The sequence below is a fragment of the Scleropages formosus genome, chromosome 4 (genome assembly GCF_900964775.1).
Source record: "Scleropages formosus chromosome 4, fSclFor1.1, whole genome shotgun sequence".
Classification (NCBI taxonomy): domain Eukaryota; kingdom Metazoa; phylum Chordata; class Actinopteri; order Osteoglossiformes; family Osteoglossidae; genus Scleropages; species Scleropages formosus.
Window position 1 is genome coordinate 31,712,413 of NC_041809.1, and position 243,166 is coordinate 31,955,578.

The 243,166-nt window shown below is 40.8% G+C and overlaps 1 protein-coding gene across 1 annotated transcript; it reads left to right on the forward strand.

The window, feature by feature from the left end:
• The first annotated feature begins 58,631 nt into the window (after positions 1-58,631).
• Positions 58,632-188,070, forward strand: LOC108934170 (follistatin-related protein 4-like). Its single transcript, XM_018751700.2, has 16 exons — positions 58,632-58,644; positions 64,597-64,726; positions 80,667-80,697; positions 111,982-112,230; positions 145,835-146,025; positions 146,606-146,726; positions 169,787-169,953; positions 172,855-172,975; positions 174,010-174,171; positions 176,884-177,018; positions 177,957-177,983; positions 179,240-179,358; positions 180,057-180,206; positions 180,899-181,006; positions 186,282-186,391; positions 186,547-188,070. The coding sequence occupies exons 2-16, from the start codon at positions 64,607-64,609 to the stop codon at positions 187,247-187,249; spliced, it is 2,514 nt and encodes an 837-aa protein (XP_018607216.2). The 5' UTR covers positions 58,632-58,644; positions 64,597-64,606; the 3' UTR covers positions 187,250-188,070.
• Positions 188,071-243,166: the final 55,096 nt, after the last annotated feature.

The window sequence follows — 243,166 nt, forward strand, 5'->3', positions numbered from 1 at the left end:
AAGAGAACTTTTTTAAAGAGCCTTCTTGCAAAGCCCACAAAAGGCTGGACACAATGTACTTTAATAAGAAAGAATTCGGAGTCGGGGGGGGCGTCGAGCCGAGATTGAGCCTGTCCCCCCCTGTGTAAAGCGCTTTCTATTACTGAAAGTGTTTGGCTGAACAAAGGCAGGGTGAGACGGGCACTGGAGCAGATTTGCTGTGGACGAGAGGTGATTTAATATTGAGTGAGAATCGGACCCAGTGGATCAATGGGCCACCTGGGAGGGGGTTAGATGGGAGAGCTAAGGGAAGTGTTCTTCTCCATGACCGCACATCTGCTGTCCCCATCTCACTGCGAGCCTGTACTTGACAGCTTTCCTCTCTATAGCCATTGAAGTTCTGGAGTCACCAAAACATACAACTATTCTCGTACGGAATGAGAAAAATTCAGATCCAGCACAGTCCCATGTTCTCCACATATTTGTGTTGATTTCCTCTGGGTGAACATGTGATTGCCCTGCGATGGACTGGCATCTCATCCAGGGTGTACCCTGCCTCATGTCCTATGCTTCTGGGGTGGGCTCAAGACCACTGGAACCCTGCACTGGATGAAGTTATTGAAAAAAGACCGACAGATATAATTTCAGATTCCTCCACAAAGCATACATTGAGCATTGTAACATGATAAATACATTTAGTCTCTTAAAAGGTTACCTGCACTGAGATACAGAGTACAAATCTGCACTTTTAAAGCAGAGTAGTAAGTCTGATCTGACATTCTAAAGGAACCCCCCCCCCCCCATCTCACCACCATCCGGTTTGGTGGGTTTCCTGGGATCTTTGGTGTGGTGCAGCAATCAGTGATGGGCACTGAAACAGCCGCAATGGCCTATTGATTACTTAACGTTCTCAACATTAGGTTTAATTAGTTGGAGGTAGACAGCTGTCCCTGACTTCGATAAAGGCTTTCACTGGGGGGCTGGGTAGAGATGAGACAAAGTCACCTTGAGGCTATGCTCTTGCCTGGCTGCCTTGGTGGGGCTTTCTTCAGAATGCTTAGATCTCTGTCCTCCAGGATGAAACTGTTCATACTGCCTTATCCGTCTTGGTACACCTGCCTTTTTAACACTGGCTGCGTGCTTGAGGATATACAGCAACACCTTAGATCAAGAGCTTTGTAATGCTTCCAAGACCCATGTATCGCTTATTGAAAAGCACTACATGCACAGTCATACATGACTTACCCAACAAGTGAAGATCACAAGATAATATATTGTGTGAATGTTCATTCAAAAGAGTTCTAAGACCATCACAAGTTATACATAACAGCTCTCTGTAAACTGCATTCAGAAATGACGTCTAACTTGTAGAGTCATGATGATCTTCTGAAAGATATATAAAATATAATCTAGCCAGGTTATGTATCTTCCTGTCATATATCTTGCTCTCAAATATGATAACCAAAACTGAGAAAACTGCCACCTACTATAAAAATGTAGTGATTTATTAACTCATTAGTTATTTACTTAATACTATCTTTTTTTAAAACCTTTAGTGGCACAAGATGTGTAACCGAAACTGGGTTCACCAGTAAAAGCAACAACACTTCTGAGTATTTCCAAGTTTATCTTCAAGTTACTCACAGGTACGTATTAATTTTTTTACATGGTTTTAGAGACCAGATCTTTTTTGAACCATAAACTGGAATGTTTAGAGCCAGAAGGTAATTTTTTCAAACTAGCGGTGGAGTGGCTGGTTCGGAACAATAATCGTTTTATTCAATTTTGTCCTTAATGGCTATGGAATTTACACTGAAGGTGTTGGCCACGATGTGCACAGCAATGTTCCGAAGAACTTGTTTCGTTTGCAGATCAACCTAAATTTTGACATTACAAGTATTGGCAAATAAGGGTCGCAGTCTTAGATTTTTTTGCAATACTTACTGCTTTTCTGGTTCTGATTCAAGACCTTATAATGGTTCCTTTGTTGCACAAAAGGGATTCCGTTTTTTAACAATTTTCAAAGAGTTAAACCTGGATTACTTGCCAATGATACTTCTCAATGCTTCTCGGTTGATTTTCAGCTCGAAAACAAAAAGCTATTAAATCGTCCAGTTGTTTTGATAAGGTTGTTGCCAGTGAGAGCTGGTGCTCAGCATGTAATGATAATGGATCTGAATTTATCGAGAATTTTGTAGCATGTACATGAATTGAAAATATATGAACAGACTCTTGAAAACCACCATTGGTGATGATAACTGGAGACTTAGCAGCAAATCTAACAGTCTGAGGTCAGTTAATTGTTATTTACATTATGTGTGCAGCATATAGGCAATATGATGGCACAGGATTCTGCTGTTATCGCTATAGGGTAATGTTTTGAAACATGTCTCCAGCTGTGTGGAGTTTGTTATTGTTGTGTTTCTGTGACTTTTTTGCTCCATATTCTAGATTAATTTGTGACTGTAAGATGACCATACTGGATGTGAATGCATATCCAAGTCCCAGGTATATATCACCCCACCCCCTGAATGTCACGGCCTTGACTGGACAAATAATTACTAAATATGGATAGATCCACCAAATGAACATCATCAAATTGTTAATTAACTTTAATGGACCAGGAACGCTGAAGTGAAATCTACTGGTTTTCTATAGATGAACTGAAGGTATTCCTGTAGAAACACAGCTGATGCTACAACACCCATACTAGACCATTTATAGAAAGTCAGAACAGTTTCAGAGGGTATCTGAAAATCTCAGTTTTTTTCTTTTCTAATCTGAAGCATACGTGATCACTTTCCAGTGTAAATTTATATTTCACAATTTTGTGTGTCGTTTTAAAAACCACTGGGTACTACCAGTGTCGAGTTTTCAAGGCATTTCTAACAGATTGCTGTGGGGTTTATTGAAAAACCAGGTACAATGTTTCTTTTTTTTGCGCAGGTTTGCTTGTCATGATAGAAAGGTTTACACTTTCATGTTAGTCAGTTTTCTCCTTCCCTCAAGTTGTCTTCTGCCCTATCCCAAAATAATCTTGCTTTTTATTAATCATGAAGGACTTTATCTATATATACCTTCCTAGGCTTTATAGTTTCTTATCCAAAGACTTCTAATAAAGAGTACACTCTGAGAACTCTGTAAAGAAACTTTTGTAATAAAGTATAAACCTTATGAACCAACTCCTCTAAGGATAAATATATAAATAATTTGTTGACCTTGCTGCTCAAAAGGACCTAACTAGCCAACTGTCAAGTGCTCAGGCCATGGAGGGCCATTAAACCGGCAGTGTTTTTAAACAACTGAAAGCACATGATTTCCTCAGCAATGACTACACCTTGGTCCTGACATTTTTAAAAACACACCTTCAATTCATTTGCATGATGGCAGATGGCTGCAACCAGAAGCCACGGAAAGTGAAGTTCGACTCCACGGCATCACATTTGCAATGCAGTTCCTGTGGGATTTATTCCTCTTGAGTTATTCCATGCTCGATATATTAATCCACCCAGTATTCTCTGGGCTGCTGCGCCTATCCTCTGAACAGGATCAGGGATATCAGCTATTCATTTACTCTTTAGACACAGCTGTAATGAGGCTTCAGAATGATAACACTCAAATGTGAAAGACTATGTTGCAGCGTTGCATTGTAATGCAGGATCGCCTCCCATCATTCCAGCAATGTGCACAGGCCTGGGTCAAAGTTGCATGTGCTGACTTTTGCATACCTCACAGTCCCATCACTTGAAGCCAGAATAACTGCAATCTCAATCTCACAAAAACGTCTGGCATTACCCAAGAGTACAGGGTGTTAGGGTTCCTGCAAAGGAGCAGCTGCATGATACTGGCAACAGGCATATTCCCATGTTTACTGAATTAAGTCATAAGTGAAGATTAAAGAAGAATTCCAACCCAGAAGCACATAGCTTATACCTCAGGGCGTTTTTGTTGATTTTGCAGCCCACACATCATTCAGATGGATAGCTTTTGAACAGTAAAACTGTTGCATGTGTACACAGCTGATCTTCTCGCCGCACACTGCGGAACTGAGAAGCTTAATCCTCAGTCATAGTGTGCGTCAAATGTTAGCGGAGTCTTTAGATCATAATGAATGTCACAGCAACTGTATTTTGTGCAAGCTGCATGAAGATCCTGGAAGTGTAGCTGCAAATGCACATTTTTCTATTTTTTAATATCAGGTGAGATCACATCAGGTCCAGCTGTTACATGTACACAAGTACAGAACCTCTGCAAATTTTCTTTGCTAAAATGTTCTAATCTAACGGTTTTATGCTTGAACTGATTTCCTCCACAACTGACACCATCGCAAAGTACTCATCAATGCGAGCACGTTTCAGATCCAGACATTTGATGATACCCCAAAATCTGTGATCTCTCCAAAACAGAGATCCTTCTCTTCCCAGCTGGTCCTTCCCACCGAGAGCTCTCTATCAAACGGGACGACTCGTTTATTTCGCCTACCTCATCAGCAAAAAGCCCGGGAGTCATGATCAACTCAACTCTCTCTCTCTCGACACATCGAAGCCACAACCCTTTGCCTAGAGATACATCCTGCAAAACAGCTGCAGGATCTGTCCCTATCTCACAACAACAAATGTACATGTAATGTAAATCTGTGCAGTAAATTATTATTATCCAGCAGGGTTGCAGTCAGGGCAACAAAACCTTCCACACTGGACCAGACAATTGCCAATTAATTGAACTATATGTTTGAACTTATAATAACAATAATAATAATAATAATAATAATAATAATAATATAAGAGTAATGTCATCTCTACAATTTTTATAATGAGGACACCACTGTGTTTCAAGTTGAAATCATGCAGGGAAAACTTCTACCTTGCTTCTTTAGACCTTAGTCTCACTAGTGAAATAATACACCTCTACCTCAGCGTTCAAGACTAAAACAGTCACGAATTATATTACCCAGGTATTAACTGTTAATGTGACATGAACCGTGTACTAAACAGAAAGGCTGTTAAGGACAAAATTCCGTAACAGTTCAACGTTACTCTCACGGCTACTGAAATGTACAGCATTGCCAGAAATACACGTTTCTGTACTTGAGTGATTTTTATTAAAAATCGATTTTTAAAGAATGAAATGGTGGGAAAAGTGACCCAGTGTGCTGGGCTTTAGCCGACAAACACCTCCACGTGAACGTAAGAAATGTTGGCCCGATCAGATGCATGTACGTTTCAGACAGCATGAATGGCATTTCTGAGGCTTCTGCTCTTCTCTCTCCGGGTTCCTCATGACACATAAACCTCTTTTGCTTATAAGTGCAGCTGCCTTGTCAGGGGGAATACTCATTCAGAACAGGCATGTCTTAAAATAAAGCTATTTGTGGTTTTACTCCCTTTTCTGCGCCAAACTGTCTTTCACCTTTTGGTCTACATGACACATCTGTGACAAATGAGAAGGCAGGGAAGCTGCTTAAGGGTTTCACCTGGTCCTGACTCTACACCTGTGATCAACAAAGTTTTTGTCCCATATTAACAGAACGCTGGTTGCTGGTGTCGGCAGGGAAAACACTGGTGGGAGTCCTGGCTTTGTTTTGTTGTTTCATTCAACTGATGGCGTGACTCTCCATTTCGTAGTTGCAAACCAATCTGACTTTTCGCCTTGGTTTACATCATAGCCCTGATTGTAATAAAGGGTTGTGCAGGATTATAGACCATGACTCTCTTATCCCCACATATCTCTTTTTTAAAGTTAAAACAACAATTTTTCCTTCCTTAAACGTTCTCAGTTCTTTTTCCATCCAAGGAAGACTTGCCACCTTCCAACACAATAGCAATGATTTTCTTGCGGTTAATCAGATACACATATCCCTCGCTTCCCATCCAGCGGTTATTTCCTTTTTCTCCAAGTGCTCAGTATGTACTAGGCGCTCTTCAGTCTTTGAGGCCGAACACAAAGCTTTTATTTACATGACATGACCGCAACATTTCTTCCTGGAAGGCAGTGTTTTTGTTTACATTTATCTGGCATTTTCCTTCGAAACAACTTGCAATTATTTACCCATCTATACAGCTGGATAATTTTCCTGGAGCAATTTGGAGTAAGTACCTTGCTCAGAGGTTGCTGTTAATTTTTTTTTTTCCAGTCTTCAGGTGCACCTCTCTCTTCCAGCTTGGGTAGATATAGTAAATGTCTATTTTTTCAGTACTGTAAAACTCCAAGAAGACAGTCTCCTTTCACTTCAGAATGATTCTCATCAAAACCAGCAGCAAATGTTCACTGGAACGAAACTAAAATGTTTAATTCCCAAATTGATTACACCAAATAGATGATTCTACTTGAAATGTTACATTTTGCAGTTGGTATAACTTTATATAAGTCCATTGCTTAGCATATGCATTTTTTTAATAGATGAAACATACTGATCTCAGCATTTATTCACTTATGCAAAGTTAAATATATATTTGTGAAAACATGCAGTATTATGCAATGGAAGTTGCTTAGGGTGGACAACAAGAAACTTAATCATCATACCTTGTATACTGAATCAGCGTTGGCAAAGTACTGGCAGTCTACTGAAGAAATTGTTGTGAGAAAGTGGAAAGAGTCCTGTCAAAATGTAAACCATTTCAATGAGCCTCTAGCTATTATTCTGTGTTTGTCAAATAACCTGTTGCTAAAAAAAAATCAGCAGTAGACTATACATTGTGTTTGGCTCAGTGCAAGACACCAGCTATTAGAGAACCATCCTAGTATTAACGGTCTATGTCATTTGGTCAGTCAATCACTTGTATGAGCTAAATATATCTACCTTTATAAGCAAAATATATAAGCTACCTTTAAAAAAAATACACTACTACTGCTGCGATAATTATAAAATACGTACAATAATATGATTTTAATCCAAATTAATTTGGAAATGGAGGTGTTCAGTTTAAGAAATTGAGGTAACAGATTCATCTGAAGGACAATGATGGTGTTCTAATTCAATCTTTAATAGCCTTGTCCATAAACTGTCTACACTTCACAAATATGATTAAATATTGATTAAATATTGACTGCCATTTAATTAATATGTTTGCACCACTGGGAGCGAGGTGCAGAAAAATTAAATATGTTCCTTTTGCTTTATAATGTCATGAACAGAATGTTTATCACCTAAGATGCCCTCACATACTCATACAGTACTGTATTATGTAGTAGCTACACTTGTACAGATCAGAATTTTACTGTACATAGCTGTTGAGCATGGTAAGATTTTTTTAAAAAATGAGGTATTAGATCTTAATTTTCTGAAGGTTGATGTATACTGTAGTCTTAAAATCTATAATTCTGAGACCAGTCTAAATGCATTTGCTACTATATGCTTCATTAAAATAATTGTAACACATGATTTGTTCAATTGAAATGTTAGTATCATCATTTAGAGAGTGACCAGATACATAGTCTGTTAAAAGCTTCATCTGTATTTCTGTGGTGGAAAACATCAACATAAATAGTTGATTTGACTTCATTATCACAATTATAGTTGTATTCTGTGATTTCTCTGATGAACACTTACGAGCTGCTTTCAGTACCCAGCATCTCCTGGAAAATGATAATGATGGTGTGTTTGCACTATATATAAGCACACATACATCCTATGCTCAAAACACACACACACACACACACACACTGAAACCGCTTGTCTCAAGCAGGCTTGCAGCGAGCTGGAGCCTAACCTGGCAACACAGGGTGTAAGGCTGGAGGGGACACACCCAGGACAGGATGCCAGTCCCTCGTAAGGCACACCAGGCGGGACTCAAACCCTGGACCCATCAGAGAGCAGGCACAAGCCAAGCCTGCTGCGCCACCCAACATGTTCAAAACAAAAAAAATAAATATACATACATACTTTCTGAACCGCTTGTACCATACGGGGTCGCAGGGAACCGGAGCCTACCCGGCAACACAGGGCGTAAGGCCGGAGGGGGAGGGGACACACTCAGGACGGGATGCCAGTCCATCGCAAGGCACCCCAACCGGGACTCAAAAACCCAGACCCACTGGAGGGCAGGACCTGGTCCAACCCACTGTGCCACCTAAATATACATACAATTATATAAAATGTTCAAATGGAATATTTCAGACAAGTTTAATTGCTTAAGCACAATTTAAGAAATAATATGATCACTGTTCACAGAATGTGTTGTGCTGTTAGTGTGGCAAATACATACAATGGGATGGCTGGTAGCGTAGTGGTTGGAGCTTCTGTCGTTGGCCCCAAAGATTGCACGCTTGAATCTTACGTCCAGCTGTAGTATACTTGAGCAAGGTACTTACCCTAAATTGATCCAGTAAAATTTCCTGGCTGTACAAATGGGTAAATAACTGCAGGTAAATTAACATTGTAAGTCACTTTGGAGAAAAGCGTCAGCTAAACAATTAAATGTAATATAAATACAGTTTCTGACATAAAACAAAGATTTTTAAGACACCTGACAGAACCACTGTTTAAAATAGTATCGTTTTGATTTAAAAAATCATAAGTAAATTATGAACAATCGATCATGCTTAAAATACAAAATAAAATTTGAAGGTATTAAAATACGTTTTCATACAACCGAGGAAGATGATACACCATTGTTGTTTTACCGTTCAAATAAACTTGTGTGATAATGTACCTGGTTATTGATCCGCTTCATATTGTGTGACATATTGATTGGATGCTTTACAGTAACTTTATGTTCTAAAATAATACATTGGTGTTTTAACGCAGTAAAAACCCTGCAGCATGCATTGAGTTTTAACAGCAATCAGTGAACTTTGAGTACCAGAGAAGCTCACAACCTAACCCTCATCAGTCAACGCGGGCTGGGGAAGCCACTTGCTGGCTGCTTTGGGTGCTCACATGTCTACTTTCTTTCCATATCCTTTCATCTCACACTGCGCTTGTGCGTAGACCCACTCTGCCATTATCCAAATGGAGGTAGAACTTTGAAGCAGAAAGCCAGTCCAGCCATTCGCTCAGAACAATCGCATAGCGTCCCATGTCTCCTCCGCTATTTCCGTTGTTTTTATTTCTTTTCCACCTGGATTGTCAGATTCCCTTTAATCGTATACATCCGTAGCGCTCGCTCATCGGAAATGTTCACCTTTGATCTCCCCGCCTTGCTCGGTTGCTGTTTATGCTCTGTTATTTTTTTAATCCTGAGCTGGATGTCAGGAGTTTGACATCCACATTCAGCCAGTCTTATTAGTGCTTCTGGTTCCCTCTCTTTTCAGCCGAGTTGCATTACCCTCATAGATGCTGTCGCACAACGTACTGTACGTATGCCCACGTTTCAACTGAGTTACAGATCCAGGTTTTACGGCCACTGTTTAGAAAAATGTGCCTTTGCTTGATGAGAAATAGAATTACATTTACAGTTGCATTTACAGTTCTTTGCAGATTAGATCTCATGAAATGCATCTGTATTTACATTGGGGATCAGAAACCACCCCCAGCATTTCACATTGCATCTAGAATATTGAGTTTTCTCCAAACATAGCATCGCTCGCACAGCTGAGCACAGTTCTCCAGAATTTTTATAATGTTTTGTCCCAGTGTTTTTTTTTTTTTTTCCCCCTTATTTCGCATGTGCAGCCCCAAAATTGCAGCATATAAATATTGCACTTTCCTGTGATGCACACGATTTGTACTTTCTACTAGAGGACACTGCAGAAGTGATTGACTGTTGATAATGACCTTGGGGAAGAGAATCTCCATTTGTTAAGGATACAGTGGCACTCGTGCTCATTTATGAGGGTTTTATTGTTATTAAAACACCATGCTGAGTAATGCTTGCACAGAGAAACTTAATGTAGCTCTTATTATTTACTACTTGGCTGACACAAATGAGAAAATGAGAAAATTGCTGCCTAGCGATTTTTTTTTTTTTTTTTAATTTATGCATGTATGTATTAATGAAAGATAATGCATTTTCCTTGCAATTTTCACTTTCATTTTTATGACCTCACATTTTCAAATTTGCACTATTACATATAAAATAAAGCTCTATGTTTATTCCACAGTTCAAAGATGTGTTCCAGGGTAACTGGAGACTCTGAATAGCATTTTGTGTGTGTGTGTGTGTGTGTGTGTGTGTGTGTGTGTGTGTGTGAGATTGCCTTGAGACAGAATGGTGCTCCATCCCAGATGTACCTTACCTTGCACTCTGTGCTCCTGGGATAGGCTCCATGCCAATGTGACCCAGCGCTGGACAAACAGAAACTGGTAAAGAATAGATAGATGTATGTAAATGAAGAAAATAATGAAACAGACACCTCAATTGTAAGTTTTTACTTTTTTTTTGCATCACTGGATACTTTCTTGTGTTCAGATTGAGTTTTGATGCTAAACTCTTCATGCTTATTTTTAATAAATGCCACTTTTATACATGCTTCATGCTTATATTTATAAATTAATTTGCTCAAGTGATTGAATTTCTAAATTAACGTAACAGAAATGAATTGAACAAAATTAATAAAGAAACGTGCACACTTTTGGATTCAAAATAGTGCTGATTTTTGTTAAAAGTACATTTAGTACAAAACTCATATCCTGCAGGGCAAGTAGCAGCAAAATTTATCTCCTGAGAATAAATATAATTGGCATTTTGTAGTTTTTAAAAGCAACCTGTAACATACTTCTTATGAAAATTGTGTAATATAATACTAATGCATAATGTTACTATGTTTGTTAAAATTATGCTTATGAACTGCAGCTGTTCAGAGTTCATGTTCAGATATTACAGCAAATTATTCAGGCTCATTATTCACACATAATGTAACTGGTAAAAAGTGGGTACCTAGGAATCATTGATCAAACCTACGGAGGTTTACAGAATTAATTTAAACTCGTCTGCAGAATGTTTTTGATCCTGTAGGAGCCATTTATTATCTCTCTGGCACACTCAGCTAGAGGGGAGATCTTTCCCAGCATTGGACTAATGGGTGGAAGAAAAGTGTATAAATTACTGAATACAAGGCACAGCCAGGTGTACATGTAAATACATTAGTAAACTGTATACTTTTCCCAACGGTATAACAATGCACAGTTCAGCTTCATGCATTTATTACACAATCAGTATCCGCTTCAATACCAGAGTACATCCATAACATCAGCATTGCTCTCAAAAATTGTAGGTTAAATCTTTAGTTCAGGGGGGAAAAAAAAAAAAAACCTAATACCCACCTTGAAATAACTTCCACACAGATTATTATTATAGATTCTAAATTATACACTCTCATCAATTTGTCATTGATGCATAATGAAATTATAAAAATAGTCTTTCTATTGCATTTGAATTCCTGCTATTCCAAGTCAGTCCTTACTGTTGTGAAAATATTTAATATTTCCAAATACTGCTGAAATATCCAGCCCAACAGTAAGAGGTTCAGTGTGGACCATGCGGAGACATAATTGCAGCTTCACCTACTGAGGTTTCTGGCGTCGTGCCTAAAGATGGGAATGAGCGTTCATTTGTTTTCCTGTCTGCTTACTCACAGCTACAGCAGTTTGGCTGAGAAGCGCATAAGACGTGCAGCTTTTCTGGACCGTTCACAGCCTCCAGCCCCTGACTCACCTTTTTCCATTATCCACATACTCCTGAAATTTACAGTTCTGCTAAAATATTTCTTTATTAATCACCTGATGTGGTAATTAATCTCCTAGGTCTTGTACCATCTGGCTGACCCAAAAAAAAAACAAAAAAACAAAATTATATTTGGTATTAATGATTAAGATGAATAGTGTAGAGGGTATTTAAAGTTTAATAAAGGCAAAAAAATGTGTAAAGAAAGCATCTTCTTTGTTCTAGCTGGTACTCTCCATAAGAGGTGTTGATTTGGAATTAAAATAAATGTATATTCGCAATGCTTTATATTATTCTGAGATAATTTTTCAACTTGATGCAACTTACTTGTTTGCTTCAGAATAAAAAAATTAGAAATAATTGTTCAATAAAGATGCTACGCCATTCCAGTTTCAAAAGACACGGAGTGCGTGAAACATGGTATGTTTCCTGAAATTATGGTGCAAAAAACAAAACGCTCAGATCACTTCACACAGTGATGGAAAATGCAGGCTTTTATTAAAATCTCTGCTTTGTTTGTTGCACTTTTTCAGAAATATCAATTAAGCACCAACTTGTACAAGCATAATCAACATGCTGTGGCTTAATAGAAGCACAAAAAGAGAAAACATATTCAGAGGCAGAAGCAGGAACAAGCTTAAAACAAGGGAACTCATCATTCTGTAAAAATCAAACATCATTATAACGATACATGATATTCTGAATATTTTATTGATTTTGTAACTCTATCACCGCTTACATCCATTAGGCATCTTACTATGCTGTTCAATCTTATTACCTACTTGGCCCTTTCTTCTAACCTTGCCCAAATAAATAATACCAAAACACCTATAACAACCATGGCAGCACATATTGCAGTGAATTTGATAAGTTTATAGAAAGATTAATACAGTTAATGTTTACTTTTATTTGAAATAAGTGATAAAGTAGCCTCGTCACCTTTTATGTTGCTTACTGGATTTCAAACCTGACCCTCTATTAACAAAAAAATTAAGTAAGTTCTGTAGTTTGAATTAATTCAAGTTTTATTTATTCTGATACATACAGGTCTATTGTACCTTAAACAGAACGTACTATGATTTTTTCTTGTAGTGTGAAATTTGTAAAAAGTCTGAAAATGTCATGAAATCTTGCTCTACGAATATGGACAGGTTTGGCGAGTGGTACCAAGCATTGATCTCATACGCTCTGGATTCTTGCCAGAGCAAACATCACATTTATCTCATGCACGAATAATCCTCCGGTGACCAAACGAGAAACCTCCCAAATCATAGCCAAGTATGTGGTTAATAATTGAAGGCTAACAAATCATTCATAAGGCTACTGGATTCCCAGTTGCATGTGGAATGGAAGTGCTAATTATAGAGGTCCTTATTGGGCAGATTTTCCTATTGAGAGGCAAGGTTGTAGGCGGCACTAAACAGCCACAACCCGGACTTGAACCCACGGGCAGCAGACCTCCGCGTGGGTCGGTTGGGGGGGGTTTGTCTGAGCACAAATGTATTATTCTCCCAGACTAAGCTTGCACCTAAGCGATGCTGCACAGTTGAGTTCACCCAGCTGTGACAGTAATCAGCGCAGGCAGATGTCTCCAACAGCTGCCGCTAATGGCCACCCCATGCTGGGAAGACAAGGGACCTGTGCTGCTGCTCATCTCCCTGTGCTCCCCACCTGACCTCCATCAGCTGACGGGTGGGGTAAGGGGTACGCAACCAAAACCTGAGTCCGAGTCATATGAGTACAGGGCTGCTGAGTGGTCCATCGTCTCTGTAATTATGTTAAGTATTAGAAATGGATGAAAATAGGAGTGTGAAGCGAAAGGCCATGGATAGTTCTGATCTCACATGAAGAGCCTCTTCCCATTCATGCTGCTTTCAAAGATGCTTACAGTATGCTGAAGTACACTGTAATAATATAGGTGTAGTTCTAGAGGCTTTACACAAACAAGGGCTTTAAAACATGCAAAATGTATTTCTAACATGACAGACAGCTTCCGGAAAAGTTGTCATAGAAATATTAAAAAATTTCGAAACATAGAAAATAATTTAATAAAAATATATAATATATAATTAAATCATTAAAACAATAAATATATAGAAAAAAAAAGCAAAATGAACTGCAAAAATGTTGCAAATCAAAACCCACTTTTTAGCTCCCAGTAATAAATAACTTCCGCTTTTTTGACTGCATTATGTTCTACATGGGTCAGGGGATATAAACAGTTAATACATTCAAATTCTCCCACTGCTGGTAAAACAAATCAAGTGTCATACAATCAATGCAGATTACAATTTATTTTTTATAGGCCTCTATAGCTTTCTCAGACATGTTATTGTGCAAAAATCCATTCATCAATAAAAACAATATGTAAACACTCAAAATGGTTTCCGAAATGAATGAGTTGTCATTATAAGGCGCAGCAAACCATTTGCAAAAGCGCAAGACAGTATCATGTTAAGTACACAATATTGTTCATGCAGCTATATTATAATAGCGCTGGCATTTCTTAAATTATTTAGTCTCTGCATCTTATTGCTGAATTGCTACTCTTAATGAATGCAATAAATGTGTTCACTTTCATTTCTCCTTCTGCATATTATTCTTTTATTAGGTGTGCATGTGACTCTAGAGTGTACGGCAGTCTCCACAGTATTTTCCTGTTCAGTTTATGGTTGACCACGCTTTCGGTGCGAATGATTTTCCAAGTGTCGTTACTGTCATAATGGATACAGCACAGAATATATAATTAATTGCTTTGATAGAGTGAAACACCTTGATTTCATACTAATGCTCAGTATTGTATATTTTATAACAACATCGTCCTGTTGAATTTTGTATGTAAAATTCTACAAACGGCAACGTTTTTGGAAATGCACAAATAATAAGCAAGCAGGGTCTTTGGCATGAAATAAAATTAAAGCCGTGCTCAGTGGTTATCGCTCCGTTCCAAATGACTATTAACTTGGCCTAAAGAGGCTGATGGGATATTCTAATTCCGAGATTCTGAAATTACTTTTACAGCGGACGGTGGCCAATTTCACGTCTCATTCAGTGGAACCTGCTTATTGAATACACAGAAATTATAATTCTGTTCCTTTACACTTCACTCGCACGTGGTCCAATCAAGGATTAAAATGGCATTCGGTGTGCTTTCAGCCATTCTCCAACATATGCCAAGAGTTCCAAAGACAACTCCTTTTGTTGCGGATAATGGCTTTTCCCCGAATCTTCTCCCTCTGAAAGCAAGGTGAAAGACACCATTTCAGCCAAGATCTGAGAAAATAAATTCTTAAGAGCTAAAGGGCGATAAAATGTATTTTTTTTTTCCTTTTTCACCTTTAGAAAAGGTGCATATTTCATTCTTTGTAGTGGTTTTTTGCTGCCGTGCAGTGGGCAGGCTCATCTCCTTGTAGATGTGACAATGCTGTCCGTGGCACCAATCCAAGCAAGCAAGCAAAAATTGGCGAGCTGGCGTTAGAGTGACGCACCCGGGCTTTTCCGCACTAATGAGGCCATGCTCAGGTTCTCATGTGCTCAGGTGTGGCTCATTATAGAGACTTTAAAAATAAGGCCTTGAGTCAAGGAGCTGTGAGCTTCTGTGTAGGATCTGCATGGGTTTCAAGCTGGTGAAGTTGTGGAGACCGTAAAAAGCACTGTCTTATTTGTGCCGTTCCGTGTTCTGTCTTCCGCAACTTAGTTTTGGGAACTAGCAAATAAAAATAGCACTCCGCTTTCCAGCATTTGATCACACTTCTTTTCAACGTACCTTGTTGTGTCTCGTTGTTTTTTTTTTCCCGCCATTTCATTTTTTTCCTGTCTTTCCTGACTTGTTACCAAAGTAGCCTTAACTAATAGCCGTGTAAGATTAACTTCAGATATTGTTAATACTTACATTAAATGTCTTTGTTAGTGATGTATTCAAACTTTGCTTAACTTGAAGCAGTTGTTTTCTCTTTGGGTTAGCTGCACTATTTCGAGTACCGTTACGCCTTGCAACTATGAGCAACAAAACAAGTTCTAACGGCAGCTTTTGCACTGGGTAAAAAATAAGCATACTTTTACTTTTAGACATTTTTCAAGGCACAGCCACTGGTTCCATTATTTCAAATATTCATTTTTTTTAGTACGCTGCCTCAAAAGGTTAGACGTAAATTTGCATAATTGAGAAAAATTGTGTGAAGTGTCAGTGTACGTGTCTTCATGGCTGTAGGCAACATCTCAGGTCTGGACTCCTTTTCCGCCATAGGACTATCTGAGGAATCAGCCTTGTGTCCATTTCTGAGCTAGAGACCTCTAACGCCCCCAATTTAGCACTCAGTATATGTAACCTGCCATAATGCTGACCTGTATGTCCCTTACTGCTTGCCTGTTTTTGAAGTATAATTTCTTAATGTTGTACCATGGTGCCTGAAGGCTGTCTGGCAAATTTCCCTGATCGTTTCTGCATCGGTGTTCCCGTTGGGTGACCTTTTCTTCTGTTTTTTCCCTATCAGCAGAACAGGAACTCATTAAGGGAGTGTGCCCCGACCTTCACCCTGTTTGTTCTCCTCCTTCTAACTCCTCCTGTCCTGGGTCCCATTTGAACCATCTCCTCACTTACCCTATGCACACTTCTATTAACCCAGAAGAGACTCTCCCATTCCCTATAATAAAATTTTGGAAAGGCATGGAACAAGAGTTAAACTGATAGCACAACAGAATGAAAAGACTTCAGGGCAATGGGCTTATGATGTGGGAATGACAGAGGGGGTTGGAAAAGAAATACAGTGACGAGGTATATGAGCAAAGTTACAGTATTTTTGAATAATAAAGTACAAATGAAAGCATTATACACGAATTATGGATGAAATATTCAAAAATCTTTACAGAAAGTTCATCCTGTTTATTTAAAGAACAGCGAACAACCAAACGAGACCCTGTTGTGCAACCTGCCTTGGGCCCAGTGCTTTGTGGGATCTCATTCTGATCACCACGCTTCTGACTGGATAAATCAGATCAACCAGCAATGTTTCCTAAATCATAACATTTCTGATGTCACTACACATAAAGATATGGATAACTGTGCTGTTCACAAAACCAAAGATATGGAAGTAATTTCATTTACCTGAATATCATATGAATGTCAATTTGTTGGCTTTGCTGCAAAAAAAACATAAAGTGAACATTTTAAAATTTACAATAGAGAACGATTACTTCCACTTCTGAGATGAAGGTGTCCATGGTCCAAATTGCTGCGAATTGTCAAAGATGTGGATGAATAGGGAAAGTTCACAGGAGTGATAGTTGGAAAATACTGTTTTTATTCTAAACATTTCAGTCTGTACTCTGCAAACAAAATTCTGGACTGCAGGCCCAGAAGTGACTGAAAGGTCATTGCGCTATTGGAGAAGCGGACAAGGAAACAAGATGTTATCCAGGAGGCTGGAAACAGTAAACACCTGAGAGCAAGAATCTGTAAATACCTGGAGGGCTTTGACTAAAAAGATGCTGAGTAGAAGCATCTGATAGTGGAGGCAGATGAAGATGACATTCTGTGGTAAGGCGGGAGGTAGCTGATCTAAGTTACTGCATCCTTGTAGCAATGCAGTCTGGTAGGCTAGGGATTATTGAGGAGCGTGTGGATTTTAGGAGTGTGTAAAGACAGAGAAGACATAGATGTCCATTGTTGTCCTTATTTTCGGCCAGTCAGTGCAAAGCAGTAAAAATATATAGTAGAAATATATTACATACAGTGGGGGTGCGGTGGCACAGCGGGTTTGACCGGGTCCTGCTCCCTGGCGGGTCTGGGGTTCGAGTCCCACTTGGAGTGTATTGCGATGAACTGGTGTCCCATCCTGGGTGTGTCCCGTCCTGGGTGTGTCCCATCCTGGGTGTGTCTCCTCCCCCTCCTGCCTCATGCCCTGTGTTGCAGGGTTAGGCTCCGGTTCGCCGCGACCATGCTTGGAACAAGTGGTTTCAGTCAACGTGTGTGTGTGATATTGCATTCATATTATATAAACATTACCATCTTAATTTTGGATTCTGAAACAAGACACTAGTCATTTTGGATGGTTTTTCACTCTCGTCAGTACAGCAACTGCTAAGATATTGTGTCACAAAAATAGACCCTTTTTAGAGTAAAAGCTTCAAAGCCAGCCTGCACCTCATGTGTGAGTGTACAAATGTTGCATATACACACACTACACACTTTGACTGAGATTAACCGTGGAAAGGAGCATGAAGAAGCGCACAATATTTCCATTGCTATAAAATAATCTTATTGCTCTATTCAGACATCTATTATTTAATGTGATTTTTATTATTTTGTTATGTATGTTCACTTTTAGGGCGACTCATTTGCGGGGCTTTTCATATGTAAATCCTGTCATATGCCGAAGCACGCGACTGGCATGTTGCTTTTTTAATTATTCATGTGGATAGGCAGACAGATTTACTCATTCTTTATTCATTCATAAGCTTTGCCTCTCTGAAATGTATGAGGAAATATTCGGTTTCATCAGTGTAATATCAAGTTAACCAAAGCAGGCCCACAGTGATATAATTGTGTTATATAAGCCTGAAGTTGCTGTTGCTGTTTCACACTCCAGCTCCTCATTTCGAAGGTGGCTGATCCGGTCGGTCATGATTCCGATCATTTTGTTCTTCTGGAACTAAAAAGGCAGAGCAACTTCGCTCTTCTGCATTTCGTGTCCCCGTTCGGAATGGTCTGAAGATCTCAGACGTTCTGGAGCTTAGCGAGTGCAGCCGTGATCATCATCCTCCACGACCGCGAGGGGGTTTGCGGTTTCCTCTCCTGTGATCCCTGTAAGCTATCATCTGCCACTCTTTCGGTGTTGCCCCCATGTCTGAAATGCTCCCAACCTGATTTGAAACGTTTTCCTGCTATGGCTTAGGCTACAGAATCTTGCTTCTGACACAATTTTTCAAGTGCGTCGGAAAGAGGCTCTGTGCGCTTGAAAAGCGACACTGTGGAAATGCAATTACTTTATTTACAGTGGCAGTAGCTTCTAGACTCTAATCAAGTTAAAGGAAATGTTGTTATAATATGGCCAAGGAGCACATCACACATTCTGGTGACTCTCCATGTAACCTTATTAGTACTACTCAGTGGTAATGTGCTATTGCATGATATTATTTTTCCAAACTTCTGAATGTTACAGTCGCGGACTATTGAAGCTTAACTTCAGTGACAATATATAACACCAGGGAAACAATGAATGTAATGATCCAAAATAAAATCATACATCTGAGTCTCAGTTAGGCAGTCCATGCTGTAACCTACAGCCTGTGGACCCCTTTTCCGTTGTAGCTGTGACGAGTCTGAGACAAACGTGGCCATCCTCCGGTGCGATTCCTGTGAGCTATCTGCTTCATTTCATCGTCTGGGCAGTAGGTTCTGCAGGGTGACGTTATACAGTTAGAGGAGACTGTTATGCAGTCTGAGACCGCTTGTCCCAAGCGGGGTTGCAGCAAACTGGAGCCTAACCCAGCAACACTGGGCGTAAGGCTGGAGGGGGAGGGGACACACCCAGGACAGGATACCAGTCCGTCATAAGGCACCCCAAGAAGGACTCAATCCCAGACCCCCCAGAGAGCGGGACCTGGGCAAGTCCTGTCATGACGCCGTTCGGGACAAGCAGTTGTTGACGATGGATAGTTATTAAGCTTTTTAGGAAGTTTACTAATTAAGAGCAATGTTTTTGGAAGCATTCTCACCTCACAGCTTTCTCCTCCCCCAAACAAGTGCCTAAAACTTTTGCACAGTGCTGTATGCCTATAACAGGCGGCACGGTGGCACAGCAATTAGCACTGCTGTGGTGGTGTGAGATGACGTGGGTTCGACCCCCGCTCAGTCTGTGTGGAGTTTGCATATTCTCACTGTGTCTGTGTGGGGTTCCTCTGGGTGCTCTGGTTTCCTCCCACAGTCCAAAGACATGCTGTTCAGGTTCACTCATAGTGTGTGAGTGACAGAGAGAGTGAGTGTGTTCCACTGATGTATGTATTGATGAGTGACCCAGTGTAAGTAGTATATCTAGCAGTGTAACTCACTGTGGTGAATAAGGTGTGTGGGCTGATAACACTACATAGAGTTCATTGGAAGTTGCTTTGGAGAAAAGTGTCTGCTAAATAAATGTAACAATCATTTCATCTGCAGGTCTGTGAGGATACAGTGGAATGGAGAGTACCCAACCATCTCACCTATCATAAGATGTGAGGTATCTCTCTTAGTGTGTTGGTAAATTGGTGGGTGAATTGGTGGTAAAACATTTTGACCAAAACTTTGTCCAACGTGACATTTTCTGTGTTATTATATTGTATACAGGGGGCGCGGTGGTGCAGTGGGTTGGACCGGGTCCTGCTCTCCAGTGGGTCTGGGGTTCGAGTCCCGCTTGGGGTGCCTTGCGATGGACTGACGTCCTGTCCTGGGTGTGTCCTCTCCCCCTCCAGCCTTACGCCCTGTGTTACTGGGTAGGCTCCGGTTCCCCGCGACCCCGTATGGGACAAGCGGTTCAGAAAATGTGTGTGTGTGTGTGTGTGTGTATATATTGCATACATCCAATAATGATAAGTCATCTATTATATTCAGACATCAACATGCCACATGCTCCTGTGACCCTACTGACAGATAGTCAGTTTAAGTAGTAAAGTACTTTATTATCTAATAATATATCATTTTATGAGTCTTCATAAAATAGTACTGCAATTTGTCTTTACCTCAAACATGCCCAATTTTACTAGATGGTCAGTTATTGTTTACTATCCATTGCACTTTCCATTTTACTGTTGTAATGCTGTTGTCATGCTCGTAATGCTCACAGTATTAAAATGCTTTTCAAACTTGTCCCCCCACTTCCTACAACTTAATGCTTTATTTGTACAGTGAAGATTTGTAAAACTTTTCTACAGTGAAATTACCTGTTGTCATACATAGCTTTCTCAGGTAAAAGCCACTAGGCCACACCATTAGGTATACCCAGCACTGCCTTTTATGACATATGGATATAAAAGAACAACAAAGCTTTTTGAAATATTCCAAGTCATTGAGTTGTTCAAACTCAATGAAAACATCAGACACACAGCATAAGATGAACTTGCACTTGCTCCCGTGGGATCATAATTAAGTCTGTGATTGTTGTCCTCAAAGTAATTGCCTCTTAGACTCTTAAATAGCCTCGTAAAATGACAATGAGTGACCTGCGCCTGTGATGGAGATGATATAGGGAATCAGTGTAGTAATACATTATGATGTTGTCCATTACGGACAGAGGAGATTACACCTGTTGACTTATTTGCCTCGGAGGAATAACCTATCAAAAGAGTGCTCACAGAGGACCCGCCTCACAAGTAACACCCCGCCTAATACCTTGACTCCTTCAATTGCCCACTGCGCTATCGCTGAATCAATAGTCCAACGCTTGTTCAATCTGACAAGCATCTACATGAGAAAAAACGCAATCACTTACCTCCACTAGGTCTATGATATTGACCGGCAGAGATAAGGCTGGGCCCTTTTCAATCACACTGGGTGATTGGGTTTGTAAGATTAAGGGTTGAGTCAAGTCCAGAAAGCCCGTATGCCACTCAGGCAAGAAAGTGAAATAATGTAGTAGTTTATTAAACCTCGAAGCTCCATTTTTGGTTGCAGGCAGTCAGTATTAACCCCATTATAAATGTTCTGGTGGAAGAGTAAATAGCAGAGTAAACAAAAACTTTGTACCTCCATCACAGATGGCAGAAGCAGCCTGTGATGAATATGCTTGGGCATCAATAAATAATAAATGAGATAAAGAAAAAGGAAGAATTTATTTGAGTAAATTTAGCAGAACATGCAGTCTGCCATAAAATTTTGCTCACTTAGTTGCGGTTTTTAGATTAAAAATGGATTGCAGTGGGTTCCCGAGTACTCCGGCTGGTGAAATACCTTGGTTCGGGTGTGACCCTGCCAGAAGACCGTGATGGGAGGTGAGACTGAGGTGGAAAAAGCCACTGGTTCTGTTGTGCTGGAATGATCTCTCCCTTTCACTCAGAGCTACTGAATCTTTGTCCACATTTAAAAAAAGGTCTTAAAACTCACCTCTTCCAGACTCCCTTTGCCCATGATCTCTTAAGTTCATGTAACGTGTAAATGTTCATGCACCATAAGTTTAAGATCAAGCCTAGATAAACCTTCACGCACTATTCCTGTAATGTAAGGTATGTGTTTAGATGCATCTCCAAAAAAAAAAAAAAAAACGAAGAAGGTGATCAGGAATCATTGATATTTGGATAAAGTATTGCGCAGCCACTCGTGTTATGAACATTGGTTCATATGGTGGAAAGAAACAAATTAACTGCACTTAAAAATCACACGTCCGCAACTACGTCTCTCTTTCTCCTAATATGACGTACACATTGTATTTTCTGTGAGATGTACGTCGCTTTGGAGAAAAGCATCTGCTAAATGAATAAATGTAAATGTAAAACTACGCAATGTGGCAAAATTCTCGTTCACAATGCATTCTAGTCAAGTAAGAACCACCCGAGACTTTTAGTGCAATTTTTTTCATGTCTGTTGGTCCCTGTTTTGCGACACGTTAAAACGGAATGAATTGCTGAATATTTATCTAATTGCATTACTTTTTCATTTCCTGTATTTATCTAAGATGACAAACACTTGTTCAAATTTATAAATACTGACATTTTCTGGGGACATCTTTCCAAGAATGGGCAATATATCATTTCCTCAGACCTCGGACAGAAATCCTGACTCTTGTGCCAGCTACTCTTTTAATACGTTTATGTCTGGGGAATAAATGATCTGTGAGTCTGTTGTATTTACATGCCTTCCTAACACACAATGTACCTGTGCGCCCAGTTTACAATGCCAAGCAGGATGAATGTATTGCTCTTTTGATTCCAGCCGAAAGTTGATTATTTCATTGTTCTTGAGATGCGCTCACTGGCATGGAGGACAGGCCTGCTTTGTTCCAGCATCCCATGTTATCCCATGGTCTCAAATGCCTGTACATGACCAGCAGTTCTTCAGGGGATTGACAATCGATACCAGCTTAACGAGTCACCTTAGAGATGAATGCTTGCCTCACATTTGCAGTTCGGTGTTTTAAAGGTATGGCACAATTCTTCCATCGTAAGGATTTGATGGTCATCAAAGTCTATTGATACAACAATGCACAGATGAGGAGTTTTTACACTCCTAGCAGTGACTCATAATAAGGATTCGCTTTGCCTGAAAGCTCTGGCTGATGGACTGTAATCACTGTCGAATAAATTCTGACGTAAACCTGAACCATTTAACGACATATTTCGCTTGTTTTCATTTGGTTATGTTTGACTTTATGTAATGGACAAGCGCTGACATTTCCCTGCAGGGTTTCTTTAGAAAACAAAGCTGATCATCATAAGTATTTGGGATACTTGCGTATCTGTAACGTGTAAATAGGCACTCCTCCCCATTAATGTCGACCATTTACAGATGCTCCTCGAGCTACGATTGTTCGACTTAGGATTTTTTCGACTTTATGGTGGTGAGTTGGTGATAGACATTCAGTAGAAATCGTACTTCGAATTTTGATTTTTCATTTTTTCCCAGGCAAGAGATAGGATCTGATACTCTCTCACGATGCTGGACAGCGGCAGTGATCCGCATCTCCCAGACTGCCATGCAGAGGTGTGTATTAGGTGTCTTAAATGCATTTTCGACTTATGATATTTTTGACTTAGGGTGGGTTTTGCAGAACATAAGCCCATCGTAAGTCGAGGACCACCTGTATATATGTAAAACATGTATCACTATCCACAGTTAAGGAAAGTGAGTCCTAATTAACCGAAACATCCCCCGTCTTTGGATACAGAATTCCTTCTCAGGCAATGTGACAGAGCAAGAAACTATTTACCATCCAAACCAATTAAAAGTGAGTAAATTTGATTATGGTAATGTATTTGTACTCTCTTACTTTGTAAAAGAGCAAATAGACATGCAAGCTTGTCTCGGCAATTCTTGAGTATGTAAAGAACCCCATTGTTATTATGTAGCTGTTCTCAGCTCTCTGTTTCTCTGCCTCTTTCTCATCAGTGTAAACAACATTTACTACAATGCCAGGTGAACTTTAACTTCACAGAAGTGTTGTAGTTTGAAATAGATGTGTGAATACATAGGTTTCCTGGAGCTTCATTTACTGGAGGGTTCACAGAAGAACACGTGAGAAGTGTAAACTTCCAGTGGTACTGAACTTGGCTTTTATTTTATTGTTGAAAGAGTGTTAAAGCTGAACAGCGATCCCTGAATAACACTCGGTTATTGTGCGGTGTGTACAGACAGCCTTTATTATCAATTCGTTCTTTCCATGCAGCCATGGGCAAATTCATGACACTGCATAAACAAGATGCAATAACTGCAGTTATGATTTCAACAAAGTATCACTCATCACTGTATGTAATTGCAAATAGAATCAACACAGCATTATACCACTATGGTTTGTGGTGGAGCAGCACAGTGGTGTGGCATTTTTGCCTCATAGCTCCTGGGCTATGCATTTAGACATGTATTTGAATCTGGTTCAGACTGCAACTTCTCTGCATGCTCCAGAGCTCAAAGACACATGGATTCCATCCATCTACTTTCAATAACCGCTTGTCCTGACCAGGGTCACAGTGAACCAGAGCCTATCCCAGAACCATAGGGCACAAGGTTGAGGAGGTTTTATGCCTTGGATAGGATGCTAGTCCTTTGTGAGGTAGACACATATTTTTACTACATTAATTCATTTAGTTGTTGCTTTTCTCCAAAGTAACTTACCATTACTTACTCATTTATACAACTGGGTAATTGTACTGGAGTAACTTAGACTAAGTGTCTTACTCAAGGGTACTACAGCTGGAGATAAAACCTGTGACCTTTGGGTCCAAAGGCAGCAGCTCTAACCCCTATGCTACCAGCTGTCCCCACATGGACAGTTACTCCACACTTCACACAATAAGAGCAGTTTAGACTCACCAGTTTACCTGAACTGCATGTCTTTGAACTGTGGGAGGAAACCTGTACAGACATGGGGAGAACATATAATGTGAATGTGAATTGTTGAAGCTAGCGTGATAGCCTCGGTGTTACATAGCACTGTTGTATAGATGGGTCAATGATCATAGGGAGTTCAGTGTATGTCACTTTACATTTACACTTATTCATTTAGTAGATGCTTTTCTTCAAAGCGATGTGCATCTCATGGAAAATACAATTTGTACATTACGTTAGGAGAAAGAGAGACATAGTCGCAGACATCTGATTCTTAGGTACACACACACATTGACTGAAACTGCTTGTCCCAATTGGGGTCACGGCAAGCTAGAGCCTAACCCGGCAACACAGGGTGTAAGGTTGGAGGGGGAGGGGACACACCCAGGACGGGGCGCCAGTCTGACACAAGATACCCCAAGCGGGATTCAAACACAGGATGGGACGCCAGTCCATCAAAAAGCATCCTAAGCAGGACTCCAACCCACCAGAAAGTAGGCCCTGGCCAAACTCCCTGCGCCACTGCATCCCCCATCAGCTAAATAGTACTTGAAAATAAATTTACGTTGCTTTGGAAAAAAGTGTCTCTAAAACAAATAAATGTAAATGGTTCTAAATCTGAATTTTGTCCATGCTCTATGTTTACAGGAATAAATTGGGTGTCTACGCGAAATGTTCATCATTCAAACGACATTGTTAACCACAGATAACAGTCCTCCCAGAGGACACTACCAATAATTTAAAAACCAGAAAGTAAACTGGGAAATTTTTCATGACTAAATTACAAAGAAAACATATGTTCTGTAAAATAACTTCCTTAGCCATATTGCATGTTAAAAAATGTCTTGAATATTTATTGAATTTTGAGTGCTGTGCAATTATCTTGAGGAATCAACAACTAAGTAACAAAAATGCTAATATGAGATTTGAGAAACTCTCGTTGGGCACTCACTGTAATTCGGCCTACATGTACCGATGATTACCAACAAAATCTTCTGACCTCACTTAATGCACTAAGTAATTTTAAAGCAATGAAAACACCTACGGTCTGACAGTCTGTAAGTTTCCCAGTACAGAATGCCAAATGAATGAAGGAGGAATTTAGAAATATTACATACAAGTTGAATACGTGATTCACCTGGCAGTGTCTATACTTGTCGTCTCACAATAAAGCTTAAAATTGTATCCACTAGTTAATCTGTAACTGAAGGTAGATAAATTGAAACCAATCCTGTTATTCTGAAATGTCAAAATACCATGTATATGTACTTTTCTCTATTTAGACGTAAAGAATGTAATTATACTACAGCAAATTTGAGTGGCTTATTTTGTTATTAGTTATTAGTTTTTCTATATTGTGATCAAAAGGTCAGTACTAACAGTTGAAATTACTGTATTATACTTTTTAAACCCCAGGCTGAATATTTAAAGTGATGAGAAAAAAGAATGTCTTGTTGTAGGAATTTGCTATCGTCCAAGGCTTGACACAAATTACTGAAACAAGATGAAAAAAGTTTTCCAGACGGAGGAAGTAATAATTGGTGACTCTAACAAATGCTGCAAACTTAGTGTACAAGTCAGTATTTGGAAAATTGAAAGAATAGCTGCTGCATGTTGAAATGCTTTTAAACCAATTTGTCAGTTCCAAAATGACAAAGGAGCACTTTGTTAGATATTTTGAGAGGTCTGGAAAAACAGAAAAAAAATGAGTCCCTTTCAGGCAAAATATTTAAATTTGTTTTGCACGTTTGTGAACAAAACATTTTTCTTGCTCTGTTTGGTTTTTGACCATAAATAACCATTCAGCATATATAACGAAATCCATTACACACATCATGTCTACAACCGCTTGTCCCGAGTGGGGTCACGGCGAGCCGGAGCTAAACCCAGCAACACAGAGCACAGGGGACACACCCTGGACAGGACGCCAGTCTGTCACAAGGCACCCCAAGCAGGACTTGAACCCTAGACCCACCACATAGCAGGTCCTGGCCAAACCCGTTGTGCCACTGCACCCACCCCCAGAATCAGTTAAGAGCCATTTATTCACCTATGAATAATAAGTTTTTGAGGCCATGTATGCAAGATGCCATTAATATGTTATGATCTTAATGTTCTTGGCAGCCTTGTGGTGACATATCTCTGAACAGATGAGACAAGATCCCCTACACTTTACTGACTGCTTAACAGAAACATACTTAAACAGAAGTCCCTAGCTCTCCAGAAGGTCATTCCCGTGACCCTTCTTCTCCTGGACACAGGGGTATTGCAGGGCAATAATATTCATAATCTTGTCATATGTTAATGCAGACATCCCACAGGGCATCTCATCTCCTGCTCCTCCTCTCATTGCAGGCGGAGCTCGAGTGAATCAAAGAAAGAAAATAGGCCAGGAAATTAGCAAGAAAGGGAACTTTATGCAATGATTTTATTGAATGTTTTCATATCTTGTATAATTTTTCGCAGCAAAAAATAAGAAAGAGTAATAATATCAATGATAATGCATTCTTGCATATACATTACATGTTCCACAGCTCTTACTGTCATACACTAAAATTGATTCCATTATGAAAACTGCTACAAAGTATTGATAATGAATTAGGTAAGCGAATAAAGTGCAGAATTTGAGTTACAGCAGGTTTTTATACTATACTATGATAGTAAATTGTTATTAGTAAAAAAAAAAAAAAAAGGGCTACAAAGTCATGATTTCAGTTAATCCCCTACTTCAGGAGTGCCGGTAAAACACTAACATTGCCTTCAATGTCACATTATCGTTACATCACATCTAAAACAAGGTGATTAAGCACAGGTGGTGAGGTTATTTCACCTGCCGAGTGTCAAGTCTGGTGACAATCAGTGAAGCAGAATGCAGAAAGAAATCCATATGGCCCATTCATCCGGCAAACACCACCTCTGCAGCATCAGTACACAGAAGGTTGAGCGACATCGTGACCAAAATCAAAAAGGGATGCACAAACTCACACTGTAGGTGTTTGGAGGGAAATCTGCGAAAAAAATGTTGAGAGCAGGAAGTTGATCCAAAACGTCCATCCAACCAAATCTTTCAGCTAGTTTTTCCTCTTGTGGTTCTAAGGTGATCAAAGACATAAAAAACATAATTATTCTTTGGCTTGAAACGACAAAGCCTGAGTCTCACATCTATTGCTTCTCCTGCATGGTGACCTTGTTGCTCCGGACAGAGAAACCTGGAGCCTGATAGGATAGGATGAGGGAAAAGAGATCAGCTCACACTACCGTATTGATGTAATTTCTGCAGCAGCAGACCTGAGTCATACAACTGAGATTAGCTATAGCCCCAGCAGAGATGGCAGTGCATAAAATAGGTGAGAGACAGGGAGTCCCATGGCTAGGATAACCATTCTGAGGATAAGCCATGAGCTTCTGTTTTTCTCTTTTAGTGTAAAATTAAGCACAACATAGCACTGGTGACTTTTGACTGAAAAATGCAATACCCAGAAATACTGCAGTCGCAAAGTGACATGTTTTAGTGCAGCGTAATTTTTGCTCCGTCGCAGCAGGCTGGGCTGCCCTCAGAATGGTTATCCTGGCCACGGGACATCTGTCTGTCATCCGTTTAACATCTTCCCATCTCAGCTGGGACTATAGCAACTCTCAGTACAGGAAGTCACAAGTCTGCTGCTGACGAAAAGGATTAAAGAAGTAATCTCCAGAACCCTGCTTATTTCCATCATAATTTTTCATTTGCGCAATTTTTCAGTCGGAACACATCGGTTCTTGAAGAAAGTCTAACCGAAACAACTGACCACAAAAAAATAACTTTTTTTCTTTTCTGCAGTTCTGTCCTTCTTCACGTTTGTTACACATAATTTTAGGCGTGCAGAAGTTTCAAACAATTGACACGTACTGTATACACAGTGCTTCAGAAATCTATGCACACTTCAATAATAGATAGTGCTTCCCTCCCTTTTGAAAATCAGTTGTATGGTGACTAAATGACCTTTGGTTTCAATGGTAAAAATTTTTTAGGCATTCCCCAGCTGCAAAACTGGCACCCAGTTATAGTAAAATATCACCAAATTCCATTAAAATCGCCCAGTTACATCAATATTTAACATTAGCTATCATAACGCATAACAAGGCCGTTTCCCTTCAGTAATTATTTTATAAAAATGTATGGCTGTCTACCGGCCTCGTTCAGCTCTTTTATAGCTCTTATGTACCGCACACTTAAAAAACACTCACAACAAAGCAAGTATGATATTCAATGTTTGCTTAATGTTTATGTTATGTAAAGATCAAACTTTAATGCAAAAAACTAAACAAAAGCATAAAAACAAAAGAAGTCAATGAGAATAATGTAAATGAATTCACACTCGCCGAACAAGCTGACATCATCTGGGCGCCCGAAACGGGGCCCATGATGAACAAACAGGGGACATGGCTATTAAGATTATAACAGGTGAAACAAGCAAGGGATAATGGAGGTTGAGAATTGAGCGCGGCACAATATAACAGCGTGGTGATTCTGGACTCATGCTGCTCAGCCGTCATTACATTATATTGGACAGTTTACAACATGCTGCAGTTGCAACAAGATCGCACACGTGTCGGTTTATTTGGTTTTTTTGCAGCCGAGATAACCTGGCATTCCTTACACTCTGTAAAAATCCGCGTATAGATTTAACGAGACCTCTTTTTCATGTTGCATACTATCTTTTTATAATTTTGCCGGTCTGTTTAGAAATCGGCATCGTAGCGCAGCGGGTAGCGCTGCCCCCTCGTAGCACCTGGGTTGGTCGGGCTTAGGTTTGAATCCAGCTCGTTCTCGTGGGGTTTGTATTTTCTCCCCACGTCTGCGTGGGTTTCCTCCCACAGTGCAAACACATGCAGTTCAGAAGAATTTATGATGCAATTGCCCATAGTGTGTGAATGGGTGAGTATATGTGTGTGGCTGCAGCTACATATTTTTTCATGGAACCGAAATGTAGTTCATGTATTATAATGCTCACTCAAAAGACGGCACTAATCAGAAAATATAATTATGCAAGAAGCACTGTTTGTACATTGAAGCGTGTATACATTTTCGACTGTATGTGAATATGTAGCACCAAATATAAATGCAGCTTTTCACCAATATTACTTTCTAAATTTCCACAACTATTTGTCCACGTGTATTAGTCTTCTTTCCTGCCAACCGTGTCCCTAGATGTCTCTCTCCAGTCTAGTTTGTCCATTGTCTACATTTTCACTTTTTGTGTCATTCAAGGCCAGTCATAGCTCAGATTTAATTTGGTCTCAGGGTAAAACAAAACAATAAAAATTCCAACACCTAAAACCCCAGCAGAAGAACTTTAAATTCATCCCGTAGCCCCAGTAAGTCATTTCACAGGGTAGATATGGGAAATACGTAGGAGACAGCAAAATATGAGACAGCACATTTGGGCTTTGTGCAAGCAAATGCCCAGGAGAGTTCTTTGTTATCATTGCCATTATTGCAGTTTTCCCTTGCCATGGAAGTGTTATTGTGTATTGTTGACATGATTTTACAAATGTTATGCTGTCAGAGGGAGACAGATGTTCTTAGACTCATTGTACCCAAGAAATTGAAATGCATCTCAAGCAGAAAAATTCTATCATTGGAGGTAAAGAGAAATAAACGCTGGGAGACTACTAAGACTCTTAGTTACTGTACAGAGAAAACCAACATGCTATGGTATTACTGCCTGAGAATGGGCGGAAAGGAGGATTTCTTCGCAAGGTCGAAGGCTAATTTGTTGTCAGGTCTGTCGTATTGATTAGAAAAAAATATTGCACCACCTTGAGTAAGAGGCTTTGACATGAACAGTTTCATTCTGATGAGACGTACCAAATACTCACATGTTATCGATACCCCCTCCTCCAGCCCAGGTGTCAGGTGCAGGGGTGGGATGCTTCAGGCTGTCTGCAAGATTTGCTGAGGAGGGGAAGTGTTACATCCCATCTGGGATAGTTTTAGGGAACATCTGCTGGCTGTCCTTATTCCCACTACCATGCATCCAGAATACAAATACCCATTGCTATATTCAAATTTCTCTCTGTCACCCGCTCCCGCTCCCGGTCTCTCCCTCCGCCTCGCTCTCTTTCACTTCCTTTCAGTTATATATGGAGAATTAAGTCTCCGGTGCTAATGAGACAACAGTGGATTTTCATATTTTCTAATCTTGTACAGCTCTTCGTGTGAATGTCGCTTTTTTTTTAATCTGTTTCTTTTATGCTTGACTCACTGTTGACCTTGATGGTCCTGAAGTAGCACTCTGATGAGCAGAGCTTCTTATCTCCAGCATGGCGTGGCCTCCCTCTCCTCCCCCCATAATTAGCCTCCCCGCACATTACAGCAGGATGCACTTGTTGCACATTTGCATCTGTTTTACTCCATCATCGTTTTTACACTTCAGGAAGCTTATTCATAGACCTTTCGGTGCTATGATGGGACTCTTACAGCTCATTTACCACCAGCGTGGTGCGGAGGGATTGGTTTCTCCTCTCATTTCTTCTCTCAATGTGTTTATTACACTGTATGCCCTTTGAACATCACACACAAATGTGACGGCTGAAGCATCATGGCAGCCTTAAGCAACCGTGACCCCACTCTTTTATTCGAATATTAGATCAGTGTTCAATTACATCCGCGCACACATCTGTTTTATTTAACACAATGTTGCCCAAAGCAACTTACAAGCTACTGTCATGCAGACATAACAAAGTGAGAGAATATCAGTGTAAACAAACATGACAAAGCTACTGAAGCCTTATGTCATCAAGCGTATCAAAAGCTGGCGTGTCGTAGGGTTACCAGCCCAGCTAATTTGCAGTTAGTCATATTTATTCACACACAGTGCTCCTCTTAATATCAGTTTATTATGAATCAAGTGATATGTTGATATGATACCTTCATGATACCTTCATGAATTACCAATTATCGCAACTGGTGCTAATTGAACAAATGATCCAGTCTAAATAGAAGAACAATTAGCTCCACCAAGAATAACAATTTTGTCATTGTCAGCAAGAGCTAGAACTGAACCGTTTATTCTTTCTGTTTCTTTGTATTTTTGAGATATATCCCTTGCTGTATACATAGTTTTGAGAAAGGTCTATAGTTACAAGATTAACGTATTTAGAGAAGCACAAATCTATCAGTTAGATCATTTCAGAATGTGTGGTGGAAAACTTTTTTATTGAGAAGTTGGCTTTCATCCCATCTCAGTACCTTTTACCTAACGTATCAGTGAAACTTAAATATACTCAGTACTCCTATGTATAACTTATATACTCAGTATACCTGAGTAATCTGGAAAATACTCAAATGGAGTGTACTACACCGAAGAGTGAAGCAAAGCGGTCCACAAATGTCCTGCATTGCTATGAATTGCTGCAGAAGAACTTGGAGGATATCTTGGCTCACTTGTGTTAAACTAAGTGCTAAAAAAAAAATTATTAGCAAATGTTGTCAGATTTTTGACTGGTACTGTATACGTTCGGTAATTAGTGGTCCGTATATTCTGGCTGTGTTAACGTTCTTATGTGTACATTCTGAGCCATTTCATCCTCATATGATGGGTGTTTGCATTTAAAAGAAATTAATTAGAGCTAGGGGGCAAATAATCCATGGTGTTTTGGTTCTGAACCTTTCTCCTCCAAAAGGTGTTGAATTACAGTCATGTTCCGGTACAACACCTGAGACAACTGAAAATTCTTCATCTTGTCATCACATACAGCATCTACATGCTTGGGATACCTCAATACGCTTGTAAGCCTCTGCTGCAGCTACAGCGTGTTTGTTTAATCTCAGGATCAGTGACACTTTATCTGTTTCCTGAAGCCATGGTGATTCCTCTGATTAATACCATCCTGACTTCCAGTGTGTCCATTCACAATGGATTAGGTAGCAGCATGTTACTCTAGCAGAAACAAGAGGAGGGATGCTCTCAGTTATTAATCAAGATCCTTTCATGCCGGCATACAAGTGGGCAGACGACAGGAAAAAAAGGTGATGTGAACTGCTTCACTACCCAACAATGAGAAGCCGCTGATTTAGATTTATCAGACTCCTGAGGAGGCCTCAATGGATGATGACACAGGAAATCTGACACACAACAGACTGCCACTTTACTATACTTTTCTGTATCAAGAAAGCACAGGCATTTTAGTCTCTTCTTCTCTTGGCGTTATAGTCCTTTAGATATCTATTTGAATAGATACCTAACTGTAGAAACTCAAATTGTTTGTCACACTCAGCGGTAGTGTGTGCGTGAATGACTGCCTGTAGGTAGTGTACTGTGCTGTATCTTTCACTTTTGTACACCTTGAATGAAAAGGTTTTAGCTTTTGGGTTTGATCCCCACTCAGTCTGTGTGGAGTTTGCATGTTGCGTGTCTGAAGTGGGTTTCCTCCGGGTGCTCTGGTTTCCTCCCACAGTCCAAAGACATGCTGTTCAGGTTCACCCATAGTGTGTGAGTGACAGAGAGAGTGTGTGTGTTCCACTGATGTATGGATGAGTGACCCACTGTAAGTAGTGTATCTAGCGGTGTAAGTCACCGCGGTGAATAAGGTGTGTGGGCTGATAACACTACGTAGAGTTCGTTGGAAGTCACTTGGAGAAAAGCGTCTGCTAAATAAATACATGTAAGTAAATGTAGCTGAATACTTCATAGTTTTCACTGTAAGTAACTTCGAAGAACAGCATTTGCTAAATGAATGAACATAAATATTAGTTAGGGGGATGTGGTGGTGGTGTGGGTTTGGCCAGTGCCCACTGTGTGGCAGGGGTAGGGTTCAAGTCCTGCTTAAGTTACCTTGCAATAGAGTGGGGTCCCGCCCAGGGTGTATCCTCTCTCCTTTTAGCCCTGCACCCTGTCTTTCTGGGATAGGCTCCGGCTCACTGCGACCCCACTCGGGACAAGCGGTTGTTGATGTTGGTTGGTAAATGTTAATAAGATACCATCAATATTCTAGTCGCATAAAGGCCGACCCAGTTCTACAGTGTTTTGTACTGTGGAATGAAGCAAAGCAAATAAAATACACCAGAACACTGAAAGACGGGGATCGTCTAATTCTATGCTTCCGTGCATGAAGGCAAGGTATATTTTTAATGAGCTTACAAAGTACGTATAGTTTTTCCAACAAATTACTAACTGCTTAGGAAAGACTTGAACACTATTAGTTGATAAGGTCAGTTCCAGAATGAGTTGTAAGATACAAACATCTTACTGGGTAAATTGGCATGTCTGTAAGAAAATGTATAATTAGCAAGTTAAAGATATTGTATCTTCTTTTTATGCATAAATTTAACAAATGTTATATGCATATGCCTGGAGTAGCACATCAGAGATGAAGGCAAATTCACACCTTCTGGGTTAATAGTACACCGATATATGCAGTTTAAAGCTACCGTTGTTTTAATATATTTGCCAAGGCAAACCCATTCAACATGTTTTCCCTTAAAATTCGGATGCATACTCCTAATTCTTTAATTATTTTGAAGCCCCTACTCTGCACTTGCTTTTTCAGATCGGTTTGATCTGAATATCAGTTCATTGTTTAAACGCAAACTTTCCCGTTTTCAGCACAGTTGACTTCTTGGTGCTCCTTGTGTCGCATTACATACTGTGTAAACATTGTCATGCTATTTTCAGTATGAGCTTGGGTGCAAGCGACTAACGCTGCTGAGGTCTGTGCAAATAATGAGACCGAAAGACCCATGTCAGCACAAATGATGCAAGTGGGAAAGCAGCCACCACAGTATCCATCTCAGCAGGCAAACGAAGAGTGTCGCCTTCGTACGCGTCCTACAGAGACTCTTTAATACGCCGCTCTGCTTTCTCTTGATTCTTCTCCCTCCGGATACTTGCCTGTGGAGTTGTCCTTACATGCCACTGGGGGTCTTTGAAGAATAATGTGGTCTTGGGCCATGGATGAAGAATGTTAGTTAACTACTAAATGTGTTGACAATTTAAAAAAATTACAAGAGTTCTGAAAAAGGACATGTGCTTGATCTGTGTTGGAGAGATGTTCAAATGTAGTGGCATGGAAGAGGCATTTTTGTATCGGTAGCCGACAACTGGTAGCATAGTGGTTACAGCTGCAGCTTTTGGACCCGAAGGTTGCAGGTTTGAGCCTCCTCTCTAGCTGTAGTACCCTTGAGCAAGGTGCTCCACTTAAAAAAAAAAAAAAATGACCCAGCTGTATAAATGGGTAAATAGTTGTAAGTACATTAACATTATAAGTTGTTGTGGAAAAAAGTGTTAGATAAATGTGGTGTGTTTCACTACTTTGTTCTGTTTATACTATACCATAGCATGGTGGCACAGCAGGGAGCTCTTGTGTCTCACAGCTGCTGGGGTGCTGGTTTGGATGTGAATTGAAATCTGAAATCTGGTTCGCTCTGTGGAGTTTGTCTCCTCCTCATTTTGTTGTTGGTTTTATTCTACAGCCCAAAGAGGTGTTTCATATTAATTTCTCAGAATCTAAAGTGATTTATCTGAATGTAAAATTTTCCCAGTGTGATGCTGTACGTGTGTGTGTGTGTGTGTGTGTGTTACATTGTCCTGTTGTACAAACTCATTCGTTCATATCGGTAACCACTTCTCCAAGTCACGGTCATGATGGTCCAGAACCTATCCTGGAAGCACAGGGCAAGGCTAACCCTTGGAGGTTAACATGGAAGAAAATATACATTCCACTACCGGTTTTTGCAGTATCATTTTTCAGAGCTTCATAACTAAACAATTTGTTTCAAATACCACTAATTGCCTTTTCCGTTTATTGATGCCACTTAATTTTGATATATGGTCATGTGACTGATATGACACACTTCCCGTTGGCCATTTTATTGTTGTTTTCTGATTGGTTGAAGGTTTTCTGATGTAGAAGCTGCAAAACTTATTGGAGATTGAGTATGAAATGATGATAGTGATATTTCAAATGTTGAATTTGATTATGTTTTTATTGTGCCAGAACAGGATTATTTCTAAATAAATGGTAACATACAGTGATTTTGCAGTATCCAAGACATTTACGTTTATTTATTTAGACGTTTTTCTTCAAAACGACTTCCAATGAACTCTATGTAGTGTTATCAGCCCACAAACCTTATTCACCACGGTGACTTACACTGCTAGATACACTACTTACAATGGGTCACTCATCCATACATCAGTGGAACACACACTCTCTGTCGCTCACACACCATGGATGTCAACAGCGTGTCTTTGGACTGTGGGAGGAAACCAGAGCACTCAGGAGAAACCAAAGCAGGCACGGGGAGAACGTGAAATTTCCTCACAGACTGAGTGGGGATCAAACCCAGGTCCTCTCGTACCACCCAGGCGCTGTGAGGCAGCAGTGCTACTTGCTGCATCACCGTGCCATCCGGAATAAATTTAATAATGTAGAATGTAATGAATAGCAGGCCACAGCAGCGTCTCGTCCAATAATCATACTGTTCTTGATGGCAGGTGCCAGCTGATTGACATAATTTGCTTGTTAGCACACTGCAGATGAATGGAGGCAGTTCTACACAGGAGCTCTTACCCAGAATGGTTCTAAGGGGATGTGAGATGCCTGCTGTAGTACCTTCTTTTTCATATCCTCCCAGTGGACGTTCAGTGGACCAGTCCCTGCCCTTCTAGACATATTCAGCATTCTTGCTTCTGTTCTCATTTAAATCCATGAATAAAATCATGTTTTAGTTCTATGAGTTTGTCTCGCCAAGCGATAAAATTGTAATGCAGTGTCCTAAAAAATACCAGCAGGTGTGTCGGAGTGAACAGGAACAACCATCGCAAATAACATTTTAAGAAACGCTGTCGTCACAGGAATTGTGAATTTACTAGATTAGATTTTGCAGATACATAAGATACGTTATTTGTGATTTAGATTTCATTTAATCAGGTAGGGGCAGCAGGTGGCATAGTGGTTAGATGTGTTGCCTTAGAGGCTACAGGTTCAAATTCCACTTTGTGCTGTTTATGTCCTTTGTTCCAGTAAAAAAATGCCCATATGTATCAGTTGGCAAAAAAAATGCAGGTTATTTAACATTGTAAGTTGCATTGGAGAAAAGTACCAGCTAAATGAATAAATGTAGATGATGACGGGGTTGGCCTGGGTCCTGCTCTCCGGTGGGTCTGGGGTTCAAGTCCTGCTTGGGGTGCCTTGTGATGGACTGGCATCCTGTCCTGGGTGTGTCCCCTCCAGCCTTACGCCCTGTGCTGCCAGGTTAAGCTCTGGCTCCCCGTGACCCCAAATGGGACAAGCGGTTCAGATAGGGTGTGTGTGTGTGTGTGTGAGATGATGACTGAATACACCAGTGAACAGATACTAAGTTTCCACAGCTTTTATATCTTCATTTTCCCCTGATATTTGCTGCATATCTTTTAGTTGGTGATCTTGGTGTAATACACTTTTTGCGTTGTTCTCGAAGACTTGCAGAAGAAAAGCGTTTGCTACACTAACTAATGCAAATATATAACTCATGAATGGCAAATGTGCTAATTTATCCGTTGGCGGTGAATGCCAGTAATACCTGCAGTTTTATGAAAAATCGTGCCGACTTTATTTATTTCCATGAAATCATACATCCAGACTACATCGGATATCCCTGTATGTCATCCCATTTAAACAGATGAAGTGTTACGGCCCCTGGCTGGTTCTGCAAAGCCCTTGTCTACAGGGCAAGCCTGATTTTGAGTGGGGTTAGCGGGTGCGCTGTCTGAGATTCTCCAGGTAGCTATACCCCGCTGCCTCACCGATGGGCCTTACAGGGTTTCCGTCAGGCCTGGCACCTCCTGCTGTCATGAATCCACCTTCACATCCTTGGCACCCGCCGAAAGCTGAAATTGAATTCCAATCGCTCTGAATAGGAGTCGGTGGCACATTGTGTCGCTGGGCTTTGCTCAGGAATATATGCTACAGTGATCCCGGCATCCACTTCGTTTGAAACCCACACACTTGCGGGGGATTATTTATTATTATAATTCATTTTTATCCCCTTTTCTCTGAATTTAGTCATAGCCAATTAGACAAATTTTATATCTCTATTATGAAACGCAACACCCACTCCAGCTCAGGAGGGCTAAACGCACGTACAGACTCACACATCCGCCGATGTGCGTTTTGTGTGTTACCAGCTCCCTTTCACTCTACGAGCTGCAGGCTTCATTGGTCTGTGTAGCATGTTTGGCGAAGAGCGCTTTACCACTGCTGAAGGGGATTATTTATTGAGGTTAAATGGATTTATTTTAACTTGTGAAAGGTTTCAAACTGAACTTTGCGAACATGTGCTCAAATTGCTGTTTCTCATCTGGAAGTCATACTAAGAAGTAACTTTTTGGCTAAACCTGAAATTTTGTACAGTGGGGGGGTGTGGAGGTGTGGCGTGGTGTAGCTGGTGCCCGCTCTGTGGCGGGTCTGGGGTTCGTGTCCTGCTTGGGGTGCCTTGTGACAGACTGGCGTCCCGTCCTGGGTGTGTCCCCTCCCCCTTCGGCCTTGTGCTCTGTGGTGGCGGATAGGCTCCGGCTCACTGCGACCCTGGGGACAAGCGTTTGCTGCAGTTGGTTGGTTAATAAATTTGGAGCAGATCAGTGCATCAGCGTGATCTTAAATTCCACAGTCAGTGGGATTCTAAATCAGCTGTGTCATTGTGGCAGCATTTACAATTATTCATTTTGTTGACACTTTTCTCCAAATAAACTTACGATTTTAAGGCTACGGTTATTATTATTATTACGAGCTTACTATTATTTACCTATTTCTACAGGCGGGTAATTTTACCAGAGCAATTCCAGGTAAGTACCTTGTTAAAGAATATTACACCCAGAGGGGGGGATCGAACCTCCAGCATTCAGATACACAGGGAGTAACTCTAACCACTACACTACCACCTGTCCCTAATGGGGCATACTGCTACTTAATGGTAAAGGATATGTACTTATACTATGGCTCCAGGCGCAGCAAAATAAATAGTACAAATTAACTGAACTGAAACTCCCCAACAAAAGTATTGACACTAGTACTGAGAGACTTTCTGCAACAGACTTTTCATGTCAACCATTTTACCCTGCACAAAAATGAAATAAGAAAAATCATTATGAAAAAATATTAGTAGAGAAGTTATGATGAGTGGAAAAAGCATGAGCACAAACTCGTTTTTGGAAACTCTGGGGGGAAAAAAAAAAACATTAAAGGCGACAGAAGGGAGGCGCACGTATTCCTGCCTGATAATGAGACTGATGCGAGACGGAGAGAGTCGCGCAGTGGGAGGCGGGGAATAATTAGCCGACATCGGCGGCAGAATCTGCGCCGCTCACTGAAGTGAGCTCCGGGAGTCAAGCATATGTTGTCCAGCCAACTTCGATGCGATCAGAGACGTTTTGGACAGCAATCAGCGCTATTCCTAATTCAACGCAACACTGAGAACAATGAAGAAATTTGTCGCTGTTGAGTCTGTTCTTTTGAACGACATTTGCCCGTGGCTCTGAGACGATGGCCTGAGAGAGACACTTTAGTATATAGTGACTGAAATAGGGATGGTGCTTCAGTACCTTAACATGGGGCTGGTCAGATGTTTTCCAGCAGGCAACTACTTCAGTTGAAATGGTCACCTTCATTAGCGCCCATGTAACGTACACAGCTGCTCTTCAATTTACGATGGTTCAACTTACGATTTTTCGACTTTACGATGGTGAGCTGGCGGTAGACATTCAGTAGAAACCGTACTTTGAATTTAGATTTTTTTCCTAGTCAAGCAATATACGGTTCGATACTCTCTCGGGATGCTGGGCAGCGGCAGCGATCCGCATCTCCCAGTCTGCCGCTCGGTCGCTATCTACATTGTGTTTTGTGCATCCATAATGTCACCGAAACGCCCATCTGTGTCTCATGCTACTGGTGGGAAGAAGATGCGGAGGGCAATTACTCTTGAGGAGAAACTCAAGATAATTGCCAAGCATGAAGGTGACAAGCCCGTAATGGTCATCACACGTACAGTATGCTAGGCTATGATGTTCGGGAGGCTAGGTGTATTAAATGCATTTTCAACTTACGGTGTTTTAGAGTTATGATGGGTTTTGCAGAACGTAACACTGGCTTAAGTTGGGGACCACCTGTAGTATTAAATTCTGAGCTCCATACTTGCTCATGTTGCTGTGTCAGGAACGGTAGTGTTTAGGATGGCAGCTCAGAAGTTTGGATTTGGTCGGCTGGGATTCCATCCAGCTTTAGAAACACTTTTCATTCCTCTGTGTATCGGCAAAGTAAAATGTTTGCCACTACACCCTTATTCCTGTGGAAGGTTTTTATGCCTTTTTATGAGGTTGCAATTTTAAAAAATTATTACAGTATACGTATTATATAAAGCATGTAAAATACAAAATCATATCCAATAACGCAAGTGAAAAAAAAATATTTTCTTACTTTCTGGTAGAATAAACTTAGTACAGCAGCTCACCAAACAAGTCCCAGTCTTTGTTTCCATGTACTTAGTTCTGGCCCTTACCTCTTTCTGTTCTAAAAACCTTTTTCATACTGGCACGTATGAAGGAGATATCAGAAATTCGGTTATTAAAATTGTACTTTCAGTTCACTTCAACATGTAAATTTTGTTCAGTTGTCACGAGGCCGTGGGTGTAATTGCACAAGCTTCCGAATGATGTCACAAAGTAATTTGTCCTCTTTTTCTAGATGTTTTGGAATATGAAAAGATATTGCTGTCCTACAGTTATTAAATATTTATTGTGTCAATATTTTCATCTTGTAGACTTGTTTATATTTCTTCTCTCTGGGAAAATTGGAGTATCCAGCTCATGTAAATATTGTACCTGAAATACGGAGGAGAGCTAAATTAAGTTCGGGCCAAATCAATTGCTCTGACCTGCATGTAGTTCATGTAATCTCCCTGGAAAATGGGTCTGTGATGACATAGCTTTCCAAGGTTATGTACAGTAAAATGGAACATTGGTTACGTTCATGTTTGCTTCTTGTGTACATCCTAGGATAATCTTGGACACAAATTCATATCTGAGGTTATTTCTTTCTCTACCTACAACAGTGGACTGGAATTCTGCCTGGAATTCACCCTGCCTCACTTTGTGCCCTGTGCTTCTGGGTTAGAGTCTACACCACCATGACCCTAAATTGACCATGTGCTTCTCAGTCGTGAGAAGTGAGCGAGTGAGTGGCTGAGAGCATGCTCCAATGTTACATTTTTGTTTTCCCTTTTGTTTTTTCTTTAACACCTCCTTTTTGCACTGCATCATATATATCATATTACTGAAGTAGCATTAATGGGGGCACGGTGGCGCACCAGGCTTGGCCAGATCGAGTCCCGCTTGAGGCGCCTTATGATGGACTGGCGTCCCGTCCTGGGCGTGTCCCCTCCCCTTCTAGCGTTATGCCATGTCTTGTCGGGTTAGGCTCTGGCTCACCACGACCCCACTTGGGACAAGCAGCTTCAGCCAGTGTGTGTGTGTGTGTGTGTGTGTGTGTGTGTGTGTGTGTGTGAAGTAGCATTGAGATATCAAGGTGTTAAGGAGGTATGTTTTTGTGTTCTCTTTTGCTCTCTGTGACAAACTGTGTAGAATGACACTAAATTAAAATAAACTGAAATGAATCAAACTAAAATCTAAAAAAAGAAAAAAAAAATTTACTAGCATCAGAATTCCAAACCAAGATTTAACCGATACAGCTGTACAGTACACTTATTTGTATATGTACATTTCTACAAAGTCTGTCTTTTTTCCAAATTAGAGGTATGGTTTTGAGACCAGGTACTCTCATTGCTAAAGAATGTCCTCTCTGGCAATAACAAAGTAACTGCCCTGGTACTGCAGAAATATTTGGAGATGGAGATACAAATGCTTGAGGACAAGTGAAATTCAGGAATACTGTAGTAACTTTTCTCTGGGGTTCCTTTTTCCACCTTTTCCCAAGTAAAGTGTCATGATTAGACTGTTTCAGAACGCTGCAGCTTGAGTGGCAATTGACCTGCCAAAGAGTTCTTAGATTTGTCTCCACTCTACATCTCTTAGTATTGACTTTCTCAAGTTATAATAGAATAGAATATAAATTTCAACACTCTGCTTGCAGTCTACGAAATGGCCAGATGATCTGGGCCTCGACACCTACGAGATCCGGTCATCCAGCAAGTGTGGTACACTCCTCCACCTGTGGCTGCCTGTTCATCCCTTTCACGACACAAGGGGTCTAAATTTTCCAACCTGCCGGATCTCATGTCTTGGTCCAGCGTGATGGAAAAAATGCTCTCCGTCTCTCAGAACTGTTGAAATTGGCAGTATCAACAAATAAGCTATGCTTTAAATCATTTTTGTTTTGTAGCGAAAGATTTTTGCTGATTGTAAAATGCACTTTTGTATGCATTGTTTTCATCATATCTCAAAATGCATCAATGTAAATGAAGACACCATTTCCAGGCTAAAAAGCACGACACATTGACTATTTATGTGTGAATGTCTTTAATCAAATTACTTTCGACTGTGGGTGATTCAGTATCAAGTGACTTTCGAGCCTGTATGCCATTAACTACTAGATAATATTGCATATTCAAAAGACAATACTGCAACTCTGCATCACATAACTCAGAGCTTTCCTCTTGACAGAACCCTTAAGGCCAGTCCCACATGAGGTGTGAATTGCTTTTGTCAGTTGCTTAGCAACAGATGTAGAAAATGCTACGTTAGATTGAACGAAATTGTGCTTTCTAAAATATTGAATGTGAGTTTGAATTTGCAAACAGTTATGCTGTCCTGCTTGAGAAATTTCTACTTCTAGGTACCCTGGAGTAGATTGGTCCCTTGGTGGTACCACATGTAGTTGTCCTTGGCTCTCTGCTCTTCTCAGTTTACTCACAATTCCTTGGCTGAGATATACTGGAACATTGGTTCTATCTATTGCTACATATATGACTTGTAGAACATTCTTTGCTTTCTGCCCATGTATATATATTGAATATTAAAGGGGAAGGAATGTTTCAATGCCGAGCGATGCAAGAGGGTGAGGGATAACGTTCAGCCTGGGAAATGACAGTCGCTGTAGTAACATAAAAATATCCTTTTTATATGCACAAATAAACTCTGAAGCTTAAGAGATTTCACAATACATATTTTCCAGAACTTATACTTAAGAAGCCAAAGCTATCATTACTTATGAGGTCTATCAATGCCCCAAACATTCAGATATTTTGGAGTGTAGCGTCCAAAACTCTCTGTACCACTGTACTTAATCTTACAATTGGAGATGAAGAATAAACCAGGAACTTTCTAATGTTGCAACACATTCTGTTTTATTGTCCTACTTCTGTCTGATTCTCTGCTGAACAGACAGGTGAGAAACACAAGAAATTGCATGTATTTCTGTAAGGATCCATACATTTATTCATTTAGCTGATGCCTTTCTCCAATGCAACTTACAATGTTAAGACACCTATAATTACTACCCCATTTACACAGCTTGGAAATTTTACTGGAGCAATTTAGGATAAGTTCCGTGCTCAAGGGTACTATAGCTGGAGGGGGATTCAAACCTCTGACCTTACGGTCTAAAGGTAGCAGCTCTAACATCTATGCAGCCAGGTGTTCCATACAGCTACTCCCTGTGCCATGGTGTCATACAGATGGCAACTTTGGGGTCATTAGGACTCAGATAGGATATTGTCTTTTAATGTGCTCTAATGTCTGTAGTCGTGCTTCTGGATATTGCAATTGCATTATGTATTAATCTATTGTGACACTCACAGGACAATTATTCTGTACATCTAACCATCTGAAGCCTTTGTGTGTACAAAAATAAAACAATATGCTTCTAGTACGGAAGTCCATGCCCAAGGCTATGTAGGCAACTTTTAAAGGCATAGATTTATCACGTGTTTGCAAAAGAAAAACACCACATCTGTCATGACAGCGAAGTTCCTAGTACAGCACCTGTAAAAGTCTATTGACCAAGAGGTTATTGGTATGTCCACATAGTCCTACCTTATAATGAAAATGAGATTTTCATATTGCTTTTCGTTGTGCTCTTTTGAAATTGTATTTCCAAAATTCCACATATCAGTTACAAGCGATGAATTCACTGTAAAAAGAAACTAAAGCACTGTAAAAAGAAAATGGTACCAAGCCTGCTGCAAAGGCACCAGATGGTGTATTGAAACATCACATACAAAATGTATAAGGAAATAAAACAGACTAATGAAAAAACACATAAAATATATAAAGTAGACTATAGTAAAAAAGAATCTCATTTCCATTCTATATTTCCCTTATTTCAAGCTATTTTACCAAACAGCTGGTGTTTCTAAACATCATTTGCAGCCGAGCTGCCACTTTGTTTTAAATGTTTGATTGTACTTAAATTCAGATTCTTTTGTTTCCTTAGAGTTCTTGAACATTAAAGAAGAGACAGTTCATTTTTTTTCTATTGTACAGTCAAAGTTTCATATTTTCATACCACAGAAAAAGCATGGAGAAATAACTGCATTGCACTGAACTTTTGGAGCCCTCCGGGGAAATCAAATATGCATTTGCAATTCTCAAATGATTTTTTAAAGGTTTTAGTAACATTAATAATTTCAAAAAGAACATAAAAGGGGTAATGTAGCTTTTGATGTATCTTAACTACTTCTGCCAGATCATTGGGAGGGAGAAGCGGTTTGGGCTAAGCGCTTTGGGAAAGTGAGAGTCGGCTTGGAGATTCACATTTTCGGAAATCATGCTCTAATGATAGTGAAAGCAGTGAATTTTAGAAACTCAACAGGAAGTCAACAAACTTTGGCGAAAGTTCAGTAGAAGTTGAGTTTTGTCTGTGTGGGCTTGAGATCAAGCAAATTTAATATATAGGGATTGACTTTGGGAAGATTATGTCTCATTGAGATATGCTCTCTGTACAGGTTTCTCTCGCAAAACGGGCGCAAGTTCCTGAAGATGTGGTCATGAAGTGAATCCTCAAAAATGACACTTCGCTGCCATTAAATTAAATGGAAAAGGCAGATATTGCATTTCCGAGCCGCGAACGTTTCACCTGTAAACCTATAACTCGAAGGTGATTGTGCCAGTGCTGCGCCTTTTTAGCTAAGGTGTGTGACACCTGTCCCATTGACACCGAAGGAGCCAGGTTGGAGATAAAAAAAAGAGGGAAGAGGAGGAGAGTCTGATTACATGCAACCCGGGGCCCCAGGTGTGGACAAGATTGTAGGATCATTTGTTGCGACGGTTCTTGGGACATGGCAGTACTTGTAGTCAGGGACAGTCGTAGTGAATCCGATGCGCGTACGTTGTACGTCGGGGAGAATCCGAGGACGTGGTCGATGAGGATTTTGTGAAGGTCGGCGCTGTAGTAGACAGGAAAAGGGACAAGGAGATGGGCAAGGAAACAAGGAGAGAGGCAGACAGGGGAGAGCAGATAGGGTGCTGTGGACAAGAGGTGATCACAGGAGGGACAGTTGTCTCAAAGAGATTCCGCTACTGGAATGTGCTCGAGTGGTGGTTTTTATAGCCAAGTGTTTCAACTGAAGTCAGGTGCTGAACTGGTGTCAGGTGCTGCTGGTTAGGTGTGGTCATGGTCACGACAGAGAGTGTGATGTCCTTTATGGCAGAGCGATAAAGGTTAATGTCTGCACAGCACTGAAGTCACACCGCCCAGGATTGCACATACACACTTACAGTACATATCAAACATATACATGTCTTGCTTTATCTGTTAGACACTGAGAAAATCGGATTTAAAACTAAGTCCGGAAAATCAGAAGTACTCTGCATGCCATTAAAGCCAAATGAAAAGAACTGCTTCAAAACTGCTTACATATGAAACATATTTGCTGCTTTTTAATGTGCTTCTCAACATTTACTATTATACTCTTAAAATAATGTATTATTACGTGATTCTTCTTGATTTGTTTTTTTATTCTCTTGCTGTTGCGTGGCACCTTGGTTTGGGAGATTGTGCTAGCGTTTCACAGCTCCTGAGCCCCGAGTTTGACTCTGGTTTAGTGTGTGATAAGTACATCTTCACACCATCCTCACGTGGGTGTCCTCCAAAAGTCAAAAGATACATGCTTCATATGAAATGGTGACTCTAAACTGCCTTTAGCATGTGTGACTACGGAAGTATATGTACATGCATAGGACAAACAGTTAATGGTAATACATATATTTTCTTGTCATTTTATTGTAATTTTTTCAGTGCATTGTATCGTGAATTGCTTTATAGGTGTAATCTATATATCTGTCTACTTTAATGTAAATTCCCCTGAGAAGCTGATTTTTACATAAAATGATGATGATGACAATGATGATGGTTCTTCTTATTATTATTATTATTATTATGAAGGGGGTGCGGTGGTGCAGTGGGCTTGGCTGGGTCTTGCTTTCTGGCGGGTCTGGGGTTCGAGTCCTGCTTGGGGCGCCTTGAGACGGACTGGCGTCTCGTACGCCATGTGTTGCCGGGTTCGGCTCCGGCTCGCCACAACCCCACTTTGGATGAGCACTTTCAGGCAATGTGTGTGTGTGTGTGTGTGTGTGTGTGTGTGTGTGTGTGTGTGTGTGTGTGTATTCTCATAATTTTTGTAGTGATGCTTAATATTTTCAACCACTCTGCTGAGCTATTTGTAGCTATTAGTATCGGGCATTAAATGAAAAGCGAACTAAATCAGTCTTGATATTGCCTTTTAACAGAATTCTGTGAGTTCTATCACGTTGAGTTTTAATATAGTTAAGGCTCTCTTTTGTCTTTTCAGTTTTTGTCACTTTCTTCAAAACTTTTCTGAGAATTATTTTTATAAAAGATAAAGAGTTACTGGATTTCCGAGACAGTGTGTAAGATGGCACACAGATGACAATTGACAGGTACAGAAGAAGCCACACAGCACAGGGATTCTGTTCGCTTCCCCCAATGATCAGTATGAACAAGGCACACACTCTGGATTGAAATGTCTTCTTATACGGCCTTTCTGGTGCAAGCTGACATGTCTTTATGCAAATTTTCACGTACAAATTACGTATGCCTGTAACTCAGGAAAGCTGCCTTTGTTACACAAGGGAAAACTGTAATGTTAGGAAAGCAAGCGATTGTCAGGCTTTTAAGATCTTCTTCTTCTTCGATCCGTCATTCTGAAACCTTCTGCATGCATACTCACAAATGCACCAGGAAGCATCAGGTCACTTAGTCAAGGTGTCTTTCCCCCCATCCTCCCAGTTCTGCCAAAGGAAAGGCGGAAATGTCACCGAGTCTCCAGAGGTAGAGAACAATGTTGGAACACGTGGCGCCATGTTTTCAGGGCACACTCTGTTCCTGTCCAGCTGCGCGTGGGGCAGCCGGCCCCTCCCCAGAGGAGGAACTAATTGTGCACATTATTGACTGACAGCCTGGATCACTCTTTCCCAAGGTAAACAAGACGGATGGACTTGTCATTTTGCAACTGCATGGATACATTGACATTCTGTCTCCCAGCATGCAAGCGTGCTTTGTGCCCTGCAACGACATTGGCCAACATATTTGACAGGGCCACTTAAACCCTACATCTGCTGCGAAACTCAAGCTTAGACGAAAATCAACATTGTTGCTGGAGGATAGCATTTTAAATGCCTTTGAGGACATTGACATTGAGACGACAAACCAAAAGGGAGAGATTGAACCTTGGGTGACCCATCAACCAGCCAAGCAAACTCTCCCAGAGGGTGGCTTTGGATGGATTTAAATGACTTTAAGCACCGCTCAGCTTTCAGATATCTAATGTACCAGGGGGCCATGGGGCTGTCTGAGGGCTCCAGTTTGCACACATGTGTAAAAGCAAGCCGAAACCAAGAAACTATTTCTTTTTAACAAAGCCTGTTTAAAGATTCCCTTTGAAAGTGGAAATCTGATACATATGTGATATGATTCAGAACTCACTTCCCGAACGGGTCCCTTTTTCTTCATACGCAACGTGCGGGGAGACCGCAATCGCACGTTGCTGTGGTGTACATGTTGCCTCTCTAGTCACTAATGTGCCATTTATTCTGCCTAAAATATAATTGTGCATCTGACAAAGGAATTGAAAGTTAACAGATTATGTTTACTCCCAGAAAAGAGCTTATCAAAGCATCATTAAGCCGGGCAATGCTCAGCTTTTATATCTGGAGGTAATGATCCTTGTAATGTCAGTAATTTTTCCCCAGGATATGCTGTGTTCTTCAGCAGGAATAGAGGCTGGCACAGGAGCCCAATGTACATCATGGGAAATGACCCAATGCTTTCAAAGGCACGAGAAGGGGACAGAAGCAGAAAGAGCTAAGACAACAGTCCTTAAAGTATGATCTGAGGACCAGTGGTTCTTCACAGGATATGTTAAAAGAACTGCCATGCAACTTCAGGTTAATTAAAAAAAAAAAAAAGAAAAAAAATGGATATGAATTCTCACATAATACAACTTATTTCTATTCATTTAAATTCTACACTTTTAAGAGAATCCAACTTATCACCTGTTTGAGCTGACATAAAAGTTCATTTGTATTTTTTTTCTGAAGGGGTGGAATAAATTTCTGGCATTTGTGCTCCACTTCTCTGTGACTGAATAAGTTGTATGCAACACAAGAGCATAGAAGATCCACTGGGCTAAAGCACTTAAAATCACATTTGCGGATGTCTTGATAAAGCAACAGCCACATTTTTGTAATTACTAGGTCGTGCTGAAGGCCTGGTGTGAACGCAAATAATTTAGACCGCCGAATGAAGCAGTACATATGGTGGAGATCAGAGTAATTAACCTTGGTTATTAATTACCCTTATGGTTGAAGTGTCACTGCTTTTCAAGTTTACAGTGAAGTATTGCAAAGAAACTTCTTTGAGATTCTTTTATCACGTTAGACGTTTCTTTTTGCCGGTGTTCCTGGTTTTGTTTTATTATTGTTTTCTAAGAATAAATATTACATTTTCCTCGTGGCCATTTAAAAAACTTCCGCTGTAATTAGCTTTTGGGTTTTTTTTTTTTTTTCGAAGGGTTTTAATTGGGTGTCTAGTGCTCTGAGAAATGCCATCCTGCAGGGTCAAAAGTTGAACCCCCTGAGTCTACATTGAAGTTCTCTAGTATATTGAATTTTTGTGTATTGACTCATCTCTATGCTAAAATGGTGTCTCAGCTCTGAGTGTAACACACAGTCGCCTGACCTCATGGCAAAACTGCTTACATTTACTGCAAATATGCTGTGGTTTGGTGGGCAAACGTTGACTGTTCTTTTTAACATTCTGTCCAACGCATACTTTTCTAATGCTCCTTGTTTTCCCATCTGCAAATGTTTGTATGCCGCTTAACCACCAGAACTTTTTTTATTGAAACAAACTGGAACTTTTTTTTAACCTTTTGAAGTGGAAGACAAATGAAAGTGGTTTGTGCTATTCTCAGTTTGCACATACAGACACGATTTGAAATGTAAAGAATCGGAACTAGGATTCGACTTATTTGGCTAAGTATACACACACATACAAGGAATTTGGCTTTGGTTCCCAATGGCTCATAGTACAGAGTAGACAAATAGCAACAACAAAAAAAAAGCACAACATACATGTACACACATATAAACATACATACATACAACATCTGCAAAGACGCATTGATATTGCTGGAGAATAAGAGAAAATAACAAGGGATGGAATAAATAATGAGGGAGGGAATAAGTAAGAGGGAGAAAGCTGGGTACTCCTTCACCAAAGGGTACTACAGTAGTCAGTTTGGTGGAAATAGAAACATGTCTTACAGTTTAATATATATGAAGACACATGAAGAATCCAAGTTGCAAAGCCACTGCAGAAGCACATCATTTGGATCCCTCAGTCACTCAGAAGTGACTTCTTCTTAACTTGATCAGGACATTTCCAGGGGATGAATGCCACCTGCTTAAGCAGATACTTCTGACAAAAGCTAACGTCATTCAAAATCCTCCACACCCTGTTAATATTAATTTTCTTCTTTGTTTTTGGCAGGGCTTTGCATAACATTTAAAACTTACAGCCTGAAATTTCTAGCTAAAGGCTCAGGAGGTGTCGTTCTATTGTTGGAAAAGGTACTTACCCTAAATTTCTATAGAGAAGTATTCATTGGACTGAACAGGTAAGCTGTTAATTGGACAGGTAAATTATGCCATTGAACTTTGAATCCACACAATTAAAAACCAAATAAAAAAACAAGAAGATGCATACAAAGACCGTGTAATACATCTCAAATAATTAATCCATCCCATCATTCATGACAGCTTTAAAATGTGCAAACCAGACACATGTGAGTGACACCGGCAGCAACATTTTGATTAAAATTTGACCCTAGTTAGAAACTGTTGTTTTGAGAATTAATTATACGCATCAGGACTCCCTCGTACAACATTTTCTTCTACAAGAGTTCAAAGTTACACGGAAACGTAATTTGCGCCTTAAAATTAGCATGACCAGGTATCGACCTGCTCTTAAAAGAAATGCTGCATGAGAACAGAAGTTTAATTCAGACATTTGTGTTTGGAAATGCCGCACAGCACACAAGGTGGTCAGAGCCCCTGCTACGTGGGGGGTGGCTTCTTCTGCAGGCCTCCAGCTTCTCCCCTGTTGTCTATGCTGCATCCACTGCACATGCAAGCAGTTCCTAGCAACCTGTGACACTTCGGCATCTATGGACGTGACTCCGAAAAACAAGGTAATTTTAAAGAGTGTCTTAAAAGTTCAAGGCAGAAATCTTAATGTTTGACTTGATCGAAAACATAGAACTTTTTTACATTTATCTCATGCTTTTCTCCAAAGCAGCTTGCAGCGATGAGTTACTTATATTTACACAACTGGCCGGATTTGAACCTGCAGCCTTCAATGGTAAAGGAGACCTCTGTAAGCAGAATAACCTGGTAAAACTCTGTTAAAAATTCAAACACGGCATGTTTTTCACCAAGGGGTTTTTATAAGGTTCTGTATGGCTGCGAGACAACTTATATTCTTAATGACATTTAATGCATTTATTACATTTCTTCACCTGTCACTTTTCACAGGAGCAACAAATAACTGGTTTTATTTATTATATTTATTATATTGAAAATATTTCAGCTCTGCAGAAAGGGATTTTAGTAAATTCAAAAATACTGTATCATTATTATTGTTTATAATGTGCTTCTCAAAGATCTTTACAATAAGGAAGAAAGTGATGTGGGACACAACTCCAGAACAATTTTTTACAGATATCATTATTTCAAAAAGTACGAAAATAGAAGAACACTTCATCATTTGTCAATATTAGTATAATGTTGGCTCATGATGGTCTGCAGCTTATCCTGGAGGCATGTGACAGAAGGCAGTACACTGCACACAATCCTTGACTCACACCAAACAACCAACGTCTGCAACCGTTTGTCCCAAGCGGGGTCACAGCGAGCCGGAGCCTAACCCGGTAACACAGGGCGGAGGGGGCACACCCAGGACCGGACGCCAGTCCATCGCAAGGCACGCCAAGCAGGCCTCGAACCCCAGACTCACCATAGAGCAGGCCCCGGCCATACCCGATGCATCACGCCCCCCTCCACAGATGTTACAGGCAAATTAAAGTCACCAGTCAACCCAAAACACATCTGTAAGATCGGTTTAACCCATCAAACCTTGTCCCTGTGGTCTCCAGAAAAATTTCAATATTGTCCTTTTAATCACGAAAACCAAAAGTAGTTGAACGTGTTTTCATAAGTTCGGAAATATGGGCAGTGTGTTGCCTTCTGGTCTCCCTCGTCTCTCCTTGGTGGCAAGTGACTCTTCACCGCCTACCTGAGAAACTGCCTTCACAAATCGTATTTGTTTTGGCAGGTCAAATACCTTTAGGGTTTCTTTAGTTTTTCATCATTTCTTTCATATCTGCAATACAATTGCTTATAATAACTTATTGCCCCCCACACACAAACCCACATCCTTTTAGAAAGATGTTATTTCTCCCTCCCCACACATCTTTTTCCAGAATAGTTCAGAGCTCTATGGTTATTTGCGTCTAATATGAGACTACTCCCCTTTATGAGCTTGACATTAATTTAAAGTTCCAAGTCACTAAATCAAAGAGAGTGTTTAGTAAAATTTATCAATGAATGCATTATATCCAAGGGTGAATAATCCATGCTTTCTACGCCCTTAGAACAATATCTGGGGGAGAAGAAATGACTACACATTAAAGACCTCTTTTGGTCCATCCTTGAGAAAGCTCCCTGTAACATCATGCATTTGAAATATTACTCACAATACCCCCCCGCCCCATCGCAGGCACGGCCCCACAGCTGAATGTGAAGAACGGCCGACTTTAAATGATGTAAGGACGCATAATGCAATGGGTACGCTGCTCATCCATCAGCAGGGGAGGGACTGCTAAGCAAGAGAAGCCATAGAGCCCTGAATGAAGGAGGGGAATACTAAACTGCCTCATGGTGCAGTCATGCTGAGGGGGGTGCTGGAAAACATCACCCGGGGGATTTTGAAAGTAACATTATGCCAAACGATGATAAACCTACATTAAGTTTTGTACATGTTCTTTGGTAACTCGCCTCCTATTTCATTTTATTTTATTTTTGTTCGAATGGATATTGATCTCGCCGGAATGCCCGTTCCCCATGAACATTTTCTCTTTTTTTTTTTAAATAATTATGATAAAAGTTCTTATTTTGTGAAGCTTCTTCTGCTTCTTTTCCTCATTACTCTTCTTGCTAAATAAATCCTTACTTAGTTTCATTAGTGTGCGGATAATGCATGTAATGTAACTTAATGTCCTACAAAAAAACTGATGGCAACTGTTATAAATCCATTAATTAATAATGACTCATAACTACAATTGATGCAAATCAACTGCAATAATATAGTTGTTTTTATGCTGTAAATGAAGCTTGCAAAGCCAAAGCAGAATAAAGCACTGTAGAGTCTTGACATGTAAAATGCGTAACACTGAAATATATTTCTTTCTAAAATTTAAGATAGATATTTAGTTGTTGTTAAATAGGCGTGTCAAACATAAGGCTGGGAAGCTGTTTGTTTGACCCGCCTGACGATTTCATGGAACTTTGGCAACAACTAAATACTGTAATTATGCACCTGTGCAAAATTCTGCAGCAAGTAAATTGGTCTGTGACATCTCCAAACCCTCAAAGGCCTCGCCGTACCTTACCCATGGGATTACTAGTGAAAGACCCCAGCTGGGCCACAACAACAACAACAACATGCATACACACTAGCAAGAGCTGTGCAAGAATCAGTACGGAAACCACAGCTCCACCAGTGGTTACTACGCTAATGCACATTGACATTTATGTGTTTAGCTGTTGCTTTTCTCCAAAGTGACTCGCACTGATTTACCCCTTTGTACAGCTTTATACAGCTTTACCTGCAGCAAAGCAGGATAAGTACTCTGCACAAGTGGAAGGCAGGATTTGAACCTGTAACCTCCAAGGCCAGAGGCAGTGGCTCTTATCAGTATGTTGCCTACTACAAGATACATAATTCCAGAACAACAATATGCATTTCCCATGATGCACTACCATTCAAGTTCGGCAGTATTTGTGTGAAGTTTAGCGCTCTTTGCTGTTAGGATCATGTGTATAACTATGTCTGACATGATGGTGGTGATGAATATGGTGATGATTATGATGATGAAAATTCTTCTTCTTCTTAATTATTATTATTATTATTATTATTATTGAATTCTGCCATTGCTCATGCTTGTGGGATGTCCCATAAACCTCTGCTAACCCTAACCCACATACCAACAACACAGATGTGGGAGTTCTCCTCCACTCCGCCAAACCCTGCTGATGCCCTGTTTGGGATTATCAGGCTTTGAGGTTCTGGCTGCGGTGAGCATTGGAAGGATTTTATGTTTCAAATGTTGTTCAGAAAGAAATGAAATAAAGATTTTTTGGGCATTAAACGATATCAGCTGCACACCACATAAACCAACATATCAGGACCTCCCACAGCTGTAACATGGGCACATTTCCACGGTTATCTTTCTTTTGTCCATATACATTTCCATTTATTCATTTAGCGTACACTTTCTTCAAAGCAGAAACCGTTTATTAGAGCAGCATGTCAACTTTGAATATGTTTAGCAGTTTCTTCCTTGCAACGGAAAATTTAAATCGGTAGTTTGTGGCATGCCAAACGACGGTGAGTTTAAAATCTCGACTGTTGCTTGAAGACTCTGCCGCAATATCTTGTTAAGAAACTGCAATCAGAGCCCATTAGCATTAGCAGTGATCCTGACCTCAGGGAATGGCCTGTGAAATAATTATGAATTGACCTGCATTGCTCTAATAGACCTGATTATAGGACCAGGGAATAACATGCTTTTAAAATCAAATAGAATACCAGCCCTCACTTTAATGCGTAATATAAACAAATGAAATGGCACAGATTAGACCACATCAGCATTTCAAACTGGCGGATATCTCAATAGATTTGTTTAGAATTTATGGTTTATTCTGTTCTTTGTACTTCTATAGTTTAATCATTTTTTTGCATGAGTACCCTTTTATTTAGTTTTATTGCTTTATCAAAGCATATTCTTCTTTTAAGCATCGGCCGTGTTCGACTGAATAATATAATTTGGTTTTTGGGAACATGTCATTAGCTGAATCATATGAATATGCTTTCAAGAATAAAACCAAAACACTATTAAGTGTTGTCTGCAACTCTGCTGATTTAGCACCATAGATTAATACAGCCATCGCCGTTTTAATTTCAAGTGCTCTGAGCAGATTGTTCCTGTCATGGCATTATGTGTGTTGATAAGAAGAGGGCAGTCTGGAGCCATTGTGAGCGCTAATCTTCACATCTCCTCTCTATACAGTCAGCATGTCATTGCCTTATTCATATTTTACTTGCGAGATTATATGCCATTGTAGCGCTCCCCTTGTCCATCACCATGATTTATTTGAATTTGCCGGTGCATTGTAATTCCTCCTCACAGCTCTCTGACACGAGTGTTTTACAACCTCTGACAAATAACCTGAAATGCATTTAGGTGAAATTCATTTAAAAAAAAAAAAACCTTATTACAGATTCCCCCAGTACACTTTATACAGATGTTCAGATAATATGAATATATGCACCAAAACACACAGTGTATAATTAGAATGACAATACGACGCTGCTACTGCCTCACAGTGCCAGGCTGGTGTGAGAGAACATGGGTTCGATCCCCAGTTCAGTCTGTGTGAAGTTTCTATGTTCTCCTTGTGTCTGTATGAGTTTCTTCCCACAGTCCAAAGAAATGCAGGTCAGGTGAAGTGGTGATGCTAAATTATCTGTAATGTGTGAATATGCGAGTGTGTGGCTACCCTGGTGTATGTACCCTTAGGTCGGATGTTTCTGGGATAGGCTCCGGTCCACTGCGACCCTGCTCCGCTCAAGCCGTCACTGAAATTACACAGGTATACTGTATAATTACAAGCTGAAGGTTATAAAAAATCTTTTCAACAGTCCCAAAAAATAAGTAATTGCAGTATGTTGGTTGGCTGCGTGCAGTTAAGATGAACATTTTGCGTGTTCCAGAGTGTTTAGGTGTGCAGGTTGTAACCAGAGGCTTGATGCCTCCCCCCCTGAATGTGATATATTGGTTGTAAGTAAAAGCAGGCGGAGTACCACTGGGTTCACAATGCCAGTCCCTTCATCCGTTACTGCCGTCTCATTGTCATCGCGGGCTCAGGCACCGTCAAATTGGAGGCCGGGGCAGATATGGGAGGAAATGACCAGGGGAGATGGCAGCTGTGAAACAAATCACAAACACGGCTCTGTCCCTGCCAGGGCGTCCTGGAGGAGCAGAAGCACGGCAGGCACTGTGCTTACATTTTGTGTGCCAGGGCCAGAGGGGGGTGTAGGGTTGGATGAGTGGAGTTTGCAGAGGACGGTCATTTTTGGCAAAATTGAACATGACACGTTTTATGCTTGACCCTCTTTGCGATGGGGAGACAGTGGGGGAGAGAAAAAATACCGAAGAATAAAGGCATCTTAAATACACTTGTGGTATGAGGCATCATAACCTTTCTCAGAGGGAGAATTTCATGTACGTTGGACATAAATCCTATCACACGTTTTGAATTTATTTACTGAAATGCACAGCACTATTTTATACATCTATGTCAGATTAAGGGAATCAGCATGGACAGAACAGGCAATGGCTGAATTTATGGTGAAAATAGACAAGTTTATGCTCATATGGACATGTGCTCCATACTGGAGGCACGCTGGCCAGCATCTCGATAGGACTTTTGCGATCAATTCATATTTGCACCATTTCTGTATGATGAATCACCTTCTCATGCATGTCCACAATGCCTCTGTCTTACGCTTAACAAACCAGCTGAATGCTGTTGGTTTTATGAACAGGTCCGATACACTCCTGTCAGTGGCAATGCAAGAGGCTATAGGTGGCTCAAATGACAGGGCATGTCTAGTGGAACCAGAGCCGGCAAAACAGAGGCTAAAGACAACAAACCCTATTGAGGATAGACAATCGACACATGATACGTTCCTTTTTAAGTGAATTCTAAAAACACGGGGAATCTCAATTTGTACAACTTTTGTGCTGCTTGATGCACAGTAGAGGACTTAAATGTACAGCCACAGTAACAGAGCCGACAGGACACATCCAATACCTGTCACTTAAGCACTGTTGCATAAACACAGCATTTGCTGCGCATCTGCTCTATTTTTAATGTAATTTTTATCGGCTTGGCTATTTACATTCCTTCCAGATGAGGAATAAAGCATTTTGAAGGTTCGCTTTGTTCTTATATTCACTAATACTCACTGTTACCAGAGGAGTTGCACTATTAGTTACTAAATTTCAGAAAGGAGTCAGAAAGTAAGTGAAAAAATATATTTTCATTCTTATTGCTATTCTTACTGTATCTGGAAAAAAGAAAAAAACAGTTTCTATCCTCCATGTCAAATTAAATCTGAACCTTTCATTGTAGAGAAAATTCAAACATGTTCTAAACTTTCACCACCAAGTTTATAGGAACCAGACCTGCAAAAGAAGGAGGACGAATTTTTTTTAAAAAAAGTGTTGTCAAGACAAGAAGCAATGGGTGTCAGAGAAGACAAGGGAATGCGTGGAAAGGTTTTCACACTTTACAGCAATTGCGTTAGATTCCAACGTCATATCAAAGGCTTTTACCTCCGTCTCACAGATCACAGGTGTGAAATAAAGGAGCATTAAAAAAAATTAAAAATTTTAAAAAAAAAAGGAAACTTTCTGAAATCACATTCTGACGCTAGTGGTTTCTCAGATCTTTAAAAATAACTTACGAAATACTCACAGTTCCTCATCTGTGATTCACCCACCCACCCCATCAACAGCACTGCATAACAATATAAGAGTGAGAAGTGTTATTCTGCAACATGGCTGTGGATTTTGCTAACAAGGGGTGGGCTGACGGCTCTTTCAGAAGACACAAGCTTATCTCCACCCCTTTTTTACAGATGGAAATGTCAGTGAAGTCTGAAACAGGATGATTTCTTTTTTTTTTTTTACAATGTCCCAAGGAGCCTTTGTTGGAAAATGACATGTTTGGAGGTGTTCATCTAAACTGTACCAGGCTGCACACTAATTATAACTATTAATTTCAGAGTGTCTGTGAAACTGCTGAAAGAGCCTGTACTCCCCCAGTATTGGATGATGTCACCATGGATGGGTTTAACCATCATTATCTGGACTCCATTGCAAACGTTCCCCTCCCTCCCACTCTTTCGGCTGGCAGCCCGCAGCAGTGAACCGATCCGATGGGAGCAGATTGCCGATAAAGTTATTTCTTTTCCCTATAAATATTGAAAGGGTCCGTGCTCTTTTAACAAGGTTGGAATAATTTCACCATTTTCTGTTGTTTTGTGAGTAATTTTGCTCTCTCCTTTATTCGTTATTTCACCAGAAAACACTGATTTTCATGGTTATTAATGAAACATGAATGATAAAACACTTAGTAGTATCTTAATTTTTTTTCTTCCTCACTTCCTTTAATTGAATATAAAAAAAAAATCTTCAAACCAAGGCAGTATAATTTGCTGCATGACTGTAAAGAGTTCTGTGTATTCAAGTTTTCAAGAGGTAATTTTTCATACAGAAGAGAACCTATGCAGTTAAATAAGCATAGTTTAAAAAGCCTGATCTCGATTTATATTAAATTTGAGCTTTACTGCTGTTTTGACAGCAGCGTACAGTTTCCCCCAACTGGATATCTAGACAAAATTCCAGATCACTACAAAGAAGCTGCTCACAGGTTAGATGACTTGTGCAGCCAATACTGAAATCATGTGCAAAATGATGTGCATTTGATTTGTGTAATGTCTGATTTTGTAGCCTCATCATACCTCTTAAAACACCGATTACTTTTGAAAAACTGCACTGAACAGAAAGAGGGAAAGTGATTCTACATCATGAATGCCTGTTATGTTGGAGGAGGGGACTCTTCGCCTCATCTCCAAACTGAAGCCTTAGCTGAAGAGTAAAAGAGAATAAAGAGCTCTTGATGAGAATCTTTAGAATAATTCCGTGGTTTAAACCGAAAAGCTGTTTTTTTTTTTTTGTTTGTTTGTTTTGTTTTTTGGCCATAACATAATAAAGGCTCATAAACGCTCGTAAAAGTAATCGAACGGAGAGGCCGATTCCCAGCATGAGGCGGGCGGCAGAGCGCCTTTCTCTCCGCGGAGCCGTGAAGGAGAAACCGCACAGGTGTCAGTTCCGGAGAGGGAGGCGCGGTGGCGCGGACGCGCGGACACGCAGCGCAGTGACGTCAGGGGGAGCGCGCGCCGGGGCCGTTGAAATAGGACGGGCCGCCGCGGTGGAGGGGCACTCTGGTGCTGAGGCGAGCGGCGCTCTGGCTGACGGGAGCGGGACGTGACGTCTCCATTGGCGCGCCGCAGTTCGCAGAGCCTGCCGCGCGCGACGCTCCGCGTGGGACTAGCAGAGAGTGTGTGTGTGGGCGTCTCGGCTGCACGCGTGCGGGAGCGGTTCGTGTCTCCGGCGGGTGTGTGTGTCTCTCCACCACTGGAAGACTACAGGTAGGGGTGCAACTGTGCCGAAAAAAAAGACGGTCGGGGGTCGCGCGCGCTTGGTTTTTTTAATTATTATTTATTTTAAACCTAACTGTAACATATGTCATATATATATAATATGCCATAAGGGGAAGGGCGGGGGGTCGCAGACGTGTACATTCAGGTTTTCAACTTATAATAATTACTGTTTTGTTTGAGGGTATTTTATTAAGTTATATGCTTTTTTATTTCTCTATTCATTATTTAACCTAAGTACCGCGTTCTCTGTAAGGAGTAGAAATAACGTCTTTATAAATACATTTTTTTGTTAAACTTCCTCGCAGCGATTGAAACCAGACACTTATTCTCGGTAAATTTTGTTTTAATAAATTAATTGTTCTTAAGTCAGACGCCCTTCTCTATGTTTGTCGGCTGGTAAAAACCGCGTACTAGGTAGGAGTAATCAGTAAATGTGACGAAACACACACTTTACTGTAACGCATTTACGGTAAAGGGGGGAGTGATGCTCGTGTTCCAAGTGTTTCTTAGGTGTGTTCGGCTGAACTTGACGCAGTGTGATCGGATAAGATTCGCTCAGCCTCTCTTTGTAAAACACGCCGGCGGTCGGACTCGGCTCAGGTCGCCTGATCTCGCGCTCAGCGCAAGCAAATGTTCTCGAAGAGTCGCTATCCGTTGGGCAACACAAGTTCCCGGGTGTGAGGACAGTGTCCAGTAAAGTGTCGCTGGTCCAGCTACAGTCCAACGACAGCGCGGAGAAATATTTCACAAATTTATGTAAAATGATGGAAGAGGTTCGTCCGCCGGCCCGACACGAACTTCCCCGCGTGCGAGGGCTTCGTGCGGGATACATTGGACAGAAGTGATAATACGTGTTTTTTTTTTTTTTTTTTTATTCTGAAATTTAATTCATTTTTGTCCTGTACATCCATGCGCCTGTTGCTTGCGCTCTTGGTCGGGGACGGATCATTGTGCGGACGGAGGAGCTGTCCCTGTCCGCGGTGCTGAAATCGGTGCGCTTTCCCTCCAGTCCAGTAACTAACCCGAACTCGCGCTTCATCGGAATACCTGGAGGAGACAAAACATTAAAACATTTACTCTTTTCTAGCTATGGTGGCTTAGAAGTGTTTAGGCACAAAACAGCTTTGAATGACAGTTTAGCGCAGGTGCGTATCAGAAATGTGTGAGTAACGGTTTCCTCCCACACTCCAAAGACGTGGTGTTCGGGTTCATCCATAGTGTGTGAGTGACAGAGAGAGAGAGAGAGAGAGAGAGAGAGAGAGAGAGAGAGAGAGAGTGTGTTCCACTGATGTATGGATGAGTGACCCAGTGTAAGTAGTGTATCTAGCAGTGTAAGTCACTGCAGTGAGTAAGGTGTGTGGGCTGATAACACTACATAGAGTTCATTGGAAGTCACTTTGGTGAAAAGCATCTGCTAAATAAATGTAATGTAACTGTAATGGTTCTGATGAGCCTCTGTATGAGCAGTTTTGCTACACAGAGCAGGCTATGTGTTCCTCTTACAGTGTCTACCATGCTACACACCACCGCTGAGGTATCATGACTATTTACTCTCTCCAACAAGGGTTTAACTCGCATTGTTTCCTTAACGTACTAGGGAATGTTAAAAGGTTGTGTATGTGTTGACAGCTTGGCAGCAAGAGAAAAGATTATACTTAAGTGTTATACTTTACCATTATTGTGATAAGTACATAATTTAGCTTTTGAACAGCAAAAACGTATTCACCCTATAAATGTTTATGTTTAAATATTTATCTGTCACGGGGGTGCGGTGGCGCAGTGGGTTGGACCGCAGTCCTGCTTTCCGGTGGGTCTGGGGTTCGAGTCCCGCTTGGGGTGCCTTGCGATGGATTGGCGTCCCGTCCTGGGTGTGTGTCCCCTGCCCCTCTGGCCTTACGCCCTGTGTTACCGGGTAGGCTCCGGTTCCCCCGTGACCCCGTATGGGATGAGCGGTTCTGAAAATGTGTGTGTATTTATCTGTCATTTGGCGAGACAATAATGCTTTCATATGTAAAATACATTATTATTTGTATTTGTCAAGATTTGTAAATGTTAAAATAGCATGCATGCCAACATACATACATGCATATGTATATTTGTGTATATATAAACCCCATACTATATTGACATATATATATAAAGTATGCTTCTTTGAAAATGTTACTGACTTGATACATACATAGCTGCCTGTGTGGCAATTGAAAGAATTTGCTAGCAGAATGCTAAAAATAACTCACTTTATGACATGTTAACCCAGTCTCTTCCCATATGCTTTGTATTATATGGCAGTCATTCCATAATTTTTCAATATCTAATTTATTTAAAAGTATCTTCCCCAATGCACTTTTTTTGTAATTAACTTCTCAGTATACAATGGCCCATACTGTAATACAGTATGTATTAATAGAAAATTGAAAACAATCTAAATGGAGAAGCAGTTTCTTGAGTTAAGGGATACATAGCAAAAATGTTAATTTTTCATTGTCATAATTTGAGTTTGCTGAGGGACATGGAATGCAAAACAGTGAGTTATAGAAGCTTTGGCACAAGCATGAAATAATGAGGATCCCTCTACACTGAGGAGAGCTGTTCTTTTATTTTAGAAATTCCAGTACTCTTTATTGTTAGCCTCTCTTTAATGACACATGGTCACTTGTTTATATTTTTGTACCCAATACACAATCTACTAGAATGTTAACAGTTTCTGAACACTAAAAGTAAAATCCACTCTCCTTGCTATTTACCAGAAAAGCTTAAACAGTGGCAGAATTTTGGATATCCACCAACTGTTATTCTCCAACACAAATTGAGTGCTTTGAATAAAATTGGATTGTGCACTTGTATGTCTTGTATGTTTTACATCTGTGTGAATGTGGTTTTTAAAAGCTACAGTTTTACTTCTCTTGCCTCGTGGCAGTCTACTTTGTGGACTTTTTGTGAAAAGGAGTACAGTTCTAACATAACTAAACCATTTCGCAGCAATGCCACAGGAGAACCATTTTTGGTTCTGTGAGGCATTTTCAGTTTGTAAGAATAAAATCAGCATGCATATTCAAACATAACTACATTTTTTTTTGCAAAAGCTATTAAATAAGGACGTACTTACCCTGAATTATTCCAATGAAATGGCCATATGTTTTAGTAGGTCAAATACTGTAAATTGCTCTGGATAATGCTGTTGACTGAGAAATACAATAACAATAACAATGTTATTATTAAAACAAATAGCAACTGCTAGTTTTACACTTCATGGTCAGGGGGTTGCCTTATATGGGGTTCTTTATTGAATACAAATATTAGTATCCCCTTGGCATCACTGCTAGAGCTGTATAATTCAGTCTGTGTATTTCTAGCTGCTTTATTCCTCAGACATGGGGGAAAGGCTAATAAGATAGTGAGGTGATAATTAATACCTGGACTGCAGAGGCAAGCCAGTAAATGCTGTGGGTCTCAGTCTTTACCACTGGAGAGTTTAATTCTGACAGTTAAGTGCCCCATGGACATTGTGTCATTCAGGTAAGGTTTTGTTTTGTTCGATGATATCATCCAATAATAAAAGCTGGTGTATAAATACCCCTTATTTTGCTTTTATACGGACTGAAAAAACTCAAGTCCTCTGCTACTGAACTGTACGATTTTATATCATATCTCACGACAGAGTATTAAACTACTGCACATTTTCTTTTACTGTTGAGTGGTATTTTACTATGGCTACTATTAGTATTGTCAGCATGTAAAACACCTGAATAATCTGACCCTGAAAAACACTGTTTCAGAATCCTGGATATACATCCAGTGTTGCTAGGGATTAATTACTTTATTCATTTCGTGTATATTTTTAAACAGTTTTGATGTTCTAGACATAAAAGTTTTACAGTTTTACTGCAAGAACACTTTCACCAAGACTTCTTTTGCTGCAATAATTCTCTATGTTGCTATGGATAAGATAATCGGTTATATGTCAACAAAATGTTAAAATAGATATGCTTTGTCTTAAGCAATGAAATGTGACATGTAACACAAATGAATTGCTTTTTTTAAAAAAAAAAAAAAGTGAGTCTCTTGAAGTCTGGAGCTGATATACAGAAAGTATTAAAAGATTAATCTCCTTTAACTTTTTTCCCTGTCGCCATTGTGCCGATTGTAAGACTGCATGGTTGCAACCCTTCACGTCAGGAAAAAGAGAAGTTTGTTGCACCTTATCTCCCTGGTGCCACTGCCGTATAACTTCACCTTGGATATACTTCAAAAGGCTTGAGATTTATCATGTAGCTTTGTCATATAAAATTTCAAGAAAATTCAACCTGTTAACCTGGTGTCAGAGTGATAGAGGTAAAATATGAGTCCCTCTCTTTGCCGATGAGCTGATTTCTCCGGTTTCCACACGTCTGCTATGGGCTCTTGGGATCTGCGGTGAATGCGTAGGTTGTCCAGGCCTTTCTAAAGCAAAGCAGTATGGAAGCCCCCTTGTCAGGCCTGTTAAAAGTTAAAAAGGCATCCATCAGAAGGTTTTTTTTGATCAAACTATCCTGAAAGCTGTCCGTACATCTCACTTGTTTGGAAATGTTGAGTGAATTGGCAGAGTTCACCTATGCAGACTGTGGTAGTTAATTCCTTTCGTGACTGTCATGTTTTACAAGAGGCATTTGTCACAGTACCAACATCTGCAGATGGAGGATGGAGTGATGCAGACATGACCTATCTCTACCATTCACAAAGACATTTTTTTTTCCAAAGTACATGAGTGTTGTGTGTTGTTTTTGATATAAGTAGCATGTACATACTATGCAGATGCTATAATCCAAAACCATGGGAGACAACAGTCACAACGCCATGAAAAATTCATGAAAGACAGTGCTGCTTGAAAGTATGTGAACCCCCTGTGTCCCTTAGTTGTACTATGAAGTGGTTATTTAATGAGAATTAGTCTTTCTCAACTGACATAATAGATGTGTAATGACCAATTCCACATGTTGGTTTAGGGGAAATCATGTGTGCAGGAGAAAAACAAGAGTACTACAGGTGCAAAAGTAAGTGAACCCCAAGTTGCATTGTTTAAACCAAGTAGGTAAGTAGAATCAGGTGTGTGAAGCATAATCATTTATCCGTTTTATAAGCTTATTTTAATATTTCATATGAGAATAATGACCATCCCTATAGAGTTCACATAGGTTAAAGTATCCTGGTTGTGTATTTTGTTTATTTGTTCTATTTGGATGCATCATGGGGGGAGTCACATGACCTGGTTCTGTAAACAGAAGAGAAACAGATCAAAATAAGGTAGGAGAAAGGATGCCAGTTTGAGCTCTGCAGCAAAGTCTTTTTAAAACCTTTTTTATATCCTCAGAACTTACAGTGTCAACTGAATGGTAAATTAGCATGTTCCTGAATAAAAGACCCTTCCTTTGTTCTGTGTCTGTGATTAACCTAAAATGAAAGATGGTTTGCAGGTTTAACACAGTGCTCCTTATGTATATTTATGTTACTTGCTTTGAAAGCAAGATGTACTGTAAAGTCCATGCTTTCAAAGGGGGAGCATGGTGGCGCAGCGGGTTTGGCCAGGCCCCACTCTCTGGTGGGCCTGGGGTTTGAGTTCTGCTTGGGGTGCCTTGCGATGGACTGGCATCCCGCCCTGGGTGTGTCCCCTCGCCCTCCAGGTGTGTCCCCTGCCCCTCCTGTGTTGCCGGGTTAGGCTCCGGTTCGCCGCGACCCCGCTCGGGACAGGCAGTTTCGGACAGTGTCTGTATTTGCATTGGTTTTCATATTTCTTAGCCCATGACAAGACAACTTGTTGAAGAGGGCGGTGATGGTACTGCTGAGGCACCTGTTCACCCTCCTTAGTTGTTTCTGACAGAGTTCAAATGATTTGCATGAGCTGCGAGGTGGCATGGGGGAAGGTGTGCTGTTTGTGTGATGTTTTGTCATAATTCTTCCTGACAGATTGGCACAGATGGGCTGGTTTGGTCTTTTGGTGGTCCTGCTGGGGGCCTCGCTCCGGCCAACTGAAGGATGGAGAAACCCGAAGGGGGCACATGAGATGAAGAACACCACTACAGCTCTCCACCTAATCGTAAGTAGACCTTGCTCTCTATCTTTCTGCTGTTCCCCCAAGTAAACACAACTGGTGCTTGGTTTAAAGAGGAAAAACAAATAATACTTTTGTATTGCTGTCACAGTGCAGTTCATAAGGTGAGAGGGAAAAAAGCTTTTGAAACAGAAAAGGAATGAAAACTTTCCATGTAAAGGTTCTTGTCACTGGCTGAGCCTTGTCTTGGAATTTGCACATTTGGTACTTTAAGCATCACATGCAGTAAATCAATTGGAAAGAACATCAGGCCTGTGTCAGTCAGCTCTCCTGAGAAGTGCTTGAATGATTTTCCTTTTCACTTATGTTCAATCCCCTCTTCTGTTTCATTCATAATGTCGCTTAAAAAGCTTGAAATCAATAAGGCCTATGCGGTAACACACTCCAGTTGGCTGGTTGATGAATTTTGGTTCAAATTTGGAAAATGGAGATTGCAAAGGACGGTTGAGGCGAGAGTATTTTTCATTCCTTTGAGGTTCTAAATGCATAATCTGTCATGCTGTACATGGTGTAATCAAGCAATTCCTTCCAGATCAAGCACAACACAGACATTTGAAGGGAAGCATTTATGTTTCAAATAAATGTACCATCTGAGTGTGTCAGCGCGGCTCAATGTACGCTACGTGGTTGTTTTCCACGGTGCTGTAATTGTGTTGTTCCAAAGGCAATGGCATGCCCACTCTTGTCCTTTTTTCCTCCTACCGATCTCCTGTTTCATAGTTATGCTGCTGCTGCTGAACGGTATTAATTGTTCTCAACAATCCTATCGGTCACAATCAGTCATAACCCAGCCAATAACATCCCTGTTGTGATTTCCCATTTCAAACTATTGCATTCCAAAGCAGAGCTTAAATAAGAGCTGTGGAGAAACCTAATTGTTTTGCGTGGGCAGAATCCCGGGCGAGTGTGTCGCCACTACAGATTTCCACGTTTTCCTGCTATGTTGTGAAAATGGGTTTCCACAAAAAAAGCGTTCGAAGGTTCTTCGTGTCTTGCAGACTCAGCTGCTTTAGTCGTATCGATCTCTTTAGTCTAGCAGTCGCTGTGTAAGATATACAGAATTGCATGTTTTGTATATGAGTAATCTAATTCTAAGGTGTGCCCTGGTGTTTACAAGACCTATTGACCTCTAGATCCATTTTATGCTGCACTGTATGAAGTAAGAGGTAGTGCTAAAATACACTATAAATGAGCAATAATGTGCAGTATATGTACTTGTTGTGACAGTTACGAATACTATTATTAAAGCTGTAATTACTATCTATTACACTGAGTAGCAGTATCAGTGGTAACAGTCATTGCTGTTTCTGCCGAGTCATAATTAAACTTGTCATTAAGGAGGAAATATTTAGATTTGTGTGCACGTGGCTGTGCTTAGATGCTGTGCTTAGATGCACATGCAGAGTTCCTGTAATTCTGCTCTACCCGATCTGGTACTATTGTATGGAAACACACTTCCTATCCTGGACGAAGCCTTCGTTAGTCATTTCACCTTTGATGGTCATATTATGAAGTGCGGTATTACTTCTGTTCAGCCTGCAAGTGTCTGACCTGTCAGGAGATGAGAAGAAAAATATACGTTTTGGCAAGGCCTAGTTACTTCTCCTTCTGGAGTGTGTTCACATGAGGGTAACTTGCAGTAGCGAAATACAGTTGTTTAGACTAAATTGTATATGGACAAACCCTACTCATTTCTGATGCATATAGTATTGGTTATAGAGTGGTAGAGGAAAAATTGAATTTATAATGAAGAGGAAGGCAATGCTGGCAGGAATTAATATTTGATAAGTTATTAAAAGAGTTACTGAGGCCCTTGAACACAGTGTTCTTGTGGGTGGAGCACAGTTTACAGCATGTGGACCGTGATAATGCCATAGTGATGCAATGTGTCCAAATGCTGTGTTTTTTAATTGAGCGCTTTGAATTTTGTGCTGCTGGCCTCCAGACTAGTCTGTGGTTGGGTACAACTTTGCCACAGGTCACGCATTTATATTCTCCATTCTGATGTCTGGGAACCATTTTTGACTGTCACCAAACCAGCAGCGGAGCGCAGTCCCGACTGGAATTTGACCTGATACTTTGTTTATTGCCTGCTGTTTGCTCAAAACAGAAATCACTCATACAGAATAACAGGTATGACTTTGTGGCCAGCTGTGCAGTGGATTGCAGCACCCAAATTGTAACCTGGTTCCCCGAAAGGCCCCCCCCCCCCCCCCCCCCCCACCGCCACTTCATACCTGGAGGAAGTCACTTCAATACCCTGAAGTCGTTATACCTGGCAAATAATATTTTCAAAGTTTGCAAAGTCAAAGTAACATCTGATATAATGTAAAATAAGTAGTGATATGAATAGAAATGGTCAAAGTGAGGGGGGTGCGGTGGCGCAGTGGGTTGGACCGCAGTCCTGCTCTCCGGTGGGTCTGGGGTTCGAGTTCCGCTTGGGGTGCCTTGCGATGGACTGGCGTCCCGTCCTGGGTGTGTCCCCTCCCCCTCTGGCCTTACGCCCTGTGTTGCCGGGTAGGCTCCGTGACCCCGTAAGGGACAAGCGGTTCTGAAAATGTGTGTGTGTGTGTGTGGTCAAAGTGAACATATTTGTACTTGTCAAATTAATTGTATGTTACTTAGCCAGGGGTTTTATCCAGAACTATTCAATGCGCACTTTTACCTATTTATAAAGCTGCATATTTTACAGAGAAAATTCTGAATAAATGCCTTGGTAAGGATTGTTAGAATTGGGTCCCATTCTTTCGGGTACAAGCCTTTCTGTGCTTCTGGCCGCACTATTTGTACAGTATGCATGTGTGTATGCAAAATTATGTGCATGTGTGAAATGTGCTGAACAGGCTAGTAAACATATTTTCATGTGCATTTTTGCAGCCCTGAAATAAATTATTTTTCGGCACTGTTTTACTCATTTCTGTTTTCAGTCCATTAAAATATTGCTGACCAGGTTTTACACAATGTCACCACTCACTGTGATGATTCCAATTATTAAAACACTTATAAAAAGAGTGCAGCTGTCTTACAAAAGCAGTTCATGCATATTCTCTTTAAATTAACATAAAGAATTTTAGGGAAATCATAAATCAAAAAAGACCAGAATAAGCTATTAGGCCATTTAAGATGAATGGTGATAGGAGAAAAACAGAATCCTTTTCAGAATATCTGACTTAAAGACAATAATTTCTTCAGTGATGCTCATTGTTTGAGGAAGAAAATTATGTGCGGTTTAAAAAGCATGTGTTTGTCTAATACTTAATTATTTTTCCAAATATTTATATTTACCGCATAATATGTAATTTAGCTTAAATATGACTCATGTGTCATAAGACGTTGAAAGATTTTGAGCAGTTAATTACAGGGGTCACAACAGTTAATGGAACAAAATTCATCATGTATTCTTATGCTATTGCTTGCAGCATTGTACACTCTTTATGCAGCATCTAAAATCAAATCTTCCTTCCCCATCTGAAAGATACATCACCAGCAAATAAACACAAAGTAATAAAAAAAGATTGTTTACAAAAAGCATAGCTGCTACTTAAGAAAACGGACTTGTTGAAATCACTGGGAAGCCATCTAAAAACAGCATTTTCTATTAGTCACAGTTCATAGGGTCCATTTCTGAGGCATCGCTTGAGACTTAATGCAACGCCGTTAACTGTACATCTGAATTCAGTGAGATCCATCACTACAAATTCCAGCAAACATTTCTTGTAAGGGCTGGAAGTGGCAGTGCTTTAATTGTGCTCTTCGCATTATTATGTTTTAAATTTTTATCTCATGAACTGAGCTACTTGTTTAGTCTCTTTTAAAATATGATTTTGCAATTCATTCATTTTTTTTTTTTTCAGGTTAAATATTGCATGTACCTCAGCCATCTAACACTCGTCTCTCTTGGTATATCTGGACCCATGTTCATTTGCCGTCAGAAAAAAGCTATTTATTAGTCCCCTGTTATCAAACTTAATTCGTTCTTGAAAATCCTTCCGTAAGGTGATTATCCATCATACTGAAACAGCTATCGCCATTATTTCTTTTGGGGGACATTTGAATCCATTTTTATCTGTTTACAAACCAGTACAAGTCCACTCGCAAATGTCTCAGTACATACACAACTATTAATATCGTTATTCAGAAGTTATTATTATTCTTAAATTTTTCTGTTGTAAAGAACATCCTCCTTGTTAAGCTAGTTTCCCCTTTAATAAACATAGGTTAAGCACTGCTATCGATGAGGTTTGACTAAAGTGGGTGTGTTAGGATATTCAGGGTAACTGGATTAAGGTTATTATAGCAGAATCATAATTTGAACCAGGGATCTTCAGATTAGAAGACAACAACCTTATCAAAAATTTTCCCACTAGTTCCAGGCAATTTTCTTTCTTTTTAGATTTGTGGTTTTTGCTTATCCTTTCTTACAACTTTTTATATTTAAAAAGTATTTTAAAAAGTGTAATGGGGCTCTATTTATTGTGGGAGCAGTGTGGTCCACTTCATACAAACTGAGTTGCATTTGTCTTCATCCCTGGATATCCTGCAAAGACAGGTATAGGGTTGGTGATGTGTTACTTCCAGAGATCCTTCAGTTTTTTTGGATGTTACTTTCTTTCCAAAATTCTCAGTTCGAGGAAGTAGAGTTCGTCATGCTCTGTCTTTCTGGCAAAGTTTCATCGTAGTTTCATCATCGAGACGAATACCCTTCTCAGCCTCCGATACTTTGCCTCATTTAAATGAGATTACAGCACAACAGATTCCCCCTCTAAAATGCCATTTTAATTCATCCGATAAGCTCCTTGCTTGTTTGGATGGAAGTAGCAGAGGAGACAAAAATGTGAAGGGGCAATAAGGAGGAAGACGAGAAGAAGCAGCAGAGGATATTGACGTGGAGAGAAGACACGGGACACGTGTAAGGCGATTAGAAGAGGCTGAGGAGGACGGGTTCGCGAAGTTTGAGAGAGGGGCCTAGATTGTGCAATACAGACATTTCAGAGCAGAGGAACTTCAGGTGACTTTGTATTCCTTGTGGCATTTGAACAACTCTGTAATATGATCAGAAGTATATGTCAGGGTCCTCAAGGTGTTAGCGCTACAGGCTTTTGTTCTAGCCTGAGAGTGAATCATCTGATTGAACTTATTGTCTTCACTGGAAGTATTTCACTGGCCTTTCTTTTATGTAGTAAACCTACTGTCTCTCCAGGATGAAACTGAAAGATCCTGATGTATCTAATAAGGTTACTTCACGGTTACCTTGCATTCTTTTACAACTAGGTTGTCACTTGTCTTAATAGAATGAAGTGATTCTTGACCAATGCTTTTTCCCAAAGTCATTTAAAATTCTTTGCATTTATACAGCTTATATATGTGTGTGTGTGTATGTGTATGTGGGTGTGTTTAATAATTTTATTAAAATGAGAGATAATTCATTATGTTTCTTACCACATGAGGAGTCAGAGGTACCAAGTTATTGGGTTAGCTTTTGATATTCCCATGTCATTCTGTTGTTTTATAAACCTGGTAGGATGTGAAAGTAGGTCTCAGTTTTGAAGTTGGTCTGCTACACAAGCTTTAGGCTAAGGGGCTTCTTTGCTTCTTGTTCTCTGTGTTTATTTATTTGCAAAGCTCTTCTAAGCCAAATGAGTCGAGCATTTTTATGCAGCTCCGTCGTGTCAGAGAGTGGATTGAGTAAAGTTGCCGTGAGGGGCCAGGAAATTTGGATATTAGGAGTGAGCATGCGTTTCATCTCCCTGACCTGTTCTACCCTCGTGTTGAAGAACGATTAGCACTTTAATTACTGCAATATTTGTGCATGAAAAGGCTTTTAAGGCTGCGCAGTATAAATCGTTTGTCTCCCTCCATCTTTAGCACATACGTGTCTGTAATCATAATAGAGACTCATTCTGTTAACTAAACTATGCTGCTCAGTGTAACGTGTGTGATGCGTAGCAAGCTTTTTGCATGGAATGTTAATTTTACTCTTGAATTGGAAGATTTGTGAACAGTTATGGAATGAAATCAACTGTAAGTTAATAGAGAAGCAAATATTCTTTGATGTAGTTGATGTTTCTTTTAGGTTTACCGATGCAGTTTGGTATAGGATCCTACATTATTCTAGAGTGCATTTATTAACATATAAATGACCAATATACTGTATTTCAGATATGTATGATATACATACCTGATATTTATGAATTTAACATTTTTTTTTTTTAAAATTGCTGTTGAAACAAAATACCAATTCCGGTAGCATGCAGTAAATAGTTCAATTGATTATTTTAGTATATAGTCAACTGTCTTATTTGTTTCTTTGTCTTACGCCTTTGTTCATCTCTCTGTGTCACTGTGTGAGAAGAGAGGTCCATAAAAATATATTGGATTGAATTGCGTTTTCTGAAAAGTTCAAATCATCTTAACCTGGCTCATCAACAAGTTTTCAGGTGCTGCTCAGTTAATGTGTTTTATTTGTTTATTGTACTATTCTCTATGATGTCTATTTCTACCACACTGTAGTGTGTAGAAATCCCATGAGGGTGGATATTTCTGAGATGGGATGCATCTGGCATCAGAAATCATGCCATTTTCACTTGCCCATTCTAACCTTACATCGGACAGCAACTAGACCTCCTTCCTGGCCCTGTATTCATATTTTACATTCTGATTTACCATGATGCCATAGCACAGCTTTGCAGGAATGTACATGCGTGCTTTCAATAAACTGATTTTATTGATTTATTGATTTTATTTCTATCATCTTGCACTGCCCCTTTCACATTTTAAAATATCTAATGTGATTCCCATCACTCCATACGATGTGTCTCTTGTCTGTGCCTCTAGAAGTTTCCACAAATGCGCCAGTATAATTTTGACTTGGGTTTTAGGAAAATTAGATACAAAGAAATAATGCACAGTTGACTGCATCCCAAATTATTTCCTCTGGGATTTGTAAGTGTGTGTGTGAGAGAGAGAAAGATGTAAATGCAGCACAGTAAGGCCCATGGGAGAGTAGGCTGGAATAGACTCCAATGGTTTAGCAGTTACATTTTCAATATCTGTGATAGCGGTTATAGTGTAGGAGGCTTGGCCAGTTGCATCTTAATACTGAAACTTCTTCTGAAACCATTTTTTCTGCCAGTTATCAACGAATGCCCTCCTAGAAAAGTTTCTTATCATTCAGCAGGGCACAACAATAAAGAAATTACTGAGGTATATTCTGTTAAATTCTTAAATGTAAATGTAAAAGATTTGCAGTATGCATCAGGGCACATCAATCCAACAAAAAATTCACAAAAGTTTAAAGTTTGTGTTGTGAAAAAGAAATGCTTGGAACGCTTGGATGCATTAAGAATTTGCTGACAGCTCCTTAGCAAAGTATTATACAGTTTATTTTGAGAGTCGATCACAGCATATTTTACTTGCAAGGTGTGGATGCATGCGTGCCCAAGACGGACTGGCTTACACTGTAAGGTGTACTCTGCTTTACACCCTCTGCTTCCTTAGATAATTTTGATAGGCTGAATAAGTGGTCCCTGATACCGGACGGATGATTGAAGGTTAACTTGGACATATCATATACCAACCTTCCAAGAGACATGAACCAGAGAGATGACTGCGGTATTTTCTCCTTGAAGGAATTAAAAATACATTGTTCTGCAACAGGCCTTAAAGACATCTTTGCGAAGGTGTTCTGCTGAGCTCAGATCACATTTCATGTTAGCAGCCCTTGCTTCGTGGACACCCGTATATACATGATAGAAGTGTGTTCACATGTAACATATTTAATTAAAATGTATTATAAGGTCACCTATGGATTCGGTATGACTAATGTGCAGAGATTCTGTTTCTGTCATATAAGTACAACGCATTGTGCATCTGAAAATATAATGAAACCACAATATATTTTTTTTAGCTCAATCAAACATGTCTCGACTTCAGTAGTGCTTCTGGAATGGAGACACTGCCCTGCAAGTGAGTGGGTTGATCAACATGGGCAGAGTCATTTGTCACCTAATGCTTTCTTATCGCACAGGACTCACTATGTTTTGGCACCTGTAAGCACACTCTTCATGGTCCTCACGCCTTGTGCTGAGCAAGTCCTCCTTAATCCACAGCATGTGACAGCGCTATCAACAAGGAATTTGTTATGTCTGTCTGGCTATTGCTTCTCAATACCCAGCCAACTCTGTGTAAAGTTTTGAAAACACTAATAATTAAAAAGATTTCGATACTACAGCGCCTGCACGTTTGTATCTGATGTTTACATCTTACATTCTTATAAAAGCTATAATTTGTTATATAATGAAAGTGTCTTACAACATTTTGAAATTAAATATCTTAAATGAAAAGAACATTAAAAAAATCCCCAAATAAATGTAGCTTTTCTATCCAGGTTCAATAACTGCTTGTCCTGGTCAGGGTCACTGTGATTTGGAGCCTATTCTGGATGCATTGGGCACAATGCTGAGGTGGGGTACACCTTGGACGGGATGCCAGTCCATTGCAGGGAAGCCACGCACACACCGTCACTCATCCGTTCACGCACTACAGGCAATTTAGAGTCAACAGTCCACCTTAACTGTATGTCTTTGGACTGTGGGAGGAAACAGGAGCACCCCGAGGAAGCCCACAGAGACACGGGGAGAACATGCAAACTCCACACAGATTGAGCATGAGTCAAACCCACATTTTCTCACACCACCCAGGCACTGTGAGACAGGAGCGCTACTCACTGAACCAACCTAAAATATTTTATATCAGACATGTAGTCTTTCTCTTCTTACATTTTCACTTCCACTGTTCAGTTTATACCTTATTGTTCCGATATTTTTTTTTTTTTTGAAAATTTTGTTCTGTGCCTAAGGTACCAGTTTAGCATTTTTACCATGTTTTCTTCTGTTCAACTATTAGAGAAGTCAACCATTTGCTCAGTCAAGGACTTCTGTAAAGAGGAATCCAGTAAGAAAGGCAACATCAGATAAAATCACACTGTGCTGGAAGAGCTAGAAATGTTTATAATGTTTATGTGTTTATGTTTAGAAATGTGCTGCCATGAATGAATAGTCTGAACACTTTAGTTTGAATGAAGGTTCCTATGTTGCCCTTGAGTTGACAGCAGTGAATTTATAGCAACAAGACGGTGCTTGAGGACTTGCTTCTAAGATGTGTTACATGGGGAAGGATGCTGTAAATTCTTCATAATTGTAAAGTGAAATATATGAACATACAAAGCTTTTGCTTTAGTACCCCTAAGCAATGTTTTAGTTCAAATTACCCAGCTGTATAAATGATCAAATAAAAATAGTTTAGTGTTCACTCCTAATATGGGAACAGCTTTATTGAATGTGTCAGCTAAATACAGGATACACATATTTACACGTCTTTGTTTTATGCTTAATCATAAACAGATGCATGAAATATTTTGGAAACTTGAATATACACTTTCTATTATAACAAACATAAATGTAAACACTTCAGTAGTTTCTAGTAAGAGGCAACCCTGGAACATGTTTTTGATCACTCTTAGTGCTTTTCATGCAACATTCTAATTAAAATAATCCAAGGACACATCTAATCAGGGAGGTTAATTAATCAATAGGAGTTTACAGTCATACTGTGAAGGCAGTGATTTAGATTTGATTTTTCACTTCTAATTTAACTTATCAGTTTAATCCCCCACATCCGCAGCGGAATGAAAAGCAAACAATTGAAAAAGACGAGGAAGAAATATCCATGCAGTGTAAACATTTCTGACAGTGCGGACTCTGTTTCACATTTTAAGAGCAACTTAGGGGTTTTTAGTTTAATATCTTTTTAGAATGTTTTCAGACCCTTGATTGTTCTCTCGTTTGAAAATTTCAGTGACATTTGTATTTTTACATGTTTTACATCATTTACTCACCTGAAGGAGGGGAGAATGAGGAGAGAAGAGGGGACTGAACTAAAGTTGGCAGATGCAAGTCAACAGGAGAGAGAATGAAAGCACAAGGCCATGCTAAGACTACATGGGCAGTGTTGTAAGGGCAGCACCATGTCGCTTCTCCTTGCTGTTGAAGAACAGCTTCTGTAACTCAACTGAAGGTCAATCGGGGACATTATGAGAGTCAGATTGTCCGGTAAAGAATCATAGCATTTTATCAGACTTTGGGGGAAGTAGAAAGAGCTCTCTCAGGTTAGATGGCCTTTGGGATGACACATAATCCAGTTTGGTGTATCAAAATGAATGCCATATATTTAGCAAATGTCAAGGTTTTGTCTCACATAACTGTTGCCCTGCAGTTTGATGTGATGGCAATTCTAATAATTTATTAATAATAAAATTTCTCGGAAGTTAACAATTTATGTTCCCGAGGGTGATACAGTATGCATGGTTCATAAGTGCTTCATTGTTTTATACTTAATGTAAAATGACCCAGTTTTTGGACCTACATTTCACAGCTGAGATACTGACTTGCTACTATTTAATTTGCTAACACCGCTTTAACACACCAATCCAATCCCCTTCAACATACCATAGGAGCTTACATTCAGGTTTGTTGAGTGTGCTGAACGCTTTTCTTTTTTTTTGCTTTGTAGTTACTTCTCTTCCATTCTTATAGGGATATCAAAACAATTTTTATGTATGGCTCATTAAGACTAAAAATCCTCCTTTCTACTGTTGTGGTCAGCTGTATCCCACACGTGGCCATACAGGATTAGTGTGGAATTCGTTTTATTTTTGATTACTTTTTAGCTCATTTTTTCTTATGGCATTTTTCCTTTTGCGTTTCCTGCTCCTTGCAATGTCCTCATTCCCTTTATCCTTTTCTGAAACCCTCTTTGCTACAAACTGATATAATATATTAGCCAAGTGTCAATATAGAAATATGACTAATAGAACCCTATAATGCACACTGTAGTAAAATATCTACAACTTTTGATGAAACCTTTAAAAGGTTTTTTTTTTCTTCAAGAGTCTCAAACAATATTCTGAGGGATAAACAGGTAAAGAAAAGCCTTTCAAGAACAGCAATAAACAATATTTGTACTTTGAGGCCAAAGACATGCTGGTTTTTTTTAAAAAACTAAATTTAAGTAATGCATGCCTTACATGTAAAACCCCCACTGCGGCAACTTAGTAATGAAAAAATTGAATTAAATGCTTCAGTAAAGTAGTTTTGTCTTGAGGTAAAGCAAAAACACCCTGTCACTTTCAGAACTAGGCTGTCCTTGGTAAAAAATATTATGAATTCTGAATTAATTGTCATGGGGACAAGACCAGATAGGCCAAGCTGTGTCGAATCATACTGCAGTATCCAACCTTTCCTCTTTCATTAGCTCAACTGATTAACTAATTAGTCAAATAATAAGAAAATAGTTGAGTTAAGACAATTAAATTTGCTTGTCTACACCTTGAAAACTGTCAAATGTAGCTGATCTTAGTGCAATCATTCATAGTCATTTCATTGGTGATGTAATTTAGTAGTTGGTTTATGAACCCCACCCTGTGCACTCACCTGTACAGAATAAAAAATATGAGTACATTTTAGAAAACTGTATTTGTGTTTAGAAGATTGAAAAGAGGTGAGACCTGATGTAAACTGACCACTTTCTCAAGCCAGATTATCACCCCAGTTGTTGCGTTCTATTTCTAAACAGCCTGAAGTGCAGAAAGGACACAATGAATGAATAAATGCCAGAAAAAATACAACTCAATATGTAATAGTGTGTATCAACAAGAGGTGTGGGCTGTTGGCTCTTTTCAAAACTGTCCTCTCACAGTTTATGTGTGTGCAGATTAGAGTCCTCATTGCAGCTCTCCATGATGGCCATAGTCATAGGCGTAGTTGGCTGTGGTAATGCTGTGCAACTGATGTAAACTACAGAGCTGTTGTTCAGGACCATTGACATCCTCCTGTAGACCAACAGAAACAAGGTCTTTCAGGTTCATCCCCGCCATGGCCATAGGGTTACAAGATATGAGCCTCTGTGCCCTATTCTCCACAAGCAGCCGCCAGTTCTAACCCTTCTGTTTAATTATGAAGGGATGAGATATTGTTGAAATGAGTATGGAGGGCTGGGGGAGATTGCTAAGGGACAGTACTATCATTCAGCTATTAATCAAATGCTCTCATTGTATACCTTGTCATGGACGGCTTAAATGTCACGCAGGGTTAGGCCTGTCAGGTCATTGACTTTGAATTAATTTTGGCACAGAGTCCTCACACAATTTCATTACTTTGTAATAAAACCATTACGTGCAAAACACTTTTTACAAGTAACTCGGGTGTGCATCATTATTTATTGCACATTCTTAGAAGCGCTATAAAAAATATCAGTATTTGTTTGTATGTGGGTTTTTTTGCTGATGATTTTGCTGTTACTCTGTTAGAATTTTCTTATTTATAGCATAATTTTCATTCATTCATTTATTTATTTATTTATTTATTTATTTATTTACTTATTTATTTCAAGTGTTCTTTCTGCTGCTGTTCTTCTGAGAGTTGCCACACAAAATGTCATTGTATTGCATACAATGACAATAAAGTTTCTTATCTTATCTTATCTTATCTTATCTTATCGTATGTCAATGTCAGCTAGTGTAGCTTTGTAGAAAATTAATAATTAAGGCTGGGATACCATTATTAGCATAATGTTGTCATGGCAGCAGCTTTCCAGTTTAATTACTAAACTGCACCAAAAAAACCTAGATATTTTTATTATGATACGCCAGTCTTGCATAATGCATGTTTTACTTTTACAAGATTGCCTTGGCTGTATAACTGTGTGTGACACTTCCAGTTTTAAAGGATACTTCAAAGAATTCAAGCAGTCGCATAAACATTCCAAACTGTGCGTGTTTAGTAAGAAATATTTCTTTTCTTTTAGGTTTAACTGAAATTGTTTCACTGGTTTGTGAATAAGAAGACTCCAGAGCATTTTCTTTAACAGGGTTCTATTTAAAGGCGGCACAGTGGTGCAGCAGGTAGCAGTAATGCCTCATGGTTCCTGAGGCTGTGGTTTCAGATGTGGGTTTCAGTCCAGCTGTTTGTGTGGAGTTTGCATGTTCTCCCAATGTGTGTAAGAATAACTTGAATTGGTGACTCTAAATTGCTCTTTGTGTATAGAGTGAGTGAGCGAATGAGTGTGTGTGTTTATCCGACAGCGGACTGGCATCGTGTCCAGGTTTTCCTGCACGTCACACCCTATGCTTCTTCGATAGGCTCTGGACCACCACAACTGGAGCTGGACAAGCAGTTAGTGGTAATGAATGAGTGGCAGGTTTATATGAACACCAAAATTCACACCATTGAAAATAAGTCCCCAACTTTATGTTGGCATCTCTTTACACAAACAAGCAATGATGAAGATGCATGTCATACAATTAAAAAGGACAGATGGCCTGAGATGGGAAGATTTAATCTGGCAGCATTTTCCTTAAACAGCGTTCCACATTTTGTTCAAAAGGCTCTGGCCTCTCTTATAGTCCTCAGAGGACAAAACGCCTCTCTGAATTACCAGCCAAACCGGTACCTCTCACGCACGCCTCATTACTGCAGGATCCAGTGTAAGAGATGCTCTGTGTTGGATAACATTAATTAGAGCAATTACTCCTGGCATGCAGGCAAATGGGAACCTTCAGAAATGCTCTCAGCATACCAATGTCAACTATAGTGGGATTGCTTTCAACTTCATGTGCAAATCTAATGGACGAATGTGCATCAGATCCCTGAATTCAAATTCAAGATTCAAATGAGGCATCTAATAATAGTTTATAAGAATTTATTTATATATATATATATAGCAGACTATGCAAAGACACCCTTGAAACAGTCCAGCGTGTAGTAGCAGGGTGCACACTGAGAGGCATAACCAAGTGGCCGGGAGGGTGTACAGCAACATCTGTGCAGAATACGGACTGGAAGCCCCCAAGTCAAACTGGGAGACACCACTAGGTGGTTGAAAACAGCTGAGCTAAGGTCCTGTGGTGCTTCATGTTCCAGACTGACAAGCAGTTGCTGGCCAGCCAGCCAGACATAGTGGTGGAGAAGGACAAGGAGGAGAAGAGGGTAATTGTGATAGACGTGGCAATTCCAAGTGACAGCAATATCAGAAAGAAGGAGCTCGAGAAGATCGAGAAGTACCAAAGGCTGAAGGAACAATTGCAACGGATGTGGAAGGTGAAGTCCAGAGTGGTCCCAACGGTAATAGGAGCACTCGAGGCTGTGACCCCCAGATTGGGAGAGTGGCAGATTCCGGCAGATTCCGGAAACAACATCTGAAGTCTCTGTCCAGAAGAGTGCAGTCCTACAAAGAGTTAAGATACTGCAAGACCTCTGGTAGAGGAAGACACAAACACAACACCCCATGTGGGGGTGAGAGGGATATATATATATATGCATGCCATATCTGTGTTTCATTTAACACTGTAGGCTGACCAGGGTACTTGTACCTTATAAAGTGTAATCTGCTATGGTATGTTGAAGGGGATTGGACTGGTGTGTTAAAGAGGTGTTAGCAAATTGAATAGTAGCAAGTCAGTATCTTGTCTGTGAAATGTAGGTCCAAAAACTGGGTCATTTTACATTAAGTATAAAACAATGAAGCACTTATGAACCATGCATACCGTATCACCCTTGGGAACACACACGCTGTCTGAAACTGCTGCTTGAAACTGCAAACCCGCTGCGCCACTGCACCCCTGCACCCCCTGCCCCTCGGGAAGACAAATTGTTATTTTCTGAGAAATTTTATCAGTAATAACAAATAATTAGAATTGCCGTCACATCGAACTGCAGGGCAACAGTTGTGTGAGACAAAACCTTGACATTTGCTAAATATATGGTATTCATTTTGATACACCAAAGTGGACTATGTGTGTTTCTAACGATTTCAGATTCATAGAGATGAATGTTTGTTTCTGTTTTGCTAAATAAAATTTAAAAAAAATTATTTACAACTCTGACCATTCAAAAAAATCCAGATCAATCAAATCCAGTTAATATGTTGCCTTTAAATTTTAAATAGACACATATATATATAATTTTAATTTTTAGCATTTAGCAGTTTTTTATTTAGCTTTTTTAATAAAAAGGTTTGAAAAAAACATTTTTGAATGTAAAGAAAAGAAAAAACAAAGTCATGCCTCACGTAACAGGGTCATGTTACAATGGTACAATGAAGAATTTCCATAACTGCTTATGAAGCTATTTACCCTTCTACAAGAGTTTGCAAATTCAGTACAAAAGCATTTATGCCCATTTCACGGTCATCCTGCTTCCATAAAAATGCTTTGTGCAATCTTGAAAAAAATGTATATTCATTCATTCCCATATTGGTGGTTTAAACAGCACAACTCCACTTCAGAGCATTAATTCAACACAACACAGTGTATTACATATTATATTATTTACTCTCTTTTACAATGGGAATAATAAGATAGTGAACACATTCGAAATGGGTAAAAATGGCAAAATGCCAAACTGTGGTTAATTTTCCATTTTTTTAAAAGAACCTCAGGCATCATCAGGCAAAGTCATATAGATTTTAATAACATTATTTGTAAAAATACTGACCTCTGTTTTTTGAAGGGAACCAGTGCAGTACATTTATACTATATAATTAAAGGGTATCAATTGTGGTAAATACAGAGCAAGTTTACATTGATTGACAGCATCTATTTAGAAGTTTCCTGAATTAGACATGACCTTGTAGAGCAACATGCAATATAAGGCATTTGCCTTTTCTGTTCTAAAAGATCGATAAGGCTGATTTATGCAAACTTCCTTTGCAAGGAGATATTCTTTGTCGTTACTATTATTATTGTCATCACTGTTTTTATAGTTTTCTTCATATACAGTATAATTTAATGTACTTTGCATAAAAATTGAATATATTTATATATTTTGTCAATGCTGATTTATTATTTTTATTATTTTTTTTTTTACTGCAGAGTGGAGGTGCAGATGAAGAAGTGAGTGACAGTAAGTACCAGTACGGATAAAGTACTTTGTTCAAAATACACTGTCTGTGTTTAAATACAATGCAAAGACACAAACTGTGGGACAGAATTTGTAAATCTTGCTACTGATGAATTGGGTGTTTTTGTTTATCTTATTATTATTTTATGACGTTTCTTGTTCTAACTTTATTGCAGGCTTTGTAATGTCATTGTGCTGGGATATATGTGCATTTTTAAGTAGCACCCATTTCAAGATCACTCTTGTTCAGACACTGCAAAAGTGTAATTTGAAAAAATATGACTGAATGCAGTATTTTTCAGTTTAAAATTTATAATCAGTATCCAGATTATTCCTGTCTTTATACATGTTTAAATTATACAGTTAAATGGGTTTATTTTTTGTTTTCTTTCACAAGGGAAAGAAGTAGAACATTTTCAAACATACCTGAATTGTTCTTTATAATAATTTCAGTAGTATTTTTAGAATCACCTTTTGGTTTCTTTGGAAGATGAGCTACACTTTTGATCCACATAATGACTCAGTTTAATGATGGGTATAATATAACCCTAGTGAAACACACCTAACACCAGTGCTGGGCAACACTAAATACTGCACTGCAAACAGGCATACTTTTTAATATTGTTACAGTTACCTGATGCTTTCTCACCAAAGCTGCTTAGTGTTAGTCTACCTAGGATTGTTTACCCATTTATATACATGGGTCATGTCAGAGCAAGTTTAGGCTCAGTACCTTGCTCAAGCATACAACAACCAGAAAGGGGATTGAACCTACAACATATGGGTCCAAAGGCAGTAGCACTAACCACTACACTACCAGCTGTCTCATTTATTGCTCTGTCTGAAAACAGGCAGTTTGTTTTAAAGTATATGCTGATATTGATCAAAGACCTTATTTGGTTTATTTACACACTAAAAGAAATGTACACTATTTTGACTGCAGATGAAATATTAAGGTTTTACACTATACATCCATCATTTGCCAGACACGGTTCAATTTATTCTTTGAGCTCACCCCGTTTGGTCAGTTCTCGTTGTGAGGGTATCCAGTTGGCATTGCTGAATTCTTATTAGCCAATTCCTATTAGGATTATTCTATCACTTCCTACCCAAGCAGTTAGAAATGCGGCACATGGGGCAAGGTGAATTTGGCGAGTGACCGGTACAAGGTGGACTGAAAACCTGAAAACAAACAAATTCCAGACAAACAGCTTTTTGTTTGTAAACTTTTACGAGAACCAGTCACCTCGAATTGCTTGAAAAGACTAAAATGATGCAGCAGCATTGCTGCTCTCAGAATTCATAAAGTATTTTTTAAAGCAAAAGTTTCTGGCTGTTGGCAAATAATAAATTTCTCTGTTTGTCCTGCCTATAAATGTCTATAACTTCCACCCACACTTCCGGTACGTCTGTTTGACTAACTGCTTTCTCTACGTCCTTCGTTCAGTGGGTTTTATAGTGTCTGTAACACCTCACTTACCTACTGTGGTATTAATCAAAGTGGCCCAGTTTTGTCTGTGAGATAAGTTACCTGTGAAATTTCGGCAACATCACACTAGTTGTTCCTATGCTTTGGGGGAATAATAAATTAATTACTTTTTTTTTTTTTTTTTTTTTTTTTTTCCAGTTACAAGTTCTCTAAAAGAGAACTTTTGCAGAGACTGGTTTTATGGCCAAAAAAAAAAAAAAAAAACCTGGGTATTTCACCGCTAGTTTTCTCAAAGTGACTTAAAATTATTCACCCATTGGGTTAATTTTACTGGAGTAATTTTAGGGTAAGTACCTTGCTCAAGGGTACTGCAGCTGGAGGTTGGATTCGGACCTACAAGCTTGGGGTCAAAAGGCAACAGGGCAAACCACTACTCTGCCATCTGTCCCAGGGTTATGTTGCTTGGTGCTGTGTATGCGTCCTTTTTTTTTTGACTGACTCTGATTCAGATGTTTTCATCATGTCTTTTAAAAAGATGATTAATTTAGCTTTGAGTGCTTAATCTGTGAATGTGCACAGAGGTTCAATCAGGCTTCGTTACCGGCGCAAATTAAACAATGGTAAGAGGCAAAGCTGAGCTAAGAAGCCCCCGTGGTTCATTTAGACGATAATTGGGTGGGAATTAGATATGGCAAAGCTGACAGCGACACTCTTTTGAACAAGCTGCAAATGACTGGGGTAGATCAAAATGAGGAAGAACCTTCTTGGGAATTGAGGAGCTACAAGAAGTTTAGTGAGGAAATTTTAAGGGAAAGGAACAAATGTTTTATTTCTAGGGGCTCCCTGCATGAACCTCCGACTATATGTCAATACATCGGAGCAGGTAAATGTTTGCTTTAATTACGCTATAACGAGAATTTCTCAGTGCAACTCTTAACAGAAAGTAATGTGTTTTTCTGAACTGTTGTTTTGCAGTGAAAGTTCTACATTACATTTACATGTATTCATTTACAGTTACTTTTGTTTATTTAGCAGACGCTTTTTTCCAAAGCGACGCACATCTCATAGAAAATACAACGTGTTCATTACATTAGGAGAAAGAGAGGCATAGTTGCAGATGTTTGATTCTTAAGTGCAGTTAGTGTTTTTCCACTTCATGAATCAATGAGTAGCTGCATAAAACTTTATCCAAGTATCCATGATTCTAAAGCACCTTCCTAGTAATTTTTTTTTTTTTTTTTTAAAGATACATATAAACATTTACGTTGCAATACAGGAATAGGGGTGTAAAGGTTTATCTGGGCTTGATCTTAAAGTTATGGTTCATAAACATTTATACCTTACATGAACTTATGAGATCATGGGAGACGTGAGTCTGGAAGAGGTGATTTTTAAGACCCCTTTTAAATGTGGACAGAGATTCAGCAGTTCTGAGTGAGAGCGAGAGGTCGTTCCACCACAACGAGCCAGAACCAAGAACCTCCACGATTTACCTTTTGTGCGTGAGACCACCAAGCGGGCAGATGTGGAAGAGCGTAGCAGTCTGATTGTGGTGTAGCGGTTGATCAAGTCTTGTAAATATCTGAGAGCAGTTCTATTGATGATACATTTGTAGGCAATAACCAGGGTTTTAAATCTGATCCGGGAAGCTATAGGAAGCCAGTGCAGAAAAATGAGTAGAGGAGATACATGGAAACGCTACGGCAAGTCAAACACAACTCGGGCTTCGGCATTCTGTGTCACCTGTAGAGGTTTGATGGCAGTAGCAGGAAGGCCAGACAGATTAGAGTTGCACATCTGTCTCACGAGGGCTAGGATCTCTGTAGAACTCCACAGACCTCCTATAAAATGAATTTCTAACAGAAACTGAACAAAACACATAAAAAGATTAAAAACACAGCATCGTCAATGTTTGAAAAATGCAAGTAACTTTCAGCAGATAATTGTTATTCACAACCTAAGAAAAATTTAAAGAAAAGTATAGTTCAGCTGAAAACTTTGAGTAATGATGTTAAGCATTTAAACTTGAGTCAATCTTTTTAATGCAATTTTTAAACAATTAATGTTTCAGGGCCTTGTTATCAGTAATTGCGGGTGGGTTATTTAAGTTTAATACACTGTGAGCAGAAAAAGATATTTGAATGATAAATTAACTTGATATGAATTAACAGTTTTCTGGCTCTGTGTTTTACAACCGATATACTAGTTCATTAGTGTGATATCAGTACAGAGCTCTTTTTTTTCAATGCAATAAAGTCCTCATGCAGATTTTGGTTAAAATGGTCTCTGGCCAACCACAAAGGGGTGTTTTTTTATTGGTGACCAAGGTTATAGTTTAATCAGCAATAGGTAGAACGATGTCTTGTTAAGACAGAAATCTATACAAATATTTCAGTGTGTTTGCAGAGTTAAAAGCAATGTTACATTTTGTATAGTTCCTTCAATAGATGTTTCTGTTTCTCCTTCTCAGCAGAACACTCTTTCAGAAAACCTAGACTTAATGGTGCAGGTTATAAAGTCCTAAACATGTGCGTCCCTGAGATTTTTATTTAATCGTTGATTTAAGTTTAAAAATGCTTTGAAAATATGAAGCCCATAGTGCATGTTCAAGCTAATTCAACACTTTGTTGAGTTCAAATGAAAAGGATTGCACTTGATGGGAACATTGGCAAATATTAAAGTGATATCCTGGATTTTGAAGGTTTGAGTCCCTGTATCCTGCAGGCATTCTTTTGGGTTTCATTTAATATTCTAAAGCGGTTGTCTCCGTAAAACATTGATGGGCCTTTTCAAAGGAAAAGTTATTCTGATTCTGATAAGTTCAAACTGGAATTTACATAATTGTGGCAACCTAAAAATCATCAGTTGAATTGGTACCTTGTGATATCAATAATCCTACTTGCACAATTAAATTAAATACATTTTCGTATTTCTGACAGTGTTTGGTTCACTTCATGGCTTTATGTATATTTGTAATTTTTAAACAGACTTCATTTAAATAATTTCCAGAGGTGTTTTGAAATAAAAAAAAACTAATTTTAGTTCAGAAATGCTGTATTAATTACTTACAAAGTATGGGAGCATTAAATTTGCATTTTAAAGTTTGCAGTCTTCATCAAATCTTCTGAAAACGCTTTTGATCTACATTCCTTTATGAGCTTATTTCAAGTGCATCACAATGTACTGAGTTTGAAACAAAATCAAGGGTTTACATGTTGAACAGTGCTGCTCTTTTGATAATATTAATGGTTTTATTCGTGCAAAAAAAAAAAAAAAAAAACAGCCTTGACAACATCATCTCTGTATGAGATGAACTAAATGACTAAGTGCATTCAGTCTATATGTCATGCTTCTCTTCTGGCCAGAGCTGAAGAATAACATTGAACCTGGAATCTCATCTACTGAGCTTCTCGGCAGCACTTTGTCACTCCGTAAAGGACACAATGTATTTGCATACCTCTGGGGGAAAAAGAAATATTAATCAGATGCTGTCAAGTCAGGTTATATGACTCAGTAAACACATTCTCGTCAGAATGGTTGCGTATGCTCTCCGCAGTGGAGAAGCGTGACGCTGTGCAGTGGGTTGTACCTACGTACTTTTCCGATTGCTTCTTCTGGATGTGTGCGTTTCTGGGAACTCGTCCCCACAAAATTCTGTCGTCTAGGGATATCTTCAAGGGACTAGCGAACTTTTTCCGTGCGGCACTGCTTCCGTTGTACACAAAGAGCGTGGGTGAAGAATCTCATTTTAAAAATAATTGCCTTCCAGCATGTGTACAAAACCGTGTTGGATGTGACCTCCGGTAATTTGGTCACGTGTGGGTTCCATCCATCCTCCGTCAACAACCCCTCGTCCCGAGCGGGGTCGCGGCGAACCGGAGTCTTACCCAACGACACAGGGCGTGAGGCTGGATGGGGGAGGGGACGCACCCAGGATGGGATGCCAGTCCATAACAAGGCATCCCAAGCAGGGCTTTTTTCCCAGACCCACCACACAGCGGGGCCCAGCTGAACCTGCCGCACCACCACTCCCCCTACATGTGAGTTGAAATGCGTAAATAAATAGAAAAGATTACTTGACCAAGAAGCCAGTTTTCTGCTATATCTCTGGACTGCGATTGGTGTAACTGCTGATTCTATTGGTTATTAGTAGTTGTCCCCATCCATCGATGATTTATTTAAATTGGCTCTGTGGTGCCCATGTCTGCCCTTATGTTTTCCATCCGCTTGTCCCACGTGCCGCCCGCACTCTTAAAGGGAATAATTTGTCCAATTAATACTTTGGTTCTTGGTATTGTGGAAGAACATTTTATTAGTTCTGTTCTGAAAATCTTTCATTAGTTTTGTTTCTATATCTATATCTATATCTACATCTATATCTATATCTATATCTATATCTATATCCAGGTTTGTCACAATGTTTATATACTGTTCTAGCTCTTGCTAGTATTTATTCCATACAGTTTTGATGATGACACCTTAAATGCCTTATGATGGTGATAGATTAAGTTTTAAAATCGTTTTACAATAAGCTTTCAGTGTCAGGTGACAATAAGTTAAATACATGAGAACCAAATTACAGAGCTTTTAATATTGTATTTATATTTTGTACATCCTTTTTTTCCTGGCAAGCAATTACTGGTATCCTCATTTTGGCAGCTTGGACACAATGGGCTGCCAAGATTCCAGCTTGGAAGGTATACTTTTAGAATTCAGCATGCAATTTGAGCATCTCTGAGGTGCTTTAAGCCAGTCGTCTGTTTTTTGTATTTCTGACATGTGGTAACACAAAAGCACTGAGAGGCTTTAGGCGAACGCCCTCCCAATGCCATAGATGTACAGTTGTGATCACCTCCAAATAACTTCTTTTTTTTACTCCAGAGATATTGTCAGTCCATACTGCTTGTTTATTTTACACAAAAAAAAGTACGCCTTTTGTAACAAATCTTATCTTAATGCAACTAATTACTGCAAACATTCACTGTTAATTATTGGAAAAATTCTTAGAATCTCAGACACTGTCAGATTGTAAAATCTGAATTATTAATTAAAAAGAACACTGAAATTTTGCAGGTGATGCGATGCTTCCTGAATGAAATTCGCCATTGGCATTATACATAAATTTCACTAATCATGTGTGAAGGCAGCTTTGAAAAGGTTCTAAAATTTAGCAGTCGGATGACAAGGTGATGTTGAGTGAAGGGGAACTTGAGGTAGCAAGAAATTTCTAGTGGCTGGAAATAACTCTGCATGTGTCAGTCTGAATATTTGCATATATCAATTAATCAATCTAAAGTGGGTCCATTAGCTTAGGCAAAACACACACCTGAACACCCTATGCGAGGGTAGTGGGATACTATACTCCTGAGTGTATTGATTCTGATTTAGTCACAGGTTCAAGTACAACATGGCTCTTGTTGCTTTTGTTGGAAATACTGTCAATGGCTTTTTATTAAAATATATGTAAGTACCTTTATAAATGTAAATCATAAATAATTTAAGGACCCCCTTGAATTCTGCACAAAATTATTATTGTAAATGGAATGCAACCCTGAATCGCATCACACCTGAAACAGGCATAATAAAAGGTTGAATCGTGACCAATGCAAGTTTTAGGACTTGACGACTTAGTAAATCTAAATTAGTAAGGTTGTTTCTTCTTATGTTTTTGATGATAAATATAAAGAACGGTAACAGTAACATCATTAGGAGTAATAATCATCATAACGTTCTTGAAGTGTGCGTTTGTTTTTTTATTAATAAAAAAAAGCTGATTTGCATTTAGGGGGGTGCGGTGACACAGTGGGTTGACCTGGGTCCTGCTCTCTGGTGGGTCTGGGGTTCGAGTTCCACTTGGGGTGCCTTGTGACAGACTGGTGTCCCATCCTGGGTGTGTCCCCTCTCCCTCCAGCCTTCTGCCCTGTGTTGCCAGGTTAGGCTCCAGCTCCCTGCAACCCCATATGGGACAAGCAGTTCAGACAGTGTGTGTGTGTGTGTGTGTGTGTGTGTGTGTGTGATTTGCATTTATTTATTTTGCTGATCCTTCTCCAAAGCATCTTTAACTGTTAAGGTATCTACGATTAATTCCGCAGCTGGGTAATTTACTGGAATAATTTAGGGTAAGTACCTTGGGGTTGATAACAGCAGTCATGACAGAGTACCTGCTTTTCTCTCTAGATTGACATGCCGCTTAATTTACCAACCATGGAGCTGATTTACTCCTGAATCAAATGTATGATGTTAATGTTTTAATAAGCTCTTTTGTTTCAGCATGCATTTCACAACTACAAGAACTACTTAAATGCCCCTTTTGGAATAAGTTAGATGTATTAACACAGGAGTCCCCTTGTAGACACTGGAAACTGGACCCCTGTAAATATTACATTTATGCATTTAGCAGACTCTTTTCTGCAGTGCGACGTACATCTCAGAAAACATTGTCTCATGCGATCATCTTAATTGCACAAGTAGCTACGTATAGTTTTTTGAGCAAATACCATAGTACATGTTTACTGACCACATGACAGGTCAAGTCAGAAGTGAGTTCAAAACAGATGTTTTGAGACCCTCCTTGAATTCAAAGGGACTCAGCAGTTCTGAGTGAGACGGGAAGGTCACTCCACCACACCGGAGCCAGAACCAAAAACCTTTGCGCTTTTGGTTTTGGACCTCTTGGGTGAGGGACCACCAAGCAGCCTGAGGTGGACGTGGAGCAGTGTAGGTAGAGTGTAGCAAGCGATCAGGTGTTGTAGGTACTGGACATCATGAAAAGTATGTTATCTGACAACAAAGTCAGAGTCAAAGTCAAGTCAAAGTGGCTTTATTGTCATTTCAGCCATATACAGCTGGTACAGTATATAGTGAAACAAAACAACACTCCTCCACCCCCATGGTGCTACATAGAAACAACTCAGAGCTACCAACACAATAAATATGTTTATTTATATATTACATTAGTTTATTTAGCTAATGTTTTTCTCCAAAGCAACTTCCAATAGATACTATGTAGTGCTAACAGTCCACACCCCTTATTCAGCAAGGTGACTTACACTGTTGGATACACTACCTACACCGGGTCACTCATCCTTACATCAGTGGAACACACTCTCTCTGTCACTCACACACTACAGGGGAACCTGAAAAGCATGGTTTTGGTGGGAGGAAACCAGAGCACCCAGATGAAACCCACACAGACATGGGGAGAACATGCAAACTCCACACAGACTGAGCGGGGATTGAACCCATGTCCTCTCGCACCACCCAGGCACTGGGAGACAGCAGTGCTGCTTGCTGTGTCACCGTTCCACCCGCTGCATATATAAACATAATATAAACTTAACATAAATATATATGCTGTAAATGTAAACCTACTAGTTAGGTTTTAGCAGCAATTTAAAAAAGAAGAGTGGAAAAATATTGCCAAGGGAGTGGAATGGTATTTAGTTGAGTATGGGTGTGTAACAAACACCGTATCGGTCGTTTCTTATTGGCAAGTGGCTCTGGCAGGTTGTTTCGCTGCAGTCACTAGACAGCTGCGTGATTTACGAGCCTAAAGGATTTTTCTTTTTGAAGAGAGCGCTTCCATTGGGCATGTTTGTACGCTATGCAAATGATGGCAATCCGTTCACTTAAAATATCCTTATTCTTTTAAAGTTACTCATATAAAAATATATTATCCAAGATAAAAGATAAAAGACAGAAATGAAATGATAAAATATGCACAAGACTTCCAAACATCTGTTATCCGATTATGATTCAAATAAAAAGAACTTAAAGACCCTGTATGACAAACATCTACCAATGGAGAATTCATTTTTTTCCATGTGAAGCATATTAAAATTTTTTAAAGGTCCCACCAGTAATTGTTTTTGCACAGATTTGAGCATATTCAAGTTATTTTTGAAGTGTGCTTTTTTTTGGGGTGTTTAAGGAATAGTCCATGAGATTTATCAATTAAATATAATGACATGATTTGACTGTTTCCCTCTTTGCAGTGCCAGCACAAAGAACTCTTCAACTTTACCAGAGCTATTTCTTTTGATGAAAAAAGCTGATTTGTTGGATGTTTTTATGGTTCATTGTTTATTCACTTTTTTATTTACTCTTTATGCAGTTTTTTCCACTTTATTATTTATTTATTTTTTTTTAACTAACAGTGCTTTCGCTTGAGTACGGTGTTTGGCTGCACTGCCCATCTCTCGTCACTGTTGCACGTAAGCCTTATTATTCTTGTAGGTTTGGTCATTGTTTTTTCTAAGTTGATGTTGAGGGAATGTATGAACAGTCATGCTTTTACACCTTGTGCATCATGTTTTAGTCTCTAAACAAGTTTCTTCTGTCTCTGGCATGGCGATCATCTCTGGACACGGCATTATAGTCCAGCATAAATTTGCCACATTCATCCTGGTTCTTTGACGTTGTGAGATATGGATCCTTTGTCTCTGCGGTAATGGTACATGCCCAAAAGTTGAGGCTTCCATTACCACCCCAGTACTTGTCCATGTACCTTCAAAGTGGGACTCTAAGTGAATACTTCATATGAGGTTTCCCTGACATCAAAAGGCACATTGAGGACAAAGAGGACACTTGTGACACTTCATTCTGGCCTCTGTGCAGCTTCTGCATACATGAGTCTGCTCCGGTGTTTCTGGCCATGATGAAAGGTCAGTCCTCTTTTCTTTCATGATGCCAGTAGAGTACTGTGACCTGACATTCTAGGTTTCTGTGAACATAGATGTTATTGTTCCAATCTGGCAAAGATGGTTTTCATTATTATATAGTGTATTACTGCCTGAGTAGCAGTGTAGCTGTAACACACAATTTGTTTTTTTTTTAGTTGCAATAGACGAATTAGAAGAAATTTGCCTTTTTTAGTTTTTTAAAATGTGCATCCTAAAATTGTAATTGTAATTGTAATTATCAGAGTAAAAGGCTTTAAGGTTTGCATGTCTTCTCAAACAGTTGAACGCAGTACATGGTTTACTGCTTTGTCCTGGATCTGAGGTGTGAGTGGGGTGTGAAGAGTTTACCGCAAAGTCATAGGAGAGGACAAACACCTAATGCTCTGCTGTGAGTATGTTCCCAGGAGTGACATTAAAAACTGAGTTACCACTTTTAGGGTCGCAGCATCAGGAAATGCTTGCGCTGGATTTAAAACTGGTGACAGCAGATTTTTCTCTCCGTAAAGCTTTCTGACAGGCAGACCTGACTGCTCTGCACTTGTACAGGCTGCTTGGTGAAGGTGTGTGTTTCCATCGCAGGCGTCGGCTGAAAATGTGTTAGTGCCATATTTTGCACCATGAGTGTCACTGATCAGACTCCAAATTACTGACGTTATTCAAATCCATGTTTTTTTTTTTTTTTTTTTTTTTTTTTTTTAGACATTTGAACTAATTAATGTCAATTTGCTCAGATATGGTGGTGCCTTGGGTGATGCTGCTGTGCTGGAATGTGGCCGGTGTGACTGGACATGAGCTTCTTCTCTGCTCACTTTGTGTGGGATTTCTGTGTTCTCAGTGTTCGTGTGGCTTCCTCTGGAGCTACTGGTTTCCTCCGATAGTCCAGAGATATTTGTCTCTCAATTACTTACGGTGTGTGCTACATTGCTGTCGTGTAAAGATGGGTGTATGATTGTGGGGAGTTTATTGTAGTACATCTAGCACTGGGTCTGCTTGGTTAGAGGTATCAGGTAAATACTGCACAGTGATCACTATAAGTTGCTTCTGAGAATGTCTGCTAAATGTCTGTGTGTGTGTGTATATATATAGTGTATACACACACATACACACACACATTGACTGAAACCGCTTTTCCCAAGTGGGGTCGCAGCGAGCCGTAGCCTAACCTGGTAACACAGGGCGTAAGGCTGGAGGGGGAGGGGAGACACCCAGGACGGGGCGCCAGTCCATCGCAAGGCACCCCAAGCAAGACTCGAACCCCAGATGCGTCACCATGATAATTTTAATCCAAGTGTTTTTAGAGGTACTTCAGAAGGTTCTCTCTGTGTATGATTGTCTGGGAAATACCCAGTTGCTCTAAGCTCTGGTTCTTAATAACACCAAGTCTGCAGACTGCTCCAGCTCCAAGTTGTGGTTTACACTGGCATCTTCCGTGGAATTCACCTCTGCTGTCTCCACTGCAGGCAACGTCTTAATTTGTGAAGCTCGAATGAAAGAAACTCTGCATGCAATGTGCTTTCCATTGGAGATCGTACGCTTTTGGTGAGCACTATTCCAGAGAGGCTAATCAGAAGGGTTAAGCTGTTGCGCTCATTTAGGAGGAAGTCAACATCATCTGTAGAAAATGTGGTTGCAGTTTTAGACCCAAGTTACAGGGATTTTGTGTGTGAAACAAAACACATTATATTTACATGTAGAAAAAGACATGGGGTAGTTCCTCTTAATGAAGAAAATGTTGGATCCAGAGACTTAGTCTTGTGGTCACTGTGCAGATGCGCTACACACAAAAGCCCAATCAAGTGAATGAAAAATGTAAGCAGTAAGACTGGGCTATGAGTGTTCCTGAAACTCTGTTGCTGTTGCCTGTGTAGCAGGGCTGTTGATGTAGACACTTAAAAACCATCTGCCTGACTTGTTGGAAGCCCAGGAGCAGAAGACTTCCTATAAAGCCACTTTGTATCACGATGAAGCGGTGACAGCACTCTGGCGAGGATGAGCTGCCTTCTGAGGTCTTGCCGTGCAGGTCTGGTCTTGGACTTAAACTGCGTTGCAAGGATTTGGAACAACCATGAGGTCACCAGTTCAGCAACAGAAACACAATAACATTCAAACATCCAAAGCAGGAAGAGACCCTCGCTCCTATTTTTGCACTAAGAAGATGTATACCAATGACGACTGCTTTCATAGCACTTTGCCATGTTCAAGGGCCAGAAAAGCAGGGTTAGACTTCAGAAGTATTTCTCATTCCTGCCAGATGTGCTGGGATGGACCTGTGATCCTTTTGGCTCATAGCTTTTTGACTACATGTTACATTGACCAATCTGTGACTTTAAATGTTATCTTCACTTAAGTTATATACCTAATTTCTAGGACACAATTCCACCAGGTACAATTAGTGTGTTAATTGTCTTATTCAGGCTACATACTGAGGAACATGAGATGGATAATGATAAGTCACAGATGTTTTCAACGTTCAATAGTGAGCAGGAAAAAAAAAAATCGGAATCCTACAAATGTAAGCAGTTCGTAGTCTTGGGAAACTTGGTACGAAAATGTACTTGTGTAATGGAGTTAAGAATGTCGTTTTCCTCCAGCTGTTTGTCCAGGCTGTGCTACAAGAAGCTTGTTGACCGAAAGCAAAAGCGGAATGCATGTCATTATTTCAGATTTCATATCTGTGAGTGCCAGTGAAAAATGACCCCTCAAGACAAACCCCGGAGACTCAATCGGTTTAAGTGAAGTTTGTGAGTCTCAGCGTTTTGGTTAAATGGTTAAAATGGTTAATGGTTAAAAATCGTTTTGGTTTTTAATCTGAAAGGCCAGTCCGATTTCTGTCGAAAGATCCAAAGATGGTGATGCATTTGTCATACTGCGTGTCTAGATGATATTCGAGATAAATTATTCCACTGATTCATCAGGAAAAGGGGTTGACCATTTTTCCCCATTATACATTATAATGTCATTCTAACATGTGGTACTATATATTTTTGACATATGATACTGAATTGCCCCCTACAATTGCATGTCTCCCCCAGTATGAAACCTGCCTTCTACCCTGTGTTTCCTGCAGTTGGTTCCGGACCACTGTGACCCTGAAATTTACAACCGGTTACTTAAAATGGAAGGGTGGATTTTGCATATTAAGTTGTTTAAACAGCAAGCAAACAATTAACCCTTATTTCCCCTATTTATTCAGATGAACATTCACTGTTTAATATTAATTGCTAAACCAATTACAGCATAGTAATCTCTTCAGATGCTCTACCTACAATTTTCTGGTCATGTAGACATCAGTACTGAGCTTAGACAGCCAGACACTGGTACCAGTTTCTCCTGTATAATTTATTTTTGTACGCATTGATATCATTCAGAGCTCCTGTAAGTCCACTATATCCCTGTCAGATAGGGAGTGTGGTAGGAATCTGTACGGATTTGTAATAGAAATAAATCCTTGCAGTTTTGAGAACCTCGGTGTAATATGGTTCTTATCTAATATTAATACAGTGTAATTCTTATCTTTACCATACTTTCCAGTTGCAGCTGGTAGTATAGTGATTAGAGCTGCAGCCTTTTGGCCCAAAGGTTGTAGGTTCAAATCCCCCTTCCAGCTGTAGTGCTCTAGTAAAATTACCCACCTGCACAAATAGGTAAATGATTATAAGTAGCTGAATATTGTATGTCACATTGGTGTTTGATTTAATGAAGAGTAGAATGTGGAAATTCTTGACCACATAATTTTCTTTTAAAAACATTGGTATTGAAAAAAGACTGCAAACATGTCCTTTTTTGGCTTTTAATTCTTGTACTGTATATTGATAAATATGATGTACAGCCCTTTCTGTGTCAAACATTTATAAGGCAATGAAAAGGTAGACCTTGGAGGTGTTAGCTTGGCACAAAAACAGGGAGCCTGGAGTTTCCCACCCCCCTACCAAGTCTGAACCATGAAGTGGTTTTCACTAGGGGTGGTCTCATGGTGAGTTTCTCCCAGTACTTTGGATCAGTCAGTGCAGATCTTGCTTCGAGTCTGAGGCTACCAGATTAAAGCACAAAGAAACTGAAAGGCACGCATCATCAAACGCCAGCGGCAGATGGATACAAAACCCAGCAGACCCGAGGAACGTAATTTGTCTTGCAAGGCATGGTATCTGAAGTGTGCTCTCAAGCCTATGTCTGCCCCTGAAAAGAAAGCCTGAGTGATAAGTGATATTTATAACCCCAAGATATTTACAGCAGTCTGGATTCCCAGCATGCGCCTGTTTTGTGCTTACTGTGTTATACGGGGGCATCACAGGTAAAATGAGTCTGCATTTTCTTCAATTCCCACTACTGAGCAGAGAAGACAAAAGAATTTGGCACTCTAATGAAAAAATTATTTGTTCTGAGGCATATGGTCCTCAGAACCCTAGAGCATTTACATTTATGCATTTAGCTGATGCTTTCCTCCAAAGTGACTTACAGTATTAAGCTACTTAGTATTATTTATTCATTTGCACAGGTGATTAATTTTACTGGAGCAGTATAGGGTAAGTACCTTGCTCAAGGGTACTACAGCAGGAGGTGGAATCTGAATTCTGCAACCATTGGAGTTGAAGGCAACAGCTCTAACCACTATGCTACCAGCTGCCTCTGTAAGACAGTTCTTACTTAGGGGCCAAAATTCAGGGCAGTTCAAAGGACAACTCAAATGCAAAGATACTCAGACATTTTATTTGAGGAGTCAGAAAGAAACAGAGGGAGGAAAAAAGAACCTGGTTGAAATTATCATGGGAAAATGTGATATGACTCTGGCATGTTTACCTTGTTCAATAAAAGGCACAAAAGATCTGAAATAGGACAAGAGCAGCAAAATCAGTAATTACTTCCACAAATATAACGAGACATTGTGTTGCTCCTGTTGTTCATTGCTTAATTCCTGTTCAATTCAATTTACCACTTCATCCACTTAAAGAGCAGGGTATTTCCTGAAGCAAGCCAGGTTAAGTTGCTGAAGTGTACAGCAGTAGGGTCCCAATTGGTACCTGAATAAGGAACCTTCAAGTTCTTTCTGTAAGCAGAATGTTCACTGCTTGTTTTCCATAGTGAGGTATCAAGATTTTGCGGCCATGAAATTATCAAATGACTTAAAACCATTACAACCACAGAAGAACTGGCTTGAGCTAGTACTGCGGTACTACTTTGAATTCTTCTGCCACATTCCATATCTATATATATACACACATAATAGCATGCAAATTCAAATCCTAGCAAACACATGGTAAATGGCAAGCAGAATAGGTTGTAAATGTAGTTAATCACCACTGGAACTAAATGCCATCGAGATGCATGAGAAAAACCTTTTTTTGACACTGCAATTTGCTGGAATTCCTCCCATACTTTTTCTGTACACGATGCAAAGAAACATGTTTTGAGAATTTAATAACTGGCGTTCACAGATAATTATTCTAAAGATGCTTATGAACATGCAAATATTTTTGAAATTAGATGTTTATGCAAAGCATATTCTTGCCTACATCAAAATGTTGGTATTATAACTAAAATGATATGTTGTGTTGAGAAGGTTAGTATGGCAACAAAACAAATAGAAGCTTTGTTTTATGGTGTCAAACTGGAGAAGAGGGTGCTAAAAATAGTACATTTTATATTTTAAACGTTGATTAGCATGAGTTTCTGAAAGTCAGTCTCAAGCCATGGAGGCTGTGATTGGATGGCTGGGTAGAAATTATCGACTGTACATTGAGCTTCTAGGCAGAAGATTTTGGAATGGCCTGGGTACCGGACCTCATTTGGACAACTGTGGGTCTTACGAGGGTTCTGCCGGAGCAGAATCCCACACGCAGTTGAGGGCTGGAGTGCACTGTAATACACACTTCCGAATCAGTGGATGTGCCAGGCAGCTCTGCTGAGCGAGCTTAGGCATCTTTCAGCTTTGAGGTTTAGAGTGGCACAACTGGGATTTAACATCAGAACATTGGTTTTCAGCAAGGTACACAAAGACACCGGCATCTTTTGGTACAAACTCAATCCGTGTCCCAAATTCCCAAATATTTTTATATTCATTTCCTCATGTGAAATTCATAATGATAATAACTGAGTGTCTTTATCACCAATTAACAGTTGAATCTATAATCAGATGATGTATAAGGCTTTTGGGAGCGGTGCTCTAATATGACAGCCACAGCGGTCCGGAAAGTAATTGCGCAAATTCATTTATTAAAACAAATAGGGGGAAAAAAGCCGTTCCTCTAACCCTGGAGCTATTGTCATCATTGTGTTATGGCTCATGCATTACTCCTCTGTTTACTGTGTGCTGGGAAAATGTAATGATCTGATGCTGACTGTGGCTCATTTGAAACTTTGGTAAGCATCCCAGCTGTGTCGTATGAAGGTTGCGCGATTAAAGTTCACCGTTCTGGTACAACCGCAAGCCTGGAAAATGGAGTGGAGGAGTCCATTGAAAGGTTACCCCATGGGAGCAGGCGGATGATGATAACATCTGCTTTTATGACCAGTTGCATGGTTGACTGCAGCTCATTGTTCAGATAACAGCAGCCAATTTATCTCCATTCCCTTTTATGGAGAGTGATATGAATCACGGACAAGACCGCTGGGACAAAAATGACATGGTAATTTGCTTGAAATGGGCAATGCGGATTTCTGTTTTAAAAGATTTTTGCTTTACGCCGGCTTCCAATATGAACCAAGAATTGCCAGCTGGAATGGTGCTCAGTGATGTGATGGTGACTAGGGAGACAATGCTGTATTACATGAAATTCAGAGTCACTAGAAAAGCTCGCAAGACATAGGTGGAATTGAGATATGTGAGATTGGAGGTACCGGAAGAATCACCTCTTTTTCTCCAGAATACTTTGCAATTTGATAACCCTTTTGAGATATTACAAATATTGGGTTCTGTTACACTATCAGATTGTGAAAGACATGACACGTACACACCTCGACTATTCCGGCTGACACAATCGCGGCTCAGAAGCAATGCAACGCTGTGATATGCTTCCACGATGAAGACAACATGTGAAAGTAATCTTTTCCTCCAGTGAGATCACGCGCCATCAGAAAATTAGTGTGCAAATTTAGCACAAACTTTTTTTTTTTTTTAAATTTAAAAAACACAATGGTGCAATAACACAAGTGGACCATGGCATTTGCAATAACTAGCAGTATTTAGATTGGCCATAATGTTGAGTGCAAACACCAGGAGTTGCTTAATTATCCCTTGTGTAACGCGTTGTAAAACAGCAAACGGGGGGCAGGGGGGCGGGAGGTGCTCAGAATGGAACAAGAAGTTATGGGCTCGATCTTTCAGAGGAGTCATGACCTAAAAATACGTGTCTCTCTGCCCTTTTGATAAATGTTTCACTGCTTCTGGGAAGGGACTTGGAAGAGAGTCAAGGTTGTACTCAGACACATCCATTTCGATTCTTAAACTCTTAATCAGAGCCCACTATTAACCTGTGTTTGTATATACATGCTATCGTTTATCACTAGTCAATAACTGTATCAAAATTGATTGAAAGCAATTGTGTCTTTAGGGCTTGCAATGTAATCAAAAGGCTACCTATTTAAGTATCCTTTTTATTAATAGAAAATGAAAATATTTATTTCCCATTCCATAGAATGGAAGACAAGCAATTGATGGAACGGAGGCATATTGCAAGTAATGAACATAAAGATACCAAACAATCTGAACTTGCAATTGAGGTGACTAAATCGAAAACAAATCACTAAATCAAAGACGAGCAAATGGCTGTAAACTCCTGAAGAAAAATATCAGTTTCGGCAACACTTGGATGCAGTGAGGAACCTGGCGTCGAGAATAAAGTTTTTATGAGCCGGTCGCTTCATGTAATGAAAAACAAGGTTGGTGACTAAAGAACTTTTTTTTTTGTACATTTGAACCATGCCATTTTGGATATTCATACTGTGTGTGTGTGTGTGTGTGTGTGTGTGTGTGGAGCACTACAATTTATTTGCTTTATTTTAATAAAGCAAAGCTGCTTTAGTTTTAGTAATTAGTCTTTTTTGATGTACAGGATGGGTGTGTAGTATAGTGGTTAGTGCTACTCTCTTTAATTCTGAAGGTTAGAGGTTCAATCCCCACATCTGGATGTTGTGCCCTTAAGCAAGCTACTTACCCTCAGTTGCTCCAGTAAAAAAAAAGCTCTGTAAATGATTAAATAATTGTAACTGTAGTAATAATTGTGACATTGGAAGTTGCTTTGGTGAAAAGTGTCAGATAAATGTAATATGCTTATCTCTGATTCATATTTGTGTAATTAATATAAATGAAAGCTTGAGATGTACAATCCAAACTGATCTGTTGTGCTTCATTTTTACCAAGCCTAACAACTGAACCAATTTGTTGATTCTCATAACAACTGAAATGCTTTATTAAACTCTTCCAGGAATTACGGTATAACCAGTAGGTACAAAGGATGTGATCCGCTGACCGGTGCGGTACAAAGAGAATAACATCAGCTTAGCTTGTAGCTGCACGCATACAATTTCAACGCCTTACTAGAAAGCGTTGCGATACGACAGACTTCTCACCCTAAGCAAACCTGTGGGATTGACCTGGGTCCTATGTGCCTTCAAGTTTAAAGGCTTCTAGAAGAAAGATCTTGGTTCTGTCGCAGAATTGAATTCTGTTTCTCCTCGCCCATGTTTTCTTCTCTCGTGCTATTTGAATAAAGTACCTGGGCTGGCAGCAGACCACAATGTCCAGGAAAAAAAAAAAAAAAATTGTCTCTTGCCGCATCTCTGCATTAAACATTGCAGCATTGCAGTAAGCAATTCTGATAGTGGATGTAGTGTGCAATTGAATCATTTCCATTGAATGTCTTCAGCCACCCTCTTCCCCCTCCGGCACAGGGAACTGCCTGCTATGTTTTATACCTGAGAAAGCCTTTTACTGCTCTGTAAGGCCTCGCGCCTTCTCCCACTGTGGAGAGACATATTCTTTCTTCTGATATGTGCAGTTTGAGAAACCAGCCCCCTCTCCTCCCCTCCCCTCCCCTTGTCACCTCGTATGGAGCCCCATAATGACTCATTCCGGTTGAATTTCCTCTTTCATCTGTTATGCAGAAACGAACAACTTGTATACACTGTCATTGATCTGTTTTCAGCAAATCTAAGCACAGCATGGGGTATGAAAACATATTAAAGGGATTTATGAAAAATACAAGCCATTTGACTGTATGTGACAGCTTTTACAAAATGCAAATATCCAAGAAGGCTGGAAATCCAAGAAGCCCTACATTCTTAGAGATAACATTCTGTTTGAAAGTCTCCCCAAAAAATGAAACCGAGGCAGTGCTTATGAAGTGAAGGCGATGGATTTGATTTCGCAGTGAGCTGAAGTATAATTCCACTTGTGAAATGTCAGGTTTCAAGTTGAGTTACTGCCAAACACATTAGACAGTAGTGAACATCCAGAGCATTGCTTAAAATATTTGCTTTCATTTACATATGGAAGATTTCATTTAGCTATGTAATAGATTAAATTGCACACGTTTCAGTTTTAGTTTAGAATGCAAATAGTGAAGAAATAATGTTTTGTGATGCATTAGCTGTTAATTTGCTTTTTTTTTTTACAGCTCAGTTTTTTCTTTGAGTGTGAATCTGACAATTTCTTCTAAAATTTTCTTTGTAACCCATAAGGAAGGACAACCTGCTGGCAGTCCTGCTGCTTTTTCTTTCTTTCTCTTTTCATATGATAGAACCTTTGACTAATAATATAAGTGTAGGATTCCACATTAAATATAGAGTAACATTTTTGTCTTGCAATGAATATTTTAACTAATTGTTTCGTGCGTACTGAAGACAAGTGCTGTAAGGCTTTATATGACTTTTTTTAGCCTTTTAAAGAATCGAAATATGTTTTTGAAACTATATACGCTGTAACTGTATATCATCACCTTCACAATTACTTCTTTATTAGCTCATCTTAAGAGCTCATGCGTATTCAACCCTTTACCGGGCTTAGTAATCACACAATATGTCAATAGGCAGCTGAAATGTCAGGGCATTTTTGCCTTCCAAAGATGTTCCTCGCAGATTTTACAGCTGTAAATCTCCTATTACATATCTCACCCAGACTACTAAGTTGTAAACAAGATAATGCAGTGAGGACTCCATAAAAATGCTAATCTTTCACAACCTGTTTAATTCAGTTCTCAGCCAAAAAAAGCACTCTTAAATCCTGTCAAAGCTAAACCAATCAAAAACTTTTTTGAAAGCTGGTTATTTCTTAAAAGGATGTAAGTCATCAGCGCAGATCCTTGCTTACTGAACACGTGTAGCACTGCTGGAATTGAGAGCCGTCTTGGTGTTACATTACATGTACATTAACTCATTTAGCAGACACTTTTCTCCAAAGCGACGTACATCTCATAGAAAATACAATGTGTTCGTTACATTAGGAGAAAGAGACGCTTAGATGCAGATGTGTGATTCTTAAGCACAGTCAGTTTGTTTTTTTTTCCACCATAAGAACCAATGTTCATCACGAGTAGCTACATAAAACTTTTTTAGAATATTGATGATTCCTGATCACCTTCCCACTAATTATTTATTTATTTATTTATTTTACTGCAAAATACAAACATTTACGCACATTACGGGAGTTGCTGCGAAAAGGCTTATCCGGGCATGATCATAAACATTATTATAGCATCTGCCTGAAAAACACATAATATTGCAAGTCGTAAGGCTGCATCGCACATTCAGTGCTGACATCTGACCCCAGGCTTCCGGGTGGGGGTAGGAAAGGGTGTTTGTGGGCTTGTAGTTTCAGCAAGTTTAGTGGGACTCTTCATTTAGACAGCTACATTTTTCACTCGCCCACCCTGACTCCGAGAAGGCTGGGGAGGGGGCGGCGAGCCAACCCGCCGCAGTAATGGAGCTAATGTTGTAACGCGTGTGGGCAGCCTCGGTGGCGGGTGGGAGCGAAGCTGCTCTTATTCAAACTTTATGATGCTGGAGACTACTGTCTCCCTCATGGCCTATGAATAATGCGTTGGTTGACGGTTGCACTTATTTTAACCCTGATTTCTGTTGAATTTTTTAAGAGTGACAGGGTCAAAATTGGCTTTTAGTGCTCCCCTGTGACGGTCCCTTGAGCCGAGCATCACATTTGGGCCCATAATATCACTGCTTCCAAGGAATAGAACCCCTCCGCTAAAGAGCCTCTGTGGAAGCAATGTGCTCTTCTGCATGCTGGTGGCGAGTTTGCATTCCTACCGGTTGCCCCTGTAAAAACATAGTTTTTTTTTTTTGTCTGTAGGTTTTGCATGTTTGCATTTTCATATAGGAAAACAGTATAGAGGCAGTTACGTCTGGACAATAGCCAGGGGTAGTGAATGTACCATTGAAATACTTTTTTTAAATGCAGTATAATGCTGTAATGATGAAGGTCAAAACAGGGCTAAGTCGCCAGTGAAATAAGGCAATCGATTACTTTCCAGGACGCTGTGCGCTGATTCGCGGGACGCGATTCCCGACCCGCAGCGTTAGGTGCGGCCCCAGAGCAGCGGTGCAGCAGCGCATGGAGAAACTGTCATTGATCCTCCGATTAGGCGGCAAACGGCTACAAAAGCGAGCCATGTTTCATTTCTTTCGGTAATAAAAAAAAAGGACTTTAAAAGCTTTTAACCCACCTGTTGAATTTTTCGGAAACATGCAGAGATCACGAAAACCACTGGCGCACACACTTCCGGGCACAGGCTGTAGGTTTGGCCAACAGGCTCTCTATGCGGTTCGAGAGCCACGGGCGGCTCCCTGCCTGTACGGTTTGTGTTCTGTGCCCACCATCATTTTCTCATGGCAATCCTCCATCATTTATTCATGTGCATATCAATTATGTATTGTGATCTGATTGAAAGTGAATGCGTTCAGTTTTGTCCTCTTCGTGAACTCTCTTTCCAGGTTGGAAACATCCTGAAAATCACAAAGCCATACTTGTATCCTGTCCTCACGGAAGGAATTCCCAAAACTCTCGTGTTAAAAAATTTAGATCTATTCAGTTTTTATCACTAAATTTATTTATTGGATTTACGTGTTTTTCCAAAGGTGCGCGGAAACCTTGTATGACAGGAAATGTTTGTACAAGCGTTGAAAAAATAAAGTGCGAATGAAACGGAAAAGTGGAAAATATGCAGTTGCATAGACTTACCTTTACTCTTTAAAAAATAATTTTAAAGCCATAAAATATATATAGATATATATGTATACTTGTGCTCCATGTTAAGAGTAATGCTTTTTTAGTAATAAATGGAGAATTTCTGTACAGTGACTTTACTGGCACAATTTGTTTAGCCATACACATTTTACTTGATACACTGGTGACTGAGACAATTGGAGTGGAAGTGTGTTGTAGCGAAGCCCTCCTTTGTCTCTGGCCTGTATGGCTCATCTCCATCCAACCTTGAACTCTGAGTACTCCTCCCACAGCTCCGTGACCCATGTGGCCCTCTTCCCGCGTTACTTGTGCTGCCTGTCTCTCTGCCTTTCAGCTTGTTAAATAACTTCCTTTCTTTTTGTAAAGAGAAGTAAACAATTGTGGTGTGCGGCACCACGGGTTTGGATGGGGCAAAGAAGGATGCAGAGGTAGCGTTCATGACAAACACCAATACCAGGGGAAATAATGCTCTTGGTCTGAGGACCCCACTTCCTCCCAAACCTGTACTTACAACTGGTCTTGCCAGCCCACGTAGCACCCCAAGCTCCCTTCCCCAACACACTGGCGGACACAGCCACCCCATTATTTTCTCCCTAAGCGCCCCCAGTGGTTACACACACATTTAACATTATTTCCCATAATGCAACTATTTACATTAAGCACACACTCAATCCTAAAACAGTAACGCGGGGTCGTCACACAATGAAAATAAATTATTTTACAGTTACATTGGTGCAAATTAGCACACTAACGTCTGGTTCTGCAACTTCTGTAGAAATTACCAGAAATTAAAATACTATTTCTAATTTATTTGCCATTGTTGAGTTACACTTGGTCATTTTTTAGAAATGAATATTTAGGTGAATAAAAAAAGATCAGATCTACAATGGTACAATTGTGTTAGTTTGGTTTCAAATCAAATTTCACTCTGGAACTACATTACAACCCAGTTTCGGAGGAGCTGAGCCAGCAAGGGAACATAACTGGACTGTGCTGGTACCTGATATATTGTCTTTACATTTCCAGAATCAGCAAATGCATCAAAATGGTTGGCTTTAGAGCTGTTACACATACCCTCTCTCGCAAACATTACGTACGTTAACCCTTGCTGTAGCGTAACGTAGGTACCTTCATATGAAACCCAATAAGTATTGCGTAAATTATGATTTAAAAAAAACTTTATGCAGAAACTGAATATATAAAGTTCACCTGTCTTTAAAATGCATAAGAAATCTGAACACAATCCGAATACAAAGCTTATCATTAGAAAAGCTGTGTGCCTCTTTCCCGATGTACCTCTTACCGGTCTTCAACTCTTGATTTACGGAACTGACTGTATTAATCAATACATCAGCATCAATAAGACACAAGATCAGGGGTTAGAGTTTGTCACTCTATAGATAGGGCAGTGAGCCAGTTGCCGCTTCACTAACCCTGTGACCACCGAGGCCTTGTGATCTGAGAGGTAAAGTGCCGTCGATCGGGGTTGACGGTCTCCCAAATCCTACTGCTGCACAGGACTGAGCTGCATCAGCATGAACAGCTCACCTCGGTCACACTCGTCTCCACCGCTGAGACCGTCTGAGCCGAAGGTGCCTTAAATATAGTATCCTGTAACATACAGTATTGCAGGGCTGTTTCGGCTAAGAGTAAACAAAAGTGTAAACTGACTATATGTAATATTTGTAAACAATGGTATGAAAGATGGTTCAGTTTGGTCTCAAAAGAGACCAAAATTACCTATTAAATGTATGATGTATTATGTAATGTACTACATACTGGGAACACAATTCAAGTTTTTCCGGAAGAAATCGATTTTAAATGCGGAATTAAAATGCAGAGCAGTTTCCAGTATTTCATAACTAGGCAAAGGATCACTTTTACTTCAGGTTCTATGCAAAGTTTGATAACATAACGTGAATGAGATACCTCCCTGCTGGATTTTATTGTACTATATGGGGACGCGCACTGCGTTATACATTCTAAAGTTCACTTAAGTTGCACGTGCTCATGTAAGGTTGTATGAACTTTATTATTTATAAGTGATACTCATTTATTCAGTGCTCTCAGTATGCATTATTTATGGACCTGTTTACTTTGTGCATGACTGGAATGCTACGTCCAACTGTGATAATATGCAGCAAAACAGGGCGGAGTGCAGTGGCTTAATTTTAGAAAATTACATCACATTTCAAAGAACATACATGATGCAATATATTTCATTAAATAATTATTGAACTCTTGTATTTGCAGGGGGGGTGCAGTGGTGCAGTGGGTTGGGCTGGGTCCTGCTCTCTAGTGGGTCTGGGGTTCAAGTCCTGCTTGTGGTGCCTTGTGATGGACTGGCGTCCCGTCCTGGGTGTGTCCCTTCCCCCTCCGGCCTTACGCTATGTGTTGCCGGGTTAGGGTCCGGCTCCCCGCGACCCCGTATGGGAGAAGCGGTTCAGACAATGTCTTGCATTTTCTGCACTTGAAAAAGGTGTTTCTTGTGGGTTTCTGTGTTTTTCCTTATCAGCAAATACTGTTTAGTTTCACACAGGAACCCAAATGCTTGTTTCTGCATCCATCTCAGGCTCCGTGTACTGAAAAATGTCAACGGAAATATCGAAGGAAACTTCTTTTTATTCACAAGGCTTTTACCCATAATTCACATTAATGTTAATTATATCGTTGTGATCCTCACATTATTTAGTCACATTAGTGCACAGTTTCTCCTGAAGCAGAAACCTGCACACGTTAACACAGCACGTTCAGTCGAGAGAAAAAGGGGTGAGTTTCCTTAGTTACATATTGTCAGCATGGGTAGCATGGTGGCACAGCAAGTAGTACTGCTGTGTCTCAGCACCTGGGTGGTACAGGAGGATGTGGGTTTGATCCCCACTCAGTCTGTGTGGAGTTTGCATGTTCTCTCCATGTCTGTGTGGGTTTGCTCTGGTTTCCTCCCACATTCCAAAGACATGCTGTTCAGCTTCACCCCTAGTGTGTGAGTGACAGAGAGAGAGTGTGTATGTTCCACTGATGTATGGATGAGGGACCCATTGTAAGTAGTGTATCTAGCAGTGTAAGTCACCACGGTGAATAATGTGTGTAGGCTAGCAACACTACATAGAGTTCACTGGAAGTCGCTTTGGAGAAAAGTGTCTGCTGAATAAATAAATGTAAATGTGTATACATAGGAACCGGTGTGAAAATCGCACCTTTAACAATAGCTCTTCACCACTCTGACAGGTGAATATATCACTCGAAATGGAACAGCTGAGAGTAGAGTGACGATTGGTGTGTCAACTCAAGCTGCTCTGAGTCTAGTTCTGTATCATTCACACTTTTTGAAAGTAAGGTTTTCCACTATTTTTTCCTTCCTCCTACCTCCCAAAAAAACGTAGGTTCGACATTATTCTGAAATTAATTAGTTTTTAAGAAAGGTCCCTTTTTTGCTCGATGATCAGTTTCCGCGCAAGGTAAATGGCTTCCCTTTATGACTAATAAATTTGGCACATTATATCTGTTTCCGACAGAACGGCGGAGGCTCATAAACAGTGCAGGCAGTTAGCTCACAGTCTCACTTGATTACCTTTTCCATTACCATTCTTTATAATCCTTGTGGGAGAGAGTATTCATTCCCTTTTAATGCCATGCAGGAAGTGTTCCGGTGAGGCTTGTATAATTAGTCAGCTGTGTCCAGATCCCATTGTCACCTCCAAGTGTCCATTTTCACCAAATGTCATATTGCTGGATGTCGTTCCAGTAATACACATTTTGCTACCTAGAAGTGTTTTAGGTCATTTGTGGGAATTGCCTTTATGAAGTGTACACAATTTTGGGCTTGACCAGCACCTGGCTGTCCATATGAGGTGTGCTTTTCCCCCATTTGGTCATCACAAGGACCCCCGCTGATTGGGACGGAGAGCTGACGGGATGTTGTTGTAAGTAGCCATCTCAAGCCAGCAGAGATTTGTGACTTGAAGAGATGGAAAAGGTCTAAAATTTCCCTCTACAAATCTGTACACTTTAGCCACTTACCCTAAATTGCTCCAGTAAAAATTACCCAGCTGTATAAATGGGTAAATAATTGTAAGCAGCTTAACAGTGTAAGTGGCTTTGGAGAAAAGTGTCAACTAAATGAATAAATGTAAATTTAAAACAAAACAGTTCCTTGCCAACAATTATATTTGTTATAGTGAGAGTCTGAGGACTGAAAACCAAAGTGAAATAAAATGAGGATATGCAAACAATTGTATATGGTACATTAAAATGGCAAAGCAGAAAGTTTTGTTTTGGTTTTTTTTTCCTCTCTTCTCTAGCTGAACCTCTGACAGTGAGAACAGTGATTTTTGTAAATTTTATCATTTCTGTTTCATTGCGTTCTTTCGTCTCTGTTCACTGTTACTGCTTATATGTTATATTAAATATGTGGCACACATATTTAAATATTAATAAGTATGTGATATTTCTATTTGTTTTTGCAGGATTATAAAAAGACATATCATCCAACCAAAAAAGGGAACTGAAAAAATATTCACATTACTCTGAAAGAAACTAACAGAAAAGGGTCATATTATGGGGAAATATACTCCAAGTCCTTGTTGTTCCTGATAATTTTTTTTATTATTATTTACCTTGTGGTGAGTTGAGGTGCTACTGTCAATCATTCAAAAAGTTGAAAGTGTCACTCTCTGGGGTTCGAGTCCTGCTTGGGTTGCCTTGCGATGGACTGGCGTCCCGTCCTGGGTGTGTCCCATCCCCCTCCAGCCTTGCGCCCTGTGTTACCGGGTAGGCTCTGTGACCCCATAGGGGATAAGTGGTTCAGAAAATGTGTGTGTGTGTGTAGATGATATAATGTAAATGTACTGTTTAAATTTCCATCCTTCATCATTTTCATGAAGTCTTAGTGGAGTTATTTTATGTACAAACAAACTGTGGGTATTTTTAAGAGGATTTAGTACATTCTTTAAGGATTCCTGACTTAAAAACGTATGAAACTGCTTTGATTCGAAGTTCTTTCTCTTTGGTGAAATACATATACTTTTGTACTCTGATTTGTGTGTTGCTTTGGAGGGGAAAAAAAAAAAAAAACAAAAAAACAAAACGTCTGCCAGATGCATAAACGTGTCATGGACGAGGCTGGGAGACAGAGGGATAGGTGGACCCAATCGCGGGAGCTTTGAATAAAGAACACCAAACCAGAATCGTAGCCGTGGGGCAGGCAAGGGTCGGTCGAGGGGCGAACGTTGTTCCGAGGACAAAGCAGGAGCCGAGGTCAATGTCGCAAAGCCGGGGTTTGGAGCCGAAGACGCGGAGCCTGGGGATCGGAAACGAAGGGGTCGAGAGGGACGGGAAAGGTGTTTGCGTGCTCTGTGGACGCGTAGTCGAAGCGGTGCTTCCGGAGAGGTCCCTCAACCCCTGTGAATCAACGAGGTGCTTTTATACCCGCCGCTTTGATTTGGGCGCAGGTGCCGTCGCTTCGGCTGACGCGTGGCGTGGGTGTGACGAAATGTAAGCACAAATATGCCCTGTGAAAACTGCACGGGCTGTAGGTTGAAACTTGTTGCAAGCGATCGACACCCAATCATCGGCCCCCCCAGGCAATAATACTTTGAGTCTTTGAGTAACATCTCCGACTTAATGTTAGGAGCTCGTGACTTCCCGCGTGAGGGTACTGTAATGGATGCGCACCCTCCGCAGCCCCGGCTTCGGGTTGAATATTGACATTCACATTCGGAGAAGCTGTCAAGACTCATTTGCCGGACTTTGTCTCAGAGATGGCCCATTTACCTGAAGGTAATAAGCCTCGACTCTTTTCCGAAGCAAGTGTAAGGACGTGGGGGGGCGGGGCGCACGCGAGGCTGATATTTCTGCTGTTTATGTGTTTGTGCCGTTTTGATGGAACCATTTGGAGGTGACCCGAATGCTCATTCCGCATCCGCAAATGTCAGAACCTAAGGAGATGTGACAGGAACAAACAGACGCTGAGCCGACCGAGGCCGGTAGCCGGGCGGCACGCGGCAAAACTCCCCGAACGACAGCGCTCTCGCAATTTCTTCCTAATTAGGAGCCTATGCCAGTATCCCTCAGCCACTCTTGGGGGGGAAACCAGCACCATTTAGTCCTTGGTGGTTTTGAGATGAAAAGTTTATTTTGATAGCTTTTAAATGTTAAGTTGATTTAATCATCTTCAGACTGTCGCCTCAGGTATAAATATAGAAATAGATTCTACCAAATAGGAAATGTGTCCTTAAGCATCCTGCCCCAAGAGTCCATTGACATACTATTTCCTTAGATAAATAAATAAATAGCTGAGCTTGGAGCCACTGAAAATACGCACACCGTATAATGACATGCAGAATTAAAAGGGGGCCGAGGCAACTTAGATACTACTCCAAATGATTAACAAAGCAAATATTAATCTCGTGAATACGTTTTGTGAAATGAAGAATCTGCAGCGTTGTTTGTTGAATTATAGGGGGAATCCAAAGAGGAAAATATTTCCATGAGCATATTGTCCTGGAGAAAAAAGAAAACAATTTCCATGTGGCGGAATAGACTATGTTTTTTTTTTTTTCCCCCCGTTTAATGTCAAATCACATTCCATAACATTTTAAGAGGATAAGTAAAAACAAGTAGAGGAACAATGAGTCTTTATAAATGTTAACAGAGCATGATTAGTTAAAGGTTAATCCTTTCTTATGGGTGAACAGTGGCTGGACACCGTGGCAAATAAAAGCCCAGCTGTGGAAAATTAATGTGTCGTCACTAACTCAGCTTAGCTTGGCTTAAAATATCAACAATAGCTTGCGGAAAACAATGGAGACAATCTCTGCTTCTGGCCCGCCAGGCACCGGGGGGATCTCCGTGCAAACTTGTAAGGAACACGCGTTCACTATTGTGCGGCAGTGTATATGGAGAGGATTACCAAGTGCTCTTTGGCTTCTTAACCAAACGGCAGTAGGAGTCGACATAACTCATGGGAGAGCGTAGATCAGTGTGTGTGTGTGTGTGTGTGTGTGTGCCAGCGTATATATGGGGTGCCGTCTCAGACATAATGCAATGGGAATACAATGGAGGCAAAAACAAATAAACCATGAAAATCATAAATGAGCCCTGTTTTAGTTTTGCAAAAGTGGAGGGACTGAAGTTTTTAACCTTTTGCACTTGGAGAATACATGTGCTTTAGTCATTTTCTTTGACCTTGATGCAAACAAGGTCACTGGGGAGGTTTTTTTTTTTTTTTTTTTAAAAATAAATCCAAGTCGACAGTTTCAATGGACTCATGGAACAATTAGTAAACGGGACAGAGGTGCGAAATACTTCAGCAGAGGGAACATCGCTGTTCACATCCAGCGCAGCATCCTACGCTTCATGATGACGGCAGTGTCGGTAGCTGCTGAGCCAGGTCTGCCTGTCTGCTGGTGGAAACGCTTTATTCACAGGGAACCTGCTTTGTCTGATTAAACTCCATTTCTTTGGAATCGATCTGAAACACTACGTGGCTCTCTACGCACGCAACGCTTGGCTCTCTACACTCATGGCTATTACACATAGTAAATTTGCACATTTTTAGTAAATATCACATTTACGAAATGTTTGATGGTCGAGTGCTGCTATTGTTTCATTTTCCTCTGGTGACACACGAGCGTAAAGAAAGGAAATATAAAAATAAATTATGCGCCCTTCTTCAAATTAAAGCAACATATATACAAAATTGATAACTGAAGGATATTTACTTTTGGCTGTGCAGTACATCTCTTCATATTCCGGTGTCAGTTCACGCTGCAATATGGGATGGGATATACCGTAGTTTCCATCCAACCTGCTCTGGGCACACGGTGTCTCCTCCCATGAAATCGATGCTCATATCCTGCAGTGAGTGGTCTGACCAGGGCTCCGTATCCGACAAGATCATCCCGGGGGGTGTGGCTGCAGACCTTGGATGGTTTTTGCTGCTTCTGAGGGCAGCGCATTAAATCACCAGGGAAGAGGAGTGTAGCAATTGTGACAGATGTGGATTGACAGGCACTGGGACACAAGTTCAGTGGGAGGTGGCAAGGAAGTGTACACTAATTCATCATTTTTGTTCCACCTATCAGTTAGAGGTGTAAAGGGGGCGCGGTGGCGCAGCGAGCTTGGCTGAGTCCAACTCTCTGGTGGGTCTGGGGTTCGAGTCCTGCTGGGGATGCCTTACGACGGACTGGCATCCCATCCTGGGTGTGTCCCCTCCCCCCTCCAGCCTTACACCCTGTGTTGCTGGGTTAGAGTCTGGTTTGCTGTGACCCTGGTCGAGACAAGAGGTTTCAGACAGTGTGTGAGTTAGAGATGTAGATTGCAAGAATGAGCCAGTGCTTTCAGCCTGAATGCTACTCTTTTGAAATATATTCCGGTGGTGGTTTGTCCCTCAGGTCTTATATTTCTAGGATAGGGTTTGAACCACCTTGACCCTGCTCCGGTCCGGACCGGACCGGACGGACCAACTGACTGACGTTACTAAACTCTTTTGAACCCAGGAAACGAGAGCAGCTGGTAATCTTGTGGTTGAGCTGCTGCCTTCATCCCCAAGGGATACAAGTTCGAATCTCCCCTCCAGTTATAGCACTCTTGATCAAGGGACTTGCCATGTGTTGCTCTGGCAAAATTATCCAGAGGTGTGAATGATTGTTAGCAGCTTAACATTGTAAGTTGCTTTGAAGAAAAGCATCAGCTAAATGAGACAGACTTCTAGCATTAAGGTGTTAACAGTTATTTATACAGCTGGGTAATTTTACTGGAGCAATTCAGTCAGGGATACAACATCTGGAGGAGGTAATCAAACCTCTGGGTACAAAGGCAGTATCTCTAACCACGACGCCACCAGCTGCCACATACAAAGCCAATATGTTGAAGTCAGTGTCCCGGAAGCATAAAAATAGTCACATGCAGCTGCATGCATTTCCACCAAACATCTGATCACTAAAAATATGTTTTTCTCCGGCTTTGTTTCTGCTCTTTCCCAGTTGACCGTGGGTCGCTCAGGCACCGCGCCAGCTGCAGGGCTCGGGTGTGCCCACGGGGCCGCCGCTGCCTGCCGGACAAGGAGACTGGCCGGGCGCGCTGCGTGTGCCAAGACATCTGCCGGCCCACCTTCGTGCCCGTATGCGGCTCCGACGGCCGCTTCTACGAGAACCACTGTGAGGTGTACCGCACCTCCTGCCAGCAGAAGAGGAGGATCTACGTCCTGCACAGCCGGGACTGCTTCTTCAAAGGTGGGGGGGGCGAAACGCCAGGAGGGCTGTGAGACGAGATGTTTAATATCCAGGTGCTCCTCCGAGAGCCTCCGCTCCTGTTTTAAAACCTCTTCAAAATATGCTCCGTTTCAAGAAGTGCTCCAGTTCTTTCCCATCTTTGTTCTGCAAACTAAATAAATTAGCAAGAGCAACAGGCAGTAACATCCAGTTAGCGCATCGAGAAGGGGTGTTATTAATATATGAGAAGTGGTGTGATGAGCGATGGCAGTTCAGATCTAATGGAAGACAATCACTTGCTGGTGTGCTCTAGTGCACTCTCGTCACATTGTGGAGTATTTGGCAAAAAATGCATAATCTAAGAGGAACACATGTTTATACATATACATAGAACAGAAAAATGACACGTATTTCGAGAACCCTGGGTTTCCATCACATACCAGAGACATGCTGTTTCTGTGAACCGATTCTGCAAAATTGCCTTTAGCGCACGGGTCTGTGACCGTACTGTGTGAGAGTGGGCCGTGCGACATATGGGTGTTACGTTCACATGGATGTAAAGGCTAAATTACATGTGCGTTAGGCTGATCTATGCCAAATGCATCGGAAGCGATGCCGTTCATTATTAAGAGTAACGGCTTTAATTTTAAAAAGTTGATCCTGAAGATAATCTTGGCAAAGCTCTTTTCAACAAGGCATCGCTTCATTTGTGACTGGCGATTAGCTGGAAAGAACGAATTTTGTGACTTACAATTACGTGTTCAAACCGTTTGCCGAAAGGCGACGCAGACCGAACCGGAGGCTCCTCCCAGGCTGCTTACGTACGAGGGGCAAATGTCCTGAAAGCCTCTCAGTCATTTCACATTAGAGGCAAAGAGAACCCCAAACGGTTCTGTCATGCATGTTTAATCCAAATTAGGCAGGTGTTCAATTGCCATTTTACACATTATTGCAGTTCCACTGCTTGGCACAAATTCTTCCAAACGAGGAGCAATCCTTAAATGTCAGTTAGGGTTTATTTCTATCTTGCAGTGGGAACATTTTTTTTCCCCCAAAAAGAAAAGAATCTACTGCATTCAGAGGTACTGTACACCATACAATAATTCCCTTTTATCACTGCACTGATTTTTCTTTCGCCATACGCAAATATTAAGCCCGCTTACGACACATAATTTTTTTGTGATTATCGTTTATTTCTTTGTCCCGTGTTTTTTAAGAACTCCATAATGGATTTTTAAATCACGTTGTTTGAATACAGTCAACTTCTATTTAGTACAGCATTCATCACAATATAAACTGATTTTATATGAAACACAAAGGAGTGATTGCACTCAGAAGTAACGAAACACTCTAATACCTACCTAACTTAATAGGGGAGTGTAAATGGAATCTGACAGTAACTAAATGAGAATTCTGAACTTAGTAATGAACAAACACAAATTAAAATATGAAAGCATTTTAATTGCATTCTGTCTCTAAACTCTAAACAAAACACTTCGGAAGGTATGAATATGCACTAAAGTGATTTCTGCAGTAGAATAGCTGATAGCAAGGAAATGAAAGGCAAAGGGGAAACTCTGATGAAGAATGGCCCTTAGGTGGTAAATTAATATCACTTTTCGTTTCATGAAAACTCCATCTTTTACATCCTCATGATGTGAAGCACCATTAAAAAAAGTCCATTCGGAACTCGCCACCGCCACGCACATGATATTTTAAGGTGGCATTTGCCAGCATGGGGGCAAGGGGCCTTTATATGGGGGTATAACAGTTAAGGATGACTAGAACATGCTGATGCGATGTTTCTGCATCCTGACAGTTTGGAAGTTACTGTGTCTGAGATTCAGAAGAACCTCTAAGAGAAATAAGTGGCAGATAGTACTGTGAAATTGCTCATGTTAAAAGAAAGACCATGTCTGGAAAGCACAAAGTACACTCCATAACCTTGCCTTATCCCTTGACCAATTTTTGTATGAATCGCGCGTTGAGATTGATTGATCAGCCCCAAAACACTTTGTGTCAATTGTTTTATCTGCAGCTATCGTTGCATTTCTAAATGTACATCTCAGCACCTGCTTTGACAGTTGGGATCGGTTGGGATAAATACAGATTTAATGCGGAAAGCTTAAAGTAAATATTGGCTAGAGACTGTCCCCGGGTGTTCTGAAAGTGCAATATTTTTATCATGTTATGCATTTAGTTTGACACATTCCAGCAGCTAGACTGTTAAAATTTGTTCTCTGGGATATTTTTGGACTAAAATTTTGAGTATTGCATGAAACAACATTATACGCAACTTATATAGCGCAGGGTACCACAGGTGCCTGTATTAATATTAATTCATATTAGCCAACAAAGGTATTTTTGTCATGTCTTCTGGTTTAATAATTGTAGGGTATAAGGTTGTAGGGTTTAATGGTTGTATTAATGAGGCGAAGAAATTAATTTGAGGTTCAGGTTCAGTTCTAGGTTGCTATCAAATAGCACTTTAAAATTTCTGATATTGGCTGAGTCAAATTCCCATAGAGCTTGAGAGCTTCACGCCGTTTGGGCTGGGCTTGTAGGACCGGCTGCTTAACAGGAGACGGGTTCTCTCCAGCGCTTCTCTTTGCCCTGCATTCCTCACCTGCGGGAAATCAGCACTGGAATTAGAACACTGACAATCAGTTGAGAGAGATCGCCGACTTCAGAGGTGTCAGGCACTAAATGGAAACCCACAGCAAATCTCGGCAAAGGTGGGCTGCAGAAACCTGTTTCTGCTAATGTGACTGGATTGACACATGCTAATGCAGCGGCATCCATAAATAGCAAATATTTGTGCCAAGGATTCAGAGGCTATGTCAAAGAATCTGTTACTTTACATAGACGCCAGCATAGAAAAACTGATGTACCCCATCACGCTGGGCTAATACATGCGTGTTGTGGTATAAATTAACCACATAAAACAGTTTCACATACGTGAAATACGTTTTATGTGTAAACCAAGACGGGGGGTGCGGTGGAACAGCGGGTTTGGCCAGGGCCTGCTTTCTGGTGGGTCTGGGGTTTGAGTCCCGCTTGGGGCGCCTTGCGATGGACTGGCGTCCCGTCCTGGGTGTGTCCCCTCAGCCTTACGCCCCGAGTTGCTGGGTTAGGCTCCGGCTCACCACGACCCTGCTTGAGACATGCGGTTTCAGTGTGTGTGTGTGTGTGTGTGTGTGTGTGTGTATACAATTGCTTTACATCACCTTCATGCCCATATGTGGTTAGGCTCCGGCTCGCCTCAGGACAAGTGATTGTGGACATTGTGTGTGTAAATTGAGATAAGAATGTATGTCAATATTGTTGTTACTCCTAAAATGATCTTTTGATTTTAAAAAAATCATCCTTTCATCAGTACATAATGAACTTTGTATTTTCCCCCAAGAACTGGACGTTTAATGAAATTACATCTTGGAAAAGTCCCAAACTACAGACGTCTGGCATGTTAAGTCTCTTTATAATTGCGATCGTTCAGTTGCGCACCAAGGGCTTCACATATTAATGCTCTATATCTCGACTTTGATATAAGATACAATTTTATGTCAATTAGGTTTTAACAGTTGGTTGATGCTGGATTATCTCCTTATAATTTATAGTGTGATACCTCACCTATAACTTTAAACCATGTAAAACAATGTTTATATTTGTAAAATAACCGTTCAACTTTCAAAAAGTTGTTGCCTTTTAAAAAATTAATTTTTTTGTCTCGGTTCTTTTAAGGAATTAAAACATTTATAGAATAAAACCAAAAAAAAATGCTGATTGTAGTACTAAGACATTCTGATATTTTTTTTGTCTAGTAAGTATGCTTGGATGATTGTAGACATCACAGTCCTGTGTCTTGTATTTGTAGTATCCCACTTTCTCTAATTTTATAATAATAATAATAATAATAATAATAATAATAATAATGTCCTTAGTTCCTTTTTACACAAATGTTCTCTCTCGCAAAGGCTGCAATAATAGCGCACGATCAAGACCACAGATTACATGTGATTGCTCGGTTCTTGATTCTGGGCACACAGATATTATCCTGGCATGCTGGTGGAACAAATGGTGAGAGCAAGAGAAAACAAACACAGTTCCCACCTGCAGAATAACATTAATTTCCTTGATATTCTATAGGAAATTACCCAATATATTCACAAACAGCTTTTGTCACTATTGCTAATACCACAAAGGGGTCTCATTAAATACATATGTCACTGTACCTATATATATGTACAGAAGGGGGGCACGGCGGCACGGTGGGTTTGGCCGCGTCACACTCTCCAGTGGGTCTGGGGTTTGATTTCCGCTTGGGGTGCCTTGCGATGGACTGGCGTCCCGTCCTGGTTGTGTCCCCTCCCCCTCCAGCCTTGCGACCTGTGTTGCCGGGTCAGGCTCCGGCTCGCCGCGACCCCACTTGGGATGAGCGGTTTCAAACACAGACACACACACACTGGACCCTCAACAGTTGGGACCCAATGGCTGTTCATAACTGCGAGGTCCCTTTTGCAAAATCAATCAAAGCTGAGTTTAACAGACATCCTCCACTTATTAACGGGTTATGTTCTGTAAAACCCTCAGGCACCCTACAATGGCCTGCTCTCCCATACAAAGTGTACCCTACTTAGCCTTGAGCCCTCTGCTTCTGGAATAGGCTTCAGACCGTAACAACAAGCAGTGGAAAAGCAGATTTCGGCATTGAATCGGTGAAACCTCCCCGGACAAAGCTCCAATAAATAAAAATACTCTGTAATGCTTCCGTCCATCCATGCATTACCAATAACTGCTTGTCCAGTGCAGAACTGTGGTGTCTTAAGCATATTCCGGCAGTATGGAGCATAATTACTCCACTTCATCGCAGTGTAACACTTTCATTATTTTGATTAATTTCACGCTGCATTAAAATGAATACACTCAAGATAACTGAATATAAATAAATGCATCATCTTCACTACCTCCTGTTCAATACCCTTGATGATCAGATTAATAACATAAGTATGTCCAGTGTTCATCTGCTTGTACCATTTTGAACATTTTTATCTGCACAATCAACAAAAGCTTCATAAAACAGATCTCCTTCAATTTATTTACAGGTAAGGTTCAGAAAAAGTCGCCGATATAATCACAGTGAAAAATACTGTGATACAAGGCTTTCTTTATTCATCACTTTTTGTTTAACTTTGAGCTACGTTAAAGTTAAACCTACTTTTAAATCACAGGAAATGAAAATACATTCTCTCTGAATGCTAACTGATTGATCTCATTCACATGTGCAACATCTTGTTATTGAGCTTCAACACTCAAGATCAGCAGACATAAGTTGTAAACAAAGAGTTTTATGAAGAAGTTGCCACATTCCTGATGTGTCTGAATGCTTTCTACTGCCAAATAACACCCGGGTGAATATACTTAAGTGGAAATTGCTTTGCAACATAAATTTTAGAAAATGGAACAGTGAAAAAAATGCTGCTAAAAAAATTAACTGGAATGTTTGAAAGTCAAATGTTCATAACTTGAGAAGTGTGTGTGTGTGTGTGTGTAATTGCAGCATTCCTGATAGCGCTTTCTTTTGTGTCCTTCTTGTTGAAACCAATGAGATCATGTGTAAAGCAGGTAAAATTTACATTTACAGGCGGTCCCCGATTTACGATGGTTCGACTTGTGATTTTTTCAACTTTACGATAGTGAGCGGGCAATAGACATTCAGAAGAAACCGTACTTCGAATATGCAACATGCAGTACGATGCTGGGCAGCGGCAGTGATCCGCACCTCCCAGTCTGTCACGCAGAGGTGTGTATTAGGTATATTCAATGCATTCTCGACTTACCGTATTTTCGACTTATGATGGGTTTCGCCAAACGTAACCCCATCGTAAATCGGGGACCACCTGTACATTTTTTTATTTAGCAGTCACTTTTCTCCAAAGCAACATGCATCGCAAGAGAAAAATGCTGAGTCGGGGGTCATCCAACCAGGCCAACATCCTCCTGTCCATCTATAACCATAGGCGTGAAGCAGTCAGCCTGATGAAAACTGTATATGTCCAAGTCCATTGCTGTGGGATTTCTTTTTTTTTTTATTTAATAATAAAAGGCACAAACCAGACCCATGATGAGATACAGACAAAAAGCTTTGCGCACCTGGTCAGTGCTCAGCTCTACTTATCGTAGGGCTCGCTTTCACATTGGTTTTATTTATTGCCTCGGCCATCGAAGGCAGATTTTTTTTTGCCGTGGCCTCGGTGTCCAGGGCGAGTGCATTCCCCTGGAGGCTCTCAACACCATATGCTGCTCTCGCTCTTGTTTTCATGCTGCGATCGGCCCTGTCAGGCTACAGGTCAGCACTGCAGTAAAAAAAAGTTACTCTTACGCCCAAAACTTGTACTCCTAGCATCACTTGACAGAAGTGGCATGACCCATACTGGAATTTTACTCTTACTCGCACTCCCTGCAGAATGTTGCTCCTCAATATTCCACCAAAAAGCAGATTTATCACAAAGCAACGTTCAGCGTCATCTTTGTCTCAGACAATTATGTGCCAGTTATTTCGGGCAGTAATCACTCAGTCTCTTTATAAGCTGCATAAAGCCATATCTTTTGACTAATGTTCATGCAGTATTCTTTTGCGGAAAGTGATTTTGAACGGTCTTGAAATTCGTCGGTTTTACAAATGAGGATAAATAACTCATTTATTGATCAAACACACAGATTGCTGAAATATGCCCTAAAATCGTTCCATTTCTGATTGTTCTGAAAAGTGCTTTTTCATATGATGTTGTAGGATACCATTGCTGCTTGTTACAGACAAGAAAACTAAACATTGTCCTATTTTCCCATTAATTACAAGTTCACACTCATTAAGGTAATTTCCCCCCATAGATTAATTAATTTATTTGCAGTTTGAAATGGATGTTTTGTCCTAGATACCACCACCCCTTGTTTCTCTGCTTTTCCCCTACCTCAAAAACATCACTGTCTCCATGAATATTCTCCAAAGTCATTATTTGCTCCATTTAGCTGAAGCTTTTCTCCAAAGCAACTTACGATGTTACGTTTGTACACTACAGTTATTTACTCATTCATACACTGAGGAACGATCTAGGCTAGAGGCGATTTTACTTACTGGGTAAGAACATTGCTCAATGGTACTAAAGCGGGACTGGGATTCGAACCTGTGTCCTTCAAGCAGAATATAATGGCCTTGACCACCGCACTACCTGCCACCCTAAGCTAGTCTACAGAAAGTAAATGTCCACCCAGAATGTTTTTACCGGCACTCACCCCTACTCTTAGAGTCCCTTGAGAGCTGTGTTTGCTCAGATGTGGCTCATGCTCTTCCCTCACTGTTAATTCATACTTTGCTATAAAATGAAGTGGTAGCTCTCACAATGTATATGCCTTCCAGTGCGAAACATTTCCAGCGCTTGTTGAAACAGCACTGTTTACCCACACTGGGCTACAAGCGGTGGTATTGACTGTATAGCTGTAACAATTCTTATGATTGATTTCCGCTGTAACCTGCTCCTACTGCAGTCTAGGGAATCCGAAACACTACGCTGAATTCTGAAGTGTTTGAGGGCATTGAAATATTTGGGGTACGGTGCTGTTAAGTGAATCCTCATAGCTTCCCCGTACAGAGAACGGAGGTGCTGTTCTCTTAATGAAATGCTACTTCTCTCTTTTGCCGATTCTATATTTAAAAGGTGTTTTCATTTGAGCCTCCTGGCTAATGCACTGATTTAATAGCCATTCATAAATGATATGGTAAAAGCAGTTGGCAAAGACATAGGAACAAGATGGGGGGGGTTGTCACAAGAAGTGACAAATGAATTCATTTGGCTCATCCACCCATCTTGCTCATCTAGTTAATGGTTGGGTAACAATTGTGCTGCTGTGTGAAACTTTGAAAACTTTGCTTATTAAATGCATTATATTGCTGTCACTTAAATTATGATGGGGGGGTAAAATCTCAGTACGCAGCTGTGCTTTACATGGAAATCTGGTAATGGATTTGCCGCCTCCCTTCTTTTAAGAACGATATTTTGAAAGCCAGTGCTTTACTTCATGCTGCAGTGCTTGTGTCACATGTGGTGAGTAGTACTGCAGTACTTCCATCCACATCCACTTGCTTTTCGTGGCACTGGTGCTGAGAAGGCAGAGTGTATAACAGGGGAAAAATTTCACAGTGCAAGTCTGTGAATTACCTGCAATAAATGTGTTTGGCTGAAAATGAGTTGATTGCGAGGAACTCCTGGAGGCTGCAGTTTAGTCATAAGCAAATTGTGGGCAGTGGAATAAGATACCCTAAGCTGGAACTGGATGGAGGATTTGTACAAAGAACACAGAAACTGGAGAGTGATAAAATATTGTGCAATGTGCTGTGATGTTGTTATAGCTATCCTTGATTTTCGCCCTATCGTTGAACGAATGCAGAACGTTGCGCTACTGTAATTGTGTTTATACAAGATTAACTACAAACCTGTTGGTAACACTGGAAAATCATAGTTACGGATATTGTGCAGCGGACCCAATACAGCATGTCAATATAATTGCTTGTAATTATAAGCAGTAATGCAAACGCATGCTTCAGCTAATATGTGGTACAGTCGATAAGTTCTAAGACTGGCTGCAAGCTATCAGCCCATGCTGCACCGCAGTATCACGCAACAAGCAATCTTTGAACTTCCTGGCTGTATCACATTTTCTGCTGATGTAGTATGTATCATTTTTTTTCCAACAAAGTTTTTGGCAAAAGGAAAAAATACAACAAATGATCAGGCAGATGGTCCTTAAAACTCTGAGCAGTAAATGTTTGGCACATGCAGCTGAAATGTCTCCTAGGGCTTGTAATCTTCAGCGTACAAGAGTAAATGTCCTTTTTAGAGTAATTGTATTCCCCTCTGGATAGGAAGAGCACTCTTGGGAATTTTAGTCTGTATGCCTTAAGTGCGCACTGTGTGTTCTATTATACATCGTAAGCATTGTTTCATTTGCATCCTTTATAGAGCACCAGTGATTTACAGGTTGTACTGTGTGCACATTTGTTTATTTGATTCATCGGGTGTTTGTGTGTGTGTTGTTGCGATTAAAGATGCCTTAGAATTTAATGCTGTAGGTCACAATTAGCAAAAAATAAATAAGTAAATAAGGAATCCCACCTCCTGGGAGTTTTTCATTGCAAAGCCTGATCACCATGTGTCATGAAGGGTTTACATATTAATGAAGTAGCATGTACTGAGGTGTTACACTGGATTGTTTGGTTTTTACCCCCCACAGTGCAGAGGGAGATCAAAGCTTTAAAAAGAACTGACACAATTCCAGGCTCTTGAATTCATGTTAAACACATCTGAAAGGGCAATTATTAACATAATTATTTTCTGCATTTTCTTTAATTCCTGCGGCAATTTACCAGGCTTGATAATGATCTCCACTTATTTCAAAGTCTTTCTTTAAAAAAAAAAAAAGAATCAAGAGTCAGCCAAAATAAATGTATTACATGATTTCCTTCTCTCTGTCTGTCTCTCAGCTCAGTTGCAAATATTGCTTGGAAGCATTACATTTAAATCACCTTAAAACCCCTGTATTTGGGGAAAAAAATATGTAGGAGTTCAATATCAAATTCTTCATTAATTCCTTATTCTGTGGAACCCTGGAAGAACATTTCAGATCTACCATATGTCAGATAGGCTCTAAGGAGACAGTGTTTTCTTTTATTTGAATATTTTCATGATGTCCACTAGTGAATACTTTTAACTGCTCCTTTAGTGGTTTCATCTCAGCTAATAAAATGTTTCGCTAATAAAATGTTCACAACAGCAGATCAGAAAAGAAAAAAAAAAACATTTTATTTGCAAAGTGACCATCCGTTGCTTTTGATAACTCCTTTGAAAGAACCACACACCTTCTTCCATTAAAGGAGATGCTGCTATGGCTGATTTGCAAGGAGGAACTTAATCTTGTGATACCATCTACCTCCCCTCCCAGCTTATCCTCCTGCCCTAAGGAGGACAAAGAACACTTTAATATCATGCAAGAATAAGTGGACCAGAGGTTTCCCAAGGCCCACATTTCTGTGATCCACTTCTACCCATTCCTCCAGAGTATGGGCACTCTCCTTTAGGCCTGTTCCTGGCCTGACCTCCACCACCCACTCACAAAAAACAGAACAAACGTAGGCTCGGCAAGCCGGCTGCGGCGACGGTCCCCGAGGTGCGGGCCGAAGTCGTCTCGAACGAGCCAATGATAATCCTAGTGCTGCAAGTCGTTTTTATCTCTCGAGTGCAGTTGCGGAGAGAGCCTTCCGGTAACTTGTTTGAGGACACAAGACCGTATGACGAACAAATGTCTCGATGTGATTCCAGGTGACCTGGCGGTGGATTTATTTTCATAGAAATGGGCTTTAGAATGCTAGAAATACTAAAATAATGCAGCAGCTGGGCACAGCTCAGGCCATTCGTCTTAGCCTCAGTGGACATTGTTTATTTCAAATGGCCCGACATTGATTTTTCTAAAAGGGTTATAAACAATAGTCACTTTAAGACTGTTTCTCTCCCTCTTCATCAGCTCAATGCGAGTAATATATAACTGACTGCATGCAGTGCATGTAGGCTAAGTGCTTAATTACTCAAACAGGTGCACCGCACTGAAATAAGAAATAGGAGAACCATTATCAATAACTGCGTACAGTCGTCCCTTAGATTTAATTAAGGAACACACAAGGATCAACAATGTTAATTACTGATTTACAAGCAGGTAAGGGCACTGGAAAACAAATGTCAACAGCTGGCAAGTCTAATTTATAGCTGATTCCGAATCACAACACAGAACATTATTTCATTATCGCCACTTTCTAGGTGTATGAAGCAATTCACATCCCATTACCGAGTAATATGTTTTATGAGCCTCATGAGAGACCTTCGAAGATAGATATGAATTGAACGTGGCTGTAAGGGTGTGAAAAAGAGACATTCCTTCAGCAACACTTTCCAGAAAGATGTGTGTGTTTCATGCAAAAGGCTTTTTATAATAGGCTGTCGTTCCTTCGCTGACGCATTAGCTCACACAGAGTGGCTAATGAGACTCCTCCACAGATGTTTATGTACATTCTTAATCAAACAGCAGGAACTGCTCCCTACGCTGAATTACATTCGTGTTTAATTCCAATTAAACCGAGAGCCTGGACAAACTCATTTTCTGGACCAATTACGTCTGAAAAGGATGAGATGGTAACCTTTAAACAACCTTTCCCCATACAAATGCTAATATATGCAAACTAATCCTCAATTTACAAATCTCGTCAGTCCTCTGGGTGCGACGGCCCGTAATGGGATGACAGGGCCGAGATCATAGAGTGGGATTTCTCCCATCTGATTGTGACAATAAGGCTGTTTTTTTTTTTTTTTCCATTATGGAGGTGACATTATAAAAACTGTTTTAATCCCTGGCAACCCCTGTATCAACTGTATACCGATGAAGGTGAGGTTAACAAACGGTAAACTGTACATGTGAGAGAGGTTAATACAGATGCTTCTCTGCTTACGATGGTTCGACTTACGATGGTATGATAGCGATATGCATTCGCTGGAATGCGCACTTCGGATTTTGAATTTCGATCTGTTCCCGCACCTGCAATATGCAGTACGACGCTCTTCCCCGAAGCTGGGCGATGGCAACGAGCCACAGAATCCACTCATACGCCTCGCAGTCTCTGTAGTGATCATGCGAACGAGTGTAAACAACCGCAAGTGTAAACAACCGATAATGTGTCGAAAGTGTTTTTTATTTTGTGTTTTCGCATCCCATCACGTCTACTAAATGCCCATGTGTGTCTCCTGCTTAAATTTGCCCATCTGTAAGCTATGCTGAGTGTTCTGAGCACCTTTAAGGTAGGCGAGGCTATGATGTTGGGTAGGTGCGGTGCCGTATTCTTTTTCCACTTACGATGGGTTTACTGGGACGTAACCCCATCGTTAGTTGAGGAGCATCCGTAACCAAATAATGATGTTGCAGCGTGACGCGCCTGCGATTGTGGTACTTTATTTTATCATTGTTCTATTTGGTTTACCGCTTTGAAACGTGTGCATTTTGAAACTTCCCAGGCTGTTCGTAATGAAAAATAACAGCCCGACAAAACACGAGCGCGGTCATCCGGTCGATGGATCTGCGACGATCAAGCTCTTTCGTGGAACAAGCCGAGTTCCCCATCGAACCCCGAGAGGAGTGCGTCACTGCCCTGACCTTGGGGGGAGCTCCGGTAAGAGACTCCACACCCTCATGCAGAGGCTTGGTCACATGACCAGGAACCTGCTGGTTCGGGAAAGGGCCCCTGCTGCGGGCGCAGTTCATGCCGTGGGCTCCGAGGTGTGCATTTCCATAAGGTGCTTTGCAGGCTCGGTTTTGATGTTGCAGAGTGAGAAACATTCCCACATCGTCTCGCTCAAAGTTCTGCAGATCTTTTATCCCATTACAAAGGGTTGTGGCTTCATCTGCGCCTTCTTATAGTCACGCCTGAAGAGCTGTGACAGGCTGTTCTTGCTTTCTATAAATCAGACCGGTCACCTGCGCTTTCAGGTTAAGGACGTGAATTCATAACTTAATAATTTGTAAATGTTATTCGTGTTTCAGTGGGGACTGTACCGTACTGTCCTTGACCGGAGTAAATAGGCTAAACTGTCGCCATTAAATATGCTTCCCGTTGTATAAAAAGGGCCCAGCTGTCCTTCACTTTGGATAAAAGTGATGGAAAAGCAGCAGAGTAATAACAGCAATGACAATATTATTTTAAGCCGTGGTCAAGGGGTGGCTTGTTTTTGGCACGAACAAGAAGTGAAGTTTGGGAAACAAATAATAAATGCCTAAATAAATCAGAGTTGATTTGCCATTTCTGAACAGCAGTCTGGGCTCAACAGAGCTGAGCCACTTTGAGATGAATAATGAGCAGTCACTCAGCTGTGTCATACCGACAGCCTGTGCACCGTTTCCAGAAAACAAGGACAGGAAGATGCTTCACTGAATACCTCTTACACGCATCGCCCATATGTGACGGCTTGGCGCATGTGTCAGGGAAAAGTGAGACGTGAGTCATGATCGCTTGGATCGTTTCTGGCAGTGGGGAGGGAGGTCCGCCGAGCACGTCTGCGCAGCGCCGAGGCAAGGACTGACATATGTCAGCACAGGAGAAACACTGTACCGTGCTGTACGAGTAAAATCCCTGAAAAAGTGTCTGGAACACGTACTGATACTTGTTAGCTTTTGACCTTGGTTCTTTGTATAATAATGCTGGGGAAGAATGGTGTAGAAATTAAAAATAGGAAAACAATGGAGGTGGATTTGTGAAATCCAGTGTAGAATGTGAGCAGCGATAATATTGTATAATACCATAAGTGTTGCAAAATTAACTTAATCAATGCTTCTGTAAGTAATGATAGGGGAGAGCTGGCACCACAGTAGTTAGAGCTTCTGCCTTCACACCGAAAGGTCACAGGTTTGATGCTCACCTCCAGCTGTAGTACCCTTCAGCAAAGTACTTACCCTAAGTTGCCCCAGTAAAATTACCCAGCTGTGTAAATGGGTACATAAAACCTTAACATCATAAGAAGCTTTGGAGAAAAGCATCCGTTAAATAAGTGAATGGTAATAGTGCAACCAGAAGCTACTGATAACCTTGGTGAGAAGGTGTATTCATAGTTGTACAAATGCACTGAACTTTGGAGCTGCAATTGCTGCACATATTTTATTTCAAGGGTATTTGCCAATTAATTCAGCTTGTAATGACCAGCAAAGTGAGGTGATGGCATAATTTCCTTTATAATGATTATATCAGGCAATATTAATGCAAGTAATTACCTAGCCGCCCAACATTTTTGCTTTTCGTTTTGTGCTTCATTTGATCTGACTCGAGGGACAGCCAGGCCTCTTCCTGCTTTTAACAATATTGTATGGATAGTAACAATAACATTAATCGTTGTTATAAGAGATGCAATCAGAAGGCAGAGGTTAACCTCAAGAAAATAGAAATGACATTACAGAAAACATTTCTGGAGTAATTAGTCAACTTTAAAATGAAAGAAATGATGGAAGCTCCATTGTGATGCCTCTCTGAAAGTTTGGCACAAAGAAACTTCTAGAACTGCCAATGTGTTTAATTTCGTAGCTTTTCCAATTAATTAATTGCGTGATAATTGCATCATTATTGCAGAATTAGGTCTTAGAGAAACATATTTAGAGCATTCCTTCTAATGTAAGAGACTGAAGTATGATGTCAACGAAGACTTTCCCCTGCAGAGAGAGCAGACTGGTCAAATGATTGCTGAACTGCCGAGGCAGTCGGGAGGGCTTTCTGTCTCATTCATAATAACTTAATTAGAGCACATAATTAATACCATGGGAAATGTCCTTTTCTATTATCCAAATTTTAATTAATTGTGTCGGACTTGGTTTACAGTTGTGCCTCTTGCTGCATGGCATAACATATGTTTCTTGAAAGTAAAATAAATACTGTTGTAAAAGTCTCTGGAGACTACTTTCTCTTCTATTACCTTCCCCGAAGCTTCAATTACCGTGAAAGGCCAGCCCTGCCACTGTGTTAGGAATTTTAATTTCCCCACTGAAACTACAAATTATTTTTTATGAAACACTACACTAGAAATCTTGACTTAACAAGACCAACACAGAAATGTTAAGACAAGCACATATAAAAAATACATGCAGAAACAGTGTGTAACCAGTTTTTAATGACTACTGTGCTATATTCTGATATCAGTTTCATTAACACGTGTTAATTATGTTAATTATGATTTAATGAATGTGTTTCTTTGTACTTTTCAGTTATCTTACTGCTGTAGAAAGCAACTGCATGGGGTTACTGCTATATTGCATTCACACTTCGATTTGGTGGCTTTATTATAACATTGCTATATTCTTTTCATACAATTTGATATCTTTGGTCCAAAACAAGGTTTAGTTCTTTATTTTCATTCTAGTCAAGCTGTGTACACAATATTGTTATTTTTCTGAATTGTTCTATATTGAATGTGTGCTGTGTCCTCCTTTTTTGTTGATGGCCTAACAAGAGGTCAGGAGGTCTATTACTCAAAGTTCACCAGATGCAACCACACATATGCAAAGGTACTCCAGTAAATAAGATAGTTAGGCTATACATCTTATTCAGGGTCATAAGATGGATAAGATCTCATCTTTCGAACCATCGATCGGATAACTCATCTTTCACCATGTTGTTGATAAAGTCTGATCCCTCACGTTTTGCTAGCTTATTCACAAAAATCGTGGTTACTGAGACGAGTAGATTTTTCACATCTTTTACAAAATGATTACTGGCTCAGTTTAGAGTTACTGCTACAACGTGATTGAGAGGTTTTTATTTTTTTCCGGTCATCTCATAAATGTATTAATGGTGTCACCGTAAGACAGTAAAATGTGGAGAAGGGATTGTGTTTTGTGACTTACTGGCTAGGGACACCTCTTCTCCTGAGTCAATGCTTGTAACTGAATACCTTTTTGATTGGAAAACAATTCCGGTTCTGTAATCAAAAAAAGTTCAGTTCATTCAGGGCTGACGAGTTAACCTCAGTATGGGAAACTGGTTTTCTTAGAGCTGTATTATGGCCAGGAGAAGTGATTGGAATCCGTCAGCACGGTTTGTAATTTCAAAGCTACAGTGTTCGTTTCTTTCAGAATTTTTTTCTGTATTTTTAGCGTAATTTAAAATTGTCCCGATGGTTTATTAAGGCTGTTTGATTGTTAATGAAACAAAACATATAACTATCCCCTGTTATATGGCCACTTTTTCTATGGCTATTCGCTGGGTAACCTTAATTTGCTGCACTCACCCCAGTATAAGGATTCTGTCCTCGGGAATTCTGTCTTTTTTATTGTCAAGTGTTTCCTATCATATGATCCAACTCAGGTTGCCCAGAGAGATTGGAAAGTCTAAGATACACAAACAGATGCATACAGACTGTGGGTGCTGGGAATAAACTCTGTTTCAGTCATGTTTACACAAATGTTGCCTTGCGTTCTCGTTTGCACATCCTTACTGATCAAAAGATGGGTAAAATAAAGTTGTCATCATAGTTAGTCCTCGACATACGCAACTTACAAAACCCTTTATTAATGACAGCCATCCCATCAGCCCTATATTGTTTTTGAGTTCCAACATTTGGTTTTATTATATGACTCCGTTCAATAATGTGTTATTATCTGAAAAGCTAATAATGGTGAAAAACTGGACAGGAGACAGGAGAATTAAAGGACAGGAGAATTATATTTCAGAAACTTTAACGGCGTGATACTTTTGAAAATGTATTTCATTTTATCTGTAAATAGTCTGCATTATAAATTGGAAAAATTATTTAACATAAAACATTAGTCCAGAAATGTATGTGACAACAGATAAAAACGCTTATATCTCAACATAACTGGGACTGAAAATCTGTTCATAATTCGTACTGTTTCTAAGTCCAAGCACCATGTCACATTTATTTATTCTATTTTGTCAACAGTTCATGCAGTGCAGGGTCTCAGTGTCAATCTGTACTGGAAACATCAGGTGTGATGCAGGGAGCACAGTCGATGGGAGGCCAGATTTTTTCATTATCTTTTATTAACACACAGCACCATTAAATTAATTAAATGAATTGAAGTTGTCTGCTTTAAAATAAAACAAAAAATATATCACCTCCAGAACTTCTTATTGAGTGTTTGTTCTGAATGAAATAGTGGAGTAGAGGAAGGAGAGTGAGCTATAGTATATTGAGCGACGGCATGGGGAGAACATATTGAAAAGTGTTTGACCTTAAATGCCCACTGCATGCCTCATGGTAAACTTTACTAAAACTGGCCAAAATTCATCACGTTTGTCAGCATTTGATTACTTTCCGTTGCCAATAAAAAACGCGTAATAGTCATACACCTCTGTTTATTCACCGGGTAGCTTCTGTAAAAGTCTTGGATATAGCTTTAATAAATAAAAAATATGCTGAATGAAACTTCTCCAGGACTGTACTTGCCCGAGGTGCTGCACCCACCCCCACCCCGTCGCCCACAGTACTGTTTGACTTTCTATTCTGACCAAGTGTGTTCTACTGTCATCTAATGGTAGCAAGTGGAAAGCAGACCATTTTAACTGAAAAAATTTGGGATGGACTGGAATAAGACAGGATAGGATAGGATAGGATAGGATAGGATGAGACAGCGTGTCATTAATCCCTGGGAAATTCACACACAGCAGTTTTTCACAACATAACACATGACAGGCATGACACATTTCCGTTTACACGTAGTCATTTAGCAGTCTCTTTTCTCCAAAGCCGCATACATCTCAGAGAAAAAATACAACTGTTTTACATCAACACAGCAACAAAGTGCAGTTACACCGATATAAGTAATCGATAACAAAATACAACATCCAGAAACACATAATCTTGAAATGTCTCGATAGCAGAATGAGGAAGAAATGCAATGAAAAATAAACAGGGAAACGTCCCTATCCGATTCGTTTATTGCAACGTAATTCAGAATTGTTCTTTTACCACGAAAATATGGCCACATGAAAGATTCATGGAAGCTGTATCACGTGTGGCAACGTGCCATTTGTACATGAACCCTTAACTTGATGTTCAAGTATGTCTTGTGCCGTTAGCAAGTAAAATGTAAATGGCCCAGCATTTCAAATGAAGATTGATTGCAACCCACTAAACAAAGTAGAATTGAAACATGTTTACCTCAATTGTAAATTAAAGCAAGCAAGCATGACAAGTGGTAGAATTTAAAATGCATTACCAGGTGCACAGACATCTGGGAAATTCTCCCCAGGTCAGGACAAGGATCCCTGCAATCTGCATTATTTACTGGTGTGTGGAACTGCCAGCCCATCCCTTGCTTCATTACATTACTGCTGTGGCTGCAGGTGCACTGGGTTTTGGGTGGCAATGGTTGGGGGGGGGGGCAGACAAAACTGTTCCAGGGTGGTGGTGCTACCAGCCAGGACTCCATCGGAATTTTGTCCTAAACACTGGCTTACAATGACTCGATACTGTATTATTAAAAATTGTTTGCCGGATAAGATTTTATATTCATTTAGGTGGCTGTATGGCGTTAATGTTGTACTATCCAATGCTTTTCATCAAGTGCAACTTTCAATATTTACATTTACATTTACTTTTATTTTAGCAGACACTTTTCTCCAAAGCGACTTCCAATGAACTCTATGTGGTGTTATGAACCCACACACCTTATTCACCGCGGTAACTTACACTGCTAGATACACTACTTACACTGGGTCACTCATCCATACATCAGCGGAACACACACTCTCTCTCTGTCACTCACACACTTTGGGTGAACCTCAACAGCATGTCTTTGGAATATCCTTTCCTGCCTTTATCTTCATTATCCCTGTTCTATTTTGTGTACGATGTGTAAGTTCAAGGAAGTTTTTTCAGATTTATATGCACTGTGAAAGTCCTCTGCTGTGTTTCTTAAATTCTTCGACACGGTAGGTGTTTGTTGGCCTCTTTTTACCCCCTCTCAAAACATTTCCACAGGTTACTTCAATTCGCGACTTTTTGGAGATGTTCCCAGTTTGCCCTATCTCAGCTTCTTTGAAAAAGACCTCCAGCCTGCGTCACTGCGGCCCTGGCTTGGGAGCAAACTGTATTCAGCTCCATAAGCAGCGCATCTCATTCAATAAGATCGAGCCGTTGAAAAACTCCACTTTCTTTAAACTGTTCTGTAAGTTGCAGCTGTAATGTTCCACGTGACTTGCTTTATCAGACGAGAGAATGATCAAGGGGCCTTCGTCCAGAAGAGCCCACATGACATTGCCCCACATTTAATGTGAAATATCACCCAAGATATTACCAATTACATTTCGGAAGCATCAGCAGATTTATAACGGTCTTGATCTTTGATAATTTTATGCAGCTAGCTGGACTTCAGTGTTTTTTTTTTTTTTTCTTTCCCTTTTGTGCTGTGCAGGCAATGTTAACAGGATAGTGTGGCCTGTATGGTTCAAGACAATATTTGCTCATTACTAATCTGTATAATGTACAACAGATGTGGAAGGTTCTGTAGCAGATGTTTCTACAACAGAAAAATTAGTCTTGGGAATTAGTCTATAAAATTGGTCTATTGAAAGAAAGTGTGGCCAAGAACCAGGCTACCTAAAGTACAAACCAAGTAATTAATGAACAATAAAAAACATTATTTTTCATTAGCTTACCTTTTTCCTTATTTTAAATTCACTGTGGCATTCTCCAATTAACCTTAAGTGCTGCAATATTTCGCATACAAGAGGTAACTCTGGACGCTGGTGTGAAATGCAGCCATGATTACAGAATTTGGTGTGTGATGTAGCCATGGTTACAGAAGATTAATATTAAAGAAGTAAAGCATATGCTAAAGAGAAAAGGAAAGAACAAGGCAGTCAAGTTGGACACGATGGCACCTCATCTCTCCTACACAACTGCCGCCCCTGCACCTGATCGAACTGAGTCTAGTTTGAGAAGTAAGAAGAAAGAACTGGATGGCAAAGATTAATTTGTTTTACTCAAATTACAATGTCATCAAGGAGCTGTACTTAAATTGCAAAGTCACGGTGGATCATGCAGTTTTAAGTTTTTGACCTCTGTATAATTTGTAATCATTCCCTCCTAAAAAACTTTGTACTGCGCTAATAATGTTGCCGGGAGAGATTACGGAGTTTGCCGAAGCATTTAAGCCAGTGTCAAATGTGTGTGTCTGTTAAATTGCATTTTGCTAAATTAACTTCAGTATCTCGCAGGAAATTTGAAAAAAAAAAACAAATACAGCGGAAAATTGTGCTGCAGTGTCATAGCAGGCAGAACTGACACCTCGCTACATGTGGACTGTGTTTTTGAAAATGTGCTTGGATCCAGCTCTGTCTCGGCAGAATTGTCATGTTCTCCTCTGGGTTTCCTCCCGCTGTCCAAAGATGTGTTTTGGGTGAACTGGTGATTTTAAATTGCTCGCACTCTGCGTATGTGTGCGTGCAATATCCTTGGAATTCCATCACCTAGCAATCTATTCTCATGAGCATGGGCTCCAGACCACCATGGCCCTGTACTGGGTAAGTGGTTTCTAAAAATGAACACTGCAGGAGAGTGTAAGGCATAAAAGAGAAGTAAAGTATTAAAATGGTAGGATTATGTATTCAGTTTTGGCACCAACTCTTTTAAATGCAATGGATTTGTGTGTTTCCTGCCTCCAATCCTATGCTACTTAGTTTGTGGCTCTGGATAAATTCTACTCTAACCGGATAAGTGATGCCATTGGTAAATTGTGGGCATCCAGGTTCAAGTCCCTGCTCTGCCACATAAATCATTTGTTGTGATGAGGCCCAGGATACACAGACTGACCCACGTTTCCTTGGTGGATGTATTACCAGTGGTTCTTTCGCCCTCTTATCAAACCGGCTATAGGGCTGCAGGAGGAGCTGGGTAAATCTGGGTCAATACGTACTCGCTTTGTCGAGAAGTGTGATTTATAAAAATAAACAAAATTGAAAAATAAATTAAACCGAATGTCAGTGAGCAGAGAAATAGTCACACCTCCCCACGATGCTTCAGAAGCAATTGACTCACAGTTGGCACATTAGAAGAGGCGCGTACCTGTGTTTAGCTGTCACATGGTGGCACAGCTTTTGTGGGTAATTGTTATACATAACTGTAAAACAAAATTAAAGTCATAAAGTATACAGAAGCACATCTAAGTCTGACCCTAGCTCTTTCTGTGTGGCGTTGCTGTGTGACGTTGCATTTCCTCTGGTTATTAATTTCGTTCTTTGCCCTATAGACATATTCGCAAGGTCAACAACTGCTAGATATGTAAGATATACAAACAGTTTTTTTTTGTTGTAAACATATAAAAACAAATATTTAAGCATTTATTTCGGTTTGGATTCACACTGATGTGTTGTAAATACAACACATATTTACACTGATAATGAGGTACGAAAAGAGAAAATGTAACAAGAGCAAGAAGAGTTTTTCGTAGAGATAGAAAAACAGTCCAAGCTACACTTCCAGAATTATTTTGGCATCTCTGTGGATTTGATGGAACTCAGCCACAGATTTCAGTTTGGGGCAGAATGCCAAAATAAATTGAGAATTGTCTTTGTATTTATTTTCCATCATATGTTTCAGCGGCAGCCGTGTTGGTTCTTCGTTGGCTCACTGCGGCAGAAGGGAATTTAACAGGGGAGTCATGGTAACTCGGTGTTTGTTAGCTGTAACCAAGGCAGGGTACCAGTCGTGTACATTATGTGTGTATTTGGCAGGTGCGGTATGCAATTGTGTGTGCATGCCTCTGTGAGTGTGTCACGGTTTCCTTTTTGAAGGCTTTATGACTGTAAAAAATACATACCCACACTTTCTAAACCGCTTGTCCCATACGGGGTCACGGGGAACTGGAGCCTGACCCAGCAACACAGGGCGTAAGGCTGGAGGGGGAGGGGACACACCCAGGACGGGACGCCAGTCTGTCTCAAGGCACCCCAAGCGGGACTCGAACCCCAGACCCACTGGAGAGCAGGACCCGGTCCAACCCACTGCACCACCGCACCCCCCCTGTAAAAAATAATTATAATAAATTTAGGTTACAGTTCAGCACTACATATATTGTGCATGTGCTTATGAATTATTAATTTGATAATTATTAATTTGTACCTGTTTTACATACTCCAGAGAGTTTGAATGCAAAAATCATGTTCTGGCAGTTTCGTGCAGTAATTATACTGTGTTTTACATATCCGCTTCCCTTATGATTAATTATGTGGAGTTCAGAAGACCCTTGGGAGATATGCTAGCATTAGAGTCAGAAAGTGCTCACATTCCACATGAGTACAATCATAGTTTCTGCATAACAAGAAACAGCATGCCAAATGGCTTCATTTTTCAAGTGAAAATCATGTAACTATTGCATTTGAAAATTCTCATTAGGCATTTAATGGATCCAAGTAGTATCTGACCATATTTTTTTTTATCTTTGAAGCTCCTTTGCAGTAGGGTGGCTGGTGGCTGGTGGCGTGGTGGTTGGGGGGGCAGCCTTTGGCTCCACGGGTCGCAGGTTCGATCTGCGGCTGTAGTGCCCTTGAGCCAAGTACTTGCCCTGTCTATTGCTTCAGTAGCCCAGTTGTGTAACTGGGTGCGTAGCTGTCACCTTGCGATGGCCTGGTGTCCCGTCCAGGGTGTACCCCTTCTGCCTTGCGCCCAAAATTTCAGGGAGAGGCTCTGGCTTGCTGTGAACCTGCTTGGGACAAATAATTATTGAAATTGGTTGGCTGGCTTCTTTGCACTTATATAAATAAGAAGAAGAGTAGTGAGTGTGGTGATCTTTAAGGACTATAACTTGAAGAATATTACCACCAGGGACAGCTGGTCGTATAGTGGTTAGGGCTACTGCCTTTTGACCCAAAGGTTGCAGGTTTGCTCCCCACCCCTGGCTGTAGTACCCTTGAGCAAGGTACTTACCTGAAATTGCTCCAGTAAAATGTGTCACTGTGTGAGAAGAGCACTCTATAAAAAATAAAATAATAATAATAATAATAAAAAAATTAATCACCTGTATAAAGGGGTTAATAATTGTAACCTTAACATTGTAAGTTGCTTTGGGGAAAGTGTCAGATAAGTGAATAAATGTAAATGGAGGTGTTATAGGTGGCATCATGGCTCCGTGAGTTGAGCTGCTGTCTTGCTGTGCCTGGGTGACTCAGTCTGTGTGGAGTTTGCATGTTCTCCCCATGTCTGTGTGGGTTTCCTCCGGGTGCTCTGGTTTCCTCCCACAGTCCAAAGACATGCTGTTCAGGTTCACCCATAGTGTGTGAGTGACAGAGAGAGAGAGAGTGTGTGTGTTCCACTGATGTATGGATGAGTGGTCCAGTGTAAGTAGCGTATCTAGCAGTGTAAGTCACCACGGTGAATAAGGTGTGTGGGCTGATAACACTACATAGAGTTCATTGGAAGTTGCTTTGGACAAAAGCATCTACTAAATAAATAAATGTAATGTAATGCTGTAGTAACCTTGACTAAGATACTTAACTTGAGTGGCTCCAGCAAAGTACCTCCTAATACACAGTGGAATAATAATACCACACGCACTGACTACGTTCTGCAGGAACGACAATCCATTCCATACTCCAATTCCATATGCATCCCCTCAACGAGGCTATTTCTATTTGCTTTTATCATCGTCTTTAATCTCGATACGTTGCTGCTGCCGGGAATTAAAAAGCATTTGTCAGGGTTTTAATTAAGGTTTTGTCAATGGACTCCAGTCCTCCCCCCATTCTCAAATTAGTCATTCGAATGAGCTGGACAGCCAAGGGGGAAACTGTGCTGAAAATGCTGTCGTGTGTGTGTTAAAATCATCCAGTCTGCCACATTTTTGACTGTGACTCATCGTAATTTAATTTCAGATTTAATAAAAAGCCCATAAATGTGCTACGGACAATGAAACGATTTGCGACCATAGATCAGTCAATCCACTTGAGCTGTAAGCCCAGGTCTGTGATTTTCCTGACCTGCTACTCAGAGTAGGAGCTTTACAGGGGAACCTGGTGAACAGAGCGCTGGCGGGTATTTAGCTTTTAAAACAAGCCATTTGGTTGAACGCCAGAGGCTGATGAAGATATTGCCACTATAGAACATGCACCGTTTTACTTCCATTTCTCAAAATGATGCCCTGCGCTATAGATTTCCAGGTGCACTATAATGTGTCGCCCGCGTGTCGTGTCACCGACATCACGGAATTGTTTATGGAGCTCAGGGTTCAAGGAGCAAAAAAAAAAAAAAAAAAAATCTGTTTTTGTTTCACCAAGCAGTGACTGTTTGCATAAAAGTGGGGAATATATCTAAAACCACCTGAGCTGTGTGTCCTCAATCAGTTTGCCCTGCTTTCTCTATCAGTCACTGCGGGTGACAAGTGGAAAGTGCTGCAGGGGAGACACGTTTAACTGGGAGAGAACCCAGCCCTGCATCGCGCCCACCACACAGACAGCTCTTTGGAAATGGCTCTTTCTTCCAAACTTTTCTCCACTCTCAAGTTTTAAATTTTAGTGAATAGTCAGAGTTGTAGAACTCCATTTAGCATCCCTTGTACTTTTTTCGTAAATTATCTTTTTCACGATGTGATACAAATCTTCCATGTAGAAGGAGCTCTGTCTGTAAACTAGCAAACATATTTAGTCAACATTACGTGTTTTCTCAGCTTGATTATATCACTGATACGTACAGATTTACAGTACAGCGGTTTTCTTTACATTTTAATGTGGCTTATTTACTTTGTATGATGAGTTATAATGTATTTTACTATTGGGTGGCACAGGGGGTAGTGCTGCTGTCTCAGAGCACCTGGGTGGTGCAAGAGGACAAGGGTTCAATTCCTGCTCGGTCTCTGTGGTGTTTGCATGTTCTCCCCTGTGTCTGCATGGGTTTCCTCTGGGTGCTCTGGTTTCCTCTCACAGTCCAAAGACATGCTGTTCTGGTTCACCCATAGTGTATGAGTGACAGAGCTGTGTTCTGCTGATGTATGGATGAGTGACCCATTCTAAGTAGTGTATCCAACAGTGTAAGTCACCTTGGTGAATAAGGTGTGTGGGCTGATAGCACTACATAGAGCTCATTGGAAGTCACTTTGGAGAAAAGCATCTGCTAAATAAATAAATGTAAAAATGTAAATAGGTGGCACAGCAGGTAGCACCAGTGCCTCACAGCTCGTGGGCTGTGTTTTTGTATGTAAGTTTGCGTCTTCTCCCTATGTTTGCGTAGCCTTCCTCCGGCTGCTCTGGCTTCCTCCCGCAGTCCAAAGACTGGCGAATTTGTGACTCTGAATTGCCCTCACTGTGTGTATCCGTAAGCGAACCGCTGTGTGTGATTGTCCTGCGATGGACTGCAATTCTATTAAGTGTTCATGGCCTCATATGCTATGCTTCTGGGATGGGCTCTGGACCAACACAGTGCTGGACTAGACTGGTAAAATACAGCATTTTATTGATAATGAATGAATGGGTGATCTGGGTTTGTATTATTTTACAATATGTACTATAGACACTGTACTCTGTTTATTCTAAGCACAAGTCCAAGTCCAAATGGCTTCTATGTCCTGAACTGGTAATAGACATTTTGGCTTTAGTGCTGGATCAACCCCCAGTCCCCCATAAATTGCCACTGCACTGTACTCTAGGGTACTATAGGGAGAATATTTAATGTTAATAGTCATCTAATGATCAGAAAAAATAACAAAATGCAAAGAAAAAGGTATCAATGGTCGAAGTGTGATATACACAGACGTGATGATACGGGTGAAAATGTGATGTTTCAGGCATGGGTCTTTCATCAGATGGGTTACAATGCGTGTTCACAGGTGTTTTGGTGATTGCGAATATATATACAGAAGTCTGTTAAGTTAGCAAAATTTATCGCAGCAGCCTTGTTTAGATGAGTAAGCAACAGTAACGCAATGAGACCAGTGATGCATCACCTCCTGTGTGCTCTGTGCAGTCAACCTGTATTATTTGTCATGAGAGCAGCTCATTTTAAAATTGCCCTTGAAGGTTGAGTCTCAGAGTAGTGGTTTCATGGGTCAGTACCAGAGACCACAGTAACAGCAGGAAGTCAAGTTTCATTGGCAGGTGTTTCAGCTAATAACAGTCCTGGCGGAGACTGTGAGCATATTGCATACTGCTATATGCCAAGGAAGGACGAGTAAATATCCAATAATTTTGAAGGTGAAAAGCAAATATCAAAGAATAGCCTCATGAAATTGTAATGTTTAAGGAAAGATTAGACCCAGCAGTGGGGCCCAATTTAGTCATGGTAATGTGACTGGCACGGTCGATGAGTGGACCGCATGGGGAAAGGCGGCACGGTGAAAATGCTCTACAGCAGGGTATAGCTGCTCCGTTTCCAAATTCAACCTGCTATTGCCTCCTGGCCAGTTACAGTGTAGCAGCTGTATAATGCCACCCAGATCCTTTTCAGAGCTCTGCTCGAAAAAGAAGCAGGGTGTGATGTCTAGATGTATAGAGTAGTAACAGTGCATTTCAGTGGTTTTCCTTTATCATCTCAGGAAAGGTTGCTCTGGAATCTCTTAGGATCCCATGAGAGTTCTGGCGGATGGATTCAGAAAACAAGAAGATCCACATAAGCTTTTGGCATCATAGAATAGAATGGCAGAGAACATACATTCATAGATATCCAAGTTGTTCGTTCAGTGTTCTTATTTAATCAGTTAAAATAAGTGTTGTATTCCACTGTCATTGTCATTGTTTAATGTGTATAATTCTAATAAATCAATAGTGGGCATAGGGGACTGTGGTGGTGCAGTGGGTTTGGCTGGGACCTCCTATGTAGTAGGTCTGGGGTTCAAGCCCTGCTGGGGGTGCCTTGTGACAAACTGGTGTCCTGTCCTGGGTGTATTCCCTTCACCTCCTGGGTTAGGCTCTGATTTGTTGTGATCTTGCAGTTTCAGCCAGTGTGTGTAAGTATGTGGCATTGACTGTTAGCACATACAGCAACATAGCTTGGGGTACCCCAAAGAATTTGTAAGTAAATAACCAATGATAATGTAAGTGTAATGTCAAGATGGAGCTGAAATCTCTACAGAATGAAGGGCTGTTTAGATTTCCAAACACTGACAATGCATTTATTATTTAAGCCACTTGTTAAACATGACCTCCAAGACAAAACAATTCTTGAGTTTGCTTAGCATAGAGCACCACGAAGATTGTTTCTAGATTACCTGATGCCAAATGACAAATTTTGCTCTGATGGATCATGGCAGGGTTCAGTTTGCTGCAGCATCTCATTGACCTCCTCCGATCCAGATCTGATGAAAAAACATATCTGTCTGCTTTACACTGTGAAAGTGTAACGCTGCGTTGCATAAGACAATCTATAAATGCTGTTATCATTCACACTGAGTGTAATTCTCCTAAGTGGATGATATTTTAATGAGTAATGACTGGGGGATTCTGTGGCTTGACAGAAAGCTGCTTTAGCTTCAGAGGAATGAGTGGGATGTTATTGCCTTTAAGACTGTTATCGCCCCGTTATCTCTGCAGGATAAGGAAGGCTGCTCTGTTTGGACAGCTGAATTGCCTCCCAAGAATTAATGCTTGTCATATCATCTGATTATTATAATCCAGGCAACGTGGCAAGTCTATTGGGTGTCATATCACTTTTCGTCTTAACCTCCGTCACCATGCCTGTAGTAAAAACAGATAATGAGACACTGAATGTGCCCTTTTTTTTGTCAAAAAACTCAAATTTTGTCAGAATTTTTTAAAAAAAAAAAGTAAAGTCTAATAATTGTTTTCATTGTATTTTTGTTTAATGGGGACATTTTTATGAAACTTGTTCCCTACTTGTTCTCACAAATCACCTAAGGTTCAGAGACTATACCCTTGGGAATGCCAGGGAAGATCCACTGCATTTTCACTCTGTTCTCATCCTGGGGACAAAATTTACCTCATGTTCAAAGAAATTGTCACCCTGAAACCCAATTATCCGGTGGAAGTGTCGAATCACACAGCACAGATTATCCCTTGAAGTGGTTGTGCAGCACATGGTATCAGGTCTGTAGTCTCAAGGAACGGGCCAATAAAGGTCCTAAAATGACAAAGAAAGTCTTATTTAACCAAATCACTGTTTAACTGTGGGAAAAGAGTGTTTTGACAACAACAAAATGACAAGCTCTTGTGTTGATGCTTAGCAAAGTCTTTTATTTCCCTTTCCTTAACACCACAGTCTCATGCTGTAATATAACAATTTAGTTGTACCCTATATAGATGTATTACATGTGAGGATTGATTTATATGAAAGCTTTTAACTGCAAACATCTTTATTGAATATATATTTATAAGAGAAATATCATCTTTCGTTTTCACAACAGCTGTATCTGATTTAATGTTTTATTTTGAAGACATTGTGTATGTATAGTTGAATATTTTATCGTATTTAAGCTGGGTGGAAAAAAAAGCCAAAAGAGCAGAGCTTTGTCTTAATTTTGGAATTTTTTTTTTTTTTTTTAACGGATTGCTTGGACTTCTTCTTCTTATACACAATCCATCTGTAAAGCGAAGTCCGTTCAAGCAGCATCACTCAGCGGTGGTGTCTTTAACATACCAGCATGTCACACGTTGCGTCTCTGTTCCAGAAACTGTCTGTCCAAGGTCACCGCTTTTGCAGAAACAACTAACAGTGGCTAGGGGTTGGTTGGCGAAGGGGGTCCTCCGCTCCATCGGAGGTGGTGGAGCTCTGCCACCGGAGCAGCTACCCAAGCAATTTAGAGACCCCCCCCCTCCCCCCACTCCCTATTCCCGTGGGACTGCGCCTACAGCTCAGAGAACAGTTTCTGGAAGCCAGGAGATTACTGCGGCTGGCATTGCAGGTGTGGGGGAGAAGTTGATGCTGAAAATGTCATCAGCACCCAGACCTGTGTTGCTAATCTATTAGCCATGTGTTTGGTGGCTCCGCGGTTATTTCCCCCTCATTTACTTTTACGCTGCAGCAGCTCAGCAGTTGTACCATGCTCTATGTTCAGTTGTGTGTCCCATAGTTTTATCCTTTTACATTTACATGTATTTATTTAGCAGATGCTTTTATCCAAAGCGACTTCCAATGAACTCTATGTAGTGTTATCAGCCCTGTCAGAACCTCGTACCAATCGACCGCACCTGCCCTGAATTATAGCAGCAGGGTATAAAGGAAGCCGTGCTGGCTCACCTGGTAGCAGAACCTCCTTGAGTCAACCTGCTTCTCCTGTGATAGCGAAAGAACCCCACTTAACCTCTTGTCCTTCCAGTCCCTTTTCATCCTTTGCCCTTCATTTCCTGCCTTCCCAGTTTCAGATCTCCTGCTTCGCCTGATCTACTTAGATTCCTGTCTCGTCCCAAGAAAAACCCACGCCTGCCCCCGACTACAATCCTTGCTTCCTCCTTGTTTTGGTTTACACAATAATCAAACCTGCACTTGGGTCCAAACCAGCTCCTGGGACTCCCACTCTCATCCCTGACAAGCCCACACACCTTATTCACGACAGTGACTTACACTTCTAGATACACTACTTACAATGGGTCACTCATCCATCCATCCATCCATCCATCCATCAGTGGAATACACTCACACACTATGGGGGAACCTGAACAGCATGTCTTTGGACTGTGGGAGGAAACCAGAGCACCCAGAGAAAACCCACAGAGACACAGGGGCAACATGCAAACTCCACACAGACCGAATGGGGATCAAACCCATATCCTTTCACACTACACAGGCGCTGTGAGACAGCAGCGCTATTCACTGTGCTACCATGCTGCCTTTTACAAGGCCACGGCTAAGCCCTGTAAGATAAAACAGGCACAAACCCGATAGATGAGGATGTGTTGGCTCCACTTGAGTATGTAGATGCACTGGTGTTTTTGTGTGTGTCGTGGCAGTACATTTGAAGCCCAGTGACCGTCTTTGGGCACGAGCTTGACATTTTTACCGTACGCTACAGCCAAGTGCAACATCTGTCTCAATGGCCTTCTTCTGAAATACACACAGTCTGTCAGAGAAGTCCTTTACGCTCAACAAGCACCGTGAGCGCAAAGGTAGGATTCAATATATCGTGCCTGACATTGTAGAGAAAGGATCGTGTGACTTTTTGCACCCCTGGACTGTAGTTAGTTGCATTTGACAGATTAGATCTAGTTTTTTGCCCTTGCCGGAGCGCTGAACCTTTCGCTGTAAAGTAAAATAATTTACAGCGACAAGTTTCGCACATTTGCATCGTCTGCACGGAGGATTAACGCGTGATGAACACACACCAGAGTGTCCGTTCCAAACTGGAAACACCCTTTTGTTTATTATGGCCCAGGCCTTATCCAGTTCAGCGCAGAGCAAACAGAGGAAGTTGCAAGAGCATGAGCCCTCCAAACTCCTTCCCTTCCACTGCAGTAATTCTTTTTCTGGCAATTTGCTCTCATTTACTGGGTCCCTGGGAGTAGAGCCCTCCCTGTTTGCTAAATGGTGCCTTGCAGATGCAGCCACCGATTCAAGAACATCATTGCTCCCTCGGAGTAAATATTCATCGCTCCGTCACTGGCAAAAGAGTTGATCACGTACCAACCATTGCAAGGTCAAGCAATCGTAGTCTGCCATCACTGCATGTTTTTTGTCACACATGAGGACAGAGGAAAGCATTTTCATTAGTGGTTATGAGCAAAGATGTTCAAAAGGAAATCGACTGCAGGTAATAAGTATACAGTACATTGATGTTTCTCTAGGCTACTAAAGGGTTTTAAAAGGCTTAGATTCTCTCTTGCATTTTGTTGTAGATATATTTCCCTCCCAAGGACACAGATGGTAAAAATATGGAAAACATACTGCCTTGAAGTGCTTTATTACATGGGGGCAAAGGTTTTATTTTTCAGGGAAAGCTGCATTTTCGCTATGATATAATATGATAGCCACACCATTCACCCGTGGACAAAGTTGGCGAATGAAAGGCATCTCCTAGGATTCAAAGCAATTTGCTGTGCGCTAATAGGAAAGGGTTAGGAGGTTATGAGTGTCAAAAACAAGCACTGCAGAAGAGGGGGAAAATGAGAAATGTGTACTTCACAAAGCCGTTTTCTTATTCATATTCATTTTTTCAAAGGTACCTTGAAAGTCCAAAAGCAACATAGTATGAAATGAAAAATGAAGTGCGCTGGTAGACCTTTTGTGATTTTTTTTTTAATTTACTTTAAATCAACAAATTGCTGGAACAGCGTGTTGCTTTACAGTGTAAAATATGTAAAATTCAGCCGTGCATGTAAAAGAAAAAAGTAATTATGTCTTCATTAAACATGAGAATCCATGCTGCAGGTTCAGTGTGTTACTTTAAATGTAGTGTATGACTCCTCGCAGTGGGTTGGACCACAGTGTTGCTCTCCGGTGGGTCTGGGGTTCGAGTCCCGCTGGGGGTGCCTTGCGATGGACTGGCGTCCCGTCCTGGGTATGTCCCCTCCCCCTCTGGCCTTACGCCCTGTGTTACCGGGTAGGCTCCGGTTCCCCGCAACCCCGTATGGAACAAGCGGTTCTGAAAATGTGTGTGTGTGTGTGTGTGTGTGTGTGTATGACTCCTCGACTTCCATAATTGTCCATACCAAGGTATGACTGTTATTAAGTTTTATGTGCAACAGAATTTGTTGTGTTATATGTGCCTGAAGTGTCTCCTCAACAGCAGATACAGCAGTAAATTTCAGAATACATTGCCATATTTCATAAAAGACTACTCCAGTAAAAAACTGAATGACAGCCTAAGAACCCTGGTCCTATCGCCAGTGTCACCTGGAAATCAACTATAAATGTTTTTTTAAAAAATGGCCTGGCTGCAGTTAATGCCTGTTTTCTTTCCCTCCAAAATTATCCCAGATAATTATTTATAGAACAAAAATGAAAGTGAACATTAGACCAGGTTACAATGCAAAAATGCATTATTAACCAGGCTACAATGCAGTGGAAAGGTTGAATATCATAAGGAATATTGGTGGTGTGGAAAGGTGTGTGTGTGTGTGTTATAGAAATGTCAATTCTACCTGCTTTTAATGAACAGCACAGGGTCACAACAATGCACAGGTAGACACAATACGCAAGGAAATTGCACTTCCACATACGCAGAACAAGGGCTCAAGGTCAAACGGTTACAAAACACCACCAGCATGATTACATAGCAGTTTTTTTTTTTTTTTTTTTTTCCCCAGTACTGGTACCTGACATTTTTAAAAGCTTGTGTTTTGTGTTTATTTCCATGTGAACAGGTTCCCTCTGATACAAAAAGACAGAATTTGGGACAGACCTCCAGGTTAAGCTTGTTGGGTCCAAATGCCTCAAGTGAACGTCTGTCACTGTTTTAGAAAGATTTTAACCTTTCCGCCCAAGAACCTACTGAAAAGTTCACCCATTGATAGAACAAGATGGTTTTTCAACTTTAAGTGCTCCTTCACATTCTGTGACATCACTCACTGCAACACTGTGTCTTGAACAATTCTGTGGTTTGCTGGTGGCCCCATCCAGAAAGGATTTAGCCAAGGTCTTGACACCAGTGCCAGATACTTTTACAGGTAGCACACGTTAGGTTATGACACCTTCTGAAAAAAAAAAATGCATAGGCGATTGGGGGTTTGGGATTAATGGCGTGTCATAACAACTTGTCCCGAACCGCCATTGACCTTTCTCATAGAACGCAGGCTTGATAGATGTACTTCATTAGGGAGTTTTGACTGGGAAATGGAACCCCTCCCTATCTCCATGGCAGGCTCATCAATGATTGATCAGCAAGAGAATGAAGAAAAAGAAAAAAAAAAGAACAGGCGGGATTAATCAGATTAATATTAAGCCCATGAATATAAATCTGAACGGTGTCTCAGTATGAAATCTAAAGATATGTTTGCATAGGCAGGAATGAGGCCATGGACTAAATGAATGGGAGGCCCTCAAAAAGGTGTTAGCTGCTGAACCAGGGCATGTGTCTGTGACAAAAAAAAAAAAAAAAAATTGGCTCAAGAATAATATTCATTAGGCAACCTGGTTGTATTGTGAACCTGGAAACTGTACAGTGGTTTACTATTAAAAAGGGATAAAGCAAGTTGCTGTAATGAAGTGCCCAGCCTCAGTAGGCATATTAGCGTGCACAGTAATAGGCACTTCATAATGCTCTGGGAGAACACTAGGTATAAGATATGGAAGCTATAGAGGTTTCTTTTTTTTTTACATTTCCTTGTTTGTATCAATTAGCCACAATTCACGCTCAGCGTTCGAATTAGACGCTATAAGTCTGTGTGCTGTGTTTGGGGAGGGGGGTAGTTCTCAGACGGACTAGGAAGGCATTGATCTCAATAAGCCTTTTAATTTTTAATTTTGTTCACTTGCCACCCTTTTTTTTTGCGCACAGAGCCGTGTCCTATAAACAAAGAAAGATTTTCTTCATTTTGAGTCTGGTCTGAAAGAGCCTCACAGCGTGTGGCTCATGTTTGCATAATTTTATTTCAAGTAAGGAATAAACACTTTCCTTTCTTGATTAATCATGGTTGTTTTCTCCTTCCACACACTTATCAGTGCCGGCGCTCTAAAGTAATGCACATTTAGCTGAATTAAAGCCGTGTTGTTGGTGAAATATGTGTGATAATCCAAAACAATAAAAATGAAAATATGAAAACATCTTAATGGGAGGTATTTAGGATTTGCCATGCGTATTGCAGTACTACATAATTAATTGCACCACTATTGACTGTGTGGGACTTGACACTGATTGTTGCTTTAATGCAGTAAATGATTGTTAACCTCAGAAAGGAGAAAAAAATACATTTCTGGGTAGAAGGTAGCTTGCTGGATAGAACTGTCATGTTGTTATCTAGAAGCCCCTTGTTGAAATCCCTGATCCTGCTCCAGGAACCTTGATCAGTGCACTTACCCAGAATTGCTCTAGTTAAAATACACTGCTGTAAAAATGGGTAAATCATCTGAACAGCACTCTCCTGGCAACACACTACCAGCCCTCGTTTCACTTTAACCACAAGTGTTCTAAAAACATCATTTTGTTTCTGCTTTCTTCCTAGGTGACACATGCACAATGGCAGACTACAACAAACTGAAGGTCTTGCTTCTGAACATGCATCCGAAAAACCAGAGCAGTGAAGTTTTAACACAAGAAAAGCGCATGGACCAGAAGAGGAATCTGGTGGACACCATGTTCATGTACTTAGATGCAGACCAGGATGGGCATGTTGACAGTGAAGAACTGGCCCAAGTAGGTATCCAGTTGAAAAGATCATAAAGTAGCATGTATTATTGTTGTGATGGAAAGATGAAGTCTTGTTTATGATGTCAATTCTGAACTCAAGTGACCCTAATAGTACCACAATGATTAGTAAAAGCGCTGAAAGTGTTGTTTTGTAGCTCAAATGATTCTTTTACCCATTTTACTTATTTATATAGCTGGATATTCACTTGAAGCAACTGAGGTCAATTAAATTGTGCAGGAGTCCTTACAGCAGGTTGTTTCCTTGGACTTGACCATAAAACCCCCTGGTTACTAGTGCATGTCCTCAATAACTACACTACCTGCTGCCCGAATAGTGCTGATGATTGCCGTGCTTTAATGCGGAACCAACAGTAAATTGTCAACACAGTCTATGTTGTCTTACACCCTACGTTTCCTCCAGATGACTGCAACACTAATTGAAAGTGGATGAATGGGAGGATGTAATGAATTGTGAATGATCTGAAAGTCATATCCATTCATTGTACTATTAGTTAACTTTAATTAAGAGGACTTCAGTAGGCACAGTCTGAGGCCTACGGCTGTTTCGGTTTAATTTCCTGCTTAGATATCCATGAAAGACCGCCTGGAGGACAGCTTGCTGGAGTGCACCATGCAGGACCTGCTTCGATACGATGACTACAACAACGATGGGCTCCTCACCCTGCAGGAGCTCTACACTGCATTCCGTGAGTCCTGTCTTTAATGCTGTACACGGCAAGAAAGCAGTGCCTTGTTGTTGACGTAGGTGACTGGGTTTACCTGTAATACACCATGCCATTTACACCATTCCCATTTTTTCCTAATCAGGGAGTTATACCTGTTGCACTTAGAAATATAATTTCTGGAAAAAATGGAACAGTAACCTGGCAAATAGATCATGTACACTATTAAAAGCTAATCATATATTCCAAATATGTGATTACGGGTCATAGACCGAACACAGTGGAGAAACAAAAACCAGCACTGCAGAGCGTGATTTTTGCAATATATTTTTGTTTCCTTAAATTTGTTTTAAATATGTCATTAAACTTGTAATAAAATAAGACTTTGCAAATGCATGGTCTTACAAAAAAGATATACAATTTGACAAAGTCTAATTAAATATATTAATCAACCCATTAGTAATGGCATGTAGACATTTTGAAATTTTTATCTCTTGGGGTAAAAGCTAGGCCCATTAAGCCGCACTAGTCATTAAGCATAGTAATGACTGGTTTTAGTGGAATCATTGTTGTCATTATACAGTTATGTTCCTTTTAGCATCCAGATGGCCTGCATTAACACTTTCATACTTTCACACGGGGACTTCTCAAAGGTTGTTAACGGCTGGGAAGACGAGTGAAGAGGGACCGATTAAACATGCTGTTCATTAAATCTTGCTGCTATTCACTGTGAGCGTACATGGGGCAAAACTTGCAGCAGAGGTTTCAGGTGACATAAATGTTGAACTCAATGAAGCTGGGTTCAGGGATCATGATCGCAGCAGATCCCAAAAATTAGCCATGGAATTCCAGAAGAGACAGGTTCTCTGACACGATATGTTAGAGAGCCGCAATGGATTAGTTAGATGACATCCAAAACAAAACTGCAATCTGTTCTTCTTGTGTGCTGAATTCCTAGCACTAGTGAAATAGTTAGGATGTATCTTAAATCTTCAGCGAATTATCTGTATGCACGCAGATCACTATGGATATCTTGAGAATCGCGATATTTATATTTTGGCTAACGGGAATAGGGAATACAAAGGGTGCAGAACGTACTAGCCCATGAATCATCAACACTTGACCTGACAACCCTGCTATTTATGCTGACTTATTTGTATTAAATTTCCCTGAATTAATTTTCCTAGACCGGGCTTTTTGTCAAGTGAAAAATAATTCAAATATTTATCCCAAAACATTAAGTAAGAATTCATTAAAACATTATTTGGTAAAATACTTCAAAATGGATTTGGAGGCATACATTCTGAAAAAATAACTCATAATAACTAAAAACAATCTTTTAAAATGAATCAAATTCCGAATCAAATTCAAAACCCTGGTTACTGTGTACAAATGCATCAGCAGAACTGCTCCCAGCTATTTACAAGACTTAATCAACCGCTACACCCCAGCCAGGCCCCTTCGCTCGTCTACTTCTGCTCGCTTGGTGGTCCTACACACGCAAGGTAAAGTGCAGAGGTTCTCAGTTCCGGGTCCGTTGTGGTGAAATGACCTTCCCCCTCTCACTCAGAACTGCTGAAACTCTGTCTACATTCAAGAAGGGTCTGAAAACTCACCTTTTCCAGATTCACTTCGCCCAAGATCTCTCTAGCTCATTTACGGCGTAACTGTTCATGCATCGTAACTCCATGAGCATCCCCAGATATAACCTTTATTCAGCCACTACTCTGGCATTGTACTTGCTTATTTGTGTATCTTATAATATTTTTAAAAAAATGGTGGGAGGGCATCGGGATTTGTCTGTCCTGTGATATATGCACCTATTCGAACGATGAACCTCGGTGCAGCAAGTGATAGGGAACAAACTAGGTTTGCTTGAGGCTTTCATGTCTGCAGCTATGTCTCCTTCTCTTAACGTAATGCATAAATTGTGCTTTTGCTGAGATGTACGTCGCTTTAGACAAAAGCATCTGCTAAATGAATAAATGTAAGTGTAAATGTAAAATGCATTCCAGAACAGCAATTCCTTTTTGAATGACTTGAATTGAACTACCAACTGTAACTGTAACAGTATTTGTGTCTTAATAGCCATAAAAGTTCAAAATGCTCCTAGTTATTGGAGAATGAACTGAGATATACTTACATTTACATTTATTTACATTTATTTAAACTTGAGTAGTTGAGTTGTATTTATGCTTGAGTAGTTGTGTACTACATATTCTGCTACAAACGCTAATTGTGTAAATATATCCAACGAGCAATTTTTGTCTACCTACCCTTTTGTGAGACAAAGTCCAGATTTGGCATATTTGCATATATAATCCTGTCCACCTATGACAATACCTGGTAACTGGAGATTCCTGTGCTCAGTGTTATAAAGCGATACTATACAGTATGATTGTCCTGAAGGCCAATGTTGCAGTAATAGTGCGGTATTACAGCTAGGCCAGTGTCAAGTGGGCAGTCCAGTTCAGATAAATTTAATGAACAGTGAACTCAAGCCCACGTGAGAGATGGCTGGTGAAGCTGGGGTAGAAGGGCGCATCTCCTTGGAGGAGGGGGACTTGCTGGGGGGTGCTGCATGAAAGATAGCCTCGTTTGGTTCAGCTCACCTGCACCACAAGCCTATTTGTTTTTCATCATTCTTGTTAATCGTGGAATTATGAGGACCCCGCGAGCTTTGCTGACAGGCCCAGTCAGCAGATCCTACTTAATTAATTAACAAGCAGAAAGAGAGAAGAAGAGAGAGAAGGAGCAGGGGGTGCGGGGGAGAGAATGAATGCAACTGGCTCGGAACATGGCCCTGCTGAGTGTGGTTGGTGAAATATTCTGAGTTGGTGGGTGATGGGAACCGTGGCCAAGTACCCAGCGGCAATGCTGAAGGTCAGCCGGGCTGCTTGTGCCAGTCCTTGTCTTTGCATGATGTATATCCTCCGCAGGAGAAGATTACACTGGCCGGCAGAAGGGTATGCTTATCACAAGGATATCACGGCTCTCTCAGGGATGTAAATTATGCCATTAGCTTGGGACAGACAATTAAATTTACAGAAAAAAGGCACAGTGTTGTCTGGTGCTTAAAGTGGTAACCTCCTTTTCATTTTTAAGGGCATGATTCTGGACTACTATTCAGGTGCAGTATCCATGCCTTGATACTTTCCGAATCCTCGCTAGTGATTTTCCTGTATTAGACAATGTTGCAGCCTTCTATCCATTTATTCCTCTATTTTCACACCCCTTGACCTGGTGAGAATCACAGGTGAAGCAGGGGTGACCATGTTTTCCTTTTTACAGCAACAGCTTCTAGCTCCTCCTGGATCTCCAGGCATTCCCAGGCCAGCCATCCTAATGGGGTGTTTCTGGTATACCTTCTATGGGAGGTGCCTAGGCAGCACTCAGAATAGATGCCAAAACCACTTTCACTGGACCGTCTCGGTCTAGAGGAGCAGTGCCTCTACTCCAACAGCTGAGCCCCTCAACGTAACATGGAGCATAAGCCTTGCCATCTTGTGGTAGAACCTCCTTTCGACAGGTTGCACCAAGTCTTATTCTTTCAGGCACTACACCATAGTAATCTTATGACTAGAGGTAAGGACAACAGTGTAGACTGTATAGTACATTACAAGCTCAGTTTGAGGAGACAGCTGCAAACCCAACCAGTGTATCCTGTAGATCACATTGTGATAATGCCAGCAAGGGCACATTATCTGCACGCAGCAGCGATGAAATCGTGATATACTTGGGTGCTATCCTCTCCGAGACAGTGTCTTGACATCATCTTCATAAATATGAAAAAGAGAAGACGACACAACTGAACCAGTGGCACACAGAAGAGGCCCTGGCACCTCATATTCTTGTAGCACAAGGTCATAAGCCTCCAAGCTGAAAAAGCTCATGTAGACTAGTTTTCCAGATTCACGCAATCCTTCCGGTACCTTTGCAATGATACAGAGTGGGTCCACTGTTCTATAGCCAGAACAAAATTCACAGTTGTTCCTCATGCGTTGGGCAATAGCTTCACTTCCTTCACAGGAGAGTTCAAAATGGTACCGAGTACCTGGATTGGGGTAACCGGGACCCACCTATGGAGCCAGCCCTTTAGGTGGTGTTGCCAAGGTCCTGGTGATTGAGCAGTCTGTGTGGCCCAGCTATGTCCAGCCCAGTAAGAATGCACTGAGTTCCTTTGAGTGCTTACCAGCCACAAGGTAAAAGTGGGGGTCAGGTGTAATGCCTGATGAGCGATGAACTGGACAGACCACGCTCCAGAAAGGTTTGACACGTACCGTTCAAAGTATTTAAACAAGGAAAGCAGTACACCTCAAGAATGAATACTGCAAGCCATGGCCTGTGTCACATTGTCCATGACCGTGAATTGAAAAGGGCCTCAGTTCTCCCAGTGGAAATGAGCGAGAATCCATGTTTTGTGTCTGTATACAGAAATATATGAAAATTGTTTACATTTTTTCCCCAAAGGATTACAGTGTGTGCAAGTATGTCCTTGCAAAATTTAGTAGAGTATGTTAGAAAATAAATCTAGAAACAATTAAAAAAAACAACCCGTATAGAAATACTACTCAGGTGTAGTCAACTTCATTCTCAGCAGGGCTAGTATTGGGTCTTTGTAAGAAAACCACAGAAATGAGATACATCGTTATACATTATTCAACATTGTAGGCTTTTGTTCGTTAATGAAGGCTTTTTACGAGAATTCTGTCTTAAAAGCAAACGTCCTTTTATTCTGAAACTTAATGTTAAAAAATGTATAGAATTCTCTTGAAAATATTATAGCTTTGCATGATTTAATTTACTATTCTTTTATTGCCAATAATACTTTACTAATAGCTCAGCAGAGAGTGCTTCTTAGCATTAGGAATAATTAATATAATTACAAACATTGCTTCATTAGGTGGTCTTCTTCTTCTTCTTCTTCTTCTTATAATAATAATAAGAAGAATAAAGAATCCACATTCAAAGATCCGTGGTGTTGTGAGCGGGCAGCCCTTTTCACTGAACTGTCATACAACAGCAGAATAAGACAAATACATAAAAAGAGAAAATAAGATGATAGGAAAAATAGGGGGAAATGAACACACAGACTAGTTATGTGTATGTGATTTTGAAAATTTTGGTCTTATTCCTGGATTTAAAGGTGTCCAGTGTTGTTGATATTCTGAACTTGGTGCTTCGAGTTCGATTTCCTTTGTGCTTCAAAGATAACGCAGGAATTTTGTATGTTTGATGGGAGGTTATGCGAGATCCTTCTGTGATTCAGTAACACGATGTTTTCCATTTTAATAATTGGTAATGAAGAGTTCTTTTAGCCTTACGCCTTGAGTTGCCGGGTGTGTGTGTGAGTTCTTTTAGCAAGAATTCACTTCAAAACCGATCTTCAGGCACAAGTTACCCTCGTTGTGCAAGGGAAGCCTGTGCTTTTTTGTTGTTTGTGTGTTTGTCTGTATATGCATTTACTGAAATTTGACAGAAAATGCATATGAAAAAGATATAGTGTTGTCTCCGAACATGCTGGGTGTACTGTAGGTACAGGGAAGAGCAGAACCAGGGTACAGCTGTTGTTCCTCATTAGTCACTTATAAGAGTGCTATATAGGTAAGTATCATGCCCTACAAAACTTTGAGTTTTGCAAAAAGAATTTCCCATTAAAAAAAAAAAAGAAAAAAACGTATTTCCCCAATGGTTCATAGCGGTGGTACATTTTTATTAGCAATCATCAGCGGCTGGGGGTACAGCACCATCTACTGCGATGTACCATATAAGCTGATAAATCTTCAGAATGTATAATGATTAGTTTGAAATAAGATTAGCTTTTCAAATGTGGTCATTTTAGAAGTCATCAAGCTTCAGAACTTGTATATTTTACACAGAAGCAGTGTGTTTACTTGTCTACAGGAATTGGGACTCGTAATCAAAGTGGGTGGAAACATAGAAGAGGAACCAGAGAGCATCATAAAGCGGTGCTGAATTTTTAAAATCAGTCAGTTTTATAGAGTTTATATTTTTCCTAATGGACATGCGATATTTAATATCACTATTTAGCTGTGTTTAAAACAGCATTTTAAACCAATGATGTTTTTGTTCTTTAAAAATTAAGTCATAGGTCTTCTTTATTGTGTGTTTCCGCACTGCTTTAGTGTGTAAAGCGTGAACAGTGACTGGCATGTCCAGATAATAAATTCACTTAACGATGCATTATATAAATGTTATTTTTAAGGCTCTGCCGCTGATTTATTCTCGGTGCCTTACCCTGTAGCTAAACTTAAAGGAAATCCCAATCTGTCCTCTCCTGGTACTTTTTATCCCTGACAACAGCTGCAGCTTCAGTCCAACTTCACAGCTAATTGCGACATCGGCCCGATTTCCTCACGTATTTCCCATCTCCCCCATGCGCTTTGCTGATTGCACCCTGACAGAGCTGACGCCTTAAGAGCCGACGCCTCGTCCTTCCCGTAGCAGGAGCCGCGGGGCGGAAACAGACTTCCGAGGATCACGCACCACCTCACGCTTCCTTGTGTCCATTTACATTTACATTTCCATCTATTCATTTACAGTTGCATTTACATGTATTCATGTAGCAGACGCTTTTCTCCAAAGAGATGTACATCTCATAGAAAATACGATCTGTTCGTTACATTAGGAGAAAGAGACACTTAGATGCAGACGTGTGATTCTTAAGTAGAGTCGGTTTGTTTCTTTCCACCATATGAACCAACGTTCATCGCACGAGTAGCTGCATAATCCTACTTTATCCAAATATCGATGATTCTGAATCACCTTCCTAGTAATATACATATATATATATGTATATTGTATACTTTATATAAGTATATACGTATTATATACGATGCATATGTTACATTTCCAACCAGATTACACAATGACAGAGCTGGCCACATGTTGCACACCTTATACTTTTCCAGGTTTCAAAACATATTGTGTATTCCCTCTAAATTGTATGAGCATGAATATGAGCGTGCTGTTTATGTTTTAACCATGTTACCATGTCTTATTGTGATTCACATAATACGGGTTAATCGATAATTACACAATAATTTGTTAAGGGTAAGTGCATTGTTTGTTTGTTCCATTACACCTCAGTTATTTCCGTAATGAACTGTGGGTGCGCTTCTCCGGTGTGAATTTGAGTGCTGGTGACAGCCAGACTCCCCCCCCCCCCCCCCCCGCCCCCCTCCATCCACCTCCCCCATCTACCTCCCCCCATCTACCTCCCCCATCTCTGCACCTCAGTTTTTGTCATCAGGATTCCTATAGTCCTTGGGCACTGACATGCGATTATTCACACATAGGCCCCTGGCTGTTAGTTGCACAGCATGGGGTCTTCTTTTATCTTGCCTCAGACTCTTGCTCAGAGAGGGAAATAATTTATTGTTATGCTCCCATTGATTCCCACTGGTCCGGGTCTCTCCTCTCCTCCTACTTCAAACAAGCGTTCCGGGACGCATAGCAACTCTCGCTTGTCTCGAGATGGCCCAGGAAAATGCTGCTTAGATCAGGAGAAATGCTCTCTAGACTAAAGAGTCTTTTCTTCCTACTCATAATGAAAAAAACTGTTAACTGGAAGAAGAAGTAAGAAGAGTCTGTTTAAAGAAGCACAGTAAGATTGCTTTAAATACATATATTCTTTTATATAAATAAAATATATGTAATATATGTAATATAAAATATGTGTATTACATAAAATATATTTCATATTTGTAAAACATTTATTTTTCTATAAATAAATGAATAATACATTCATATAGTCATAAAAATAATATACAGTATATAAAATAATAAAGGAGAGCACGGTAGTGCAGCGGGCTTGGCTTGGTCCACCTCTCTGGTGGGTCTGGGCTTCAAGTATATGTTATTTTATTTTTTTTACAAATTTTCTAAAATAATGACAGGACTTACCAAAAAAACTGCATGTGCCATATGTCTTGTTCACTATAAATTTTACATTTTTTTGATTTTTGCTAAATATTAAAAGTTTACACTGTTGTAATTACATTCACGTAGTGTGTCATGGCTGTGTATTGTTATTGAGAAAATTCACACTACTACAGATAGAGGTCTTGCATGCTCTTCACAGAAGTGATCTCTCTCAGTCTTATGCCCAAATTTCAAAAGAGCATAGACACAAAAAAGAAGAGGTGTGTGAACTAAAGGAGTAAGGTGATTAAACACAGAAATGAAAGGCACAGGTAACAAATGATATTGATCTCCCTCCTTCAGTCCTTTAAACCAAACTCAATACTATTCTAAGTTTGGTAAAAGGTGTACAGTTCAGATTTACCAACGCATATTGTTTTAAATCACCTACACTTATGTTTCAGAAGAAAAATACATAGCTTGTTCCTTTTACATTTACATTTATTGGTGGCTCAGTGGGTTTGGCTGGGTCCCCCTCTTTAGCAGGTCTCAGGTTCGAGTCCTGCTCGGGGTGCCTTGTGATGGACTGGTCTCCTGTCCTGGGTGTGTCCCCTCCCTCTACAGCCCTGCACTGGGCTTGGCTCTGGTTTGCCACAACCCCACTTGAGACGAGTGGTTTCAGAGTGTGCGTGTTTTCTGATGCGAGTCAACGGCCAGTTTTTAAATGCAGGGTTGAGCTAAGTCTCTGTGCATTTTCTCTGCAAACGTCCTCCTCATTTATATAATTTCTTCGGAGAATAAAACGTTAAGCCCAGCGGAGGACTTGATTCCTTTCTGTTGCTGCGCTTTCAGATTTGTTCATTGTACACCGTCCATGTCAGTTTCATTCTGTTTCTTTCTTGCTTTCCATCTGGATCAGTAAGTGCACTGATTTTTTTGCACTGTTTTCTGCAGTCCATCACTTCTGTACTGCTGTCAAAACCAGGGTCCTCGAATCCTTTGCAGGATAAACCCTGAAGGAAGACTCATGGGCTTGATGGACAGGTATCAAGGCAGAAGGACCCACTGAGCATCAAATCTGATCTGATTCAATGCTTTTTGTTTTGTCTGGCCAGCTCCTGTTAATTCAGCCTGTGACTGAGTTTCAAATTCTTAGTGGAGCGATGCCCTACACCGTATCCTCACTGCAGCGTATCGCCACCTGAGTGAGGGCGGGGGTGCTTTACCAACGTGTCCGTATAAGACCTTCCATTGTTGTATGACTCTCAGAATTTGAAGTAGTCCTTTGAGAGTCTCAGTTGGCATCCTCTGCCAGATTCGTCCAGCAGTGCGCCGCTTATTCTTGGAAATCATCCATTTAGCAAGTGTAAACATTCTGCTTTCTGGGATTATATATCAACACGTGTGCCAAAATAATTTATACACAGCTGTAGAAGATGAAGAAGTTTGCTGTTCAAAGCAAACAGTTGTCCCGCTCAGACACAAAATGGGTCCAGCTGGGACACTAACAAATCACAGCTTGGTCATATTATCAGTCTAAGCAGGGAATGGGCTGAGTGTCTCATTTACATTGTATTTACTTTTATCAAAAGAGTCTTATAATTTTAAAAACATACTGATACATAATGTTAAGAACATACAGTACTCTTTTATTTGCTGATGCTTTTCTCCAAAGTGTTTTAAAATGTTAAACTGCTTACATTGATTTACCCATTTATGTTACATTTATGAATTTGCTGACACTTTGGTGCAGAGCAACTGACAACATTAACCAACCTGCCTTTATTTACCCTTTTATACAGCTGGGCAATTCTACTAGAGCAATTTAGAATAAGTACCTTGCTCAAGGGTACTGCAGCTGGAAATGAGATTCAAACCTGTGACTTTTTGGTCCCCCAGGTAACAGGTCTTAGGACTATGCTATCACCTGCCCCTATATGAGGGCAATTTGTATTGGAGCAATTCAGGATAAATACCGTGCTTGAGGGACCTTCAGCAGGAGGTGGGATTCAAACCTGGGTCCTCCAAGTGCAAGGCAGCAGCTCTAAGTGCTAGTCTACCTCCTGCACAAAACTAGGTAACATACGTACCCTTTCCCTAGTATCTGAACCCGATTCTTTCCTAAAAACCTGTCTAGAATACTTAGATCCGGAGACTGAACAAGCTATTCCTATTATCTTTTATGCAAAAATTCATAATCAATTCCAAGTTCACTCAAAAATCATGCCAATAGAGCATTGGTTAGAACTGCTGCTTTTGGACCCAAAAATTCTACGTTTTAATCGTACCTTCAGCTGTCGTACCCTTGAGAAAGCTACTTACCCTGAATTGCTGCAGAAAAAAGGTTGCCCAGCTGTATAATTGGGATAATTTATTTGTAAGTAGATTAACACTGTAACTCTTCGGAGAAGAGTGACAGCTAAATGAATACATGTAAATAACCATTAAAAACATTGTCCTCCTTGTCAAACCGGTTGTCCCTATTATCAAGTTTTTTAGGGTGCTACTATTCATGTCTGAAGTGGGGTGTTGTGGGTATTCTGCCAGCAATGTGCAAGTTTCATGGCAATTTTCACATTTACACGCAAACAGTATCAAAAGTCTATTAACAGCTTACTTGTCAGCTGTTGAAGAAGTGTGTGCATGTAGTTGGCAGTTGAAACGTGATGTCAAAGTCTAGAAGGGAAACAACAGTGTAGGAAAATTGATCGTACAGCACAATATACAGGAGATTATTCTTTCATTGTGGTGGAACGACCTCCCCCTCTCACTCAGAACTGCTGAAGCTCTGTCCACATTTAAAAAGGGTCTGAAAACTCACCTCTTCCAGACTCACTTCGCCCATCATCTCTTAAGTTCAGGTAAGGTGTAGATCAGGAATCGTTGATATTCTGAGTTTTATGCAGCTACTCGTGTGATGAATATTGGTTCATATGGTGGACAGAAACAAACTGCACTTAAGAATCACACGTCTGCATCTAAGTGTCTCTTTCTCCTAATGTAATGAACACATTGTATTTTTTATGAGTTGTACGTCTCTTTGGAGAAGAGTGTCCGCTAAATGAATAAATGTAAATGTAATGGGAGGGTGGTGCAGCGTTTGGCCGGGTCCCACTGTCTGGGGTTCGAGTCCTGCTTGGGGTGCCTTGCGATGGACTGGAGCCCCGTCCTGGGTGTGTCCCCTCCCCCTCCAGCCTTGCGTCCTGTGTTCGGGACAAGCGGTTTCAACCAGTGTGTGTGTGTGTGTGTGTGTGTGTGTAAATGTAATGTAAGTTATAGTGTTCATCACAGCTTTGTTTCTCTCAGTGTGCTTGAGCACTAAAAATAAGGTTCAGAAAAGGAGACACAGCAGACCATCTTGTAGACACAAATTGCAGTGTCTAACAGTGTCCATTCCCAGTGTCCTTATCCCGTACACACAACTGTTTGTGTGTTAATCTGCGTTATGAATCTGAGTGGATAGTTAATTTGATTCATTGAGCTCATCTTGTGCTCAGGGACTTTTACCTCAAATCTGGTGCACTTTTGATTAAACTGTCCAGATAAACAGGGGCTGAATCCTTTTACTGGGGTACGTGGTGCAACATTTTGAAGTATGAATAAGTGAATCATTACACTAGTGATGGGAAGGATGTGAATAAAATTTTCAATGAACGCTTGTTCAATACCTGGTTGTAGCGGTCCGACGGCCATCTCGAGGTAGTCACCCACACGCATTCATTCACTTACACAAATGGGAGGAAACAGGAGTACCCAGATGAACCGCACACTAACACGCAGAGAACATGAAACTCCCCACAGACTGACTCAGATTCAAATGTGTATCCAACCCCCCCTGTTCAAGAGCTACCCACTGCACCACTTCACCAGCCTAGAAAAGTGAGAGGCAGTTAAAACTAAAGGTTAACAGTTCAAGTCCCTCAATTCTGCTATTGTACATTTTATTGTATTGTACGTCCTTTCACTGAGGAACAGTTTGAATGTTCAGCTTAAAACAACTTTATGAAATGGGAAAAACTAAAAAAAAAAAAAAAAAAAAAAAAGGCTGAAAACATTTCCATTCTATGAAAGTCGTCTAAACAATGAAAAGATTGATTGCCAACTGTTGGGCTGTCAAAAACATGTCAATACCTTGTGCATCTGTAAATTATTACAGATTACTTCATCTAACCAATGCAGGATTCATAGTCTTTGTATTCTAGATGCTTGATCACCTGATGTTTTTCCCCTTGCAGTACGGAGAGGAACGTAACATTGGGTTTTATACCGTTGGAGTCCATTTATGAAACTCATCAGATTGTCAGGATTGTCCTGAACAAACTGTTTAACTTATGTTTCTTGATTGCAAATTATCCCAAGGAATTCACCACCCATTTTTACTCATGGCTTCAGTATACTGGTGTATGTAATTATTCACAAATAAGCTTCATTGCATATGTTGATTAAATCTATGGGGAATGTCTATGAGAGGGGATCCAAAACAATTGGTAATTTCCCTAATTGAATGGGATGTTCAAAGGAAGAGCTGATTATCCCAAACTGCAAACTATTAAAATCAGTCACCACTGATTATATTATTTGTGAGCTTTGTATTATCATCTCGAGACCATCCGTGGAGATTTTGAAGATTGCTCGTTCGGGAAACATCTTTAGGATTTCTCTATAAAATTATCATATTCATGTGTTGTAATTTTCTGAAAGACTTTCAGAGCCCTTCCCCCCCCCCCAAAAAAAGTGTTACATTTGATAAAAATGCAACACCAGTGACTATCAACAACAAAATAAAAGTCTCAAGTTCCAGAGAAACATCAGATCTTGTATGTAAACGCATTAAATGTTTGTATGTTGTCTGTCTGCATTTTTGAATGGTGGTGCACAGGTTCTCAGTCTTTGCAGGGATCTCAACCGTAGGGAAGAGAAGGAGAATTCTTGAAAACTACTATATGGACATAATAAGGATATAATAATATAATATTCTAAAATATGGAATTGCAGTATTTCAAGCTACACAGTTCCAGTTTGAATTGAAACATTACAGCATCAAAGTGTAAAGTTAAACCAAAAATATTCTTACAGCAGAATAATTAATTCTCTGAAGACCAAGACCTAGATCACTATAGGCAGATTTTCAAGTAATTAATTGACATACACATATACAAGTTTAATCGAGATAATATAACAGTTCTCTTTCATTTTGTAAATGTAATGAGGTTACTTAATACCGAAGAATTATGTATACTCAGCCCTTATGTAGCAGGGGCTGTTGAAAATATACACCCTTTTTTTCAAAGGGTTTATTATTCAGTACAACAGCATATATGCCCATTAATCAGGGTTTTAAGCACTCAAACTAAGTACTTTGCTCCACGGTACTGCAGCAGAGACGCTAAGCCTAACCCTAAACAGACACATGAGAACATGCTTAGCCACACAGACTGAGCTGGATCCAAACCCATGCCCAGACAGCCCAGTCCCTGCGAGGTGACAATGTCACCTGGTGACATTATCACCAGGTTTGTGGGCTAGTAACACTACATAGTATCCGTTGTAAGTCGCTTTGGACAAAAGCGTCTGCTAAGTGAATAAATGTAAAATGTAAATGTAAATGGTATGCCGCATGCCACCCACTCCACAAGCTTACATGATGGTTTTTTTGGGTAAACGTTATGCAGGCAAATACTTCAGTTTACACACTCACTCATGTTAGGCAAAATTATACTTTTAGTTAAAGAAAAGTAAAAGAACATGTACATTTTTAACCCCTGTTTCACAGTGTTGCCAGTTGAAAATTAAGAATAAATCTCAGACCCATCAGAATCGGGCCTGACGTGAACATTTCCCTTCGGATCGTCTCCTGAGGAAATGAAATCGATGCCGGCGTTCCTTACGTCTCACCCATGGCAGCGCATGACACACAAGTTCACCTTTCCATCAGTCAAATCTGTCCTGCTGCAAACTGCCTGAGCCCAGTCTGACCTGATTAGTGTCCACGTGGGACGTGAGCCTGTCCTCTACGGTTGCTGTCACTTGCGCTGCGTCTTGAGTTCAATGAATTCGTACGCACAAATGGGGTAGCCCCTCATCCGAGGTGTCGTACTTGGCTGTGGTCTCCACTGCTGTCTCTTCTGAGACCTTCACGAAGAGTAGGAAGAGCAGTGTAAGCCCTGCTGAGAGTGTCATATGACTCTACCGACTTGCACTTGCACAATTATTCAGATGTGTATATAATGTAGAGGTGGTTGGTGACGTCATGGTTGGAGCAGCTGACTTTGGCTCCGAGGGTTGCCGGTTCAATCCCCGCCTCTTCCTGTAGTGCCCTTGAGCAAGGTGCTTACCCTGCAATTGCTCCAGTACCGAGTTGTGGCCCTGCAATGGACTGGCATCCCATCCAGGGTGTGCCCCACCCCTTCAGCCTTGTGCCAAATGTCTCTGGGATAGGCTCCAACTCCCCGCGACCCCGCCAAGCGGTTATTGAAATTGGTTGTGTGTAATGTTGTAGATTTTATGAGTCATGCCGCATGTGGTGTCTAAGTTGTCTACACTTCTCAAGTAAAAGACTAATGTGAGAAACAGAGTGAAGAGTACAATGAAAGCAAATGTTCCACATATCCTGTTAAATGTGTTTTGTATTTCTTTATTATGCATATTAAAGCGCTGTGCAATCCAGCGTTACTGCAGTGGATTTGGCGGCACGCTCTGCTGAAAAAAAATAGGGACACCTTGTCCAAATTCAGGTAAACGTCAACTCCTTTAGCTTGTCCCAGTTTCCGGGAACTAACGTCAGACAGTCCCTTCTGTCGAAGTTTGAGGACAATCCGCCGCTACGTGATCAGGAGCTCAAGCTGCAAATCCCAGGCGTGGGTAAAGGCCTCGGTGAGGAACAGCATTCATTAGCCTGGCTCAAATTATTGCACTTAATCTCCGTACAGATGTGTAGGACAGTCGGCAAAGAGCATTTATCAGACTTGTAACACTCCATTAAGGGCTGTGGCGCTACTCCCACTGCTTTATGCATCCCCATTTCCCCAAGTAAGTGTCAGTTACTTTAGTAAAAAATCCAGCAAAGGAAAATAATGCCGCTTAAAATGTAATAGCCAACATTCCAGGATTAACCAGAGTTATTTCTCTTGTATTTATATGCCATTAGTTCACATTAAACCCAGAATGCAATATATTCCAGTCCTAAGTAACAGACCTATTTAAAGTTCGTAGCGATTACAGGTTTGGCGTAATGTTCGTGTTTTAATGTTATTTTCGCTGGATTTGGTGCTAATGAGCTGTTTGTAAGCGCTCATGCCAGTTATGCGTTGTTCTTGTGTAAATTTCCCAGCCCTGAAATGAATGTTTTCAGGCAGCTGGACGGTAAAATATGGACTGGCCTGCCCAGACCTCGCCATTTCATCACAACTAGGAGTTATGTCAATGTTTGATTTTCTCTTCCGGCAAACCTTTGATCGTTTCCTTTACAATCCGAATGGTTGTGGTCGCAGCGGTTTGATTTTCACATCATCGATGCAATTCATTGGCAGCGTGCAGCCGTCACACGGCCCTGAGTGCACATTTGTACTGTAGCGCAGCCCTGACCGGCCTGCGATCGGGCAACCCCAGCGGGGTGGAAATTTATCTGCAGTGGGTTCTTATTTTATTTATTTTTTTTATATTATTTTATTACCAAAAGGATGCAATTTCATTAGCCTTTCTTGCGCTCTTTCAAAGCACATTGACAGGCTTTCAAACCTTAAATGTAAAGAAAGATAATATGTAATATAATAGCTCCCTAGAAATCCTTGGTCTGCTGGCTTATATTATATTATCCAGTGCCTTCATATGTATGGAAATAAATCCCAAACCTTTCACACGGGCTAAATTATTTCTGTATATTCTTTCTAAGGAAGTGTGAAGAGTGCAAATATAAGCAGACGCTATTAAGAATATTAATAATCAGGTATCCATTTATACAGTGAACTGACCCAGAATACTGTGACATGGTAAATAATTTCTTTAATATGGAATATTCAAAAGAGATTATATTTTTTCAAATACAGACTATTTTAAATTGTGATTTCAAATTGTGTGTAATTGTACATATTGTATAATTTGCACCTGTGTAAAGTGGTCATTCTCTTCACCATATACATCCAAGTTTTAGACGACTAGAATTATGACAGTGTTTTGTTATTGTTGTTGGTATTGCTGTTATACAGACAATGTAGGCATATTTGTGCTATTGAAGAAATATATGTATTTTCGTTAGTAAGTCCTACAGACCATAAAGATTTAGCTTTCAAACTGCTCCCAGTCATAATCCTAGTACTAGGTTTTCCAACAGCGCCCTAAAAATTGATACGGTACAGTATGTGACTTTAATTAACAGATTGATTACCATTAACATTCTAATTTGTTCACAGCCAAAAGGAATTCTGTAGTCACTGTAAATATTTGACTGCCCTTCATAACCCCTGAATATACAAAACATTAAAAGTGAATTTGTTAATGCCACTGTGCTAATGTCACTTTTTAATAATATCCAGGCTAAATATATATTTCCAGTTCCCTGTTTCTCTTATTTTGGTAAACATCTCTTTAACCCTCAGGCAGGTCATTAATAATCTGTCCTTCATGCCCTCCTCAGGTTAATGTTCTCCTGTGGGATGGAGCTTCCATGCAGTGGATTATTTTGTTGCACTATGAACCCAAACAAGTTCATTATTTTTGTCCTTTTTCCAAACAGCTATTCTTCAAGGCTTCATTAACCATAAGAAGACACATCAAATTTTGGAATCTTTTCTAGCAAAATTATAATATATATAATGATTGTAAAACTGTCAGCTGGGAACAATTTCAGCAGCTCTGATGAATAGTGAGTTTTGTTATAATGGCTCTGCTGAAGAGCATCCTTTATTGGGAACAGTCCATATCATTCCAGCTGCTGCAGATGCTGTAATGTACATGTTTTTATATGTACTGATGTTATGGAAACGAAGTCAAACTGAAGTTTACGTGCTGCAATGCTCTGTTAAAAGAAAATAAAGTATCCCGAAATCCTGATATTGATAGTAACTAATTTTTGGAGAAATTACAAAAAAAGTTTGATTTATTATGATTTTCAAATTGAGTTGAAAATTAAAAAAAAAAAAAAAAAAAACAGTATAATTAAAATTAAATTTCATGTTGGAATCCGGAATTTCATTAAACAGTATAACTGAAGCACAGATAAATGATCCTAGTCTTGGTTTTGAAGTAAGTGTGTATGTTTTCCTAATTTTCAGGTCAGCTCTTAGTTCATTAACTTCAACTAAGATGCTAATTGGGATTTGACAAATCTTGTCAGCTGCGAATTCTTTTTGAGAAATATGAGCGTAATATTTGAAAGATGAAAGTAAATGTGTCTTTTTACAATTCATGATTACTTTTGTTAGTCTATTAAAAATTTGAATAATTAATGACCATTGATTTGTCCAAATCCCTTAACAATTAAGATTAATTTGTATTTTTTTCAGTTGTAAATTATACAGCCTAGTTTGAGGTAATGTAATGACTAATAATGCCCAGTAGTGATCTATTGGTTTGAAAGCAGCAGTTACAGTAACACAAACCTGCTTCTGAAAATATGACCCACTCCTTCTAGTTTGAGATCAGTATTTTGTAGCAGCTCAGTCTTAATCAAGTGAGACTGACTGTCAACAGAAGTCAAAGGCAGGAGCAGACAGAGGCTTTCTAGAATGAGAACTTATAAACTCTGTTATGTAATTTTGTGAATTTTATTGTATCCTTTACATTATGTGCATGCATGCAACAAAAAAAAAATGCACAGTACAAGTATTATACTTTATTGCTGTCATTATTTAAAATTTAATCGTATTTTTAGCATGTCGTCAGATGTTCTGCTGTTTGTTTTAACTTAATGGCCAACAATCTAAATACTGTAAGATTTGTCTATTATTCACTGTCTATCATTCATTGCATATTTAATGGCACAATGACTGTTGTACCAAACAGTATGGTACAAAGAAGAAAAATATACAATCTATTAATAGAGGTATTTTTATAAAGTACATTTCTGGGAATAGAGAGGGTCTCTGTTATACATGTCCCTTTGAATGTTGTTCTGCAGAAACTTTATTTCTTATTTGTGGTTTTGACACTTTAACTGCAGAGGGATGCATTTGAGCTCAACCTGTAATGCTACAGAAAATAATGTATTTGCATTCTGTATTTTTATTTAAAGATATTTTACCTATAATCTGCAATGATTCTGAAATATGTTTGTGAAGAAAATTCTATACCAGTATGTTTGTTTACAGTGCAGTACAGTGTAGTTTGTGTTTTCTGCAGCAATGAGGAAGCACATTTGTAGGATCCTGCTCCATGCTCCATTTTCATTCATTCATTCGTTCATTCATTCAATCATTCATTCATTCATTCAACTTTATTATTCACTTCGGTTGCAACAGTATATAATGTACAACATAGTTACATACATACATATGCTGTGTACATAAATACATACATAAAATAACAAGCCATATAGATAAGTAGAAAAATAAGTTACCAAGTGAAATAAGTATCAAGAAGCTAACAAGTGAACAAACAAACTTATTTAAATGTATGAGTAGGCAGAGTGGATTGAAGTGAGATGATGAGTGAAGTTGAGGAGATGCAGGGTACGGCGGGAAAGCTCAGTGCCACTTGGTCACACTCCCCAAAGCAGCATGAGGACTCATTGTAGAGGATCCACACTAATAAGATCTTCCATTATTAGCCCCACTTTACAATAATTTGTCAAATGCAAACTGATCTGATCTCTGTTTATATTTTATAGTTCGTATAAACTTTGAAATGTCCCGAGTTTTCCTTCTGATAATTATACTGTGATGCCCATTATGGGTTCATATAAGCTTTATCTTTGACTTTATTTCTGGCTTCAAATATGAAAGTGGTGAACGTGGAAAATGATTAAAAAAAAATCAGTGTTGGTTCAAAAAGGGAATTACCATACCTAACAGTTTTCAGCTGCGTTACAAGGTTTTCATGGAGGAATACGGGGGGCTCCCTGCACTCTTCGCAATTCTCTTATGTGTGATGGGAAGCCGGGGGGACTGTTGTCTGTAAGCCCCGTCTCCAGAGAGTGTCTCTGTACCACTTTGAAATGCTGATCCATTTTTGGTTGTGTGTGTATTTCAGTGTTTTTTTTGCATATTTCTGTGTTGGTTTAAAGCAGAGAGGCTGGGGGAGGAGACCATCACAACCTCTGGAACTGTTCTAGTGTAGTCCATGTGAGCTCCTAGTGCAGGGCAGGTGCAGTCACCGGAAAGGGTCGCCATACTCGTGAAGAAGTCGGTGTGGTCTTGCCTAGTGAGTGCTTGAAGAAATTCATCTTTTTTTAAGTCTCCTTTGGCTTCGCAGTGGTGTAAGTGAAGAGCCAGAACGCGTGCCCCAGTAAGCACATTCTTCACCCGCGTTGTGGGCCTGAACTTGTACAGCTTCGTCCGGTGAGAAATGATCTGATGTCGAGCCTCTGACCGGAGGAAAAAATAAACCCGTGAACTTCAGAGGCTTGTATGTACAGCACCTCCAAAGAATTTCAAGATTTTCAAGCCTCACTCATGCCTGGTGTGTTGAAGAGCTATGGTAACCCGCTACATTCCAAATCATTTTAACCACCCAGTAAGAATCTGTATCAGCAGTCAGATTGTGATTAAAATTGCAGCTGTACTGCCAATGGAGGAGATGTTTTGACTGGTACCTTGTTGTTTAGCGGGTATGGGGTTCGAATCCCGCTCAGCGTGCGCAGCAGCTCCATGTTTCTCCCTACGTGTGCCTCCCGCAACATACAGAAGATGGCACTGGCAACTCCCCTCTGTTCCTCCCTTGCCTTGGAAACCACACAGGTGGTCGGTATGGGTCAGGGTTGACTCAATGGCGTCAATAATTATAGGCTCGAGTGAAAGAACAACAATAATTATTGATGTTGTTATTGCTGTACTCGAATAGCTACTGCATTGATATTAGAAACAAAACTTGCTGATATCGTATTCTCTCAGTGGTGTGGGGGTTCTGAGCAAAAACTGCCCCCACGCAAATGTACGCTGTCCACACACATGTGAAGTACACTACAGTACGGCCGATTAAGTGCTACGTGAGGTTTGCTTTTCCTTAATTTCCACTAAGTCCCACGTTCGCTCCTCTCACAAAGGCAAGGAAGCAAGGTCCCGTGAGAAAACACGACCGCTGTGGGCAGCGCCGGAGTCGAGACCAGCAGGGTGCCCCAGTTGGCTGCTCCGTAAGCGCGCAGCTTATTGCTCCAAATCTGCTTGGATGGTGTCAGTATTTGGAGATCCGAAAAAGACAGAGTGAAAAGGGGGATATAGGGGAAGGGGCAGCATGGTCCCCATCCACACTTTCCGATCGAGAGCACTGGTACCGAGGTGTCAAGGCAGCTGAGTCGAAGCACTGAAATCTTCATTAGAGTGCCATTAGCACCAAAGAGGCATGAAACCTTAGGAGAGCAACTGGGTCATTTTGGGATTTTTTTGGAAACAGTCTGGCTTATTTTATGCATACTGCCACACTAGACACTAAAGTATTTTCAGTTTTTACTTTTATTATATCTTTAAAGACAATGTATACATATACAGAATCTTGATATATAGTAGTACCTTTTGTTTTCTGGAGATGAAGGCCGACATGAGTTTTTTTTTGTGTTTTATGTGATAAGTATTCTTCCTGATGGATACCTCTGGCTGCAGCCCTTGCTGCCAAATGATCAATAGCTTTCTGGGTCCCTGGAAAGTCAATTATACAAAATCTCTGCATATTTGGAAACCTGGGCTTCATTAAAAATATATATTATCAATACAGCTAATTGAAAGGAGATGTGGTGTTCTCAAGTGTGTGGGCCCTGGTGTTTCAACAGAGAAAGATGTTGGAGAAGTCGTTCGCTGGTAATGAAAGGTGGACTCGAAATATAAACTGGGTAACAGATTTTTTTTTTTTTTTTTGCTTGCATCATACACTCCTTTGCTTAAAAAACCTGCCCTTCCAACACAAAATTACATTTTTCTCTTTCCAATAAGATGATGAAAAATGCCAAGGACAGTCTGTTTAAAGCTGAAAATTTCATCAGATAGCTTTGTATAAATTGTGTACATGCCAATCAAGTCTGTGCATGAATTCATGAATTCAGGGATCCAGCTGTTTGCCTAAAATTACACAAAACACTTCTACAGTGAGGTGTGATTATTCAATATGTAATGCATTATATACAAATATACATATTTCATAAATGCGGTGACATGAATCCTGCATTTACCATTAAAATAAAATTTTAATCTTTCGAGAAGCTCTAATATGTTACATCGATTATGTAACATGTTAACTTTGCTTCATGAAATTAATAACTTGTAAATCTTATTAAGTACAGTTCCAGATGGATTTCTTGTTTGAAATGTAGGGAAGGGCATAAAAAAAAGAGATGATGTGTATTGTACCCTTATAGTTACTTGCACTGGACACCACAACACTCTGGCTCTCTGGAGATAACTACACCCACGGGAGCCAGAGCACTTTCTAATACTGGGCATGGACTAATGACACAGCAGATCAGTGCTTGGTGTGCAGGCCTTCCTCCCAGCTGTGTCAAATCGATGCGCTCTGCTCCATTCCGAGGTCCGCTGCCTGCAGCTCCGTCCTTCACCTCAATTACAGATCCTAACAAGTGCGGAATTATGACCCGCCTGTGGCTTGGGGTGGAATCTGTATGAGTGACATATTAAAAAGGCATTTGCAGGCACCCTGGACCTGCGTGTCTGCCTGAACCTGGAGTGTGTTTTGCGTTAACACTCGATCTGGATTATTATGCTGTCGATTGGGTTTATTGGAGCACATATAGGAAAGAAAAGGGAAGATAATACCTGGATTATTTTTATTGACAAAGGACAATTTAAGAGCCTAGCTTTTCTGCATGTTCACAATCCCATGCTTGGAAAATACTGAAGTGGTTACAACTGTTGCCTTTAGACCAAAAGGTTGCTGCTTTGAATCTCACCTCCAGGAGGAGTACCATCAAACAAGGTACTTACCTGAAATTGCTCCAGTAAAATTACTCAGCTGTATAAATGGGTAAATAATTGTAAGTTTTTTTGGAGAAAAGCATCAGCTAAATGAGTAAATGTTAGTAGGGGCATGTTTGGGAGTTTTTTTTATGTACAGAAGATATTAAATAAGTGTAGTTTAATGTCTGAATTCATAACATCAGAAGATCTTCATAACTCATTTATTATCACACTTAGAATGCCCTTTTCTTTGTTACATTATTAAATTAAATTATGGCTGTAATAGTAGACCCCCCTCAGTTTGTTCTAAAAACAATAAAAATAATGTTTATAATACGTTTATAACGGATCATAATATGAAGATACATCGGAAATTTAATGTTCAATTTCGATGTCATAGTTCACACAGTATGAAGGCTGTTTCAGTTCGATTTAGGTTGACCTTCTAAATTCCAGAGTTTGACAGCCATTATTCATTCTGCCGGTCCAGTTTTCTCTGAACCAACTGTCATCTTCGTTTCTTTATCTGATGTATTTGTTTTTCTTGCCTTATGCCTGTGTTAAAGCGCTCTGTGTCACTGTGTGAGAAGAGTGCTCTATAAAATAAATTGAATTGAACGGAATTGAATTGTAGACCTGTACCTGTTTTTAACAAGGAAAATTTCAGAAATATTTACATCACATACATGTAGATGATGCTTTTCTCCTAGCTTAGAATGTTAAGCTAATTGCAATCATTTACCCAGGTGGTTCTTTGTTTTACCAGAGCAATTGAGGGTAAGTACCTTCCTCAAGGGAACTACAGCAGGAGCTGGGATTCAAACCTGCAACCTTTGAGTCCAAAAACAGCAGTGCCACCCATTGTGTTACCCGCTGCCTTTGTTAGATTCATCTGGAAAGATTCTTTCTCTTTCTTTTAATGTTTAAAGCCCAACGTGATCAGAGAAACAGTTTCCTTGCTTGAAAGAGCATAACAAGGCAGAACAAATTATTAGAGCTAAATGTCAGTCCGAACGCACACTTACTCTCAAGCGTCTCGGAGCTGTGATGCTGGCACAAAAGCCTCAGCAATAGCACCAGGTGGTATCTGGTACACGAAAAAATATGTAACGCGATTTTTTTTTTTTGTTGTAATTGTCTCTGTAGAGGTCGTTCAGCTCAGCCTCCCTGAAGACAAGAGAGTGAGCATCTCCGCAGTTACTGTCGGCCTCAGCACAGTACTGTCCTGTGCCATTCAAGGGACGCTGCGCCCACCAATCATCTGGAAGAGAAATGGAATTGTTCTCAATTTCTTGGACCTAGAGGATATTAATGTAAGTCTTGAGCAAAGATTTTCATTTGTTTTGTGTTTCCCTCTGAAATATTTTGTGTTTTTCAAAACAAGAAATGATGCATTAATGCGCCAAATACTTTGCAACGCGAGACAATTTTCCCCACGTTTGGCATTTTAGAGGCATCTCGGAACGAAAGATTAAACCAATCAGACTTGATTTTAACAAATGCTAATGTAAAGCACTTTAATTGGATATAATCAGTTAATTGAGCTTACACATTGCCCAGAATTAGTTTTACATCACGCAGTGATAATAGCAAGTAATTTTTTATTACAATGGAAATCAGTGTAGAAGTGTTATATATATTGTGTTCAAATGTGTTTGCCTTTTATTTTGGCTCATATCATTTATGGTAATTAGAATATTGTAATAGTAGGAAGCAGACACATTTCGAAGGACCGCAAACCATGTGAAAAGTGTCAGATGAACTCTTGCTTGTGGTAAGTGGGAAGTGGCTGGAGTTAATGAACTGTAGCTCACTGGTGTTCTACTCACCTGCAATGCTGACAGCACACAGCTATGTTTATCCTGCAGCCGATTAAAACTCCCTAATTGCATGTTAATGAATAGCGTTGTTGGATGTTGTCAGCAGAGCCCAGTAAATGATGACACGTGTAAACAAGGGAAGGCAAGGAAAAACTCAACAGAATATGCACACGCTGCTCCGTTACCCAAAACTGCCTGATAGTATAGTTCTTGAGGACATGGGCTTGTAACCTGGTGGTTGCTGGCTTCAGTCTCAGAAGGAGCCCTTTTGTTGTACTCTTTATAAAGATCTTTGGGAAAAAAAGTACAGATGTATTCTAGAGACCATCCAGCTGCATCGTAAATCATATACAGATGCTCCTCGACTTCCGATGGTTCGACCTACGATTTTTTTTCAGCTTTGCGATGGTGAGCTGGCAATAGAAGTTCAGTAGAAACCGTACTTCGACTTTTGAATTTTGATTTTTCCTGGGTAAGCAATATGCGATACTTTCTCGTGATGCGAGGCAGCGGCAGCGATCCGCATCTCCCAGTCTGTTACGCAGAGGTGTGTATTAAGTGCACTTTCGACTTAGGATGGGTTTCGCGGAACGTAACTCCATCGTAAGTCGAGGACCACCTATACCTCTCTCCCAAGTAGCACGTCGTCGTACTAGAAAATCACCAAATGATTTGTCAAGACAGTGAAAGTAAATCCAAGGTAATTGTGTATAAAATCAAAGAATGAACTAGAAATAATAATTACTTCTCTCATTCATGTATGCATCATTTTTTGAAACTCCTCAAATATTCAATCTGATACTGTAGCACTCTGGCTTCAGATGGGGCAAAGAAGGACATAGTGGCAGCAAACATGACAAATGTTTATTGAAACACCAGCATACAGGCAAATAATGCTCTTGGTCCAAGGACCCCTTTTCCTCAAGGACCCCTTTTCCTCAAGGACCCCTTTTCCTCAAGGACCTGAACCTCAAGGCAACGCTCCCTTCCTGCATAGCACCACTCAGGCTTTTCTCCCTTGCCTAGTGGCAAACAGAGTCACCCCCTTATATTCCCCGTATGTCCCCCCAGCGGTTGAACACTTAACTCCAATTTTCCCACAATACATCTTACAATAGACCAATTTTCCCGCTCAAACTCTCTGTAACATGAGTCGTTACAGCACTTATATAATAACCAATGGGGGCTTTGCGATGTGACTACTGTTCTTCTTTGATCAAAAAAGGGGGAAATGAGGTCATATAAGAGGTCTGATAAAACAAGTAATTTACGCCTAACACAGTGTTCCTGGACTGACAGGTTACTCCAACCCACTCAGTTTGGGGAGAGACTTTATGACAGACCTAACTTTTATTCCTAAATTGGGGATATTTTGCAAACTTCAGAATACCATTCTTTGAAGTAAGTTCTGTTCTAACAGGCAGTTCGCTCCACTGGTTTCGTAACATCTGGGCTTAGAGCCCAGATCTTCAGGCAGAAAAATCAAGTTCCATTACCAGGTGCAGAAACGCTATTTAAAGTGAATAATGCGTTTAAAAACTGTTGTCATATGAAGCACATGCCTTAATTAAGTGCTCTTTAGTTCATTCATTTGGGGCTTTCATGGAAAATTCATGAAGCTAATTTCTAAACCACAGACCCATACAAAACACCCAGTTACTCTTCATTTTAACATGTTGCAGAAAATAAAAAGATAAGTGATATTTATTTTTTTAAGATACCCTGAAGTACAATGAAGAGAAATGCCTGTTCCTTCTCCATTGAGTAGCATAAATACTTTAATGATTTATGTAACTAGAATAGTTAAATATAAGCAGATTGTATAATTAAATATACATTTTAAGGAAAAAAGCCAAATTGTTTTGAACAACACCATCTATTGAAGTGTATATTTGGCATATAATACGATAAGTGACGTGCTAAGTGATGGAAACAGGTTGATTTCTTCTTTTATTTTATTTTTATTTTATTTTGATTTTGATTTTTATTGCTCTATGGCTCTGTGTCAGCTGAAAGATTCTGTGCCGCAAGTGTTTCTCATAATAGTGTTCTCCATAGTAAGGCCTGATTCCTCTTGTGTGCATTGAAACGCAAGGCCCTTCTGAGGAGGTGCATTGCATACACAGCTCATTCCCATGTATTTAGACAAAATCTCTCTGCTTAATCCTTTTAAGCCCCTGCTGAAACCCCGGCTGAGTTGTGCATCCCGGAAAAACAACAACCTGCCTCATTAATCATGCTAATGCTTGTTTTATTTTTACCTCTTCCTATATATCAGAATGAGTGAGCTGGGCAATATGTTTCATACACCCCCTCCTGAGGGGTCACACAGATATGCTGTGATTCATTGGGTACTCATCGCACAACTCCCCTGCCCTTTTGATCTTCAATTAGGACTTTGGTGATGATGGCTCACTCTACATTACCAAGGTGACAACTATCCACATGGGAAACTACAGCTGCCATGCCTACGGATACGAGGAGCTCTTTCAGATCCATGTGCTGCAGGTGAATGGTTAGTAATGGCATATGTGGGATTACGTGCTGGTGTGTGCTGTCCCGCGGTACAGGCTCCCTAGAAATGTGCACATTTATTTCAAAGATGAAATGTGTATTTCTTTGCTCTGAAAGCATGCAGAATTATGTTTGCATGTGCATCCAGCATTTGCTCCGTAGATGAATTTGCTACAAAATACTTGCTGTGAGCTATTTGTCCTGCAAAGCATGGCATTGCATTCTATCTGAAATACAGCCAAATCTGTCCCTGTTACACTGAACCCATTGTACCCTACACACCACAAGCTGCTCCGCTACATTAAACAGCTACCGGCAGGGAAAGTACAAGACTGTTTATACACACTTACTGTATCAAAGTGCACTGCTTGAACAAAATAATTAGAATTAGGCTTCAAAATGTGTCATTTTCTTCACCACAGAGGACCTGAGGAATGCTGCATATTGGCATAGTTATCCAGGTTAATGCTTTTTAATGCCTCTCCTTTGTTTGATAGATGAAGCAAAAATGATGGAAAATATTTTCAATTAAAAGGCACAATGGGCATGGCTGTTGACTGTGTCAGGTGGGATTTAGAATGATGGAAGAACAATGCAGTTGCCCTGGATATACCCTTGAGCTGCACTGTGAAGCAGATGTATTCGTGGCTGCGGAGCAGCTTATCTTACCAAACAACTGCCAGACCTTAGCATCTTTCTTGGTTGTCTGCAGTTGATCTGGAATTTTCCTACAGATGTGACACTGAAAAAAAAAAAAAAGAAAACTGGAGCACTAACCCCCTAGTCACCGTTAGGTCTTCTTTCACCCTTTTGTTGTTCGGACATCACGATACATTGTTCAGGATGCAGTTTAATGGACTCATTATGCAGCTTAATGGACACGATTTTTGGCATAAACCTGTATTCACCGAGGAAGGAGATCATAACGAGGTAGCCAATGTTCACAGAGTTTTTTATTTAACTGTAGACAAGGGGCTCACTGACTCCACGCATCTCCCGACCCCACACCCACCCATTTTGAACTTGTGTACCCAGTGCCCCCCGTGATCCTGGTGTATCCTGAGACTCAGGCGCAGGAGCCTGGAATGGCAGCCAGCCTGCACTGCTATGCTGATGGCATCCCCAACCCCAGCATCATCTGGCTGAAGAATGGCATGGACCTGCAGCCCCGGCTTTCCAAACAGCTCTCACTCATAGGTGAGGTTCACCTCTGCCTCTCTGGACAGCTCACATCTACATGCAGGATAAGTGTTGTGATAGTTCATGACGTATCCACAGTGCAGGTTCATGACATTTATTATTATTATTATTATTATCATTATTATTATTATTATTATTATTATTATATACTTGCTAGATTTTTCTTAGATTTTCTTTAGACATGATATATATAAATTATAAATTTAAATGCTATAGTTATACTTTATTCTTCTTCTTCTTCCTCTTATTATTATTATTATTATTATTATTATTTTTTTTTTATTATTATTATTATTATTATATACTTGCTAGATTTTTCTTAGATTTTCTTTAGACATGATATATATAAATTATAAATTTAAATGCTATAGTTATATTTTATTCTTCTTCTTCTTCTTCCTCTTATTATTATTATTATTATTATTATAAACTTAATAATACAGTTTTAAGCACAACAGAAGTATACTGTTTTTTTCTTTTCTTTCTTTTCCATGAAAAGAACCATAAGTGGAAATTTTGCTAATATGCTTGAGCTCATTGTGGAAATACAAAGGGCTTAATTTTTGACTGTAGTTTTGTTCTTTTCCTTTTCACATGAGAAGGTATAGATACGATACACAGCACAGCGCAGATAAGTGTACCAACTCGGGTTTTTAATTAGACTTCTTGTTTTTTTAGTGCCAGCCCAGCAATAACTGTAAAGTGATGCTATTTATTTCCTTTTTCTCTAAGGACAGTCGTACGTGACAGAAACTGCTCTGAATACATGAATATTTAACAGGCACTCTGACGGTGACAGTAGGCAATCATTCCTGAAGCTTTGGAAGACTCTGCGTTTGTTTCACCCGGTTTTGTTAGTGTTATCTTTCATTTCACACCTTCGAATACCGTTGTTCTTGAAGTTGGTTATCAAGAAGCTTGTGCATGTTGCATTTTGCAACAACAGTGAGACCGGTGTTAAGGCGATGCCTGTTTTTTCATTTGACGGACTTTCTTCGGTTGTATCTGAATGAACAGAACCATACACGGTACCGAAGGCATGGTGTCAAGCATTTTCCGTGGGGTTTCATACTGTTAAAACAATGGACGTTCCTTTAAACGAATTTCAGAAAGTAATTTTCTATCCTTTAGCTTTTATAAAATGGTTTTAAGGATGGGGACTCCTCAGTATTTCTTATTGATAGAATACATTTATTTCATGGTATTGAACGCAACATTTGGTGTATAGCTAGTATTTTACATACAAAATGGAAATTGTTCCGTTCCTCTGTTGCATTTCTATTTTTCCATTTAAATGAGTTATATTTAAAAATGCATTTTAAAGGAATTATGTTTCATGGTGAAAAATCTACGTAATTAGGCTGCTGTTCCTGCACAGCTAATTTACTATATAAAACCATTGCTTCACTGTTGTGTTTAGCATGAACAACTTTGTTTTCCAGTTGAGGGGGTGCTCATACTGTCAATTCATTGCCATCTCTCAAAAATAATTTTAATAAATCGTAACATTTCCTCAATACCATTACCCTTCCGAGCATTTGCTTTCAGCTGGGATTTTTTTGCGCAGATGTAATAGAATTTACTTTGCATCTGTAATGAGCAAAGCAATGATTTACTCAGTATCTGTGTCTAAATTCAGGAGCGCCACTGCTCTACAGTGCATGCCGAAAGCTGGAGAAACCATCCGGCAGCTTCTATCAGCACGCAGTCTGGGGTAGAGGCAGCCGTATCAAGGGAAGATTAGAATGTATGGCAGATCAGGATGTGAAGGAAAAGTTGAAGCATCTTCTAATGTTAGGGAGAGCGTACTGTGCTCTGCAGGTGATCTTTGATCAAACGGGTAGAATAGCCTCATCTGACTCCTTCTCCTGGGATGCATGAGAAAAACTGAATGGTGAGAATAGGAGTTGAGACGATGGAGGTTTTCTTCGCTGCTTTGGTTCCCACAATGCAACATTTTCAGGTATTCCACCCAGTGCATCATGCTGCAGGTGCAGGACCTGCACTGTTCTTGGTCTCCTCATTTCACAGCAGATGCCCCTGAGCAGGACACTTTCTCCCATACTCACATTTCCCACATCTCACATTTGATTGATTTTGGTGAACATTTTAGACCAGGTGAGCAGCCACAATCAATGTGGATTGTAGTATATTGTGGGGTTTTTTTTGTACTTGTATTTTTAGTTAGAATATTTGTATTTTCTCTGAACTGATTTAGTAAAGCCATAACAATGATGCAAAATTACCCAACCTGGTCTTCATGATTAAATCATGCAAGACTGTAGCCCTGCAGAACCACACATGGACCCTTACATTTCTTTATTTAGCAGAAACTTTTCTCCAAAGCGACTTCCAATGAACTGTATGTGGTGTTATGAACCCATACACCTTATTCACCACGGTGACTTACACTGCTAGATACTCTACTTACACTGGGTCACTCATCCATACATAAGGAACATACTCTCTGTCACTCACACACTATAGGTGAACCTGAACAGCGTGTCTTTGGACTGTGGGAGGAAACCAGAGCACCCGGAGGAAAACCACACAGACACGGAGAGAACATGTTAACTTCACGCAGACTGAGCGGGGATTAAATCCACATCTTTTCGCACCACCCAAGTGTTGTGGGACAGCACTGCTACTCGCTGTACCACCATACCACCCTTGTTCTTGACAGTGCTTTGTTAATATTGTCCCTGGCAGCCAATGGCAGCGAGCTTCACATTGGAAGTGTGCGCTATGAGGACACAGGGGCCTACACCTGCATTGCCAAAAACGATGTGGGAGTGGACGAGGATATCTCCTCGTTGTTCGTGGAGGACTCTGCCAGAAAGACACGTGAGTAGGAAGAACCCACCTGTCCTGCAGGTGCAGCCACTCTATATACTGTGCATATGTTAAGACAGACATGGTCAACATAACTCTGGTAGCTAATTTCTGTTTCAATCTCTGCGCGTGAAATAACAGTTTCAACAAGGTTTTACTAACATAGTGTTTTTTCCCCCCAATTTTTGCATTTTTTCAGCATTCTAAGGTAATCTTGCCAGGAAATAATAGTAACGATTTGCATGTACGATGCAGAAATGGGTGAATCTTTTCAGGCTCAGGAACACGTTATTCTTCCAACCTAAATTAATCTAATTAAATGTTTGTTTCATGAGAATTCACCTAACAAACATATTTTCAGGAATAAATTCCACTGGTTTCGCAAGGGGAGCCTATAGCGTCAAATGAAACGAAAGTGAAATTTTGAAATGGCAACACGGTGCAATTAACCACCTAAGAAGTTTTCAGGTTTTCCTGCGTCGGAACTGCTATTTAAATAGTCCATTATAAAAATCTTGCTTGAATAGTCTTCGAAATGCCTTGGGCAATAGCTAGACCCACAGCGACTTCAATGACTGGCATATTGATTAATGAATGTCCGGTCTCGAGGAAAATGATTTACGGCTCAGAAGTTTACTTAAGACTATTGAAATGGTGCTTCATCTGTTCAGGTCCTCTGCCCTGGAATTTACAGTACATTACAAACACAAGATCACTTCACAGAAAGCTCTTCCAGTGATTAATTGGACGGACGTGTTACCGGCTTCTGCAGAATGCATCAGAATTTTTAAAATGCATTTTTGTTCACACTTGACTTGTGACAGTACAGTATGGCTTTCGTTAGAAGCCAATTGGAGAAACCAACACGCACATCTTTGAAACTGTCAGTTCTGTTGTGAGAATGACTTGTCTCTTTTTTGTGTTATTTTCCGGCATTCCGACGCTGGCAGTCGCAAACATACTCTGGCGGGAGGAAGGTACTGAAGGATTCACTGTTGTTTAGCAACCACCGGCGTCTGTCTCCTTCCGAGCAGACTGCTCCTGTAGCGTCCCTCCATGTCCCTGACGGCAGTCCTTATTCTCCCCCCCCTACATGTTCACTGAAAGTTGTGCAGTAGTGCTCAGATGGGCTCATTCCTCAACATGGCATCTATATGTTAACTCAAATACTGTATTCTCAAGGTCAAGTGCTGTCACAAAAATGTGTTTTCAGCTTTTTTTTATGTGACTCACTTTTTCTGATCAAATCAACTCATAAACAGTACTGTGCAAAAGTTTTCGGCACCTGGTTGAGGAAAAGAGCTGTAAAGTGAGAATGCTTCCAAAAATAATGCTCTTAATTATTAAACTTCCTATAAAGCTTAGTAAGCATCCATCGACAACGACCGCTTGTCCCAAACGGGGTTGCGGCGGGTTCGGCCGGGTCCCGTTCTCCGGCGGGTGTCGGGGTTGAGTCCCGCTTGGGGTGCCTTGCGATGGGCTGGCGCCCCGTCCTGGGTGTGTCCCCTCCCCCTCCAGCCTTGCGCCCTGTGTTGCCAGGTTAGGCTCTGGTCCACCGTGACCATGCTTGGGATAAGTGATTTCAGACTGTGTGTGCGTGTACTTTCTTTCTTTAACGACATACAAAACCCTTACTGTAATACTGTAACTTTTTGCAAAACAAATGCTTGTAAATCTAAAATATGCTCTTTCCCGTTGACACTAATGCAGAAAACATTAAACAACCGTCTACAACAAATATTTCTGTGAAACATCTAAATGCCTAAGACTTTTGCACAGTACTGTACTTTATGTTGCGTATTAGGCAAACCGTGAACCGGAATGATAGAGATTATGCAGATCGTAGTTTGTGCAGATTATTTATGTTCTGGGATGAACTATCTGCTGTATATTGGCATAAAGCTGAAAACAGTTTTGTAACAGTACGGTGCCTTTTCAGCCTTTCTGTGTTCTTTACTTTGCAGACATACACATGCATACAGAGAATTTCATAAGTTTCTTGTTATGAACTGTGAAATGAGTAAAAATGGAATGGTTTTTCTGTGTTTGGGGTCAGATTTTATATTCCCCACTTTGAGAAATTCCCTCTTAAAATACCTCTTAGGTTTCTTCACTTAGTTGCTTAAATTGTAGCACAGACTTATTTTCCTCTGTTGATCTGAGGGCGATATTACGTTCCAGAGAGGACTGTACTGCTGCCACTGTGTTTACGAACTTTTTTTTTTCCTTCAAGGGTTGAGTGTAGGAAACATGTTCTACATCTTCTCGGATGAAGGGGTCACTATTCTGCAGCCCAACGAATGTGAAGTACGCAAGCATGTTAAGCGATCGGACAGAATCGTGGCGAGCTACGTAAGTTCAAAAGTCCTTCAAAATTGCCGCTTTACGGTGTATGGCATTATGTGTTGGTTTTTTTTTTTTTTTTTTTTGTTGTGCTCGTATACATTATTCAGAGGACTAAAGGATTAAATACAAACAAATGTTAGCGCTGCACCCGCGGGCAGTCTCCAGCTGCTACTGCTGTTCGCACTACCATTATCCCCATCAGATGAATTTCCACAATGTGGAGAATGGTGAGGATTTACGTTGTATGCCAAGCAGCTGCCGGCTGTGTTAGTTAGCACTGTTTATTGTCTGCCTGTTCCCCCGCCACATTAGCAAAAGACCCCGTCTCAGAGGAAGTTTAGAGTTTACTGAAGTGTGGCATGCTAATAATGTGTAAGAAATACACGAGGAAGCATCACTCAAGTGGAGCAGTGACCATTAGATGGTGAGAGTTGTTTGTTTCTCTGATCGCTCAGCCTAGTACTTCACAGTAATTGTATTAAGGTTTTATAGAAATTACGCAGGAAAGGTTTCTGAGGATGCTTTGCGATGGACTGAAATCCCGTCCAAGATGTAACTCGCCCAGCCTAACTCCCTGTGCCTCCAGGATAAGGTCTGGACCACTGCGCCCCTGCCTAGAACAAGTGGTTAGTGCGGCTTTTAAGGATCGGAAGGATAAGAAAATGTCTGTGCCTTATGTATTTGGTTTAATTTTTTCTCTTCAGGAGGAAGTATGCCCCAAAGGTGAAGGCGATTCCCCTCCAAAGTGCACGTGGGCCTCAGCCGTCACTGTCAGAGACAAGTACATCTATGTCACTCAACCCCTTCAGAACAGACTGCTGCTCGTTGATACCCAGGCCCAGAAAGCTGTGCAAGTGGGTGCTGATGTTTTCTTTAAATGACTGTCTATAGGTTGTCTCTTGAGCTGTGAGAAGGTCAGAAGTGATAGTTTGGGGTAAATGAAGGCCATTCTTATTTCAGATCAGACACTGATAGCGGTTAGCTTTCTTAACATCAATATCTGGGAAGCTCCAGGCTTCCTCTTCACTTCACTGCAGTTTCTCAGGGCCTGAGGTTAATGGGTCTCCTGAGTCACTCCCTGCATCTTGATTCAGACTCAGCACAACACATTCCTCAATTTAAGAACATTTTTACAGAAAGCAAGATTACAATCCTAAGACTTCTGGTGGTAATTCTGAGTGAGAAACGCTGTTGTTCCTTGGAGCTCCCCACGTCTTTCGTAACTGGTTCAAATAATGGCAAAGTACTGTACTGTCTTTCTGCCGTAATCTCTCAGAATCCCAGGTTCTCAGGGATGCTAAATTGCTTAGATAGCCTCATCTTTTCATAAGCAGCCTTTTTTCCACCAGTCTGTCGGCTCTGACTGCGAGCGACAGCTGACTGACAACGGGAGCTGTAGGGGAGCTTGCCCCGGCCCCATTACCAAACACGAGTTTACGCGTGATTGGAAATCAACAAGTCGGGGCACCGGGCAATGGATCGTGTCACTTTGCCGTTTCCTCGATGCTTTTGCCTGAAGCTCTCCTCCGCTGCGTTTACCCCAAAGGTAGTGGAGACGGACCCGGTACCTGTGAAGCTGCATTATGACAAGTCTCACGACCAGGTGTGGGTACTGAGCTGGGGAGACCTCGGCAAAACCCATCCCACTTTGCAGGTGAGTAGTGACAAAAAAGGGCTTCCAGGTACCATACAGGCTGTGGACATGTGCATTTAATCTTGGGTGCTGTTCTTGCTCAAGCTGCTGGCTAAGTAAATATCCAGCAATATAAATGCATTATATACAGAGTAAAACTGTCATCAGATGACAAGAGAAAATTTGTGTGTGGGCGTTCAAAGTGGGCAGAATAGTGAAGAATAATTCCAGCCCTGCATAAAAGATGATTAGTTTCTCACCACAGGCACTTGCTGGGCGTTGTAGAATCAAAAATAAACTGTAAAATGTTCTTGCGTCGTTTTATTATCTTTGGTTTTTACTTGACACGTTTATTTAAAGTGACTTTTTTTTTTGTGATGAACCTGCCCAAGGGTACTACAGCAGTGACAGGAGTGGAATTCAAACCAACGGTTTGGATTCCTATCTCTTTAACCATTACATTTACATTTATTTCTTTAGCAGACGTTTTTCTCCAAAGCGACTTCCAATGGACTCTATGTAGTGTTATGAGCCCACGCACCTTATTCACCACGGTGACTTACACTGCAAGATACACTACTTACAATGGGTCACTCATCCATACATCATCATCACCATTAAGTTACCTACTGACCCTCACACTACGCTGCTAAATTTGATGTGCTTCCTTTACTCTTTTTAAACGTTAGGATACCAAATGCAATATGTGTCTTACATTTCTTTGTACCTCCATTACTACACATTTGACATTTTTCAGTTGAACCTTTAAAGTCCTTGAATTTAACATAACATATTCAATTTTTTCACACACGGTATTTGTCGTTCATTTTATTGACTGCAACATGCGTTATGTTCAATGTACAATTAAAAAACATTGCTTTTGTTATGCACTGCAATTAGATTGAAAAAGCCACTCAATAGGTAATGGAAAGCAGACAGTGCTGGTAATGAAAAGTCAACAATAGTGTTTCTTATTTAACAGAGCTCCTTTGAATGAGACCTAATACAGTTTAGGGGCAAAGTAACTCACTGCACAGCAGAGTGCTTTCAGTGTGGGTGGTTTGAAGAGCCCGCGGTTTGTGTTTTATGTGCATTTCACAAGCAAGGTCTGGCATAGCTACTGTCAGTGTATTGTTTGCCAAAATATTGTCAAACTGAATAGAATAAATGAGTGACAAAACAACAGAAGTGGAGAAATGAAAAATATACCCTGAAAAAAGAATTTAAATATATGAATTTAGTGAAAAAATATATTTTTAAGCAACATACGGTTTTTAAATTTGAATTTTTCTCTAACAAACACCAAGTTCTAAAGAGAATGAAAATGTACTGTAATTAGGTAAATAGTGCAGCAGCAAGTGTTGGGGTAAACATTGCATCCTCGAAGTTCCTGGATCAAGTCCACAAAGAGACTGTAGAACCCTTGAATAATGTCCTTAAACTCAATTGCCCTATAATGTTTCTACCTGTATGTAAATGAATACTATAGTAAGTTGCATTACCTAAGCACCAACGTAACTGCCCTGCCAATAAATGTCGTAGTAGCCGGTTTTCTTTCCATACTCCAGATCGGTGACGAATTTATATTTAACAAATGTTATGTACTTTGTCAGCTTGCTTTTTAATTTTTAATTTTACATTTTAATTCGATGCTTCACTTTGCAGTTATTTTTTTTCGGAACACGCTGCTGCCGTGTCCTATCATCAGCCGGAAGAAATGATCAGCACGTTTCTTATATTTAATGACTAGTCTCACAGTAGGACACAAACTACCCACTGGCCTGCTGGTGTAGGAAATGAGAAATGGATGTTCGCTAGTTCGGATGGCTTTTTGAATGCCTCGTGAGAGAGCAAAGCCCTCCATTTCCAGAAAAGGTATGTGTCCAGGGCCTCGGACGGGAAAGGATTGCAGGTGCAGATACGTTTCGATGCTCTGAGAGGGGGGAAAGGGTTAGGGAGGAACAAAAACTCACATCTCGGCGTCTGTTGGAAGAGACCACATGCTGTCTTGGTGCCGAAAAATTATTATGAGACGATGAATCTTTTTTCCTCAGAGAAGGCTTGTCAGGTGACAGGTGGGCCCTCGACGTAAGACACGCACTCTGTTTTCTCCAGAGAAACCAGAATACAATTACCATCCTGTAAGGTATTGTGCAGATACGTTGCGAAGGAACGTGTCGCATTATTAGCACGGGAGTTGACTTTTGAGCTCATCAGATTCTCTTCATTCTCGCAAACCTAATGTGTTCACACTTTTCTGGTGCAAGTAGGGGGTACAGACTAGAAGGTATGAAGGAGACTTCTTCAAACAAGATTTTCTTATTTGAATTTTTTTTTTTTTCAGGTTGGGAAAATTTCCAAGCCCTCTTTCTCCCATGATTGTGGGCATTAGTTCAAATAGTTCATTAGAAAACGAGAACACGTCTTTGGTATATTATTTACACTTTGATTGTCATGAATATTTTAAAAATTGTATGAATAAATGCTCTTAGGCAGCGTACATAATAGAGAATGGTTCACACTATAAATAAATGGCTTGTCATTTTCATTTGAAATGCAAGTAATTGAGCTGATCATTGTGGATTCATGGGGATGCAATTTGCTTCAGCTATGAAATATCAAACACCTCCTTCTAAAATAGCTCAATATTGCTCTGCAAACACTGGAACGTTATCAGAAATTCATAAAACAAAGGCAAACTAATGCCATAGGAGTGTTAAGAACTTCACTTCACTAGGGATGATAGCAGTTGCTGGGTCTGGTTTCAAAGGCTGTTTGTTTGGGCATTTGACATAAGCAAACACCTTGCAAAGGGAAGCTTTTATGGCTAGTGAAAATAGAGTATGTCTTGTGTTGCCTGCATGAATTCCTGAATTACTTAAATGCTTGGTATCTAAATCTATCATTTACATGCATGACACAATCTAATTTAGTCCTATGCAGATAAATACCATAAGTTCTGTTTCTAATTTGAACACATAAAGAGTAAAAGATTTTCATGACTGATTTTTAAATTGTTCATTTTTGAAGTTTGAAACATTTTTCTTCTTAACAGAAAGAAACAGATTGTAGGTATATCATTATGTCTACATTCTTTAATATACAGTACATTTGAATTTTTGTATGGGCATTTGTAGGACTGTGGACTCTCAAGGCACACATGCAATACATTGTGCATGTACATTTTTCACAGATTAAAGTGAAATTTTTCAGTGTAGTCTTTCTTTTCAGTCTATTATTTTCCTGCAGAAGCATAAAATTAAAAAGATAAAGATGTGGAAGATTTTAAATATTTGACACAACTCAGAACAAAAGATATTGTCTATATGCATTATATTTATAGCAGCTTGTTGTCTTGAAATTTTTTACGAAGTTACAATATTACTTGGTAATAGTAAAGGCTTTCATTTAGTTATGAAAAAAACAGAGCTAATGACATTAATATGTCTTTATATGCAATACTCTGGATCTTCAACTTACAAATGCAATGGAGACCATTCACAACTCCATTTGTTCATAAATCCAAGGTCACTTTTACCATTAAATAAAATAAATTACAGACATCTCTCAATGTATTCTCTGATTATGGTCTCTAAAAATGTCATGTAAAGTATGAATTTTAAAAATCTTAAAATGTGTCAGTTGAAGAATACTGAAAAAAATCCTTCAGTTCAACAGTCTCCTAATCAATCCCAGTGATTGACCAGTTCATCCCATAAGCATCTCCAAGTTGCTCAGCCTATGGCCACATTCGACTCTGTTATCTACACTGTGATGTGAGATTGGAAATTGAGGCAGAAGGAAACGCTGAGAGCTGAACGTAGGTAACAGATCACAAAAAAACAGGTTCTTGATTGTGCTGATTCTTACTCAAAACTGTGACGAAACTTAAGAAACACCGTGGAGCTCCAGATAAACAACTGAAAACAAAGCGTCACTGTTGAGTGCAGACAGCAATCCCTTGCCTGAAGGGTATTCCAGTCAGTTTCCCTAACTTGGGGGTTGCTCTCCTGGTGGGATTGGGGTGGGCATGCTTCCCCAGGAAGACGAGCAGTCTTCAGACTCACTCTCATCCTTTGTGAACCCATGCCTGCTACTGGTACTGGGGTATCCCTTGTTGTGTCAGTTGTTGCGCTCTGTCAGGAGGGAAGAATCTGCCTTCAGCCCCTGGTCTTCCTATGGCATCTGTGCCACTCCACCTGCCTTGGTGCCCTTTATTCCCCAGAGAAATGAGGAGATCATCAGCACGTGTGAAAGGATGGGACAGCACCTCATACTGTAGGCATCGGGGTTGTGGAGCTGTTCCCGGTGCTTAACTCGTTCCTTGTCGCTCTGTGTCACGACATAATCATCGATAAAGTATAATAACAGTCTTCCCTCGATTTAGCTACATGTTGGGTTCCATAGAAATCTCAAGCAAAGCTTCAAGTATTTAAAGTACTATGACTTTTTTAAACAATTTAATTCATTTTGAATGACAGTAAAAGTAAAAATTCATAGAAAATTTACAAAAATCACAATACATTAAAACAGATTGTTTCTCCATATTTTAGTGCAAAGTGTTTTAAGAGACTGTTTAAACAGTTAAATCTGAACTGAGTTAATCAGATCATTTTAATCCAAATCCATGTTGCTCCTTTTTAAAGCTTTTTCAACTTTTTGTGAAATTAAACTATCAAATTGGTACAGGTAGTCCCCAATTTACGATAGTTCGACTTACAATTTTTCAGTTTTACGATGGTGAGCTGGCAAAAGACATTCAGTAGAAACCGTACTTCAAATTTTGAATTTAGATTTTTTCTCGGGCAAGCGATATGTGGTTCGATACTCTGTCACGATGCTGGGTAGCAGCAGCGATCCACATCTCCCAGTTTGCCACGTGGTCGTTATACAGATACCCCCTTGTATCTACATCATGTTTTGTGCATCCATAATGTCACAGAAATACCCATCTGTGTCTCCTGTTACTGGTGGGAGGAAGAACAGGAGGGCAATTACTTTTGAGGAGTAACTCTAGATTTTTGCCCAGCATGAAGAAAGCAAGCCTCTTAATGGCCATCGCATGTATGCTAGGCTATAATGTTCAGCAGGTTAGGTGTATTAAATGCATTTTCGACTTATGTTGGGTATCACGGGACATAACCCCACTGTAAGTCAGGGACCACCTGTACAGTGGAAATTATAACTGATGAGCAAGCACAACTGTCAGCACAGTCAAGGATTGTGTGCTTTCTGCTGCTAACACGAGAGCCAGGCAACAAAACTCACAGGGGTCCTTATGTTTCAATTTCCACAGGTTGTCTCCCAGGCAAGTGTTGGAGAGGAGCATCGCGTTTTCCGCACACAATTCCAAAGAGTTGACGACTTCTTCATTCCCCCCACCAATCTCATCATCACCCATGTCAGGTATACAGTTCAGTGGGCATATAGGGAATTTGATTACTAAATGAGTAGTTTCAAAAACTAAATGAAATCTACAGGCTAATTAATAATGTTAGCTTAATAAGAGTAATAATAGAGTATAATGGTAAAGTGGACTGAATATTTTAACAATTTTCTAGGTTTGGCTTCATCTTCCTTAAGTCAGAAACTGCAGTACACAAAATTGATTTGGAGACCTTCCATCGTGTCAAGACTATCAGTCTGAAGAACTATAGCTGTGTGCCAGCTGGTATGGGCTACACACACCTGAGTGGCTACTACTTTATCCATTGCCAGGGTAGGAATTCCACATTGGTTCCACCCCAACTGATCATTGACAGCGTTACTGACTCTGTCATTGGACCCAACCGTGACATTGTTGGTAGACCTTATGTGTCTCCGGATGGTCGCCACGTTGCCACGCCAGACTACAGGAGCGGATTGCTTAGAGTGCAGACCGTCACGTTCCAAGGCAAGCTACAGCTGAGTCACGAGTTTGATTTGGGCCTGAACATTTCCGACCTGATCTTCCAACCCTCCTTTATGGAGTCCAACCAGTACAGCATTGTGGCTACCTCCAGGTCAGGGACGGAGTTGCTGCTTGCCAACCTGTCAACAGGGAGGAGAGAAGTTCTGAAGACCCTAAAAGAACCCATCCCACCTGAATCATGGTCCTGGAATAGTGCCAATCGGCTAGTGGTGTCCAGCGGACTATTTGGCCAATTCCTGGTCACCCCTGCAGCGCAGTCCCTTTTTGTGCTCAACGGGAAGCAGCGGAGCCCACACTGCGAGCTTTCAGACATCAAGAAAGGTAACACAGTGGTGTGGATAGGGGAGGTATGAGTACATCAAGATCTCACATAAACTACAAAATGTAAATGGACTCAACCACGGGACTGAGCTAGAGAAACAAACGAGTGGTTCATTTTGTAGAAGAGAATGGCAAAAAAGATTAAATAGTAAACCTACCGAAGTATTTTTATTTGGAGATGGCGATGAAACTCTTCAGTGCAACAGTGATCTATGCGCACTTCTCTAGCAAGAGTTGTACAGTTATTGCACCTCCTCTTAACACAGCAGGCAAGCATTAGAAGAAAGGATGAATGGTTTATTGGAAACAAACTATGCACAATGCTCACTTTTTTAGAGTAATGCTTTCTTGGTTTAGGATGTTTGTCATACACCAGTGCTGCAAATAGTCACTATACCAAGTTGTCTGCCTTTATGTGTCTCTAGTCTCTTTCAGAAGTAATGGCCCTATTTCGCAAACAATGGTACTGTGAAAGTTCATGTTGTTGTTACATGTTTTATAAAGTCTTTCATCTCAACCTTTTAGGTTGGCGCATCTTTTAGGAATAATGCCACTATTGTCTTTGAAATACCTCCTAAGGAATTCTATTATGGAACTCTACGAAAATTACATTTTGTCCGGCAAATACTAAATAAAAAGCAAGCTATGAAACAATCTTAAAATAGTAAAGACTGCATTTGATCTGCTGCACCTCTCTTTTCTACCGCCTAGGTTTATTTGACAGAGAGATCATTTCAAATCAAAATCATTTATTTTACAAATGATGTACTTGTATAGTTTTGTCAGCCAACTACATCCAACTAACACCCTTGTTAACATTGTACCTGTCACTTACTTAGGGGCTCACTCTATCCGTCTCACAGCTCATAGCAATCAGACTCTTGGTTTGCAGATCTGACAAAAGGTGTGTCTGCTGTAATTATTAAGAGAAGATGTGCAAAGTCATAGGGTGCACAGGAAGTACCTTGAATGTTTTTTGCAAGCCTGGATTTAGGAGAAGAAGCAGGCATGATTTTTACTTGCCTCCAGGTTGAATTACCTGGAACCAGGAAATGCTTTGCACAGGGGTTCATAACATCAGGTAGCGAGTTCCATCACGTCAGTGACCTGCACAGGGAATTTTTTCACGTTATGGGGGGCTGCCTGTGTCACTGAGTCCTTTTCTACCCCATTGGGCTTCGCCTAAATGCAAATCTGTGCAGCTGCCAATTCTCCTTTATCAACTCTCTTCTTAATTCATCTTATTTCCCAGGCAGAAGCATTCTGTTAACTCCCCTATCATTGTGATTATCCCAACTGTATGCACATCTCCAATTCTAGTCTTTTAATACATGAAAATGAGACCGTGTCAGCAGCATATTAAAAATCAATTCTGGATAACAGAAAGCAGAAACATTGGCCTGTCAGCAGTAAGTTACTAGTTAACGGGTAGTGATTTTTTTTCCCCTTTCATTTCTGTACGCTGAGTAACTTCAGAAATATAAATTGTACAATTTAAAGTTTTTTCACGTTTCCATAATGTCTTGTTTTTCCTGAAGCTTTCAGGCATTGATTTTATACAGATTCCTCCTGGTGACTGTAAATGTGTAATAAATATTTTAAAAACCTTAGAAATAAAAGGATCATATTTATCAAAATAGTTCAGTAATAAGAAAACAGCATGTAGCTCCACACAAATAGCCTTCATGTGAACTAATATGTCTACTGTCATGGCACCTGAAGTCACTGTTTTGCTGCAGTTGTTGCAAAGGTTAAAGTACAGGCTTCCCTTGCAAAAAGAATGTTTATCACAGAATTCTCATTTACAAGCATAAGTAATTTGTGTCTTAAATATTTGCAAAACAAGCAACTCATACTCAAATCAAAGCAACTCGAGTCAACTCATACTTAAGACATGTGCCATCCAAGAATAGAAATTTTCTATTCAAAATACTAGCATTCAATTGACCACCACACAAGACGAGTGGCCTACCCTCCACATGTAGTGTGACTTTCACTGTGCATCTTAGCTGTCAGTCATGTGCCCACTCAAGCATTTCTATGAAATCATATGACTTTTCATCATGGTGTAAAAGCATCATTTGTCATAATAATGAGCCCTAATGCAAAAAAAGTTTTAAAGCAAGTGTTAAAATCAGAAAGAAAAATCTTACCCATCAGTTTAAATCAAAATTCGTAGGCTTCCACGGTTACAGTCAACTGACTGGAGGTTTTGTTCTTCTGGATTACACCGCGTATGGGACATCGGTGCCGACATTTCACTTCTCTTGCTCTCTTCCAGCAAGAGAGGCGAAACGTCGGCACCGATGTCCCATACGCGGTGTAATCCAGAAGAACAAACCTCCAGTTATCAGTTTAAAATTTAATATGTGATATAACACATAGAGTTTCCGTGAAAGGCAATGTCATTACAGATACCTTGTGATTTGAGTATGATGTGTGTTTAGATTAATTTTTAATTCATCATAAATAATTTACTGTAGTTTATCGTAAATAATATTTTTCTAGCTCAGTAGAAAGGGATTATGAGTGTTATAAATGATTTCAAGCATTGCTTTGTTGGGTAGGTAGATGTTATATAGATTTACTTAACAGCTAGAAGAAGAAAAAATTCTTTGCGTTAAAGTCATCAAAAACAATACTTCTTTTCAGAAAAGAAAACAAATAAGATATCGAAAAATGAATACGAATTTACCTTTCTATTTGTATACACTTTTAGTAAAGCTTTAGCGAAAAGAATTCAAAGAAGCCTCAGTGCAAGTTATGGAACAGAGCAGGCGGCTTTTAAAAGCGGTTTATCCACAATACATCAGGTTCGAGTTTTAACCCAATTAACAAAAAAAGGAAAGAATACGGGGGTGCAGCGGGTTTGGCCGGGTCCCGCTCTCTGGTGGGTCTGGGGTTCGGGTCCTGCTTGGGGTGCCTTGCAGCGGACTGGCATCCCATCCAGCGTGTGTCCCCTGCCCCCCAAGGCCTTACGCCCTGTGTTGCCGGGCTAGGCTCTGGTTTGCCACAACTCCATGTGCGATAAGAGGTTGTAGACATTGTGTGTGGAAGGAATACCATCAAACGCTGAGTTTTCTATTTATATTCAAAGAAGCACTTGACACCATAGAGCAATAGTGCAATAACATAAGCTTTGAAAGATCATGGAATACATGCATATACAGTATTAGTCAGAAAAATATTTATACAAGAGGGAAATCTCAAATCATACTTTTCTCTCAATCCTTGATGATTGATTGATTTAAACCGGGGAATGACTAGTGTTATTTAAGGTTGTTATGGAAACTTTACCAACCAAACTTGATCTAGAAGGTGGCATCAACAAAAATTGTGAATCACTAAACATGTTTGTTTCTGCTAATGTTGTAGTCCTGAATTCTTCAAGCCCATCAAACTTAAAAATACATTTAAATAAAATTAGCTAAAATTCTAGCAAAACTGGAAACAAAAAACACCCCAAACAAACCAAATGAGAAAAGAACCATGTAAGAACATCACTTAAAAAAGTGGATGATTATGCAGCTGAATGGATGAGTGTTCCAGGGTCAACTAATTAAAATGAATTAGGATGTCACTAACAAATAGGTATGTGGGTTAAAACCTTAAAGCAATGAATTAGCAGCATTAAAAAAGATAGAACAATAAAAGAACGTCTGAACAAAAGAAAGCAAAAAAAAAAAAAAAGAGTTAAAAAAAAAAAGGAATAAGAAAAGAATAACAGAATCCATCCAGCCATTATCAATAACCACTTGTCAATGCAGGCTGGTAGGTCTGGAGCCTATCCCAGAAGTATAAGGTTCAAGGCAGGGTGTACTTTAAGTGGGGTGCCAGCAACTGAAGCACACATATTCACTCACTCACACACACACACACAAACACACTTGGGACAATTTACAGTCACAGTTCATGTAAAATGTTTTAATTGTAGGAGGAAACCAGAGTTCCCAAAGGAAGCCCATTCAGACAAGCAGAATGTGCACATTCTGCACAGACTGAGCGAGAGTAAAACCCAGGTAACCCAAAAAAAAAAAAAACCATCAATAGATAAGTAAGATAAATAATGAGAGAGCAAACATATGGGTCTTAAGACAGGATATAAGGCTGACAACAGTAGCTCTGATATTCTGAACGGGAATTTGATTTTCATTTACATTTATTCATTTAGCAGACGCTTTTCTCCAAAGCGATGTACATCTTATAGATTTCTTATGTTTAAAAGACAGGAATTTTGCATGGTGAAAAAGTGGTTTGGTGAAAGATTCATTAACCTTTTGTGGCTCAGAAAGACATGATTTGTTTTTTTTTCTGTTGAAGTTAATTATTATTAAGAGGTTTTTTTTTTTTTTTTTTTTACACAAGAATACACAGATTTTCAGGATAAATTGACACTTTCTGTGCAAGAGAAGCCTGTATAATCCTTTTATTGATTAAGATATAATTTCAGGTTCTAGGACATAATTTCAATCAAAATAACTACTTTTTTAGATTCTCTAACTATCCAGCTTTAAGCAATTTGCAAAAAAATTGCAGGATTATTAAAGTGCTCTGGGCGTGTAGTAGCCTACATTACGATGTACAATTTTAGGAGAAACATCCAGACTAAACAAATTTCACTAAACAATTTTTAACTGAACCATTCACCCCCAAGATCTCAAGTATTTTCCAGATCACTGTTGCACTGAACAGAGTAGTTAAAAAATAACAGATCTGGGTGTTGAAAAGGAAATGTTTCTACTGTTTGTTCTGCAGTCTTTCCCCAACTTACAAAGGTAATGTGTTCCTGAAAAACCCTTCAAAAGGTGAATTCTAATAACTCAAAGATATAATTATTGCATTATTAGTTTTAATGGTAAAAAATGTTACGTGTTCCCAAATCCCAAAATTGACATCCGTTTATATTAAAATTTCACCACATCCCATTAAAATGGAACCAGTTACTTCAATAATTACCTATAACACAATATAACAAGGTAGTTTCCCTTCAGTAATTATAATACTGTGTTACTGTCTACCTGCGCTCATTCATCTCTTTTGCAGCTATAATGTACCATACACTCAACAAATGTTCGGAAAACAGACTCAGATATGACACCCATTGTTTATGTGTTAATTCATCTTTTAATGCATAAAAAACAATATATTAAAGACAAAACAAATCAACAAAAATAAATGCAAATGAAGATGCACTGACTGAACAACTTAACATGATGTCTCGGAAGACCTGGGCCGTGCGACTGGATGTGGGTTCGATTCTTGCATAGTCTGGGTTGAGTTAGCATGTTCTCCTCGGGTTGGTGTGGGTTTCCTCGCACAGTCTAAAGACGTGTTTACGGTGATGGGGTGACTAAATTGCCAATAATACAATGTATATGTTCGTATGTATGTATGTTACATTGCCCTTGTATATAGCTGGGTAAATAACTGTAGTGAGTTTATTGCAATGTATCTAACATTGTAAGTCACCTTGCAAAGAAACATATCATGAGCCAAAGTAAGGATATTAATTGAATGAAATTCCACATAGAGATGAGTTCTTGTAATTCTAATGAATATATCTCTAACATACTGTAAGAAATCACAAAATCTTTTTTTTTTTGCATATACACGTCATCTAAATGATCCCCATTTCAAAGCACCCCAAATCTATTGAGTCAAATTAAGTCGCTGAAAGTGCATATATCTCTGTTAAATATCCCTCTATATAGCATATAATAGGCAGAAGAAAGCAGCCCTGTCTGCAGACTTAATAATGTTGCTGTGATAGACTTTAGTCACTACTGTAGATAAATTGTTCTTGTTTAGAACACAGTATGAAATTAAACTGTACAGATTTAATTATGACCTTTGTGTGTTCTGGTTTGTGAGGTTTTTTTTTTTTTTTTTTTAAGAAATAAGTAAAAATAAGAAATATGAAAAAAAAATGTACAGCTGAATTACATTCTAAATGCTTTCGAAGAAATGACCTATGGATATTCAGGGACAGATTTCACCAAGCATTTAATTCAGAAACTAAAGCTAGGCCAAATTTTGTAAAAACTTTACTAACTAGTTGTCCATAATTGTAAGCCACTGGTTTATTTTCATTAGTCTTGAGCACTTTGGATCACATCATGTTGTCACCACTGGGTCCTACTGTTGTGTGGTGTTGGTATTGTTGATCAATGTTTTGCATCCCCAAGTCCCAAGTCACCATGTAGCATTTTGAATGCCAGGATGAAACATTTGTACCAGCAAGTCTGGGGTGGTGACAGACCTCTAATTTCAAACAGGACTTTGTGTCCATTTGTCTTCATTGCAGACCTTTGCTTCTGGCCAAAGTCCATTTATATAGTGCATCTGTCTGATTACTACAGAACATGAGGCATTTCTAAATAAACAGTGTTAGTTCTCAATACACCAAAGGAAATCCAGAACTCCAAAGCAGAACACAACAGTACCTGACCACCTGTCTGCAGTGAACAGTTGACTTTAAATAAACTCTTCTGAAGAGTATTTTGACATTTATTCACATTAGATATAAAATAAAATTTGAATTAGGTGTAATTAGGCATTATTTAAAATTACCAACCCAAGAGGCCTAAACTGAATCGTCAGTGTGAATGTATGCGTGTGCTGTTTTCGGACTTTCAGCAACCTGTTAAGGCTTTTAGACGTCTATGTGCTGGTTAATCTCTATGCAACACATTCCCACCTCCAAGGCAATAATTGTTCTGTTGAAAATAGTGTTTTGTCATTTCCATCATTTTCAACCTTTTTGACCGGCTTTTTATGTACTGTACAGTTGAGTCCAAGACTGTTTGTGATTTGGAAGAGAAATATGCTGTGTGTTTCTAGAGTCTTTGAAAAATAGAGTTCATCCCAAATGGCTTTTCACTGATTATTTATATCTCTAAGTCCTATTACTTCAAATATGTGTTGTAAAATATACCAAACCAACCATCTGTGTGATAATGAAAACCTTGGTGTTTCATAAAGACACAGGAGTATCGTGTTCTTTATTGTATAACTTTATTTACATTTTATTCATCTTTGGATGATTTATGTTCATTGATGTCTCTCTTTTTTTTTTTAATATTTGCACAGATTTAACTCTGATATACAAATGCCCTGACCTCATACCTTCCAGTGGAACTAATGTCACCGGTGATGTGATTTAATTAGCATTGACTGTAAAGATCAGTTCTTAAAATGTACTGTACAGTGTTGCCTGGGATGTACATTTGGTTTTACAATAAAAACATTAATAATCTGTTTGTCCTATTTTTCTAATGAAATACTCGTGAATACTACGATACAACAATAGTTTTCATGAAAAGAGGTTGCAAAACAGGGATTTTTACACTGCCTTCACAAAGTATTCCGATCCCTCCACTTTTCCTACACGTTGTTGTGTTGTACACATATTTTAAAATTGATTTAAGTGATTCCTCTTGCCATCAGTCAATGAACAATGCTACATAATGATAAGTGAAAGCACATTTTTGGGAATTTTTGCAAATTCATTAAAAATGAAAAACTGAAATCTCTCTGAAGCTATGACACTCCTAATTCAGATCAGATGCACCTTCTTTTGAAAATCTTCCACATGTCTCTCAACCTTGACTGTAGTCCACTTATGGCAAATTCACTTGACTGGGCATGATTCAAAAATACACACACCTGTCTTTGTATGACCCTGCAGTTCACAGTGCACGGCAGCGTAAAAGCCAAGCAATGATGTTCTCCGCAGACCTCCAAGATTGTGTCAATGCACAGATATGGAAAAGGGTATAAAAATTGCCAGCGTGTTACAGGTTTCCAGGAGCAGAGTGGCTTCCTCATTGTGGATGTGTATGCTTTAGTGTAGACTACATTATAAACAAGTATTAGCTGTGTGTGTCTATGTGTGTATCATTAATCATGTATACATTTTTTTATTCATGACGTATGAGGGACAATTGGGTTTTTATAGGATAGGTGGTCTCAGCACTGCAGGGGCTGACTGGCCTTATAAGAACACACAGCCACACAAGCAGAGGAGACATACAAGAGAAGCAGGGCTCTCCAGTGACAGTGCTATTTATACATTGACATATAACAATAATGAAGAGTAAACACACTAATATATGCAGGAATAGCATTTTTTGCTCGTCAAAAGTCCCTGTTACGTACCACTACAGTAGATTAATGTACACCTGCGGTAAAACTTGTATTTCTCTGAAACTGAAAACAATGCTTACTCCCTTGTTATTAAGGTCTGTTTTGGCAATGTGAAATTCTGTATTCTACGTGTCTTTTTAAACTTGCATTGATCGTCAGTTTGTATTTTTGTTACTGAACTTAGTGCCTTGCAAAAGTCTTGCAAAAACCTCCACCAGTTCTTTTATTTTACTCAACATTCATCCAAGATACAGAGGACAACGTGTTACACCTCATGCCTCTATTACAACAGCCCAAAGACCCAGACCAACCGACCTCACCATGAAGTCACAAAGAACAACACCCACAGACACACACACACACTGGCTGAAGCTGCTTGTCCCGTACAGGGTCACGGCGAGCCGGAGCCTAACCCGACAACACAGAATGTAGGGCTAGAGGGAGAGGGGACACACCCAGGATGGGATGCCAGTCCATCACAAGGCACCCCAAGCAGGACTCGAACCCAAGACTCACCAGCGAGCAGGACCCAGTCAAACCCGCTGCACCATTGCACCCCACCCACAGAGTATCAGCGTGGGTACTTCATTGAGGTAGTCAAGTGTATACCTCCCGTCATCGATGCTTTGCTGAATTAGGCCCACGACACCTCCGAAAGTCTCAACAGTGCAGTCTGGTGTACCAGACCCCCCCTGCCTACACACATATTTCAATGTAGAAATGATATGTTGAAATTTTTTTCTAAATGACATTTCTCTACAAAGGATTGTTTTATACTGGTGTGTTTTTATTAGAAAATATGTTCAAGAAAAGTACCCTGAAATACGCTGTTTTCTGTTCTTAATTATTATTTTTTACCATTTGTGTATCACATTATTATTGATATACACACACACTTTCAGAACCACTTGTCCTATACAGGGTCACAGGAAACCAGAGCCTAACCCAGTAACACAGGGCATAAGGCCGGAGGGGGAGGGGACACACCCAGGATGGGACGCCAGTCCGCCCCAAGACACCCCAAGCGGGACTTGAACCCCAGACCCACTGGAGAGTAGGACCTGGTCCAACCCACTGCGCCACCACACCCCATTCATTATTGATATATAAAAAGAATAAATCTTTTACAGAGTCTATGTTTCAGAGAATAAGGACCCATGTACAACATCTCATAATTAGAGATTAATGACCATCATAAATAATTGCACTATATTTATAATATCTTTTGTATTTTCTTCAGATCTTGCTACTTCATACTGACTTTTGTACTTAAATCTTGTTCTACTACATTAAATGTTTCTGAATGAATAGTCACCATGTCAAAAACTTTGTATGTTTAAAAGCACTTAATAAAAAAGTGTTCTTAACCTTTTGGTGATAAAACTTGAAGTCCAAAAATATACATTGCTATACATATTTAGTGTCACATTTTATAATCACTTTTGTAATTTACTTCTTTTTTACATTTTTTGTTTTTATACTACTATTTATACTCTCATGTACATATACTCTGTAAATATTATAAATGTTTTTTATTTATTCTCTAATTCTGCAGTGGTGCAGTGGGTCTGGCCAGGTCCTGCTCTCTGGTGGGTCTGGGGTTCGAGTCCTGCTTGGGGTGCCTTGTGATGGACTGGCGTCCTGTTCTGGGTGTGTCCGCTTCTCCTCCACCCTTATGCCCTGTGTTGCCAAGTTAGGCTCTGGCTTGCCGTGACCCCTGCATGGGACAAGTGGCTTCAGTGTGTGTAATTATGTGTCACTTGTTTGTTGCCTGTAAATACTGGAAGCATCAAGAACCACTGCAAATTCCTTGTGTGTGTCAGCACACTTGGCCAATAAAACTCATTCTCATTGTAAATACAAATGTAGCTTACAAATCCCAAAACAATTGGTATTTACCGCTAGAAATGAATTTGACCTATTTATTAATTGCAAATTCATCTTGAATACACACACACACACTTTCTGAACTGCTTGTCCCATACGGGGTCGCGGGGAACCGGAGCCAACCCAGCAACACAGGGCGTAAGGCCGGAGGGGACACACCCAGGACGGGACGCCAGTCCATCACAAGGCACCCCAAGCAGGACTCGAACCCCAGACCCACTAGAGAGCAGGACCTGGTCCAACCCACTGCGCCACCGCGCCCCCATCTCATCTTGAATAATGGGCAGCTTTATCAATGGATTTCTACTGACCAGCATATACGGTATAACCGCATTAGGTGCTTACCTGTTATGATCATACAACACAACAGAAGAGTCAAACATGTACACTATACTTTAAAAGTTCTTTCAAAAGCCCACAATGGTCTGTATTGGCAAAGGGCTCATCATTGAGGGAAACTAAATGGTTACAATGGACTCTGCAGAGGCTTTTCAACGCAGACACATTACTATATTTTCTAGCACTGGATTACAGAAAGCACCTAAAAGCAAAATCAAAGAGCAGGAGTACAGCATTTGTCAGAGGGTTACGGAAAGGGTGAGAAAAGAAGCTGAGAAAATCTCAGCGTGAGGCTGGACATAACTGGAGAGAACCCTGGACATTGTATGGGGTGGGTGGGCTGAGTGAAACCATCAAGATGATTCTGCTTGTGGTGCAGGTGGAGCTGGAGTCTGGATCTCATAAAAGTGACACCTTTGATAGGATCTGGATTCTATCTATAGCCCTGCATCACAAGGAAATGGAAAATAATGCATTTTTAAAGCTTGGGAAAATTATCAAAACATGTATGTTGCCAGTAGTCTAGTAAGTATATCAATAATTATATAACATAATTTTAAAAGTACAATAGTTAATCATTTATAACAATGAATTGATAGTGATGTAATCTGAAATGTCTTACAGCAATAAATGAAGAGCCCGTTTAGTGTGTTCATTGAAGCCTATTAAATGCATAACATATAGCTAAATGTAAATAGGCTCATGCTATTAAGTATGAATACGTTCTTTTCCTATTAACTTGTAAGAGCTCAATAATATGTGAACTTGCATTGGTTTCCACACACAGCGACTGAAGCCACTTGTCCCAAGCGGAGTTGCAGGGAGCCAGAGCCTAGCCAGAGCCTAGCTAGAGCCTAACCCGGCAACACAGGGCACAAGGCTGGAGGGGAAGGGGACACACCCAGGACGGGACTGCTAGTCCGTCACAAGGCATCCCAAGCGGGACTCGAACCCCAAACCCACCAGAGAGCAGGACCCGGTCCAACCCACTGCACCTCCACGCCCCACTCACCGGTTCCAGATCTCTTTAAATAAATGAACTGCTTTGATTCCGTTTAAATGCACAGAAGCTTCTTCAGCAGATCTGACCGCCAAGATTGCCCACACGTAGGGAGGACATCCCTTCTGAATCACCAACCTCATCATCACATCATTATTTAGTGGCCAGAAGAGGGAGGTGGTGAATGAAGGCACATTATAACACAAAGATGTTAACACCTTTGCCCAGTTGGATCATAACCTCTCAGAATTCCTCCATGCATCCATTAAATTTCAAAACCATTAATCACAGAGAAGATTGCTGCGGCAACAAGCCAAGCAGGACAGGTCATACGTCCATTTCCACAGCAACGGTGTCAAAGTTATCCCAAAGCTCATGGCCACAGGTGAGAATGGAAATCTGAACAGAAATAAATTGCAAGTTTTGTCCAAGGACAGAGCTGACTTTACCGTGACTGTTCTGCAGAGCACTCACAATATTGCAGCTGCAACAACAAGCCACAACTCTTACAAGTCCCACCTACAATTGTTTGTAAAAAGAAACAAGCTACTTAAACTCCTCCACCTGGGGCAGATGCACCACCCCCAATGGGTGTGAACACCCCACCCGTGAAGGAACCGTTACCTGACATTTAGAGGTGCTAAGCTTCAACCCGACTGCATGACACGCAGCTGCGAAACCACTCTAGTGCATGATGCCGATTACATTCCACTGAGGCTAACAGCACCTGCAAAATTGCTGCAATGTTGGTGTTTTTAGCGCAGGTAGTTTCTAAATCCTGATTGTGCGATGAGATTCCATCTAAAGCAATAACAAAAGGAACAACAGAAGACACACCCTCAAGTATGAACGTTGCCGCCCGAGTTGTGTCTGACTTGTTGAAGCGTTCCCATGTATCTCCTCTACTCATTTCTCTGCACCGGCTTCCTATAGCTGCCCGGCTCAGATTTAAGACCCTGGTTATTGCCTACAAATGCATCAATGGGACTGCTCCCAGCTATTTACAAGACTTGATCATTCGCTACACCCCAACCACGCTGCTATGTTCTTCCACATCTGCTCGCTCGGCGGTTTCGTGCACGAATGGTTCTGGCTCTGTTGTGGTGGAACGACCTCCCCCTCTAACTCAGAACTGCTGAATCTCTGTCCACATTTAAAAAGGGTCTGAAAACTCATCTCTTCCAGACTCACTTTGCCCATCACCTCTTAAACTCACGTAATGTGTAAATGTTCATGCACCATAACCTTAAGATCATGCCCGGATCAATCCTATGCACAGCTACTCCTGTAATGTAATGTTTGTATATCTCAAAAATGAATAAATTAAACAAATTACTAGGAAGGTGATCAGGAATCATCGATATTCTGAGTTTTATGCAGCTACTCGTGATGAACATTGATTCATATGGTGGAAAGAAAAAACTAACTGCACTTAAGAATCACAAATCTGTAATTATGTCTCTCTTTCTCCTAATGTAATGAACACATTGTATTTTCTGTGAGATGTATGTCACATTGGAGAAAAGCATCTGTTAAATGAATAAATGTAAATGTAAATCTAAGTAGTCTGACTCATACTGCAAACAATTCCAGCTTAAGAACCATGAATGTGTGCACAGTTCTCACTCCACAGGCTGGTCAGCCACATCCCGCTGGCATGTACCTATTTGTACTTCACAGAAGCATAATGCAAACCACACAACAATGTACTGATACTTAAAAATGTAAAAAATAATATACCACCTGGAGATTGGTATTTTTCTTTATCTGGAAAAAGTGACAAATGTGTTAGAATTCTTAGAATGCTAGAAAGGGAAAGGGGGAGTTATGTGATGGAGTGGTACAGTGTCCTCAGCCCATAAATGACAACAGCATCCTTCCTAATGGAGTATTAAAACATCATTAAATATAGAAAGGCAACTACAAAAGGCTCCATTTTTACAAATGGTTGGACATAAAAATCAGCATCAACAGAGACATTAATCTGCTGTTATTAACAAATTGGTGGACCTTTAAAATTCAAAGATTTTCCTAATAGGGAACACTAATTGATTTATTGACTCCTAAAAAATTAATTATGCTGGCAAACCATGTATTTAACGAAATGGCAGCTGTTTAATTACTGATTAAATTAACCTTTGGGTTGATGTGTGTTGCTAAAACATAATAATTATCGTGTTGTAACTACCTGTCAGCATATCTATAAAGATTGTCTGATTTTTCTTGTTTCTGTCTAAAGTTTTGTGAAATGAAGTCAAAGGGTTTTTATGGCAAACTGATCTACAGCCATATCATTACATTCTGGAATATCCCCTGCTTTTCTATGGAACTCTTGATATAAAATAATATGATTGCTGTCAAATTCACTCATGGTCTCCCACCTCTGTGGTTTGACTGAATTAATTGTACATTTAAACATCTGTTAGGCCAGTTCACCAAAAAACTATAGCTCGTTTAAAACATTATCACCTCATTTAATAAACCAAGACAGGTAATTAATTAGTTATATTAGTGTATGTTTTTCAACACTGAGGCATGTGCCTATAAAAAATGTAAAAAAATAAGAACCTTTTGTTTGCACTGTTGTGTAATAGTTCTCCGATATTAAAATTAGAAAATTGATATAGCGAAAGTGTATGTTATAAAGGCTCATTGGTCATGGAACAAATGAATAAAATTGCATCTATGTTAGCGTCAATCGACACAAAGAGGCAATTTCATAACCCCGAAATAATTTAGCTCCACAAAGAGACACATGACTGCTCATTTTTGTGCAAGCACTTGCGAAAATAACACTTTTTTTAGAACATTCAAGCAACATAAGTATTCAGATTTTTTTTTTTCCTGCAGCCTGTGTAAATCCTTTATGATTTACAAAATGAAGATGCATTCTTAAGCGCTGTAAGAGCTAGCTGCTGTGGTCAGGAAAGTGAGTATTCTTTCTCTTTGCAAATGTTTACGTGAAGGTGTTAATGATGCGTTAAGTAGTCAATAGCGAGTACCAACATCGAAACTGATTACTGCTAAGAAACTTGTAAAATTTAGAGACTATTTCATAAGACTGCTTATATTGAGTATTCAATGCATATTTGAAGAGCCTAAAATGTACCTTGTTTTACCCTATAAAAAAAAAGTAATTTAAATTCACAAGAGAGACTAATGATACCCATCGAGTTTTTAAGGGACCCAGCGAAGATTAGCATTGAGTGATATTTTGAAATTGTGTTCCTTGAAAATGTGAATGGTCAATCTGTGGATTCTACCGCAAATGAGAGAAGCCCTGTCGCTGGAAGATGTTCACTCTTCTTCAAGAAAGGAAATTATAATTTCGCTTTCATTATTTTGCAACAATCTATCCAAATTGCCAAAGTGTTGGATTCAGCTCTGAGAAAATTTGGCTACTTTTGGCTTTCCTGTCTTAGATGACTAATTTTGATTTCCCACCACATGTTCGATATACGATCAATATATTCATAAGCAGATGTGTCTCAACCTATTTGATTTCTGATTATGACACTGAGCTGTTTTTTACTGAAAAAGCAAGGGAAACCAGTGACATTTATAATGTACACAATCCTAATTATTAATGTTAATGAAATAATTAGAAAAGTGAACAGATAATTTTACCCATGCTCCACATTTAGATAGTTCAGCTTGAGGTAATTTAATGGGCTCTGACAATAAAAAGGATATTTAGTGCAGTGGCAGCATGGCATTTACCCAGCAGCATGGCTCCGCTGAGGACAGAGGGACGGCATTGTTCCCAAAGGATCTGCTTGCTGAGCACCATTCTGATAGCAACTGGAGGTGTTTTGCATAAGCATCCTGGTGAGCTGCCGGTGACTGGAAACCTTGACCTTTTATTCTACTCTGGCAGTGAGAGTCACAGTTCGTTGACTTGACACATGCATGCTGCCAAGGAGAGTCAAAACGACTAGTGGCCATTTATACTGCAATAAATAACTTTTATATGACATCTGACCAAAAGACATAGGAATTCTGAATTCATATCAATGAAATATTTTGTTATGAACATGGAGGGGAAATTTCTTCTTTGGCCATGCTTACATTACATCTCTCATCACTTCTTTAACACTTTTCCCCAACTATTTTCCTTGAATCCAAAGTATGCTTTATTTCTGACCGTGACCATACAAACTGTGATTTACAGTTCTGTCACAGCAATTCGCACACTCAGATGATTGATTTTAGTCTTTGCTATGCAGAAAACTTCAAACAAACTACTTCTAAAAAAAAAAAAAAAAATACACCCTAGGAAATTGTTGTTGGCTAGACAAGGGGCTTTGACACAACAGCAACGTAGTTCGGATTACACAGTACGAAACTGGGGAAAGCGGTGTGGACATGTTACTGGATTCCTCAGATGTCTTTCGGAAAAAGGGGTCTGCCCAGCGAATGACCACGGCTATTTGTCCGGGTTCCAAAATGCAGCTCCAACGATGTATGCCTGATTCTGCAGAACGGACGATGCTTAACAAGCTAGTCTAGCGTTCAAAGAAGATCCTTCCGTTTTTTTTCAATACCTTTGTGTCCTCCAATTATCTCAAAGAGCCTGCAGTGTGAGGATGACAGCAAGGACATGAAAGTAACATAAAGGAAACCAGACAACACAGGTGTGTAATAGACCAACTTGACTTCCAAGCTGGCTGGTTCGACAGTCGTCATGCTCTTAGTGCATCTGTTCAAAGGATCGCGTTTGAAAAGCAGTCTTCAGCTTCTTGCGCTAAGGAACAAGACATCCTACCCTGCGTGTTCCCAAATTAGAAATCGCTGAACTGTTGTCAGGTTTTGCGAGCTGTCTTGGTTTGACAGTGCGTAGGTCTGCATCTTCAGTTGCCAGCTCCGGTGTGGAATTATCTTTTTAGTTACACTGGAAATAGAAACGCACATGAAGATGGCCCTTTTAATGAACAATGCTGATGGGGGACCTCATTGTCACACCGCTGGTGTAGTTTTACAACCACTCTGGCTCTGTTTGGGGACCCATGTCACCGCATCCAGCATGTTTTTTACAAGAAACGATGGCTAGCATGCTGAGCTAAAACCATCAAGTCTGCAACTAACTAGTATGCCGAGCAGGAGCTTCTTTTATTCACGCCTCTGTTTGCCATTGTCTAAGATTCAGCACAAGCAGAGAGTGCCTCCAGAATAACATGAAATTACTGGAAAAATATAAACTTTCAAAAAGTGCGAAAAATAAAAATAATGTGAAGTAACTAAAGTAACTTGTAATAGCCTTACATGTTGTTTCGATTTTACTATGTGCTGGTGAAAGCCATGATCCACTCAGGACATGACTCCTGCTCCAAAAAGCTCAAACTTTTGCTTTTGTTTTTTTTCAACTCACAGGAGAAATCAAATGCTGTGCCATCAGCTGAAATTATAACCTTTAGGGGTGATTTCACAAGTTGTAGCCGCAAATTTACCATATGTGGAGGCTGCATTAAGCAAGTGTTAATGAGCATGTGTGAGACAAGAATGTGAGAAAACACAAAGAAAATCAATGAAGCCTTTATTCCTTATTATAAGGAAAATCTTACAACTTAATCTTAGTGCTAAGAGAAACTGTTCTGGCTGAGCTCCTTTCTTTATCCCAACCTGATTGACCTTTTCACAGACTCACTTTTTCCCCCACAGCAAATATTCTACAGGTGACGTGGATGGATGGAACCGCCATCAAGCGGAGTTCCACTCGTAAGGACCACTAACACAGTTTCCACAGCAAAGGAGGAACAGCAGTGGTTTGCTAGTACCTTCTTCCTTGTACGTTTGGGATGCGTAAAAGTGAGGGAGGAACATGTAAACATGGCACACGCTGAGTAGGGTTCAAATCCCATGCGCACTGAGAAGATCAGGAATTGTGAGGCACCTACGTTACCTGCTGTGCTTCATATATACAGGTGATATACATGTTCTTCCCTACTCACGGCATCCACATCAACTCATGAGGGATGAACACTGATATATACCTTCTTTAAGGTTCATTCTGCAAACCACCTGCTTATTTTCAATCCACTGGCTGCAGGCCTCATTAGGTTATGTAACACTTAGAGGGAAAAGCTATTCACCCAGTTCCAATGACGCAACGAAAAAAAAGAAAATTGTGAAGAAAAAGAAAGTTCAAGGACAGATCATTTTTTTCCAATTCCTTCACCTCAGTGAGATTTTAGGAACTTCAGAAGCTTGTCAAATTTCACCATTGAGAATCACATTTCATCTCAGAGCCATGTCATTGCTGCTCTGGGAATTCGCAAGTTGCAATTAAATCGTGGAAGTAATTCCTCTCGGTGAAACAAAAACAACGTTAGCGTAAGGTCTGGCGTAAGCCTCCTCGGGACTGTGCGCTCATCTCACATCCGGTTGTTTCTTACAGACGTCTCAAACCTTCCCATTCATTTCCCTTTTATTGTTCCTAAGGGGCTTTTAAGAAAGAATAACTGAGACATTAAGGAGTGCCCCGTGATTCATAAATGAGAACTCCTTCTTTTCCTCATGAGATTGAAACAAATTACAGTGAGCAACACAATTTTTCTCAGAAGTAAAAACACTTGCTGAATTAGTCTTTCTTCCCAAAGGTAACATGGACTAATTTGTGTTCCCCTGGCTTCCTCATTGCAGACGGCTAGAGTAACACGATGGAAACCTGAAACCAAGTCCCCAGTGCAAGGTTCGTGGTAGTCTAGTAGGGGGCCACCGGGGAGGACTGTATTGTTGTTAATGCATGTTGCACTGAGGCCCAGTGGTCTCCACCATGTTCTCCATGTTACTTTGAGAACTTCAGGTCAGTGTTGACCCGCACACAGTGGTTCTGTAGCGTCAAACTGGCAGGTTGCAGTGTTTGCAAGTTTTCAGTCTAGTCTCTTACTTAAACACACTGTTGAACCCATTAGTATTGTAACTGAACTAAGTGAGTCTTCTGTCTTAGTACTGAGCTTGACACCTGTGAGTGTGTGCATGGGTTCTCTCCTCTGGGCATTGTCGCCATGCAAGATGTGCACCATCTTATGTCTGGCACAGCGGAAGACTGTCTTTGGCTTGTCTCTGGTTTACTATATGCAGGTAGTCCCCGACTTACGATGGTTCGAGTTACAATTTTTTTCAACTTTACGATGGTGAGCTGACAATAGACATTCAGTACAAACCGTACTTGGAATTTTGAATTTTGATTTTTTTCCCAGGCAAGAGATATGCGGTGCAACACTCTCTCGCAATGCTGGGCAGCGACAGCAATCCACATTCCCCAGTGTGTCAAGCAGAGGTGTGTATTAAGTGTATTAAATGCATTTTCGACTTACGATGGGTTTTGCAGAACGTAACCCCATGCCAAGTCGGGGACCATCTGTACTTTGAAAAATCTAACCGGTTCCGAACAAATAGGTACCATATTACATTATGTCCTAAGAGAAGATGTTCCTTTCCAACAAATTTAAACAAAAAAGAAAATTAAATTTTGCATGTTCACTTCTTTATAATTGAGTAATGAAACTGCTTCTGCTCAAAGTAACAGTTAAGTTTTTTCTTTTTGTAAAGAAAACAATGAGTAAAAGATACAATGTATAGTTGTTTAAATCACAACATGACTATTTTTGGTCTTCCACTGCACAAGTAGTTTTTGGTAGGCCATGAGAATTATTTCAAAACAACTAACAATACAACAATACTTAGAAACCAAGCAGATTATTACCTAAAAAGCTGAAATAATAAGGCAGAACAGGCCTGGACAAGAAGGTATCCAAAATACAGTGTCAAGGTCACATCTCAAAAAAAGTGTACTATGTCTTCACTGGCTCTCAGAAATCGAACATTTTATAGTTCGGTGTTCCAATAAAATGGATCATTCTGCCTTGCCCTAAAAATTCATTTTGACCTCATCAGTAATAAATCATGAATGCACCTCTGGAATGTTTTGGGTAATTCTATTACTGCCAGTGGACAAAATCCTTCATGAGTCCATCAAAATTCAAATTACTTCAAACAAGCATTGACTGTTGATATATCATAATATTTTTAAAACAGAGAAGACATGTTTTAGACATAATGATTAAAGCAAGCGTTTACCAAGCCAAAGTCAAACACCCACATTGCGACTAGAGGACAGGCTACAAAGGCAAGAAACAGTCATAAATAATTTAGATAATTTAAATTTCAGTTAGGTCCTCCACATCTCAATTGCATCTGTGCCGATGTAAAAGCTTACACTAAGTAGTGTTAGCTTCAAGAATAATGTGAAGACTCCTGCACATATCGTTGATGAAAATGCCAGTGGAAGTGCTATCGGTCCTATAGTCTTTTAAATACAGCATTGAAAAGTAACCATGGGGTGTAATGTTCACTTATTTGTGGTCCACTCACAGACAGCACATTCTTGCAGCTGTTCCAAGGTGTCAACGTTACATAAGAAGAAGTAGAAAAAGCACTGAGGATTCAGACTTTAGTTAGGATGCAGAAATAACTGTGCATGGATTGTTCTGGTATCGAGATTATTAAACCTGAAAACTCACCTTTTTAACAAGCACGATTACTTAAGGAAACAAATCATTAAGTCAATGGACATAAAGTGCCAAGTGGTTTATAATAAATTAATTCAGTAGTCCCATACGGGGTCACGGAGCCTACCCGGCAACACAGGGCGTAAGGCCGGAGGGGACACACCCAGGACGGGACGCCAGTCCATTGCAAGGCACCCCAAGCGGGACTCGAACCCCAGACCCCCCAGAGAGCAGGACCCGGTCCAACCCACTGTGCCACCACGCCCCCCGTTTTTATACATTTTTCACTTAAAAGGTGTTAAAAGGCTTAAGTGAATATTTCTGCATTGGTGCTGGCATTTAATCATTTGATAAAATGAAGTAAACAAAGTTTATATTATTTTTTTCCATAATTCTTTAGTCTGTTTTCATGTGCATGGCAGGAATGAGTACAGTAAAGTTAACCCTAGTTTTTCCAATTTGATTGTGATTATTTTTTGTTTAGCTGATAAAATTGTGTGTCACTATACAAAGTTAAGTCCGCACAATAAGAAAGCGAAGCAGAAACATGTTTATTTGTAAAGAGGTTAAAAACAAAGGTCTGTGGAGAAATAGACCTACATTCATTTTAATTCAAATTAAAAAAAATTAATTTTATATTTAGTGTTCTATCAAAGGCAGGTTTTTGAAAGGAGTATGAACTATAGTGTCACTACTTCTCAGACAGATTGATAAACAGATTTTTCAAGCTGTTACCCGATTTTATTTCTTTGATAGCTTCTTTGAATATCAATGTTGCTGAATAATGTATATCTGAGCTTTCTCAGCATCTGAATCCTTCAAAGTCTGTGAAGACAATTGAGCACTTTGGAGGGTATGGAACTAATTGAGCTATCACAGCCAAGGATACACAAGAATGAAACGCTTGCAGCAAGTGTAAGAATCAGATTAGAAAAACTTCCTTGCTCTATCATTCATTCTCCTTCTCTGTCTGTCATTCCAAGAGTCCAGGAGTTTTCTCTTTAGACACTATATGTTTATACCTGCTGATGAAGCTCTTCAAGTATAATGCACTTTTTAAACATCCCTTCTTCATAAATGGCAAGCAAAAGTGAGGATGTTGTATATGATTTAGACTATAATATCCAGAAAATGAGCCATCGTGCTTTTCAAAATCAACAGTACGTTTTGTTCACATATGACAGTTGTCCATCGACGTAAGAACCAAATAAGAGACTAAATTAAAAGAGCAGAATATTCCATTGCAACACATACATATGAATTACATGGCAGTTTAATTTTTAGTGTAAACGCTTTAAAAGCACTGAACTTGATTTTAGACCATGTAACCATAAACTGTTTCATTACTGCCAACATCTGTTTGCAATGGCACAAAAGGGTTTCTTTTTATTTTATTTTTTTGGATGTGGGTTTCACTATCACACTGCTCTTATGAGAAAACAGTTTTCATCGTGAGAGACCCTCAAGTGTGCTGATCGCGGACGGCTGGAACAGTGAAGGTGAGGCCAAGGACAAGACCAGTCTCAGAGCTTAGAAGCAGAAAACATGCATCCATCTCATGAATCATCAGTCCTTACATGTTCTTTCCCATTAACTCTCCCAGCATGAACCGCTCATTTAATGGGGTCTGTCTGTCACTCTCACTTGCCGGTGAAGTGCACTAAGGGATCAGAAAACAGCAGTTTTAATGGACACTCAGGTGTTTGGAGGGGTACGTGCAAGTGCCCACTGCAGGACCTGAACTTGGCTTTAGATTGAGCCAAGGCAGCAGTGTGGAACAACAGGCTCTCGTCCCAACTGGATGAAGACAGCTGGCCGCACGCAGCTATTTTTCTTTCCTGATACCAAAAGTAACAAAGACACATTACTATCCAGTGAGAAGTGATTGCATTTTTTGTTACTGAATTAATTATTATTAGGATTATTTAAGGTACTGGCTATCGTGCTACTATAAGTCTGCAACTCCTCTATCAACACACACACACACACACCATCTGAAACCGCTTGTCCTATACAGGGTTGCGGGGAGCCGGAGCCTAACCCGGCAACACAGGACAAAAGGGACACACCCAGGACAGGACACCAGTCCATCACAAGGCACCCAAAGCAGGACTTGAACCCCAGACCCACCCAAGAGCAGGACCTAGGCCAACCCACTGTGCCACCGCTCCCCCTTCTATCAATACATTACATATTTTAGTCCTACATCACATACAGTTGATATTAAATATATAATGAAGTCAGTGTATTTCAGTATTTGCATTAAACCGAAAGACCTCCACTCTTTGGTGGATCCCCCAGGTTGAGCTGAAGGAAGCTGCAGGGGAGAGGGATGTCTGGGCTGCTCTGCTCTTCCTATTGCCCCCGTGAACCTAGTAGGACAAGCGGATAAGAAAATGGATGGATGAAAGAGTTCCATAAAGCAGACATATTCCAGCAAGAACTTTGGGCATGAGTATTCAAATTGGGAACAAAAAAAAAAAAAAAAAAAACCACACACTGTGATTGTGAGGACCATTACCACCACCTGATGTGTAATTTTTTCCCCGCCAGCTGACCAAATAGCACGATCCATGACCTCCATGTCCGTTGCTTAGATGCTCTTCTAATCATTTGAATATTTAATACAAACCCTTTTAGTGCGGGATTTCTGATTATGGTGCTGTCATTAATGGGAATCGACCTTCAGTGGGAGATAACAGGAAAGAGTCAAGCTCACGTAAATCCCCTCTTGTCAGTCACCCTCACATCTGTGGACAGCCAAGCAAATAGAATGCCATTTGTCCAGCAGAGGTTTATAATGATGCAATGGCAATCTGATGTTCTTAGCCAGTTTGAACATTTCTGCAATCCCACAGAGATTTGTCTGAACTGTTTAAAAGGTTTTAGCGGAATTTAAACTGAAGGTAAACCATAAATACACGAGTTCCCGTTATACCGGAAAATACTCCGCTCAGCCCACTTTTAGGACGCCTGGATATTTGGACTTTTTCCATTTGTAAATGTACAAAATCCATAATGAAACCTCTCTGACCGTATGAACCAACTGAGCCACCCACTCAGACCAGTAAATATCCATAGTGGATTAACACACAAACAGCTCAGGATGCTGGACCATCTGCTATTTTAGGATAATGTTTATATGGAAATGCTACAATTTGTTATATTCAACCCCTGCCCCCCACCGTTGACTTTTGTGTTTTATTTCTTCATTTTCATCATAGGACAAAGGAACTACAACAGTGCCGAAGCGAATAATTCAGTACTAAACAGAGAGAAAAAACCAAGCAAACTATCTAGCCCAGGTACAGTTATCAGCCCACACACCTTATTCACCATGGTGACTTACACTGCTAGATACACTACTTACAGTGGGTCACTCATCCATACATCAGTGGAACACACTCTTTCTCACTCGCACACTGTAGGTGACCTAGAGTCACCAATCTACCTGAACATCATGTTTTTGGACTATGGGGGGAACATGTAAACTTCACACAGCCTGAGCAGGGATTAAACCCACATCCTGTCACACCACCCAGCAGCTGGAAGACAGCAATGCTATTCATTGTGCCACCATGTCACCCAAGGTCTGTGATGCCTTAACTAACCTACTCTATGTAACAATAACCAAAAGTACAATGGGTGTGTCTAATATGTCTAGACAAGCTGGCAAAACCAACATTTTGGATGCGTAGGTCATATAAGACACTGACCTGTTCTTCTTCTTTTCCCTACAAGGTGATAACAAACCCAAAAAAAAAAAAAAAAAAATTTATTTAGCCAAACACAAGAACTACCAGACAGAAATCTGGAGTGAAATAGACCAATGGGCAAATGGTGGGCTTTTTAAAAATGGCAGAGCCTGTAGGTGATTGGTCCAAATAGAGGGAGTGGCAGCGGGACCGATGATGATGGACAGGGAGGTCAACCAATGCCAGTCAACGAATCTGTACAGGAAGCATGAAACACACAAATGCAGAAAAGGACAAAAACTACACCAAAACTTGTACAGGAATGTAACAGGAAGTTAAATCAAATTCTGGACTGGCAAAAATTAAGAACCCCAAAAGAAAGAGAACTGCCCAGGAGGTGGCATCATTGTTAAAACTGTTGCTGTGATTTAGACTCCTACTCCTGCAGCGGTAGCCCTTGACCACAATGTAGTTTCTGCAACGACCACCAAGAGTTTTGGATGATGGGACATCAGCTCCTTCTCCTTTTCAGCTGAGAAGCAACCAGACCCGGCTTTGCAAATTTAGTTTATGCATTTAAGAAAAAAAAAAAATCAAAATTCCACAGACGCCTCAAGCAGGGAGTTCGCAACCTCTACTCAATCTTCTCCAGGAGCCATCTTCTCACTGACCTTCTCAAAAGTGAAACGCTGGCAAAAGACCGCGTAGCAAAACAGCAAGTAAAACATCAAAATGCTCAAAATGAGTGCGTGGTTAACGCTCTGTCATTTTTCCGAGGTCGGTCTGTCCTCCACCGGACACCTGGGAGAAATTCTAAACAGGTGTCATAGGACAAAAGAGGCCAAAGAAGCTGACTTGGTGCTTTTCGCCATGGCCGAATCTTCTGACGCTGGAGGTAGCCGCTAAACGACGTGCTGTCGGAACCGTCAGGGGAGAGTGATGAGCGCGGCGGTGATGGAGGACGTGCGGACAATGCTCATCGATCATCTCGCTCCCATCGACTCCAGAGAGAGCGAAGAGACCCGATGCGGCTTCCCCGGCCCGAAACTCGGGTGCACGGCAAATCCATTTGCTTGCAAGGTGCGCCTCTGCACCGGAGACATTTGGATAATGAAGCTACGAGCAGCTTGGAAGCGTCAGTAGGACCGGATGAGGGGAACCGGCGGTCCAGACGCAGCAGCGCAGGCCTCCTCGGATAAACAGGTGCTGGCGCTGGAGATCGAAAGAGGGGGAGGGAAAGCGGACCGAGTGAAAATGGGAAGCATGTGTGCGCTCAGCAGGGGGGACGGGGGGGAGGTGGGTATGACGAGGCGATGTATCAGAGCCCAGATCAGGGGCCAGTGTACATCAGCAGAGAAGGGGTTTCGAGCCCCCTACCCTGACAGCTGCTTAGTGTCAGATGTGCTGCCGAATTTCCTGGGCCGAATCACGGTAACGGTGCCGTCAGCGGCGAAAACGCCTGTCGGACTTGTGACAGGGCAATATGTGAGGTTTGATATGCGTCCTTGGTAATTGAAGAGACAGAATCAATTTCCTCAGAGGTCACTTTATTGCGAGGAAGAAATCGGCAATTACAGCGGTTGGAAAAGAGATAAAAAAAAAAAAAAAAAAAAAAAACAAAAGTTTGTCGAGAATAATCCTCTGGTCGAGCCGTGTGGTCCGGGGGAGAATGAGCAGGTCGCGCTAGTGCTTTGCGAGCCCTTGGTTGTCTCGTGGCATCAGGTAAGAGATAAATGGACAGGCTTTTTTTTTTTTTTTTTTTTTTTTTTAGAGAACAGCATGAAACAGGAATCTAATCACGCTCCAGTTACAGAGTGAAAATATTTTTTTCCTCAGCTGTCAAAGAAAAGTCGTAGGTGTCAACGATTGTGCCGGGGTGATAATGATATTAATACGAATGTGAATATACAGAAAAAAGGGCGCAGGGTTTTGTTCTTTTTTCGAAAGGAAGCGGCGTGCCGGCGTCCCCTCGATTAGGGCTGCCGGCCGGCACCGCGCCCACGAATGACACGGTTAGACATCCTCTTCGAGCGCTGCCATGACGCTGTTATTAGCGAGCGATCAGCAAGCCACGAGGCGAGGGGGATGGGGGGCGACGAGAGCGCCGAGGGCCCTGGCGGAACCCAAGGCCGCAGCTATTTGAATTGCATTATGTCAGAGGCGGAAGCGCCGCTCAGCAGCCTCCCCGAGGGGGCGCGCCCGTCCTCGCGCCTTCTGTCTGATGGCAAGGGCACTTTTTCGAAGGCAGAGCACGCAGCAGCAAACAGCATCCTAAGCGTGATAGTCACACCATTTCTTACGAGGCCCGGCGTCGTCACAATGGCCCTTTTTCTCAGTTAAGGTGCGAGAACGGCCCCGCGCCGGGCGCATCCTTCGTTGACGAAAACAGCCGACGGACAAAAAAAAAAAAAAAATGCATTATGAAACGTGAGTGTTGTTTATGCTCTGAGCTAATTACGGAGGAGTCAATCAAACGGTGCGTTTCCGCTGCCGGCGCCGCTCCAAGTTTGAAACCCGTCGTGAGTTACACTTGAAGCCCATCCTGCCGTTTGTTTCCTGCTTTTTAAGAGATGCCTGCGCACCTCAGCATCTCTCGGAAAACTGCGAAGAAAGAGAGGCATCTTGTTCTTCGTGTGCTGGGAGCGTAGTGCGTAGAGCTGCTGCGTCCCGATCCAGAAGGTTGCTGGTTTGAATCTCACCTCCTGCTGCCGTACCCTTGCGCTAGGTATTCAGCCTTGAATCGCTCCAGTAAAAAATTACCCAGCTGTATAAAGGGGGAAATAATTATAGGTTGCTTTGGAGAAAAGCGTCAGCTAAATGAAACGAAGCCCCTTTCTGCAGCACAGAGCTGTCCCCGCCAACACCACCGCCGCACGGTTCTCAAGTCGAACGCTTCTCCGCACAAAAGTGTCGCTCGCCGGTTAATCCGTGCAATTTTTTTCTTGTTTTGCCACAGGTTCAGCGTAGCAATAAAGAGGGGAAAAGAGTCATTATCACACCCTGGTTTCCGCTTAATACAAGATCTGGGAATATGATATGTAGCAATAAGCTGCCCACCCCCAGGCCTGGCCAACAAAGGGAGCATTACCTGATGAAAAGAGGACCACCCCCGAAATTAAAATAGAGCCTGCTCTCATGGCAAATGAGATTTAAGCATTCCGTAATTGAAGAGCACCCATATCCCCTCCTTATAAATGACAAAATGAGCGTTATCTCCTTCTGCACATGGCAAGTCACCGAAATCAATTCCGCTGCCAGCCGCCTGGACGTAATCGCCGCTTCTGCCGCCCCGCGCCACCATTTATCTGCTTCTCCGTCCAGTGTGCCTGAGTGCTGGAGAAGCGGCTCTGGGTGGGATTTTTCAAATATATACAGTAGATACAGCTTTCCTGATTAAGACATTAGAGGAAATAGGGTGACAACCCTCTTACAAGTGCTGTGTGAGTTTTGCTGCACCCTAGTGGCCTCTCCATGTAACTGATATCAGTTTTATTATTATTATTATTATTATTATTAAATTGATGCTTATTGTTCTTCAATAAATGAACTAGGGCTGACGTGTCATTATAAACAAGACAAGTGCATCCAAAGCAGCATGGAATATGTCTATTGTATTCTGTCCAATAAATTCACCATTGAAAAGGGGCAGAAGAAGAACCATTTATCTTCTTGCGCTCAAAGGGCTGTGCTACTATGTAAATGTTAATGCTCCCCCCAGCTGAGGAAACAGCCAAGGGTTTTTTAGTGAAAGAATGAGTGACAAGAGAAGCAATGCAGGGATAATCCCACTTTTCAAACCCTCTTTTGAAAAGAGCTTTTTTCCAAAATGTCACATTACAATATATAAAAAAACTCATTTGGAAAAAAGGCAGTTATTGTGGCATATTTGAATGACTGGCTTCAGAATATGTATTTTGTGTAAATAAAACAGAAATACAATCTTGACTAATCAAAAGTTATGAAATTTTGCTTCTGTGATTGTCTGTGTGCATTGCTGTTATGGAGATGCATGGGCAGTCTAAATTCTAAATTCTTAGCTCATGCACAAGACAATATGATGATGAAAATATGAAGATATGAAAATAATATGAAGATGAAAGTATCCCTGCAAAGAGTTTCATGCCACCTATACCTACGTGTACTTTGAGCCTCTGCAGCCACTGAGACATCGATACACGTGAACTATTTACTCAATGTTTGCTCAAAAAAAGTGTCGGAACAAGACCTTCTGCTTCAAACTTTTCCCAAAATACATCTAAAGTAGCAAGAAATATTAGTGTGGGTGTTTCTTTGCTACAAAAGTTAAATGATCACTATATGTATCATGTACTGTATATATTTACATTTATTCACTTAGCAGATGCTTTTCTCCAAAGCAACATCCAATGAACTCTATGTAGTGTTACCAGCACACACACCTTCTTCACCAAGGTGACTGGTAGATACACTACTTACAATGGGTCACTCATACATACATCAGTGGAACACACTCTCTCTGTGACACTCACACACTACGGGGGAACCTGAACAGCATATCTTTGGATTGTGGGAGGAAACCAGAGCACCCAGAACAAACCCAGACAGACAGGGGAGAACATGCAAACTCCACACAAAATGAGCAGGGATTGAACCCACATTCTCTCACACCACCCAGGCACTGTGAGACAGCAGCGCTATACACTGTGCCACCCACTAGGTACACAGCAAGGAACTAAAAAAGATGTAGAAGAACTGTGCCAGCTCGAGTTTATCAGATATTATTTTAAAAGGCTATCGGTGTTGCAAAGTGCAGCTAATTGGTATGTGGATCGGTTTTCGTGTGTGTGTGTGTGTGGAAGGAGAAGTAGTCAATAACGGAAACAGAAAGGGAGCAATGACATCACACGGGGGTCACAGTGGGCCCTTCAGGGACTCTTGCTGAATCCCCATGATCGGGCGACTCGGTCTTTGCCGAGCCTTAAGCAAAGGCACATGCCTCCATGTCATTTGGAAACAGCTAATTTACACATTTCTCCTGCTATATTGTGTTTATATCCTTGGGCTACTGAGGGACACACACTACCCCAGTGCCAGTTAATCATTATTATTATTATTATTATTATTATTATTATAAACTGTCTAATTAAGTAACTGTTCCTTGGCCAGTGCAGGAAATGTAAGAATGTTAAATTAAAATAGAGTGTATAAATAGACTCTTCGGTGGGCTCACCACCTGCCGGAGAAACCATAAGGGGCCGGTGCGTTGTGATTTGGGCGGTGGTCGGGGCCGAGTGCCCGGCCGACCCAAACCTCGGGCGCCAACTCTGGTTTTTGGGACTTGGAATGTCACCTCACTGGCGGGGAAGGAGCCTGAGCTGGTGCGGGAAGTTGAGAGATACCGTCTAGATATAGTCGGGCTCACTTCCACTCACAGCTTGGGTTCTGGAACCACTCTACTCGACCGAGGGTGGACTCTCCACTATTCTGGCGTTGCCCAAGGTGAGAGGCGGCGGGCTGGTGTGGGCTTATTAATAGCCCCCCAGTTCAGCCGCCATGTGTTGGAGTCTACCCCGGTGAATGAGAGGGTCATCTCCCTACGCCTTCGGGTCAGGGAACGGTCTCTCACTGTCGTTTGTGCTTATGCGCCTAGCGGCAGTGTAGAGTACCCGGCCTTTTTAGAGTCCCTGGGGGGCGTGCTGGAAAGCGCTCCCACTGGGGACTCTGTCGTTCTACTGGGGGACTTTAACGCCCACGTGGGCAGCGACAGTGATACCTGGAGGGGCGTGATTGGGAGGAACGGCCTCCCTGATCTGAACCCGAGCGGTGAGTTGTTATTGGATTTCTGTGCTAGTCGCGGTTTATCCATAACGAACACCATGTTCATGCATAAGGGTGTCCACCAGTGCACTTGGCACCAGGACACCCTAGGTCGGAGGTCGATGATCGACTTTGTAGTCGTTTCTTCTGACCTTCGGCCATATGTCTTGGACACTCGGGTGAAGAGAGGGGCTGAGCTGTCAACTGATCACCACCTGGTGGTGAGTTGGATTCGATGGCGGGGGAAAAAGCTGGACAGACCTGGCAGGCCCAAACGCATAGTGAGGGTCTGTTGGGAACGTTTGGCGGAGGCCCCTGTCAGAGAGGTCTTCAACTCCCACCTCCGACAGAGCTTCAACCAGGTCCCGAGGGAGGTGGGGGACATTGAGTCCGAATGGACTATGTTCCGCTCCTCCATTGTCGGTGCGGCTGTTCGGAGCTGCGGCCATAAGGTCTCCGGTGCCTGTCGCGGCGGCAATCCCCGAACACGGTGGTGGACACCGGAAGTAAGGGATGCCGTCAAGCTGAAGAAGGAGTTCTATCGGGCCTGGCTGGCTCATGGGACTCCTGAAGCAGCTGACGGGTACCGACGGGCCAAACGGAGCGCGGCTCTGGCAGTCGCCGCGGCAAAAACTCGGGCTTGGGAGGAGTTCGGTGAGGCCATGGAGGAAGACTTTCGGTCGGCCTCAAAGAGATTCTGGCAAACCGTCCGGCGACTCAGAGGGGGGAAGCGGTGTTCCATGAACACTGTTTACAGTGGAAGTGGTGCGCTGCTGACCTCAGCTGAGGATGTTCTCGGGCGGTGGAAGGAGTACTTTGAGGATCTCCTCAATCCCTCCGACACGCCTTCCGTAGAGGAAGCTGAGGCTGGGGACTCGGAGGGGGACTCGTCCATTACCCTGGCTGAAGTTGCTGAGGTAGTCAAAAAACTCCTCGGTGGCAAGGCTCCGGGGGTGGATGAGATCCGCCCCGAGTTTCTCAAGTCTCTGGATGTTGTGGGGCTGTCTTGGCTGACACGCCTCTGCAGCATCGCGTGGAGTTCGGGAACGGTGCCTCTGGACTGGCAGACCGGGGTGGTGGTCCCTCTTTTTAAGAAGGGGGACCGGAGATTGTGTTCCAACTACCGGGGGATCACACTCCTTAGCCTCCCTGGGAAAGTCTATGCCAGGGTACTGGAAAGGAGAATCCGACCGATAGTCGAACCTCGGATTCAGGAGGAGCAATGCGGTTTTCGCCCTGGCCGTGGAACACTGGACCAGCTCTATACCCTCACTAGGGTGTTGGAGGGTTCGTGGGAGTTTGCCCAACCAGTCCATATGTGTTTTGTGGACCTGGAGAAGGCATTCGACCGTGTCCCTCGTGGCATCCTGTGGGGGGTGCTTCGGGATTATGGGGTTCGGGGCTCGTTGCTACGGGCTGTTCGTTCCCTGTATGACCGGAGCAGGAGCTTGGTTCGCATTGCCGGCAGTAAGTCAGACCTGTTCCCGGTGCATGTTGGACTCCGCCAGGGCTGCCCTTTGTCACCGATTCTGTTCATTATTTTTATGGACAGAATTTCTAGGCGCAGTCAGGGAACGGAGGGTGTCTGTTTTAGTGGCCGCGAGATCTCGTCTCTGCTTTTTGCGGACGATGTGGTCCTGTTGGCTTCATCAAGTCAAGACTTGCAGCGTGCACTGGGGAGGTTTGCAGCCGAGTGCGAAGCGGCGGGGATGAGAATCAGCACCTCCAAATCCGAGGCCATGGTTCTCAGTCGGAAAAAGGTGGATTGCTCCCTCCGGGTTAGGGGGGAGTTGCTCCCTCAAGTGGAGGAGTTTAAGTATCTTGGGGTCTTGTTCACGAGTGAGGGAAAAATGGAGCGGCAGGTCGACAGACGGATCGGTGCGGCGTCTGCAGTAATGCGGTCATTGTACCGGTCTGTTGTGGTGAAGAGGGAGCTGAGTCGTAAGGCGAAGCTCTCAATTTACCGGTCGATCTACGTTCCTACCCTCACCTATGGTCATGAACTCTGGATCATGACCGAAAGAATGAGATCGCGGATACAAGCGGCAGAAATGAGTTTCCTCCGCAGAGTGGCTGGGCGCACCCTTAGGGATAGGGTGAGGAGCTCAGTCACCCGGGAGGAGCTCGGAGTAGAGCCGCTGCTCCTCCGCATCGAGAGGAGCCAGTTGAGGTGGCTCGGGCATCTGTTCCGGATGCCTCCTGGACGCCTCCCTGGGGAGGTGTTCCGGGCTTGTCCCACTGGGAGGAGGCCTCGGGGCAGACCCAGGACACGTTGGAGAGACTATGTCTCCCGGCTGGCCTGGGAACGCCTTGGGGTTCCCCCAGAGGAACTGGAGGAGGTGTGCGGGGAGAGGGAGGTCTGGAGTACTCTGCTCGGACTGCTGCCCCCGCGACCCGGCCCCGGATAAAAGCGGAGGAAGATGGATGGATGGATGTATAAATAGACAAAAATTTTCTTTAAAAAAAAGAGCAGTTTTAAATATTTAGATATGTATTTATATATACAATTATTCAAATATTCATTTAGCAGATGCTTCTCTCCAAAGTGACATACATCTCAGAGAAATAGAACTGCTGCATTACACATATTACATATATATACATATTAGATATATACATATATATATATATAGATGTATATAGGGGGGCGTGGTGGTGCAGTGGGTTGGACCGGGCCCCGCTTTCCGGTGGGTCTAGGGTTTGAATCCCGCTTGGGGTGCCTTGTGATGGACTGGCGTCCCGTCCTGGGTGTGTCCCTTACGCCCTGAGTTGCCGGGTTAGGCTCCGTAACCCCGTATGGGACAAGGGGTTCAGAAAGTGTGTGTGTGTATATCTATGTATGTATATATATATATATATATGCACAAAAATTTCTACATATGATGTGTTTGTGTATTTTTTTTTAGTAACTTTGCTTTGAAGCCATTTTTGGAGACGTATGGCATAGAAATCAGTGAAAAAGACAGTTTGCCATAAGAAGTAAGGAAGCAATGAGCTCAGCAATTGTGGCGTCACACTCCATTTGTAACGCGAGTGCATTTCTTTTGGATCAGAGGCACACGACACCACCGTAGGGAATGCCGCGAGTGTGTAGGCAGCATTTATTCCTGCCCGACGCAAACCCATCTCTCAGGCTTTGTCCTCAACTCTTCCCGGGCCTCCCCGTACAGCTTCTCGTACTTCGAGTCCATCCGTGTGCCATCCGTGTGCCATCCATCCATCTTCCCGGAGGCGCTCGCCGTTCCTCGCTTCGTCGAATGCTTCTTCGTCGAGTGCCGAGTGCCGAGCGCCTGCGGGACGGGCTGGGGTCGCAGGGATTCCTATTTCAGACTGATTGCAACGAGGGGAGTGAAAAGTGAAGCCTGCAAGGCCATCAAGAAATGCTTTTTGTCTGTGATGGTCACCCTTACATCACCGTCGCACAAGTCACATGTAAGGAGGGAAGCGAGTGACCAAACCCCAGCAATGACTACTTGTCAGTCATGTAACAGATGTAAAAACCCTCCATATCTTTTACTCTTCCACTAATGCTGTTTTCAGCGACCCCCCCATCAGCTCATCTCCGCCTCTCGCAACACCCTCTGTCGACAGCGGGTTCGAGGCCCCCAGCAGATTGTGGAAGTGCACCCATTTTACACAAAAGCAAAGTCACTGCCTCATACTTCCAACTGCTCAATTCTCTGTTAAGTGTGGTTATTAAATTCACTTTATATTAAGGTTCCATTATTTACACAATGGGGGGACGTGGTGGCGCGGTGGGTTGGACTGGGTCCTGCTCTCCCGTGGGTCCGGGGTTTGAATCCCGCTTGGGGTGCCTTGCGGCGGACCGGCGTCCCGTCCTGGGTGCGTCCCCTCCCCCTCCGGCCCTACGCCCTGTTTTGCCGGGTTAGGCTCTGGCTCCCCGCGACCCCAGATGGGACAAGTGGTTCAGAAAACATGTGTGTGTATTTACACAATGTCTACAACCACTTGTCCCGAGCAGGGTCGCAGTGAGCCGGAGCCTAACCCGGCAACGCAGGGCGCAAAGCTGGGAGGGGAGGGGAGGGGACAGACCCTGGACAAGACTCTAGTCCATCACAAGGCACCCCAAGGAGGACTTGAACCCCAGTCCAACCACACAGTGGGCACCAGCCAAACCCGCTGCACCACCACACCTCCCAGTTCCATTATTTAAATTTTTTTCAATTTTTTTTATTTTCTTGAAGGTTTTCGTCCGAAAAAAAGCATCGAAAAGAAACAACGAAAACACAACAGCTCAGGTGCTCCGACGACTATGTCCAAATCTTCGGCATCGTGGACGTAAGCGCCGCTTCAGTGCCGAGCTCCAGCACAACACGCGCCCCACTACACCCCCTCCACCAACCGCCCCCCAACCCCAGGCTGCTCGGCGTCGGGACCAACCCCGTGACCCCCTGCTCTCTCCATGATGTATTTGAAAGGCACTTCTGCAGGACACAAACCTCGTACGCGTCGGCCTCGGCACTTAGGCCTGTCTTGGCGGAGCTGGACGCCGCCGCGCTCCCCGTTGCTCAAGCACATGCATCAAAATAATATGATTATGTAAGAGGTTACAGTTTGGAGAGCTGGGTGCAAGCGCTTCACATATAATGCAAAAACATCATTGGAATATTAATTCACTTCCTTGTGGGCCTTCATTGGTGTGTGGCTGGAAACAGCTTGTTTCACACATAAAACTGCTTTATGGGAACTGCATCTTATGTACATCTGCGATGCCATAAAGAAATAGCCGATTTAAAGTTTATTTACAAGACCTGATCAACCGCTACACCCCAACCAGACCCCTTCGCTCGTCTACTTCTGCTCGAAAGGTAAAGCACGGAGGTCCTCGGTTCTGGCTCCGTTGTGGTGGAAAGGCCTCCCCCTCTCACTCAGAACTGCTGAAACTCTGTCTACGTTCAAGAAGGGTCGGAAAACTCACCTTTTCCGGACTCGCTTCGCCCAAGATCTCTCCAGCTCACGTATGGTGTAAATGGTCATGCACCGTAACTTTATGATCATCCCCAGATAAGCTTTTAGACAGCCGCTACTCCTGTATTGTATGTAAATGTTTGTGTACCTTAGGAAAAAAAAGAAAAAATTATAGGAAGGTTTATCAGGATTCATCTATCCTGCATTTCATGCACCTACTCGTGTGATGAACGTCGGCGCATCAAGTGGAAAGTAACAGACCAGGTTTACTTAAGAATCACATGTCTGCAGCCAAGTCTTTCTCCTAATATAATGTGCAAATTGCGTTTTCGTTGAGATGCCCGATGTTTTGGAAAAAAGTGTCTTCTAAATGAGTAAATGTAAATGTAAAATGTAAATGTAAAGTAATTAATTGAGAAATGATTTACACGCTGAATGGTACGTGAAAAATAATCTTGATGATGCTAAGTATAACACTGTTTCAATAGATGAAGTAAATATACTGTCGCCCAGTCAGTACGTAAATCATTTCTCTCCACAGTTTTACTTCATTTATCTGACACTTTTCTCCAAAGCAACTTGCAGTGTTAAGCTACTTACGATTATTTACGCATTTATACAGCTGGGTCATTTTTACTGGAGCAATTTACAGTAAGTACTTTGCTCAGGGGTACTACAGCTGGAGGTGAGGCTCAAACCTATGACCTTCCTTTCTATGCTTTCTAGAATGTTTTTGTACTTTCTAGAATGCTCAGATGCCTTCTAGAACCTTCCAACGTCTTCCGTGTTTCAATGCATTTCGAGAACGTCCTAGAATGTTCTAACACGAATTTTATGTATTTTAATGTATTTTTGGAGTTTAATGTATATTTTTTTAGCATTTATTAATTTAGCAGCATTCATTTTTCTCCAAAGCGATGTACATCTCACAGAAAAATGCAACAGAGTAAGTGATATTATATCAACAGAAGAAATTATTTCTTATATTTTTTGTCAATGAATGGCATTTAAACTCTTTTAATATAGTTTTCTTTATATGTGTGAGGGAAAATTCTCAAAAATTTCATAAAAATAGTGAAAGCAAGATTCTGTGGCTAAAACTGACAATATTAGAAGTAGTGATATTTTTGTAATCAGTAAACTTTAACCATAATAAATGCAAAAACTGACCTAAGAACTTTGAAAAAAAAAAGAAACTGTTCTTAATAAGCAGGGGTTTTTTTTACCTGTAAGCCTAATTCAAGATTCAAGAGTTTATTGTCGTATGTACAATAAACAGTTTGTTACACCATACAATGAAATTCTTACTCTGTGAATCCTCTCAGCAGCCTTAGACATAAATTATGAGGACATAAGGCAGGAAAACACAAGGCGTAAATCACAAATTTACAAAATTACTATTAGCGCAAAAAATCCAAGAAACAAAGTTATGTGCCTGTATGAAGTGTGCAGTGCGCAATGGAAGACGTACATGTGCAAAGTCCCGCAGAGGTAGATTGGGTCTATTCGCAGTTGGGGGGGGGGTGTGGGGGGTGTGTATTTGCGTACGCAAGGTATGCAGAGGTAGTCTGTGGTCTCTGATGTTATTGGCTTCGTGGATGTCTATGTAATAGAAGAGTACAACTGAATTCTTATATACCAAGATAGTATAGCTGTGTATAAGAGTCTGAGGTTTGTTCATTGTGTGCGTTCCAACTCAAACTCTAGGGATGGAAATCGAAGTTGACGACAAGGAGGGTCAAGTTCGCAAATGGCAGCTGGCTGAAGGAATCCCGACAGACAGCCGAGTATGTTGCGACTGCTTCGTCGAAATGTATTTAGCCCTTCTTGCTCCTGTAGGAGCCACGCCATGTGGTTGCGATGACACGTCGCTTTCGGAAGTGTGCGGGGTTTCACCCGGTGACCCAAGCGACAGCAACGGCGCACACCCTTCACACCCATCAGCCCTGCGGCCATCTGTGCCGCACCAAGGTTTCCTCGGCATATGTTCTGCCCCCTCAGCCTGTTCTTCTGCCAGACACCGCTGAGAAGGAGGTAGAGTGATGCCCAGGCCGCCTTTAAGACCTATTAACAAGGTGCCAACCAATGGAAACCAGGGCCAGCAGCGTGTGAATAATTTACCAGCTAATGACCACCTCCTCTCAGCGCTGCTGTCCCCGCTGTCACCGTTTGTCCGTTACACCCCGAGGGCTTGTTAGAACAATTTTAGGGCCCGGCGAGAGGGACCGGTCTCCAGTCATCGCGGAGAAAGCACGTCCATCCGCGTGAGCTGCTCCTGGGGTAAAATCAGAACCTTTTCATAATGTAACCAGATTGCTACTTTGAAAAAAAATAATTAACCGATTCCTTATTGACTCAAATAGTTGATATTTTGATTACAAAAATGGTGCAGCACAGCTTCCATTCTGGCACACAGCAGACATATTAACACAGTGGATAGTGTTGTATTGGGGCATCTCACAGCCCACAGAAGTTCTTGCTCAGATTTGCAGTTGCCTGAACTAATCTACATGCTGACTGCAGACCGATGGTGGAAAACCACACATATGAGGCCCTGGATGAAGATGAAGACATGACCCTCAGCCACCTATTTTTGGTGGGATCCTGAGGTAAAGCATTTCTGTTTGCGAAGAAACTCGCATCACCCAAAGAGATACAGAGGGCTTGCTGGTACCCTGGGCTCACAAAAAAAAAAATAAAAATAAAAAATAAATGGTTCCTTCCAGGATTTGTTTGCACTTTTTAAATACAGTGGTCAGAGCTGACATTTATTTTTCAGAATCCTTTTTAAATGTAAAAATTTTTTCAACCATCTTTTTCAGCCTAGCAGAGCTTTTTTTTTTTTTTTTAAACCAAGTTAAAAGTCATCACTATGAATATGTTAATACTCGGCTGCACCAGCTACACAGCTACTGCATGTGAGTCATGCTGTAGTGTCATGGTTTATTCCTTCTCTTATGTTCACCACTTTGTGTCTTTTAATGACAGAAGGGTTAAAAACATTGCAGGCAACTGATTTTCATTGCGTTTTCAATAAGTTAATGTTACTTAACCACAGGACATTAACTGAAAAAGAAATACATAAGAGTGTTGGCATTTAGTTGAGTTCACTTAAGACACATCCCAATTAAACAATTAATTTTTAACTAATTGCAATTATCCATTCATTGAATTTTTGTTTTTGTTGTGTTAGCTGAAATTTTAAAAATTTTGAAAGTTTAAAAAAGTTGTAAAAAAAAAAAAATTAAAAAAAAAGTGTTATCAGGTGTCATATTGATTATAGGGCAACAGGTAATGCGATGGTTAAGGACACTGACTCACGGTTGCAGGTTCAGTTCCCTGGAAGCACTTTGCTGCTGTACCCTCAAACATGGTATTTTAACTTAAAATGTGCTACTAAAAAATCCGGATGCGTGAAACAGTGACTCAAAAAGTAAAACAAACTGCAACGGTAACTGCAAAAAGTAACTACAATATTAATTAGTTAACATCAGTTACACAGCAGCCTAGCAGGAATACGTTCCCAAGCAAGCCGTGAGATTTGAAAGCCACGTCAGAACCACAGAAAGTTGGTCGCGTCCAAAAATAGGCAGAAGGGTAAAGCCATATAAAACTAATACAGTGAATAGGGATCTGACAGCAGTTGTTCATCTCCTGCTGAGGGTCAAAACACTACTTTTACTGCCACATGCACAACACAGCACACCATTTGTTATGGACGCTGCGTATTTCATTTTACTTCCTTTCCTCGGAAAGGTTATCCATTCAGACATTTGCGAATATAAGCGGACTGCGAGTACTGTGTTTTACCCTAGAGCAACCGCACCCGAAGGCTTCTCCGCATCAGAGTCGATCCGAGTATCTGAAGCTGCAACTGTGCTGCATTCAGACCTTTGCTTGGAATTGTAGTAACATAATGACTGAAAGATCACTACTGTAAAAAAAAGACTGCGGTAGTGACTTTGCTGCTTCAAGGATATCTGAACAACATCTCTATTGATCATTTAATCTGGGCGCTCCGTGTTCCACATGACATGGTGTCTTATCGGGAAATGACCCGCGAGAGATGTTGCAGGAGGTAGGGTTTCTGGCAGAGGTCCATCAGGGCTCATCAGCACAAAGCCTTCGGATCCAGAAGAACTGTGAATGACCTCTCAGGGAACTGTTAACCGTAAGGCTGAGCTTCAAACTCTTTGACTGTCAAATGATATGCAAACGGATGGAAAACCTCGCCGTTGCAAGTAGAACGATTGCTGTAAAATAGGTCTTTAAATTAGAATTCAGCATAACTAATAATGTAAGTTAAAAGTATTATTATTTTTAACTTGAAACGTTAAGCCCTTTGGCCCATTTTTCAATCGAATGAGTAGAGGCAGAAAGTAGGTGAGGTGTAAGACTTTGTTAAAGGGCACAGCAGCAGCCTACCACCCTATGACTTGAACTTAAGACCCTCAGCATGAATCCACAGACACTTCCAGGAAGTCAAACCGCCGTCCTTGAAACATCAGCAGGTTGCTGTTTTTTTCCCTCCTTTTTTATGCAGTCCAGTCTTCCATGAAGAGTTCCTGCCATTGACAAAGTGTCCTGGCTGGCCCACTTTCCCTCACAGCAAGTAAACCCCACGTGGGACAGCGAAGGCCCTTCCCACCCCCATCCCCCTCCCCCTTGTGACTTAAGAAGGTCTTCTTTGTGTCCAGACAGGGGTGAGCCACAACGCCTTGTGCGTCTCCAGAAGTGAGTCAAAATGGAAAACGCTGCTTCCGCTTCCCGAGGCTGGGGCCGCGCTCATCGATCTGATGGAGGCGGGTGGAGAAGCACAGCGCAGGTGAAAGCATCCTTATGGAAATGGATGAATAGGCGACGAGCAGATGCCGCGATGAGGAAAAACCGCCAGCTGCAGCCACGTGCGGTCAACCTGTACGCCTCCGTCCTCGTCCCGGCAGCTCCCGCCCGTCGTACTTAATGCTTTCAAATAGCTACACGTGCTTCCTTCTTCCGAGTGCCATTTAAAAGGTCAGCAAGTAATACCGCAGTTAAAGGCCTTAGGAGGGCTCTTAGGAAGCGCCCATCTGTTGTGCACTGGAGTTAAGTACTCCAAAGAAATATGCATTTAACAACTGATAAACTGTAACAAATGGACGTGCGCTACGTATGTATTTCAGTTTTAATATTGGTACCAATGAAAAATTAAACAACATCAATTTTATTCTACTGTTATCCACAACAGCTTCCAGTAATTAACCCTGGTATTTTTGTTGGCGCAATTCTGTAAAGGTCCGGCTGTAGTATGAAGCCCAACACTAACTGTTGGCCCATTGACAATGCAGATTACTATTATTATGCTGTTTATTATGATGACGGTGGTAATTATTATTATTAATATTATTATTGCTACTACTACTACCATTTATGACATCTTGCATGTTGCCATTAAACACATTCTTGGCAAGCACAGTGTGCTGCATGTGTGCTGCCTAGTCACCTTCAACAGCACCACTGTACCCCCAAGTCTTTGAAAAAGGAGCAAAAAGCACCATCAAAACATCTGTAAATCTGTCATGGGAACGGGGTGGTGATGGGTAGAAAAAGAAATGTATATTGCGTTATTTCTAAAACACGGGTATGTGGATGGGTCACAGAGCCTTCCGGTACATTCCTGCACATTAAGGCTTGTTTTATGGTCAGCTGGAGAACAGGGGGCTGTATGTAAATGATCCTTTTCACACTCAACTCCATCTTGCTGGATCCCACCAGTGCGCAGTTTTTAGTGTCCATTAAAATCATCCCTGTGACAGTCGTCCCTCATAAAGCACAGCTCCATAACCAAGTAGACTTCTTACAACAAAAGGTATATGGGCCTTGGATGAATAATAGACAGCTCTCGGTGCTCAAACACCAAAGTGGCATTTTGATTTTCATTCATTCCTCGGCTGCCCCTCATTGACTTTGATAAAATGTTGATTGGATTAACAGCAGTTCATTGGACGTGTTTAACACGATCCAAGTCAGATATGCATTTATGACCCTTTATATATCAAAGTTGATTACTAAATTTCCTTTGATTTAAATCTGTTTCCTTTCAAAATCCTACTGCTTGCTTACTGTAAAGTAAATTCCAACTTTAAAATCTGTATCAAAGACGCTTTTGAACAAATGTTTCTGGTGCGTCAGCAAAGGCTTTTTAGCAAAATGCCCTTTTGAAGACATAAAATAGTGTACCATGAACTTAAATCAACGCCCGTGTACTGTGTTCAATAACAGTAAACTCGGTTATGTTCGGGGAGTGACGGATGCAAGAATAAAACCATGTGTATTCATTCCCGTAGGTTGCTGTGGAAGCCGGGGCTTTATAACTTTAACATCCCTTCTCCCTGCCCTCCAATGCAGGTTTCTAAGAGGAATAAACTGCTCCCCACACATGAGGGAAGAGCTGAATACATTACTATACCATCTACTAGGCAACCGCAACGCCGGCACGCAAACATATTATAATTAAATTCGTGCTCAGATCCAAGTCAATATGCAAGTGCATAACAGGTACGACCAAGTTTCTGAAATAGTTTAGATTAAATTAAATATTCAGCTCCTTAGTAAATAATTGCTTCTACAGACATATTGCCATATTCTCAGTTTGAACTTAAGTTGATTACTGAAGAAAGGCAGAACTACCTACATTCAGTCATTCAGCCCCGTAGAGACTTTTAGTGTTAAACCACTTACAATTATTTATCCATTTAAACAGCAGGGTCATTTTTACGGGAGCAATTCAGGGCAATTTCCTTGCTCAAGGGCACCGCAGCAGTGGGTAATATTTGACAAAGGCAGTAGCACTAACCGGTATACCAGCAGTACCTGTATTTCAATTTTAAAAGCTTAATTTTACCTCTTTTTTCAACTGTAACAGTCAAATTCAGTGATATATCAGGCCTTGGTGTCCTGATGTGTGATGCAGCCATACGCTGTAACACCTGCTTTACCACCTTTCTACTCAACGAATGGTAATGCAGGGGAGCCAAGCGCCAACTGGAGAAGTTACCCATTAAGTCAAACCCGAGTGACAGATCGATGAGGCTTCAGTGTAACCAGTTAAAGCCATGAAACAGAACATTTTATTCATTTAGCTGATGCTTTCCTCCAAAGCATCTTGCAGTGTTAAGCGATTTATAATTAATCACCCATTTAGACAGCCGGGTAATTTCACTAGAGCAGTTTAGGGTAAGTACCTTGCTTAAGGGTACTACAACCAGAGGTGAGACTCAAACCTGCAACCTTTGGATCCAAAGACAGCAGCTCTGACCACTATGATACCAGCTGCTCTGATAACACCACCTATCACACCCATCATTCTCACTCACAAGCTACAATGTTACAGCTCTTTTGTGTAGTCTGTATTTTGTTTCTGAAAAACAATATTTTAATTAAGGCTATTTATAGCAGAACCAGCTCTGCAAAATCTATCCATCATCAATAACTGCTTGTCCAGTGCAGGGTGGTGGTGGTGGTCCAGTCCCTATCCCAGAGGCAAGGGTGTGAGGCTGGGTGTACCCTGTATGGGAACTCCATTGCAGGGCAACCACTGTATCTGTAATGCGGTTTTTTTTCCACAGAACAGCCACATTCATTCATGAGTAGAGTATAAGCAAATAATAAGAGGTGGCGCGTGCAATGAAATTTAATTAACACAAATCACAGATAAAACACACTATCAACAAAACTGAGTGCCTCCAGTGGCTGTTTGCCATGTGCAATACTTGTAAAGTCTTGATGTAGTTAACATGAAGGATATACTGTCCTTCGATAGATAGACTGGGAGGAAATAGAGTGTTATATTCTGCATGCCATGCAAACTGCTTCAAAGATAGGAAATATAATACATAATGAAAAACATGCAACAGCACATAAAGGCCGTGGAGTAACAATATGAAAGCCTAAGCTTGAAATAACACTGCAAGAACAACAGTCTTGGAGATTGAAACCTAGCAAAAATGACTCTGCAAAGCAACCAGATAAAATTTCAAAAACTAACCATACGGTGAAAATTAAGCAATTTTTTTTGTTTAAACCCAGGTATCATTGCGTCATCACATTAAAAAAAAAAAAAAAAAAAAAAACAGTTGGAAATATGGATGTCACAAAAAAACGTACCATTGCTTGTATTCCAAAAAAATATGAAAGCATTCATATCCACATACTAATTTAATGGCTGCTTTAAGTGAAAAGGAGTAACGTGTGGCTATGTAAAAGAAATAAAAGAAGACTATGACACTCCTGCAGTCATTCCCTAAAGAACTAAAGTTTTAGGAATCATAAAAATGTCGTTAAGGCAGCTCTCCTAAGTGTCTCACTTCTCTTCCAAGTATAACTGTGAGCGGATGAAATAAATTATATATGAATATTATCTTACATTTGACAGGCAATATTATTTAGAAATGGGAGAGCCCTTAATTAAATAATTATTGCTCTTGCTCTCGTCACACCTAGGAAGCGTATTCATCATTTACGCAACTATGGAAATTAGCCATCTGCTTTCCCTGCAGTTCCTCGTCTATTCACGCCGAGTGTATTTTAGGCTATGTGATGTGCGTAAAGGTTGCAATCCAAGTGATCCACATATTGCTCAAGTACTTTTCCATTTTTCTGAGTGAATGTGGATTTTTTTCTTGAAGATAAAAAAAAAAAAAAGAAAAAAAAAACGTTGTTGCTTAAGAGTGATCATGCCGCAGCCACTCTTTATCACAAACCGAAAATACTGCAAGCCAAAAACATGATTCAAATGATACAACTCTGTGAAAGCTAATATAATTCTATAAGAATAAAGATTTGTAAAAATACCTTGGAGAGTGATATTCGACAAGTGTGAAAATCGTACAGCAGAGTTGACCTCAAAGCCTAAAAGCCTTCAGGCGCTTGGCAGAACTGCTCTGTTTTATATGAAATCTGAATGGCAAGTAGGATGACATGAGTGCACGGTGTTGATAGTCAACTCATAGATCGCATGGAAATGTGCTGGAGAGCAGAGCGGAGCGCACAACACCATGCAGTTCAAAGAACAGATTAGATAGGAGCACTGACAGGATTGCGAATGCCTGCTCTGGGACTGCTGTTGAGGAGTCCGATGTCTCAATCCAACCCCTGCCCCCTTTTCTCGGCCCCATGCCAACGCTTAAGATAAGTCAAAACAGATGCAAAAAAAAAAAAAAAAAAAAATCTGGAATGGTTGGAAACCGTTCTAGCAGGATCTTTCATATTTATGAAGGAGAGTTCATGAAGCAGTCAGGCATCGTTTATGCCATATCCTCCAGGCCAAAACTCTCTCCCAATTCCCCCCCAAAGACACATCATCCCTCTTCTTTACTGTAAGAGGAATGGCTCTTGAGTCCCCTCATGGGCCTGACCTTTCCATGGCCTAAATGTGAAAATTATTCTCCTTCCAAAGAAATGTTCTGAAAACAAGCAAATAAAAGAACTCATGCAGTACATGGGATGTCAGAGGGGCCTGCAAAAATGGATTTTTTTTTTTTGGACTTCAGGACAGACAAATCCTGTATTCTTCAGCTACACCTGTAGCTCCTGCACTCAATAAAAGCAGACTCAACTCCAGAACTACAAGGTTTCAACCCGAACCCCAGCCAATCTGTACCTTCTAAAGCCACCTCAGTAGCGCTATTGTTGGTATCAAACATAGCTTCATCTTGCAAAACGGTACAAAAATGCACTCAAGGGTGACCTTTTAATATGATATTAAACATCAGGTCCTTTTGGGGGCTGCAGTAGAAAGTCACACACACATAGACCACCCTTGATTCCCAATTTCTGTGAGTGTGAATCCCTATTCGAGGAGCCGAGTTGCGATCCCAAGGTGACATCAGGCTCTTTGTAATGCAGCAGCATCGTCCGCTCTTAAAGAGCTCGACTTTATTGACATTACCAGTGCTTTCAGACGGAAGAAAAAATATCCTGAGCTGTAAAGTGTTTCTGGTGTATGGTACCGTTCTTTTTATGAGGTGTTTATCAGCACAATTACCACATCGGGTGCAATTAAAAAGCTATTGTAGTAACAGTTTGTAATCCAATCTGCTAGAGGAATCTGATGAGCGTGGCCCAAATTGTTCTGTCATTGGATTCACCCTACTTAATCTCTATTAAGTCCTTGGGACATGGCAGTGTGGCACACTGTACATAGAGATGTCCCATCCATATTCTGTTCGGTTTCCTCGTGTCGACGTCTCCGACACCAGCGTTCAACTCGAGGACACGTCACAAGGTTGCCCGAAACCACATAAAGACGCCAGGGGAAGGAAAGCTAATGGGTACCTTGATATTCCGGGAAGGCGTTTATATATTTTTCATGCCCCTCAAATCACAGAGCAATTTAAGGCTTCTGATGCTATTTATCCTCAACACATGAGCCAAAGGAAGGAACAGCATCTTTTGGTTGGCAATTTCATGCAGCCATACACCGGAAAACATGAGAAAAGCATTCAAGTTCAAGTTGCTTGGCTTTTCCTTTCCATTGTCAGATCAGTTCAAATGTTTCTCCCTAAATTATACCAGGACAGTGAGACATAGTTGTTTTACCAGCCTTAATGGAAATGATCTCAGTCCATCCCTTAGACAGACAACTTACTCTGCTGAACTGCATATAGTTCCTGCTTTAACTTGCAAAGCAGAGTTTTATTGGACCGATTCTGACTCCATATTGATCTGCAGTGCCAATAGCAGGGGCAGGAATAATTGGGTCTTATCTCGATGGCTGTACGTTTAATTACGTTGGCTGTGAAGATCAATGTTGGGCTGCAGCTGTGGAATTCTGAATGACAGAGCTCGCCAAAACCAATTTGCAAAACTCTGGGCATGTGTATGAATACGATGGCTCAAAATAATTATTATGAAATCATCATTACGATTATCATCACTCAGCCTTCTGGCTAGTGTTGGTTTTGGTACGGATTTGAATCTGCCGGCAGCGTGCTGTACAAGACATTCAAAATGTCCTACAACACAAAGTTTCCTACAGTTCCTGCCAAGAAGAACAAGTACAAATGCATTGATATTTACTTTTGAGAGTGCTTAATGCTCGAAATTAGGTCCATTTTTCGGCACCTCAGGACAAGATTGTTGAGCTTTCAAATGCTCATGTAAGAGCAGCTATTCATAGTCACATTTACGGTATGTGTCCATGTGAACAATGTCTGCAGGACTATTTATTCAACTTCCCACATTCAGTAGCTCACGCTGTCGGCAAATCCAACATTTAAACTGTTACAAGAGCACAGATGCTCTTCGATTTACGATGGTTCGACTTACGATTTTTTCGCCTCGAGCTGGCGATAGACATTCAGTAGAAACAGTACTTCATATTTTTAATTTTGAGCTGCATGCCACAAATTTGAATTTTGCAAGCAATATCCGATCACGATGCTGGGCAGCAACAGCGATCCGCATCCATCTCCCAGTCGGTCACGCGGTCACTATACAGATACTGCCCTGTATCTACATTTTGTTTTGTGCATCCATAATGCCACAGAAATGCCCATCTGTGTCTCCTGGTACTGGTGAGAAGAAGAAGAGGAGGGCAATTACTCTTGAGAAGAAACTCAGCATGAAGTCAGCAAGTCCGTAATGTAATGGCCATCGCACGTATGCTAGGCTATGACGTTCGGTAGGTTAGGTGTATTAAATGCATTTTCGACTTACGATGGGTTTTGGGAACCTAACCCCATCGTAAGTCAGGGACCACATGTATTGGACAAAAATACAAGTACTCTTGAAATTTTATAATTTCTTTGTTATTAGTTTTGCACTTAGCTTAAAACACTGCGGTAAACATTGTTCGTTGTCAAAGAGTAAACAGCCTGTAAAAAAATTGTCGCTCTGTAAACCTCTACAGTTATAAATTAATATAAGTGAAAAGACAAAGGCCAGGAGTGTCAGTTTTGATTTATAGTGAAATAAAGCTGTACTCCGAGGGGGGGGAGAAAAAAATGCAACAGCCGGAGAAATTTTCAGGAGCACGGGATCCAGAAGCAAGAAATCAAAATACATCGCTGATTGGATAAGAAGCCCTTCACACTGTGCTCATTGCAGCACAGCGAGCACAATAGACTGAAACGGACACCACCAGCTCTAAGAGCACCTTGAAGAGTGAGGAGATATTTTCAGTTACTGTAATAAGGTATGTCAAGGCAGTGACCCAGGGTGAGAGGGAAACTGTAATAGTCAGAGATCCTTATGTTATTAGACCTCACGGGATGAAATCACTCGAGGTGGATGTGATTTAAAGTTGACTGTGGCAAGAATTACTCTCGTCTCTGCATTTATGATAAGATGGAAAGGAAGTTCGGTGGGGTCGGAAAACCTAGCAAGCTTTATAGCGTTGTCGGATCGCTCGAAAAAGACGTCACTTGCATTATATACACATCTTCAATAAATGAAAGTGTCTCCAGAGCTCAGAAGTGAAACCCAAGCAGAGAACCAAAAAAATAAATGAAAGAAAACCTACTGCCTGAGCTCCACGAAGTTAAATGGTCATGAAAGAGCTTTAACTCTGTATTTTTGAACCAGCCAGGAACAGGCGACATGAGCAAACAAACGTTAAGGTTTTAAATTGACACTTTATCTATTTTGAAAGTGACATTCAAATTCGTATACCTGTCTATTTCCGAACTTTGGCAAAAGTCAGGAACATTTTATGCAATGCATTACTTGATGTTGTTATTGTATAACAAAGAAGATAAAACAAGTTAAACACATTTTAGTCAGCCCAGCAGCCTCAGATGTTCAGATGTTCAGTAGAGGGTACAGCCACAGCCCACGAAAAGCAATATGCAAATCATGCAGTATCTCCGTGTGCAGTGCAGGCATGCCTGGGCTTTTTTAAGAGAACAATTTTATCTTGGCTTGTATTTAATCCATTGCTTTCTGATATATTCATTGAAAACAGAAAAGGTGTTTCACATGCAAAAAAATCCAAAAAGCGTGCAGTTCCATTCTCTCAACTTTGCAGTATCTACAGAAATGTGATGTACGCAGCCCCGTTTAAATTCATGAGGGTTCTGCCGCGCGCTTTTCTAACACGTTGACGCGCACGCTTTCTGGAGTGTGACACCGTCTGTGCCCCGTTCTTGTGGGACAGCGCGGGTTACATGTTTTGGCAGCAGCGGTCAGCGGGCAGCGGTGTGAGAAGAGGCTTGGGGACTGGGCCACCGCCGGGGGTACAGGAGGGAAAGGGACGGGGGGGGAAGTGCTGGCTGGGTGGAAGCCCCCCTCCCGCTGCCCTTCACACTTCATAAGCCTAGATACCCCTTACCGATGTCCCTCCTGAGAAGCCGGAGAGGCTCGGCACAAGTAATGTAAGCGGTGTGCGACTCTCATTTGCCCTTGTGCGCCTTGCTTTGTACAAGTGTAAAAGTACCTCGCAGAGTGAAACTGGCCTTCCAGCTCATCTCGAGTGCTGTCGGCTCTCGCCAACCGCTTCTGCTACATTTCTCATTCCCGCAGCCCCCGTAGCCTTTCGGCTCTTCCCCGAACGTGCGAAAGGAGAGCAAAAGCCTCGTTGTCTGCCTTTCTCTCGCGAACGCGTGGGAGGTCGTTCGAACGGTGCTGCAAACAGAAGACATTGTTCATGCGTGCGATTCACCGGGAAGTCATATCAAATGGCATAAGTAAATCCATCCTTGATATATTTCATATGCTGCTTAATGCTGAGCACAAGATACAAGGCAAGGTGGTATAGTATCGCTGCTGCGCTACAGCACCTGGGTGGTGCACGAGGACATGGGTTTGAGTCCCCCTCAGTCTGTGTGGAGTTTGCATGTTCTCTCCAGGTGCTCCGGTTTCCTCCCACAATCCAAAGACATCCCGTTCTGGTTCACGCACGGTGTGTGAGTGACAGAGAGAGAGTGTGTTCCATTGATGTATGGATGAGTGACCCAGTGTAAGTAGAGTATCTAGCAGTGTAAGTCACCACGGTGAATAAGGTGTGGGCTGGTAACACTACGTGGAGTTCATTGGAAGTTGCTTTGGAGAAAAGCGTCTGCTAAAATGAAGTAACATAAACTTAAGGCACATCTCCTTTTCAAAGTGTCTCATACGGCTTTTACTAAGTCAATATATTTAATATTCCCTGCTTCTTTCGCTCGACAATCAGCAGTGCGTTTTGATTTTGATATATGCTTTCCCCAGTGTGTTCTGATTTGTGCAGAATACCCTTGTTACCACCCAATTTCAGATGTATGGTTGTTTATTTTTGAAAGAGACCATTCAATCATCAATCACAGTGGGCTCTTTGGAATCACGACTGATTGACCGGAGCTGTTGAATAACCCTTGACCTGATTTCAGACTTATGTGAAGTCCCAGATATCCAGAATGCACCTCTTTCCCACCAGACTCAACAGCTTTGTGGTTGTCTTTATGCCCCACCTAATCAACCTTTGCCCAACAGTCAATCACACAAGTCATCCTAATGATGGCTGTGCTGGTCTCATGACTAAAACACTGTCATTTCAAACTGAAAAGAAGTAAAATGTTTGTAACCTTGAGACATAATGGCTTTGGGAAAATGGTCACCGACAGGAATGTAAACTTACATTTACATGTATTCATTTAGCAGATGCTTTTCTCCAAAGCGACGTACATCTCGTAGAAAATACAATGTGTTCATTACATTAGCAAGGAGGGAAACTTAGACGCAGAGGTGTGATTCTTAAGTAGTTAGTTTCGTTCTACCGTATGAACCAACGTTCATCACACTAGTAGCTACATAAAACTTTATCCCAATATCGATGATTCCCATCCATAGTAATTTTTTTAACTTCTGTACACTTGTAAGCTCTGACATATGCGATACTTTAGAAAAGGCAGTTTCTAAGCAGATTAAATAACGTACAATGACGACAGTAATTTGATAAAGGTTTTCAAGCTCAAGCTGATGGCAACTGGACGCTTGGTTACAAGGAACGGTGCTGGTTTAGCGCTCGTGTGGAATCCAAGCAGAGTTGTTAACGTTTTGTTTCGTCGGTGTTTACGGTTGTGTGAAGCGCTGCAAATCAGTATTCACGTTGAGAAAGGCTTTTTGGAACCAGAGACCTTTATCAATACTGTACAGATTTTTTTTGAAGAACACTGGTTTATGTTGAGTGATCATTTTTCCCGTGTTACACTTCATGATTAATAATGTAATGATTCATTTTACCGAGACTTTGAGCGGGAAAATGGGTCTATTGTAAATAGTTGTATTGTGGGAAAATTGGAATTAAGTGTTCAACCGTTGTGGGGACTTACGGGGAATATAAGGGGGGGACTGTGTTTGCCAGAGGTGCTAAGCAGGCTGGCTTGAGGTGTAAGTCCTTGAGGGAAAGGGGTCTTTGGACCAAGAGCGTTATTTCCCTGCGTTTCAATACACGTTCGCAACAAATGCTGTTTATGCTTCCTTCCTCGTCACATCCGAACCCAGAGTGCGATGCGCTACAATATCTACAAAAAAAATGCTCCCAGTTCTGACATATTTTGAAGTCTAAATTATACCTTGTTCTCCAGAGCAGGACAGAGATAAATATGCTGAAATGGTAGTTATCAGCTGTCCTTTTTGTTGTTTAGGTAATTAGATATACAGTAGGAACACATACTAACGTGTACCATAGCAGATAAGGTATTGCAGGAAGTCAGATTATGTGAATCTTGGCAGGGAAGACAACTGTATGACTCAAATGCCCTGCAGGCCACGCCGCATTATGGCACACGTTCCCTTACGTTAAGGGGAGCTGAAAATGGATTAAAACTGACAGACAGACTGATGGTAAACAAATTCAATTTAATTTGTCCGTATGATCGTGAAGCGGTATTTTTCATCGAGAGGCCGAAGCCCCTTTATGCCATTGAAAGTTGCCGCCGTTGGTCGTCTAAGAGGAACAAATGAAAGCTGACAGATTTCGTTGGCTAAGGAGTCCAAAGGAGGATCGTTTCTCATGCACTTTCCCAGCAATACTGACATTATTCCAGCTTAAAAAATTGCGACATGCTTTCCTTTTGCGCAGAAGGACAAGCTATTGATTCAAGCAGATTGCAGGCTCTTTACGGGAAAGGCACAGAAAGGAAAAAAAAAAAAAAAAGGGACCCTAAATGTACGTGTCAAAAAAATAGCCCATCTGTCCTTCAAGGAGCGATCAGCCACACTAAATGGTTGTGTAGTGTCCCCAAAACACACACACTTTTCTGGAAGCCGAAGTGTATTGCTGCTGTAGAAGGGAACTTTCTGGAAATGGTTGTATCGGGATCAAGCATGCACTTTGACTACATTTTTTTTCCACATTATGCAAATCACCCTGAGAGCAGCTCACAATGTAGATACAATGACAACACAGCACTTTATTTAGCAGGAGGACAAAAATGGATGCAACCAGCAAGAAGTCTTCAAAAAAAAAAAAAAAAAAATCTGACTCCCTGTCAGCTTTTTTTTGCTAATGTGGCTTAATGTCTTTGAAATGCAAGAGGCTATGATTTCATGCGCTGCGCTACACGGTACCGTCATGCATTATTTTTCCTGTTCAGGAATTCGAATCTCGCTTATTCCAAGCAGTCAAAATTATTGCAAAGAGGAATACTCTTCTCTGATTGCGTACTGTATCCAACCACATTCACAATTTTCCAACAATTTAGTACCAAATATACTGTATATTCACTGTCCCTTTCTTGATGAGATTACATCATGTGAACGTTCCTCTGTTCTTTACCCCTTTCGGTCTATTGTGCAAATAAGCCTGACTTAGACTTCTTTATTCCTGCTCCTCTCAGACTGTAAGGTGTGCTGGTTTTGGTTGTTGAAGACCTCTTAATCATACAACACTTTTTGTGATTTAAATTAAATGTCTTCAGAACTAAACTGATTGAGCTGATTAAGTACTATTTTTTTGTTATCCGTTACCTTTATTCCTTCAGCTGATGCTTTTCTCCAAAGCAACTTTCAATGTTAAGGTATTTACAATTATTTGTCCATTTATACAGCCAGGTAGCTTTTACTGGAGCCATTTAGGGTAAGTACTTTGCTCAAGGGTACTACAGCTGGAGGTGAGGCTCAAACCTGCAACCCTCGAGTCCAAAGGCAGCAGCTCCAATCACTACACCACCAACTGCTTCATACTCTCATAAACTGACATTTTAGAAGCCATTGTATATCTACCTGATTCATCTGGAGTAATAAAATGCACCTTCTATTTGTTCACTTGTAAAACTATCAGTAAGTCAGAATTGTTTGGTTTTGGGGGTTAGGTCAGTTTCGTGCTCGATTAACTGAATCAAAAGTGAGGACTGGGGGGTGAAGACTTTAGATTCATCCACCCATTATTACTAACCACTTGTACAGTGCAGGGTCATGCTGGTCCAGGGCCTATGGAAGGGGTATAGGGTACGAGGCAGAGTCCATCCTGGACAGAATGCCTGTCCACCACAGAGCAGTCACACACATATATTCCCATATACAGTATTATGGGAAATTTACAGTCACCGATTTATCTGAAACACAGGTTTTTAGACTATGGGACAGGTGTTAGTGTAGTGCTTAGAGCTTCTGCCTTTAGACCCAAAGGTCACAGGTTCCAATACCTTGCTCACAGGTAATATCCTTCAGCAAGGTACTTGGCCCTTAATTGCTCCAGTGAAATTACCCAGCTGTGCAAATAGATGAATAATTGTTGGCAGCTTGAGACTGTAAGTTGCTTTGGAGAAAAGCATCAGCTAAATGACTAAGTGTTCAATACATGGAGAGGAAACCCAAAATGTGTAGACAATTCCGTTTAAGCAAAAAAAAAAAAAAAAAAAGAATGAGCAATTATTGCTGCAAAAGTTAGTGACATTTCTCGATAAAGGAATGACTGACCCTTGAATATGGTATAATCCATGTTGCGTGTCAATTGAATGTGTCGTATGCCATGAGAATATAGTTTAAAGATTAGCATGTATCTGTCAGAGATCTCCCACGTGTTACATTAAGGTTGAACTTATCTTACCGACTCTTGCATCAGTATTATTTTTATGCATCATTGATCAGCAGTGACTTTCCATCTCCATGCGCATTCAAAGCATTGCAGCTGCTGATCTTCCAGTGGGATCTTAGTGTAATTGGAGAGTACCACGCTTCAAAATCCATCAGTGTGGATGACTGTGTGAGTAGCACTATTTAAGAGCCCCAGACTCCAGCACTACCAACATCTCCTCACTTCACCTCTCATGGGTATCAGAGATGTGAAGTAGGGAGATGTTGGTACTGCTGCATAAGGAGGATTCTGGCATATTAATTACATTTCCATTTCAGTGAGCTTCTGGAGGTGGGGGGTAACACAGTGCCACGGGCTGTGTTTGCATGTGACAGTGGCATGCTAACAAGTCTCAGATCTGGCCTCCTCCAGCGTGCTCCTACCACATCCGTGCCAGGTGTCCCTTCTTTGCGGCTGCCTTGATGGAGCCGGAGGCTGTAGACGAATTCATGCGGAGATCTAAACCGGAGACCTGTGGATCAAACCTGGGCACAGCCGGAATGTATGATGTGACAACATCATAAAGATGAGGATATTGACACCCCTGTGCATTTTGCTTCCAATCAGATTCCAAATAATTTCGCGTATAAAGTTTAAACCAGGAAAGTTGAGTAAGAATGTGGTTTTTCAACCAGGCTGTGTAGTAACTCTCTTACCAACAGTTATACAGCATGGCATGAGTGCTCTATCTTGCCTGTGACTTTGGTTCAGATCAGGTCTACTCCTTCACGTGGGAAGACCACCATCCATCAGTAGAACCAAGGAATCACTCACACACCCATATCCTCTGCCAAGCATGAAGTGGTAGGAATGTGCTTCCTTCCCAGATGCATTGGAGCAAAATAAATCAAAACATGCACTTAGTGGGTCATGTTGTAGGATATGTAGCCACCTGGGTAGTTGCCTGAATGCAATATGCTGCTGCATGCAGATAGTTCCATGAGAGGAGCTGCTTTGTGAAATGACTAAAAATAGTGAAAACGATTTTCATGCATCATTTGGGTTGTGAGCCCTGTTGTACGAACAGAGCGTGCAAAGAATTTCCTTAAGTTTTCACTTAATATGTCACAACTTGTAATTCAAAGTGAAAATAGAGAAGTACACTGTATTATATTTATTATACCGGGCCTATTTGCAAAATTCATGATCTTATTATTATCATCATTATCGGTCAGGCCTGACTTTTCCAGTCAGTATACAGCCTGATGCTTTAAAGTGAAGGGAAAAATAAATCTGTGTTCAGCATTACCTGTTTGTGTTGGGAATTGCATTATAGAATGATCTAGAATTGGTTACTGTAAATTACCCTACTCTAGTTTTGGGGTCAATAAATGTGTAAATAACTGTAAGCTTGTAACTGTAATAATTGTAACCTTAACATTGTAAGCCGCTTTGGTAAAAAGTATGAGCTAACTGAATAAATGTACAGTCGAACCTTCACTTTCGTGGGTTTAACTTCGGCGGATTTGATTATCTGTGAGTTTGCCATCGATAATTAAACGGGAATTTTTTGGAGTTTTGCAGGTTAGTGGGGTAAAATGCAGACTAGGCACGTAGACTAGAAAACGTAAAGAAATGTAAAAAAAGTTTAAGTCATAAATGCATAAATTATATGTATTATTAATCTATCTTATTATTTACTGTCATAAGTATATACACATTTATTAGAAAAAGTTAAATTTTGTAAAGAGTTTCAGTGCGCTAAAGAACTGCGGATTACGCACTCTGGGACGCCTAAAATATAAAACATACTGTTGCAGTACAGTGTATTGTTTTTCTTTTTTGTGTGTTAAATATGGTCAGCAGTATTAAGAATTAAGGTTTGGGGGGCCTACAGATATTCGCAGTTTCTCCACTTTTGCGGGGGTCCTGCGCCCCTAATGTGGAGGGCAGACTGTAGTTTCCCTTCACAGTACAGGAGCACAAAGAGCTGCTCTGAGATTCACACTTCCGTTCTCTCTATAAGCTCCGGGTCTCTTCCAATTGTATAAGCGCATTTGGACAATTCGCTCAACACCCCCTCCCCCCCCACCCCCTGTTCGGTAGGCCCCGAGCACACAGCAGATAACAAGCGAAACACGGCAGTTACTCAAATCCAGCACCTCATCGTTCTGCAAAACAACAAATTTCATAATGTCAGCTTTCCATCATTATTCAATTGCTTTATAAAATAATAATGTGCAATACTTGGAGGAGAAAAAAAAAAGAATTATCACAGGGACCTCTTATGCTGCCGTTCTAAGTGCTCGGCGCATTGACAGAAATGAGTAACACGCGGCAGCTCGGTTTACTCCGGATCGCTCTGCTCCGTAAGGTACAACCAGGTAACGCATTTAGTTTGCGGATGTTCGCGAAAAACCACATCTGTGTCTCGCTTCCCAGAAAGGTTCTAGGGAAGAGATTATTTCAAGCTGAGACTGACAAGCAAACCTGTTAGTCGTCCTCCTCCTCAGCTTTTCAGCACCAGTTGACATTTATTTATTTAGCAGATGCTTTTCTCCAAAGCATCTTCCAACGAACTCTATGTAGTGTTACCAGCCCACATACCTTATTCACTGCGGTGACTTACACTGCTAGATACACTACTCATTCATGCATCAGTGGAACACACACACACTCTCTGTCACTCACACACTATGGGGGAACCTGAACAGCATGTCTTCGGACTGTGGGAGGAAACCAGAGCACCGGGAGCAAACATGCAAACTCCACACAGACCGAGCAGGGACCAAATCCGCAACCTCTCACACAACCCACAGCAGCGCTACTCGTTGCGCCACCGTGCTGCCCGGTTCTTCCGTCTTGGCTAAGGACATAGAGACATCATCACAGGAAAAAGAACCGCCACCTCCAAAGCAGACGTCGGTCTTATCGGAGTCGGAATGCGTTTTCTGCTTAGAAAACTCACCAGGAGTTTTGCGAATGGTCTTAGCTCTAAATGTAACACTCACTGGAGCTCAACGCAGGTCTGCTCAGAGACGCAGCGTGACTTGGTCCAGCTTGCGTTGAGCGTCCGGTCGGGTTGGGCGCATTGCGGCCAAGGGAAGATCAACCGAAGGCTATTTCTGCGATGCTGCAGATATCGGCTTCAGAGAAACACTCACGGCCAACTGCCACTGGCATTATTGCGCCGCAAGGTAAATACCAAGGAAGCGCGATGAGAAGCGGTGTAAAATCCCTGGTGCTGCTGCCTTATCTCACCTTCTAAAGGAATCATTTCTGACGCATCTAATAAAGGGTTTCGTGGAGCAACGCACAGCTTAGAACTGCCTTTCTGCCGAAAGTCTTCATGCTGCTGAAAGTTTGCTGAAGGGATAGTGGATAAAGTGGAAGAATAAAAAAAAATTGGCACGAAAGTGAAAACAAAACGAACAGCAGGGGTGTTTTATTATTTTTCTGCCCGGAAGCATGAAACAAAAAAAAAAAAAATCTCATCGGTCCCTGAGCTGTTAAAATAAAAAGCTACTCAATTTGCTTTAATAAATATTTTAATCTCTGCAGCTGTATACAGCCTGGGAGGTGGAGAGTGGGTGCGAAATACACACACACACACGGAGGAACACACTCAGATCCGGGTGCAGAAGCACCTGTCCGCCAGAATGTTTTCGGCCTTCGCC

Bases quoted from the DNA above. Each gene is read 5' to 3' on its own strand.
- LOC108934170 (XM_018751700.2), top strand. From the start codon at position 64,607: ATGGGCTGGTTTGGTCTTTTGGTGGTCCTGCTGGGGGCCTCGCTCCGG. The intron at 112,231-145,834 runs GTGGGGGGGGCG...CTTTCTTCCTAG, and splicing joins CCGGGACTGCTTCTTCAAAG to GTGACACATGCACAATGGCA. The intron at 181,007-186,281 runs GTGAGTAGTGAC...CAATTTCCACAG, and splicing joins AAACCCATCCCACTTTGCAG to GTTGTCTCCCAGGCAAGTGT.